This window comes from Capra hircus, chromosome 8, assembly GCF_001704415.2.
Source record: "Capra hircus breed San Clemente chromosome 8, ASM170441v1, whole genome shotgun sequence".
In the NCBI taxonomy this organism is placed as follows: domain Eukaryota; kingdom Metazoa; phylum Chordata; class Mammalia; order Artiodactyla; family Bovidae; genus Capra; species Capra hircus.
Window position 1 is genome coordinate 43848211 of NC_030815.1, and position 247637 is coordinate 44095847.

A 247637-nucleotide genomic window follows, 5' to 3' on the forward strand; every position below is an offset into this window, starting at 1 on the left:
ACCTTCATTCAGTTGTTGTTTGGTTGCTAAGTTGTGTCTGACTCTTTGCAACCCCACAGACTGCAGCATTACAGGCTCCCCTGTCCTTCACTATCTCTCGGAGATTATCCAGATTCATGTCCACTGAGTCAGTGATGCTATCTGACCATCCCATCCTCTGCCATCCTCTCCTCCTTTTGCCTCCAATCTTTCTCAGCATCAGGGTCTTTTCCAATTAGTCATCTCTTCACATCCAGTAGCCAAAGTAAAGGAGCTTCAGCTTCAGCATCAGTCCTTCCAATGAATAATAAAGGTTGATTTCCTTTAGGATCAACATCACTTACAAACATTTTTTTGAGCACCCATGATGGGCCAGGCTCTGAGGATACTATGACGAAAGACATAGTTTTGATGCTTTTTTCTATTCAAACCTAATTTATTCCATTTCCCTTTTGCTCTCACTTTTCTCTCAATGTCCCTCCCAGCTGTTTTGATTCCTGGTCATTTGCATCATTTTTGGCAAGACATTCTAGAGGATCAATTCCTGATGTAGCAAAACCGCCCACATCCATCCCCACTCTTTCAGGATAGGGTTAGCTCTTGGTCCCCCTTCATGTACTATTTATCCCCTTGCATCTCCCCTCCTAGAGAAGGTGCTTCTAGGTCAATGGTTGTGAACATGAAATGAAATAAACTGTACTCCTGATTGCCAGACAAGTTTAAGTTTCTTCTTCTGAATGCATTTACCTTAAAGCAAATATTCTGCGGGCTTCCCTTGTAGCTCAGTCGGTTAAGAATCTGCCTGCAGCGCAGGAGACCCAGGTTCGATCCCTTGGTTGGAAAGGTCTCCTGGAGAAGGAAATGGCAATCCACTCCAGTATTCTTACCTGGAGAATCCCATGGACAGAGGAGCCTGGCAGGCTACAGTCCATGGAGTCGCAAGAGTCGGACACAGCTTAGCAACTAAAGAGAAAGAAATGTTCTGCAGGGAGCATGCTTTGTTGTGCTTCTTTCCCCCTTTCTTCTTGGTTCCCTGAGGAACCACTAGTCCCTCTATCAGTAGCCTTGTGGTTGGAGTTGATATTCATCCTGCTTCTGCTGTGAGGGGAGGCCTTGCTCAGCTTAAGCCACTCCGATCAGAGTGAACCCAAAGACTCTGCCTCGGAATCCTGGAACACAAAATCTCTTTTCTTTGTGGAGCTTAGTTGTGTGAGGTTGTGAGGCTCACAACTGCCTTTTTCATGATGGATAAGCCTGGAATTTCCAGGGAGCACTGCTGAAAGCCTGAGGATGGAGCCAAACAAGAGAAATCAGAGATGAAAGATGGGCCCAGGACACGGGTATAAGCCCTGAATCCAACTGGGTCTGAACCAATTCTACATCTGGGTTAATCTATTAAGTGAACCAATTAACTCCACTATTTCCTTTGAAAACACTGATTAGAGTTTGGTTTTCTGTCTGTTACAAAAGATTGCCAGCTAAGTACTATCCCCAGGCTAAGGCTTCCCAAATAGGGTGCCATGGTGCACCTGTGAGCTGAGTTATAGATATTACTTGAGCATGATGACCCCAGCCCTTGGGAGGGGCTCAGAACAGCCAGAGGTCCAGGGATGGTCATCTCTGGAAGCAAGTAGCTTTGTCCATTTACCCCAGTGAGACAACAAATGCAAAATTTTAATGTGCCCCGTTATGGTGATTTTAGAATACGTTCAAAAGTTTTATAAGACTGCTCCATTCCAAAGGTAGGGCCTGCTACTCCTCTCCTTGAAAGTGAACTGAACTTTGTGACCTGCTTCTGAAAAACAGAATATGGCAGACATGAGGGAGTATGATTTCTGAGACTAGGTCATAAAGGACACTGCCACTTTTGGCTTGCTTCTCCTGAACTGCTCACTCTGGGGGGAAGTCAATGAGTACCCATGCAGAAGGGGTTGAGGTCCACAGGCAGAAGAACTGAGGCCTCCCATCAATGACCAGCATCAACTCTCTAAAGTTATGAATGAGCCACCTTGGAACAGAATCCTCCAGCTTCAGTCAAGCCTTCAGATGAAAGCAGCTCTGGCCAATGTCTTGATTGCAACCTGCCATGCAAGACCTTAAGTCACACTGCCCATCTAAACTGATCCTAATCCACTGGAACTGCATCAGGTATTGTTTACTGCTGTGTTAAATTAATGAGTTTAGGGGCTGGCTGGCTGTTATATTATGCCTTAGTAGATAATATTTACACCCAGAATGTGAAAAAGATGGAGAAACACTGCTTTAAGTCCAAAAAAGAATACACTGGTTACTGCAGACATACACAGCAATACATGAGAAACTTTAGTTTTAGTCTTTTTTTTTTTTTTGCAAAATACTTAGTTAATAGCAGCATTACAACATTTGAGATAATAAGCATTTAAAAATACATTTAAAGCAAAACAAAAGCTCCCTGTCTTTGCAAACATACTTGCAAACACAATTATCAGTGACAGCTCGAAAAGTTTTTGCTTTTATAACTAATGTATTGTTATGGAAAGGACTTCTTAGTGAATAGTATTATGGCATTTAAGACAAACCCAATCAGGTCTACTCAATAAATTCAGGTTTCACTTTCCTGAGATTCTTAAGACCTGGTGACAGTTGCACTCAACACCTTGTTACAGGAAAGGAGGCATGAAGCTAATCAGAAGGTTTCTCCCATAAGCTTGTACAGAAGTTTGCAAAGTAAAATCAAGTGGGCTATCACCGCATAGCAGCTTTCTCTAACTTCCAGGACACAAAAGGCCTAATCTGCTTTACTCTTAGGAATGTCCGAAATGCTTCTTTCTTAATCCCTTATTTAGGATACATAATCATTGGACAAGGAAGTGGCAACCCACTCTAGTTTTCTTACCATGAGAATCCCATGGACAGAGGAGCCTGGCAGGCTACAGTCCATGGGGTCACAGAGAGTCGGACACGACTGAGCGACTCTCATTCATCATCATCAATCAGAGAACCAACGTTCAAGTTCTTTGTTTATGCCATTACTCAAGTAAGTGCAATGCTTCCACTTCATTTATAACCATTACAGAAAGAACAACTCCCCTGGAGTAGGAAATAATAACTCACTTCAGTATTCTTGCTTAGAAAATTCCATGGACAGAAGCATCTGACAGGCTACAGTCCACAGGGTCGCAAAGAGTCAGAAACGACAGAGCACACACCCAAAGAACAACTAAACTATCTGGAACTGAGAAAAGAGCCAGGGTTAGTTCAGTAAGAGTGTGAGTTAAACCAGTGTTGACGGGTTCACACTCGCCAACGCTACCAGCTTCACTTCTAGGTAAGCCCATGGGCTCTCAGTCAGAATTTTTTCTTACTCTAGACACTATTCCTCCTATTTTGCCAATCTATAATCTGAGCACACAGATCAGAGGCATCATATCATATAAGTTGAGAGTTTCTAGAATTGTACCATCCAATATAGTAGCCACTAGCCACATCTGGCTACAAGTACCTGAAATGCTGCTGAACTTAAAATTGAGATTAGGTGTAAAGTATAAAATCTCTAAGTATAAAATACATACATACAAATTCTGAAGGCTTAGTATGAAAAAAGCAATGTAAAGTACCTTGTCAATAATTTTTATATTGATTACACGTTGAATTGATAATATTTTGTATATATTAATTAAATGAAATGTATTATGAAAATTAATGTCACTTGTTTCTTTTCCTAATTTTTTAATATAGCTACCAAAAAATTTAAAATAACATATACAGCTCATATTATATTTCTATTGGACAGTGCTGGTCTAGAAGCAGGCCTACTCACAGTCATTCACTTAATTATTCAACATATGTTTATTAAGTGTCTTCTGTGTGTGGAGTCCTAGGCTAGGAGACAGGAATGCAACAGTGAACACAAGTTTTTGTACCTAAGAAGCGTGTGGTGCCCACTGTAGTACGAGAGAGACTGAACGTGAAAGCAGGGGGCATTTAATCTGGAATATTTTAGGTCACAGATTTTAGGGCTCCTAGAGTTAAAAGCCAGCCCTACGTAACTTAGCACCTAACCCTTATTATATCTGAAGGCACAATATAATTGGTGTTGATAAAAATGGCCACTCTCGAGTCACTGAGAAAAGGTTATATTCCATACTGCCTCTTGCAGTCTGCTGTGCATTATAGCTACAGCCATACAGATGCTCTTTCTCACTAAGCTGAGAGGCTCTGGAGGGCAGTGACAATGTTCTTTGACCTTGATCTCACCCAGTTTCTCCCACACAGAAGATACTAAACGACACACGGAACTAAAGCATGTCATATGTACTCATTGAAGAAAACAATTAAATGCATCATATACTTTTGGAAGAGTTCTGCCCCAAATGTCTAAAGAACAAAAGGTTTGCCATTTAAACTAGTAAGTTTCAGTAATTAAAAGAAAAATGTCCTCTTTCAGAATATAAAATTCATGCATACCTGATGATATAAATGAAAAAGTTCTGTGATATCTAAATGAAATTCTCTCTCATGACCACCAAGACTAAATATTATATATGAAGTGTGACCCTGGATAGCACTGTTTGACCAAGGCCATAATTAGGCATCTTTCTTCTTCTCTGAAATGCTTTACCAAAGAGTTGTGAGTTGTCAAAACCAAAAAAGACGAGTTGCAAAAGGAAAACATTTTGCTTGCAATTCTTATTATGTTTTCAGTACCAGTCAAGGTAATCAGTCATATTAAAAAATATATAATTTAATTCTCAAATAATAACTTTGTTCATCTTTGTCCAAAGAATCCAAAGCTGAATATATTCTCTAGCTGATGTACACATGCTGATGGACAGCACAATGTTCAGAAATGAAAGCAGAAGTATTACTCTTTTATAAAAATAAACTTGGTCCCAGAGAAGAGAATAAAAAGTGATACAAGAGCGTTAAGAAAAAAAAGCCAAGCTTTAGAGGAGAATTGTTTCCATTTTAGTAAATGCAGCATCTGCAACTTTGAGCGGGGCCCTCAGAGTACCATGCATCTCCTACATCGGTGGAGTGTGCACCCCTCTAACGTGTGTTAAATTAACAAAAAGCAAAAATAACTGTACAACAATTAGTCCACCATTACCAAAAGGGAAGCAAGTCCACAAATAATTGATCCCCGGATTTCCAGCCTTCATGATCTTAAGATTTCTAGTAAGCCCTCCCCTCACAGATTTATTGGAATGTTTGTACTCCAACAAGTTCAGCTTTTTCCCATAAAAAGGGGATGGGACAAGTTCACTCTGAATAGGTTGGTGGACAACTTTTTCATTTTCCCTTGGGCAATTTGGGTTTATCTAAATATAGGTTAATTCAAAAACAGATGGGAGGAAGTCATCCCTTGTCTAGGCAGTGCCTGACTACTCAGCAGGAGATGTTATTTATGCCTTGTTTTGTACAATTACGTGAAAAAGCACGCCTTAACAAATAACACAGGCACGCCTGATGAACCAGCCTCCAGCATCTCCATCTGTCAAATGTCTGAAGTCTGGTCGCACCCCATTTGTGTGCAACTTCCACGCTCATTTGGGTCCCAGAGCTTTCAGAGAACGTCCGCTAAGGGAGGGTGTGGTGTGTCCTGTGTGGCAAATATCCTGTTTTAGGCACCAGCGGGTCCTTCTCCAGGGTCACAGAGCCTCCAGTCTTCCTGGGTGAGGATAGTTTTTCTTAGCTGCCCTGTGACAACTGGGTTTCACATTTCCTGAAACTAGATCTGTGGAAGGAGTCTCTGAAATTAAGGAGGGAAGAGAACAGAGGAAAGAAAGATCGGTTAGCCATTTAAAGAGAGGGAGGGGGAAAATCATTCACTAGAAAAGGACATCTATCATGGGGAACTCAGTAAATACGTAAACAAGGGAAAGTGCAGCCATGCCTTTGCACTAACCTAGGAGAAACCCAGGCAATAATTTGGCCCTGGGAAGATGCTGGCAGAAGGCCACAAGGAGGGGCCCCGAGAGGTGAAGGAGAAGGCGCAGGAGGATCGGGATGCCAGCAGAGCAGACAGATCATGCTCGGGCAGCTTCTATGATTCCAGGGCCCACTCCCACCCCCAGGGGCTCTGCCTTTACCCTCCCCTGCCTTCTTCTCACCTCTTTTGACTGTCAACTCTGAATATTGGCTTGTAGAGTTCCGGAATTTTCCGCTCGATCATTGGTCGGAGGTTCTCTTTCAGCTTGCCGTAGTTCTTCTTGAGTTCCTGCTGATACTCCCTCTGATCTGCTGTGATGAGACGCTTGTTTTTCTCTACGGCTTCCCCGCATCTGAGAAGCAAAAATCGGGGGAGAAAGGAGGTTGTATTTCATAGAGATTTTGTATATTTAACTCATACAGGTATGCTATAACCATAACGACCTCCAGTGAAAACTACAACATGGAAAGCTTAACTAACTTGCCTCAGGTCACGAAGCCAATTAACTGCAAAGCCAGTTCCAGAGTCTGTCTCCCATGCAGGATGTTACATACCAAAGAAGAAAATTATCTTATTTAAACATAAGGAAGGCTTACCTTTCCTTTTATACTGTTTTACCCAAGGGAACTTACTATCAACAAACCTCGAAGAGACAACACAATGGCTGAAACTTAGCTGACATGCAATGACTAGTAGAACTGATGCTTTGGAATTGTGGTGCTGAAGAAGACTCTTGAGAGAGAGAGTCCCTTGGACTGCAAGGAGATCAAACCAGTCAACCCTAAAGGAAATCAACCCTGAATATTCATTGGAAGGACTGTGCTGAAGTTGAAGCTCTAATACTTTGGCCACCTGATGCGAAGAGCCAGCTAATTGAAAAAGACCTTGACGCTGGGAAAGACTGAGGGCAGGAGGAGGAGGAGGTGACAGAGGTGATTGGATGGCATCATCGACTCAATGGACATGAATCTGAGCAAACTCTGGGAGATGGTGAAGGACAGGGAAGCCTGGTGTGCTGTAGTCCCTGGGGTCGCAAAGAGTAGGACATGATTTAGTGACTGAACTACAACAACGATTAGCAATGATTCAGGCGCACTGGATTCCCATGATCAACATGGTTTAAACTGTTTTCCTAATAGTGGTGCTTGCTTTGGGTAGTGTTACTGGGGATACCTGGTGACTCAGTGGTAAAGAACTTCCCTGCCAATGCAGGAGATGTGGGTTCGATCCCTGCTAGGGAAGATCCCCTGGAGAAAGAAATGGAAACCCACTCCAGTACTCTTGCCTGGGGAATCCCATGGACAGAGGAGCCTAGAGGGCTACAGTCTATGGGGTCACAAACAATGGGACATGACTTAGCAACTGAATAGCAACAACAAGGATACCCAGGCCTTGCTATCAAATCCTCCCTATTAGCACTGAACATGCTCAGGATGACGAAGTAATCAGGTGGCATGTAGCTGTGGGGCAGGGGAAAGCCACCTGGCCTGAGCAACATTAAACCTATGGATACAGCTTCATCATGGAATCCGCCTGCTTTAGAAGAAAGGTTTGATTCAATGCACCCTAGAGGCCTTCTGCAACTGGATTTTCATCTATCTTTTAAGTCTGACATTAACTGAAGCAAACTGTAGTATACCCAAGGTTGTATATCAAAGGTTTCAGGGAAGAGGTAGGAAGGGGAGGTATATAGTCTTTGAATCCTGAGAAATCTACATCACCCCTTATTATTTTTTTTTATTGCCCCTTAACTAACAATTATGAGCTACCACCATGTGTAAAATAAAATCAGTTTCAGGGTGACTTCAAGGCCCAGTTTGGTAACCTTGGCAGATGAGAGGCCTGCAGAAGTGAATTGCTAACTTGGCGATGGGCTACTCTGCAAACTTCCGAAGTAACTACACTCTCTACGATCTTTGTTATCAGAAGACATAATATCTACAGGTACACATAGTGTTTTAAAAAGACAAATATGTTAATAGGTAGAATGAAGACTCATATTTGTATAAAGTAACTTTATATTTTAACAAATTTTATAACAAAGTATTTCATAGATGTTTTCTGTATTTCTTTCTTCCATTTGGATTATAATCTCTAGGTTTTCTTACAAAAATTAAAATAATTTTCATTATGTTAATTTAAACTCATCAACTAAAGAGAGCCATGAATTAAATTTCCCTCCTAGAGAAGAGCCAGATCTCTTGGGAAATGTATACAGGATCATATAAGTACATTAAAAATAATTTTTTAAAATGGTCTTATCTGTAACACTTTTATTAGGTCCACAGACATCTGAACTGTGCAGCTTTCACTCAGTGACACACTGTTCCAGATGGCCCCCTCCCTAGCTGTTCACTTTGTCGATAAGGTCACTGAACACAAGCATTTTCTTACAGTCAATGTGCTGGGGTTTTTCAGCAGAGTCCTACAGAAACCAGACTGATGGGGACTAGAAAGGACAGGAAGTTGTGCTTTCAGAACACTGTTCCTGGCTTTTTTGGAGAGTAACTCTCATAGGCCTCTACCTAAGGAGTTAGATGTCTTTTCTACAGAGAGCGTGGCCATGAGCCCTGACCCTCTGGATCTCTTCCCTCCCTCCTCTGCAATGTTCCTTCAGCATAGCTCACCCATCAGTCCCTAAGTATGACAAAAAATTGCTAGTTGCTTCATCAACATCCATTCCCTGTCTTCCTTAACAACAGAACTCTAGGTGGTAAACCTGGGTTTCCCTGATGGCTCAGACATAAAGAATCCACCCACAATGCAGGAGACCTGGGTTCAGTCCTTGGGTTGGGAGGATCCCTTGGAGGAGGGCACAGTAACCCACTCCAGTATTCTTGCCTGGAGAATCCCCATGGACAGAAGCCTGGTGGGCTACGTCCATGGGATTGCTAAGAGCTGGATACAACTGAGTGGCTATGCACACACACAGGTGGTATACCCACCTGGAAAACTCCATTCCCTAGCCTCCTTTATAAAAAGGGATGTCTGATGAGATATAAAATGAAGTCACTAGGAAAGCTCTTAAAAGGAGTGTAGACGTTTGCTCTTTCCTCATTTCTATTCCTGATACTTGCCTAGGATGTGACTGTGATTGCCAGAGCCTTAGCAGCCATTTTGTGACTATGAGGATAGATACACTAAAACCAGGATAGCAGAGCAAAACAATGGGAAGAGCCAGGATCTCTGATGACTTTACGTGACTAACACACAGCTGTGGGATGGCTATCTCTGATCTTATTTTATATGAGAGAAAAATAAGTTTCTATCTTAAGTCACTCTTACTTCCTTTCTCTGTTACTAGCAATTGAATGTAGTGCCTAGTGAGAACTGCATTGCCTAACAGTTAAAAGGACAGACTCTGGAACTGAAATACTCACCTCTGAATCTTGCTTTGCAACTTATTGGCTTTGTGACATTAGGCAAGTTACTTATGCATTCCATGCCTTAGTTTCTTCACTTGGGACATGATGGTGATAATAGCCTACCTCATAAATTTTTATAAAGAGTAAATGAATTAAATATATAAAATGCTTAGGATGTATAGAAATTATTTGTTCTATGTAAGAATAAGCATGTACTTTTAGAGATTTTATATTCCAGTCCATTTTTTTTCACAGTTGATGAAACTAAGATGCAGAGATGAAGTACCCTGTCCAGAGTCACACACCTTTGGGGACAGAAAACATGGATGTAAGTCCAAGAGCCTCATGCTCCCAGACCAATGTCTCATCAGCCCTATCATGTGTTATGGTATAAACCTTACAGAGGCAGATGAGTCATTGGTAGATAATATCTACATTTAACTCAGATTAATTCTCTTTCCTACTCAAATAGATGCCATTTCTATTTGTTCCATAACGTTATATTTATCAGTCACTTCATATGTGCCAAGTCCTAGTCTAAGCTCTATGAACTGACTCTCTTTGTTTTGATACTAACTTTAAGAGGCTGTTACTATTTTATTCCCATTTTATAGCTTGGGAAACTGAGGTTGGGTAACTTGCCCAAGGTCACAAAGCTAGTTAAGGTAGAGTGGGTATTTAAGGCCAGGTGACTGGGCTCAAGAGCCCACAGTCCTGACCCCAACACCACAAACGCTGCCTAGGAAAGACCCTGGCTCTTCCAGCTAGAAGCTAGGCATATGGCTTTGGTCTCCAGTTGGGACTATTCTCTCTGGAGTCCCAATTTGTGGTGTTCTGCTTTTCTCATCTTCCCGGCAACACTTGAGCACGTTCCACCTGAGCTGCTGCACTGAGGGGAGAGTCTGACGGAGATGCTGAAGACCAGATCAGCTCCCTGATCCCCATGACTGCAGTGACACGCATGTTCCAGGCCCCCTGAGGGAAGGGAGGATTATTTGGCGGCAAGGCACCTAAAGAACATCTGGCCTTTTTGCAGGAAGAGCTTCAGAGGATATGAGGGTCCCGTCGGGAGAGCCACCTCAGCTGGAAACCTCCGTGTGGCTTTCTCCAACCCTGTCTCCAGCATTTCCTCCCTCCCAGCCTGACCTCTACTAAACCCCGGACCCCAAGAGAAGCCTGTCTCACTGGGAGACTAGTCTAACTCCTGATTCTGCCACTTAGCTGCTGTGTGACCTTGGGCTCATCACAGTCTCCTTCAACCTCGTTTCTTTCATCTATACAGTGGGTTTATGGGGATGGAACGGTCTCAGTGTTTGAAGACCTGGCTGGGTGGCTGCCAGTGGGGAGTGCTGGGCAGCCAGTGTGGCCTGCTTCTCCTAGGGCGAAGGGCAGGTAACGGTTCAACAGAAGACACAGTTCCTGGACGCCCGCATCACACTGATGGGGAGGCACGTGTGACTGAAAGTACGGGGCACTGTGGGGGCAGGGGGCGCACCCCGGGGCAGAAGGGGCAGCTGTGGCTGGACCTTCCTATATTCCCAAGCCCCCCACCTCCCTCGGATGGGCTGCCTCCCTTGGGTAAGCCACAGTGGCCCTGTCTCCTCCTCTTAAGGGGCGAGATTGGGACTATGGGCTTGGGAATATGTCCAACCTTGAGCCTGATACCTGGAAGCAGATTCTTAAGACCTACTGCAACATCCCAGAACCCAGGCGGGGGTGGGGTCCAAAGGGGTGTGTGTGTGCGTGTGCGTGTGTGTTTGTGTACGCGCACATGCACATGTGTGCTGCTCGGCTCGGCTCTCAGTTTTCTGTCAAGCCTCCTAGGCCCACTGAGACAGGTCTCTGTGACCCTGGACAAGGGACACAAGTCCTTCAAACATCCCCACTACAGACCTGCTCCGGGGCAACCTCTCATGATGTTTAACGCTTTGTCTTCCCACCAAATACTCAGATCACTTTTCACCAACTGTTTCTTTTATCACCCACACTGGACGGTTGCTTTTCTTTTGGCCACTTGGACAAATTCACTCTCCTTCCTCTTCACAGACCATAAGTCCTTTTAAGACTCTATGACCATTTGTGCAGTGAGACTCTATTGATGTATCTGAGACAATATCCCTTAAAGGTAATCTGGGACTGGTGTCAAGTCCTGCTATCTTTTCTTTAAATATAAAAGTAAATTTAAAAATCATTTAGTCTTTATAGGAATAAGAAAGTGTACATGTTATGGACTGAAGGGTTGTGGCCCCCCCAAAACCACATGTTGAAGCCCTGACCCCCATGTGATATGATTTGGAAGTAGGGCCTTTAGGAGGAATGAAGGTTAAAATTAGGCTGTAAGGGTGGGACGCATATGATGGGATTAATGCCCTCATAGAAAGAGACCAGAGAACTGTCTGCTTCTCTCTACCATGTAAGGATACAGTGAGAAGACGGTTAAGCTAGTAAGAGGGAGAACCTCGACTGAATCTGCTGGCCCCTTAATCTTGGTCTCCCAGCCTCTACCACTGTGAGAAATAAATGTCTGTTGTTCAGCTACTCAATCTGGGATACTTTGTTATAGCGGCCTAAGCTAAGAAATACAAGAAAAATTAAAAATACAGACTGGCACAGATTTCAGTGTTTTAAATGGTCTGCATGCTCTGGGGAGCAAAGGAGGGATGCAGAATGCTGTACCTCTCCATCTTGGCTTCTGAAACCTGAAGATGATCAGAAGGGGGATCAGGGCCCCAGCTTGGCAACCATCTGGAGAGCTGCAGGACTGGCTGGATGAGCATCAGCTGCAGCAGGTCAGCCTGCCAGGTTCTTTACTGCTCCAGCCAGTCTGTCACAGCTGAGTCAGAAAGGCCACCGCCTAGCAGTGGGACCCAGGTACAGTATAACCGGGAGCATACATTTCCGCTATTAGCAGTCAGCATCGGAAGGCTTACTTATAGCGGGCTTCCCTGGTGGCTCAGACGGTAAATGGTCTGCCTGCAATGTGGGAGATCTGGGTTCAAACCCTGGGTTTGCAGGATCCCCTGGAGAGGGCAATGGCTACCCACTCCAGTATTCTTGCCTGGAGAATTCTATAGACAGAGGAGTCTGGTGGGCTACAGTCTGTGGAGTCTCAGAGAGTCAGATACAACTGAGCAACTAACACTTTTTCACTTTTCCAGGCTCATTTATGTTCACCTTGGAAATCTGGGCTTACTGATATACCTATGGCCCAAGCCTGCTGAGAAGCTGGCGCTCACTCAAGGGAAACCCAGGAACACTTTCATGCCCAAACATTTCCCACTCCTGTGTCACCTCTGCAGAGAGCAGAGTTGGGGGAGAAAATACACAGGTACAAACAACTTGAGCAAACGGTTTCTCTATTCATTGCAGAGCCGCAACTTGCTGACTGGCCTTGAGAAGCAATTAAGCCATGGAGGAAAGGAAGGTTTCCTCAGCTGCTACTTGTGTTGAAGGTATAAATTATAGATCATCAAATTCACCCTTGTAAATGTACAGTTTGATGAGTTTAATCATCATTTATGTATTAAACTGTAAATTTATAGTTTAATATGATTATGCAACCTTCCAGAGAAGGCAATGGCACCCCACTCCAGTACTCTTGCCTGGAAAATCCCATGGGCAGAGGAGCCTGGTGGGCTGCAGTCCACGGGGTCGCTAAGAGTCAGACATGACTGAGCGACTTCACTTTCACTTTTCACTTTCCTGCACTGGAGAAGGCAATGGCAACCCACTCCAGTGTTCTTGCCTGGAGAATCCCAGGAGCCTGGTGGGCTGCTGTCTCTGGGGCTGCACAGAGTCGGACATGACTGAAGCGACTTAGCAGCAGCAGCAGCAGCAGCATGCAACCTTCACCACAGTCTCACCCACTACTTTTGATCCATGTGAAATAAAGTGGAAAGAAAGTCACTTTGCTCTGACTTTGACAGTGAAGTAGTGAGCAGAAGTACTGTATTGCCTATAGCCTTGTCTCATTTGTACTAGGACTTCGCTTTGGCACACAGGTAGTGTGGTGCCTAGTACAAAGTGTGGGCTCAATAACTGTTTGCTGAATGAATGAACTGGCATCTACAGTTGTTAAAAAGTGTAAAAGTAATGGCATGTTCACTGTTTTGAAGGGAGGAAAGGGGGAGAAAAATGTTGAGTGACAACAGGCAGGACCTGATGGATGGAGCTCTTGGGGAGGGGGACGGGAGGAGAAAATGTGAGATGGGGGCAATCAAGCAACCTTTACATTTTTAACAGTCTCTGCTCAAAGTTCAGTTCCATCCAGCAGCCTTAGCAGCACCTGGAAGCTTGTTAGAAATGCAGAGTCTCAGGCCCACCCCAGAACCACTGAATCAGAGTCTGCATTTTAACAAGATTCCCAGGTCATCTGTTTGCACAGCAAATGTTTGAAAAGCACCGACAGATGTTCTTGAGGCTTTCCCAGAACAGGGCGGCAGCCCACCAAGCACAGGGGAAGGACTACAGCTTGGTTTCCCATAGGAATCACTGGAAGGGTTGGAGAACATTTTAAATGGTGGATTTGATTTTGGAAAGCAACCAGTTTTGCAGGCCATCTGGGGAGAAAGATAACTTCACCATCAAAAGTCTAATACATGACTTTGCTAGAGGATCATCCCTAAGAAAATTCATCTCCTTTTGTGTATCTGGCCTGGGACTGGTTTGACTCAGCTCTGGTTCTCTTTGTAGTCACTTGTCCTCAGGCTGGAAGCTAATTAGAAATGCTTGTTCAGTAGATTTATAAGGACATTTTAACTAAGAAACAGAAAATCGCTTCTCTTAGCAAGCTTCCTTTTACATTTATATTCTATTCAAAGACTTATTTATTTAGCAATACCACTGTCTCCCCAGGCTCTCCTCCCTGTGCTGGCGTGCCCACAGAGCGCACTGCCCTTGCCAGCTCAGAGGAGCCCAGAAGCACCAAGGACACCCCTGCCTCTGCGACTTGTGCTCCTGTCGGTCCCTTTACCAGTAATGGCTCCATCTTCCCGCTGCCCTCTTCCTACCACCTACATACTCAAGACAAGGCGTCAGTAATGTTATCCCCTAAAGCCTTCCCCAGTCACTCCAGCCTGCAACCGACTCTTCTCTCCTGAACTCCGTAACTCTGTATTTCTTGCACTCTCCACAGTTCTTAGCACAAGCTGCATAGCTTTGCTGTTTAGCCAAATAAAAGTCCTCTTGTCAGGAGCTGAGGCATACCCAGCTCCTGCATTCCCACAACTACTGCCATACCTGAGCCCCAGTGTGTGCTCATTAAACAGGTCCTTGCAGAGGCCCAGAGAGGCCCGGGTCCCTGTCACCGTCAGGAGCCTTTCACCATAACTCATTTTTAAAATAAGATCAACTGTTTTTATTTATTTACTTTTTTGGCTACACTGCATGGCTTATGGGATTTTAGTTCCCTGACCAGGGATTGAACCTGCATCCTCAGCAATGAAAGCACAGAACCTTAACCACTGGTTTGCTGAGGAATCCCCCCATAGCTCATATTAAATGAAACTATGTAGGAAGTATATTAATCTTTAAAAATTCCCCCAATATTCTTCTAGGCTTTTGTTTTATGAAAATGCAGTATTTACTGAAGAATATCTACTTTTGGTATAATGTCAATATTGCTAGGAAATGCAGGAAGCAATTAAAATATAAAACAATAAAAATAAATTTTGTATGTGATGTATGTGTGCATATTTGGACGCATGCACACACATATACACAGCCACACACACACACCCCTATTACTAAGCAGTTGTGATTCACTGTAGGACAAAGAATGTCTCCTTTATACACAGCAAATTTGCGTTCGTCTCACTAACGCCTGTGAAGGAGGAAAACCTCACCTGATAGTAGCATTCTGGTGAGTTTTCACTGAATTCAGCAAGCTTTAACTTTTAGCCTCCTTTACCCCACCTGCCAAACAAAGATATTCCTATACTTTATATGCTGCTCTAAGGTTCTGCACTGGTCTGCACTGCAGCAGCTTGGAAGACTGCCCCAAGACTCACTTCCTATCTAGGCTCAACAGGATGCTCTGGCAGCCAGCTCTACCACAGAATTCAAGAGTGGAGAAGAGGCTTGTCTACCAGTGGGAACTGCCATCGCAATGACAGCTTTGTAAACTTCCAGTTACAGAATCTTGACTCTATCTCTCAGTTTGAGGCAGTGTCTTACATTTCTAAAAATCAGTTATTGTATGATGGGAAATTACAAAGACTGCCGATGCCAGGAAACTCTCAGGCTCTAAAGCACTGTGGAATATCAGCAAACTGAAGGAAGTATGGGCTCTCTGGATTCCGAAGACCTGGTGTGAACTCAACTCTGCTACTAACTGGCTGTGTGATCTTAAGTCAATCATCTCCCATCTCTGACCCTCCATTTCCTCTTTTGTAAAATGAAGACTTACTTTATTTGCAATGTGACTCTGGGGCACATGAGAGATGATAAACATGAAAGCACCATAGAGTTTGTTAGTTACTAGTGCAAGTAGTGTTGCTCTGCAGAGGCCTCTCAAACTGAGCATGCATCCGAATCATCTGGAGAATTGTTAAAATACAGGCTGCTGGGCCCCATCTCTGGAGATTCTTACTCAGTGTGTCTGACTGGTATCTGAGAATCCGCCTCGCTAGCAAATTTCTCAAGGGATGCAGAAGCTGCTGGCCTGGGAACCACACTTGGAGAACCACAGCTCTACTGAACTCCCAGTCATTTCCCCTCTTACCGCATTATGAATTCCTTAAAGCATAATCTCAACTTGTTGTGATGCCGATAAAGTTTTGGGTCAGCTGGAATTTCAGCCAAAAATACTTGGGCTACTTCCAGTGGTCCCTGATAGAAAAAAGTGAAAAACATTACTGATGTTGGAAAGAAAGTGAAATTACTTGGGAGAAAATGTTGGAGCAAGTTCTTAGTTTGAACATTTACTTCTGTAGTTAGTTAAACTGAAACAAAAAAATCAAGGAAGGTCTTGAACTCAGAAAAATATTGATTCCCTAGGAAGAGTCTACAGTTTTAGGAGAACACTCAAAAGCATAAATGTATTTCCTTAATCAAATGCTAATAATAATAGATTTTCCTTCATATATAAAGGTAACATACTACATCAAATGGTATATGATTAGAGTTGCTTTCCTGAAAACAGGGATTGTCTTGATCCAACCATTCATATTCATTTGTCTAGTTGCCCTAGTGGCAAGCACCGTTTTGTGTAATTGCTAGCTTGAGTCAGAGATATGCACAGTATATGCGTAATCCACATGGTTGAGGGCTTATAAAGTCTTCCATTTTCATTAAAAGATTGGGACTTACAAAAAGCAAAAGCTTCTTAATATTTTCTGATCTTGGAAATGTAATGAATACCATTTCTGTCACCTTGATATTCTCTGGGCACAGAATTTTTGCAGGGGAGTTCAGCTGTGCAGAGTGAGGAAAGGGTCATGCTACTCATTGAGCTTTGAGTGTGAAGGTGTGTAGATTTAGCTTTGAAATTACAGAAGCACACTGGACAGACAGAACTGTTAGCACTCCCTCCATCTGAGGCTGGATCAGTTCCATGGTGAGACTGGAGTTAGAATTCTAATGAATCTGAGAAGATTCAGTCCGTTTTGAAGTGGCCCAAGCAGCAGGGCTCCAGGTCACTCCTGCTTTGCAGCGCTCCTGACATACTGGTTTCCTCTGACTGATGCAGAGGAGGTGGATGTTCTAGCCCTTTTCCCTTCTCTCCTATGGCATTCTTAAGATTCCTCTCAAGCCCTGCAACAACTCTGCCTAAAGTGGAGATGACTAAGCACTCCACCTGGATCATATGCCAGAACTGGCCCCAGCTGAAATCTTCTCCAAGGAAATGGTACTCCTGAGACACGGGCCACTCAGCTCTAGGATTTCTTACCTACCTTTGGTTGTTACATGAAGCTGAAGAGACCTCAGGTGTTCAGTCTAAATTTAAGAACACCTTTGGCATGTTGATCAGACTTCTCATTGACTTCAAGGAAGGAGGTGCAGACATCTAATGAAAATCAAAATAACGAGAACCAGAGGAGCTGCCACTAGCTAGTTTTGCTTACCTGATTGACAGTAGCTCCAACAGAGCCTTGCAGCACCATTTGAAGCATCTTGGCATCAGGAGGCTCCTGGTTAATGGCAACTGCTAACTGCAGAGTCTTCTTCTTCATATCTTCAATGGCAACTTCAATTGGTGTCAAAACAAACTGAACATGAGACATAAATGTAGGGAAGGTCATTGTCAGGTCTTATAAGCCATGAGCAAGCATGGAGCTGACAGAGAGAACACTTGGGTTTGAAGCATCAGTGAAGGCTTTCTGAGCAATTTAGAATAATCTTGACAGGTTAAGAAGAAGGAAGAGTCTAACATTTCTTGAGTACTTATTATGTACTGGAAGCTTTACATCCATTTATCATTTTCCTCTTTAAACAACCTCCTATTCTCTCCACTTTACAATCAAAGAAGGATTTGTAAGGTGAAGTAAGTGCCACAAAATGACACTGGTCATAAGTGGGGAGGATTTTGACCACAATAATATCCACATTCAAAATCCACGTTTCTTATACACTGTTAGGTATCCTTTCCAATTGTTGAACAAGTTACTTGACTTAAAATTGGGAAAGCATTTCTTCTCCACCATAACACCAGATTTTGGCATCATGTGTGCTTTCTCTAAATCACCTTGAAGGTGGATTCTTGATAAACAGAATTCTCTTCAGGGTCAATCTGCTAGTTGTTAAGTTCTGTTGGTTTGGAGTATGGGCTAAATGTTATTGGTGGAGTCATGTCCCCTCCAAATCCAGGTGTTCAAGTCCTAGCCCCCATTACTTCAGAGTGTGACTTTAACTGAGACAGGGTCTTTACAGGGGTAATCAAGTTCAAAGAAAGTCATTAGGATGGGCCTAACCCCACATGCCTTATATGTCCATCTAAGAAGAAAAAATCTGGACACATAGGTTGCACAGGGGGAAGATGATGTAAGAAACTCAGGGAGAAGGCAGCCATCTGCAAGCTAAGGAAAGAGGTCTGGAACAGAACCTTCCCTCATGTCTTTCAGAAGGAACCAACTCTGCCAGTGCCTTGATTTTTGACTTCTGGTCACCGAAACAATTAGACAATTAATTTCTGTTTCTAAGCCACCCAATCTGTGGTACTTTGTTATATTAGCCTTAACAAACTAACATACTGACATTCTTGGAGGAACTACAAATGGCCAACAAAAATTGGGAGGACTCTTCCTGAGACCATGATTTTATTTCTGTGCTGTACCAACCTGTCCTAGTGCTCAGAAGTCTAAAAGAGTAAGAAATACAGCAGATGCCTTCTACGTGAACCTTCTCATAGCCAAGTCATCAGACTGGGCTTTCTTTGCCCTCTGTGAAACCCATACTGTGATGCGGTTGCTGAACACATGAGCTGCTGGGCAATTCTCCAGGAAGCTCGGTCCCTGTGCTCCTGTACAAGGAGGTGTGTTATTCACCACAGTTCATTTGTGTTTGTTCACCAACTTGCTTACGCCTGTCATACTTGTTATTTTAATGACCTAATCTAATTCAGTAATGCATAAACTGGTGAACTATGGGTGTGGAAAGAAGAGTTGTTTCTATGAAAACCAAGCTAATGCTTGGGCAAGAAGTTGTGAAACTGAGTTGCTATAAAGATTCTTGTCTTATTAGGTGTGTTCAAGACAACGGTCAAAAGCTAGGGGCAAAAAAAAAAAAAAAAAAAGTCATAAAAATCTAGAAGCATTCTGCTCTCACGTTGTTTTACAAGGTTCTTTAAGCTCTCACTCTGCTTTACAGAAACCAAAACTGAACACATGGACATTGCATCATGGGTGAGGTTTATACAAGAAAGACAGTGCTGAATTGTGATCAGCCAACCCTAAACCACAGGCAAGGCAGTGACTCTACACAAAATGAATGGCAAATTAATGCACATGTACGTCTTTTAAACTAAAAGAAAATGCTTATGTCTAATTTTCAGCAATTCTGTAGCTTGAGACATTTTCTTGATCCATGAATTTGAGGTCTTCTGCTACACATGGAACCAGGAGAGAGAGGTCTTTCCTGTATCAACGCTTAGACAGGGAAACTGATTAAGATATGTGCCTTGTGCAATGTCACAGGAGGATGCTGGGACTAGAAGACAACTGATCACCTGTCTAACTGGCTTGGTGCCCTCCTACAGCCCAACATCAGCTCCTTGGGGCTACTCACTTGTTGTTCCTGTCTCCGATAATTGACAACAGAATGCTGCTGGAATCACCTGAAGCTTTCAAATATGTAAAAATTTAAATAAAATCTTTAAAAATTTTATATTTCATGTAAATTTAACATTAAAATATGAATACAAAGTAAATGTTACAATCGTGTACATATATTTCTATTAAAGATATAACTTTAAAATAGAATATACTTAAATATCAAGTGTGCTATAAAGCATGCAGGTGCCTAAACAGGATTCCCTGGCACCACGGCAGTGAGAGGATAACCACCTTAATAATAATTCAAAGGCATCCCTTTTTAGATTTTTATGTGAGTCTGCCGTGAAGGAGCATGAAGGCAGCCTGTGTGTCATCCTGGGAGGAGACCCAGGCCCACTGGCTCAGCCATGGCCACCGTCCAAGCCCGTTCCCCCCAGTGCCTTTACCTCCTCCTTCTGGGCGACACTGATCCTGGTCTTGATGTAGGGGAAGGCGTGCAGGGTGGTCAGGATGGTGTTCCGCCGGTACTGCTCATGCAGCTCGCCCCGAGGCCGGCCCTCCAGGGTGAAGGGGGTGGTGTACATGAACCTCCGTAGGTTGAAGTTCTTCTCAAAGTAGGTTAGCCTGTCTTTCATCTCATACTCATCAAAGTAGGGCTCCACGAAAGTGATCTGTATGTAGGCCTGAGTGGGAAAGGGAAGGGATGAGCTGGTCTGCACACGACCACCCAGGGCGCACTGGGGGGGCCGCGGGACAGAGAGAGGCAGTACCGCCCCTCTGTGCTCACAAAGCTGAGAGAACTAGGGGATGCATCAGCTGTCAGCCATCCTTCCTCTCCATCCCCGAGGAGATGAGAGACAGGACTGGAAGAAGGTGAAGGGAGGGTGAAGTCAGGTCCACAAGCTGCCCCTCCTAGCAGAGCTCATGACCCAACTGAAACTTGGTGTGAGAATTTGCAAACTGCTATTCAGAAGAAGCAAAACTTGGCTTTTCAGAACAACCATGCTTATTAGAATGGCCAAACTAAAGAAAACTGACAATCCCAAGGGCTGACAAGGATAGGGAGCTGCTGGAGCTTTCATACACTGATGGTGTGAATGTACAATGGTACAGCCACCTTATGAAACAGACTGGCAGTTTCTCATACTATTGAATTATATTCATCATATGACCCAGCAACCCCACTTTGGTGTGTGTGCCAACAGAAATGAAAACTTGTGTTTATATTAAACCCTGGACCCAAATGTCTATAGCAGCACTACACATAATAGACAAAAACTAGGAATAACCCAAGTGTCCCTCAAGTGGGGAATGGATAAACAAACCTGGTACATCCATACAACAGAATACAACTCAGTAGAAAAATGGAATGAACCATTACAATATAGGTGAATCACAAATGCATTGTGCTAAGTGAAAGAAGTCAAACTCAAAAGGCTGTATAATCCCATTTATTTATTGTATGATTCTATTTATATGGCATTCTGGAAAAAACAAAATGACAAAGACAGAATATAGATTAATGACTTTCAGGTGCTAAAAACAGAGGGAGGGGATGACCACAAAGAGGCATGGGAAAATAAATATTTTGGGGTGATGGAACTTATCTCTTGATTTAAAATTCATAGAGATACACACAAAAAAGGGAGTTTAATAGCATATATTTAATTTTAGAATGTATGTACATACACATGCACCCATACCAACACACTATGAAGAAGAGCACTTATTGAGAAAGAAGGCCTTAAAAAAAAAATGATAATGACCACCAACTCTGCAACACTCATCCACTGAAATGGACAGATAAGGTCACTGACTATTAATAAATACATGTAAATCACTATTTAGTGTGAATGAAATCTGATTATAATCCTGGGTACAGATTCTCATTTAAAAGTCTCACAGCTTACTTTGGGCATCTTAACAGAGGGGAAACAGCACTCTACGTCAGATACGTCACTAGTGACTCGACATGGCATGTGCTGTGCATAGCTCACCACGGGCAAACAGCCAATCTTGTCTTTCAAAGACCTCCAACACTCCTGCGTGAAGCACTTCTACTCACCACAGTTGTTGCTTCAGGCTTAGATGAGGGAATGTATCTGAACTAAGTCCTTTGAAATATGTAGAAAAACAAACTCTTATATCTGGACACTTTCTTCCTATAGGCATCCTCTTCATAATATCTTGGAGGGCAGAACTGAGAGAAGGTTAGACTCCTCACTTTATAAGCCTGCTGGATGGCAACTGCTCCTCTGTTCCCCAGGCCTTAAAAATACCTTGAACTTGCATTATGTCCAACAGCTCAGAAATCTCTCTCACATACATATCTGGGCTGAGCAGGCAGTTATTACCCTGTCTTTGTCCTTAGCTGGTCTTTGTCTTTCTTTCCTAGCACAGAGCTTCAAAACCTCTTGGAATTTCCATAGTGATAGTCACTGTTATTCTCATGAAGTAACTCATGGTGGGTCCCTAGATAGCTTCAGAATGATGGCTGGTCATCAATAAGAATAATCTCAGATTAGACAACTGGGACTCTGGGCCAGCCTGAGTGCTGGGGAAGGAGCAGGTTGGCGACTGAGTTCAGTAATGTAGTTGCTGTTTTAATCAAACATGCCTATGTAATGGGATCTCAATAAAAACCCTGGACAACAAGGCTCAGTGGAGCTTCTCGGTTGGTGAACACATTGATATGTCAGGAGGGCACCAGGCCTGGATTCCACAAGGAGAAGGCATAGAAGCTCTAGGACAGAACTAGCCCTTTGTGCAACCTTTAGCACAAAACTATAAGCATCAGTATAGTCCTTTTCTGAGTTCTGCGAGTCATTCAAGTGGATTATCTACTGAAAAGTGCCAAGGGAATCCACACATTTGCATTTGTCTGGTCAGAAATGCAGGCTGCTTGGGGTCCCACTTGAGGTTGCCATCTAAAGTGAGGGCAAGCTCCTGCAGGACTGAGCCTTAGCTGGCGGAGTCTGACACTAACTCTGCATGGTGAGCATCAGAATTGCATTGTGGTACACCCAGCTGGGGGTGAGACAGAATACACCCTCACATGAAAAGTGAGGAAACTGAAGTCCAAGCCCTTTTCATCATTCCTCCAACAGCAACCCTGTATTTGGCTGAAAAGAATGCCTCCACCAAATGCTGTCAGTGAGAAGTTTGTATCTTTTCAACATACTTTAAATTGAGGATTCAAAGTGTTAATAGAAGGGCTGTAAAGAAGTGATTAGAAGTGCAAGTTTGAGGATCACAGACCCCAAGTCTGAATACTGGCTTTGACATTTGCATGATCTTGGAAGTTTCTTACCTATTCTAGATCTTACTTTTCTCATCTGTAAAATGGGAATAACAATATTTACATCAAGGAGCTGTAGGAGGATGAAATGCAACAGTGTATGAAAAGGGTCTAATACAGTGTCAGGTATACAGCTGGTCTTTAATAAATGGTGGCTCCTATTACGATCCCTGCCATCGAGTATGGTTTAAGACTTAACCGTTAAACCGTAAACAACAACAAAAAATTTGGTTGCATTGAAATGACGTGGAGTCCAGACAGAGGAGGTCATTTTATGTTTTGGGGGTAGAACAAAGGGAATCAGAGCCAGATGGCTATTTTTTGCAATATTCCCATACCTTGTTAGGGTCCAGCTTGGTTTTGTCCACAGGAGCAGAGTCTTTTATCACTTCCACAAATTCTGTACCAAAACATTGACTATAAAATGCCTAGGCAAGAGAAACCAACAGATTATAAAGGTTACTTTAACATGCTGCAACTCTTTGTCTCTAGAAGCGGAATAAGTTCGGAACAAGCGTATGGTAGAATGCGCTCTCTGAATTATTTAATGTCCCTATGAGCTAATGAGCCAAGTTCAGCATTTCCTGAGACAAAAATAAAAATAAAAGGAAGTCCAGCATTTGCAAACTGATCTACACTTCCATATAAAATGTATGCTTGACATCTAATTCAACAGCATCATCTATTTCCAGAAGATGCACCAGGGCATAGAACTATTTACTTCTCGCCTTTTGTACCCTAGGAACTTGGAGGTCACGAGGCTTCCCATAGTGTGACAACCCACAGTGCAAAGGAAGATAAAATATATGCTTCTAGTTCTAAATTGGGGAAACATATTAGGAAACCAAGTGGCCTGGGGTCAACTGCTAGTTCCTCTCATGAGCTGAAAAACTGCGCAAGTCATCCATTCACTTTGAACCATGGCTTCGTTGGGTCAAGTAAGGATTAAAGTCTCTTGTCTCTTTTGGCATGGGTGGATAGTATCGATATAAGGAGCAATTTGACAACAAAAGTGTTTTAAGTTTGACAGTCAGGAAAGGACATAAATTCAAAGCAATAGCAAGAAAGCAAAAAGTGAATTTCCAGTTAACTGTCATCAGCATTTCAGGGGACCCAGTTATTTCGCTTGAGATGATTTTGCTTAGGGGGCACCCCATGACTTTCCTCCTGAATTCTTAGTGCCTGGCCCCTTTCCATGTCTGTTTATTTCTTTCTCACTTTTCTCTAGGCTGTTTCTCCCTTTCTCCAGCTTTTCCTCTAAGAACATGCTGCTCTCTTCTGCTACATTCTGGATCAAATGTAAACAGCAGGTTGGATTGCGGCTGCCAGAACATGGGATTAGGTGCTGATTCTGATTATCCAGAGAGGGGTGCTCCTTGGATCAAGAGGAAAAGTTCACTGTGCCCAGGACACAGTAGGCCTACAGTCGAGCATCTCCAAATCATAAGTTGGAATGTTGCCTGGTAACACCAAAAAGATGACCACAGAATTTTCTAGGGGAAATTTGATAATTTTGCCAGATGACTTTAAAGTCAAGATGATAAACTCCAAGCTAAGAAACTATTACTGAAATTTGGAAAGGTTTATAAGAAAGCACATGACATTGATTTGGATATTCTTGAAAATGTTCACCATATAAATTTACAAACTTTGAAGAGTATGGGGCTTCCCAGGTGCCACTAGTGGTAAAGGACCTGCCTCCCAGTGCACGAGACATAAGAGACTCGAGTTCGATCCCTGGGTCAGGAAGATCTACTGGAGGAGGCTATCCACCCCAGTATTCTCGCCTGGAGAATCCCACGGACAGAGGAGCCTGGTGGGCTACAGTCCAAGGAGTTGCAAAGAGTCAGACGTGACTGAAGAGTTAGCATGCACACAGGCATCCTTACCTTGCTTTATCTCATGATTTCACCTAGTATCTTGCTTTTATACAGGCAATGTGGGAAACTTTATATATGGATCAATGATGAATGTATGACTCTTAGTTTTGTTGTAATGACCCATTACAACTTGCTTTTTGTAAAGCATACAATGTTAATCACCCAGAATCACTTGTCTTACCTCTAGTCTGTGAGAGATCTCAGGAAGCTTGGTAATTGCAGGCTCTTTGTAAACGAATTCCTTCTCATCCAGATCCCCAAATTTGGATCCATAGAAGCCAACTCGGAAGTAGGTTCCAAACATCCTCTTATGACCCTGATGGACAAAATAAGAAAACCTCTCCTTAGTTTTGTAATTCATGAGGATCCATTGGGTTGCAAAGGGCAGGAGTCTTTTATTGTTGGGTTACAAGGCATTTTATTCCTATGGCAAATACAAACAATTCACACCTTTAAAGAAATTGATGTTTATAGAACAAATTTGGGAAATAATAGCCAAAAAAAAAAAAAAAACCCACGAAAGATTTCTAGGATTTCTTTTAAGTGAATTTAAGAGATTTTCACATTCCTGGTTGCAAAGTAATTCAACTGCCTTCTTTCACAGTTTGAATTACAGTCCTCTATTTCCAGCCCTTTTCCATTTGATAGGAGAGAGCTACAGTACTGATGTCCATAAGGTCAGTCACTCCCTGGGGAGGAAGAAGGGCTAAGCATCTCTGAGACTGAGTCACCTGCTATCAGATCATTGGACTTGTTAGTCAGGATCCTCAGCTACCTTGCTAATGATGCTGTCAAAGGCCTTCTGCAGCTTTTCATGGGTGGAGGTCAGCTTCCGGAAGTCTCGATGAGCTTCCAGGATGGGGATGACCAGCTTGTAGACTTCATTAACTGTCTCGTACAGTCCTCCCTTGGAAAGAGGAGGAAAAAAATCAAAGAGAATTTAATCCACTGGGCACTTAGGGAATGGATTTAATATTGGCATCACAATATCTTACAGTGCAGGAATAAACTCTGAGATCTTTGGGATGGTTGTAGGATTCAAACTGAACTAGACACATGCTAAGTGGTCCTATCTGATAATGTTAAGTTGGAAAAAGCAGTTTCTTGGGAAAAAAAAAGGACAGGAGACTGGCAGCAGGGACTAAGAACAATTCAGGAAGACAATCTTGGGCATCATATAGCCAGATGGGGGTCCTCATATAGCCAGATGTTCACTGAATGCCTGAAAATACTTAGAAGTCTAACTAGCTGGTTTTCTTGAATTTCAGGAAAAACAAAGTATCCTAGATGTTATCTGGATTCTGAAAGGGAAAGCTGAAAAACAGAAGATAATTAAAACGACAATTAAAACACATCGGTTGTAGGGTGGAAACATGGAAATGAAAAGCAGAGAAGAATGAAAAATATTAGGATGAAAACAAATTGGATCAGCTAAACTGAGTGAAGTATTAAATATTTACTTGGGTTAAAATTTGAGGGAGTAGGGAAATTATAAAAATGAACAACAGACTTTCTTTCCTGACCTGAAACTCAGTAACTTAACCTATACTTTTTTTTCCTTTAATTTGGAGTATTTAGACCCAGACTGGGCTTCCCAGGTGGCTCAGTGGTGAAGAATAATCTTCAATGCAGGAGACATAGGTTCAATCCCTGGGTCGGGAAGATCCCTTGGAAGAGGAAATGGCAATCCACTCCAATATTCTTGCCTGGGAAATCCAATGGACAGCAGAGCCTGGAGGGCTCCAGTCCATGGGGTCTCAAAAGAGCTGGACACGACTGAACAATATCAACAGACCCAGATTAGGTTAGTGAGGGAGGGGAGTGTCTGTGGTTTCTACTCCTACATTCCTCTGCGCTGTCTGTGGTCTGTGACAATCCTGAGGATTACGCAGCTGTCAGGAAAGGTCTGTCTATTATTTTTCTCTTCTCCCAGAGGCTCCACCCCAGGAGTTCTCTCAAGGAGAGTAAATGAGAGAATGAGAACATGCCTTGTGATTTATGGTGTAAGCCTGGGCAAGCCGTTTCACCTTGCTGTGGCTTAGTTTCCACCTCTATTAAATGGAAATAATACTGTGAAACTGCTGCCCAGCTAATGAGCATGTAGTGAAAGCCAGAATATTGCAGTGATGAAAGGCTTTCTCACCTCCTTGAGAGCTGAGCCAATTTACATACATCAAAGTCCTCCGGCCCCTCCCGTGCCCTGTGCATCCTGCGCGTGGTGTCATCATGAAGTGGAACTGACTGGCTGGGCACTAAAACCCACACACGGGGCACCAGCACTGAAGTTCAGGCTGCCTGTGGCGACCCAGAGGGTGGTGTGTACTGACCGTGCTGAAGAGCTCGGCCGCCTGCTCCAGTAGGCCCACGAGGCCACTCTCCGTGAAGTACCGGCCGGAGCACACCCCATCCTCATCAGGCGACAGGGTGTCATCAGAGACGGCAGACTCCTCCAGCACGTTGGAAGAAATATTCTGTAAGAGAACGTAGTACGAGCCCAGAGAATTGGGGAACCCGACTAACAAGGCATCACAGGAGTCCATGGTAGGGATGAGGAAGCCATCACTCCAACAGCCTCACCTTGTATGACTGTAAAAGGTCTGTAATTCCATCCAGAACAGCCTCTGGCTGCCACTCATTTTGAAAGAACACGTAGAACCACTGGCCTTCAAAACTCAAGATTTTCTTTTCTTTTTAACCATTGGCAGATACAGAAAGGACACTTACCTCAACGTAACAACAGCTGAGTTGCTTTAGAGAAAGGACCCTAAGGGACATTCAGCAGGGATTGTGGTTTTTAAAATTAACTTTTTAAAAAGTTAATTAGACTCCTTGTTTCACCAGCTGAGTGAAACTCTAAAGTACTTGCTACTACTGACTTGGCTTGTAGGTGAAGTCATAATATCACAGGACAATTGCAAATGAGAAGGCCTTCTTTATGGGAATCTTTATGACAATGCAGCAGTTACTGGTTTTTTTTCTCTCCCCTCAAACGTTTTGTTCCTTTCTACACACTTTTCTTTTTACATAAACCATAAAGCTGAAAGTCTCTCACAGAGAATGCAGTGATCAGGTCCAGGGCTAGGGTGAGCAAGGTGAAAACCCCAGGTCATAACGTTTAGGAAACACTCTCAAGATTCTATAAGATATGACCTGGAACCTGCTGGACCCCGAGAGTGAGTGCTTCCTTAAATTCTGCACTTGACATGCCTTGCTCACCTCACCTCAGTTCTGGCTCTGGCAGGGACTCTCATACTTTCGACAGGCCAAGAATCATTTTCTTCAATCTGTCTCATGGATATAGAAAAAATGCACATGGAACATTAAAAAAAACTGGAAACCTTTGTAGCTTAGGGCTGGCAAACAGGTAGCACACATGCTATTTCCTCATAAGTCTAGACTCATAGCAGACAGAACTGATTAACTATAGTACTCCTTTTCCTGAAGCTTTTTTCAAAATTCCTCTCAGTATGGTACTCCAATCAACCACTATCAATTGACCAGGGTTGGCTACTGAAGTAAAATCTGTCTGCCTCTTGGTGGCCTGGCTAGCATGATCGAGTGACTCATCCTGAGCGTCAAGGCAGATAGAGTTGTTCCAGTCCTGTATCTTCTTATAAGGTAGTTTTGGGAATACAGGAGACTCTAAGAACTTTTTGTGACCAGTCTTTTTTCAAACCTGGTCTTTCTACTATGATGTTTCTGAACTAGAAATAACAGAAGGTCCAAGATATTTCATTGAAAAAATCTAATGACTCAAGAAATGAATCCTATTAGTATTGGATGCAATTGTCCACACGTAGAGGAGTATATTTGCAGTTATGCAGTCTTATTAGCCAGAGAAGGAAATGGCACCCCACTCCAGTACTCTTGCCTGGAAAATCCCATGGACAGAGGAGCCTGGTGGGCTGCAGTCCATGGGGTCGCAAAGAGTCGGACACGACTGAGCGACTTGTTTGACTTTTCACTTTCATGCACTGGAGAAGGAAACGGCAGTCCACTCCAGTGTTCTTGCCTGGAGAATCCCAGGGACAGGGGAGCCTGGTGGGCTACTGTCTATGGGGTCGCACAGAGTAGACACGACTGAAGCGACTTAGCAGCAGCAGCAGCAGTCTTATTAGCTGTAGTCACAGGGAAAAGATTCTGGGCAGACTTTTCTGGCTTCAGAATCAGGGAGGTAAAAGTAACATCAGTATCTAAGAATGTAGACATATCTACATTTGTGGAATAAATACTGCACTCTGGGGCACAGATTCAACGATCTCAGCTCCTTGGAATTCAGTGGCCTCAGGGTTATTTTCCTTGCACAGATTTATTTATCTCCAGTTTATAATTCCTTTCCAAAATTTCAATTTTATTGGAGCAGACCAAGGTTGAAAACTAAAGCACACAGCATTTAAGAAACCAACACTGGACATCTGTTGTTAATGCTGTCCCAAATTCCTTCATCCTTCTATAAAGTAAAGCCTCCTGGGAAACCATCCATAACTCCAGGTGTGGACCTCAACTCTCGTCCAGCCAATCATAGCATTCCATGTCTCTGGCCACTATGATTGGTTCAGAGATGAGCACATGACCTGGTCAGAACCAACAGATGCACTGAGATGGTCAATGCAGCTTCTGGAAATAAGGCATTTCCCTACTCTCCTGGACTTGAACCTAGGCACATGCGAACAAATATGTCTCAATGAGTGTGGGAAGCCAGTGAAGAAAGAAGCTGAGCTGACATAACAGAAAGCAGAGACTGGACGTGATGATGACACTGAGGTCTGATGACATTGTTTGGGCCCCTAGGTCCAGTTTGGCAGGTGCTACTCCAGACTCATCTCTTTCATGTAAGCTGATAAGTTCCATTTCTACCTTAGGTCAGTCTGGGTTAGGTTTTCTGCCATGTGCAAGCACACATTTCCTAAAAGATTTGCTATGTCTCATTCGAGAGAAAGGAGACTTGGTTCATAAGCATCAGGGTAATTTGGCTTCTCTTCTCACCATGTTCTGTGTGTTGAAGACCTTATTCTTCACAGTTCCTTCTGCTTCCCCTTCCCCTTCCTAGTCTTTCTGAACATTCCATGGCCCCCAAGCTGGGTCATGTGATAAATACTCACACTTTCTTGTACCTCTTTATTACAGCAGTTATAATTGTAATTGAATAAGAATTGGAAGAATTAGCTATATGATGTCACTCTCTGGCTGGAATTACTGTAAAGTTCGTGAGGACAAAATAAATGCTCAATAAATATCACCTAAAAGAATGGATAAGTGAATAAAGATCTATGAAAAAATAGAGCTATATGCCCCCACATAGGGACAACAAGGAGTTTTTCTGTTGTTTCTAGAATAACTGTTCTACTCACCTTGATATGACTTACTATAAGCAATAGAATTCTAGGTGAAATAAGAATTGCAAGGCTTACTAAACATGAAACAATAATTAAATGCCATTAATATTTAAGTGATAAATATAAAATACAGTAAATGGGGAAAAGGCATTAAAGTTTATAAGTAATTGTTTAGTTAATGAAACAAGACAAAAGGATGATATAATTCCATATTAAGTGGTAAGCCCAAAGATTTCTGGGAACTGAAAAAGTAATACTTATATTTTTCCTTGCTAATATCAAATGGTCAAAATAAATTTGGCAAAAAAAAATATATCTAAAATTGGCTTTTATACCTTTCTTCACTACTATATGATTCAAAATCAGGTGTGATATTTTTATGCTTTTTGGGTAAGAATTAAATTTTTGGCTTTTTATAATGAACATTTCTGAATTGAGAAAAAAATGTATTTGCTGAGAATGAAATGACAAATATTATTAGTATTGAAGATCATAAGAAAGGAGGAATTAATAATATGAGGCAATACCCAGATTGCCTGGTGAACAGTATTCAGGAAATCAGAAACTCCTGGCTCTGCCAACAGCAGTTTTTGCGTCTTACTTTCTAAGCCTGGGAAAGCTACTTTGAATTATCTCCTCTTTCTGGTTCACACAGCATCACAAAACTGTGTTGAAGAGCAACAATGAGAATAAAGCCTTTTATAAAATCAGTCCTGTAAATTCAAACAGGAATAATCCAAACACTTGTAAAGCAAACGACTTTGTGAGTCTGCCTTGAAAAGGGCTCTCTTTCTGTACTATACTGTTACAGGTTTCAGGGATGGTCATTTCTACGGATTAGGCCTCTAAAAGTATCCATAAAATTTTTGTTTCCTCTAAAGACTGTTTAAAGTACTCAGCAAAAACAGTCCAAGTGACCACTGACATTGCAACCTGAATCAACTTTCAGACCTAGCAGACAACTTCCCATTGCTAACTATGGGTGATATTCAGCTTATCCTAAGACAGTATTGATTCAGCCCTTTTTCCCTTCCCAGGTCGTTTGGTTCTTTCTCAATTTTAGATTAGAGAGGAAGATGTTAAAGAGTTGGGGAGTGTAATCAAAGGAATGGGCCCGGAGGGGAATAATTTCTCCAATATTTGGAAAAAATACTTTCACATTTGTCAGTATACTGTGCCAGTTATAAGTCTCTGAGAAAGAGTTTAAATGACCTTAGAAAAGTTGCTCTCTCAATTTATCTGTGCAGCAGGAGTAATAATATCTGCTCTATTTGTCTGTTTCACTGGTTTACAGAGAAGGTCAAATGAAATCATGGATGTGAAAGTATTTAGGAATGTCAAAATGCCTATCAAATCTATATTCACTGTAAATAATAATTAAAAAAAAAACTCCAAGACGGTAAAGCTATTAGAAGAGGCAAATATAATACACTAAAGCAGGTCTTCTCAGCCTTGGCAATATTGATATTTGGGGGCCAGATAACTTTTTTTGTGGTGGGAGCTGTCCTATGCATTGTAGGGTGTTTAGCAGCATCCCTGGCTTTATACCTATTAAATGCCACTAGTACCCACCCTCCCACCCTCAGCTGTAACAACCAAAAATATTTCCAGAGATTGGCAAATGCCCCCAGAGGAGAGCCACTGCACCAAAGGAAAAGGTGAACTTGCCCCCACCTGAAAGCTGACGCTGCCCACGGGCAGGTAGCTGTGGTCCTCCAACATGCTCAGATATTCAGCCACCAAAGCAGCCGCGTGTACCAGGCACATGGCGGCCTCCGTGTAGCACTTCCTCTTGGTGTGTTTCTCTGCCATGTTCTGGAGCCAGGTCAGACGCAGATCAGGAGATGCCTGGTAACTCTTGGCAATTCTGAAGATGGGTTTAGAAAGTTTCAAAGACAACTGGTTAGTGATATTGTTTTTCTATTGGGTATGGACACTTTTTTTCCCTTGAGAGTTTTGCCTGCATGTTCAGAAAATAAGAGAAAAGGCAAACATGTATCAGTCCAACTGTTTTTATTTCATGTCTAGGGTGTGTAGGACCCTAAGAATGCTATCATTTAGTTAAAGATTTATGGGGGAAGAAAAGACCTGATAAACTGATGAATATTTGAATGGAGCACTAGTAATTTTTCTTCCTTTGCTTTCCTTTATCTCAAAATAATAACAGAAGACAAAAATACTACCATTCTTATGACATCATGTCAGAACAATTTTGTCTTTGTAAGCAGTTTCTCCTAAAACAAGGATTATAGAGCAAAAATTTAAACTACAGAGTAAAATATGATTTCTAAATGAAACTTACATGCATGTCTGAATGTAAGTGGAAAAAATTTCAGATATAATTCATGTAACAGTTGATAGTTCTTTTCTCTCATTCTATGGTAAGCAGAAAATAATGTTAAAAATATATACCTCCCTTTAAATCAGGGAACTCTTTCTGAAAACGTGTACATGAATCAACACCCTCCAAATGATGATTTTCTACCAATTTCTAAGTACAGTTCTGGCTGTCAGCCAAATCAGTGTAGCCACATTTCCTGTGATAATTATATTCATAAAAACTCCATTGTGGCAAACCCTAGATCTTTAAGTAACACACTTTTGATTTCATCAGAGAAGTTCACCTGTACATGAGATCCATAAGCATCTCAGGATCTTCCTGAAATTCCCTCATTTTCACTGTGTCATATAAGATGCTATTCAGATTGCAGAGAAGTTCTTCCACCTGGAAGGAAAAGAAAAGTGTATACCCCAAACAACCTTAGCATTGTAGTCCATAGTAACAGAAAGTTAGGACTGCACTGAGAGTCCAAGGGGCAGTCATGAGCAGGCTTTGCTAAGATAGGAGAGATCACAGGTGGAGGGAAGTCTAGACTGGCTCCTCTTTGACCTTCATCTTTGCAGGTCCAGGCACTGCCAAGGCCTATACGTGAGTTGGCCTCTGACATCCATGTATTAGTCCTGAATCCTTATACTATCTTCCCTCTCCAGTACTTTTTTGGTTAAATTAGTTTCAGTTCTTTGTAACATGTAAGCCTGCAACTGTACTCTGGACATCAGGGCTTTTTATAACAACTAGGAGGTAGCTTAGGACCTCAGCTTAGGTTCCATATAATGCATATGACAATATTTTGCATAATTATCTGTATCATATGACATAATTATATTTCATAAAAGTTATATAAAATATATATGTTATATATCTTATACACACATATATATGTATGTTTGTATATATATATATATATATGGAGAAGGAAATGGCAACCCACTCCAGTATTCTTGCCTGGAGAATCCCATGGACGGAGGAGCCCGGTGGGCTATAGTCCATGGGGTCGCAAAGAGCCGGACACACACACAGAGGTTTAAAACTGGCTGATCCCAGACCCACGTATGAGACAAGGCATGCTCTTCGGTCTACCTGCATGGGAAAAGGAGTGGTCTGCATGGCTGTGTCCTCTTCTGCATAGGCCAAAATTGTCCTCAAGGATCTTCTCAGGTACTCCTCGTTAAAGTCTTGTGCTTTTCCCACCAAAGATGCCAGAGACATGGTTACTTGCATCTTTACTCTTGCAAAGTTCTGAGTCAGGGGAAAAATGGTGGAACAAACAAGAAGCAGTCAGCTAGTAGATAATTGGAGGAGGCAGAGCCAGACAATAATAACTCTCTAGTGTTTCCTTTACCCAAGATCAATCATTTCTTTTTTTCCCAATGAAATGTGAGCCATACTTTCCTCATGATTCATACTGTTGTTTAAATGGTTTAAATGGGTATTGCTCAGACATAAATCTTTCAGCTCCCTTTAAATTTTCATTGAGGACTGGGCCAGCTCTGTGCATTAATGCTGAAAGGTTCCTACACAGCTGGGTCACAGAATGTCTCCTTTTGTGCCAAGATTCCTCTTCTTGGAACTTTACTTAAACTTTAAAGAGGAGCAAAATCTACATGGGCAAGATTTCTGAGATTTTTGGACTCTGGGTAGGCACTGACGTTGTTTCTCCTTTCCGTCTAGGCCCATGGAAAAATATGGTGATTCCAAGGGGCCCTGACAAATGTCCTGAAGGCTTTTCAATAGCTACACCTAATACATTCTGCGGACCCTGCCTTTCTTCCATGGACCAAATTATCTTTGAATATCAGCTGAACATGCTCATTATCATGACCACAAATGTAAACTGCAAAAGAGCACACCAAAATCTAGATCAACTAAGACTGTGCTGTAATAAGGCTGAATTCCAAAGGCTACTAAGCTTCACTGAACACTCAGCCATAGATGAGAGTGATCATTTCAAATTCTCTTCCACAGGTCATTCTGGCACCAGTCAATCAGAATGTGGAAACAAGAGAAGCTCTTCCAAAGTCCTAATTCTGTTGTATTTTTCACCCACAGATGACAACCTTGAATCTACACATAGCCATTCATTTCTTATGGAAACACACTGATGGAAAACACTGCATTCATCAGTCTTAATACTTTACTTCTAGATGGAAATTCAGAAAAAGGCTGCTATCCATCTACATGTGCAATTGTTCCCTTCACAGAGGGTAGAAGTCAACTGCAATAGCGCACACTTTTCCTCCACAGTGCTTTGCACTGACTCTTGATTCGCGGTCCCCTTGAGCACTTACGCTGGTGGCTCCAAAGCTGAACCTCATGAGGAGGTAGAGAGTGGCGCAGGCTTGGCTGCGGGTGATGTCCATGCCGCTGCTGCAGTGGTGCAGCACTCGCTGACACAGGTCTGCACACTGCTCCACTTCCTCCTCAAACAGCAAGTCGCCAAACTAGGAGAGACGCAGCGGCATTAGACATCACTTGGCACATTCATACCCTTTCTGGACCAGATGCCTGTTGAGATATTAAATGTCTGCTTGGACAAGCAAAGCCCAGAAGAGTTAATGCACTGCTCCATAAAGATAATGAGTTACTTGAGTCAGAAGATGAACTGAGGCAATGGAGTTGACTTGATCTCATTAGGAGCTGCTTACTAAGATCAAGGCTACATAATTATCTGCATGGTTAGCCAGGTGAAGTCACAGCTCTGAAGGAATTATCCCATGTTTCCCTGGAAATTATTGGTGACTAAGAGCAAATGATCCCGACAGGTGAGAGCAGAGAGAGTCCATTTTATTTTGGCTGTGTCTCATGGCTTGTGGGATCTTAGTTTCCCAACCAGGGATTGAAATACTGAAAATGCAGAGTCTTAACCACTGGACCACCAGGGAAGCCCCAGGAGTCCACTTTCTAAATGTATGAGATACCAGGTAGAGGTCAACAACCAAGATTTTCAATAAAGTGGAGGGGGCTGGGGGGTGGAGCACAGAGATCTGCAATACACCATTTTACTTTCGGAAAATCTATATTCTTCAGGCTATGAGAAATTTATTTCTAAACTTTCTGGCATTTTATGATATGACATTTTGTAAGACTCACTAATGGGAGTCATGCAGAGGAACTGAATCTCATTCAGATATTAATAAAAAAAAAAAAAGGTGAAAAACAAATCTGCTCAAATTGATTTCCACTCTCATGTCTCCAGTGAGTGGGCCCACATTTCTAATGTGAGAGGCACTGGTGAGTCTCACAGAATCAGTGTACCTGCTTCCTTCCTAACGAGACTTGAGACTTTTACCTCAGTGTCACTTAACACAGTGGTGGTCTGCGGGTTTTCATGCACCTGAGGCAAGAAATGTGAAGCTAGACTGATGAGAATCTTAACTCTTAATTAAGAGTAAGAGAACAAGCATCCCATGTTTACCTTGGCAATGAGAGCACGGAGTGTAGCAAAGCAGTGAGTTAGGTATGTGGTGCTCTGATCACAGCTCAGAGAATTCACAAGGACCCTTAGCACGCCTCCCAGAAGGCTGTCTTTGCAGTCCAGAGCCGAGCTAGCCTGGGGGAAGAGAAGAACAGCATCAATGTATCCCTGTGCATTCCCCTTGAACTGAGAGGGGAAGACAGAAGTAGATACTTTGGGCAATCAGCACAGTGACGCTGACATTCCATCTCTTGGTCTATGATCTTAAGGGTTTGAGGAAGTACCCTGCACATAGTCCATCACCAGGAGTGCAGAAGCCCTATTTCCCATGACTTTATTCCAAAATTCCCAACTGATTTGGGATTTACGCCTTATTCTGGGCCACTAACCCAAGCTATAAAGCACACCTCCCCCTCATCCTGGGTAAGCTTTTGGAAAGGTCTTTTTCCTTGTATACAAGGCACAGCTTTCCTTGTGAGCCTCCCAGGGGCTGCTTGTGGCAGTGGACATTTATAAATAGAAGCTTATGTATCACCTGCAGCAGGACTAATACCACCAATGTCAATAACAATTCTCAACTGCCTTTGAAAACTGCAAGTAAATTTTGAGCATGGATGTTAAGACAGCACTCAAAGCAGTACTGTATAAAGATATAATCAATGTGATGCCAAGTATTTGATACCAAGTATTTATCAAAGATACCATATACTTTTTGTCTTTATTTTTATACAATAATTACATTTTAAGAGACAAAAGTTGGATTACTAAGGTTCACTGTATTTTGACGATATTTCCTTTTCTAGCCCTAGAAACAATACTGGATCCATTCTAATAAATGATTTTTTATTGGAAACATGTTAGGACTCATTTCTGAGGTTAACTAAAAATGTTATCACCTAGATGTCTTGAGAATTTCTGGAAACATTCACTTAGAAGATGAAATCACTATGGTGAACTGCATTACTGTAAAGTTCACAGTGATAGAATACTTTTCTACAGCAGGGTTGGCAAATTCGTGGTACAGATTTTTTTTTTCATTAATTTGTGTCCAAAACAGACATCATTAATCACACTTTGCACTCTTTTCACTTCGTCCAGTCATAATCTTAGCTCCCATACAGACATCAACCATAATTCAAATGGGGCTGACGTAGCAAAAAAAAACCCCACAAAAACCTACCTACCACAACTATTATAGGAATTGAATTATAAGCCCACCACTGACATTATAATCTTTGCATATACGCTCAAGTAGATTTAACTATGAGGGTCAGTCTGTCAAGCACCTAACTCTTTCCAAGTGAACATCAAGTCAATGAATCCAGAAGAATGTTCTGTTTGAGTATTTCTGGAATTTCTAAGGTGGATGCTATTGTAAATAGTTTTCACTACTGTAAATAGTCTTTCACTTTCACTTCCTTTATCTGGCTTCCCTTGTGGCTCAGCTGGTAAAGAATCCACCTACAATGAGGGAGACCTGAGTTTGATCCCTGGGTCAGGAAGATCCCCTGGAGAAGGAAAAGGCTATCCATTCCAGTATTCTGGCCTGGAGAATTCCAAGGACTGCACAGTCCATGGGGTCACAAAGAGTCGGATGCAACTGAGTAACTCACTTTCACTGTAAATAGTAAACTTCCTGACTTCATTAAACAAATAGCATTTTCATCACGCTTATTTTTTCTCAATTTTCTATAAAGGATTCTTATTAAATTCCAGTGGACATATTCATGTTGAACAGATCAGGAGTTTGTTGTCCTCACCTGGATAATGTTTTCCTGCATATCAAGGATGATTAAATTTGCTTCTGTAGCCAGATTGCCACTGATCAAGGCTTCTTGATCTAACTCTGCCTTTGTTCTAAGAAACAAAAAGAGGTCAAATTAAAGTGCACATCAAATCTGGTCATTTCCTGATGATGGTAATCCATATGCCAAGTGTAAAGAAATCTTCTGAAGGGTCAGTCTAGGAGTGAAAACAAAGCAGCTGGTCACTGGCAACTAAGGAATATAGGTACCTTGTGTAATTGGAGCCTGGTTAAAAGATTTTCTAGGTAGAGCCTCCAGGCCATCCGCATCCCCACTATTATGAAGAATGATGACAATTATAAAAATAACAAATGGGTAGAAAAGCAATTATTGGTTATTACTAGCAATTAGGCCAGCCAATCAGATTGTTGCTTAAAGCTTGCGGGTCATTCTTGCATTTCACCTATGAGAATCATCTCCCAACCTGAGCCAGAAGGCCTCTGCAACAAGCTAGAAGAAATGAGACTGGGTTTGTCGTGAATTTGGCTAATCACGATGCTGCTGGATTAGGAAAGGATGATGTTTCAGAAGTGGTCAGGCAAGAGTCAGTGTCTTGACTTTCCAAAGACTGCTTTGGGGTTGCACAGTCAAGTACGGGCCTTTTGTCCTTTTCCAATGGGAAGCAAGGCTGCATTCCTGTCGGGCACACCATCTCACTTCCTGCTGGATGTCAGTGTTTATTACCCCCTGAATGGGAAATTACCTACTGCTGCTTTTCTATTAGGCTCTTTTTTTAAAGGAATCAGAGCATTTTATGTATTAATTCATCCATTCTCATAAATTTCAAGTGAAGCTGGAAAGAGAAATTTCATATCTTCAAAGTTAGTGGCCAGCAAAGGGAAGTGTGAAGAACTGACTCTCTCAAGATGTCCCAGTGGCTGAAGTGTTGCCATAGGGGCTGGGGCATCCTGATATGAGCTCAAAAGTCTTGGTCCAAGATCATCACTTAGCTGTGCTCGAGTCCCTTCACCCAATGATGGGGGCATTGCTGTTGCTTATGTACCATTGAGGACTCAGAATTAACACTTTCTATGTTTTACATGTTTTCACGCCTAGGATAGGCTCTGTGGTCCCAAGCTGCTCTATACTTTTTCCTCATTCTCCAAATGACAATATTTATGTAAATAAGTGAAACAGAAAAGTTTCTTTTTATTAATTTACTGGTAGGTTTAGATTTAGAGCAAAGCTATGTAACAGAAACATAATGGGGGGTTACTTGTGTCATTTTCTATTTTGAGGTAGCCACACTGGTGAAATGAATGTTAATATATTTTATTGAACCCAATACACCAAAAATATTGCTGATGTGTAATCACAATAAAATGTATTAATGAGATAGTTTACATTCTTTTATCTGTGCTAAGTTCGAAATCTGGCATGTCTCTTTTCACTTACTGTACCACCATGGCTACTGTGCCAGACAGTGCAGATCGAGCATGACCTCATCTGGGGCTTTTTCCCCAGATTTTTAAATTGTGGCAAAATACACACAACATAAAACTTACCACCTTAACCATTTTTAAGTGTACAGTTAAGTGGTCCCAAGTATACTCATATTGTGCAACCATCATCACCATTAATCTGGATTTAAAAAGCTTATCAGTTATTTCTTCAAAACAATGGTTCTCAAATCTGATTTCACCAGAATCAAATGGGGCTTTCACCACATACTGTTTTCTGGGTCCCATTGCTGAAGATCCTGAATTAACTGGCCTGGGGTACATCTGAGCACTGGGAGCTATTAAAGCTCCCCAGGTGATTTTAATACACAGCTGGGTTGAAAATGACTGCTCTAAAAAAAACAGAGCCAAAATCATTGAAAAGTGATCTAAAAGAAGGTGAAAGACACCACTGCTATAATTACAAAAGTTTTCCAAACAGCTAACTTGCATGGTTATAATTTACTACGGTGTCTCTCTTAAAAAATCACCCATGAAGATGATCAGAAGTGAATCATTACCTCTGGTAACAAGCAGCCCAAAACGCAGCTCAGGGCTGACTTGACCTGGAGGGGTTTGGTGTGCCCTGTATGGAAAGCCTCAGTACTGTGTGGTTTCTGTGACAAAAGGGAAAGGTTTCCCCAAACATCCACTTACACAGCCCAGGCAATCATGCTTTCTGTTCGGCTCTTCTTTTAATCTCATGGAGTAGATGGCCTAACTGCCTAAGCAGTTCTGTGTTAACTAACTACATGCAACAGTTTTTTAATTTGTGTGTGTTGGTGGGGTGGAGGTGGGGGGGGCGTTCAATGCCTAAATTAAAACTTACAGACTCTCAGAATCAATAGTTTATAAATCAGTTCAGGGAACTTAGAACAGCACAAAATACCCAAAGCAAATGGATACGATTCCTAAAAGGAACAACTGGGCTATACAAGTAACACATATAATAAAAATATTTATCTCCTTAATGTTTTAAAATAAACTTGACTTCCAAAAGTCCCATAAATGAACCAGAATGATCCATTCTTGTGATAACAACAAAGACAGCAACATATTTATTTATAAAAAAACACTGCTACTCAAGCCCACCTCATCCCCCACCCCTCCTTACAACGGATGTTTTATATATCATGGGGATACCCTGCGTATGCCTTGTCAAGTGTATGCATTTCGGGAGGGGCTGTCTTAAGCCACATAATGTTTTGCCAGTGAACCCCAGGATTCATTAGGCTACCTCTTGCTAAGAGGAACAGCAGATATTAATATGTGCTATCTATTCAAACAATTTAGTTTTAGCCCTCAAAGGTCCAAATTGTTGTGTATATTGCAATATGGATATAGTGTATATTGCAATATGGATATAGCATATATTGCAATCCAAGCAGGTTTTTCTTCTTTTACTTTAGCATTATTTTCTGATAATAATATATCATAATACACATTCATTGTAGGAAATACAGGAAAGTATAAAAAGTAAAACATCTTTCACAAACATTCTCAACACAGAGATTTCCTTCCAGTCTTTTAAAAATATATCTACTATGTGTAGAGATTTAAAATTATACTCTAAAAACAAATGTCTAGTCTGCTTTGTTCACTTAACATTGAATCAAAAGCATTTCCCATATCATTAAAATGATTTGGAAACATTTAAATGCCAACCTAATATTTCATTATCTATTTCCCTATTCTTTAACATTTAGAATGTTTCAATTTTGTGTGGGGCTTCCCTGGTGGCTCAGCAATAAAGAATCTGCCTTCCAATGCAGGCGCATTGAGACTTGGGAGACACATAAGACTCGGGTTTGATCCCTGGCTCAGGAAGATCCCCTAGAGGAGGAAATAGCAACCCACTGCAGTATTCTTGGCTGGGAAATCCCATGGACAGAGGAACCTGGTAGGCTACAGTCCATGTGGTTGCAAAGAGTTGAACAAGACTTAGTGACTAAACAACAATTTTTTTTCAAATTTATGTAATGCTGACATAAATATCCCTGAATATACATCTTTGTACACATTTCTGGAGTGGAAATATGGATTGAAATGAAGTGGTTCTGGGCACCCTGTCCTGCCTCATCAGCAGCCTTTGTTGAGATAGCTGAGACTGCTAAACATTAGTTTTCTTTAAATGCTCATTAATGTGATAAACGTTTAAGAGCTGGAAATCATAACTCTTTATACCATTGATTATCCTGGAACCCTGGATGAGCTAAATGTATATAGGTAATGATGTTTCATTTTCTTACCCTTGGAAGGATGTAGTTGTTTCAGTAACACAAGTAGCCTGGGAAAAATCATTCTGAACTTTAGGTAAAAGTGGCACAAAGTTGCTGAGTGACTTACTTATCTAGCTTCTCATTAGCTTGCCGCCAATGTGTCTGCTCTTTCCTCCATCTCAAATTTTCATTTAGGCCTGGAAATCGGTCATTCCCTAGGAGTTAAGAAATGCACAACAGGAATTTGATTAGCAGTAGTAGCAAGATAACCAGAAGTTCTGTAACAAGCTCAACTGAGGGGACTCAGTGCTGTTTCTCCAGATAATTAGAATCCATGCTGGTGCTGGTGGGAGGCCAAACTCACAACCAAGTCTGGGATGGGTTAGTCTGCTCTTTGATTGACAGGCTAGACCTCAGAAGCCTTTCTGGAGTGTTGGCAAGCACATCTCCTCCCATGGACACAGGGTTCTAGTGAAACAGGGTTTCTCCCCAAATTATTTATTTACGAAGAGTGCTGGTGTTGAAAAAGGGTGCCCAACCACCCCTGAGAAGCTCAGCTCCTTCCAAGTTCTCTGCCACTGTGTCCCACTGAAGAGCAGGAACCATCACTTTGTTTTCCTTGAGCACAATGGATAAGGCTGATATGCCCTAAAGAGAAGAACTCAGCCTTTTGGAGATTACTCTCAGACTGTGGGGTAGGACCCTCTAAGACCACTGCAGGAGGGGACTGGACCTACTCTAGTAAACCCTGCATGACTTGAGGAGATGATCTTGGAACCAGAACTATCCAGTAGGACTATCTACATAGACTCTTCAAATATCCCAGGGAGAAGTGAGGGAGACACCATTCACCATCCCACGATTCATATTCTTGGATGGGATCTTTTACCACCAGTAAGTTTTAAACAGAAGATGCCATCTGAGGACATTTTTAGGGCTCCTGTGATCTCAGAAAAGGACCTTTCCCTTAGAGGAATGCGGCTAATATCACATTCATCGTGCGCCGAATCCCAGAATCTGCTTGTCTCTATTACCACAACGTGTTAAGAAAGTGATGGTGTCTACTCATCATGTGGGGAGGATGCTCATTCCCACAAAGGGTACCAAACTCTGCTGACGGAGAGCAGGGAAGGGCTGACCCAACACACCTGGAGTCCGGCAGCGCCGCATCATCTCCCCTCGGGCCCCTTCCCCACGGAGCAAAGCCTCTTCCAGCCTGGCCTTGACATCCCTCGACTTCTGCAGAACTTGGGTACTGACTTTGTCAGAACTCTGTTTTCCCTGGACAGGACAGAGGCAGGAGTTCATTAAGTCTGGGGAGCTCTCTGTTCACAGGGAGAATCCTAAAGACAGGACACCCCATGGTGACATCAGCCAGTTTGGACATATGCTACACAGACACCCTGTTCTGGGGGATCCTCTGGCTGAAATTCTGTCAGCGGGAATGACATTCTCTCTGAAGAAGACAGAGATCTTTTCCCGGTAGAATTATCATATCTAGATAGGTTACGGATATGCAAATAGCTTATAGACTTTAATACAGAAATAAGACAAAATTAAGGATGCTGCCATTGCCCAAACAGAGGGGAACAGTGACAAGACAGAACTTGAGAGATACCTTGTATTCAAAACATGAGACACAGATGAAAAGGAGATCTAAAATCCTGTTTAGCTGCATCGACGGCAGGTCGGCAATCCACCTCCTAAGGAGGCTCTGGTCCGCGTTTTTCATGATCCACAGGAAGCAGATCATGAGGTTCCGGGTCGTGTCAGCGTTCAGCATGTTGTACTGCTTGTAGGGCTGGAAGGAGGCAGATTGGGAGGTGGATGCAAGGGAAGAAGCTGAGCAGCAGACACAATGAAAGGAATGCTGGTTTCCTAGGACACAGTGTCTGTACTTCTTCCTGGGCTGGGGGTCTCTTTAGGGGAACTCTGCCTTCTCCCGGCAGTGGAAGCTGTGTTCTTTGAGCTGGGCTGCTGGGAAAAGGGGCTGGTCCAGGGCAGTATTCTAATAAGGCTTTCAGCTATGTCTAATTGTGGACACCCTCTGTTCAGGAGCCGGAGAAGGCAATGGCACCCCACTCCAGTACTCTTGCCTGGACAATCTCATGAACGGAGGAGCCTGGTAGGCTGCAGTTTATGCGGTCACTAAGAGTCCAACACGACTGAGCGACTTCACTTTCATGCATTGGAGAAGGAAATGGCAACCCACTCCAGTGTTCTTGCCTGGAGAATCCCCGGGACGGGGGAGCCTGGTGGGCTGCCATCTATGGGGTTGCACAGAGTCGGACACGACTGAAGCGACGCAGCAGCAGCAGTCTGTTTCAGGAGCAGTGTGGTCTGGTGGTCTGCCCTAGACCTTGACCATGCCCTCCCCCCACCCAATCTCAGTAATCCACAAGGGCTTCCAAGCTGCTAAAATCAAGTATATCTCCTTCACACCGGAAACTGCAGGGTTGGATTTATAGCAGATAACTACCCTGGCTTGGTTCCCAAAATACCCTAACTAGTCAAGATTTAGCTTTTTTGTCAGAGTCCAAAGTATAAGGATCATGAACGGCTCAGCAAATAATTAAATACATAATTCAGTGGAGTCTTTTAGAACAGTACTTCAACAACAATTTATGTTTTCCTGGGGACAGGGTGTGGGGGCTTAGGCTATTTGCGCTCATGCTTTGGCCACAAGTGTTCATTTTAGAGTGTTGAGCACACTCTCTGTCACTCATCCAAACAACACAAAGGACAAGATGTGATTCACGTGGCGTAGCTAATATCCAGCAGAATGTAGGAGTGAAGCTGCAGAGAGGTGTTAGTTCATATGTGAGGGGAATGGTAGGTTTGAATGGGGAGGATAGGGCTTACGAAGTTACTCTAACTTTAGTTTTTCTGAGTATGACCACAAGAAGAAGTAATATTTTTAAACGTATTATAACTTCATAGGAAATATCTTCTAAGAGGTGAACCTTGGACTTTTGAGTTTCTCTATTGGAGACAAACAAGAATATAAAGGCGCATACCACCTGAAGCACCCAATTTTGGTAAGATGGGTATTAGAAAGGCAGAGGAGGTCAGAAAGCACATCAGATTTGTTCAGCTGCAGGATGAGTAATGTCAAGTCCCCATGTCTCTTCCCTTTTTCACCTCTTGTCCTTCAACTCTTATGGGTGTGTGTTGGGGCGGGGTGGGAATCGGGGAGTGCTAGAGGGAAGAGAAGACAGTCACTCAGCACAGCAGAATTACAGGTTGAGAGGCTGTCTTCCCAGAAAAGAACTGGGTTCAGTTCTCTGCAGATATGAATGCTACACTGAAATGCAAACTTAAATTAAGCTAGAGAATGCAGCTCTGTCTTGGCAAAGGGATTATCACAGCTCAGCAAGGGACAGAGGTAGACTCCACAGAGTGCAAGCCTCCCACCTGAGGGATCCTTGGTTTGATCTCCTTTGCAATATCTCAGATTTTCCAAGTTCATCTTTCTTGGTTTTCCAAACCTTGAACTTAACACTACTGAAATCGCCTGAATTTGTTCTGTGAGGCTCTTGCCGCTGTCAGAATCCTGTCTGACTCTGTGTTACCTCACCTGTGTCATTTTCCTTCTCAACTGCTAGCCTCACACGATTTCTTCCAGCATTGAGCAATAAGGCAGAAATCTCACTGCCTGCTCTATCCTGGGTTCTGGTAGGTGAATTGAGGAACACATCCATTAATAGATGGGAAAAGACACAAAATGAAAAATAAACAGGAGAAATGTGGACCAGCATACCAGGGAAGACAACATTGTTCCACTTGTCTTCAAATTAAAATTTCCAGCTATAGCCAATGCCACATTCTGATTAATTGCACTGGTCCCTTCTTGTTCTTCATCTGAGCCACTGGCACGATTTTTTCCACCTCGAGCTTCTGCAGCTGCAATTAAAATATTATTGACCTTACTACGTGATCCAGCAATCGTGCTTCCTGGTATTTATCCAAAGGAGTTGAAAAGTGATGTCCACACAAAAATCTGCACCCAGATGCTTACAGCAGCTTTATTCATAATTGCTACAACTTGGAAGTAACCAAGATGTCCTTCAATAGGTGAACGGATAAAAAACTGTGGCACATTCAGACAATAAAATGTTATTCAGTGCTAAAAAGAAATGAGCTATTAAGCCATGAAAAATCATGGAGGAAACTTAAATGCATATTACTAAGTGAAAGAAGTTCATCTGGAAAGGCAAAACTATGGTGCCAGTAAAAGTTCACCTCTCCTTTTCTCACTTGGTACCCATACATCTGTGCCCTATGTCTGTGTTTCTATTTCTGCCTTGCAAATAGGATCAATCATACCATCTTTTCTAGATTCCACATATATGGGTTAACATACAATATTTGTTTTTCTCTTTCTGACTTAATTCACTCTGTATGACAGTCCCTGGGCTCATCCACATCTCCACAAATGACTCAATTTCATTCCTTTTTATGGCCAAGTCATATTCCATTTATAAATGTACTACATCTTCTGTATCCATTCCTCTACTGATGGACATCTAGGTTGCTTCCATGTCCTGGCTCTTGTAAACAGTGCTGCTATGAACATATCTTTCTGAAATACAGTTTTCTCTGGGAATATGCTTAGTAGAGGGATTTCAGCATAGTAATTTTAAACCTGACATTCAGCACTATTTATCTGTTACCATCTATAGTGAAAAGCAGGCAGTCTAATAAAAGAGACAAAATGTCCAGCACAAGGTTAGGCTTGAAAACTTAAGTTTTCAAACTGTAAAAAGAAAAACTTTTAAAGCTTTCATAATACTTTTCTATAATATGGTATTTTTACTTCATTTATATATTTCAAATAATGGCCAAATAGGAATATAAAATTATAGAATTCAATAATTACCTTATAGAGTAATAAGCCATTATTACAAATTCAGCAATAATTTATTAGATTTTGAATGTCTGAAATGTTACTTTATTATACTCATGTATATATTTATATTTATACATAGGTACAGATGTATGCAAACAAAATAGGGACCCACAATTTAAAAGGTTTATTTTTAAGACCATGATCAATTACACATAGAAAGTATTTGTTTAAGTAGTTCTGAGGAAAATGTGTTAAAACTTGTCTGACTGATCCATTAAAAACTCATAATTTTATAGACCTGTCAATATTATAGTTTTTTGACTTCCAATTTTTCAAAAAATAGTCATGTGAACAGATTTTCACCTGCCAAACTTATAAAAACAGAACTCAATTAAAAAAAAATAATTCACTATTGTTCTTAAGTCAATAGAATTTTAAGCACACAGTGAAATGAAGAGCATGTGGCAATTATTCAAGACCTGATAACATTATCAAGATTACTTTGAGGATACATTCTCATTTTTCCTAAATGCGCATAGGCTCATGGTTACAAGAAAAAGAGAGGAGAGGATAGAAACATTTGCTGCCAAGACTTTCATAGAAGTTCTCTCATTTCCTCTTTATCACAACCCTAAGATATAGACATTGCTACCACATTTTTACAGCCGAGGAAAGGAAGGGAAGGCATTAAAAGGTTGAGGAAATTTCCAAAGGTCATATATAGTATAAATGGGCTGGAATTTGAATTCTATAGTATTAAAAAAATATATTATACTCTTAGTTTATCAATCAAAAGATTTCATATCTAATAAATATATTATAATATCTTTAATAATAGAATATTTACATTGTTTTCCCACTTGTTAGCTACATCATGACTATAAAGTTCAGTGCATACATAAAGAAATCATTGAGATTTAAAAGACCAAGTGCTCTAGAAGGGTGGGAAGGGGCAGGAGGTGGAAGGGAGGTTAAAAGGCAGGGAACATATGTATACCTATGGCCGATTCATGTTGCTGTATGGCAGAGACCAGCACAATATTGTGAAGCAATTTTCCTTCAATTAAATAACTAAGTTTGATAAAAAAACAAAAAAATAAGGTTTGTACTTTAAAAAAATATAATGCTACTGTACGCTTAATAGACCACAATACAGAGTAAGAATAACTTTCTTATGCACTGGGAACCAAAAAAAAAACAAACAAGTGCTAAAAAGTTATGATCCAAAGTGACTGATTTGGAAAGTTTTAATCAACAATGAAACTTTGGGAAATGTGTGTTAACGTGATTCCCTGCTTTGGGAACAAACAAATAACAGATCCTCAAATGAAACTTTCTTGAAATGTCCATGCAAAATTCTACAAGGGATCTGCAAAGCCATGCTCTGAATTGCACCTTTAAATTCTGAAGACAACTATCTTCTCAGTTTGCCCTTTACTCAGGCACTGCTACAGGAAGCTCTGTGCATCTTACAGTGCAGCCAGCTCATCTGGTGGGCTAAGATAGCTTCCGTAACTTCCTTGCCCATTTTCCCCCTCATTTACTGTCACCACAAGGAGTTTAGAAATAATTGTCACACAGGACATTTTGCTTTTGGAGGAAGCAGGAAAACATGATAGTTCTAAGGTTCCAAGCATGATTCCTTACAAGGATTCTACACTTAAGCATTCTTCATTTAGAAGAATAGCGTGGTAATTTCTAAGAACTTCCCATCGCTGAGGGAAAAGCAAAAAGCACCCTGAAGTGGTCAGTATTGTGTGTGTGTGTGTGTGTGTGTGTGTGTGTGTGTGTGTGTGTACAGGCAGATGGGATTTGTCTTTCTCAGGTCTCAGATAAGATGTTGTTTTTGAGTGAGGGTAGTTTTGTTTGTCTACATTCCCTAATCCACACTGTAACATGCAAATAAACTCAGGAAGTGCCTTTTAACAATTGATGCTTTCCTCTGGTGGCCAAAGTGGGAGATACTGAATTCCAACCTTAATCAGCTTTTTAGTGCCAAAGGCAAAATTCCTCTGCCATAGCAGCATTTCCTTCCTAATAGTGTCAGATAACATATTTTTTTTTTTTTGTCATGGTACAAATGTTTAGACTCATTTGAGTCTGCTTCTTTCCTTAAGTGCTCATAAAATAAAAGAGAAGGAACACTTTATTTCAAGACATCAGACCACAGGTCACCAAAAGGAGTAATTCTCTTATTTTCTCATCCTTTGTGGTGTACGGTCTTTAGTGTTCATGTACCAACAGACGAATGAATGAGTGAACGAGCAAACAATTTAGAAAAACACACATACATGTGGCTTAAAAAATACACTTACCAGGGCCTATGTTTAAAAAGGTTTGGAAAGCAGTGGTAGTGGGAAGGGCTCACACTGGCGTATCAGCACTGGCCAGCAATGGAAACCTTATTTAAGGGGTAAATCTGGCAGGAACCCCCATCAATCCAAAGAAGGAAACAGAAGGCATCATTACCTGTAAAGTCATAGAGCTGTGGCAAAGCATCCAAAATGATACCAACCAAAGGCAGATAGAGGGCAGCAACTTTGACCTTCACCTCTGGTTTAACACAACGCGGGTCCAGGTCGTGAGAACTCAGCAGGCTGTGGATGGCACTGACAGCTTTCCTTTGTACTTTGCTGATCCTGTTGGCACAACACAAAAAGCCAAAGGCTATAGTGAAGCAAGGTAGACCAGAATGCTCCTAAACAATGAGGTGATGATACGAAAACCAAGCAAAGTAGGGTAGAGGTGTGCAGAATCTAGAGACAAGCTGCTTGGGGTCCTGGCTCTGCTGTTAGCACCATGTTTAAAGTTCATCATGTTGCAGAACCAGTACTTCACCCCTTTTTATCACTGAATAATATTCCACCATACAGACCTATCACATTTAGCGAAAGTGAAAGTCACTTTATCATGTCCAACTCTTTGTGACCCCATGGACTATACAGTCCACGGAATTCTCCAGACCAGAATACTGGAGTGGGTAGCCATTCCTGGCTCCAGGGGATCTTCCCAACTCAGGGATCAAACCCAGGTATCCTGCACTGCAGGCATGTTCTTTATCATCTGAGTCACCAGGGAAGCCCCAAAATACTGGAGTAGGTAGCCTATCCCTTCTCCAGTGGATCTTCCTGACCTAGGAATTGAACCAGGGTCTCCTGCATTGCAGGTGGATTCTTTACCAGTTGGCTACATTTTATTTATGTATTCATTAAATGATGGACATTTGGGTTGTTTCTACTTTTTGGCTATGATGAATTATGAATACTGTTATGAATATTTATATAAGTTTTTATGTAGGTATAGGTTTTTTATTTCTCTTAGACATCTACGACAGGGAAGAATTATCAGATCATATGGCAACTCTATATTTAATCTTTAGAGGAACTACATCATTTTACATTCCCACCAGCAGTTCTATCTTCTCTTTGCCGACATTTGTTATTATCTGTCTTCTGTATTATAGCCAGGTGCTATGAACTGACTGTGATCTGCTCCCCTCAAATTCTTATGTTGAAACTAATCCCTTATGTGATAGTGTTTGGAGGTGGGGCCTTTGGGGGGTGCTTTAGGGCATGACATCAGAGCCCTCACAAATGGGATTAGTGCCTTTATAAAAGGGACTGCAGAGAGCTCACTTGCCCCTTTCTGCCACAAGGGAACACAGCAAGAAGATGCCCATCTGTGCACTAGGGAGTGAGTCCTCACCAGACACTAAATCTGTCAGCTCCTTGACTTTGAACTTCTCAGTCTCCAGAACTGTTTCTGTGGTTTATAAGCCACCTAATCTATTTTTGTTAGAGCAGCCCAAAGGAACAAAGACAGAGGAGTATTTAACTGGTTTTGATATACATTTCCCTGATGGATAATTATGTTGAAAACCTTTTCATGGGCTTATTGGTCATATTTTCATTGGAAAATGTCTGTTCTGATACTTTGCTCTTTAAAAAATTGAGTTATTTGTTCTTTTATTACTGAGCTATAAGACATAAAAAATATATTTTAGATATAAATCCCTTATTAGATCAATGATTTGCAAATATTTTCTCCTATTCTGCTTGCTGTCTTTTTACTTTCTTAATGATGTCCTCTAAAGGATAGTTTTCATCTTAATGGAGTCTAACTTACCTCTTTTTCTCATTTGCTGAGTTTATTTTTGATGTTAGATCTAAGAAACCACTGCCTAATCAAATTTCTTGAAGATAACCTTTATGATTTCATCTAAGAGTTTTATGGTTTTAACACTTACATTTAGGTCTTTGATACACTTTAACTTTTGTATATGATGTAAGATAGGGGTCCAATTTCCTTCTTTTGAATGTGGATATCCAGTTTTCCTAGTGCCATCTCTTGAAAACACTATTCTTTCACCAATTGTTTTGCACTCTCACTGAAAAATCATTTGACTATAAATGTAAGGATTCATTTCTAGACTCAATTTAATTTCATTAATTTATACATCTATCTTTAGATCAGAACCACAAGTCTTGATTAATTTTGCTTTGTATCAAGTTTTGAAGTGGGATGTGTGAGTTCTCCAGTTTTGTTCTTTATTTTCAAGATTGTTTTGGTTATATTGGAGTCCCTTGAATTTTCAAATGCATTTGAGTATCAGCTTGTCGATTTCCGTAAGGGCCAGCTGGAATGTTGAGAGGAACTGTACTGAATTTGTACATCAATTTGGAGAGTATTGCCATCTTAACAATGTTAAATTTTATGATCCATGAATATGTCATGTCTCTCCATTTATCTAGATCTATTTCTTTCTAAAGTGTTTTGCAGTTTTCAGTGAACAAGTCTTAAACTTCTTCTGTTAAATTTATTCTTAAGAATTTTATTCTTTTGATGCTACTTTAAGTGGAATATTTTTAAAGTTTTATATTGTTCATGAAAGGAGTATAGAAATACAATTAATTTTTGTATATTGATCTTGTATCCTGCAACCTTGCTGAACTCATTTATTACCTTTAATGGCTTTTTTAGTGGGAACTTTAGGATTTTCTATAAACAAATCATGTCACTTGTGAACAGACACAGCTTTACTTCTTCCTTTCCAATATGGATGCCTTTTATTTTGTTTTCTTGTTTAACTTCCATGGGTAGAACTTCCAGTAAAATGCTGAATAGAAGAAGAAAGAGTGGACATTTTTGTTTTGCTCCTGACCTTGTAAGGAAAGTATTCAATCTTTCACCAATAAGTATGATATTAGCCGTGAGTTTTTCATAGATGCCTTTATCAGGTTGAGGAAATTATCACATATTCCTACAGAGTTTGTGGAGTGTTTTCCAGAGGTACTAGATTTTGTCAGATGCTTTTTATTCTTCTATTGAGATGACTGAGTGGGGTTTTTGTCCTTTATTATATCAATTGACTTTCAGATGCTAAACCAATCTTGCATTCCTAGAATAAATCCTACTTAGCCTTGGTGTATAACCTTTTAATATATGTTGTTTAGTTCAGTCTGCCAATATTTTATTGAGGATATTTACATCTATATTCATATTGGTCTGCAGTTTTCTTGTGATATCTTTATCTGCTTTGCCATCAAGGTAATGCTGGCTTCATAGAATGAGTTGGATGTGTCCTTTCTTCTATTTTTTGGAAAAATGTGAAGGATTGGAATTAATTCTTCTTTAAACATTTGGTAGCACAGCACAAAAATGCTAGATAATTTACACATGCTTGAAAATCACTATGGATTTAGTGATGTATGGGTGTTGTGGACACCCTCAGGTAAGAAGGGTTCCACGGCGATCCCTTAGGATCTAGAGCTGTGGCTCCTTTCAGGAGTTCAGTGGCTGAGATGTGTACTGCTGGCTCTGTGCCTCAGATGGGTGGGTGCTGGTAAGACTATTAATTGCTTTGGCAGCCAAAGGAAGAACTGATCAAAAGGATGTATTGTCAGAAAATAAATTGTTTCTGAGACTTCTGCTCATATATAAAGTCTAAGATGGTACTTTTAATGACTCTCCAGGAGAGTTACTGGCAACCCAACAATCAGGAATTACTGTTTTGCCAAAGGAGTGACACTCTTAATTAGTTACCCTTTGGGGGGTAGAAGAGGTGCTGTGTGTGTGTGTGTGTGTGTATGTGTGTGTTTGAAAAAACTGACCTACCTGATTAAACATAATTACATGATGATCTCTGAGCGTACACTACTCTCTTGCTAGTAAAATAACAGCAACAATCTTATGAGGAATCAAAACAGATGCAAAGTGTGGTTGCTTAGACATTTCACTAGAAGAGAAATGGAAAATAGAGACTACCACTCAGGTAGATACTAAAGAGTATTACGCTTTCAGAAATCATGGAAATCTCTGGACAATTAAGATAAAGTATGCATGCATGTGTGTGTGTGTGAAGACAATTTTCTTACTGCACAAGCCTCCTTCTTAGCACATTCTCAGCATACGTGTCAAGGCATTTTGTGTTGCTGTGGAAATTCATGTTAGCTATAGGGTAGAAAATTCTACTGAGAAAATTGGGAGGAGTTTGATGAAACCGAAGCCTTGGAAAACGAAGCTAAGGATATACTTGGCGCCTGAATTTCTGGAAGGAGGCAGAATTCAGAGCTGAGAACATCAGACTTCCCACAATGACCTCCTGGGAGACAGAGACCTACCATCCCTTAGGCATTATCAGTATGGACAAAGCATTTGGGACACATTTGTTACTGAAGTCACATGAACCTGTGCTCTTGTAATTGTTTCATACAGAGATGTCCTATTTTTGTCACAAAGTTATAAATACTTTGAGAAAACTTCAGAATCTTGAATTAGACAAGAATCTATAACATACAGCAATGCTGCCATTAATCAGCACATTCTATTTCAGAAACTTCTGGAACAGAGGGAGGAAGAAGGTTGGCAGTGTAGGAGTAGGTTTTCAGGCAGAGAGCTAATGTGGTACAAGAGGGAGGGACTCTGGAGACTACAGTCTCTAGACTTGAGTCTGCTGTGTAACTTTGGGCAAGTTCCTTCAATTCCATGGGCCTAACCTGAACACTAAAAGGGCTGAATCTAAATTATTTTCCAATCCTAACACTCCTTGGATTTGAGCCCCTGTCAGCAGTGCACCAAGTGGCATTTGGCTGTTGCCTCTGTGCATAAAGGTCACCCAAGGTATACCATAAAAACAGCTTTGTTTCTAAGCAGCTCACTAACCAAGCATCCCGGGGAAACCTAGCAGAATTGGTAAAGTGAAAGTGTTAGTCGCTTAGTTGTGCTGCTCAGTTATGCCCAATTCTTTGGGACCCCATGGACTGTAGCCCACTAGGCTCCTCTGTCCATGGGATTCTCCAGGCAAGAATACTAGAGTGGGTTGCCCTTTCCTTCTCCAGGGGATCTTCCTGACCCAGGGATTGAACTGGGCTTCCCACACTGCAGGCAGATTCTTTACAGTCTGAGCCACTGGAGGCCTTGGTAGAACTGGTAACTTCCTCTTCATGAATAAGCAGTTGAAAAGAGTTATTTTATGGTTACTCTCCATCCCTCATGCCTTTCTGCTTTCCTATTGGCACTACTTTCTCAAAACGTGGCTGCTTCTATTCCTTGGAACTGGTGAATGGTGGAGTTTTTCACCAAGGAAGAGAGGTCAGAGTGCAAAAATTTAGTAAGGAGCATCCTTTTTTTTTTTGCTTTCTGTTCCATTATAAATGTTTGAAACATACCCTTCCCCTTCAGCGTCCAGGGCAGCGGCCAGCTCGGTGAAGAGAAGCCCGGTGAGGAAGTGCTGCTGGCGGTACTCCGGTGTCAGGTCGAACATGCTAGCAATCTTCTGGTCCTGGAAACTCGAGCAGGAGCTGGAGTTCTACAGAAATGTAAGGGACAGTTTTCTGAGTAACAAGAACTGGAATTACCACCACGATGGCGAGGATGCCTCAAGCACATGCTACCAGCCAGGCTCTGTAGGCACAACGCAGTGAAGCAGTTACTGCTCACGTCCCTACGTGTCAGATGAAGAAACTAAGGCTTAGAGTGTCCACTCTGCTCAACTAGTGAGGAAGACTAAAATCCTAGGATCACATCTGGATAGGGAAATGGGGATTCTACCCCATGATATGGCTCTGAGCTGGTGATTCTTCTGTAACAGACTGCCACCTTTATTTAAGGTTCCTGTTTACACTTCTGAATATGATTTACCTACATTGCCTGAATTTTGCTGGCCTGGAAACCAGAGCAGCATCAGGCAGGGAAGTGTCACTTTTACCAGTCCTGGCCAATACCTGTGCTTTTATCTTAGGGCACACTTCATATGTCACTAAGAGGCTCCAAATGTCTCTGGCCAGCCTTTCCAGTTTGGTGACCCTGGGAGGTGGTCAGAAGGGGAATATGTGGGAGGATGAGGGGGCAGAGCTGGCAGGTGTGGAACAGCTGCTTGTAAGTCAGCTCTTTCCCAGTTCACAGGAAGATGGTCATGCGGCACACATCTGAATCCGAATGTCATCTGGCATGAATAGCTAAGATTTTTAAAAGAATTATTAAGATAAGCCTCCTCCTTTGTGCTAGTATCAAAGAAAATGCATCTGAAAGAAAACCTAAAAAGAAGAAATCTTGCCTGCTATTCTGAGCTACTGATTTGTTCCCTATATATGGAATGTGACTATTAAACAGCAGTAGTTTATAAAGTTTTTCTAGAGGACACCAGTCCCCCAAATCGATGGAGGAAAAAGAAAAGATTTCCAGAGTCCAGTCATTTTGGGAAGCACTGCTTATCATTCACCTCTTCCTACTTCCTTTGCCACCCCAGGGGCAGTGTAATTTATATAAACAAGTCAGAGACTCTTGAATGGCCTATTGCAAAGAAACCTTTTAACACAGCGTTTCTAAAATGCATTTGTCTTCAGAATTCTATATCTGTATAATACCTCCTAACATCCTGTGAAATCTGGGGCCCACCGAACCTAACCTGCGTAATATTGATCTACAAAAAGAGACTGCCCATGCCGTCAAAGCCTCATCTCTAAATATTAATACAAGTGTTACTCTTCTGTGCTGATTAAGAAAAAGATTTTTAGAAATATACTCTATAAAACAGACCATTTGATTATTTTACAAGGAGTTATTTTTAGTGTTTCAAGAGCTAAAGTTTCGAGAATATGATTCAAGGTGGAATCATTTTGTACTTAATTTCATTCTATATCAGAATCAGCAGAAAGTTCTAGGATCATTCAAAGATATAATACAGTATCCCTGTTAAAAACTACTACTAGATCATTTGGGAATCATTATAAAGGAAACTAACTGTGATTTCATAAATTTTATGGTGCTAAGGTTTAGGAAAAGGGAAGTGAGCAAAGGAGACTGTCAAGCTAAAGTAAAGACTGTCAGCAAAAGAAGATCTGTGATTTTTCTATGAATTAGACATTTTTCATAGTGCATATAGATTTCGTGCTCTAGCTGGCCTCAGCAGGGACCCTTGAACCCAGACAGAAAACAATCACGTAGCTTGTAAATGATTAGTTAGATGGAATAACTTTGGGTAACATACGTATGTATATCTGGATCAACTGACCTGGTTTGAATAACTCAATTTTTCTTCTAATTAAGAAGACCAACCTGCATAGGAATAAATGACTAAGCCAAGCTAATTCAACGAAATGGCTTAAACACTTTCCAGTTAGCTGATTACCTGGGAAGATATGGAGGGACAGGGAGATGCTGGAGCGGTATCCGCATTCATAAAGAAGAGGTTCAGATTGAGGTAATGCTCATGGCTGCAGAGAATTCTCAGGAACTCCAGCCTCATGGAAATGAGTGTTGGAAGGTTGTTGAGCTTGGCTGACAGCTGGTAAGAAAGTGAGGAGAGAAAAGAGGTTTTATTCTATGGTGAATGGAGTTGAGGTTGACAGACACAAAATTATTCTTTCTCCCCAGATTACAGCAATCAATGGAATAAAAATGAGTGGGACAGGGCAACAGATGGCAAACTGCGTTATAGGAAGGTCCAGTAAGCTTTCATCCATTGTCATTGTTTCGTCACTGAGTCATGTCTGACTCTTTAGCAACCCCATAGACTGCAGCCCTCCAGGCTCCTCTGATCATGGAATTTCCCAAGCAAGAATATTGGAGTGGGTTGCCACTTCCTACTTCAATGGATTTTCCTGACCCAGGGACTGAATTTGTGTCTCCTGCATTGCAGGCGGATTCTTTATCACTGAGCCACTTTACTGTTCCTTTTAGGATTCTAGTCTAACAGCTGTCCATAATGAGAATGCTTGCCTCAACCCTACCCCCGTCAAATCTCTAATATGATGGATGGCAAGCTCACGCCTAAAATAATCTGGAGTTTTGTCTTCACTGTAATACAATATAATTTCACAAAAATCCTACCGTGTCTGAGAAACTAAAGGAAAGGAGTTGACCCCACATGCGGCCACACAAAACTAATGAAATAGGACTGGATGACTTCAATGCCACAAGTGTTCTTTGTGGTTTCTAATTAAAGGCCTCACTGGTAAGTTCTCAAACCAGTCCCTAGATGAAAGAATCAAATTATTTATGAAAGTACTAGTCCTGCATAAAAGCCAAGGAGTTTGCCCCCAAGTGGGAGAGGAGGAAGTGGAGGAGAAAGACAAAGCTGGGAGAATTTTCAGGAAAAATCTTTTCAAACAAACCAACCCTGAAAAAAGCAATGAAAAGCTGGCAAACATGACAGTCTGGAAGAGACCCCTTGCTTCCCTCAGGCAGGCTAACAACTGAAGGACTGAGACGCTACGGGCCATGACAAAGTAAGCAAAGAAGGGCTTGATGGACATTCTGCGCTGCGTGGGCTTAGCTGTGTCTGACTCTTTGCAGCTCCATGAACTGCAGCCCACCAGGCGCCTCCGTCCATGGGGATTCTCCAGGCAAGATTACTGGAGTGGGTTGCCATTTCCTTCTCCAGGGGATCTTCCCAACCCAGGAATCAAACCCAGATCTCCCACATTGCAGGCGGATTCTTTACCATCTGAGCCACCAGGGATGGAGCTTCGACCTCAGGATATCACCACAATGACTCTGCTGGCCCAGCACAGGAAGCCAAGCAACTCACCCTTACAAATGGCCATGCTTCTTCTTCATGCACTTTAAGATCAGTTTTATAAACTATATAATTTAAATGAGCACATATTTTCAGCCATTTTAGGAAAAGCCACTGTGTTATGGCATTTTACCTATAGAATCTGTAGTTAGTAGACATTTATTGAAAAAAAAATGAATGCTATTATGTACTATAGAAAAGCAGAATATATGACTTCTGTGTATGAACCTTTACCAGAACCCATACTCTTATCAATGTGTATTAGTGGCTGATTTTGAACAGGGATACCAGCAAATTAAACTAATTAAAACTCAGTCTATGCCCTTCACTCAATGGCCACTCACAGAGTTGTTGGGTCAAGCCTGCTATCAGAACTTGAAAGCACAAGATATCTGCATTTGAAAGAAGGCTACATTGTGGGCATCTTTCATAAGTCCCTTGAAACTTCAATGAAGACAAAAACTTCAAAAATAATTTTAGCAATGTTTAAGAAAGAGTAAAGCACAGTCTGGGCTTCCCAGATGGCACTAATAGTAAAGATCCCACCTGTCCAAATGCAGGAGATGTAAGCCACTTTTGATCCCTGGGTCGGGAAGATCCCCTGGAGGAAGGCATGACAACCCACTCCAGCATTCTTGCCTGAAGAATCTGATGGACAGAGGAGCCTAGAGGGCTACAGTCCTCTGTGGCCATGGGGCCACAAAGAGTCAGACATGACTGAGGTGACTTAGCATGCACACAGGCAAAGTGCATCCTGTGTGCAAACATCCTTTGCAAAGGTCAGGGCCCAAAGTTGTAGCCTTGGTGGCCCAGTTCTCACAACGATCTTGCTATCAGTTCAGCTGTAATTTCTCACCCTTGCGATCTGACCAAATTCCTCACTCCTCATGTTCCCCAGGTGGTTCTGATCACCCTAACCTGCCTTCAGCAAGAATGCTGTTAGGTTAGTTTGACCAGAATTCTCCCTTTACCTCTGATTTTTCTGTTAGTAGTTTTTCATCCACTACTCTTACCCTGTTCCTTGGCTATAAAATGGCATTTTTCCTTCTGTATTCAGAGTTGAAAGCAATCTCTCCCCTACTGAAATATCCAATGCAGTGGTCCTTATACTTATCACAATGGTCCTGAATAGAGTCTGCTTTACAGTTTAACAAGTGTCATGGATAAATTTTTTTATACCAGAGGCGAACCCTGGGCTTATAGTGGTGTTCCAGTCCTTTCTTTCCATATATTCAACATTAAGTTTTGGAAAACAGATTAACTCGTATTTGCAATTCATCCAATGACCTGCCATCCTAAACACCTAAGAGTGATGAAAAAGGGAAATGGCACCTTCCTCCACCACTTCCTCCCACCATTCTGGTGGGAAAGGGACAGAAGATCCAAGCAGGGGCGGGAGGTCAGGCTATACAAGATGTTCCTGCTCTGGTACTTCTGATATTTCCTTAGGATTCTTTGTAAGTCATCTTCCTTGTTAGGAGTCTCTTTAGAACAGTCATGGTCTTTTTAGCAGGGGAGGGGAGATCTTTTTATTTTGCAAATGAGGAAATGAGACTCAAAGAAGTTGAATGACTTATTTATGGTCACTAAAGGATTAACTACAGAGAGTTATTAGTTCTGGTGGAACAGAGTAATTAACTCATTGTACCTTAAGTAAAGAAGCCATGGCTCTTTCTTCCCTGGAAAAGTTACATATTAACTCCTCTCAACTTCAGCTTTATCATATGCAAAATGTTGACAATAACACCTTGCAAGAATCAAGAGAGGTGATTTCTATAATGTGAACACAGAGCTTTGTTCATAGGAAGAAACTATGGGTAGGGACAGTGATGGTGATGGTGAAGGTAGTGGGTGGTGATGCTGGTGGCAATGACAGTGATGGTGGTCCTAAAAACAGGAATATGAACAAGGAGTAGCAACAGTAACTGCTACTTATATTTCTACTATTGGGATAGTTTGAGGAGAATAGTGAACAAAAGTAGGATTCCATTTGAAAAATCTGGGGAGACAGCACTGATACGCTCTGTAATTACAAAATACAGTCAACCCTCTATATCCACAGTTTCTGCATCTGTGAGACAATCAACTGAGGACTGAAACTATTTGGAAAAAGAATTCCAGCACATTCCAAAAAGCAAAACTTGATTTTGCACAGGCAACTAGTTACACAGCATTTACATTATATTTGATATTATAAGCAATCCATAGATGACTTAAAGTATATGGGAAGATGTGTGTAAATTATATGCAAATTCCACACTATTTTATTGAAGGGATTTGAGCATCCACAAACGTTGATATCCTTGGGGGTACTGGGAAGGGTCTTAAAACTAATACCAGATGACAATATTTGCTTTCTGCTCAGTGAAATTCAGTCTCTTTGACTGATTTTACTAGAGTTCTTTAACGTTAGAATTTTACAACTGCAATTTAATTAATTACCCTAATGTGTGAAAAGAGACCTCATACTTTCGATTATATACCTGGTCAAAGACTGAATCCCACAGTCATGTAATTCTGTTAAATGCCAAACTGAAGAAAGCAGTTTGTATCATTAATAAGTCTCAGTGCCCACGGACCTTGTTGGCCCTTCTGTGCTGGTTTGGTAAATGCTCCAGGAATCTGCACAAACTAGTGTGTATACCAAAGTTCACGGCACAAAACACATGACTTGAAGAATGTACCACAAAACCCAGAATGTACAGGAGTCAAACTGTCTAACTTGGCAATGAACGAGGGAGCACGCCATGGCAATGAGCATCACGTCAGATGGGAAGGAACCAGGAACAACAGGGCTAGGTCTGAGGGAACACTCACCTGGTTGCAGTAATGTTTGATGAGGTTAAACACAAAGCCACGATCCATGAGTGAGAGGAGGTCATACAAGAAGAAAGCCAGGCTAATGTTGATCTTTTCTGCCTGTTCAGTTTCCTTAAAAACAAGCATATTGATACAAACACCCCCATCATTTGCTAGTAAACCTTGTGGCCCTGGGGGGGGATGTTGGGAGAGGCAGGTCATATCTTTTCAGCCAGTGTCCCTCTGGAAGACATTGAGCAAAGCAGGTAACCCTGCAAAACTATAGCGATATACTTTAGAAACTAATTGATGCCATGAGTGTTGAAAGAAGTAATTCTTTATCTACTGTTAGTATTTAGGTATAGCTGCTTCTAGGTGTATTTTCCTATGTGCATATTTATCTGTATATAATTGAGTTTATTCTCTGTATACAATAAATTCAGGGTCCTGAATTTATTCATTCAACATTATATTATGAACAGTTTCCTACACTCTGGTTTCTCATATTTTCTTAAATTTATTTATATTGCTTTACTATAATTTGTTTGATTCTGCTAATGACTGTTTTAGCAAAAGTAATTTGAAATGTATTTATTATTTCAATGAGACAGATTCTTAATTTGAAAGGATTGTTGCAGAAAATGTAATCAGGATTAAAAAAATCAGTTTTTACTTAAGGAATTTTTTTCTCCAATTAGACAGCATTCCTAGCCTAAGAGAGGGCAGAGTCATACACAGTAGAGTGAACTCTTGCATGAATTGAGGCCAGGGTTTAGTTTTTACTGCTTCTCAGTGCTCATATTTATGAGGGATTTTACAGCACTTCAGAGCAATCAGGGATTCACTTTTTCATGTTTATGTCCTTTATTCTCAGAATGATAAATCAATTTGCTCTGAACTATTGAAAATATTATTTGAAATGTTTTCCTCTTGTTATGATGACCAGTTTGCAAATTCAGGCCAAGCTGATCAGCCACTGGCATGGATGGAGACTTAGTAAAGAAGTTTCCACAGTTACCATGGAGTGGCAAGTCCTCATGCTCTTAGCGTCCTCCACTTGGACCACTATTTAAGTATCTGTCTGAATATGCTGGGCTTGGAATCTTCAGTCTTAACTTTGCTGCTAGCTGTGTTGACTTTTGCAAAATTTATCAACCTCACTGTGCCTCATTTTTCATGCCTACCAAAATGAGACACCATTGCCACTCTCCTAAAGTCTGCCATAAGAAATGACCAAGTGGAAGTTTCTTCTAAGTACAGAGCAGCATACAAATTCTTCATAATGGTAAAGGTATTAATAATGATCATTGCTGCTTCAAATTTTATAGAATTTTTAATTTGGCTTCAAATTTTAGAATTTTGTTTTATTTCATTTTACTTTTTTTTTTTTTACTTTCTACTTTGAAATAATTTCAAATTTATAGAAAAGGAGCAAGAATTGTCAAAAGAACTCCTCTAATTAGACTCATCAGTGCTGGGTATTTTGCTATATTTGCTTTATCATTCTCTCTTCATGTTCAGTTTTTTTTTTTTTCTGAAACATTTGAGAGTAGGTTAGTGAAGTGAAGTGAAGTCGCTCAGTCGTGTCCGACTCTTTGCGACCCCATGGACACCAGGCTCCTCCGTCCATGGGATTTTCTAGGCAAGAGTACTGGAGTGGGTTGTCTTTTCCTTCTCCAGGGAACTTCCCAACCCAGGGATCGAACCCAGGTCTCCCGCATTGTAGACAGACGCTTTACCGTCTGAGCCACCAGGGAAGTCCAAGTAGGTTACAAATATCATAAAACTTCAGGGTATATTTGCTAAGAACAAAAATATTCCCTCTCATAGTGTGTTGATACAATAATTTAAACTGCTTTAATTCCACATTATAATTTCATTTTGTACAAGCTCCATTCGGTTTGTGGGATCTCAGTTCCCCAACCAGGGATTGAACCCTGGCCCCTGACAGTGAAAGCCAAGAGTCCTAACCACTGGACCACCAGGGAATTCCCCACATTGTAATTTTTGATAGCAATGCCCCAGCCCCACCACAGGGTGCTGTCCAGTATAACAAAGTGAATTTAGTTGTCATGTACAGTTAGTTACATTTTAACTACTGTCTTATTGTGCTTTGATTATGAAAATAATATATGCCCAGGGTAAAAAATTTCAGACAGTGAAGAGTAAAATGACACAGTTACCTTCTGAGGTTTTAGTAAAAGGGCTGCGATCTCCGAGGTGACCACATTAACAATAGTAGTTATGTCATCTTTGAAACGGTCAGAAAAACGAGTCCTCCGAAAATTGTCCCGCTTGTCCATGTTGTGTACATACTGGGCCATGCTTTTCACCTACAGAGAAGATGGGGGAAATGTCAGCATGGAAACTGGTGACCTGCTTGTACACTATGGAAAAAGGGAAAAGCCTGGAAGAAAAACTCATTAACAATGGACTTTCTAACACTTTATCTGCGCTGGTGATTGGTTGCCCATGCAGGCTCTGGTCTGAAAATTGCTCCTGACACCCTGATGGTTACCATGGCAGCAGGAGGTGGGAAGGGTGCCCTCTTCCTGACCCCAAGTTAGGGGGCTCCCTTCTTGATGCTGTCAAAGCCAGGGAGCTTAATTCTTCAGCTGCAGTGTCGCAAGACTCCCCTTCTCTCAGCTGGGAAGGCAGGCCTGGACTGCGCCCCGCCCCCATGACCACTGCAGCACCGTCCTATCACGGCGCACAACTTTACAGGAGAAGGAACTGTTTAGGAGACTGTTTTTGATGCAAACTGAAGTCATTTCTGTCTCTGAAACTACAGTGAGAAGAGAGAAATGTCCCTCTTATGTCAGCTTCAAGTAGAAAGGAAGAAGAGGTTTTCCAAACACAATTCTATAGTATGCAGGCTGGAAACTTAACCTCTATTTGGAACTTTGTCTCTAGGAGAAATTATGTTGTGAGTTTTATAAAACTAGCTTGCTAAATATACATATATACATATGTAAATATGTATATAATTCTGTATTTAAAATACATATTTAATGTATATGTAGTTTAAACAAAAACCTATTTATCAATCAGTGATAGCCTACATTATGACTAGGACAACACCAGCTCAATGCCTACCACAATTTTAAATCAACATCATGCTCATTTTTTTGGACTTCTTCCTGGGCCAGAAGATTCCTGGGTCAATACAGTTTCTTTGATAGAGTCTGAGGTTGTATCCTGTCCTTGTTGGAAACTCTCAGACCTGTCAGAAACAGTTGGATGGGAAAGGCTGGGAGATGGTATGGTTGGGTGTCTATCCCTTCTATAAATGTGTCCATGATAATCAGAGAGACACTGCAAAAAGAAATGGCCCCAGAACGTTAAACTGCCCACACTTGCCTCAAGGTGACCCCCTAGGTCAGGACTGGAAGGAGAGGGGACAAAGATAGTGTATAGGAAAATGACTTTCACTCCTAAGAGCACTGGGCTTCCCTGGTGGCTCCGATGGTAAAGAACCTGCCTGCAGTGCAGGATACCTGGGTGTGAACCTTGGGTTGGGAAAATCTCTTGGAGAAAGGAATGGTTAACCCACTCCAGTATTCTCATCTAGAGAATTCCATGGACAGAGGAGCCTGGCGGGCTACAGTCTATGGGGCTGCAAAGAGTTGGACATGACTGAATGATTAACACTTTCACCTTTCTAAGAGCTCTAATAGCAGATTTCTAAGAAGCCAGGGCTGGCAATTTTCTGTAGTACTGAGATAAACAGAGATTTAAGAAAAAGAAACAAACAATCAACAAACAAAAACAAAGAAAAGGTAAACTACAAAGTGAAAGCATACACATAGGTAAATATGTTTTAAGACAATGCCATAGCCAGCTTGGGAAGACCTAAAAATCTAAAATCCTAGAGCCCAGGGTAAGAACCCCAGTTTCTTTTCATAGTAGAGTCCTTTTTGGCTCAGGACACAGGGACGTGTCTGTACCACACAGAGTCACAAACCCTCAGTGGAGGGCCTGAATGAGACGTAGGAACTGGACCTGAGTTTTGTCCCACAAAGTACCTCTCTTGCTATGATCCTAACTAAGGACCGGGGAAGACAAGCCCCTTTGTTTGGGGCTACCTGCTCCTGATTCCCCACTGCCTAACCCACCCCAGTACTGGGTTTTTAGCACTCACTGTTGTGTTTGGCTCCTGCCTGCTGAGTTTGGCCATTCTACAACCAAATAGATAATCCTCACAATACCATACTTCCAACTAACGGCTTCCTGCCAGACTGTCAACTACTTGCCAACTACTGTGTCGTTTGCATCTCCAGAGAGAAACGCACATTAGAAACAGTAGTGGATTCTTGGTCATTATCTGTGGTGTGGGTTAAGGCAGGAAAATATTTTCCTCCATATGGGCCTCTGTGACCCATTCAAAGCAGGGATACTAAGAAACCCTTGGTATAGACTTAGAGGTAAAGTGGTCACCATTTACCTGTGTCCCCAAAGTCTGGCTCAGCAGTTTCTAGAAGCATGGGGATTTATTCATTAGCAACTGTGAAACCTGCCCAAGGATTGTTTTCAACAGCTCTGATGATGCCAAAGTGGTTGTTCATTAGCACGTGGGCATTAATATAACTAAAGGGTGTTAAATCGCCCAGGTAGTTGGCTAAACCCAAGGAGGTTGTAGTTCCTTTCTCTTTAGGTTTCTCGGAAAAACAGCTGTTTTGGTGTTGAAACACTTTTTCATGCATCTGTAAGGCAACTGCATAAGCAATGTGTGGAGGACTGGGCACCCAGTCTGAATTCAAGATCAGTTTCCTTGCAAAGTCTGGCTGGGGCTGTGACTCTTCCATCTGCCTCCACCCTAGCTTCCAGCTCCTTTTCTCGACCTTCTCTGTCTACCTCCGAGCCCTAGGAAGCTGATCTCTACAGACTACATCATTCAGGAGGCCTTGAACTTGGGCTTCCGGTTGGAGCTGGCCAATAGGAGGCACCGTCGGGACCAGTGGGCAGGAGAAGAGAATGGTCCAGGTACACACCCATCCCACTGTCCTCATCCCTGGGCAGCGTGCCTCTGGCAGTGGCAGTGTTTCTCTTTGACGTCAGCTCCTGTCATGCGGACTCTGTTCTCTGCCTCGGCTTTCTCTCGGCCTTGATTATACTGCTCCTTACCCCAGCTTCCGGCACCTCCTGCTCCCTGGGTGTCTCACCAACCCTCCTCTACTCCTGTAACCCTGCACATACCCTGGGCAAAGTCCCTTAATAAATGCTTTTCAGTTAACCCTTTTGAGCAATGCTGTACTGCCAGGACCCTGACAGACTTAGTTATAACCTACAGAGCCCTAGATAACTGGTGCCCTGGGAGATCTACAGGTTGACCAACCCCCTCCAAGTGCTCATCTCAGCAGGACTTTCTTTCCAGCTTCTGATCTGTTTATCATAAGGGACTCCTAGAGGAAGGAATCCTATCAGCTTTAACTTTTGCTTTCTTTCCTGAGCCTACTGAGTCCTAATAAATAAATGTGCAAGATCAAAAGCAATTTTCAGCTTTTCCACGGTTCTCAGCTCCCTGCAGTTAGGGGGTTAGGGGCACCGAAGTGGGACTGACAAGGTTTGGCGGACCCACAAACTTCTCCTTACAGCCTTCAAACTTCCTCCAACCCCATCTGTAACTGGGGACAATGAAAAGCTCCTGTCTGGAGGTTGTCTAAGGATTCAACAAGATAATGCTCACAAGGCTTACAATGGTGCCTGGCATGTACGTAGTTAGGGGCTCAACACGTTTTAGATGTTATTATTTTTCCTCCCTTGGGGATGCCAGCTGTTACTGGGACTATATGAAGGACAGAGTCATCATTCCATCTTCAGAGAATGCAAACTCGCTTCAGAAAGAGAGCTCTAAGATGTCACAAGGAGCCATTCAGGCCTAGCAAAGCTGAGTTCATCGCCCATGGGAATGGGATAGTAATTGCGGCATCACATTAAAGCTGACTTCAGAATACAAAGTTCTCACATGTTATTAACACGTTAGGCTAAGAAAATGTTTTGTAACTTTAAGCTTCCAAGGAGAAGCAAAATTGCAGAGGAACAGAACTTGAATTAGAGCACTGTGGAACTGAGGCTCTGTCCCTCCCTGGCTGAGAGGGCTGGGCACACCCCAGCTTAGCCTTGGGGTCCTGTGTGTGCACTGATAATTGCTCATGATAAGCTTGTAATTTACAACTATTAAATGAGATCTAAGAATGATTAAGTGACATGTGTGCATATGTGTGAGTAAATAACATGAAACTTTTTTTTGGCTTCACCATGAAGCTTGCAGGATCTTAATTCCCCAACTAGGCATTGAACCCAGGGCCACAACAGTGAAAGCTCGGAGTCCTGACCACTGGACTGCCAGGGAATTCCCAACATGAAGCATCTTTGAATTGAGATACTGCTTTCCTTTGGGACTCTCTTCTAAATGAAAAATCTTTTGGTCACTCAGTTGTGTCTGACTCTTTGTGACCCCATGGACTGCAGCCCACCAGGCTCCTCTGTCCATGGAATTCTCAGGCAAGAATACTGGAGCCATTCCCTTCTTCAGGCGATCTTCCCTTCTCCCAGGGATTCAACCTGGGTCTCCAGCATTGCATGCAGATTCTTTACCATCTGAGCCATCAGGGAGATTCTATAATATCAAAATGAGTTTTTGTTTCATGTCTTTCAAAATTTGCAGTATGGAAGATCAACTCAGTTGAAGATTATTTGTATGAATTATCTATAGATAGATTATGAGCTGAGTAAATCTTTATGGAGAAACTTGATGGTGCATGGGATGGGTACAAAGAAGCAGGATGTACTGGGCATGGAGTGGTGGTTTTGATTCTTTTCTTCCCTCAAGAGTTTATGGCCAGCCTTTTCCTGCCAAAGCACAAAGCTCATGTCTCACTGCTAATGCTGCTGCTTGCTCCAAGACTTGTGAGCTGCAGCCATCCACCTGAATCAGCTTGGCTTTTAGAATGCAAACTCCTGGTGCTAGCTGCACATAAAGACCCTTAGCTCTGTTCGGGCCTCACAGAGCAGAGGCAGTGTGGACCAGTGGATCTTCAGTGTGCTTGGAAGGCACTTGGGCAGACTCCTCGCTTGGAAGGCACTTGCACCATCGGCTCCCTGTTCCTCATTGCACTCAGTATTCTAGGGAGGGGTCCAGATCTGCGTGATTCTCATTAAGCACCCACAGGTGATTCTGCTGCAGGCATCTGGCATTGTGCTCTGAAAAGACATCTCTAGCAATACTTTTTTCCAGTGAGGGGTGAGAAATTGGTGGAACTCTAAGGCAGGGCAGGGATCCCACCTCTGGGACCTAATGCCTGATGATCTGAAGTGGAGCTGATGTAATAATACTAGAAATAACATGCACAGTAAGTGTAATGCACTTGAACCATCCTGAAACCACCTCCCCTCACCCCTGGTCCACAGAAAAACTGTCTTCCACAAAACTGGTCTCTGGTGCCAAAAAGGCCGGGGACTGCTGCTCTAGCGGATCTGAACCCTTGACGTGCTTCTGCTGCAGGGCCCTGACTTCTTTTCAACTCTACTGCACATTACTTCCCATTTCCTCAACAGCGTGTGCTTTGTTTCCTTTGACCTTCTTGTTCTCTAAGTCCTGTTCCATGTCCATAGAGAACATGTCTTGTTCTCTATGTTCAGTATTGTCCTCTTTCACCTGGGCTTGAACTTACATAGATAAACTAGAGCTCAGGTGAAAAGCCTACCATCATTCTCTTAAAAAAATTATCCACTTAAAAACAGTGTCACAGAGGAAGAGCATCCAGTCGATGTGAAGCTAACACTATTACTAAATTTCAATCCACTCTTTATCCTCCGGATTGTCTGTGTGTGTATCTTTGTGTAGTTAGTGTCTGTGTTTTCATACTTTTTCATTTAAGCTAATTTCACAATGCATCTCTATTTATAAACATTGACAAAATGCTTATTCTTGTGGCTTTATGGTAAAATCCTTTCACTTCCAGTATAAAATAGGTATTACTATGACTCTCTTCATTTTTAAATTATAGAGTATGTTATACCGTTTGATTTTCTGCTAAAGAACAGATAGAAGTTGCAGGTAAACATATCTCTAAGTTTCATTTTTCCCCTCAATGAGTATTAGTCGGTGCTTGTATGATGTCAAGTCATGTTCTGCATCTAAAGGTATAATAATGAAGAAGATAGACCCAAATCCTAGAAATCCAACAGGCGAGAGAGAAAAACAAATTGTGATAAGCACTAAGAAGGAAATAAAGAGAGTGTTTCAAAAGAGAGGAATAAAGTGGTAGACATATTAAGGTATGAGGAAGTTAGCAAAGGCCTCTAAAGAGGTGGTGACATTAAAGCTGAGACCTAAAGAGAAGACCCCCGCCCCTGACCTCCAAAGTGTGTATGTGTGCAGGAGATGCGGGAAATGAAAGGTAGGGAGTGGGGAGAGCATCTTAAAAAGGCTCTGAGACTGAAAAAGCCTCAGCATCTTCAAAGGACCAAACTGGAAACAATGTGGCTGAATGAGGGTGGGAGTGGTCTTAAGACAAGGTAAGAGATGAAGGGAAGCAGAATCATACAAGGGCTTTTTAGGCCATGAGAAAAATGTGTGCTTTATTTCCAGTACTCTGAAAATCAATGAAAGGTTTTAAAGAGGAAAGTGTCATTATCTGGTAACACTGAGTTGCCTTATACAGACTAGATGGGCAGAGGGCAAAAATGAGTATATGTGGGCAAAGAGGATGTGATTGCAGGCGTGATGGAAGCTTGACCAGACGGGGAGTGGTAAAGATGGGGAGATGTGGCAGGTGCAGGTACATTTTCAAGGCAGAATCAGTAAAGTTTGGCGGAAGGTGGATGAAGGGGTAAAGGAGAGTTAACACTGAAAGAATGAGCCCAGGTTTTCTGCAGGAGCAACTCAGTAAAGATGTCAGTTCCTACTACAGGGAACCTCACTGTCTGTCTAAATGCGCTGTTCATGCCCTGTTGAGCACAGATATACACGTGCAAGAATCTCACCAGAAGCTCAAAGAAGAACCAGGAGTACTTGAAGACTGTTTCTTTCACCATTCCAGTGCTGACCACCATCTGTAGGGCAAGCTCCTCATGGAAATGCTGGACAACAAACACAAAACATTACATGTATGTAATGACAGTCTGTATCAGGTGTTTTATTTGCCAACTTTTCTTTTTTCCCAATTGTAATAGTCTGTTAGTTTTGATGCATTTGTCCCAGATGTTTTAGACCACAGTGGATGGTAAAATCAATGCTGAAATAATCTGAGACTGGAGGGCATTTTAAGCAGGCAGAAGGCTGGTGGTGGTACTGTACTGGAGAGCTAGATCGGAAGGAACGGCCTCATCAGGGAAATGAAGCTTCTACGGGGGAAGCATTCATGGGCAGCAATTGGAACTGGACTGTCTGTTATCTTCCTCCCAGGTTCCACTGTAAACCCTCTGTGTGACCATGTGTAAAGCATTCCTCTCCTAACCCTGACTTTTCTCATATATAAACTCGATCGGTAGAAATGGTTCTTGGACTTGAACGTGCATCAGAATCCCTTGGAGGGCTTGCTAAGGAACAGATTGCTGAGCCCACCTCCAGCATTTCAGATTCAGCAGGTCTGGAATGGGGCCTGAGGTTATGTGCTGGGAACCTTGATTAGAGAAACACTGTCAAGACGGTAACTCCACTCCTTCCAGAGAGAACAATTTTTGTTTTTATAATCCGTCTATGGCTTTGTGAGAGATGAGATGAATTCAGTTTATGAGTAGTGGTGGTTAAGTCACTGAGTCATGTCCGACTTGTGACCCCATGGACTGTAGCCCACCAGCCTCCTCTGTCCATGAGATTCTCCAGGCAAGAACACTGGAGTGGGTTGCCATTTCCTTCTCCAGGGGATCTTCCTGACTCAGGAATTGAACCTGGGTCTCCTGCACTGCAGGCGGAGCTACAAGGGAAGTCTTATTAGTAGATCATCTGTGTTAAAAGGTATAGCGGTAGCAGCTTGAACTCTCTCGGTGTCTAAACTTCTGTGTCCCAGGGTCTGATGCTCCACTTTCTGTCTACACTTCTCACCAAGGCATGAGACTGCTCATCTGACTGCAAATGTAGCAGTGATTCTTTACATCTTTTGCATCTTCCCTACTTCCTAGTTTATCTGGATACTTGTTAATGCTCTTGACAACAGCTTTGATGTTGAACAAGGTAAACAATAAAGGTGAGACAACCAACCCATGTCAGTTTGCCTGTCATTTCACTAAGCCACAAATGTTTCCAGGCCATCAAGCCATCAGTCACTATGATGGAGCAGACAGTGCATCCTGACGGGAACTCAGGATGGAGAAAGACAAGATATTGACTCTAGATAGTAAAGGTGCATATCTAAGGAATAATTTCAATGAGCCCAGATTTTTTTATCTTCCCATATACAGAAAAACAATAAAATCATTAACTTAAGGTGTCTGTTTTTTGTGAACATCTTTTGATGTGCAACTACATGTTTTTGGGTTTTTTTCCAGTAAAACCTCGTATAAATCCTGGCTCTTTCATTGACTCTTTGAAATAGTCCCTCAGAGATAACTGAGAGACTTTTCCAGGGTACAGTCCCTCAATAACATCCCCCAATGAAACATAACTCTCAAATTTTAGGTTGTGCATTTTTTTACCGGTCAACACTGTCCTGGCCTTAAAACGGAAAGCCCTGCATCCCAGGGACCCCCTAAGACCCAAGAAAACTGGGATAGCTGGTTACTCTAACTGTAACCAGCAAAAATGACATCTGAGCATTTTCTGTGGATTTCATCTTACAACCATAAAATGTAGAATAAATACATTTTTTTTATTACTCAGTGGGTAAGAAAGCTGAAACTACTTGAATACCCTAATATCACATCCTAGGGTAATGGCATATGTGAAAATAAAGTCAACACTCAAAGTAAAAATTGATTAGAGCAAAGCTTACCCTTGATAAACCTTTAAATTACCCACACTGTACGGCAGGTATGCAACACAATTTACTGATTCTTAAGTAGAGTAAACTTGAAGAGTTATTCAGATAAACTAAAAGGAGACGAACAGAAAGTTCTCTGTGCAGATGTCTGGGTATTTGAACTAGTGACATCCCTGGATGATTAACGGGGACAAACGGAGAATGCTAAATTGTTTCCGCTTGTCATTGGTCCCACTTCATTCTGTTGAGTGAGTCAAACCTTTACAATTTTAATATATATGAAAACATGTGAGACTTCAGGGAAGTTCCTCCTCTTGGGAGAGGTGCAGGGCTGCATGTTAATCTAGCAGGTGGTCTAAGCTTGCCTGTGATGTAACTTGGCTATACCCGGATCTTCCCATTGTAAGAAAGAGACGCTCCACGAGCTTCAAAGGTAACTGCTGGAAAATAGGTCAGTTTGACCGCCAGAGTCTTATGGCAAGAGGAGATTAGAGGACGATAAGCTGCTTCTTAAAGTAATTTATGTTGCTTATCAGGCAACATTATTACAAGAACACCTTGCTCTGGAGGTTACAGAAAATAGCCAAGCAGCTAAACCCTGTTTGCTGAGCAACTAAGGAGACACACTGGCTAGACCTCCCCCTGAAATGAAATGATTCTCTTCTGGTTATTGAAATGGCCAGAAACAAAATCAAAACAAATTAATTGCTCCCAGAAGAAATCAGGCCCTGCCTGAAGAAAACAGGTGTAGGCAAATCATGGTCCTTAAGAAGGAAAATAGTGCTTGTAACCAGTCCCCGCAAAGCCCAAAGCTAAGATTTAGAGTAAGTGACATCTTTATTTTCAACACTTCATATATCTTCTTTCACTTCTTCTTAGAATTAATTCCTGGTACCTCCTTCCAGACAAGCGGGGCCCAGATTTGTGCCAAGTCTGCAGCATCGGACCTTCCAGGGCCTCCCCATGCCTGATCTTTCCCTCACCGAGGCCAAAGTGAGCTGTGCTGAGGTTCATTCCCTTGGGGCCTGTTGAATACACATATTTCCCTGTTAGCCTCTGCAAAGAGTTTCCCATATTAGACTTCCAATCAGCATATTTACATTTTTAATGTAAATGTAAGACACTCAAGACATTAACTTAAGTAGTGACTAAATTGGTGACACCCTTGGATATCAGGCAGAGGTGAAAACTTGGGGCAGACAGGTATTTTTTTTTTTTATTCCCCATCCTTAGATCACACAACGTGTGACAACCGAAGAATTCTATTAACGTAAAGAGACCTGGTGAGCAGTTTAACACCTTGTCAAGTCTCTGAATTCATACGTAAGGCTGATTAGAAAGAATTACAACGAAGATTTTCATGTCTGATACAGTATTGAAATGCTGTATGTTCAGTCGTGTCTCATTCTTTGTGACTCTATGGACTACAGCCTGCCAGGCTCCTCTGTCCATGGGATTTTCCCAGGAAGAATACTGGAGTGGATTGCCACTGAAATAAATGATACCTAGTTACTGCCTTCACTGTGTTGAGGATGAACTGTCTCTAGCTCTCCTTTTACTAAAAAAGAAGCTAACACAGTATGGTTCCCGGACTAGCATCAGCTGGGAACTTGTCAAAAATGTAACCCCTTGGACCCTACTTTCAGTTCAGTTCAGTCGCTCAGTCATGTCCGACTCTTTGTGACCCCACGCACGCCAAGCCTCCCTGTCCATCACCAACTCCTGGAGTTCACTCAAACTCATGTCCATCGAGTCGGTGATGCCATCCAGCCATCTCATCCTCTGTCGTCGCCTTCTCCTCCTGCCCCCAATCCCTCAGGGCATCAGAGTCTTTTCCAATGAGTCAACTCTTCACATGAGGTGACCAAAGTATTGCAGTTTCAGCTTTAGCATCAGTCCTTCCAAAGAACACCCAGGACTGATCTCCTTTAGGATGGACTGGTTGGATCTCCTTGCAGTCCAAGGGACTTTCAAGAGTCTTCTCCAACACCACAGTTCAAAAGCATCAATTCTTCAGCACTCAGCTTTCCTCACAGCCCAACTCTCACATCCATACATGACTACTGGAAAAACCATAGCCTTGACTAGATGGACCTTTGTTGGCAAAGTAATGTCTCTGCTTTTGAATATACTATCTAGGTTGGTCATAACTTTCCTTCCAAGGAGTAAGCGTCTTTTAATTTCATGGCTGCAATCACCATCTGCAGTGATTTTGGACCCTACTTTAGATCTACTGAATCAGAAACTCTAGGGGCCAGCAGTCAGTTTTAACAAATCACCCAAGTACTTCTGATGCACAGTAAGTTGGAGAACCACTGAGTTAGGAGGTAATTGGGTGGTCAAAAAATGGGGGATCTGGAACAGGGCTGCCAAAGTGTGTGTGTGCGTGTGTGTGTGTGTATGTGTTTGGTGTGTACATTAGAAGGGCGGGAACAAGGAAGGAGAGTACTATTTTTAATAACAGTGAGAAGGTGGGCAACATATTCTCACATGGCCCTGTTTGGTACCTTTTTGCCGACTGGCCTGGGGGCTGTTGTTGAACTTGGAGCATCACTGTTGCTGGAGCAATAGTAAGACATCCGGTTGCAACTGCGATCAGCAATCTGAAATACACGAACCATGACTCCACAGTCAACCCACAGTGGTCCCCAGAGAGATGAGCCAATGGCCTGGAAATCAGCTTTGAATTCATTGTTAATGTATTTTTTTTCAGGTTACAAAGGTAAAATAATTGCCAAAAGTAAACATAAAACAAAGCAAATAAGGTAAAATATACCTAATTCTACTTGCTCCTGAGATATTCACTGTTAGCTGGTATGGAGCCACCTCGAGTCACATCCTAGTTAAGAAACAGTCCCTTCAACTAAGTCTCTGACTTAACTGGAAGAGAAGGGGAAAAATATGTGTGGGAACAGTGCCTCTCTGTGGGTTAACATGGTACTGTTCCCAGTCTCCTCGACACTATTTAATAATTCGTCAAAAAAAAAAAAATACTTCTGAAAGAAAGATGAGGCTTGATTCTTCTAGACAAAATTTTCTCCCCTCACTACCAAATAATTTAAAAATTGTTAACCCAGTCCACAGAGAATTAAAAATCTTCACTTTCATTAAAGGAAACTGTAAAAATCAAATCTGTCAGTAACAGCTGCTATCCACTTCTCCCCTAGGCAATCTGAAATGATATTGCCTAAAGGGAACTTAGATGTGAAACTGAACCATGGTGTGCTGGCAAATGCTTAACAACCAGCTCTCAGAGGGGAGGGGCTGATCTGTAGAATCTGCCAATTTCTGTGCTGTGAATGCTTCCGTCATGCCTGATTTCAAGTTAACATGACATTACTGAATACGGTGTTGGGAAGAGATATGCAGTAGCAAACCCACCATACAGTATTTCCACTGCACAGAAACAACAGACATAAATAACCTCGAAAATACAGACAACAATAAAATATAGTAAAATACTTATGAAGGGATGAGATTTGAGTACTCCTTTGTAAAAATGGAATAATTTCAGATTTATGGACAAGTTGCAGATGTTGCACAGAAAGTTCTTGGATATTCTTCGCCAAATTCCTCTTATGTTATATCTTACATAACTACCGTATATTTGTCAAAATAAAGAGATTAGCATTGCACATTAACTGTTAACTAAACCATAGGCTTAATTCAAATTTCACCAGTTTTCCACCTGTGTCCTGTTCTGTTCCAGGAGACCACAGTGCATTTAGATAACCTTTGTTTTTCATATAACTTATGTGTTAATTGATATAATTTAACTTTTAAAAATGTCTGTGTTTAACAACTGGTTCAGAAAATTCCTGGAAATTTAACAATTAGTTCTCAGAAATTGTTATGAACCAGCTCCAGCACATCCTTGCATTTATTCGGTATATCAAAAAGGGTATTTCACAGAATTTCATAAGATATAACCTATATATCATCAGAATCTCTAGGAGTGGATCTATAGATGATTCTTACATTCACCCAGGGTTCAGAACCTCTGTAGAAACAAGGAAAATCAGGTTCAGGGCAGGAATAGATTTGCCCATGACCACAGGCCGGAGTGCAATCAGATCAAGAAGACCCAACCCTGGTCTCCAGATTTTCTGTCTCACAACATACTGTCTCAAGTGGGTGTCTCAAGGGAAATTATGTCAAAACCTAAAGAGTTTGATTTATCTTCATCAGAGAAAATGACTTTATTCTAAAAGATTAGCCACCCTGAGGTCACAGATAACTGGAAAGAAAATGGGATTAAGAATTCATGGCAGTTCTGTACATACATGAAAAACCACTGAATTATACATTTTAACGGGGTGAATTTTTTAGTATGTGAATTGTATCACAAGTAAAACAAATTTCAAATGAGAGGCATTCTACAGAATACCTGACCAGTATGCCTTGAAACTGTCAAAGTCCTCAAACAAGGAAAATCTAAGAAAGCGTCATAACCTAAAGGAGCTAAGGAGGCATCACTACAAAATATAATGTGGTATCCTGAGTGGGACAGGGTAGAATAGAAACAATACATTCAGGAAAAACTGAGAATATCTGAATAAAATATAAATTTTAGTTAATAACGTGTTACATTTGGTTCATTAATTGTGACAAATGTGCTATTTTAATGTAAAATATTAATAACCGGAAAACTATTGAGCACATAAAAATTTTCAGTTATATACAGATGTAATTCTATACATCCAAAACTGTTATAAAATAAAAGTTTATGAAAAAAATGAAGAATTTATGAAAGGAAAACAATCTAGGGCAAGTCACCAACCCTCTCAGGATCTCAATTTTTGTTTATAAAACTCGGCTTTGATCTTTGGGGTTCTTACATGGGATAATCAATCTATGGATGTCAACAAATCTAAAAGGCAGGTATTAAAAAATAATACAAAACAAAATGAAAAAAAAAACAAAACACCTTTCTAGGCATCAAAAACAGTTAAAGCTAATTTTTCCCCTGAAAATAAAACTCAAGGTATTCACAGATGCCATGGGGCTAAACCAGCTATGCTCAAGAAACTTCCCACCAAAGTCCACTAACTCTGCTCAGACCCTCAAATGCCAGTCTTGCCTATACATCTTTCAGAATGGTCTCAGTGATTTCGAAATACAAGAATTTTAATAACTTGAAAGTTGTGCATTTGACTGAGACAGTAGGCAGCAGGGGTGGTTGAGTTTGTGTTGTCTCTCCAAGTGTTAGTGAGAAGTTAAATAGCCCATGTCTCAGTCCAGGGCTTGACACCTGCCTTACCTTTGAAGACATGATGTTCTTAACTTCCTCATCTGCTGCACAGTGTGGCCCCGCGAGGTCTGGGTTACTGCTGCTCATCACCCGGGCCTGCAGCAGCTTCGAACTCACAGCTGCAGCAGATGTGCGTCCATACGTGTGGTAGCGAGGATCCGGGAGGACAGTGGGGCCACCTGCAACCCACCAGGTACAGACATGTCAACAGAAAGGGATCAGAGTCACTTACTGGATTTGAGAAGGAACCAAGGAGGGATGGGGCAGATAGCAGAGCAGACACGCAACAGATTAGGTCTTGGAATTAGGGTCTTATTAGCAAGTGCCTAAGGGAGACAATTTTGGGGGAAAGATAGGGTGTAAGGCAGTAGGGAGAGGTAAGGACTGCGGTAAACCGCAAGCACATGTCTCATCCAAAGACAAGGGCTGCTCCTCAGCTCTAGCTTATTATTTTTCAAGACAAGCTGGAAATGTGGGTATTTTTATTTATTAATATTTAAATGATGACAGATTTATAAGTCTTGCATTTCTGAGATTTGAGAACCCTCTGAGCCTTATAAGAATATGAATACACTATATATAGCAAGGTGTTTTGCCTTTAAGTATTTATATATGTTCAAAGGTGATTAGTTAAGTCTGTGAATATAACAAGTATTTTAAAAAACATTTGAAATTATAGGTTTACTTGAAATGAGGCTACATGGACTAATAAACATGCCAAGTTCCTTTGTTAGGGCCTGGAATTTTGTTAACTGATTGAAGCTACTTTTTATATCATGCTGACCAGATGTTCTGGTTGAGTGGAGAAATGAATTATTATTTCAGTTTAGTTTGGGAGGAAATGAGAAAAAGGATTTATTTTTTCATAATGTAATGTTTAGGAGCCACTGCTTACCACTGCTATCAAAGACATATTTTTTCCTTATCATTATTCTCCTAGAATCTTAGGCATCTGCTGTTACTTCCCCAGCTCTTACAAAAAGAGATTCTCAGCTGAATTAGAAATTACCAACTGGGTAAAGATCAGTGACGGATTATCAAACAAGCAGAAAACAGTAAGTGCTCAGAGTACAAAAAAAGAGGAAGAAGGCTGATAGAAAGCAAGACAGAAAAATCTAGAAATAACCTTTCAATTTCAACATTCATGTAAGTTTTTCTCACTCTGAAAAATAAAATTTAACTTCCGGGCTTTTACTTTTATTTTGAATTCTGTAGCAGTGGGGTGGGGGTGAGGGTGCCCTGCCCACCAGACTCCCACGCGCGCTCAGGCATGACGGTACCTGACTTGGGCATGTCTCTCTGCGGCTCCGGCAGGCGGAAGACGTAGTGCACGTAAGAGGCCAGCAGGCAGTTTCTCCCGTGCTGGTCCTTGCCCAGGCCCTTGCTGTTGTGCAGACTGTTGGCGGTGACCACCACGGACTCGAAGGCAAACTGAGAGAAGTTGGCTGAGGAACCGAGAGAAAAATGGGTGGCCCCACAGTGGATGCTTAATGAACTTGAGGTGGAACATTCTTTGGGGGCAGTGACAAGGAGTCCTGGCCACTGACCAGCTGAACCAGGCCAGTCAAGATGGTGGCCGGGGGCAGGGTGAGCTGTTTTAGTAAATTCCAGTGTGCGGCTCTGCTACTGCAAAGGACTTCACATCTCTCCTTCTGCCAGTGCTGTGGTTTTTCAGGACAAAGATGTGAGCATGCCCAGATAGCCTTCCCTCTGGAAACCATGCTGTAAATGGCTGCTACTCAGTGGGGACTGCTCTGACATCACCAGTATCATCTAGGATCCTGTTAGAAGTGCAGAATCTCAGGCACCAGCCCAGACCTACTGAGTCAGAATCTGCATTTTAACAAGATGCCCAGGTCGTTCTTTCGCACACTCTGCTTCGAGATGGGCTGTTGCACAACACAGACTCTTGGTGCACAGATTAACCTAAAAACTTCTGTGTGTTATGTCAGTCCCTGGTCCTGTACAAACAATGCTTCACTGTATAGGCTCTGTGTTTAGGAGCTCAAGCCCTCCACAATTTGGCTCCACCCTACTTATTTCACCTGGTACCCTCTTCTGTTCAAATTCAACTTCCTTACAATAAGGCAGTCTTTATACTGTCCCCATCGCGTCCGCATCTCACTTCTGCAATTTTGCTCATGCTGTTGTCCTCACTTAGAAAGCCCACGCTGCTCCCACCAACTAACTCATGCCTACTCTTCAATGCCTGGCACACTCCCATCTCCTCAAGGAAGCCTCTGACTCCACTCAGTCCTGGGATTAACTGACACCATATCACAAGGTTCTTAGGCTATGTCCAGTGGTCAACTCTGTCTCTCCAATAGGCTGGAAGCCTTTCTAGGGCCAAGCGCATTTCTCCTACTTTGTTGTCTCCCCACTATGCCGTCTGTTACGCCTGACACAGATAAGTTCTGGATAATACTTTGAGAATAAGCGCCTCCAACCATTTTGCCTGTTCCAACACCCCAGAGTTCAAAATGTGTGTATGAATGTTTTGTCTAGCAGCTGGGGATGGCCTACCAAGAAGTATACCAAACATGTGGGGGAGGAAAGTAGAATGAAATCCAGGGAAGGAAGAGATGGTCACTCCGCAGGAATCTAGCTGGAGAGGCACCAGCTACATATATGAGAAGTTACCTGACAACACAGGATGCCTTGTCTGTGCAGGTACAGAAGATGACCTCCAAGATACAATATGCCCAGGGATTCAGAGGTCACACTCTTCCCTAGCTCTGAAAGATCCCCCGTATGTCCCAGGCTACACGTTCATTACTCCCTCCCCACCAACCTACTCCTATTACATGGCCCAGTAGTGTTATTTCCTTCTTTAATGACACTCCCAGAAAAGCATATTTTGATACTTTTTTCTGAACCACTTTTTTTGGTGAACCAGACACTCTGGTTCTCTGCTTTTGCCAATCTCATCTCATCTCACTGTTTTCATTTGGGCTTCTTTCCTTTTATCCCTCCTTTAAAGCCATCCTAAACAGAGTCTTCTTGGGGGCTCCTTCTGCCTCCCAAATGGATATTCACCATCCTCCCAACAATATTTAGCTGTGTTCCTTTGAGGACTTGCATCCTGTGCTGCTGCTCTTTGCTATATTTTATTGTAAGTCCTATTGATTATTATTGCAAAACCTACAACTCTAAGCACAGTACTGGCAGCATGGAGGATACCCAAAGGTAACTGCTAAGCTGGAAAACACAAAATAATACAAGCCCTGCTGAAAACAGTGGCAAACAAAGATGCCTACAGAAGCCAGTCTATTTCTGAAGCAGTTAGAAAAGCCATTGGACCCAGGCACTACATCACGTTATTTCCAAAGGAAGTCTTACACATCGTATTTAGGGTTCATTTGTTAAAAGTAAACATTTAAGATGAGCAGTTGCCATGGCTGAGGGGAGGGGAGAATGAGGGGACTGCTCAGGAGTATAGGGTTTCATTTGAGGCTGATGAAAATGGTCTGGAATTAGGTAGTGGTGATAGTTGCATTACTTAGTGAATATACTAAAAACCAGTGAATTGTGCACTGTAGTGAATTTTATGGTATGACATTATATCTCAATAAAAAATGGATCACACCACACTGAATTTCAATTTACAGTGTTCCTTTACTTCCATTTAATCTGTGTTATCTTATTTCTTTAAAACATTGGATTCCCTTGTTGTCAAATCAGCAAAAATATTTCAGAGGTAAAAGGAATCCATCCATTACTGTGGGTGTGCTCAGTTGTTGATTCTTTGTGACCCCATGGACTGTAGCCTGCCAGGCTCCTCTGTCCAGGGGATTTCCCAGGCAAGAATACTGGAGTCAGTAGCCATTCCCTCCTTCAGGGGATCGTCCCAAACCAGGGACTGAGCCTGAGTCTCCAGCATCTCCTGCACTGCAGGCAAATTCTTCACTGACAAGCCATCGGGGATGCCCCATCAATTACTAAGCATGGAATTTAAAGGACGGCCTTCAGTCATTCAGCACATTTTTTTTAAGGTATATTTAAGCATCCTATATTAATGTTTCTTTTTTCAAACACCCAGGAGTCTCAAAAAAAACATCAGCGGACTTGGTCTCCTCTGGACTCACAGCCTCGATAGATGCCATTGGCCCTGCTCCCATGTTTCTAAAATAAGGCACTGCCTGTCTCTTCCCAGCCCCCCAAGGCCTCCTACCTGGCTGACCAGCGATGACCATGGGCTGCACAAACAGCTGGAAGAGCTTGTCCAGCACCAGATGCAGGAAGAGCACAAGGGGCTCTAGGCGGGAGGAGTTTAGGCAGATGATGCTGAGCTTCAGCTCGTGTTCCAGCGCCGACTCAGTGATCTTCTGCTCCAGCACACGGATGGGGAAGGTCACCTGGCTCTCCAGGGAGTGGCAGAGGGTGAAGAACTTCTCCAGATGGTTGTCCTGGGAAGGCAGATGGCAGGCCTCATGGGTCTCATCCCATCAACCCTCACTGGTGGATTCATAAACACAATCAAATAGCGACTTCTAGGAAGAACCGCTTATCTAGTGTTTCAGAACAGAGGGTCTAAGACATGGATGTTTCAGACCCAGGTTATGACTTTCTTCGCAGAGTGGTGTGCACAACATAGATCCTCTCAATAATTATTAACTGAAGAAACATTAATTTGTACTCTGACCTGTTTATAGGCTAGGGCAAATACACTGGGCAGACACAATGCCAAAAGAAGGGCCTAAGCTGATGCAAAACTCAGTCAGTGGCAGGAAAAGAAGGGAAAGTAGAACTGAAAAAAATGCTGGAGGAAAAATGGCAGAGTTAGAGACAGAAACATCTGACAGTGCAGGCCCCAGGCTGCTTCAACATTTTTATAAGGTCTTTCTTTCTTTCAACATTAAATAAAACCTAACAGGTTTTCAATTTCCCACACAGAACTAAAAGGTCTTTTTTTTTTTTGTTTTATCCGTGCACAAAGCTTGTCATTGATCTTTCATTGACCTGTCCTTAGGAGTCTCTCTGCTGCACCCCATCTTCATTATTAGCCTTTTGCTCTGATTTAAACTTGACCTTGATGTTCCTTACCTGGGTGTGAACAGAAGAAACAGCTTGCACTTCAATATTGAATACTCCCTTATGTCCTTCAGCCCATTTAATGGGAGGATTCTGTGAAGGGACTTTCTGTATTAAAAGGGAAAAATAAAAGCAATTCAATTCCCTTTTCTCATTACTAACAAAGACAGTAAAGTGACTTGGCAGTAGGTATCGGGGTTATACAAATATAAAAATCCCTGGAAAACACAACTTGGTCTCAGAGTTAGGAGCCCTGGATTCAAGTTCAGTTCTATACCAAACTAATTATTTTTATTTTGACAGGTCAGTGAGACTCTCTGGAACTTTGTTTTCTCATGCTGAAAGGAGGGGTTTGAAGTGAGTGATCTGTCAAATTTAAGCTTCCATCCAGCACATGGTAATCCTGATTCTAAGAATTAGAGTAATATCCTAATGATTTCCCCATTAATCAGGACAATGCCAGAACAAAGTGTAGAATACCTTTAAAAGGCATGAAATTTTAATGTTTTTGAGTGACTGCAGTTTTGTTGCCTTTTAACAAAATGTATCTGAGTAGCAGTCCTTCTAGGCTCCTGCTTTAATTACTCAAAATGACTTTTTATTCCATTTATATGCCAACAGTCCTGCAGTCCTCAGAGACCATTTCTTGCCTTGAAATCCTGAGGGAACTGTCATCTTACATCACTGAGGGAAGAGGGCCCACGCTCACCCAGCCACGTGAGTGCGGGTTTTGTGTCTCTTGTATTTTAACGAAAGGGTGCGTGCCATACTGGCAAGGGTAGGACGTATACATGGGTTGGGGACCTTTGGACCCATCTCAGAGACAGTCACAAACTGCGGCCCAAAGCCTGATCCAGCCCACAGACAAGTGCTGTTTGGCCCAGTGTTTAGTTGCCAAACATCTGAAAATCAGACAAATTCACATAAAAGCCTGCTTTTCTAACATCTTTTGAGAACTGGAAGGTATGAAGACATTGGTCTTGCATCCCAGCATGGCACTGATCTGAAGAGCAGGGGGACCTTGAATGGGAAGACAGTCTTCAGCGTGAACAAATTCCACCAGGACCTGGCATTCATTAAAGAGTCTGACTCCTGCGGACACTGGAGTTTGCAGTAAGCTAAAGCAATACAGGGGCTTCCCAGGTGGCTCAGTGGCAAAGAATCTATCTGCCAACGCAGGGGACATGGGTTCAATCCCTGTAAAAGGAAATGGCAACCCACTCTGGTATTCTTGCCTGGGAAATCCAATGGACAGAGGAGATTGGTGGGCTACAGTTCACAGGGTCACAAAAGAGTCAGACATGACTTGGCGACTAAACAACAAAAACAAAAAGCAAAACTCACCATTAAAAATATAATATGAGCCATCAATGTCACTTAAAATTTTCTAGTAGCCAAATTTTAAAATATACTTAATGTGATTATAATTTTAATACTAGTATCACTGAACCCAATACAGCCTAAAGATTATGGTTTCAACATGTAATCAATATACAGAATGATGGATGAGATATTATACATTCTTTTTCTATTACTAAGTCTTTGAAACCTAGTTTGCATTTTTATATTTATAGCACATCTCAATTTGGACAAATCACATTTTGAAATGCCTCATGTGGCTAGTAGCAACTATACTGGACAGTGCAGGTCTAAAGGATATTAGGAGACGCTGAGGGCATATTGATAAAGATAGCTTAGGGCAAGTAGGGAAAAGAACTAATATTTACTTAAGCATTGCTTGATATCCATCATCTCACTTAATGTTCAGAGCAACTGTGTAGGCAGATATGGGCTAGATTTCATCTTTGAACCTCAGAGAGGGTAAGCAATTCACCCATGTTCACACTAGGGCATGGCAGAATCTGAGTTTTAGATAGAGATTTATCTGTCTCCAAATCCAGGCTTGTTTGACATCATTAAAAAGATAATTGGGCATTCTAGGAAGTTAGAATATGCAGCTTGATGTTGAGAAGACGGTTTTGAGGACTTCAACAAGGGGCTGTATGTCCAAATCATAAAAAGCAATTAGGAAATGCCTGTGAATACATTCAGGTTGATCTTAGGTGGTGTGAGACCACTTTTGATCTAAAGCCGGAATATGCCTGTGGCCCAGAGCAAAGGAAGCTTCTCTCTCCAGGGGGAGAAAAAAGAAACATAAAGTGGAATAGCCTGGGGATGGGTGCTGTGTAGTCAGAGTAGGGAAGAAAGTTGACTCTAAAATTTGGAACAAAATCCAAATTCCTGGGAAATTCTTCAACTTGAAATATGCAGGGAAAACAAAAGGGATGAAGAGGAACCTACAGATTAAGAGTCTTAAAAGACATATATGTCGACCAATAGCAATGTATGGAGTTTATTTGGATCCTGATATATAAACAAACAAACAACTATTTAAAAAAATGACATTAATGAGACAATTGGAAATTTGATCACTGACTGGATATTTGAGGATATTAATGAAATACTGTTAATTTTTAAGGTATAACAATGGTACTGTGATGGTTAAAAAAATCCCTTATCTTTTAAGGTAAAATACTGAAATATTTATACATGAAAGGAAATGATGTCTGGTATTTGCTTCAAAATAATTCTTATTGATGTAAACCCACAGCAAACAGACTGAGAAGCACGAGAGCCGGCGCTGGTGCAGGCAGAACGGAGCGGTCGCTGGGCTCCTACAAACGAGTGGACTGCAGCAGAGTGTGTGGGCAGAAGGGCGGCACAGGAAACCGGAGGGAAAGACTGTTGACATCGACATCTTTAGAGGAATGAGAGCCCCAATACCCACCTGAGGACTCTGACAACTGACCCGGAGGAGAAACTGATAGAATCTGGCATGGGAACCTTTTATAAGGAAGGGAGCTGAGAGCAACGGCTAGCAAAGTGGGCTGTATTTGCTTCCCTTTTAAAATACGCTATTCTGAAAATCCCTCTGTTATAGATAATACAAGGTACAATGCTGCCTTGAATTTATCAAACATTCTGAATTGGTAATAATCTAAATGAATGAGGTTGTAAAGTCAGTTATTTCTCCCATCTGATCAGAACAATGTGCTCTCTGAAAACCTCCTGTGCTGACAGATGACAGCTGCCCAAAATGCACTGGGCGTCCTTGGTCATGTATAAAGAAATGGGAAGTGGGTCTGGAAAGGTGGTCCAAGACCATGGATGGACAGGAAACAGCTGATGGCCAGCTTGCTGGTTACCTCTGCAGAATGCATAGAGTAGTTGGGTGGCAGCTTTTCCAAGGCAACTGGGAGACAGTAGGATCCAGTTTGAAGACGTTCATTTAAGAGAATTGGCAGCCACTGAAACAGATGATGTAAAGAATAAAATGGTATTTATTACAGCATGTAATTCTGGCAATTTATCTAGCTCACAATAATCAAATGCAACTAAATGATGATTAGATATTGACCAGGGCTCTTTTGAGCGTAATTTCTCTCAAGTTCTTTGCATTTTAAATTCCTTGAGAACTCCTGAGATGGTATTATCAATGATTCACTGCTTTCAGAGCCAAACTAGTAGCATTTTTTTCTTTATAGCCAACGTTTGTGTGTGTCTAAACATCAAGGTTCAGTTTACCTTTTATATATTTTAAAGAGATAACTCTTTCTCCTTGGAGGAAAAAATTATTTTTATATGTGAAGCATACACACACATACACACACACACACACTTTGGAAATAATGCACATTGCTATGCTTTTTTATAAATGAGTATTCTTTCAGTATTGATCACCCACTACCTTTCATTCCTGAAATTGTCATTTGCCAAGTCAAGTCATCTCCACTCTGCTACTTCTGACAGGAAAAAAGCAAGTGAAGAGAATGTAGTTGCTTATCTCTGTAGGTACCCTGGATGCACCAGCAACAGCAGTGTGAATCTGCAAGTTGAAAACAACTCACTGAATATCCCAGGAGACTTTCTACTGAGTTTCCTTGCTTCTGCTGACAGCTGATATGATAGAAGGTGAACAGGAGGTGGTGATTTACTGTAAGCTTAGCAGGAAGCTTAATTTTCACTTCTTCATAGAAGTCAGGAGACCTGTTTCAAAAGCACATTATACACGAATAACTTTTAGCAAGAATGACGGCTTCTCTGACTATAATTGTAACACCATGGACCCTCTGCCCCTCAGGATTTGCCTGCCTGGTGTTTCACGCTTCATTTTACATCAGCCTGCTTCTAGCGGAAAGTCCTTGAGATCAAGCTTATGTCACTGAATACACTTCACTTACATAAGGCTGCTCACAAACTAAAAGCTTTGTCAGGAAAAAAAGAAAATCCCTACACACAATAGAAAAATCCAACAACTTAATTTGGACAAGGGATGAGTCCTGCTCTGACCTCCTTTTCATTTCTACCTCAAGAACAGGGTATGACACTCGATTGGCACTCAACAAAAATTTGGGGAAAACAAATGAAGGATGCAGGAAGGAAAAGGGACCTGATTTTACTGAATTATGAAGTCCAGGAGTTTACTAATAGCTTCATGTACATTACTCATTTAACCCTCGTCTCAGTCCAAGAGGGTAGGTTCAGAAAAGTACTTAAATGGGCCAAGGTTACCAGGCTGGGGGCAAATCCAAGTCCGTCTGATCCTGAAAATGTGAATAACAGTTTAGATATTCTGTGACTCAATTTACCCACATAAAAATGAGTGTTCCATTTCTCCTTTGGTCAGCTTAAATCTCAAAGTAGGTAGTGGCATAGGTGTGGAGTGGTGTATAGAAAACAAGGAGACAGAGCAAGGAGGACTGGATTTTGCTTCTGGCCCCTCCAGTATCTCAAAGCTAAGCAGGACACTTTTTTGTCTATGTAACAGCATAAAATCTCTCGGTATCACACTAGGGTAGAAGATTCCAGAAAAGTCAAAACAGTATTAGGTTCTTGAAGACACATTCTCCTGATCACAGTTACTGGCAAAAACTGTCCGTCTGCAACATAGCATCAGGGAACTGGCATGGGCTATCTCTGTCCCTTAGTCCCTGAATTTTAAATTCCTCCTCCCTGGTAGGAGGAATCACCTAAAGATTCAGAAAATCAAGGAGATAATGAAAAAAGCTTGGCATATGTTTAGAACTAGGAAATACACTTACTTGTTATGGTATGTAACGGCTGTGTACACTTCCTGCAGAAATTCAGGGCCATTGGATTTTCCAAAGATGACCTGTTTGCCAGTATAGAAAGGGTCAAATTAACTGTGATATTTGAGTAAATCAAATCAACAATCATCCCACTGGGATGCTCTGGTCTCGTAGAGGTGTATTTTTATAAATTAGGAGCGCTGAGTTCTACACATGACCCAACTGATGCAGAAAAACTGGCTAAAAAAAATAAACTGAGACCCCAGGGGGCTACATCACTGACCGAGGGCCACAGGCTTGTGAGACTAGAAAGTCAGTGCTCTCTCCATTTGCCTCTCCACCTAGAGGTCTGCACTGCAGGGCAATGTCAAAGGGTTGCATCCTCAGTGAGATCCCTTTTCCAGCCTCTTTTCTCTGGTTGCTTTGGTCATTAGGATCTTCACTGGCCACATATTTATGCTATTTAGAAAGACTCCTCTTAGGACACACGTTAGCCCAAAAGGCCCATGACTTCACAAGTGGACTCACTTTTCGAAGAGCCTTCCCTTCTAGATGCAATAATGCCCATGCCAGGCCCCAGAGATTGATAAGTAGTGAACAGGCTGGAGTCTGGCCCCTACCTGTCTCTGGCTGGGCACCTGGGCTACCATCAGGATCTGCAGAGTTGTATCTGGCAGCCCTGATGGACTTGCCAGGGCTGAGAGCAGTGAGAACTAGGGGAGTCTTCCTCCTAGGGTTTCTTCCCCACAACCATTGCAAGAAGATACGTTGTGTTGGGAAGGTAGGTGGGACATTAAAATATGGTTTACTGAATCACTTTACTGTATATATTGCAGACATTGGTGAGTGAGTGAGTGAAGTCGCTCAGTCGTGTCCGACTCTTTGCAACCCCATGGACTGTAGCCTAACCAGGTTCTTCCATCCATGGGATTTTCCAGGTAAGAATACTGGAGTGGGTTGCCATTTCCTTCTCCAGGGGATCTTCCCAACCCAGGGATTGAACCCAGGTTTCCCGCATTGTAGGCAGACGCTTTACTGTCTGAGCCAGCAGGGAAGATCCATTGCAGACACTGGTACAACACTGTAAATCAATTATACTTCAATTTAAAACAATTTGGCCATTAAAATTAATTAATTAAAAGATGGTTTTATCAAAAGTGAATATTTGAAGAACGGGAGCATTGGAAAAAATGTCTTCAATAGAATTCTATGACTTAAAACAGTAATAGCTAACCACCATCTCATTTATAGACAGCTGGTTAAAAAAACACAAATTCTGGGGTTTGGGGCTCCTTAGGGGACACTGTATTACACATTATTATTTGATTTATCTTTTACCTCAGGATGAAGATCCATTCCTAGAAGGTGTTGAGATGGTGTATGTTTATTGTTACTAGGCATCACTTTTTTTAAAAATCTCTAGATGTGGACTGGGGCTTGAGTAGATGTGTACCACAGCATTCAACTGAAAGTACAGCAAACATGGCTGACACCCTGGGCCTGTCTCTCTACTTCTCATGCTGTAAGGATGGCTGAACAAATTCATATTTTTCAGTCCTCTAAAATGATACGCATTTCCGAATGTCACAGCTCACTGCGGAATAAGTTTCGACTTAGGCTGACCCGGATTCCCTATCAGCATCCTGGGACCAATAATGGACCAGACACAAAGGGCTCTGCACATGCTCAGTGGTGCTGGCCTGAATCAACACACACTGTAGACCGATCAGCCGTGGATTTTGTCAGTGTGAACTGACAAGAAGTTCAGCCCGCCCTGCTTAGAGGCAAATGTTTATTCCCCTCCTTACTGGCATAGCACTGCTGGCATCTTCTCCACACATAAACTGGATTTTGATTGTGATGTTCCGGGCAGACGCTAGTTTGTTAGTAAAGTTCAGACTCTGTGGGTAGACATAGAGAAGGTTTCTGGAAAAGAAAAGATGAGGAACCAATCAGTAAGATCTAGAGTCTATTTTAACCAAGTTGCTCAGGGGATGCTGAAGTCTGCACTCATAAGGTGACTGTTCTGAAGGAGATTTTCCTCTCAGAAGTGAATTACTTTTGGAGAATAAATGCATTATTGTTGCTTCTTCCTCTTCAACTGCAGTGATCTGATAATAACCAACACTGTTGTCTGTTTTGCTACACAGAGAGAGGAGTCTGCTGCAGCCGAGAAAGTCCTGGAATGTGGAAATCTGCCCACAGGTAACTATATCTGACACAAAGATAAGAAAACAAAAAGGTTCTGCTCATTTTAAAAAGAAATCATGGCCACAGACTATGGCCTAATTTCATTTCTCCTTTCTAATCCCATGTAGCCTTTTTCTAAAAAAAAATCTTAATTGGGCTGCACCATGCTACATGCAGGATCTTAGTTTCCAGACCAGGGATTGAACCTGTGCCCCCTGGATCAAGTGGAAAAGCAGCGTCTTAAACACTGGACCACCAGGGAAGTCCCCATAGCTTCAACTTTTTTTATTGTCATGACATATTACACTGGTTTAACTTTCTTTTCTTATATAAGATGACAGTTCATCTAAGCCCAATTAGCTATGTAACATAATGCAACACTATGAATAATATACCTATCCATTCAACAACTATAGGACAAATACTAGGCTGACTATAACTGTATATTTTTTCTTTCTATTTGCATTACTACTACTACAATCCACTAAAAAGTAAGCTCCATGAGGGCAGAGATTTTTATCTGACGTTTTTGATTCACTGATGTACTCTCAGCACTACACTGGTGCCTGACATAATAGGTGCTAAAAAAATTATTTGTTGAATAAAAGAATGAATGTATATATATTCAATTAATCATATTCCTGACTTTAAGAAACAACAGTGATACTAATATTTATAAGTATCATTAATATTTATCACAGACTGGTTCCAAAGAGGAAAAGGAGTACGTCAAGGCTGTATATTGTCACCCTGCTTATTTAACTTATATCAGAGTACATCATGAGAAACGCTGGGCTGGAAGAAACACAAGCTGGAATCAAGATTGCCGGGAGAAATACCAATAACCTCAGATATGCAGATGACACCACCCTTATGGCAGAAAGTGAAGAGGAACTAAAAAGCCTCTTGATGAAAGTGAAAGAGAAGAGTGAAAAGTTGGCTTAAAGCTCAACATTCAGAAAACGAAGATCATGGCATCTGGTCCCATCACTTCATGGGAAATAGATGGGGAAACAGTGGAAAAGTGGCATACTTTATTTTTTTGGGCTCCAAAATCACTGCAGATGTTGACTGCAGCCATGAAATTAAAAGTCGCTTACCCCTTGGAAGAAAAGTTATGACCAACCTAGATAGTATATTCAAAAGCAGAGACATTACTTTGCCAACAAAGTTCCATCTAGTCAAGGCTATGGTTTTTCCAGTGGTCATGTATGGATGTGAGAGTTGGACTGTGAAGAAAGCTGAGCGCTGAAGAATTGATGCTTTTGAACTGTGGTGTTGGAGAAGACTCTTGGGAGTTCCTTGGACTGCAAGGAGATCCAACCAGTCCATCCTAAATGAGATCAGTCCTGGGTGTTCATTGGAAGGACTGATGCTAAAGTTGAAACTGCAATACTTTGGCCACCTCATGAGAAGAGTTGACTCATTGGAAAAGACTCTGATGCTGGGAGGGATTGGGGGCAGGAGAGAAGGGGACGACTGAGGATGAGATGGCTGGATGGCATCACCGACTCGATGGACATGAGTTTGAGTGAACTCCAGGAGTTGGTGATGGACAGGGACACCTGGCGTGCTGTGATTCATGGGGTCTCAAAGAGTCGGACACGACTGAGCAACTGAACTGAACTGAACTGAACTGAATATTTATCCTAAGCTGGGTAGTTTCTTTAATTTTCAGAATTATCCTATAGAGAGATACTATTTTCATGGCATCACCCCCACAACACAAATGAAAAAAAAAATGATATAGTTAGGAAACGGCAATCAAGAGCTGAAGTCAGGCACTCTGGCTCCAGAGTCACTCTGTTAACCTTATCCAAGCTCTATTCTCGTCAGATAAGGCTCCCATTAAATAAAATGATAAGATGGCCTTTTCGGACTATTCATGACATCTCTCAGAGGCAAGCTTGCCTTAATTCTCTGGATCTCATTAACAGCTGAGTGTCAACAGTACACCCAAGGCTGATTTGACCGTGTCATGTTCTCTGGGAAAGTGTCCTGTCTTCCTCACTCTTGGTCCATGATTCTAAATCCTAATTACACATTCTGCCCAAAAGGACATATTCTGGCCCCAAAGGCTTTGGATGATAAAACAACCTTTGTGTGAACTAGATTATCAAGAAAACAGTGATCAAGAAGGAGGACCAGGTGACCAGATTTTTTCCCTCTGTGAATAAAGGTTCTCATGATACTTTACAAGGGTTTGCATATTAATCCATACCAGAGTTTCTCAGCCTCACCACTACTGACATTTTGGACTGGATAGTTACCTGCTGTGGGGACTTTCCTGCATATTGTAGGGTGTTAAGCAGCATCCCTGGCCTCTACCCACTAGATGGTAGTAGTATCTCCCCTCTACTCAGCTGTGACAAGTAAAAATGTCTCCAGACATTGCCACATGTCCCCAGGAGTGGCAAAGTCACCCTCACTTGAGAACCACTGACCTATACATGTGAATTTTGCATTACAAATCTATAGAACTATGCCTGGCAAATTTCCTATCTTTAATAGATATAATCAGTGCATCTAGTGGGTCCATACTCACATGTAAAGGGTTTCATTGGAAAAGTATAAAGTCAATACTCAAGAATTAGGCAGAAGAAAATTTTTAATGCTTGATTTATGATGTCAGAGGTAGTCAAGGACTGAAAAACCAAAAGAAAAAGACTAGACGACATTGTTCTTCAGTTCTATCCTCTTCATTGTGATAACCTCCCCCTTGTGGGTGTGCATTGTGTGTGTGCATGAATGCAAGCAAATAGTCTTTTTGGACCAATATTTACATAAATCCATGAATTTACCCCATGGATCTTTCTTGCTACAACAGTATCAACAGTGACAACACTAATAACCACAACCCCAGATAAGTCTCAGTGACTAAGCTAGTGAGCCTCCGTCTGGTGGACACGCAGATGAGGAACTGAGGCCCTGAGAGGTAAAGTGGCAGTTCACTCTGTGAATTAGCCTCCAAGTGGGCAGAGTCCAGTTCGGCGCTGACTCTACAATGGCTGTCTCAGTGATGCCTTGCCAATCTTGCTCGGTCACACTGAGGGACCCCAACTGCGATGCAGGCAGATGGAGCTGATCTTCAGAGGCCATCAGGAAAGGTCACAGATTAGTAATGATGGCAGAAGGCAGTTCACGGTTGGCAATGCAGGTGTCCGTGTGGCTTATACACTCCTCTCTGCTTGCTCTCGGTCATCTCCACGGCCACCACACCCACCAGCAGAGCCAATGTTTACTGAGTGGCCATGTGCGGAGTGGTTAAGGGCTCTGAAGTCAGACTTGGGAAAGCTGCTTAGCCTTTCCAGAGCCTTTCCTAAGCTAACCCCAGTGGGGTTAGTAATTGCACCCACTTCCTAGGACCATAGGGAATGTTAATGAACAAGAACTTAGTGATAGTGAGGTGATGAGTATTACTTCCACAGAGCTAAAGTGAGATACACACCCCAACCTACACCCTCCACTCCAGATCATCCTCATTTCTCACCTGGATTCCCACAGTGCTTTCTGCACTGCTTTCTCTTCTAGATTTGCCCCATTCACTGGACTCCTTATATGTTGGTTAGAAGGGTCTTTCCAAAGTGTAAAACGGATGATGTCAGGAGCCTACAAGGGTTCCTAAACGTCTTCTCATGGGCAATTTCTCCGATGTTACCAGGCATCACTTTCCCACACTGGCCTTCTTCAAGGCCTAGAATATTTTAAACTCATTCTCACCTTGGCGGCTCCTATACCTGCAGTTTTCTCTGCCTAGAAAAGCGTCTCCTGTTCTCTAACTGACTCATTCCTTCTCATCTCTGGGGTTTTAGCTCACAGGTCAGATCCTCAAAGAGGTCTTTCTCCTATCCTACTTAATTGGGCCACTCCATTCACATATTCTCTCTCTCTTATAATTATACGATGATCATACATACATACATATGCTCACAAAAATGACTGATTATGAATAATGATTATGAAAATAACACATGTACCCATTCTCTTCAATCTCGAATACTTGCAAAGTACAGAAAAGTAGCAAGAATGAAACAGCCCCCATTTGATATCCCAACACAAGATTACTGCCGAGGCTAGCATATGTCCCTCTAGTCTTCTTCCCTCTATATGTTAAATATTTTATCAAACATTTTTATACACAAAACTTTAAAAAAATGTTTATTGCCATTTAACATTGTTCCGTTATGACCATTTTCTGGTGTCACTAAACATTTGTTTTTTTGGCCATACCACGTGGCACGTGGGATCTTAGTTCTTCAATCAGGGATTGAACCTCACGGCTGCACTGGAAGGCAGAGTCTTCACCACTAGAGCCAGGGAAGTCATTAAATAGTTTCAATAAACGTGATTGTAATGAATGTATATTATCCTGCATTATGAGTGTGCCATTATTTACACAGTCTCAAAAAATAAACACTAAGATTATTTCCTTTTTTTTTTTTCAATTCCAAAGTTAGAATGAACACTTTCTATACCTTGCCTCTCTGCAATTCAGGGTACTTCTGGAAGAATCCCTTTTAATTCTATATAGCTCAGTTTCTTCATCTTTAAATTAATTGAAAAGATACCAATCAACCTTTCTTTATGCTGTGCTAGAAGAAATAATGAGCCAGAGTTCATAAAAATGCTTTGAAGTAGAGAGATGAAAGGGTCTGTGTAAATCACAATGGTAGTAGCCCAGCAAGCCTGGATAAGCAAGTCAGCTGTCAGCACACTGGTTTCCTACATCCCAAGCCAGGGCACCACCTACCTGTCCTACACATCTCCCAACACCAGTCGACAGTTTTGCACGCGGCTTCCAAAGGGGTTGCGGGCCCCTATGTCGGAGCATCATTACCACGGGCACTCAGCGTTCTGCCCTGTGTGCACGTTCTGCAGAATGCAGAGCAGCAGAGAAACATCCAGGGAATTTAGTCCACATTCCTTTTCTGTGGACCAGAGACTGACTAACCCAGAGAGGTTAAGTGATTTTGCCTAATAATTTTTTTAAGAAGATGCATTTCCCAAGGATCATCATAATTCTTACTGGCAAGAATACTAAGTGATATGTTTTGTTAAATCTGCATGATTTCTAAGAAATGAATGTAACAAAATAATAGTGTTTTCTTTTGGAAGGAAAGATCTACCCACAGGGTCAGTAATCCACAAAGCCTCAACCAGATAAGAATAATTATCAATAAACTGATAAACAGCCTCATACATTTTATATATGGTAAATTATAAGTGTGTGTGTGTGTGTATCAGTCACTCAGTTGTGTCTGACTCTTTGCAACCCCATGGACTGTAGCTTGCCCGGCTCCTTTGTCTATGGAATTCTCCAGGCAAGAATACCACAGTGGGTAGCCATTCCCTTCTCCAGGGGATGTTCCCAACCCAGGGACCAAACCCAGGTCTCCCGCACTGCAGGCAGATTTTTATGGTCTGAGCCACCAGGGAAGACCGAGAATTACATTATCTAATGATTTTTGAGAATGTCAACTATAACTGAACTAGGGATCCCTTGCTAGGAATCCCTGACCCAGAAGTTTCTTTAGTAATTACAGGCCTAACGTAAGTGTGGGCATTTAGTATAATCTCATCTTTTCCCAAATGTGGGCAAAAATGCTTCTCTTCAGTCAGGTGCATCACAACACAGAATAGGATGTTTGGTATTCATCAACAATTTTCTTTCCAAAGCCACTTCAGATGGCTTCTCTTGATTATAAACTATTTTAGTAACTCCAAATTCTTTCCATTGATTCAGCAACAGCCCCTCAACTTATTTTTAAACTGTTGGCACTGAGCAGCTCCAGGAAGTCAGAAGTTAACTTGTGGAATCTGGCCATTATTAGATCCAATTGTTGACCAAACTCTCTCTGCTCTTTATGGTTTTGGGATCATCCTCTATTTCTTTTGCTGAAAACAGGTTAACTCAAGGGACCTTGAAGTCTCTGAAAGCCACAATGCCAAAAACATCAGTTTGGTTTCTCCTCCGTTTAGCCTATCCCTCATCCAGTACAAGGAAACAAAGAGAAAAGCTGCCCTATAAAACAGAAAAACAAACTATAGAATGGAAGAAAATATTTACAACTGATACAGCTGACAAGGGAATTATCTCCAAAATATACATACAGCTCCTATAACTCAATGTAAAAAAAAAAAACTAATAAAAAATGGGCAGAAGATCGAAATAGACATTTCTTCAAAAAAGACAAACAGATCGCCAATAGGCACATGAAAAGATGCTACACATTGCTAATTATTAGGGAAACATAAATCAAAACTACAATGAGGCCCCACCTCACACCGGTCAGAATGGTCATCATCAAAAAGTATACAAATCAAATGCTGGAGAAGGTATGGAGCAAAAGGAACCCTTCTACACTGTTGGTGGGAATGTATATTGGTACAGCCACTAGGGAGAACAGTATAGAAGTTTCTTAAAAAAACAAAAATAGAGCTACCAGATGATCCTGCAATCCCACTCCTGGGCAAATATATAGAGAAAACCATAAATCAAAAAGATACCATGCACCCCAATGTTCACTGCAGCCCTATTTGCAACAAGACATGGAAGGAACCTAAATGTCCATTGACAGACAATGAATAATGATATAACCTAAGCTGCTTTTACACCAGGGAAGGTGAGCTTATATGATTAGTGACCCTCATTAGGTAAGATTCTGAGTGAGAATATCCTTTTAAAAAAACTACAAAATGGAGCTGCCCTGGTGGCTCTGTCGTAAAGAATTCATCTGCCAATGCAGGAGATACAGGTTTGATCCCTGACCTGGGAAGATTCCACATGCCGAGGAGCAACTAAGTCCGTGTGCCACAACTACTGGGCTGTGCTCTGGAGCCCAGGAGCTGCAACTGCTGAGCCCACATGCCACAACTACTGAAGCCCGGGTGCCCTAGAGCCTGTGCTCCACACAAGAGAAGCCACCATGTGAAAAGCCTGCACGCCACAACTAGAGAACAGCCCCCACTCACTGCAACTGGGGAAGAACCCATGCAGCAACAAAGACCCAGCACAGCCAAAACAAATAAATAAAGTTATCTTAAAAAAAAAAAAAAAAACACAACTACCAAATGTTCTACAGATAGAAGGTCGACAAGTCAATTTCCTCACCTTTTTATTACACAAAAAGGCTGGAGTTAAGTCTCAAATGCAATGATACTCAAGAAGAACTTAGAAAATTGCAATATATGATACAAATGAAGATTCTTTTCCTATCAAGACTATAAATGTAAAACAGCTGAGTAGACTGTACAGGGCAACCTTAAACACTCTGCAGGGCAGTGAGATCTTAAAACGTGTTACTTAACGAATGGATCAGTTTCTCTGGGTCTCTCTCTCCATCTTCCAATTGAAGTCTCTCATGTATCTCTTGGCGGTGCTCACTTTCTCTGTCTCTCTCCTTCCCTCTCTCCTCTCTCCCTGTCTTTAATCCATGTGTGTGTCTCTGACTCTCTTTCAGTGTCCCTCACTTTCTCTCTTTCTGTATCTTTCTGATACACCCTCTCGCATCCTTTTCTCTCCCTCACAATCTCTCAGAAAATGGCAAAATGTTCCTTCTGTAGGGGCACTCCTTCAGTTTCACTGAGTCACTAAAATCCATTTTCTTCTGAGTTTGCAAGCGTTTGATGATTTCTCACCCTGGGCTGGGCCTCGGTTGTGGGCAGGATGACAGACACAGGGCCTAAGATCTATGAACATCTCAGAATTCTAAAAAAATGTCTGAGACCCTCAAAAATGATTAACTCCAAAATATAAAAAGTAAAACCTCAAAACAAAAATTAACAAATTTTAAATTAAAATTAAATGCTTACCAAATGCAACATTTTATCAGTTGACAGTAATTCTACTAAGTTTAACAATAAGCAAAAAAATCCCCCCCCATTTTTGCAGGTTGTTATAAAATTACACATTGGGTATATATAATTAATATGGAAATGGATACATCTTAATATGTTTTAATTGCCAATAAAGGTCTGTATAGTCAAAGTTATGATTATTCCAGTAGTCATGTATGGATGTGAGAATTGGACCATAAAGAAGGTTGAGTGCTGAAGAATTGATACTTTTAAACTGTGGTGCTAGAGAAGACTCTTGAGAGTCCCTTGGACTGCGAGGAGATCAAACCAGTCAATCCTAAAGGAAATCAACCCTGAATATCCATTGGAAGGACTGCTGCTAAAGCTGAAGCTAAATTATTCTGGCCGCCTGATGTGAGCAGCCAACTCATTGGAAAAGACCCTGATGCTGGGAAAGACTGAAGGTAGAAGGAGACAGGGGTGGCAGAGGATGAGATGGTTAGATAGCATCACCAACTCAAGGAACATGAACTTGAGCAAACTCCAGGAGATAGCGGAGGACAGAGAAGTCAGGCATGCTGAACTCCGTGGGGTCACAAAGAGCCAGACACGACTTAGTCACTGAAAAACAGCAGCAGCACGGGTGCTTTGAGAAGTCTTAAAAGGAACATGGCTGTTGCAATGGGAGAAACGATGAATAAAGTATCAGATAAATTGGTTTTTCTGTTTTATTAGTTTTCTTATAGCTAGAGACACAAGAGTTGGTTTAATAGCAGGCTGTTAGCAATATGCACTGGATTGAAGTAGATGGGATAGTAAATTGGCACCTACCTCTCCTAATGCAACACTACTGAAACAGCTTTTGATATAAAAAGCTCTCCAGGTTCTAAATAAACACTTTCAACCTAACTTCTTTGGCAATCTCAAAGTAATTTCTTTTTCTTTCCCTGGTGTTTTAAAAGTCTCCCTCTCTAACCATTTTTGCAAAGACAGAGCCAAAGAATTGATAAACTATTTGCTGAAGTGGAAATGGAGCAAACCAATTATATGAATAAGATGCCCTCATTCAAAACCTACAGAAAAAGGCTAGTGGCTCTTACTTCTTTTAAGCAACAGACTTTGAATTGAGCAGAATGAAATTCAAATGCCTACTAATATAAGTAATATCTTATAGTTATCTGATGTCTTTTATTCAAGCATTCCAAAGAAAAAGCAAATCTAGAGATACTACTTTGAGCTATCTATGCAAAGTGAGAAGCCGGAGAGATGGTTTTGTATATCATTCACATTTCACTGCCAGAAAAATGTATTTTAGATGTAACAGCAAAAGTAGCTAACAACATGTATTTCTTACTATGTGCAGGCACCATTCTAACTAGCTAACAGTACCAATGACAGTACTGCTATTTAGCCTCATTAGGCAGATGATCTTGCCTGGAAAATTCCATGGACGGAGAAGCCTGGTAGGCTGCAGTCCATGGGGTCGCTAGGAGTCGGACACGACTGAGTGACTTCACTTTCACTTTTCACTTTTATGCACTGGAGAAGGAAATGGCAACCCACTCCAGTGTTCTTATCTGGAAAATTCCAGGGACAGGGGAGCCTGGTGGGCTGCCATCTATGGGGTCGCACAGAGTCGGACACGACTGAAGCGACTTAGCAGTGGTAGCAGCAGCAGGCAGATGATAAAACTGAGGCCCAGAGAGGCTGTACAACCGGGACAAAGTGACACAGCTGGCAAAAGGCACAGCGCAATTCAATCCAGGCGCCCTGAAGCTCATACTAGATCCAGAGCCCATAACCACTGCTTCTTCTAAGAACAACAGTAAACAGTTTCTTTGGTCAACAATGAGGCTCACCAGAACTTTATCATAAGGTGGTCTTTTATTAAATTGTTTACAGGCACTAAAGGATGCTTCCCCAAGAGAATTATAAGAGTTTTTTTGAAGTTTAAAATAACTGAAGGATGAGAGTGAGTACTGTCCCTTAAGGTATTAGATAAAGGTTTTGGTGTTTTAAATACATTGAGTGCAAATGAAGTTAGAAATCTCAGAGTTTAGCACCTGGTATAGTCTCCAAATTTTCCTTTCACCCAGAAATTTTATACCTTGTTATATAATCTCCGTAATCTGCCTCACATACTTTTCTTTAGCATGAGAATGTTTATAAATACATGCATAAAAATAAAATATTTGCTATGTCATGGTCTATGTCCATGGCCTCAGGCCATTAATTTATGTTTATTCCTATTCTAATACTCTATAGTTTAGATGAAAGCACAAACTCACAAAGGAATCAGTGAAAAATGGAAAGGAGAAGAAAACCCCTCATGTGTAGGGTGAAGGGAAATCAGAGCAAGAGAAATGGAATGCACAACTTGTTGTAGGATACCAGCCAGAGTCCACACAAGGCTGCCTGCCTCAGCACATGAATGGAAGGGGACTCCGGGAATGAGTCACAACAGCAGCTTGTGCCTCAGTCACCTCTGTGCTCTGTGGGCTAGGCTGCAATGTCTTGTATAAATGCTGGTATTGTATTCTGAACACTGGGGACCTCTACCCCTCACCTCCACAATGAGCAAATGCAGTTAAGCCAGAGACAAAATGTTACCATATTGTTTTGAACACTACAACGATCCAACATGCTCTCTCCACACTCGTCATGTTAAATTAGTACACTCAAAAACAGAAATCGAATCAGAGAGAGAGAAACAGAAAACAAGAGCAAACTCTAGGACTTGTCATTACACCACTTTTAAAGACTCACGGGGATGGGGGGGAGGAACTGTCGACACTTTCTCATTGATGGACTACAATTTGAACATCAAATCTGAGGTCTTTGTATAGAATACCTATTACAACTACAAAGAATCCGTCTTTGAACTTGAACTAACTAAATGTTCACAGCTCCTGTATTTCAGACTACCTTTTCTATTACATCAATCCCCATCCCTTCTTTTTTTTCCCCATCCTTTCTTTTATGAGATAGATTAAAAGTTGCTCTTTAGTGAGAGCTTGGTAAGGCAGTGTTCTTATAAAATAAAGCAGGATCTCAAGCTGGGACAAAGAAAATGCTACCTTTTAGAAAGAGTTAAAAGCATCTGAGCTCTCCATAAAACCCACTTACTTGTTGAGGAAAAGTTCAGTTAGTTTTCAATCACAAAAGACCTAAAGGGAAAGTTGGGATATTTATGGTCTTAGGTTTTATCTAGATGAGGTTCCCAATAAAAAGAATCACAAATACCCAAGCATTTGAAACATGATGGGGAAAACTGACTGCTTTAAGAACAAAATAAATCTCTCTCCAACTTTGTTTGAAATGTTTTTTTAAAGATACTTTGCTTAGCTGAAATTTTACCAGTTAAGATATCCACGTTACCAAATACTTTATTGGAAACTGCTTAGCAGATTGAACATATTAAGTGGTTTATATATCATTCACTCCCACTTTAGTATGAATTAGTTTACTCAGTTCCTACTCTTCCTACAAAAAGGTTAGATTTACGGACTGTGGTGAGAGTGGAGAAAGGAAATAAGAAGGATGACAGGAGGCTTCCCTGGTGGTCCAGTTAAGGCTCCTTGCTTCTGATGCAGAGGGCATGAGTTTGATTCCTGGTTGGGGAACTATAAACCCATATGTCACACACACACACACACACACACAAAGGGATTGCGGGGTAATTATTAACCGTGAGACACTGCCTTGGGGAAGATCCTCAGTTGCTTTGGGTGTGAAGGAGAGTGACAAAGCAACGGGAAGCTGGGCAAGTTCTCAAATCCAGATTTTTTTATCCCAAAATTTGTTCTATAACATCCTTAAACTTGACACTGACAATATAGTCAAAATGTTCACTGGATAACTGCAGCTCTTCCAATTCCCAGCTAACACCACAGAACCCATGATGTGGTTTTCAGGTCTAAGTTATTTGTATATTCTTTGTAAGTCTCACTTAGGGAGGGCTCAGAAATTTGTTAAATAGGTCAAGCTTCAGTTGGTTTAGTAGAACACTGTTTTCAGTGGGTTTCTTTTTGGATGAAAAGAAAATACATTACATTATTTATTTAAATTAATGTAATGTAATACATTACATTAATTCTACACAAGCAGAGATTGGAACTACTTTAGCAATATATATTTCAGATATCTTGAAAAACTCTCCCTTCCACAGCTATATTTTGCATTTCACTCAGAAAATTGGAGTCTGGTGGGCTGCAGTCCATGGGGTCGCTAAGAGTTGGACACGACAGAAGCGACTTAGCAGCAGCAGCAGCAGAAAATTTATATAAATTATACATATACATATATATATACACACATACACATACATAGAAATAGATGCTTCGGAGGTGAGTCGGTGGTAGGGTGTAAGGGGGTGCGGGGTAGATAACTGAACTGAACTGATAAATACATACATATAAATAGATGCTTCAGAGGTGAGTTGGTGGTGGGGTGTAAGGGGGTATGGGATAGGTAAGGTGCTACATGATGGGAAATAGGATAAATGACCCCATTCCTTAAAATTGGGCTGGCCAAAAAATTTGGGTTCTTTCCATAACATCTTACGGAACAATCAGAATGAAATATTTGGCTAACCCAATATATACAGCTTAGGGTCGTTTCCCCACTGCTCTGAATCTAAGACAACTTGGGAAATTTGCTTTAACCTGGGTGAAAACAAAAAACAAAAAACAAAACATGTCGTCCCATATAATAGGCTTGTTTCTTTCAAGGGTGTGTTAGTGAGGGCTGGGGATGGGGACTCCTCTCACCTTAGAGGATATGTGAAGAAGCAGTTAATTTTCTACAGGGAGAATGTACTGCAGATGTCCTAGAAATATACCAGGCTGACGGGAACACTCTCCACAGGGAGCCTGGTCCTTAGCATTGGGGGAAGGAAACCACTTTTCCTCACCCACCTTCCCACCTCCCCACACTCCTTCAAATTCATACAACTGGAGTGCTTCATACAACTTCATACAACACAAATTCATACAACTTTTGGTACCTTGGTTAAGAACTCTGGTTCAGTGCAGTTCAGTTCAGTTGCTCAGTCATGTCCGACTCTTTGCGACCCCATGAATAGCAGCACGCCAGGCCTCCCTGTCCATCACCATCTCCTGGAGTTCACTCAGACTCACGTCCATCGAGTCGGTGAAGCCATCCAGCCATCTCATCCTCGGTCGTCCCCTTCTCCTCCTGCCCCCAATCCCTCCCAGCATCAGAGTCTTTTCCAGTGAGCCAACTCTTCGCATGAGGTGGCCAAAGTACTGGAGTTTCAGCTTCAGCATCATTCCTTCCAAAGAAATCCCAGGGCTGATCTCCTTCAGAATGGACTGGTTGGATCTCCTTGCAGTCCAAGGGACTCTCAAGAGTCTTCTCCAACACCACAGTTCAAAAGCATCCATTCTTCGGCACTCAGCCTTCTTCACAGTCCAACTCTCACATCCATACATGACCACAGGAAAAACCATAGCCTTGACTGGACGGACCTTTGTTGGAAAAGTAATGTCTGTGCTTTTCAATATGCTATCTAGGTTGGTCATAACTTTTCTCCCAAGGAGTAAGCGTCTTTTAATTTCAGGGCTGCAATCACCATCTGCAGTGATTTTGGAGCCCCCCAAAATAAAGTCTGACACTGTTTCCCCATCTATTTCCCATGAAGTGATGAGACCAGATGCCATGATCTTCGTTTTCTGAATGTTGCGCTTTAAGCCAACTTTTCACTCTTCTCTTTCACTTTCATCAAGAGGCTTTTTAGTTCCTCTTCACTTTCTGCCATAAAGGTGGTGTCATCTGCATATCTGAGGTTATTGATATTTCTCCCGGCAATCTTGATTCCAGCTTGTGCTTCTTCCAGTCCAGCGTTTCTCATGATGTACTCTGATATAAGTTAAATAAGCAGGGTGACAATATACAGCCTTGACGTACTCCTTTTCCTATTCAGAACCAGTCTGTTGTTTCATGTCCAGTTCTAACTGTTCCTTCCTGACCTGCATATAGATTTCTCAAGAGGCAGGTCAGGCGGTCTGGTATTCCCATCTCTTTCAGAATTTTCCACAGTTTATTGTGATCCACACAGTCAAAGGCTTTGGCATAGTCAAGAAAGCAGAAATAGATGTTTTTCTGGAACTCTCTTGCTTTTTCCATGATCCAGTGGATGTTGGCAATTTGATCTCTAGTTCCTCTTCCTTTTCTAAAACCAGCTTGAACATCAGGAAGTTCATGGTTCACATATTGCTGAAGCCTGGCTTGGAGAATTTTGAGCATTACTTTACTAGCGTGTGAGATGAGTGCAATTGTGCAGTAGTTTGAGCGTTCTTTGGCATTGTCTTTCTTTGGGATTGGAATGAAACCGGACCTTTTCCAGTCCTGTGGCCACTGCTAAGTTTTCCAAATTTGCTGGCATATTGAGTGCAGCACTTTCACAGCATCATCTGTCAGGATTTGAATTAGCTCCACTGGAATGCCATCACCTCCACTAGCTTTGTTCATAGTGATGCTTTCTAAGGCTCACTTGACTTCACATTCCAGGATGTCTGGCTCTAGATGAGTGATCACACCACCATGATTATCTGGGTCATGAAGATCTTTTTTGTACAGTTCTTCTGTGTATTCTTGCCACCTCTTCTTTATATCTTCTGCTTCTGTTAGGTCCATACCATTTCTGTCCTTTATCGAGCCCATCTTTGCATGAAATGTTCCCTTGGTATCTCTAATTTTCTTGAAGAGATCTCTAGTGTTTCCCATTCTGTTCTTTTCCTCTATCTTTGTATTGATCGCTGAAGAAGGCTTTCTTATCTCTCCTTGCTATTCTTTGGAACTCTGTATTCAGATGCTTATATCTTTCCTTTTCTCCTTTGCTTTTCACTTGTCTTCTTCTCACAGCTATTTGTAAGGCCTCCCCAGACAGCCATTTTGCTTTTTTGCATTTCTTTTCCATGGGGATGGTCTTGATCCCTGTCTCCTGTACAATGTCACGAACCTCCATCCATAGTTCATCAGGCACTCTGTCTATCAGATCTAGGCCCTTAAATCTGTTTCTCACTTCCACTGTATAATCATAAGGGATTTTATTTAGGTCATACCTTAATGGTCTAGTGGTTTTCCATACTTACTTCAATTTAAGTCTGAATTTGGCAATAAGGAGTTCATGATCTGAGCCACAGTCAGCTCCTGGTCTTGTTTTTCCTGACTGTATAGAGCTTTTCCATCTTTGGCTGCAAAGAATATAATCAATGTGATTTCAGTGTTGACCATCTGGTGATGTCCATGTGTAGAGTCTTTTCTCATGTTGTTGGAAGAGGAACTCTGGTAGCAGCTTCTAAAGCAGCTCTGGATGATGCTGGACTCCTGCTGCTCTTACCCTCCAAAGTTCCCTCCCCTTGAGAGTGGACTGGACCTAAGTGACTCATTTCTAACTAGAAACTTTTCTAATCTACTAATCTAAGCGAGATTATAGTACAAAAAGACTCTAGTTATATATTCTTACTCTCTCTTGCTTATTCTGAAGCCATCAATGTTGTGAGCTGCTCTACTGAGAAACCAATAGAGCAAGGGATTCTAGGGGATCTCTTGCCAACAGCTAGTGAGGACTTAAGGCCCTTAGCTTAACAAACCAAGAGGAACTGAATACTGTTGTCAACTACAAACTGGCAGTTGCCAAGATGGTTGCCAACGACTGAACAACAAGGGCATTCGCCATCTGCCTCTGCGGAGGCTAAACCCTGCACTCCTGAAGCTGCTGACCTTCAACACCCGCTGAGGGAGTTCAGGGTGGAGTAAGGCACTCTGTGCTCCAGGCAATCTGGTGGGACAGGTCTTCAGACAGATGTTCTGGAAACAGATTTTATGATCCCAATCCTTGCATCTTCTCATATCTAGAAAAGCACTAAATCCCTTCATGGTGACATTAGACCCTAGCAACAAACTTTTTGTAAAATGAATGCTTAATGGTATTCACTCCCCCTTCACCAAAACCTTATCCATTGACTTTCCCCAACTGCCGCTTTTAGATGGTGACTGCAGCCATAAAATTAACAGATGCTTACTCCTTGGAAGAAAAGTTATGACCAACCTAGATAGCATATTCAAAAGCAGAGACATTACTTTGCGACTAAGGTCCATCTAGTCACGGCTATGGTTTTTCCTGTGGTCATGCATGGATGTGAGAGGTGGACTGTGAATAAGGCTGAGTGCCGAAGAATTGATGTGTTTGAACTGTGGTGTTGGAGAAGACTCTTAAGGGTCCCTTGGACTGCAAGGAGATCCAACCAGTCCATTCTGAAGGAGATCAGCCCTGGGATTTCTTCGGAAGGAATGATGCTAAAGCTGAAGCTCCAGTACTTTGGCCACCTCATGTGAAGAGTTGGCTCACTGGAAAAGACTCTGATGCTGGGAGGGATTGGGGGCAGGAGGAGAAGGGGACGACTGAGGATGAGATGGCTGGATGGCATCGTGGACTCGATGGATGTGAGTCTGAGTGAACTCCGGGAGTTGGTGATGGACAGGGAGGCCTGGCGTGCTGCGATTCATGGGGTCGCAAAGAGTCGACATGACTGAGCGACTGACTGAACTGAGCCGCCACTTTGGAGCAGTCTCTCAGAGCTACCTGAGGTTCTGCCTTCCGGGCTGCAGTCCTCATTTTGCCCTGAACAGAACTTAACTCACAACTCTCAAGTTGTGCACCGTTTTTTTTAGTGGACACTGTCAACAATCTCATGAGTGAGCTCAGAAGTTAATTCTCCCCTTGCTGACCCCTGGGGTGATCCCAACCTTGACTAACATCTTGACCATGGCCTTCTGAGAGCCCTGAGTCAGAGGCACTCAGCTAAAACACATCTGGATAAAACACAGAGGCTGTGAGATAACAACTGTCTGTTGTTTTATACTGCAAAGTTTCAGCTAAGTAGCTAGAAGTAACTACTATGAGTATGTACATTTTTAAAAAGTATGTCAGGTATTCACTGATATTTAAACATGGGATTCCTTTAAAAATGCTTTACCTTGTAACATTTCTGTCTCTTAACTGTGTCTCAGGGTTATTATTGCTTCTCGATGGGATATAATGTCAATGACTACCTTGAGAAAATAGTCTTAATAGCAAAGTAGCCTCCCTGGAGCCCATCCAATTACTAACTATAGAACCTTGAGCATTTAAAAATATATAAATAATTTTTCTTCAGCTCTCATTTTGATTCTGTTCACTGAATTAATTAATGTTTCTTAAAGAGGCTTGACAGGTCAAATAAAAGTGAAGAAGAATGCTCAAAAGTACGTACCACAAATACCTTCCTTTTCCCTTGAAACATAAAAATTTTAATGAAAGATTCCCCCAAATAAAACAAACATTTCAACAATATTTGGCTTTGTGAGAGACTTAAAATTTAAGTTTAAAGATACCATTTTGATGCCAAATCTGGGTTACATTTTTAAAAAGGCCATGAGGCAGAACTGTCATGTGGAGAGCTAACATGAACCAACCTGCATGTTCTTTTGAGAGGCAGAGGGAGCACATTTTTTCCAGGCTTTGCAAATAGTTTCCTAAAACAAATCTGCCAACTGACAAAAATTCATACACATGTAACAAAACTTCCAAGTTTTGCTATTGCTGAAACTGAATTTTTTCCTTTTGGTTTGAGGCAGAACCTTTATTAGTTCCCTACTCATTAAAAAAAAGAAAGCCAATGAATAAATCAACACTATTGTTTAAAATGCCTGATTTTAATATTGGCAGATGTCTTGGTTCATGTTGAAGAAAATATTGGAATTGGAGGAAACAGCAAGACTACTAAGAAATAAATTGTTCAGATGCCCCCAGTAACTTCTAGAAACATATCCCTGCTTTGGGTACTTAGTGAGGGAGAAGGCTTATCTGGGTTTTGGAGGTGGGAGAACTTGCAAGATCTCAGGTGACTGCAGGACAAAGTTGCACATGTGTCTTTCTATAGATCAACTCAGCTGTGAGCCATTCTGGTGTCTTTAGGAGGCTGGGGTTTGCCTCCAAGGAGAGGTAGTCATTCCTCCTCTTTGTCTCTCAGCACCAAGAATTGTGCCTGGCATACGGTAGGGACTCAAAAATACTGGTTAGGTGATTGCATCATCTTTACTCATAGGGTGAGAAGTACTGCTTAGGTGGCAAGATTTTCAAAGGAGAGGTAGCCTGCTCTATGACAGAGGGTGAGGAAAGAGGAGGGGAAGAGTTCTTGCTCCCATGCTCATACCAGGGTGACAAGTCCACAAGGAGCTGTACCTGTTCCCAGACCATTTGGAGGGTTGAGTAACAGCTGTTGTTATGAACTTCACTTCTCCCTGACTTAGAAACAGAAACAGGCAGTGCTTTGTCTGCTGCTGGCTTAGGATACACAAGGGTTTCATGCTAGAGTCGGTTTTTTTTTAAATTTAAATTTATTTATTTTAATTGGAGGCTAATTACTTTACAATATTGTATTGGTTTCATTTCAACTAAACTTTGGGAGAAGACATTAGAGAGCATACCACAGAAGATGTATCCCGCTTGGGACTCTCGTGCCCAGAGCCCGAAATTAATCTAATGTTGTAAGTCACTCCTGCTTCAATTTAGAAAAGGATGTTCTAAAGTCCAGAAGGGAGAGGATATATATATACATATGCCTTTTCATTTTGCATACAGTAGAAACTTTACAACAGTGTAAAGCAACTATACTCCAATAAAAATTAATTTTTAAAAAGCATCTTCTGTTGTTAAATAAATAAATAAAAATAAAAAATGTATTTCCAGGAAAAGATGAGAAAGGGTCTTTGAGATGGTCTTATTATTAAATATATAATTATTAGCCTAGGCATGGAAATCTCTTAAAAATTATTAAAATGAGCCATTAAGTTGAGGAACTCAACTTCACTCAACTTTTATCTTCACTAAACTGTAATGTTTATATTTTCACATCGTTCTTAGTTTACATTTTACATGGTTCTTAGTTTACATTTTGAAGGCTGTCAAATGAAGAACATTAAAGAGGCGAGTTGGAATAGCACAGTTTTGAAAGCTTTATAACCTTTCTGGATTTTAGTCCAGTGGAAAAATGAAATTCATTTTTTAATTATAAAAGGTACATGACATGTGATTGATAAGCCCTGGTTTTTTAAAAAATTACCTTCTTACACTGTCAAAACTCAGCTGTTTCCTACTCATTGTTCTATTTTACTTTGTGCTGTGGCACCAGCCTGAACTGCCCTCACCCAAAACCCCAGGGCATTCTGGCTTCTGCAGAGACAGGCCAAGGGCAGACTGTCTGAGACCTTAAAACCACAGGACATACATTACGTGAGAGATGGCCAAATACGTGAGAGATGGCCAAATACTTCATGGGAAGAGTGGCTCTATAAAGTAAACAGGAAAGTGAGAACAAAGAATTAAAAACTGAACAGTAGAGGATTCCTCCCTCCCCTAAATGGCAAAAGAAATAAGATGGAACAATTCCCCGAAGGATGGCTCATCAGAAGACAAGCCACTTCAAAGAGCTAATTTTAAAATAATAATTAAAAAAAAATAACAGAAGTAGGGAAATCAAAGAAAGAAGGCCTTTTGAATTTTAGGAAGATGCTTCTAATCTAGGCTAACTCATCATCATCAAAAGCAGGCCCAGATTCATTGTCCTTTTATCACCCTTTCTCTGCTGCTTCTGCTCCTACCAACCTTACCTTCCCACCCCATGTAAAAACAGGATGCTTCATGAACCTTCCTGCTGAAATCTATGTAAAGGATCACTGGGGGAAAAAGAAATGACATACATGCCACGTGAATGAACAGAGCAGGATTTTTTGTTAGGACAGTTGTTTATAGGCAGTAACACTAAAGCATGATGGACTCAAAGTGAATGAGTATAAACTATAGATTAACGGGGCTTCCCTGCTGGTTCAGTGGTTAAAAAAAATCCACCTGCCAAGGCAGGACACACACGTTCGATCCGTGATCTAGGAAGACTGCGCATGTCTCGCGGCAGTTAAGTCCGTGCGCCACAACCTCTGAGCCTGAACTCTAGAGTCTATGAGCTATGACCACGGAAGCCTGGCCCTGGCGCCCGAGCTCTGTGACGAGAGAAGCCACCGCAATGAGAAGCACTGCAACTAGAGAGTGGCCCCCACTTGCTGCAACCAGAGAAAAGCCTGCTCAGCGCAGCAATGAAGACCAAGCACAGCCATAAATAAATACATTATATAATAAAACGATAGGGAGACAGTTATGGAATCAATGACATCAGTGTACACAGAACCTCCTTAACACTATTTCATTACTGATGATGGACCCACATTCTTTTATTTTTATATTTGAAGCAGGGAGGGGAGGATGTATAAGTATGTATAATGAACTACAACCCCCAAATGAGATTTTACTCTCTCTATACCACAGGGTATATTTCTGCAGCCTCCTATCCAGCACATCTTTCAACAAAGTGCCAGATTTCTAAGGTACGACTTATGATGAAAGAAGCTGACAGGGTAAGAGAAAATTCTTTGCAAAAAGTGCCAACAGTGATGTCGTGGGACACTGGAATACTTTCCCAGTCTTTCTTGGCCCTACGCCTCAAGGGCAAAAAACAAAATGCCTGTTTTCCTTTAATAAACCATGACTCCCTCTGCTTTGGAATGGAAAAGATATCTAGGTGGGTCTCAATCTAGAAAGTAAGTAAATTCTGCCCTCAAGTGGCTAAATGTTGTACTGCAACAAGACCGTGGCAAAACCTGACATGGTTGCTAGGTAATCTTAGGTAATCAGTTCCCTCCGGGGGTGTTTTCATTCTTCTAAAAAAGACGACTGAATTTTAGAGCAAAGCATCAGAAAAGTGGGGATTGTGCTCCTGACTTATTATTGAGACCAGTTTGCCAGAGAAAAGTGTGGGAATTTAATTTATCTGGATAATTTTGGCACCAGGAATTCACTTAATTCAAATGATTAGATTTTGCCTGGGCTATCACCACTACCTCTTTAAGAAAGTGTTTCTTTATAATAAGCTTCGTGTTCCACAAACAACTGCCTTCTAAGTCTAGAAAAAATCAAGGATTCAGTTTTGGGGCTGTCTTACAGCTAAAATGGGGTTAGACATTTCTTTAAAGGGTGAAGGGCTTCCCTGGTGGCTCAGACAACAAAGAATCTGCCTGCACTGTGATATACCAGGGTTCGATCCTTGGGTTGGGAAGATCCCGTGGAGAAGGGAATGTCAAACCACTCCAGTATTCTTGCCTGGAGAATTCCATGGACAGAGAAGCCGGGTGGGCTACAGTCCATGGGGTCGCAGAGTCTCACATAACTAAGTGATTAACACTTTCACTTCACTTTAAAGGGTGAAAAGTAGGAATTCATACAATAAATATATTTGCGCATGTGTGAAAGTTTATATGAGGTTCTTCACTGTAACATCATTTATAATAAAAGATCAACAGCAGCTTAGATCCTCGTTAGTCTGGGGTTAAATGAATTGTGATAGACCCATATGATGAGATTTAGTGCAGGCATAAAAAAAAGCGCAAGGTTATTCTCTATTCATATAGAAGTACTCTCCATAATACAGTGTTCAGTGAGAAATCAAAGTGTGAAAATTATGTTATACTTGCGTTCTGAGGAAAAATGCAGGGTTGTACTGGTTTGTACATACATAGCTTATTTCTGGAAGGATAAACAAGAAACTGATTTTTTAAATGGCTGTTTCCCAAAATAGGATTGAGCTGTGAACTGTACATAATTTTCACCTGTTTTGTTCACTAGTATTTCTCCAGTGTCTAAAAAGGGCCTGGAACATTGAAGGCATTCAATAATATTTGTGGAAAAAAATAAATCAAATCAAATATATATACATATATACACACACAGAGATACACACACAAATAGACTATGGCCAAGGAGGGGAATTGTACAGCTGGAGGTCAAGCATGGTAGAGAGAATTTTCATTGTACTTTCATGTACTTTTAAAATATTGAATATTAGAATAGGTTACCTATTCCAAAGTAAAATTCAAACAACTGAAGAAACAAATAAGGATGGGGAGTTATTATTTGGAATAGTTATTTAAGTAAGGCATTGTTTTGATGGTGATTTAGACAGGGTCAATCACGTCATAAAACTATGAATCACTGATTAGCAATAACCTTGGAATACTTACAGCATCTGAGGAGCATTACACCATAAAAAAAATTGTCCTCACAGGGAGAGGTTTTCTGGGTGTTGCAAATTCCTTACAAATACTTGCTCTTTGCCAAAGCCATCTACCTGGGATCCAGGCGTATGGTTTCAAGGTCAGGAGGATTAGGTTGCAAGGAGCCCTCCCTCAGTTCCCAGTGACTTGATTCCCTGAGGGCCCCTGGATGGCTCCAAGGAGTAGAAGAATTCATTAACAGTGACCACGAAAGGGAGGGAGGAGAGGCTTTGATTCTCAAAACGGGGTGCTACACCCTTAAGGCCTTCCCCAGACCTCCTGGATGGGAGCCTCCAGGTAGGGCTGCACACCTGCATTTCTATAAAGCTCTACAAACTAACTCCAAGGCACACTATCCTTCTGCCCCCACCCCCAAGAGGGAAAAGATCCACTCCGGACAGAGACACAGGGCTCAGATTGGACAAAATGAAGTTCCCCTCAAGGATGGCATCCATTCTCCATTCCCTGGCTCCTTCCTCAGTACCTCACCCACAATTACTTCTCATTGCTCCCTTTCCTTAGAAATGCTATTCAGTAAATTTCAACTCCAGTTCGTCATTCAAGACCAGTTTGCACATTTCTCCTCTGCCGTTCTATTTTGCCCCGTAGGATGCGAGCCTGGGAGCATGCCTCAGAATGCCACTGTGATTCGGGAGGCACCTCCCTGTCAGACCAGAGGGCAGGCGAGCTTTGAGAATGCAGACTTGTAGTCCGAGAATATTCAGCTAAAAAGGAGGCGGCCTGAAAACAGCTAATTATCCATCAAAGAAATCATGTTCTAACGGATATGCTTGTTCTCAGCAAGCACAGTCCTCCACAGTGAGTCTGATAATTGGATAAAAAGACCTCAGAGGCTCTTGGGGGCTGGGATGAGAGATGAAAACACACTTTATGTGGATTTCTCTAATATAATCACCAGTTACAGGGACGGCAAGGAACTTAACAAGCTCATTACAACCTCAGCGCCTGTGATCTCCCCACAAACCCCTGTAACAGCCAGAGGATAAAACTCCCTTAAAGCCCTCGCGGGGCCTTGGCCTCAGCCCACAGGGTTTTCATCCTGCCCCCATCAGCAGGCAGCTGGCGTCTCCCGTTACCAGCTGCTGGGCCACATGGAAAATAAGTCAGGAGTTGGTTCAGACATGTTCTTGGCCTAACAACCAGTATTTTCTTAATCTTGGCATGGAGAAAAGAATGCCAAACTCAGAGCTGGATAATCTGTTTATCAACCTAATTTTTCCAGCTGTTCTGCTCTGCTTTCAGAATGACTGTCCTTTTTGCAATTTTTGAAAAAGCTCTGGTGAGGGTCTGCTTTGGGACAGGCTTGTCTGACCCACAGAGGCTGCCCATGGCACTGTGGAAGCCCCAGCCCCTAAGATGTTGGCCATTCCTGGAATGGGTACTTTTGGCTCTAGAAGTTCATCTCTTCCTCAGAGCAAGTGTTTGTTTTATGTGTGATCAACCCTCCTTGGTTCATGGGGATGCTTCCACAGCCGGGCCCAGTTCTTTTATAACTGGTCTATCAATAGATTATTTCTCAAAACAATCTGCATAAGGGAGGGAGGGCAGGGCAGCAGCCACAGAGAATACAGCGTGAATGGTGCCCATAGTGGGCAACACTGTGACCCTGATTGAGGGTACCTGGAGGGGCAGGGCTGTTAAAAGAGGCACTTAAAGAGGTCAGAGGACAGGGAGACTGAGGGCAGGAAGGCAGCTCAGTCTATCCCAGACCAATTTTATTTGAGGCTACTCCTTTAAGAGAGGCAAAGAACTTCTGAGTTCTATTCATATGATATTAAGCAGAAACCCTGACCACCTGAGAATCCTGTAAAATCTGACTCTAGCCACAACTCACACTTAAGGCCAGACACCTGCCGTGCGTCCATGTAATAGCTCCCTCCCACTCAAGGGAGCTCTGAAGTTCATGCAAAAGGAACACAAACTGGAAAGCTGAATCCTGGCTTTGCCACCTTGTCATTCCTTGCTTGGTCCAATGCATATATTCTCCGCCAGTGTCAGGTGGACCAAATTTCTATGCGAAGCCGTATTTCAAATTTATGAGGTGGATCCACTACCAAACAAAGAATTATTCCCAAGTTGATCTGCTTGGTAAATTTTAATTTTCATTTATTTGATTTCCTTAAAGGGATACCAAAACCGACTAGAATTACAGACATGGAAACAACAAGATCAACAGGAAGAGCTACCCTACCTACCATACTCTTAGATAACATCCAGAAAAAAAGGATATTGCCATCCCTACTGAAATAATTTTGGAAAATTCTTAAAGAGAGAATACCAGACCACTTTACCTGTCTCCTAAGAAACCTGTATGCAGGTCAGGAAGCAACAGTTAGAACCTTACATGGAACCTTATACAGAACCTTACATGGAACAACTGACTGCTTCAAAATCGGGAAAGGAGTATGACAAGGCTGTATATTGTCACCTTGCTTATTTTACTTATATACCTCATGTAAAATGCCAGGTGGATGAAGCACAAGCTGGAATCACGACTGCCAGGAGAAATGTCAACAACCTCATATATGCAGATGATACCATCCTAATGGCAGAAAGCGAGGAGGAACTAAAGGGCCTCTTGATGAAGGTGAAAGAGGAGAGCGAAAAAAACTGGCTTAAAACTCAACATTCAGAAAACTAAGATCATGGCATCCTGTCCCATCACCTCATGGCAAATAGAAGAGGAAAAACTGGAAGCAGTGACAGATTTTATTTTCGTGGGCTCCAGAATTACAGTGGATAGTGACTGCAGCCGTGAAATTAAACAACGCTTGCTCCTTGGAAGAAAAGCTATGACAAACCTAGACATATTTAAAAGCAGAGACATCACTTTGCCAACAAAGGTCCATATAGTCAAAGCTATGGTTTTTCCAGTAGTCATGTGTGGATGTGAGAGTTGGACTATAAAGAAGGCCAAGTGTCAAAGAATTGATGTTTTTGAATTATGGTGCTAGAGAATGCTCTTGAGAGTCCCTTGGACAGCAAGATCAAACCAGTCAATCCTAAAGGAAATCAACCCTGAATATTTACTGAATGGACTGATGCTGAAGCTGAAGTTCCATTACTTTGGCCACCTGATGCAAAGAGCTGACTCACTGGAAAAGACCCTGATGCTGGGGAAGATGAAGGCAAAAGTAGAAGAGGCCAGCAGAGGATGAGATGGTTAGACAGCATGACCAACACAATGGATATGAATTTGAGCAAACTCAGGGAGATAGCAAAAGACAAGGAAGCCTGATGTGCTGCAGTCCACGGGGTCACAGAGTCAGACACGACTTAGCAACTGATTGACCACCACCTGCTACTGACATCATAAAGAGGTTTAGAGACCTTTGTCTGAAAGGAGACTTTGACTTAAAGAGGAGGGGACAGAAAAGTCATGAGGTTACAGTTTCAACAAAAATGAGAAGATGAGGTCACCAAGGGTAAACTGAGTCAGCTTCCCCATTTGACTTGGGTTCAGATCTGACTTGAGTCTCTCATTTCTGTTTTGTGAAATGGGAGTGGTGATAGAAGAATTATTCTAGGACGGGGTTACTGTCAAGACCAACCTAATCAAAACCACTACAAAGCATATGTAGACTAAAGACACACTAAAAATTTAACAACAGCATGAGAAATTCAGACAAGACGCTCTCTCAGTTCTTTAACATTTCACATAGTAAGATTCTGAGCCAAGTTTACCATAAATTCTCCTTCCTTACACAAGATATAAAATATGGTGGCGTGGGAGCCAAAAGAAGACCAAAGCTAAAGAGAAGTATTGTGTTCTATCACTCCTGAACAGAGACCTGGTTTTTGATGGGGTGGCTTTGGCATTTCCACAGTGCACAGAATAGCTAAAGAATATTCACTTTGCACTTGTGGGTCTGTTTCTCATGATGCCAAGCTGGGTGCATAGTAATCCGTTCAGACTTGTCCTCCTCGGCACTCCTACATTTCTGAATAAGTAGGTGCACTAATGCATTCTGAGTCCTGCTGTGATGTAATTAAGGATAATGTTTGCCGCAAGGAGTACAGAGAGTTGTAAATGTCTCCCATGGGTGATTAAATGCTGAGGGGAAGTTGAATAACTATAGAATTCATTTGGTGCAAGTTTATTCCTATGCCAGGAGCATTCTGTTTTCCAGTTATAGGATAGGTTTCTGAAAAGATACACTCAGCATCCATAAGCAGACATCCTCATCTCCCTCTAGGGAATGGAGACCAGAAACTACTACATCCCAGGAACGCTTATCTATCTAGGAGGGAGACTTGGGGATCAGAACTCTCTTACACTGCGGGCATGACTGCTAACTGACACAGCTTTGTTTTTATTTTATTTTTTTTACTTTACAATACTGTATTGGTTTTGCCATACATTGACATGAATCCACCACGGGTGTACATGAGTTCCCAATCCTGAACCCTCCTCCCACCACCCTCTCCATATCATCTCTCCGGGTCATCCCAATGCACCAGCCCCAAGCATCTTGTATCGAACCTAGGCTGGCTATTTGTTTCTTACATGATAGTATACGTGTTTCAATGCCATTCTCCCAAATCATCCCACTCTCTCCCTCTCCCACAGAGTCCAAAAGACTGTTCTATACATCTGTGTCTCTTTTGCTGTCTCGCATACAGGGTTATCATTACCATCTTTCTAAATTCCATACATATGTGTTAGTATACTATATTGGTGTTTTTCTTTCTAGCTTATTTCACTCTGTATAATCGGCTCCAGTTTCATCCACCTCATTACAACAGATTCAAATGCATTCTTTTTAATGACTGAGTAATACTCCATTGTGTATATGTACCACAGCTTTCTTATCCATTCGTCTGCTGATGGACATCTAGGTTGCTTCCATGTCCTGGCTATTATAAACAGTGCTGCGATGAACATTGGGGTACATGTGTCTCTTTCAATTCTGGTTTCCTTGGTGTGTATGCCCAGCAGCGGGATTGCTGGGTTATAAGGCAGTTCTATTTCCAGTTTTTTAAGGAATCTCCACACTGTTCCTGACACAGCTTTGGAAACAAGCATGTAAATAAAACTGAAACTATATATTACTGTGCTCCAATAATTTCACTTCTAGGCACATTGCTTAGGGAAGTTTTCATATATGTGCACAGAGACACAAAGACAAAAATTCTCACTGCACAGTGTTTACAAGAGCCCAACACTGAAAAAAAATATCAATACGAAAATAGGAAATAGATAAAAATATGGCCACTTTACAAAAAGGAACACTCTATAGTAATTTAAAAGAATGACAAAACAAAAATACACAAAACTATGAAATGTCATTTCTAGTGGAGAAAATGTACTTATTATGATATTCTTCTCTTCATTAAAAAAAATCTTCTCAAAATAGAAGTATATGAGCAGCAATACTTTTGGCAGATGGATGCTGACAAGCCCCCTCTGAGCCCCCATGTGAAGGACCTCCGAAAAACTGAAGCAACCTAACCTTTCGGACCTTTACTGCCTTAGCTCCATGCTATCCAATATGGTAGCCACAAGCCACATGTAGCTACTTGAATTTGAATTCAAATTAATTAAAGTTAAATAAAATGATAATTTTAGTTCCTACACTGCAGTGGGTACATTTCAAATGCTGAAATGGCCACGTGTGGCTAGTGGCTACCATATAGAACATGTCTATCATTCCTCTAAATTCTATTGACAGAGCAGATCTTGAGCTAAAAACCTGTCTTTCAGATAACCTGAACGCTTTTAGTCATTGCCCTTTCCCCAGTATGTCCTTCTGCCCATAGGAAACCCAAGGTAATGACTTAGGAGGATTTTTTTTTGTTTCTGGAAGGAATGCTGCTGCTGCTGCTGCTAAGTCGCTTCAGTCGTGTCCGACTCTGTGTGACCCCATAGACGGCAGCCCACCAGGCTCCCCCGTCCCTGGGATTCTCCAGGCAAGAACACTGGAGTGGATTGCCATTTCCTTCTCCAATGCAGGAAAGTGAAAAGTGAAAGAGAAGTCGCTCAGTTGTGTCCGACTCTTCACGACTTAATGGACTGCAGCCTACCAGGTATGTCCACTATAATTCTATATTTCAATTATAACTGAAGTAACATTTTCTTGTGGGGAAAAAAAAAAAACCTTTGATAAATCATCTTTAGAAAGTGATCCAGCCATTATCTATAATTTTGTAAGCATCATATTTCATTTCCCCAAAACTTAGCAAGTAGGAAAATAGATCAAAGAATGATGAAAGTATTACCAAACAAGACTCAAAATTTTAGTTCAATGGATTTCCAAGAGGCTTAATTTCTTACCTGTACACAGTATGAGGGACATACACTTCTCGGGTTGGAAACTCCAGTATCTCTTTGTGTGGGCGTCCCCGGTTTTCAGGAAAGGGCCTCACTGGCAGCATTTCAGGAGTCAGACAGCAACTGATGGTCTCTGGAGCCAGAGCTATCTCCAGTCTGAGCAAGCCTAAATTTGGGAAGAAAATAGGCCTGTCTTAGTGAAGACGTCATATACAAAGGATCAAGAAAGACTGCTATACTGTATTTCTTTTATGAAAATCAAGGTAAGTTGTACAAGTATGAGAATTTTGGAATGCTCAGATAATTTCCTATAGTTTGAGAAAAAGCATGTCATGATGATTTTTGAGATTTGGTTTCTAGAACTTAAAAAAAGTAAGAAATTGTAAAAATGAGTAAGAACATTAGAGGATCTTTAAAGTCCCTTCTAGAACTAGCACACCATAAGTGCATAATTCAGTAATTTCTCTCCATCACAAGCACTAAAAATTGGTGATTTTCACAGAGGGTTCCCTGGTACCCCCAGGGAGCTGCAGAAGTGCCTCAAGGGCTGTCAGGCTGAGAATAAGGAGGGTACACCCTCACCTTCCACCAAAGCATCTCACCGTTTTCTTACGCTAAGAGTTCCATACAATATGATAAAAGAGGCTTCTCTGTTCACACAATTATCTGATTTTCTGAGTGAGCAATCAAATATAAAGCAGGAGGTTTATTTATGGAAACAACCCTTTAATAAAATAGAAAGCATTAACAGATTTGCCCCCAGAACTAGACCTTAACTCCTAATGCAAAATACTATATTTCCCTTGACAAAAAAAACTGCAGCATTACATGAATGAAGTGCCTAGTCCTAAATAGCTTTGGCATCAGAGAGGATAAAGACAGCCAGTCACACCTGGAATTGACTTGACTCTTCTCTGTAGGGATGAAGATCTTTTGTAGTCAGCTAAAAACTTGAATAAGTCTTCATCACTGAGGCGATCTCCCTCCTGCCAGGAGAGAAGTCAGGCTTAGTGTAGATGCATCACAGACTCCTGCAGTTGGGACCAAGTTCTCTAACGTGTCTTTCATAGATATGAGGCAACTCTGAAACCATTAGTCATCCTCTTGTCAAATATGATTTCTCTACCACTCCCAACTCACTCTGGCTCTTCGGTCCTCCTGGGGACCGGTCTTCTACTGCATTTCTGAGGATCTAGGCCAAAAGCTCCCCCCCATATAACTCAACCCACTGATACTTGTTCACTCCCTGGAACAAAACAGACGAAGTCTGTATCTTTCTTCAAAGATCTGAAGATGGAGAGAGCATCTTTCTGTTTCCTCATGTTTTTCATATATCAAATATCCTCATATTTTTCACATTCGTTTTGGCTAAGAAAGCTAGGCATAAACACTACCCTCCATGTGCCTGCATGGGACAGGCATGCTGCCAAGGGATATATGTGAGCAAGTTCCGATCCTTACAGCAGCCCAGTAAGGAAGGTAGGTAGGTAGGTGTGTCCTATTCCTAAGTACAGATGAGAAAACTCTGACTTAGTTATGTCAAGTACCTTGCCTCCCAAGGCAACACAATTGTGAACATTCCCCCAATAGAGATCCTTTCAGTTCCCTGTGAGCTCTATCATGAGGCATGGCATACAGAAACCTCAGTATTTCTTCTGCATTTCAGTTACCATAACCCCTTGTTTACATAACCCCTTGACATGTCCCATGAGAACTGCCTGAGCTTAGGAACATTTTCCAAAACAGTGTCAAACTAAGTATAAGTTAAGTTGTGTTTTGGGTACTAAAATACATATCACGTAAAATTTACCATTTTTGAGTGCAAACAATCTCCAGAATACTTGGAGTTTGCAAAACTGAAACTCTATCCCCATTAAACAACTCCCCATTTCCCCCTTCCTGTAGCCCCTCGTCACCCTCATTCTACTTTCTGTGATTACACTTTCTGTCTCTATGAATTTGATGACACTAGGAAGTTCTTCATTCTTTAAGTAGTCTCAAAAGTTTCTGAGCTACCAGAGAATATCATCTATAATGGCCATACTCAGTGAGGAAGTAGGCATGTGGAGAAAGCCTGCATTGGAAAAGGGGTGAGATGGATAACTTCCAGGCCAAGAAACCCTGAACCAAAAGGGAAATGGGTATTTCAGTCAGACTGTTTTCATAGCCTAATAAATGAACTGACCATGACAGTTCAAATAGGATAGTCTGTATTAATGGGAACCAATCTTTCTCTTAATTAAAAGAGCTAACATTCACTTCACACTTGCTATATCCCAGGCACTCTGGGAAGCACTTTACACCTCTCGTCCTCTCAACCCCCAACAGCCACAAGAAGCAAGTGCCATCAGCCCTGTCTTGTAGATAATTAGTGAGGATGACTAACTCGCCCTCCTAGTCACTATATATACTATTGCTTTGGGCTCCTGCCCTCATGCCATTATAGGGAGACCATTCCAGACACACTGTAACATGAAGAGGTACCTGCTTGAAAAAGTTGTTAATGGTTAAAGTCCTGGAGTTGGATCCAACCCCATTTTCCTCCAAGGAGAAGGCTCTTTCAGAAAGTCTTCGAGATTGGGACAAAGTTCTCCGCTCACCCGCAGAGCCTTTCCCTTTAAGGAAAACACTTGTCATTCAAAAGTTTGCCTTCCTGTTTGAATACATAACAGTTATTAACTTTACCATATCTAAGGTGTGTTGACACTCACTGAATGACAACACTGAACAGGGCCATTCTTGCTTTGAGTAACGGTTTCCCTCCCCTTGTCCTGGTTCTTAGACCCTACCCCCCCCACCTCCTCTGTGCAGCCCCTAATCTTCCTCTGGTCATAGTGAGAGCCCAGGAGCTAATGCAATGCCCTCCCAGGTGGAGATCAGGGTAGCTGCAGTCCAGAACTGCAGCCAGAACAGAGTCTGGCTAAATAATGAGCTTTATTTAGTCAACAGTCTTTAGTTCTGTTTTATTAGTATATTTACATTCCATTGGGAGAGGTGTGTACTCCAATGCCCCTGAAGGCATGTGGGATTGTGACCCAAACACACTGCATAAGCCTAGCATTCTGGATCTGAGCTTTCTTCTGCTCTTGCAGTGCGGGCCTGGCCGCAGAACTGAGTTTCTGCCTAGGCTGACCTGCCCAACGGCAATTAGAATGGAGTCACACCCAAATTTGAACTCTCTAACAATCTGCTTGACTATTTTTTACCCACTTTGGAGATCTGGGTGAAGATCTTGTTGCTTTTACACTCCAAAACTCAGGGGTTCTACTGCGAATGGTCCAAGTGCCTAGAACGCTAATGGTCCAACCCTGTCTTTGCACATTCTCTTACCCTTAATTCTTGTCATGATGCTGAATTAGAGCTTCCTGCTACCACTGAGCCCCCTAAACATGCTGCTCAGGATAACACACGGCATCTCTGGTTGCTTCTTAAGAATCAGTCTCTGTAGTCAGGTTAATTTCTCCTTGCTTAGAAATGACTGAGGATCCAATAAGCTCTGTGCCTTAACTATCTAGATGAAAGGTGTCCTTTTCTATGAAGAACTCTTTTGAATAAGGCTACCTGGGTCTACATAGAAAGTGGCATTAAAAAAAAACAAAACCTACATATATTGTGGTGTGAAGATCAGGATGGATGAAAATGGAGCTTGTTTTTTAAATAACCCAGGAGTTTGACTTGTACTTATGCATCAACAACTCCAGGAGAGCAGCAATACAATACCTTTTCCTCCACTCCTCTGCTAAAGGCAACATTTTGGAAGTGGCAGCACTAAGGGATGCATGAGAAATGTCCCAAGAAATGTCACTGGGACATAAATATTTGCTAGATACAAAGACATTTTAAAAAACAGGAACTCTGCCATAGGTGAGGGGAGATATGCTTGAGAACTCTGTAACCCTTTTCAATATTTCCAAACCCAAACTGTTGAGGAAGCTCATAATTCAGATGAAGGGTTAGGTAATGAAAGAGAAATGTGCTAAATGAATCAGAACAGTAACTAAATATTATTTTGGCATCCACTTTTTTCATTGCTCTTGGCAAAACAAACTTTAAGGAACTAAAATTTTACTGAAAAAAGTTTTACTTTTAGAAGCCCTTGCTCTTCGTATATTTAGGAGCCAACTACAGTACCTTTGTTTAACACACTATGGACTATATTATTATATTTTCTTGTTATTTTCAAGGATTTTCTTTTAAGAAGTAAATTAACTTTTTAAAGCATCTAACTGTACAGAAAATTCCAACCAAAAATCTTACTATATTTCAACTCCACAAAGTTATGATAGTTGTCTTGGGGATCACTGCCCAATTAAGCATTTGTATTCCGGTTCCAATTGTGTTTCATCCTATTCACCTGCTTCTCTCTCCCCACTCGCCCACCTTACTGCACCCCTACTCCCACCAATCAGCAGCTGACCTCAGGGCTGGTACACTGGGGAGCCCTTCCCTTCACACACAGTTAAAAAGCTTACCAACCGTGGACTCCACATCGGTTACCTCCCTGTCCAGGGTAGAGACATTGAAGAAACTTGCTAAGCTTATGGGAGCCCAAGCAAAGGGCATCCGGTATTTCCCCAAACGTTGGCAGAATGATTCCGCTTGAAGTTTCAGTTTTTCAATCTTTTCTTTACTCTAGCGGAAAATGGAAAGAGACAGCAGAAACAGACAATGAGACACGAGCATCAGGTCAACTGCCTCTGCCATGGACCTGACAGCCATCTCCAAAATCCCCATTCTACTGATTAAAACGAGTGAATAGGCAGAAAAGTGACACAGCTGAGGCCAGAAGTGCAACCTATAAGGAAACACATAATAGAAAAGGGGGAATTTAGAGAAAGGTAAAGAAAGGCTGCATTAACTATTAAAGACATCTTCAGCTAAACAAACAAAAAACTCCCCAAAGTCTTGGGCTTGTTATACCAGCTAATCAATAAGTACCTCTTTTCGGGGGTTAGCTACATTGGATTCATATAAGGGAATTAGGGGATGTAAAGTTCTGTACATCACCTCTCAAGCCCTTAAGAGAGCCTCGTTTTCCAAAGATGCCTTGGAAGATTCCAGAGACATCTATAAGGGTTTCTTACAACTTCCTTATTAGGTTGACAACACCTTTAAGGTATTCATTCTAGTTTCAGATTTTAAAAAAGTATCTTGAGTTCAATAAATCTTAATTTGAATCTTACTTGTGAATCTGCAGTAGGATACTATTGAAAGTGAAAACAAAGTGAAATTGTTAGTCACTCAGTCATGACCAACTCTTTGCAACCCCATGAACTATAACCTTCCAGGCTCTTCTGTTCATGGGATTCTCCAGGCAAGAATACTGGAGTGGGCAGCCATTCCCTTTCCCAGGGGATCTTCCCGACCCAGGGATCGAATCTGGGTCTCCTGCATTGCAGATGGATTCTTTACTGTCTGAGCAGGGACGCTGTCAGGCAAGAGATATTTCCCAAAAGGCCATGTTTTAAAAATTGTATCAGAAACTTTTGGAAATGGGTTCTGAGAAGAGATGTCCTTTTCATAGGCTCAGTACCTATGTTGTACTAATAAATTTCTGAGGTATGGCAGACGCAGATAATTTTTAAATACCAGAAAGGGCAATGGCCCATGCTGTAATGAGGCTGAGAGAGTTCTGGCAGTGTACAGTTTCGGGGTGTCTGTGGCCCTCTCAACCAACTGAGCTGGAGCCTCAGAACCAAAGCAACAGGAAGTGTCTTTGCCCTGGTCAAGTTCTGTAATTAGACATTGGTGTGTACATCATCACACGTTGACTTTGTTGAGTTTAATAATTTATTTCTTTAAAAAGTTATCATCAAAAAAAAAAGTTATCATCATTGATCATTTTCCCTTCCTTATTTTGTTTTAATGTAATTGATTAGTGCTTCATATAGGGACACATTATGGGCTAAACTCCATTAACTATTTTGTGGAAGACTTTTGAAAGATATCTGCTTATTCTAAAATGTTACCAATTAGCAACAGTCAAAATAGCATACCTTTCCACCATCACTTTCTTTGATAACCATGTAGGGTTCTGCACAGTCTCCAATCTCTCCCTGCTGAAGGACTTTTTCAATCTACCAGCAAAAATGATATTAAAACAAAGGACATGAATTAATCCATATAATAGAATCAATGCAACCATCAAAATAGTGCTTTATGACAGTATCTAATGACATCAAAAGATGTCCACAATATATGTTTTTTATTTTAAAAATTAGTATGAAGAGTATTATACAGTTTTATAAAAAAGAAAATCATAAAAGCGTATAAAAGGGATGAGAGTAGATACACAGCAAATGTTAACAGTAGTTATCTTTGTACGGCAGGATTATGTACTATATTTTCTTCCTATTGCTTATGTGTATTCTCTGTTTTTAAACAATAAACAAGTATTATGCCTACAATAAAAAATGCAATAAAAGTTATTTTATAATACAAACCCCACGAGACATATGTAGGAAGTGAATAGCTCGTTTTCTTTATTATTACTTACAATGTAAAAAAGAGATATGACCTCTGTAAAAGTCAGGTTGGGGACTAAAACCTTCCACAAAATGAATAAATGAACAGAATAAATTATCTGTAATCATTTCCTTTGTATTTCCTATTATGGCTGTGTCTCTGGATTTAACAGACTTGGAGAGGAACCCGAAAGCAGGAGGATGGCGCAGCTTTTCACTTTGCTAACTGGCTGGTAACATGAATGGATGCTACTACCATCAAGCATTTTCTTCCAGCTACCTTAAGATGGGGAGGGAGGTGGGAGGGGGGTTCAGGATGGGGAACACATGTACACCCGTGGCGGATTCATGTCAATGTATGGCAAAACCAATACAATATTGTAAAGTAATTAGCCTCCAATTTAAATAAATAAATTTACATTAAAAAAAGAAAAAAGAAAGAAAGAAAACCAGAAATTTAAAATTGCCTAACTCTCTGCTCAAAAAAAATTTAACTTAGACGTGGAAGTAAAAAACAAGTGGATTTAGTCCCATTTGTCTGTATCTTTAGTTGAGACAATCCTTGAAGAAGAAATTTAGGTCAATATATCCTAAAAGGCACACATTCTTAACAGGCATTGTCAGTTAGGTACAAAGTATTTAAACCAGAAATACCCTGGTGATGGAGGGGTGTTTTGTGGAGTTTCAAAGGAAGTGGCATGGGGCTGCTTAGTGAACATCTGTATCAGGAAGACTGCAAGCAGGAAGTCTCTCTTCTCAAAGAAGAACATAAAATCCCCTTCCCATTGCCATAGCCTGAAGACAAGGCTGATCCTCCTGAGAGATGCACCAGGCTGAGACCATGCACATTTAACATGTGAGGGAAAGACTGACCCGTGTTCCTATTAGTCAGTGATCATTCACCTATCATTCAAATAAATATTTGCTGAGTCCCGTCTATAGGGTAATTGTTAGGGAGACAAGGTGGTGAACGTGATAGACCTGAGCCCTATTCTCCTCAAGTTCATGGTCAGGAGCTTATCAAGAAAATTAGAAAGAAAGAAGTTAATTTTTCCATGAGGTCAAGGAATTAAAATGTGGTCTTTAAAATGAACTGTGAACAGAGATAAAGAATCTTTTAACTAGGACACTGAAGCGAAAAATTGGAATGCTATGACTTCACATGTATAGTGTGGCACAAGAGAGGGGTCTCCAGAATTTGGAAGCAGGAGAATTTACATTTGACCAGACCAGCAGACACTATTCCCTTGGGCAAGGCTATCTCCAGGTACTTTGTGAGTCAAAGCTGCATGCTGATGTGCCAGGTTACTATATGGTCCTTCACGATTGATGCATAAAAGAGATGCAAGAGTCCGCATAACCATGGCGGATCAGCTTTGGGGCATATCGAAATTGCCTGGGGATTTACTGGAGGTAAAGAGGCTACACTCAGGCCTATTTAGAGGGAAAGAAGCAACAACTGTGGTTTACTGTAAAGAAAAACAAATCAGAAGAAAACCAGGGACTCTTACTGGACAGATTTAAATTTCTTAACTCTACCCAGACAATTTAGAGAATGCATATCATTGCCAAATGAATACATTTATGCATTGGAAAATGTTGGAATTCATTCAGTAAGTAATAGTAACTCACAGGTAACCACTGATACTTAGCTTACTACCTACCATGGGTTAGCCAAAATAAAGTCATCCACTGAGAAGTGGAGTTGGAAGTAAAATTTGGATCTATAGAACTAGTGTTGGCTTTTTGATTTCTCAGGCTGGAGAGAATTTACAAATTAACTCCAAGCTGAAAGGCTGCTAGAATGCACTTTAAGCTAATTTTCCTGTATATCTAAGTAATACTGCAATGAAAAGTATACATATTAAGTTTAATAACAACATGTGTTTTTTCAGCAACAGAATTTTAACTGTACTTTCCAAAAACTTACACAAGTTCCCTTCAAACTATAATGACCTTCAGAATCTTTGCAAAATGGTGTAAAGGGAGCAAGAAGGGAAATACATATGTCACTTAAATGACTTCCATATCACCTGAACTTTTTGGAATCTGTATGCTACTCCCATGGGATCAAGGAGGAATCAATGAGATTATGTACACAAAACAGTATGCTAACTAGAAAATGTCCCAAACCTAGAATGCTGGGTGTACATGAAATCAAAACATCTGAACTTTTTTAAATTTGAGGGTAAAGAGTCAATCAGACTAATTATTTGGCTTAAGGCAGGTAAAATACGCAATGTTTGCTATTAACTTCTAACCAGCCATTTTGGGGGCTTCCCTGGTGGCTCAGAGGTTAAAGCGTCTGCCTCCAATGCAGGAGTGTAGACAAAGTCTCTGGTTTTCTTACATTGGTAGAGTACAACCTAGAAAGAAAGGTCCTTCCACTCAGAACTGCCTACAATGGTGATAAAAAAAAGGAACAGTGAAGCTTGGAAACTAAAACCCACATCTCAAACTGTCAGAGCCTAGATATTTGCAGACATTTAACTCTGGGTCTTTAGAAAATCATGAACATCATTAGGAGACTTTATCCAAGATTTTCTCCACAGCAGCCTCCCATAGCTGGATAGCTGAAGGGGCTTTCCTTGTTAGGAGGAACGGTGCTCATCCATACCAGGCTTTATTCCATAGTCATATCTACTCGTTGAGGGAGGTGTTATTATCCCCACTTAACAGATGAGGAAACTAAGTCTCAGAAAGGTTAGGTAATTGCCCAAAGGCATACAGGTGCTAAGTTGCAAAGCCAGGACTGAAACCTAGGACTGTATAACTTCAAAACTCAGAGTCATTCTAGTATCCAACACAATTTGCTTGAAAAGGAAAAGGAGGACAGTTGAGAGAGAAACAAAGTGAATCTCACAGAGGACACGTAGTACTTTCTGACACCTCTTTCACCCTAAACAGGCACTGACACTAATGCAACAATGAGAACATCAGAATGAGCAAATCAGACTGTATCGAACCACCTTGGCTACTAGGTAGATGTCCGAGGATGGGTAGGTGACCGAGAACACCGCAGATCTTGCCTGACTGGATGCGGCAACAGATGGCGTGTGAGCACGGAGAAATCCTTTAAACTGGTCAGAGTTCAGGTCACAGTGAAAATTTTCTGAGATCTGTAAATGAGCGGCAAAATGAAAAAATGAATTACAGTTGTTCTCATGGTCTACACATGTTAAGGGCTTCCCTTGTAGCTCAGTCGGTAAAGAATCTGCCTGCAGTGCAGGATCAAACCCAGGTTTAATCCCTGGGTTGGGAAGATCCCCTGGAGAAGGAAATGGCAACCCACTCCAGTATCCTTACCTGGAAAATCTCATGGACACAGGAGCCTGGTGGGCTGCAGTCCATGGGGTCGCAAAGAGTTGGGCATGACTGAGCGACTAACACTTACAAACATGTTAAAAAAAAAAAAAAAGAGTGAAAAAGCCCCACCAAACTTCACAAGAGAAGTAAGTGTAATCATAGACATGGTTTATGATCAGTGCTTTACTGGAAAATCTGATACATATTTTGTCACAGTCTCTAGGTATTTTTGAGTCATTTGAGAGATGTTCTTTGAAACATTTAAATTTTTATTATCCCATCAATATCTCCTGAATACATTGATGTGCCAGGTACTGCACTGAAGAAAAACAGGGCATTACTTGGGCTCCCAATTAGCTTATAATCAAGAAGGAGGGAGAAGGCAAATATGTACTAACTACAGTGATCACACTGAGAGGAAAAAGCGTTGTGCAAGTTCCTGAGGGTGAGAGGTCATATCCAGTGGGGCAGATGGGGAATGCTTTCCAAGGGGGAGGTGAGTGAGATGGACAGACCTTGGAAGAAGATTCCACCAGGCAGAGCTGGAGGGTGACAGGTACCAGGGAGAGAGCACAGCACAGATGTCTCAGCAGCTGGAAAATCTGCAGTGACTTTAGTTAATACTGAGAAATCCAGCTTGACTCTGCCTAGACTCTCGAGGGAAAGAAAGCAGATGAGAGCCATACTGAAGAAAGCCAGGTGTGGAAGGTGAAGAGTTTGTTTTTAATGTTTCAGGTAGTGAGGATCTGTTAAAGATTTTGAGCAAGAGTGTGACATGATGAGAGCTCCATGGATGGAGCGCTCCTGTTGGACGAGTAGTCCAAACAGCGCAGTGTTACTTAAGAACCCTTGAGAGTTGGTTCTCCCTTTACCACCAACAGATTTACAGCCAAGAAGAGGCTCCCAGGCAGAGACTGCATTTACCAGCTCCCTTGCAGTTAGGAGTAAGCACGTGTGTGTGTGTGTCTGTGTGTGTGTGTGTCTGTGTGTGTGTGCACGCACTCACTTGTGTCTGACTCTTTGTGACCCCATGGAACCCCATCAGGTTCCTCTGTCCATGAGATTTTCCAGGCAAGAATACTGGAGCAGGTTGTCATTTCCTACTCCAGGGGATCTTCTTGACCGAGGGATCAAACCCACATCTCTTGTATCTCCTGCACTAGCAGGTGGATTCTTTACCACTGCGCCACCTGGGAAGCCGGTAACTAGATTCTCTCCAATGAACTGTGAGCAGGAGCAATGATGGGTGAAACTTCCAGGCTCCAACTCTACCCACATCCACCCTCTGCTATCTCTTCCCCTTTTCTGGGAGCTGCGGTGGCAGTGACAGGAATGATTTAGGAAAACACATACCAAAGATGCCAGCTCGGGTTCCTGAATGACTGAGTGGAGCAAACCACTGCTGACCCTGCGCCCCTGCCCCTACCCTGGGCCGTTGGTTATTTCTTTGGCAGCTTTGGGTCTTATTTGCAGTACGCTGGATATTTGTTGCATCAAGCGAGATCTTTCCTCATGATGCAAAGGGGCGGGCTTAGCTGCTCCGGGACAAGTGAGACCTTAGTTCCCCAACCAGGAATCAAACCTGAGTCCCCTGTACTGCAAGGTGGATTCTTAACTACTGGACCACTAGGAAAATCCCTGGATTGTTAAGAAACAAACAATAGAAAGTTCTCCTTCCTTAAGCAAGAAGTTCTCCATATGTGGCCCCCTGACCAACAGCTTCAGCATCAGCTGGGGACCTGTTAGAAATGCAAGTTCTCTGGCCCCCCCACCAGATTTACTGCATCAGAAACTCTGGCATTGGGCCCAGCAACTGTTTTAACAAGCCCTCCAGGGGATTCTGATGCCTGTGCCATTTTAAGAACTACAGTTTTAAACCACTGAATATGTGTGTGTGTTCGTGGTGGGGTCTCCTGTTTTAGCAGTTAACCTATCCTCACTAATACAAATCTTCATAATTATTAATATTTATTTAAAAAAATACACAATAAACTTCTTAAATACCGAGTGATTATAGTATTTGAGCAAGGGGGCAGAAGTGTCTCCCCTGGTTTTGCTCTTTCTGTCCTTCTTTAGGAGTTACAAAATGACTAAACATTAAAACACTCATGGAAAAGTCTTTTCAATTAAAAGCACGTTATACTTGGTGAGGACTCTACCCAATGGCAAATTTAGACTTTTATTGCACAAGATGCCTTCCATTCACAATAAAATGCAAAAACTCTGAAACTCAGGAAACATTATATGCATTGAGCTTGTTACAGCCATGTTTAAATTGCTTTGTTTTATGGGTAACCCCACATGTCACTATATCAGTTCTCTGTCTCAGCCAGGCTATCAACTTTTCCTTCAAGATTCTTCAAAGAACATAAATGACAAACATTCCCAGGTCATGTCTTTAAAAACTGCAAAGGCAATAGAACTGGACATATCAAAGGTCATTTGCTTTCAAATGTAATGTGTTTTTACTGCACAGAAATGATATTTAAAGAAATGAACCCAAAGATTCCATGAACAATATATGATGCCCTTAGGGCTGAGTTATTTTTGCTTACTTACCTTTTTCCTTTCTTTAACATCATAGAGGGCAATACTGGCAAACAGAGGCTCAATTTCTATCTCAAACCTGTCAGAGAAAGAGAGAAAAGTCTATATGGATTTAACTTTGATAATTTTGAAGTTTCTGAAAATGCCAAGATACATAACCTGGTTAAAAATGTAAGTAGTTTCCAGAAGTATTTGGGTAGCTCCGCGCATATGAGAATCATATGAGAATATTAATAGAGCGATATGAGAGGTTCATAGAAAATCCCTAATCATTTGAGATCATGAACGTGCTTGCTGGTGGCCCTGCAACAGAGAGCATGTGGAATAGATCCTCCAGCTGATCCCACATGGCACTTCTTACTGTTGTGGCTGATGGGTTTTCAGAGGGTTGAGTCTGTCTTAGCTAAAGGGCTTGTTTACAGTTTACATTTTACTGCCAGAATAGGTAGCTCTTATTATTCAGTGGCTATGGCTTTCAGCTTGTACAAAAAGAAAAGTTAAGTTGCTTTTCTTTAGACTTCTAGTGGGACCCCCAGAAGGAAAGAAGGTTATGATGTGCGTGAATGTCTGGTCCTTCCATTGCCAGGGGGGCTTCTGAACTGAGGTGGAGGGAGGGAAGTGAGCACAGCTGATCAACACTGAGGTGTGAGGATCCAACGAGAGCTAGAAAGAGCAGCTCTCATACTGGCCCTAATGGCCAATTTCCCCTGAAATGGTGGGCTGAAGACAAGAGAGGGCAACCCCAAGCACAACCCTGCTTGCTATAGGATGCGCGTGGAACAGACAAGCACTTTCTAAATGTTTCAGGTAACATACCGGGCTTCCCTGGTGGCTCAGACAGTAAAGCGTCTGCCTGCAATGCAGGAAACCCGGGTTCGATCCCTGGGTCGGGAAGATCCCCTAGAGAAGGAAATGGCAACCCACTCCAGTACTCTTGCCTAGAAAATCCCATGGATGGAAGAGTCTGGTGGGCTACAGTCCATGGGGTCGCAAAGAGTCAGATACGACTGAGCAACTTCACTAACAACCTATGACACTGCCAGCTAAGAGCCCTAGTAATCAGGCCCTGGACCACCACCACTGCAGAAGTCATGCAAATTAGGTCAAATTCTGTTTTCAACTGTACGTGAGAGAATGGATTTATCATAGCTTTGTCTAAAAAGAGAATTTTTCAAAGAATATGTGGACAGAGGTAACCAGACAAGAGTTGGTCAAAAGACACCTTTGGAAATGAGACAGTGGGCATGATGGAAGAGTCACAGACACTGAGTCAGAGAGACCTGGGCTCTGTTCCCTCTCCCAGTCTGGCTAATTCTGGAATCTTCATTGGGTTACTGACTTTCCCCAGTTCCACTTATTTGTAAAATGAGGAAAAGATACTTACTCTTTCCATTTCCTAGGATTGTTGTAAGGACTGTGAAAGACAGTATGTGTAAACGTACTTTATAAACAATGTCAAGGAACCATCATTATTCACAGTAGCCAAAAGGTGGAAGCAAACTCAGGTGTCCATCAAAGATGAGTGAATTAATAGAATATGGTATATGCATACAACAGAACATTATTCAGTCTTAAGAAGAAAGGAAATTCTGACACATCCTACCATATGGACAAATGCTGAAGAAACTGTAAGTGAGATTTGTCACTAAAGGACAAACACTGTATAATTCCACTTCCATAAGGGAATGGTGGAAGATAGAAATGGGAGTTATTGTTTAGTGGGTATAAAATTCCAGTTTGGGTAAGTGACAAGAGTTATGGAGATAGACGGTGGCAATACCTGTACAACAATGTGAATGTATTTATTGCCACTGAAATACTAGTGAAAAATGGATATGACAGCAAATTTTATGTTATCTGTATTTTACCATGAATAAAATTTAACATTATCATTTAATATTTTTTGACTTCAAATAAAATTTATCATTATCATTAACATAATTTTTACTATTCATATTTAAACATTTCAGGTTCACCTATAAGAACTTGCTTTCTTTTGTCCAGTTTATTTAAAGTAGTGAAAGCTACATCTCCCCTCTTGCAGGTATATGTTGGTATGAATACGATTTAAGACACTGGAGCAGGTCAAAGACTGAGCAAACACTAGAGTTCTCTTTAATTTCTGCTTTGGCAGTTTGGGGAAAAAATCATTAGAAACTACACTTCACAAATTTCGTCAGGTGAAATCCAAGTGACATGATTATTTTTTTAACAATAGTCTTAGTGGCCATGTCTTCCCATCTGTGAGAAGAGCTGCCATTTACTTATAGAAAATGTCTAGGAGGCTGAGTGTCAAGCATCAGAGGGTAGAATTCCTCCAATCCCAAAAAGCAGAGTTACTGCAGCCAACAGTGGCCTGATGCACTTCCTGTGGGAGTGGGTGAGAGCCTCAGACAATAGGGTGGATTTCCTGAATGATGAATGCAGAGGGGGATGGAAGAGCCACTTCCACTTAGTCCTCATGCTGAAGGGCTAAGAGTTTCACCCAGCTGGGTCAGTTCCCAGGGACCAGCTTTTGCCCTTATGTACCCACTGCTCAACACAAAGCTGGGTTATTGGCTGCTCATCTCTGTACAAGACAAAAAGTCCTAACTCCCCCACCAACTGGTAGCACTGACTTGAGGAGAGTGCTACAACACAAAGGGAGCCCCACAACTGTGTAAGCAGTCATGCTGGCTTGTGTACTGAGGAGAGGAATTGGGGAGGCTCCACATTAGAATCGGAAATTTACAGCACGTAGGAACTTTGGGATGACCTGGTCTAACTACTTTATTTATAAGAACTCAAAATTCCAGAGAAGCCCCCAGGGCTGAAATACAGTCTTGAATCCAAAATCCAAGTGCCCTAATGGCAAACCAGGTGCTGCCTAAGAGGTTCATGAACTGACTTCAACAGATGGATGACTTTCTTAATAGGGTATGAAAAATTTTTATGCCCACATGGTTTTGCCGAGGTAGAGCATCATGGAAAAAGCAAGAGAGTTCCAGCAAAACATCCACTTCTGCTTTATTGACTATGCCAAAGCCTTTGACTGTGTGGATCACAACAAACTGTGGAAAATTCTTCAAGAGATGGGAATACCAGACCATCTGACCTGTCTCCTAAGAAATCTGTATGCAGGTCAAGAAGCAACAGTTAGAAATGGACATGGAACAACAGACTGGTTCCAAATAAGAAAAGGAGTAAGTCAAAGCTGTATATTGTCACCCTGCTTATTTAACTTATATGCAGAGTACATCAGGAGAAATGCTGGGCTGGAGGAAGCACAAGCTGGAATCAAGACTGCTAGGAAAAATATCAATAACCTCAGATATGCAGATGACACCACACTTATGGCAGAAAGAGAAGAACTAAAGAGCCTCTAGATGAAAATGAAAGAAGAGAGTGAAAAAGTTGGCTTAAAACTCAACATTCAGAAAATTAAGATCATGGCATCTGGTCCCATCGTTTCATGTCAGATGGGGAAACAATGGAAACAGTAAGAGACTTTATATTTTTGGACTCCAAACTCACTGCAGATGGTGACTGCAGGCATGAAATTAAAAGACGCTTGCTCCTTGAAAGAAAAGCTATGACCAACCTAGACAGCATTTAAAAAGCAAAGACATTACTTTGTCAACAACGGTTGTCTAGTCAAAGCTATGGTTTTTCCAGTAGTCATGTACAGATGTGAGAGTTGAACTATAAAGAAAGCTGAGTGCCAGAGAATTCATGCTTTTGAACTGTGGTGTTGGAAAAGACTCTTGAGAGTCCCTTGGACTGCAAGGAGATCCAACCGGTCCATCCTAAAGGAAATCATTCCTGAATATTCATTGGAAAAATTAATGCTGAAGCTGAAACTCTAATACTTTGGCCACCTGATGCAAAGAACTGACTTATTTGAAAAGATCATAATGCTGGGACAGATTGAAGGCAGGAGGAGAAGGGGATGACAAGATGAGATGGTTGGATGGCAACACTGACTCTATGGACATGAGTTTGGGAAAGCTCAAGGAGTTGGCAATGGATAGGGAAGCCTGGAGTGCTGTAATCCATGGGGTCGCAAAGAGTCAGACACGACGGAGCAACAGAACTGAACTGAACTGAACTGAACTGAGAGCAGTTACAACTCAATAATTTCGAAAGTGCCTGTCATTTGAAAAAGTGGAAGAACTAATTCTCTAAAGCAATTGTCTGTAAAGAGGAAAGAGAGGCATGCAAGCACTCCAGGGTTAGGTAAGACAATCCACTGGAATTCAGGAAGAAAATAATTTATTTTAATTGATTGAGTTCATCCTTCAAAATGTTTCACTTATGCTTGTTTTGTAATACATATAATATTTAATACACAAGTACAAAATTAATACACATGTAGAAGATGTGTGGCTTTTAAACACAATTAAAAAGCTAAAAAAGAATTGCTTCCAAGCAAACGTGACCCATGAGATGAATCCAGATTTCAGACATGTTCTCTTTGAAATGTGTGTTACTAAAGAAGGAAATGAGAAAATATTTAAGAAGTCAGGAAATCATGCAGAAAAATCTGGCTTTCTAGTTTCTCTTTAAAAAAAAATCAGACAACTGATCAAAATGGGTCAGTTCATTTGGATGGCAACAGTTGGCCCAAGCTAGCAGTGAGCGCCCCCATAGGATAGTTTGGTACAGTCCCACTATACTCTGATGTCCTCTGGCACTGTAACTGAGTTTTTCATTGTGTTTTAATAGTGGTCTGTTGGGAAATGCATATAAATCTCTAAAAATAAAAAGGCTCTAACTTGTAGCATTTTCTGATTTCAATATTGTAAATATTTCTACCATTCCACCATGGGTAATTTCAAACTACCAATGTGACTTCACTGAATAAAGAGTTGGGAAGAGAAGCATACACTGAGCTCTCATGAGTTAGAGTGGACTCCAGCACACCACTGGCTTTTACTGCTATTTTTCTTAATGCAGGACATTTCACTCAATTAATTACCTAGACATCTAACCTTAGTGTTCATCTTCCTTTTCATAGTAGAATGAGTGTCAAAGGCCTGGCAGGAATAGAATCTGGGGCTACCTGATTCTGAACTCTGGTCTTTCTACTACTTCACAGCTGCCCACTGTTAAAAGTGTGTTGGGGTCCTCCCCGATTCAAGCTCTGATGAGAAAGACAGTCTGTATCTGAAAGGCAAGACAGATCTCAATTGAGTAGGTAGTGTTTGCTGATACTTACTTCAGGGTCAGCAACTTGACCAATATTCTGTTTCCCAGATGTTCCTTGGGACATTCTGGTACCGGACGTATTTCCACAGCATCCTCCTATTATTAATTACATTGTAAAAGAAATCAGTAGTGAATTCCCATGAAATCGGCAGTGAATTAATCAGCAGTTAACCAAGGGAAGGGAAGACTACTATCTACCATGCAAGACAAGCTGCATTTGCTTTATTTCTAATCACAGAATAATATATCAACTTCTATAAGAGTTTATTATCCCACCCCCATGCGTCAAAGTCAGCATTTACAGCAAAGATTTTTCTCCTTTCAGACAACCAAACATTTAAGACAAAGAGACCAAAAGAGGAAGGAAGGAAATGTGAACATAGATAAGGCTTAGTAACATCCACCAGATGGCATTGCAAAATCTTATACCTATTGTTGACTTTTTTTTTTTTTTGTTGGCTCTAAGGACACAATCAGAATATTTCTCCTGCCGAGGGCTTTACCAGTAAATATGTGAGTTTCAGACTTGCGATCTGAGTCAGAAATTTTCACCTAAAGCTGTAAACCATTAATGCTGTAATACAGTGGCTTTCTTGGTTCACAGTTTCCTTAAACAGATGATAGAGGTTTGGGGCTGAATTTATAGGTTCTAAATAGACATGCCCAGCTAGAACTTGCTAAAGTTCTAAGAATTGAAAAGCTTAGTAATGACACATTAAGAAATAACATCTGTCTATTTCACAACATAGGGACTGAAGAGTTAAAGGGAAGTATCAAGTATACATACAGCTGATTCACTTTGCTATATAGCAAAAACTAATGCAACATCGTGAAGCACCTATACTCCCAGGAAAATTAATCTAAAAATTCAAATGTGAACTATCACAGTATCTTAATTATAGTCATGGATGCAAAGACTGACAGTGCCAGTCATCCTGAGAACTTTAACTCCTGCTCTTGTAGTAGGTACACAAACTCTGACGAATGGTCTGCAGCTCACAAGTGTCCAACGAATAGGGCCATGTTTAATTATATTTTTTAAATTTATTCTTAATTGGAGGATAGTTGTTTTACAATGTTGTGTAGGTTTCTGCCTTATGACTTGAAGCAGCTACAGTATACACATGTCCACTCGCTCTGGAACCTCCCTCCCACTCCTCCACCCCAACCCTCTAGTCCATCACAGAGCACCAAGTTGAGCTCACTAGCTATCTATTGTACATAAGGTAATGCATATGTTTCAGTGCTACTCTCTCTCAGTTCCTGGGCGATAAATGACATCCCGAATATCCAATAGCAACCAGAAGAATTTTTTAAGATAGCAATACAGTCGTCTTCTTATTAAATCTGTGCCCAGTTTGGTGGAATAGTCCCAGGTGTAAACTCACCACCACTCTAACTTTCAATTCCCCTTTGTGTTAAACCGTTTGGTGGGTAGAACTGCTGAGTTGTTTCAGAGGAGGTACTGTTCTGATGCCCACACTGAGGTGAAGGCCCTCAGAGCAAGCAGGAACTTTCAGGGTGATCAGGACAGACACATCTGAAAGGAAAGGGGCCCCTTATTGGAAAACAGCCTCACTGTAAAAACACTCTGCTTTTGGTCTGCATTCAAAACTTTGGTATACTTTTAAAAGGCTCTTCATTTGGAAAATTGTAAGCATATACAAAAGTAGAGAAAATACTGTAATGGAGCATACGTAACCATCACCTAGCTTCAACATTTTGACTTATGGGCAATTTGGTCTCATCCCTGGGTCAGGAAGATCCCCCAAAGGAAGGTATGGCAGCCCACTCCAGTGCTCTTGCCTGGAGAATCCCACACACGGAGGAGCCTGGTGAGCTATAGTCCATGGGGTCTCAAAGAGTCAGACAGGACTGAAGCAGCTTAACACAGCACACAGCATGTACTCTCACTTACTACTCCCCCACTCAATGCTGGATCGCTCAGAACAAGGCCCCAGACATCATATAATCTCATTAGTGAGTATTTCAGTAGAGACCTCTAAAAGATAAGGACTTTACTATAATGCTACTATTAATTTTATTTCCTATTTTCATGAAATATGTAGTCAGCTCCAAACTTCCCCAACTGTCTGTTTTTTTATAGTTAGTTTCTTAATTCAGGTTCCATCAAGGTCTATATGTTCATATGTTTCCCAAGTCTCCTCTAAACTATGTGAGTTTCTTGCACTTGTATAGTTATCTGAAATAAAAATGAATTGCCAATGAAGCAGAAGAGGAAATATGAAGTCGTGGACACCTCTTGTTTTCCTCTTCCTGGGAGAAAACAGATAGATATTTACAGTGAGAAAGAGAGAGGATCAAAAGAGAGAAAGGGATAATATGAGAGATGAGGTTCTTCTGTCAGCAGACCCAGTGGAACCTGAGGCCAACTCCACATCTCCCTGCCTGAGATTTCATTACAAGCCAATAAGCCTCCACTCTAGAAAAAAAATTTAGTTGTTTTTAGTTGGGTTCTATCACTTGCAACCCAGAGGAGTCCTAGTGCAAACTCCCCTATGATCTGCAGAATAGTGCACCTTTCTTAGGGACCAGCACATGCCTTTTTACAGAATCAGAGTGAATCAGGGAAAGAACTCACCTCATAGAAGCTTGGTGGTTGAATTCTAATTTTGCCTCCCCTGTATACTCAGTCGTAATTTGGATATAATAGTTCACCTCTCTCCTAATTTTCTTTACAAGGACATAAAGTAATAATAATATAAAATAATTTCATGAATGTGTTGTCCAAAAAAAATCAGCATTTGTAGTCATTTCATAGTAGGAAAGACAGTTACCCCTTTTTTCTACAGGACTTTCCTTGGAGAAAGTACAAGTTATAAGAGCAAATGCAATTTTTGTGTGTATAACTTCAACACATTCAAGGGCCAGTATAGAAGCCTTCAAGTATTTTAGACTTTCCAATTTCCAAATATCCTATACACTAATCACAAAGAATCCTCTCCAGTTAGTAAAGCAGGCCGCATTAGGATGTCTGCTAGATCATAACTTTTAGTCTCAACTGAGTTTCTGCACCGTTTAAAGACCGTAAAACACAATTCCTTCAAAATGGTCTATGATTCATCCTTGTAATCAAGCCTGGATATCCTCCCATTTAATCTAGTGAAGGAGATTTTAATGAGCTGATGTCTCACTGTAAGTCTCCTCCTCACCCTTTAACTGTTTCTTCTCTTCTGGTATCCATTCTGGGTGATTATTACCTATTGGCACCTCCATCAGGGAACTGGGAGGAAGAGGAATGTGAAGGTCATATCAGTCAGATATAATATTTCTTGACAAATTAGGTAAAAAGTTCTAAATCTATAGGTGGAAACTGAAAAGTTACAAGATGTGATTGTTTATGTCATCTTTGGATTTCCATTAGGTATAGTCATATACATATAAACAGTTAAACATAAAACTTGGAGTTAATGTGTTATGATCCCCTTCTATAATTCAATCTGCCTGCTGAATCTTGAACAAGTTATTTAACCTCTCTGATTCTTACTTTGCAATATGAAGGATGGAGATGATAACACTGTCCATATTATTCATATTTAATCTTCCTCATTCAGAAGAGGATGTGAGCCCTCTGACAATTAAAAATGAGGATTTGAGGCCACTGCAAAAAACATAAACAGATGAGAAAACCAAGGTTGTTGGAAGATATAGATGAGAAAAAAATAAAGCTGAAGAAAACTCAGGACACTAGTAAGTAAGCCACCAGATTTGGTAGTGTGTGTGCTCAGTTGCTAAGCTGTATCTGACTCTTTGTGACCCCAACGACTGCAGCCTACCAGGTTCCTCTGTCCGTTGGATTCTCCAGGCAAGAATATTGGAGTGGATTGCCATGCCCTCCTCCAGGGGATCTTCCTGACTCACAGATCAAACCTGAGCCTCCTGAATTGCAGGCAGATTTTTACCACTGAGCCACCAAGGTATGACTGATCAGTAATTTGCTCTGTTGTTACACAGGCTTGCCTTACTGAAAAACACAGCCCAGAAATCACACAATTAAGCATCCTGACATTGCTATACAATAATGACAAGCAATAATATTTTCCTGGCAGGCTCTCTGTGTCTTCATTGAAATTCTCCAGTGTGGAGACAGTCGTACCCACCTCATCCACTGACGGATAAAGGGCAAAGAGCTCGGCCTGCCGATTGGTCCTCCGGGCCTCCTCATTCTGCTTCTCGAAGTCCTCAGCGCTCACTTGTTGTACAAGATTTTCCAGCCTCGGGTCAGGCTGCAGGCTGCGGAGGTCGAAGTCACAGGCAGTGTTGGAACCTTTCCCAGAAACATCACACAGTACGTTCAGGTGGCGGGGACCTGCCTGTAAGAAAAAGACATGGCTTCATGAGAGAGATCACGGGCTTCAGATGAGAACTAAAGGGTCTGGGATGTCTCAAGATGGCTCCAACGAGCGACTGCAGAATCAGGCCTCAAGGAGTCTCTGACAAGAATCACATCATAGCTTCCTGGACTGAATATCCTAAATTTAGATGTCTCTCTCCTGCCTGGAAGCAGGTGATTAACTCATCAGATGTAGATACACCTGTTCTTGAGGAAAAGTTTGACAATAGTCCTGTAGTGCTATTAGTTTGAGGGGGTGTTCTTTTCTGGAGATTGGGAGCCAAGCCTCCTATGAACCATACACATGTCTTGTGCTTAAGCAGAACAGAACTGGAATAAGGTGTTCAAAAAAAAAAAAAAAAAAGGCAGGGGGGAGACTGGACTGGGGAATAAAGAGACCTCATGGTAATCTCAACTCCAGAACTTGGCTTTCAAAACTGGAAAATAAGATGATCTGTGAGGAGCGTTCCAAATTAAACTTTATATAAACTCCAAAGCATGTTTCCAAAGACAGAAATGTGGGCATGGGAACACTTTCCTACAGGACTTTAGTAACAGTTACAGGAATAAGTACCAGAGTGGGGAAAAAAAGCACTTGCTATTTCAGCAGTATTCACTCAGCTGCAGCATGCTTGAAAAAATTTCAGTCAAAAAGAGGATGCTTTATTCCATTAGAAATGTCTTGGAAAGTGCGAACTGGATACCTAACTCGAGACCTGGCAAAAAGTACAAAACCAAAAGCAACAATATGTTGTAAGAACACAGATAGATCCATTACAAATATCTGTAAAATACATGGTAAAATGTTATTCTCAAAGTACTATTAAATGGACATACTACTATGCAATAACTCTATAAAACAGTTTTGATCTTGTGCAACAATGAAGACCCCGTACAGCCAAAAATAAACAAATAAACAAAATTAATAACAAAATTTTTTTGGTGATATCTGTCTACCTCATAAAAGTCCTGCTCTCTTAGGTCATAAATTTTATCTAAACTGAATGTGTTAACAATCACATTCACACACAATATTAACCAATATTAACATTTAAGTTATTAAAAATTTTGTTCATCTTAGAATTTATAAGATTCTTGGGAAAATTATTTGGGTTACCTAAGACTCTTTAAAAGAATCAACATCTGTATCTGTCTCCAGAATTTATTTAAAGGCCACAACTGGACAAGTAAACAAAGGTATGAGGACAAGAGTATCTCTGAACACTGCTTGTAGTAACAAAATAATAAAAACAACTTAAGCATCCCCTCAAAAACAGAAAGTTTTAAGATTAAGAGATTTTGGAACTTTCATACAATAGAATGAGGCTGTTTATTCAGCCTTTAAACAAAAAGAAGAATATGCTGTCATTAGAAGAGAAAGATGATCATAGTATACTTTCTTGTTAATAAGAAGAAAGAAGTTAAATAATATCATCAAATTTTTATGAAATATATTTGTACTATGGAGTCATATCATATATATGTGTGTGTGTGTACATATATATATATATATATATATATATATATTGAAATTATGTAAATTCAGGCATTTGACTTCACAATTCCACTCAAAAAGGTTCCTAAGAATGACTGAAAGGGAAGATGCTGCCTGTCTGACCATCTCTCCGTGATGCGTATTAGTTTAATACTTAAAAACACACACTTCTGTATAACTTGCCTCTGAAACCCAGCCACTGACTCGGTGTGCTAGAGGAGTGAGGAACGCGTGTGCTGCTCATGCACCTTTTGAAGCCACCCTTTACTCTGCTCTGTGACGCTGGCTCTGCGTTTAGCAAATCCTGTTTCTGCTTTGCTACTTCTCCCTTTAGGTTCTGCATCGCTGGGGGAGGGAGAAGGGCCTGGCTGCTTCCTCTCTGCCTGCAGGTCTTCTCATCTTGGTAGTGGCAGTTGCTTCTAGTTTTCTGTTTCTTCCAGCACTTCGAGAAAAACCCTCATCTGACCTTCCTTGGAGGTACCAGCATTAACTGGGCAATTCTTTCTCCCAGGAGGCCTGAGTCCAGACTCTCAGCTCTTGCGAGGTCTTTCCTCTGATGACACCACTGGCTAGGCTATGCCCCCTCCTCAGGTATTTGAGTCCCAGCTCTGAGGCCTCTCTTCTGAGCTTGCAGGTTCTGATAACTCCAAGCTCCTCCCACTAGACCCATGGTTCTCAAACAGTCCTGGGACCAACAGTATCAATATTTCCTAGGGAATGCTCATGAGAAATGCAAATTCTCAAGTCCCCACTCCAGCTGCAGTAGAACAGAAACTCTGGAGTGAGGCCAGCAATCTGTGTTCAAATAAGCCCTTCAGGGGGATTCCAATGACACTTAGGTTTGAGACTCACTGCCACAGACCCCAGCCCTAGAGTGGTGTGCTATTTCTTGTAGTTACAATTTCTGTAAGACTTCAATGTTCCTTTTTGGTTCTCTCAGTCCTCAAAAATACATTTGACTAATTCCCTATGTAAAATTTCTTCAGAGGAAATATCTAGTTTGTGGTTTCTGTCTGACTGAAACAAGGGAACAATTTAGTTGGTCATCTACATGATGAAAGCAGAATTCAGTCAAAATTACCAATGAAAACCCCCTGAAATTTCCCATAGAGGATGGCATACAGATATTCCGCGTTTCAGTAACCCCACCAGATTCAGCTCCAGAAATGATGCCTGATTTCTCTGCAGAGATAAGTAGTCAGCCTGGCTGTAGTCTGAAATAGGTATTATCTAAAACCTCTAGTCATATTCAGCATGTGAGATGCTTGTGTTATGAGGGTACCTGAAAGCTGAAAACTATACTGGTTAAGTCCTATGCAAACTTATACACATTTCTTCCTCTATGCTTTATTTTTTTTAACCTATAAAATGGACAGACTGGACCAGAGCACCGGCTTTTAAAATCTTTTGTAAATTTGGTAAGTATACATGTAATATAAAAATTTCATCATTTTCTAGTGTACAGCTCAGTAATGTTAAGTACGTTTATATTGTTGTACAAACAGTCTCCAGAACTCTTCGTTTTGTAAAACAGAAACTCTATACCCATTAAACAAGAACTCCTCATTCCTACCTCTCTGCAGCCTCTGGCAACTACCATTTTAACATTATATATCTATGAATCTGATTATTCCAGGTACCTCATATAAATGGAATCATACAGTATTGATTCTTTTGTAACTGGCTTATTTCACTTAGTGTAACGTCTTCAAGGTTCATCCACATCGTAGAATATGTGTCAGAATTTCCCCCCTTTTTAAGGCTGAATAACTACTCTACTGTAACTTCCCAAGTGGTGCTAGGGGTAAAGAACTCGCCTGCCAATGCAGGAGACCTAAGTAATGGGGGTTCAATCCCTGGATGGGGAAGATCTCCTGGAGGAGGGCATGGCACCCACTCCAGTGTTCTTGCCTGGAAAATCCCATGGACAGAGGAGCCTGATGGGCTACAGTCCATAGAGTCACAAGAGTTGAACATGACTGAAGCCACTTAGCACACACATGCAATACTCCATTGTATGAATATGCCACATTCAGTTTATCTCTTCATCTGTCCATGGACACTTGGTTGTTTCCACATTTTGGCTGCTGTGAATAATGCTGCTATGAAAACAGGTGTATAGAGTACTGACTTTTAAACTGTAACTACTTTGTAATAGTAATAATAATAATAACCACATTCGTTGGACACAAAGTGTGAGCCGGCACTGTCTTAAATGCTTCACACATATCAACTCATTTAATACTCAAACAACTTTACCGGTTGTGTACTTTTATCATCCTCGTTTTCCAGGGAAAGAAATTGAAGACCAGAGAGTTGAGTTATCCTGTCTGAGATTGTAGAGTAGGTATGTGGTAGCATCAGAGAGAGAGCCAGGCAGTCTGCCCCAGGGTGGAGCTTTCAATCGCACTGCAGGCTGCCTGAGGCGTGGCGGCACCCCTGAGTATCTGCCGGAATCATTACAGGGATGGGCCCAAATCCACCCCCCAAGTTAGAGCCCCTCCACTTCTATCTACTTTCATTTGAACACCAATTTATATAGCTAAAAACAAGTATGAAGAAAATATCACTGACTAAGTGGTAGAGCTCCTTCTATTCTAATAGTCTATGAGTCTAGCCTTTTTATTAGTTTTTTAAAAATCAACAGCACGCCACGGCAGAACAGTCCAGTAACCTGGCAACCGTGTTTGTTGATAGGAAATACCTGAGCGCTGGGTTCACTGCTCTCCAAGGTTTCTGACTCAAACGTCTGTTTCTGAAGCGTCTTGTGAAAATCTTTTCGGGATCCAGTCTTTTTAAAGCTGCAAATGTCTGAACTTCCTTGGTTCCTTTCGTTGTTGTTATTAAATAAGAGACAGAAGGAGGAAGAGAGACAGAGGCAAAATCATTAGTCTAAAAATAAAAGTAATGGCTTAAGTGCAGACATGGTTCTGAAAGATCTTGCAAAGAGAGGACCAATTGTAATTCTTCACATCTAATTGTGCACCAGGCCTAACACAAGGCTCTGTTGTAAACAGAGACAAATTTGCCTCTTCGATGGCTCACTATTAAAGGCAGGGGTGGCCTGGGAAAATGCCATTTCAGAGGTGTGGTCATTTCAGCTGTGGGGCATTTGGCTCCAAGCTGAAGCTGAACTATGACCCCAGTGGAAGAGGCTGGAATAAATCTAGCAAAGTGCAGAAGCAGGGAATAAAGGTCATTTGAAGATAAAAATAGAGGAAAACATTTAATCTTCAAATCAATGTTCTTAGTAAAGAATAAAAAAGGCAGGATGTGGTTAAGAAAAATAGAATTAAATGATCTATGTACCAAAAATCTTTGCTACCATCCTCAATTGCTACTCCATGCATGTTATTAAAGTTGTTTTAATAAGTGTTGCAAATATTATACAATATCAATTATATATGGAATGTAAAATATAATACAAATGAATCTATATACAAAACAAAAACAGATTCACAGGCATAGAAAAACAAAGTTACTAAAGGGGAAAGGGGGAAAGAATAAATTAGGAGTATGGGATTAACAAACTACTACATATAAAATAGATAAGCAACAAGGATTTACTGTATAGCACAGGACATTGTATTTAATATCTTATAATCACCTATAATGAAAAATATTCTGAAACATACATATATAAATAGATATACATATATTACTAAATTACTTTGCTATACACTTGAAGCTAACACACTATTGTACATCAATTACACTTCAATTTTTTAAAAAATGTGTTGCTATGGAAAGGGTTTAATGTAATGTCTAGCACTGTCATTGGGAAAGAAGTTAGACAAAAGGGCAGTTAGACAAAAGAAGTTAGAAGAAAGGGCAACAGATATAAGTTGTCAAATAATAACTACAGAAACCAACATGTGCATTCCCTATTTTTATGACTCAAAGCCTTCTTGGAAAACATGCTGCAAACTCAACCACACAAACATGCACCCATCTTGTTTGATTTCCCACACTATCAGAAAACCATCGAGGAAGCTGGTAAAAGGATGTAAAACAAGGTTAGGATTTATCACGAAGATCAAAGAGAAGACAGACAAAGCAGGAAATGTAAGAGAGCTACTAGCAATAATCCAAATACAGTTTATAACTCTTTGGGAGGGGTGAAATGTTGGGTTATGCACAGGGGCACAGAGCAAGTATTCAATACTAAGTGAAAGGAGTCAGGAAAAAAAAAAAGATAACTGCATGATTCCATTTACATGACATTCTAGAAAAGGAAAAGTTATAGTGACAGAAAAGAGATCAGTGGCTGCCAGAGTCTGGGGGTTAAGACAGTGACTGCAAGGAGGCCTGGGGCAATTTAGGGGGGCGGGTATTGGGACTGTTCTGTGTCTTGATTGGAATAGTGGTTACACAACTGTACGCATTTGTCAAAACTCACAGAACTGTAATCTAAAAACCATGAATTACAATTACCTAAAAATCAATGGATAGAGGTTTAGGATTATGCCTGACATTGATTAGGATACTGTTTACACTCAATACTCACTAAATGTAAGGTCTGATACTTTGCTATGGTTTATTATATTGCTTTACAGAATGATGGGTTTTGTTGAGCAGGAGTAAATGGATTCAAGTCCTGGCTCCACAGTTTACAAGCTGTATGACCTAGGGTAAATTACTCTATTTTTTTGCGTCTCAATTTTGTTATCAGAATAATAGGAATTAAACTAATACCTACTTCATCAATTCTATTGCAGGCAATAAATACATTCACATATGTAAAACAGAAAATTTCTTGGCTTATGGCAATGATTCAATAAATATCTGCAACTACTTGATGTTTATTAAATGGTATTAGAGAACATCATTCAATTGTCCCTGTCAGCTGACAAAGAATCTAAACTAGACCAATAAGTAAGATATTATAAGCAAAGGGAAAAAAGGGTACAACTCAGTGTTGCTGAAGATTTCCTTTACCATAACGGTCCATGGGAAATCTTTCATGACAGGCAAGGTACTACAATGATATATTCACAGAATAAAGAGAAGATTTGAAAAATCTTAAGAATTGCATTTTCTAGTTCCAATTCAACCAATCCAAAATATTCCTTTCATTCTAAGGACTTCAGAAAAAGCGCTTAAATCCGTATGTCAGAGGAATGAACCCCAAACTTTTTCTCATGTTTTAAGGCATCACAGGGAAAAAACTACTTTTCTCTGGAGGACCATACTTAATGAAGCCACTTAGTTTTCTACGGACATGCCTTTGTTATCCATAACCATACAGTCAAACACTGATTTAGTTGCTATTTTATTCCTCAATTATCTCCTTGCTGATATTACATTTCTCTGTAATATCCAGGGATAGTCTTTTATGTCCTTGCTATCTATGATAATGGCTTTGAATCCCACTTAGGGGGCAGGGGAGTGGAGTAATGGCCATTTGTGTTCCTTCCCACTCTCATAATGCCATAGGACATTTGCCACTCAGGTTCTATAATTGAGACTTTTAAATCAGACAAATAGTGTGTTCATGAAGGATAGGGGAAACTTCTAGATTTTTAATGTACTAGGGAAAGATGAAATTGCACAGAAGCACAAAATTCATGAATTCCTTTTGAGAGAAATATATTTTCCTACTTGAAATGTTTGTCTGTGTTACTTAGACCAGAATTATGCCTTTAATAATTCCATTCCACCTTTATACTGTCTATGGCACAAAGTTTACTGTCTCCACTCTAAAAATCATGCTTTTTCTCTTCATGACTTCTGAAAATGATCAATAAATCTAATGAATAGACAGTGCCATGGCTGCATGTTTATCTCATCTTATTTCCATATATTTTGGTAATTTTGTATGGATTGCTATTTACTGCCATCCTTTGGGTAACAGTAAATATTTTAATCATTATTTCCTCTGTAATTTTCTTTAATGAACTAAAGAGAGAATAACTTAAGAATGTGTTTGGTGTCTTGGTGGAGAGTGGAGCTCTCAAGTAATTAAACTTGTTTACATGCTATTTATTCTTGGTCTATTATCCATAGTGAAACATTTGATGAGTGTTATGAGAAGCATCATAAAAGCCCTTAGACTCTGTCTTTCATCCTGGGTGATTAAGGTAATTCTGAAGGAAGGTCGTGCTCAAGGAGAGCTGGGATATCAAGGAATGGGGTATCATCTGTTTTATTACTCCATATTTTACTCCCAGTGAACTGGTAAACAATTATAATTCAAACACATCAGTGCATATAATTCAGTTACTCCCAAAACACCATAAAAATGTCTCCCTGATCAATAATGGCTTATTATGACATGCATTTCTTATGCTGGCTGTCAAGGTGCTTAGCTGTTTGCTTTCTAAAAGTATGGAAAGCCATCCAGGCTCATCAGCCTCTACAGTTACAAACAGCAATCCAGCTGTGGAAATCACTGAGCCACTCTTGACCTGTTATGTGCAGATTCCCCATCCCCACAAATCCACTCCCACGAAAGCCCAGTTCACAGGCCAGCCCTTGCACCCGCCTTCCCTGACCTGGCCAGAATTAACTGCTTCCTTCTGTGAATTTTCAAAGCATGTTGCTTGTACTTCTCGTACAAGCTTTCATCATGCTCTATATTACAGTCTAATTACTTGTCTAAATTTTTACCTCCCCTGCTAAATATGTGCTCTTCCTCACTAGACTATGACTTTGCCAAAGACACAGATTCCTTTGAGCTAGGATTCCTGTGTATTCCTCAGGAGGCATCACCTAAACTTTTGTTGAATGGGAGAACAAATGAAACTCTAGCAAGCAAACGGTCATAGCATAGTCCTCTCACACCAGGGTTTTCAAATCTCTCAGACTCACCATCGTCTTTCTCTGTAACAAACACTTAATAATGCCATCTTTATAACTCAACTTCCTTTTTTTTCTAAGTCCATAAAAATGTCCCAGCTGTTATTTATTGAGAAATAAAAGAAACATAATACATAAAACAGCATGTGTGTAAATATGCAAATGCTTGGACACGACTGCACCAGAGAATATAATGAAATAACTGTTTGCACCTGTGGGAAGAATTGCTGTCAATATAACATCTACAAAACCAATACAGACATGCTGTATGGGTGACTCAAACACCACGAAGCAGGCAGTAATGTGATTTCTAAAATGGGGGGAAACTCCTGTAGAGCTCTAACCAGCATGAAGCTTAATTTCCCCTATGTTTACATGAAAGCTGTTTCCTTGGAAAATTCAGTTCAAAACGATTTGTAAGAAGCCATACAGGCTTGGCTCAGATATTTACAGATTGGATTTTCACGGCCCTGAATGTCCAGAAGGACATGTGATCGTTGTGTTGGGTGCTGAATTTGGGACAGTCCTTCATAGTGTGTGATGACCAAGGCACTTCAGGGTGTGGAAAGCAGTAGTCCACCCTAGTCACTGAGATGATAAAAAACAGAAACCTCAACTACCCTCATTGAGAGCCATAGCTACTAACATATCAGAAAACTGGAATTTCCAATTCCAATTTAAATCATAGATTTTGGCAACACACCTGGGAAAGGAAATCCACAAAGACTTCCTGGAAGGAGTAAAATGGAACAAGTTTAACCAGGAAAACAGCTGCATGCAGGTGTTTGTTTGGAGGGAGAATTCTAGTAGTGGAATCCTAAAGTGAATGCTTTTCAGAGTTCTACTCTTGGTTTTGGTAAGAAAGTAAATGTCCCGTATAGAAATAACATAGGGAAATAGAGATGTTCGTTTCAGTTCAGTTCAGTTGCTCAGTCGTGTCTGACTCTTTGCGACCCCATGTATCGCAGCACGCCAGGCCTCCCTGTCCATCACCAACTCCCGGAGTTCACTCAGACTCACGTCCATCGAGTCAGTGATGCCATCCAACCACCTCATCCTCTATCGTCCCCTCTCCTCCTGCCCCCAATCCTTCCCAGCATCAGAGTCTTTTCCAATGAGTCAACTCTTCGCATGTTAGGAGATTTTAAATTCAACATATCCACAAATTAAGGGTATTTAGATCTATAGTTGGAGAAGGCAATGGCACCCCACTCGAGTACTCCTGCCTGGAAAATCCCATGGACGGAGGAGCCTGGTGGGCTGCAGTCCATGGGGTCGCTCAGAATCAGACACGACTGAGCGACTTCACTTTCACTTTTCACTTTCATGCATTGGAGAAGGAAATGGCAACCCACTCCAGTGTTCTTGCCTGGAGAATCCAGGAACTGGGGAGCCTGGTGGGCTGCTGTCTCTGGGTCGCACAGAGTCGGACACGACTGAAGCAACTTAGCAGCAGCAGCAGCAGATCTGTAGTACATGCACCAGTCTTGCATCTAATGGTATTATCATTGATGCTAATACAGCTATCACTTCTTGGACTAGTGATCGTCTTAGTTGAGATTCCTTAGAAACTGAGCCTGAGACAAGGACTCATGTGCACATGATTTTTGAGAGTGTGCACTTTTGGGAAAGAAAAGCCTGTAAGAGAGATGGGGAAGCAGAAGGAGTCAACTAAGGAAGCAGGCTCAGATAAATTATTGGCATTATACACAGGGTACTCTGGAATGTTCACATTGCAGAGTTGTCCTACTATCCCACTTTGAGGCAAGAAATGGGACTATGATACCCCTTGTACCAGTGCTGTTGTGCTAGTCGGGCACTGCTTATTACCAACCAACCCAAAGTGGGAGATTAGGGACTGAGAGGCAGAGTGAATTGCTCAAATGTCTTTGGGCACAACAGCTCCTATATACTCAAAGCAGCTGTGAAATAAATGCATGGGATGGCAAAAGGTACATACTAACGGTCTTTATTACAATGCCAGGCACCTAACATATATTAATTTCCTTTTATTCTGAAACAATTTCAAACTTATAGAAAAATTGAAAATATAGTAGAAAAGCCTTTTCCCTCTCCCAACCCATTTGAGAGTAAGTCGTTGACCTAATTCTCCATTACCCCTGAATACTTTAGTGTGTCATTTCTACAAACAAGGGCCTCCCAGGTGGCACTGATGATAAAGAGTCCGCTGGCCAATACAGGAGATGCAGGAGACTCGAGAGGCTCAGGTTCCATCCCTGGATTGGGAAAATCCCCCTAGAGGATCCAGTATCCAACCTGGTCCAGTATTCTTGCTACCTTGCCATGAACAGGTATTCTTGCTACCTTGCCATGGCAAGAATAGGTATTCTTGCCTGGAAAATTCCATGGACAGAGGAGCCTGGCAGGCTACAGTCCATGGGGCTGGAAAGAGTCAGAAACTGAGCATATAAACAAGGACATTATCCATCATAATTAGTATGCAACCATCACATTCAGGAAATTAACATTGACACATTCAGTTCAGTTCAGTTCAGTTCAGTTCAGTTCAGTTGCTCAGTCTTGTCCGACTCTTTGCGACCCCATGAATCACAGCACGCCACCACCTAATCTTCAGACCCCATTCAGGTTTCACCAAATGTGAAATGCCTTTTAGAGCAAAAGGATCTTATCCAAAGTCATGCATGTCATATGCCTTTAGTCTTATTTACTGTGGAACAGTTCCTCAGTGTTTCCTTGACTTTCATGACCTTGAAATTTTAGGCCTGTTATATTTTAGAAAGTCCCTCCACTTGGGTTTGATTATTGTAAATGCCTCATGCCTCATCAAGCTTTCAGCTTATTTATTTGTATCGTTACAGATTCATAGTTTCCTATTTTATTCAACATATCCTACTTCATTTCTATTATTACTTATTTTGGTGCTCTAATTGTCCTTAATTTGACCAGGGCGAATCCCTTCAGCTGCTCTTACGTCTTTTTCACATGTCCGCAGCAGGCACTGATCACATCCTACTTTCCATCTCAAGACATTCCAAGGTGATCTTACTTTTCTTCTTTCTCTCAAATCTGGTATCAGTCATTTCTCCAAGAAGTTGTGATTCTTTTTAGTGGAAAATGATTCTTAGGAGCCAAGATGCTGGTGTTGGGTGTGCTTATTGCTATGAAAGTATTGATCCTCCTATGTCTTTTCAGTGAACAGAGTTAAGTAGGGAGGGTATGTGAGTGTGACTACGCATGTGTGGGCTGAAAACCGGGAATTCATGTTGATCCTTGCGATCTCAATCTGACATCACAGTATCCATTGAAGTTTTCTTCCTTTCCATATTAACTTCTCAGGCAGTAAAAAAATCTGCCACCTACTGTCCCTAATACATATCACTCCCCTTATATGTAACCATTGTCAACATCAACCCCCCCACCCACCCAGCTGCCTCCCTAAAATTCTGACTCTGACACCCTGCACCAGGTTGTCCCTGTGATGCTGACGCTTAGTGCCAGGCGACACTCCCGCCCAACGAGGACATCATTGACCGGACTCTGACCCCTCCAGGTAGGCTTCCCCTCCACGTGTGTGCTCCCCTCATTCCACTCAGAATGTCTGCTCTGTTAGCACATGCCAGGCCGCCCCAGGCTCACACACCCTCCTCACACCACGTAGGTTCTGATTCTCTGTGCCTCACAGGCCTCCTGAATGTGAGCCCTCCTCACCCTGTCTGGCCTTCAGCTCCTTATTCGGGCCCTCTCAGCTCATCTGGCCCGCCTCATCTTTATCCTGAGGCAGGGATAACTAACTTATTCTGATGGTTTTCACACCAAATTGTACAACAAAGGAGAGGAAAGAAAGAGAAAAGGGTATAGGAAGGGAAAGAGGAAAAAGAAGAAAGGGAACATGCATTGTTTTCCAGTCCTTACACAGGCCTTCAAAGTGAGCACCATTTCCCCCTATCATTTCACACTTGAGGAAATTGTGGTTCAGAGAGATTAAGCCACTTGCCCAGGGTCTCACAGCCATTACACAAGGGGCCAGCATCTGGACCCAAGGCCCAGTCTCTATGGTCCAGATTCTGTGTACTCCACCACACTGTCCCTAAAGAGAACGCTCTCAAAATACGTTTGGTCTTCGGATTGTCCCCATACGTATAACAGTAGTATTTGAAAAAGGAGAAGGCAATGGCACCCCCTCCAGTACTCTTGCCTGGAAAATCCCATGGACGGAGAAGCTTGGTAGGTTGCAGTCCATGCAGTCACTAAGTCCGACTAGGAGTCAGACACGACTGAGCGACTTCACTTTCACTTTTCACTTTCATGCACTGGAGAAGGAAATGGCAACCCACTCCAGTGTTCTTGCCTGGAGAATCCCAGGGACGGGGGAGCCTGGTGGGCTGCTGTCTATGCGGTTGCAGAGAGTCAGACACGACTGAAGTGACTCAGCAGCAGCAGCAGCATTTGAAAAAAGGAACAGTTCTTTGGAGAAGGAATAGACTGTGCTCCTTTCATGAGAGTGAGTCTTCTACCACTTGGCTACTTCTCTGCCTCTTTCTTGTCTGCAAATAGGTTCAACAGGAACGTGGCTTTCTTTGGCTCAGATGCCCGGGTAGGATAATGAGGCTGGCACTCTGGTAGCTGGTGGCACTCAGCCATCAGTCTCACTACCTACTTCATGGTGGTTTCTGCCTTCTGCGGCTGGCACTTCTGAAATGAGTCATCTTTACACGCTTGCCAATCCTTGGCCTCTCCTCTCCAGCCAGCTTTACCCGCGCTGCCACCCGGCAGCTCTGCAACCTTCTGAGATGTTAAAATGGGGAAGTAGATGCTAAATCTAGAATGAGGAAGGGGAGCACAGTTTGCTCTGGTTTCAAATCCATAGCCATGGAATACATCTAGTCTCCATGCTTTCATCCCCAAACCCTGAGGGCTGGCACAGATATAGGGTTAGAGTAGAAATGTTGTGAAATGAATTTTTAACACTATTCTGAACCTCATTAAAAAAAATGCCTATTTTTTATGTCTTTGGGGATCCATGTAAAGGACTTCAGAAAACATTCTAACAAAACCAAGGACAGAAAAGAAAGCATCCACCTACATAAAATAGCAAAAGAACAACAGCCAGAAAGTCTCATTTCTCCTAGATTTAAGCTTCTTTTGAGGATAAAATCTGATATGAATTTCTTCAGATATAGTGTATAAACTCTTTACTTTTAAATCATAGATATAACTCTTTATCTTTAAATCTGGGGGAAATATCCTCGAATTCACCTCATGGCCATGCCCGTACCTGATGGAGAAACAGAGGCACGGAGAGAGATGACTAAAGAAAGGTGGAGGGCAGGCGTATGGCTGTACCTGTGTGTGTGCTGGGGAGGGGATTTGTGGGGGTTCACTCATAAGCAAGCATATTTGGAAATAAGTTGTGTATTTTATGAAACAATAAAGAAAGCTAAAGCAGACATAGTTCTGGTCTCCAAGTTCTGGTCTCTTATGTGTGCATAAGATCTTAAACTAGGTTGTTTCCTGATTTATATTTCTGTGGCCCATGCAAGTTTCCCCATGAAGAAGCATGTGATACTGAATTTATGACATCAATATCCTCTAAGGTGCACATGTCCTAAGAAAGACAAAGGGCACGTGTGAACTATGAATTTTAATTCACACTTTTCTTTCCACCTTAGAACAAATTAATGTTAGTTAATTCCTTTTGGAACTTTTCCCCTTAAAATTTGATTTCTCAGGAAAAACATTCACTAATTCAGTGTGCTGTCATTTAGGGCAGTATAATCTTAGGAAGCAACTTAGAATTTGCCTGTATTTTCCACTATTTTGAGCTGGGTGGTTTTGTGCCAGAACATTAGATCATATGAAGCTTTTTATTTGAATCACGAGGGACAGTCCCCTAAGGATTTCATACACTAGAAAAGCCTACCCAACCAGCTTACACATACATGTTGCTGGATCTATTTATATTGGTGAAAATAACTTTGAAAAAGCTAGCAAGTTTATGAAATTCCATATGAGGCTCTCTCTCAAAAATCTGTTAGAAAGTAGAAAATAAATATTATAAAATGGAGCATAGTCACACATAAATCTCCTCTGTTTTTATCACTACCATTTGCACACTTAGAGCAAACTGGAACCAAAATCATTTTCATAAATTTTTCAGAGTCACATCTTATGAAATATTGCTTGAAAAGGTCTCCACACACCTTCCTACACTGTTGGTGGGGCCACTGTGAAAAACAGTATAGAGGCTTCTTTAAAAACTGATAACAGAACTACCATATGATCCAGCAATCCCACTCCTGGGCATATATTTGGAGAAAACTCCAATTTGAAAAGATACATATACCCTATTTCACTGCAGCACTATTTACAATAGCTAAGATATTCATGCTCCTTGGAAGAAAATCTATGACCAACCTAGATAGCATACTAAAAAGCAAAGACATTACTTTGCCAAAGGTCCATCTAATCAAAGCTATGGTTTTTCCAGTGGTCATATATGGATGTGAGAGTTGGACTATAAAGAAAGCTGAGTGCCAAAGAATTGATGCTTTTGAACTGTGGTGTTGGAGAAGACTCTTGAGAGTCTCTTGGACTGCAAGGAGATCCAACCGGTCCATCCTAAAGGAAACCAGTCTTGACTGTTCATTGGAAGGATTGATGCTGAAGCTGAAACTGCAATATTTGCCCACCTGATGAGCAGAAGTGACTCACTTGAAAAGACCCTGATGCTGGGAAAGATTGAAGGTGGGAGGAGAAGGGGACAACAGAGGATGAGACGGTTGGATGGTATCACCGACTCAGAAGACATGAGTTTGAGTAAACTCCAGATGTTGGTTATGGATAGGGAGGCCTGGCGTGCTGCAGGCCATGGGGTCACAAAGAGTTGGACATGACTGAGCGACTGAACCAAACTGAACTGACATTCTTTGCAGCCAAAGATGGAGAAGCTCTGTACCGTCAGCAAAAACAAGTCTGAGAGCTGACTGTGGCTCGGATCATGAACTCCTTATTGCCAAATTCAGACTGAAATTGAAGAAAGTAGGGACAATCACTAACCATTCAGGTATGACCTAAATCAAATCCCTTACGATTATACAGCGGAAGTGACAAATAGATTTGAAGGGATTAGATCTGACAGACAGAGTGCCTGAAGAACTATGGATGGAGGTTTGTGACATTGTACCCAAGGCAGTGATCAAGACCATCCCCAAGAAAAAGAAAGGCAAAATGGTTGTCTGAGGAGCCCTTACAAATAGCTATGAAAAGAAGAGAAGCAAAAGGCAAAGGAGAAAAGGGTGTATGGTAGGTGTATATTTAACTGGGATTTTAGGATGAGTAAGAGAAGAAAACTCCATGATAGAAAACAATCTTATTAAAGTGAGTATAATAGCTTCCAGTATTCTTGCCTGGAGAATCCTGTGGACAGAGGAGCCTGGTGGGCTGCTGTCTATGGGATTGCACAGAGTTGGACACGACTGAAGCGACTTAGCATGCATACATGCACTGGAGAAGGAAATGGCAACCCAATCCAGTATTCTTGCCTGGAGAATCCCAGGGATGGAGGAGCCTGTGGGCTGCCGTCTATGGGGTCGCACAGAGTCGGACACGACTGAAGCGACTTAGTAGCAGCAGCAGCAATAGCTTCCAGTTTAAAAACAATAACTAGAATAAGATTAGAGGAATTCAAGTTTCAGTTTAATCAATAATATCCAGCACTGGCAAGGATATGGGGGGAAAGGGCAGTTTCATGCCCAGTTGGTATTGGAGTAAATTAACACAACTTTTCTGGAGAAGAATTTGGAAGTACTTACTAGACTATATGGTTCCATTTCTACCTTCAGAAATATTCACACATGTGTAGAGGCAAATGTGAATGGATTTTCATTATGGTATCATTTATATCATGAAAAATGGAGACAACTGCAGTGTCTAACAACAGAAAAGAAGTCAATAATTTATAATATATTCCTTTGCACCTGGAATGCCAGGCAGCATTTTAAAAGAAAGGGATAGATAGGTCTTTGATATGGGAAGATGCCAAACACATTATTGAAAACAATTATGCAAGTATGTAAAATATGTATGTGTGTATATATTTGGCATATATAAATATTTATATAAACTATAAGTATTCATATGTGTTTGTGAGGGGATCAAAAGAGGATCTGGAAGGATACTCAATGATCTCTATGCAGTTTAGAGTTGGTAGAAAGAAAACAAAAAACTCTCCAAAACATAGAGAACAGACTGGTGGAGGGTTAGGGGCAAAAGGAGGATGAAATGAGTAAAGGTGATCAACCATATGGTGACGGATAGAAACCAATTATTTTGGTAGTGAGCATACTGTAGCGTACATAGAAAGAGAAATATAACATTGTATATGTAAAACATACAATGCTATAGACTAATGTTACTTCAATAAAAAATAAATCTGAGAAGAAGTTTTAAAAAGAAGAGTGAGTTGAAGAGGACAGGGAGCAAGTGATTAGTGAGGCAAGAGGCTAGCGTTTTACTTTGTACACTCCTTATTGCTTGATTTCTTTCTACTTAGTATACTCCTTATTGCTTGGTTTCTTTCAAAACAGGCACACACTATTTGACACATAAAATAACAAATTAAAATGAAAGCTCATTAATCACCAATTAACAACTGGTCAGGAACCATTATGTGACTTCCTCCAACTTCCCAGCCTATGAAGGCACAGAAAAATGGAAACTCACCAAAACAGAAAACGTAATGCCTAAGTGTAGACAGAATTTCTGTGGATCCAATGAAGCTAGAAGGAGAAGGATGTACCATACTTTGTCTCCCCAAAGGGGAACATAGAGGATAGCATTTGTACTTTCCTTCTTGCCAGTCCCTGATTAGTCAATGTCTATAATAATAGTCAGAAATCTAAATTCTCCTTCTTCATTGTAGTGGTTTATCTAGGAAACCACTCACAGGTTCCACCTGGTTTTACTGACATGAACCATCACCAGAACCACCACCTTCCTTGCCTTTCTCTTTCTACCATCAATCGGCAACCATATAGAAACAACTCACAGAACACAACCAGCCTAAAACATATGTAGAGTTAGGAGATGAAGGGCATCTGGCAATAACGTACTGGATGCTCCTTGCAAATAAAATATTATGGATACACGTGAGGGTAGAATGATCCTGGGAGGGGTGTGTGCTAGAAATTATAGCCTTTATGTTAGAGTATCATATTTAGCATACCAAAGGGTCAAATAGTAGAAAAGGATGCTTTCTCAGTAAAACACTAGTCAAAGCTTTCCAGAAACTGACAATGAGTTTCAAAGTTGCACACTTCTACCTATCCATTAGCTAATTTCTGGGAAACAGACTGGTCCACTAGCCAAATGTGAAGATAACAGGGCCAATGACAAGTCTGACCTTCTATATGTTGCCAAACATAATGTTAAAACAGACATTGCTTTGTTTTGTGAAAATAAAAAGACACAAAGCTGGAATAGAATAAATATATGAATAATTACTGTTCCTACAGAAGAGATAAAAACAAGTAGAGACACACAAGGGAACAGAAGCAATAATCAAAGGGGCTAATTGTCTAGATTAACATTTTAATCCAAAATTCTTAGTAAATAATATTAGGTTTGTGGATTAAATTTAAGCATGACAGCAAAAATATAAACCATTAGGAAACTTGCTAATATAGATTTCATTAATAAATAATTTTAAATGTTAAAAAAGTATTCCTGGGTAAGGAATTTGTATCATATGAAAGACAAAGAGTTAGTGTTTTAGCAGATGAAAGCAGTCCTAGAGATAAACATGACCAGACAAAAACATTAATAGAGATACCTGAATGTAATGAATAAGCAAAGTACCAAGGAAAACTTACAAATGGTCAGCAAATTTACAGAAAAAAAGATACCAAATCTAAATAACCAAAGGAATGCAAATAATAGACTACCTTTTCACAAAAATTAGAAATTTATGAAAAGAAAACATCCAATATTCTTGAGGATTCATGCATATATTGTTAATAATCTCTCTGATATCTTATTCCCAAATCCTTAAATTTGTGCATATACTTAAACACAGAAACTCCTCTTATAGGAATTTGTTCCAAAGGAAAAAAATCACAACTAAACACAAGAATGTTGCTCTGCTGGGTATAACACTGAAAAACAGGGAATCATCTAAACATGAAAATCGGTTAAATAAAGTTTTGTATCTATGTATATTATATAATTATTAAAAACTGTGTTGAAGAAAATATTTAATAGCAAAGAGCTAATTATCACTTACTGCAAAGACTGAAAAAACATGCTGCAAATAATAATCTGACTTGTTTTATATAAATATAAACAAAGAAATATGATTCAAAGGTAACACATCAAATGTTAATGATGGTTATCTGTCTATAGTGAACTTGAGTTTTTTTGTTTCCCTATGATCTCTAAAGTTTTTACAATGAGTATTCTAAGAAGAGTCCTTTAAGTTTGTTCAAGATAGAGAAAAAAAATTCCAATGGGAATTGCCATGAAGAATGAAAAACTGCACTGTCCCAAACAGAAAATAAAAACCAAATGTAGCAAAATGGACCTTTCTATTTATTGGCCTTCTCAGATTTTTTTAGAACCTTCATATCCAGAAAGTATCTCTAATTATAACATTTAAAAGCATGAGAACAACTTGTTCTGAAATCTTTTATTTATTATCAGCAAAGTATAATCTTATCTGACTGCCCAGCAAACTTGGTTTTCCATTCACTTCAGAATAGACAATAGATTAACATCTTTCTCTTAATTACTTCATACAAGCAAAGCTTTCTATTTGTCAGCTACTGAAAATAGTATGCATTACTGACATTACTCCGAAACACATCAGCACAAATTCAATGGCACATTTCCAGGAGCTGGATAAAACCCAGTCTCCAAAGTCTTTCATCATTTATTCCACAGAAAAAAATTCTTACTGGAGTATAAGAGAGGTGAGGAAATAAGAATTCCAAATTTTTATGTGTTGTCACACATCAGGCTCTCTGATGTTTCTCTAGCCGGGTGAGTGGAGTGTGCCCCCTATTGCTGACTCTACCCAGCCAGCTCCCTAACATGTATACACAAACACATTGAGAATTCTAGCGTGGGTAGATGTTTCTCATTAGAGGCAACTGTCAAGGTCACTGGCATGGAGACATAAAACTCAGGACAATATCAAAGAACATCTGATGAACCCAAGAGAGAAGGACATTTTTTACTAGAAAGTGAAAGTATTAGTCACTCAGTCATGTCTGACTCTTTGCAACCCCATAGACTATATAGCGCACCAGGCTCCTCTGTCCATCAGACTTTCTAGGCAAGACTACTGGAGAGGGTTGTCATTCCCTTCTCCAGGGGATCTTCTCAACCCAGGGATCAAACCCAGGTCTCCTGCATTGCAGGCAGCTTCTTTATCGACTGAGCCAACAGTGACTAGAAGGCAAGTAATTTATTTCTTGGTCACAAATTTAAATGTTACCTTTAAATCTGAGGTCAAATTTTGATTAATTAACCCCTACACCCCCCCCACCCAGAAATTAATCAGAATAGAAACAAAAGATCTCTATTCTTTGTGTTTAAAATGTAACTTTCTCCTTCAATTCAGTTCAGTTCAGTTGCTCAACCCCACGAACTCCAGCATGCCAGGCCTCCCTGTCCGTCACCAACTCCCAGAGTCCACCCAAACCCATGTCCATCAAGCCGATGATGCCATCCAACCATCTCATCCTCTGTCATCCCCTTCTCCTCTTGCCCTCAATCTTTCCCAGCATCAGGGTTTTTTCCAATGGGTCAACTCTTACTTAGCATCAGGTGGCCAAAGTATTGGAGTTTCAGCCTCAACATCAATCCTTCCAATGAACACCCAGAACTGATCTCCTTTAGGATGGACTGGTTGGATTTTCTTGCAGTCCAAGGGACTCTCAAGAGTCTTATCCAACATCACAGTTCAAAAGCACCAATTCTTCGGTGCTCAGCTTTCTTTATAGTCCAACTCTCACATCCATACACGACCACTGGAAAAACCATAGCTTTGACTAGACAGATCTTTGCTGGCAAAGTAATGTCTCTGCTTTTGAATGTGCTGTCTAAGTTGGTCATAACTTTCCTTCCAAGAAGTAAGCGTCTTTTAATTTCATGGCTGCAATCACCATCTGCAGTGATTTTGGAGCCCAGAAAAATAGTCAGCCACTGTTTCCACTGTTTCCCCATCTATCTGCCATGAAGTGATGGGACCAGATGCCATGATCTTCATTTTCTGAATGTTGAGCTTTAAGCCAACTTTTTCACTCTCCTCTTTCACTTTCATCAAGAGGCTTCCTAGTTCCTCTTCACTTTCTGCCATAAGGGTGGTGTCATCTGCATATCTGAGGTGATTGATATTTCTTCCGGCAGTCTTGATTCCAGCTTGTGTTTCTTCCAGTCCAGCATTTCTCATGATGTACTCTGCATATAAGTTAAATAAGCAGGGTGACAATACACAGCCTTGATGTACTCCTTTTCCTATTAGGAACCAGTCTGTTGTTCCATGGCCAGTTCTAACTGTTGCTTCCTGACCTGCATACAGGTTTCTCAAGAGGCAGGTCAGGTGGTCTGGTATTCCCATCTCTTTCAGAATTTTCCACAGTTTATTGTGATCCACACAGTCAAAGGCTTTGGCATAGTCAATAAAGCAGAAATAGATGTTTTTCTGGAACTCTCTTGCTTTTTCCATGATCCAGCAGATGTTGGCAATTTGATCTCTGGTTCCTCTGCCTTTTCTAAAACCAGCTTGAACATCAGGAAGTTCACGGTTCACGTATTGCTGAAGCCTGGCTTGGAGAATTTTGAGCATTACTTTACTAGCATGTGAGATGAGTGCAATTGTGTGGTAGTTTGAGCATTCTTTGGCATCACCTTTCTTTGGGATTGGAATGAAAACTGACCTTTTCCAGTCCTGTGGCCACTGCTGAGTTTTCCAAGTGTGCTGGCATACTGAGTGCACCACTTCCACAGCGTCATCTTTCAGGATTTGAAATAACTCAACTGGAATTCCATCACTTCCACTAGCTTTGTTTGTAGTGATGCTTCCTAAGGCCCACTTGACTTCACATTCCAGGATGTCTGGCTCTAGGTGACTGATCACACCATCATGATTATCTGGATCGTAAAGATCTTTTTTGTACAGTTCTTCTGTGTATACCTGCACCTCTTCTTAGTATCTTTTGCTTTTGTTAGGTCCCTACCATTTCTGTCCTTTATCAATAGGTGAGTGGATAAATAAAACTATGAGTAAATCCATGCAGTCGAATATTATCCAGCAAAAAACAAAATGGGATATCAAGTCACAAAAAGACATAGAGGGACACGGAAGAAACATAAGTGGTTGCCAGGAAGGGATGACCAGACGGCACACAGGGAATTTTTATGACAGTGAAACAATTCAGGATGATACTCCAGTGGCAGATAAACGTCATTATACATCTGTCAAAACCACAGAACGTACAACATAAAAAATAAGCCTTATAGTAGACTATGGAATTTAGTTAATAATAATGTATCAACACTGGCTCATCAATTGTATCAAATGTTCCATACTTAGGTAAAATTCTATCAAGGAAGAATAAATTAATCAGAGAAAGTTGCACAAGAAAAATTTGATTTGACCTTTTATCCACAGGTAGGATTTGGAAGATAGATGAAAGAAGAGACGGCATGCTCAGAGGGGAGACAGCAAGAGCAAAGGTGTGGGGGAAGGACTGAGTTGGTCACATGGGGCAACAGTGAGAAAGAGGCCAGCCCAGAGAAAGGATGGGGCTCCAGGAGTTAAGTGATATAGTTTCAGTAGATAGAGTAGAGCCAGATTGTTAAAATCCTTGAAAGGCAAGCAGGTGGTGTTTATATTTGATACAGCAGAAAATAGGACACCTTAGAAGGTGTTTGAGCAGAAAAGTGATACAAAATATAGTCAAATCCTCACTATTAATGGATTTTGTATTTGAAAATTTACCTTTATGGTAAAATTTATTTATAATCTCCAAAATCAATAGTCATGGCCATTTAAGGACAAAAATATATATATCCCAATATGTTAAAAATAGAGGGAAATGTGTAAGACATAGTATTTGAGAATTATCGGTATTTCTTTCTAATCAACTTTCTTATGAGCCTCAAATGTTTTTTAAAAGTTTATTAATTTTTTTAAAGTTATCAAAAAAAGCTAACCATATAAAGTAAATATACACGTGAAGAGGGAAAAAAATGAACTTACTTCCGATTCACAATTAGCCACTCCCGAATATAGGTCTGAACACAGTCCCTGACGTGTGGGTCAAGTTCAACCCTAGTGAGATGGAAAAAAACATAACAAGTTATCACCAGGTAAAAACAATGAAGCAATCCTTTATCATAACCAAGGAGAGCAGCATGATTTCAAAGCCATATCAACTGAGAATGGGAAGGGTGTTGTTTTCCAATCATTTCAAGTATCTGAAATATTCCTACGGCAGTAACATTTTTACTTTGATGAGACAAACATGTTGGCATTTTATGCTCTGTGCATTTTCTTTATTACAGAGAACCGTGTTAGACTATACCTATCCCTGAAGGCATTCTGACACAAGACAGGTAGAGCCAGCTGTAATCACACAGAAAGCAGAAGAATAAGTACAGACAGACACCAACCTGTCCCAAGGGTGATCTGAGCATATTTTTGCTCATGTGTAACCGTTAGGACTTGCATGTTTTCTTTTTGGAAGTCCATGAGAGAGGAGTTGTCTTGTGCTTTCGGGAGCTGACAGGCCCTGGCTTTGGTTGGTGATTACTAAGTCGGGTGGCTTTTGTCTACTGGTATAGAGTGAGTCGTGAGAGAGACTCTTGGAATACTTCAGAGTCTGGAAATTGGAAATCATTAATTCCCCACAATAGCAAACGTGGGTTTGTTTTGTTTTGTTTTGTGTCGTTTTGCTGTTCTTCCAAATGTGTTGGTACTATAGATAAACAGGTCTAAACGCTCTAAGTTTCATTTTCTGGTTCGTAAAAAGACGGACAGTACCTGCCTTGTGGACTGCCTGCTAGTTTTAGACGGAATATTGTAAATGTCAGATGTGTGGTCTCTGGGCCCTAACCACCCAAACCCCAGCCCCATTCCTTATTCCTTATGTGACCTTGGGCCAATCACTGAACCCTTCTCAGTTTCCTCATCGTACGTGGGGACGGCAGTCATGCAGTGCTCCTTGGGAGAGCTGTGACAAAGATGAAGTCAGTCTGTGAGGTTCTGGCACAGAACCAGATGAGTGTGCCAGATGGGTGTCTGGCACATAGTGAGACCTCCTGTGACAGGTCACATTCGTGTGCCATTCCTTCTGCACTAGACTCTAGGGCCATCCCTCTATGTGTATTGATTCAGTCAATGTCAGTCAGCTCCACAGAACAGGCACTAATATTATTCTCATTTTGCAGAGGCAGGAGATGAAAACATCTTGCTCAAAGTCACTCAGCAAGTGGAAGAGCAGGGACTTGACCCAGGATGTTCACTTGGGAGTGTAGGCTTACACCCACTACACTATCACACCTCAACACCGAGTTCCTGTGTAGGCAAGTGGGTTCAACAGGAGTCAGCTGCTGTTTGCTCTGATGATGATGACACTTTCCCGGGCTTTAATTATACACCAGACTTTTGGGCAACAATTGAAACAGCAGAGATTTTGAAAGCCATCAGACAGATAATGTGTTAGTTATCAATTCTGGTGACAGGGCAATATTATGCTCAAAAACTGATGGTAGGAAAAAATTATCTCTTCTATCAAATTTCAAAAAAAGAATCCTCCTACATGTAAACTGACTGTATTTTAAACAGGCTTTCCCAAGATTCTGATCTCATTTGAAGACAACCATATATTTTACACAAAGAAATAAAACTAAATGATTCTCTACCAAAGGTAACAATAATAGATGTTACCAATGTGAGAGTCACATCTGAACAAATGGACTGACAACAGGGAAGAATGTTTCCCAAGGATCACCATGATTTTGTTTCCTGGGAAGTGAGTGTCTTCAAAATGTTAAGAGCTGAGAATGTGGTCAGCTCTTCTATGTGAATAAGAACTATCTAAACAAAGAACAAAGGGTCAAAATAATACCATGTCATTGTCATCCAACTTCCTAAATGGTGATGAAATAAAATCCAAACTAAAACTGAAATATCCCCGGGTAATGAGGGCAGCGGCTTGTTTCACGATACCTTTTCCAGGACTTTTTGGGAAAGAAGAGAAGGTTGAAAATGTCCAGAAGGATGTGAATCTTAATCTGCTTTAGAAAATGAATGCAAATAAAAGCTCACCTTAAACCTCCAAAGAGACACTGCTTTCTACACTATGGAAATAAAGATGTTACATCTAAAAATAACTCCATCATTTGATACCAATGCCCACACCTATAACTACATGGATTAACCCACTGAAGAAACTCAACCTTAAGTAGCTATTCACATATTCACACTACAGAGCTTTCCCCATTGTTTTTCCACTTGACAAAACTTGTTTCAAAAGCAGGAACTTGGCCTTATTCATCTTTCTATCCCTGTTCTCAGTACATAGGAGATGCTCAAGAAAAGTGGATTGAACTTACTTTTGTGACTTGATCCAGTCTCATATATGAGAAACAATTAAAATGCTTCTGAATGGAAGCAGTTCAATGATTATTATTTTCAGAAACTGAGATTTCCTGAGGTCTCATGACATCCATGGTCACTGAGCTGACACCTGGGCAGTCTGGGTCTAGAGCCTGCGCTCTTCACTTCTTCTTAAGCAGTCCATTTTGTACCACTGCAGTCCTTTAACTGTCTTAAACCCCAAGTGGCTTTTCAAAGCCTTTGGTCAAACCAATTCAAAAACTATCTACCTAGAAGTGACAGTACCATAGAAGTTATCCTGCACATCTTGATAGATTTGAGTAGTGTCACTTGTAAGAAAGTCCAGAATTAGGGTATCTCCCCTTACCATGAACAGTCACGACAGTCATAATCCCATCCACATTTTCAAAAAACAATTTACCCTTCCTCCGGCAAAGAGGGCTGCAAAGTTCGACATTCCTTCGGCGTGAACACCACATCCAAGTCGTCCTCGGAGAAGTCTCCCAGCTCCTGGGCAAGCTCCACATCCAGGCTGTTCAGGTGTGTCATCAGAAGTCCTTCAAAGTCCACTGGCTCCACTGGGTCATAGAACTGAGGCTAGGGGCAAGGAAGGGACAAGGACGTTCCCACACGGTTTGGGATAAAAGCACTAAGGTGACAGTAGATGCATGCCTTGCCCTCCCTCTCCTCCCAGCTAAGTGGGGCTGTGTTTAGAGAAGATGTCAAACATAGAAGCGGTGATACGGAAAGGAAAAGAAATGCAGCGTGGAGAGTCAAGTCAGAACATGGTGAGTAATTAAAATCACACCCCAAGGCAGAATTTTTCTGTTTAATTGCATCTTGATGAGGATTCCTAAGGAGATCCAAAATGAAATCACAAGGTTTTGCTGCATTTTTATAATTTCTCTTGCCAAAGCTCTCTGAGGCCATGTTTACCCAAATATAGTGAAGCAGCAAACTGCAGGCAATTTTCTAGAAATTCAGGTAAAGTCAACTCAGAGTATTCAGGTACAGTGTTTTATTTGGCCTGAGTCATCCTCTACACTGATTCTTGACAGCACTTCATTCGTAATCACAGCCCACAGTGAACCAGCCTGGGTAGCTGGGACACTCCAAGGCAGTGATTTCCAAATACTGCTGGGCCGCCTGGTGCTGGCAGGGAAGAAACTGTCACTGACTGCACTTAAATGAGCAAACTAAGGACAATGGGCTAAGTATTCGTAAGGCTAAATGTACTTGCTTTAAAAGGATTGTTTTGGAGGGACTTTTTGGTGTTAATTTTTGTTTTGGTGTTTGTTTGTCTTTTTTTTTTTTTTTTTTTTTTTGCTCTTCAATTATATCCTTCCAAAGTGGGGTGGGGGAAAAATGTTAAAAATAGATGGCAATTTAAAAATTAATTTTCCTCAGGTGATAAAAGAAAATGTATGAAAGTGTTAGTCTCTCAGTCACGTCCAACATTTTTTGACCCCCTGGACTGTAACCCACCAGGCTCCTCTGCCCACAGGATTCTCCAGGCAGGAATACTGGAATACTCCAGACGTTCCCTTTTGCAAGGGATCTTCCCAACCCAGGGACTGAACCCGGCTCTCCCACACTGCAGGCTGATTCTTTACCCTCTGAGCCACCAGGTGGTAAAAGAAACAGTTGGCAATTCAACAAATACTTTTTCTACCTTGTGAAACTCACTTAGACTTAGGAAACCACTGCCTTAATGGAATAAAGATAATTTAGATCAAGTTGACGTGTGTAGTAGTGGTAGAAGTAGTGGTAATAACAACAGCAGCAGCAGCAGCTCCATGGCGTTCATTTATGGCAGACTATTTGGAGTCATCAGTCCAGCAAACACCCCAGATTCTTGACTTGTACTGTCTCGCTCTGAAACAAGGACAGATCCAAAGAAAGTGCTGACAAAACCGGTTTTTCATCATCCTGAAACTGTACACTAGACTAGATGTAAGGCTCCAGGTTGGAGAAGGGGAAGAAAGTGTCATGGAAGAGGCAAGAAGATTAGAGAATGTAAGTGTGGCTTGCCCTGTCTCCTCTCACCTCTGTGTCCCTGGTAGTGGTGGAGACGCAAGTGACATAGGGAAGGGTGAGGACAAAGCTGACAAGGGAGCAAACACAGGCCTTCCTTGTCTGAGATTCTTGAAGGGCTGGCTCACATAATGCCCTATGGCAGCTGGATCAAAGAGGGCAGAAGGAAAGGGAACAGGAAATCCTTCACTAGGAGAGAGCAAAGACACTCCCCTGGTAGCCCAAGGCTCTATGAGGCATGACTGAGGACACAGAAGTCTCCCTGGGCTCTGACTGGGGACCTGGACGTCACTAAGAAGAGGAGCACAGTTCTTAGAGTGGGTCTCTCCAAATGAAGCAGCTGGGGCCAGCAGCAGGCTCAGAGAGCCTGGGGTCAGCCTATGCAGAAGCAGGTGGGGACAGAGTTTGCAAAAAGACACTGTTGACATCTGCCAAGGGGAACAACAGGCATTATACATGCACAGAACCACAAAAAAAAATCTACTGTAGACTGTCATGAGACCAACCCCCCAAAAGAAAGCAGACTTTCTCACTCCCTACCACAACATGGCACAGAGTTCAGGGAAAGGGACTGAAATGACTCTACCTTGAAATGAAGAGGCTGTACCGTTTGCATAATTCACCTTATTACTGTTAACTTTATACCCTTGAACTAGAAGTTGTTGAGCACTACATGCCAAGAAGATGTCATTCTAGACATTATCTTATTTAATCCTCACCAGAACTCTGTAAGGTTTTATTTTACAGATGAGGACACTGAAGGCTAGAAATTTAATAATTCACCCAGGTATGACTACATAGCTGGGAAGTAGTCCATGTGGAATTCAAATCTAGGGAGACTCCTAATTTTGCTTTCTCTTGCAGGTTCTCCATGTAATCTAGATTTCCAGAAATAATTAAAACATGAGACAGCAGTAAGTGTGTTTAGAAGACAGTTAAAAATCCATTTACTACCATGCACAAGCTCTACTCTGAACTTCCCATGAGAATGGCTCCTCAAATTAATAATCGTGAATTCATTCATTAAAATAATACTAAATATAAATTTATCATAAGGAATATCAATTATTTAAGCAGAGGCATTGAAAAGATCCACTGAAAAATTACACTGAAGCAAAATTGGCAGCAATGTGGATACTAGCGCTAATTACTAGTAAGTAGAAGCTTCCATTCCTGCTTCCAGAATGAAGCAGGGCAAAGACTAATAGAGTTTTGACAAGAAAATGCACTGGTCATAGCAAACACCCTCTTCCAACAACACAAGAGAAGACCCTACACATGGACATCACCAGATGGTCAACACCAACATCAGATTGATTATATTCTTTGAGCCAAAGATGGAGAAGCTCTATACAGTCAACAAAAACAAGACTACGAGCTGACTGTGGCTCAGATCATGAACTCCTTACTGCCAAATTCAGACTTAAATTGAAGAAAGTAGGGAAAACCACTAGACCATTCAGGTATGACCTAAATCAAATTCCTTATGATTATACAGTGAAAGTGAGAAATAGATTTAAGGGACTAGATCTGATAGATAGAGTTGCCTGATGAACTATGGACAGAGGTTCATGACATTGTACAGGAGACAGGGATCAAGACCATCCCCATAGAAAAGAAATGCAAGAAAACAAAATGGCTGTCTTGGGAGGCCTTACAAATAGCTGTGAAAAGAAGAGAAGCGAAAAGCCAAGGAGAAAAGGGAAGATATAAGCATCTGAATGCAGAGTTCCAAAGAATAGCAAGAGGAGATAAGAAAGCCTTCTTCAGTGATCAGTGCAAAGAAATAGAGGAAAACAACAGAATGGGAAAGACTAGAGATCTCTTCAAGAAAATTAGAGATATCAAGGGAACATTTCATGCAAAGACGGGCTCGATAAAGGACAGAAATGGTAGGGACCTAACAGAAGCAGAAGATATTAAGAACAGGTGGCAAGAATACACGGAAGAACTGTACAAAAAATATCTTCACGACCCACATAATTACAATGGTGTGATCACTCACCTAGAGGCAGACATCCTGGAATGTGAAGTCAAGTGGGCCTTAGGAAGCGTAACTACAAACAAAGCTAGTGGAGGTGATGGAATTCCAGTTAAGCTATTTTAAATCCTGAAAGATGATGCTGTGAAAGTGCTGCACTCAATATGCCAGCAAATCTGGAAAACTCAGCAGTGGCCACAGGACCGGAAAAGGTCCGTTTTCATTCCAATCCCAAAGAAAGGCGATGCCAAAGAATGCTCAAATTACAGCACAATTGCCGTCATCTCACACGCTAGTAAAGTAATGCTCAAAATTCTCCAAGCCAGGCTTCAGCAATACGTGAACCGTGAACTTCCTGATGTTCAAGCTGGTTTTAGAAAAGGCAGAGGAACCAGAGATCAAATTGCCAACATCTGCTGGATCATGGAAAAAGCAAAAGAGTTCCAGAAAAACATCCATTTCTGCTTTATTGACTATGCCAAAGCCTTTGACTGTGTGGATCACAATAAACTGTGGAAAATTCTGAGAGAGATGGGAATACCAGACCACCTGACCTGCCTCTTGAGAAACCTGTATGCAGGTCAGGAAGCAATAGTTAGAACTGGACATGGAACAACAGACTGGTTCCTAATAGGAAAAGGAGTACGTCAAGGCTGTATATTGTCACTCTGCTTATTTAACTTATATGCAGAATACATCATGAGAAACGCTGGGCTGGAAGAAGCACAAGCTGGAATCAAGATTGCCGGGAGAAATATCAATCACCTCAGATATGCAGATGACACCACCCTTATGGCAGAGAGTGAAGAGGAACTAAAAAGCCTCTGGATGAAAGTGAAAGAGGAGAGCGAAAAAGTTGACTTAAAGCTCAACATTCAGAAAACGAAAATCATGGCATCTGGTCCCATCACTTCATGGGAAATAGATGGGGAAACAGTGGAAACAGTGTCAGACTTCATTTTTTTGGACTCCAAAATCACTGCAGATGGTGACTGCAGCCATGAAATTAAAAGACAGTTGCTCCTTGGAAGAAAAGCTGTGACTAACCTAGATAGCACATTCAAAAGCAGAGACATTACTTTGCCAACAAAGGTCCATCTAGTTGATGCTATGGTTTTTCCTGTGGTCATGTATGGATGTGAGAGTTGGACTGTGAAGAAGGCTGAGCACCAAAGAATTGATGCTTTTGAACTGTGGTGTTGGAGAAGACTCTTGAGAGTCCCTTGGACTGCAAGGAGATCCAACCAGTCCATTGTGAAGGAGATCAGCCCTGGGATTTCTTTGGAAGGAATGATGCTAAAGCTGAAACTCCAGTACTTTGGCCACCTCATGCGAAGAGTTGACTCATTGGAAAAGACAGTGATGCTGGGAGCGATTGGGGGCAGGAGGAGAAGGGGACGACAGAGGATGAGATGGCTGGATGGCATCACTGACTTGATGGACATGAATCTGAGTGAACTCTGGGAGTTGGTGATGGACAGGGAGGCCTGCCGTGCTGCAATTCATGGGGTTGAAAAGAGTCGGACACGACTGAGCGATTGAACTGAACTGAACTGAGAAGCTTCCATTGAGAAATGGCATTTGTGTGAAATCATCAGAGAGAAAAAAAATTTAGGTCCAGTCTAAGTATTATAATTGTCACATCCCTAAAATTTGAAAGGGCTTCCCTGGTGGCTCAGATAGTAAAGAATCTGCCTGCAATGTGGGAAACCCAGGTTTGATCCCTGGATCGGGAAGATATTCTGGAGAAGCGAATGGCAACCCACTCCAGCATTCTTGCTTAGAGAATTCCATGGACAGAGGAGCCTGGCAGGCTACAGTCCATGGGATCGCAGAGTTAGATACTGAGCGATTGAGCAACTAATACTTTCACTTTTTAAAATTCAAAGTCACAAGCATTAGAAAAAATGCCTGGCTGATAATGGCACCTGTCACCTATTGGACAGGCTCCCCAAGAGCCAGGGAGAAAGGACAGCTGACTTCCTCATTCAGCAATTACTTGCTAAACATCTACTAAATCATGTCACTGGGGAATTTGTCTGGTGGTCCAGTGGCACTCCCAATGCAAAAGGCCCGGGTTTGATCCCTGGTTGGGGAACTAGATCCTGCATGCTGCAACTAGAAGGTCCCAAGTGTCACAACTAAGACCCAGTGCAGCTGGATAAATAATCAATAGAAACAAATATTTTTAAAAAATAAATAAACACAAGTCACCAAGCTGACCCTTATGGAGCTGCTCTTTCTACAGATCTTGAGTCGACTGTGGGACAGGGAAGTCTGACCCTTTCTCACATAAAAAATAATGCTATCTTTGGAGGGGGGAGCTATGAAAAAGTATATAGCATCATCATTGAACACTGTGTGGCAATGTGCCAAATGCAATATGCACAATTGATCATAAAGTCATAATACTCTTAAGGTGTGAATCTACTTCAGGACTGAAGAGACTATAAAAATAAGCCATAATGACAGAAGTACTGAGCATTAGTCTAACACTACACACAGCCAGCATTTAATAACTAGTCTCCCCACACTTTCTATGCTGAAACTAACAAGGGAGGAAACTGTTGTTGCAAAGACGATATAAACTAGCCCTGCTGTTGGCAAGTGAGTGGAGATACCAGCTACTGTTAACTAGGCCTCTGAGCAAGTTGCTCCTCTTGCACGTTCAAATAATAAACAGGAACCAAAAGAGATTTCTGTTCTCCAAGTTATCTGAAGTCAATCTCAAGAGTGGGTTTTATATATTACGAAGCAATCAACACATACCCACATACACAATGCGATTTAGGTATATACAAATATTGAGGAGATTTACAGTGGTATTGTGTTTCACTGGGCTGAAGTTTGGGAATGGAGTGGGGTGGGGTGGGGGGGGATGTTCTAAGATCAGTCCCTCAGCCTCTTGAGAGAATAAAAGTCAAACATGAAAATTTATTGTTTTTGTTTTCTCTGCTACTGAGTTATATGTGACCTTCTAATCAGTGGAGACTCAGACTAGTTTGAACGGTCCAAAGTAATTTCAAGTTCATCTTATCCAAGGAATTATCATTTGTTAAAATAATGTATGAAAAAAATCTAAATAATCAAAACAAAAACCAAACAAAAAAAACTTAAGACAGCAAATTATCCTAAATCAGACTTTGACTGTAATGGCTTTGTCATGTGTCAACTTGGCTCAGCAGAACTACATTCCTCCAAATTGCCTTCCTAGTATTCTTCCAGGTGTGGTGGGCTACAGGGGTGTTCTCTTGCCAGAACTGGAGGACAGACGGGAGGCTGCAGTTATTCGGTAGCAGACACATACCTACTGATACAATCAAGACCAGCTGAGGTGCTGCGGTAATGTGACATTACAGGCTTAAGCTAATCAAAAGGGAGATTAGCCTGGGTGGCCTGACTTAACCAGCTGGATGCCTTTTCAAAGAGGGTGGAGGCTCTCTGGAATTTCCAGGGCTTCAAGCTTTAGATCACACCCATGGAGTTCCAGCATGTTATGATCCTATCTTCCTGATCGCCCTGTGGACCTCAGGCTTGCTTAGCCAGCCACCACCAGTGGGTAAGCCAATGCCCTGTACTCAATTCCTCATCATACGTGAAGATACATCTCCTACCAGCTCCACTGCTCCAGCTGAATCCAGACTAATACACCTACTTTCACTCCTTCAACGTATACTCACTGGTGTCCTAAGCAGTCTAGCAGTAGGCCAAAGAGATGCAATCAATGCCTTCAATCAATTTTCAACACTCCTCTAGTGAAGGTTTGTGCAGTCTTTCTTTCTAGCTATTTCCACCCTCTCCTCCCAGAGGTCTGATCAACAGAAGACTAGAAATACACAAAAACAGTATAAATACTTTAAAGAAAAAAGTAAAGTGAAGTTGCTTAGTCATGTCCGACTCTTGGCAACCCTGTGGACTGTAGCCCACCAGGCTCCTCTGTCCATGGGATTCTCCAGGCAAGAATACTGGAGTGGGGTGCCATTTCCTTTTCCAGGGGATCTTCCTCACCCAGGGATCGAACCCAGGTCTCCCACATTGCAGGCAGACACTTTAACCTCTGAGCCACCAGGGAAGCCCCTATAAATACTTTAAAGGCTTAAATTATTCACAAATATCCATTTTTTAAATGAAAAGGGTCTGAATTTTCCTTTGTCCTTTAATGTATATCAATGGCTAGTTCTCCTGACATGGTGTACGATTCAACTTGAAATAGAAAATTTCTACAGCACCAGAACCATGTCTGTTGAAAATTAATCTATGTAGCCCTAGCACAGCAGTCAACACATTGATAGAAGATTAAAATGACAAATCTGGACATTATCTCCCAAATAAGGATACTGAAAAACAGAGAGGTTAAATGACTTGGCCCAAGTCACACAGGTAATCATAAGGATGTACGTGTGTTTATTCAGCCATATCCAACTCTTTCCACCCCACAGACTGCAGCCCACCAGGCTCCTCTGTCCATGGGATTTCCCAGGCAAGAATACTGGAACTGTTTGCCACTTCCTCCTCCAAGGGATCTTCCCAACTCAGGTTTTGAACTGGTGTCTCTTGCATCTGCTGCACTGGCAGGCAGATGCTTTACCACTGTGCCAGCTAGGAAGTACCACAAGGGACCGGGTACTTTGTTACAACATGAGGGAAGCTTCATGCCCATTGGCTGGGGGTAGGGGAAGAGGCATGATGCTTATAAGTGCCTTGTCCTTGTACCACCAGGCATGTTTATCCCTATGGGGGGTGGTCCTCAAACTGACTTGGCTGATCATGAGAGGCAAGTCTTGGTCAATGTCATCCAAGACCTTCACGTTGCCAAATTCAAGGGCTGTTGCTCACTCCTGGTTTGTCTACAGCACTGGACAGTTAATCACTCTCTCCTTCTTGAAACACTTTCTTCACCTGGAGAGGGACAAACTGTCCTAGTGTATCCCAGGTTCTGAAAGTCCATGTACCAGGAAACCCCTCAGTCCAGCAAATTGGAACAGACACTTTCTTGGTCACTCCCCCTCTGGGACACCACTTTTTCTAGGTTCTCCTTCTGCTTTGCAGTGCCTTCAGGCTGCGTCCTAAAAGAGCTTCTCTCCCCAGTCTGAATTTACCCCCATATGATCTCATCTATGTCCATGACTTTAAATACCTTTTTTTGTTGTTTTTAAAATGATCTGTAGCCTCAATCTTTGTCCTGACATTCAGGTTGATTTTTCCAATTATAGTTCATCATCACTCTCTGGTGATCTAACAGGCCTCTCAAACATAACAAATTCAAAATTATTTAATTTTCCTGCTGATCTGCTCTTCTTATATCTTTCAAGTCTGTGCATCTCAGCAAGTGGCAATTCCATTCCACCAGCTGTACAGGGGAAAATCTTTTGGGTCAATGTCGATTTATCTCTCTCTCACATCGTACATATTATCTATCAGAAAATCCCATCCACTTTACTTTTGAAATCTATCTAGGATCCAACCACTTCTCACCTTTTCTACTGCCACTACCCATTTCCAAAGCACTGCCATCATTTTCCTGAGTTATTGTGTCAATTTCCTAACTGCCCTCCCCATCTATCTGGAATCTATCTCCATATAGCAGCAAGAAAGATCTTTATAAAAAAAGAACCTTATAAGCAACCTTGATAATAAAAATGCAAATTGTGCTAAGCCAGTGCTTCCAATAACTTCCCATTTCAATCCAAGTAAGGGCCAAAATTCTTCCAAGGTCTCAGAGGCCTATGACTCAGCCTTGATTCTTCTACCATCTCATCTCCTACTGCCCACTCTGCTCAGCCCACTGTCTGCATCCTTACTGTTCCTACAGCATGCCACGTGCTCTTGCTTTGGGACTTTGAATGTGCTGTTTCTTCTAAAGCGAATACTCTTCCTTCAAATACCTGTTAAGTTCATTCATAATTCTTCCCAAGTGCCTCCTTTCTAGACCTGCAGGCCTTCACAGACCACTCAATCCAAAATAGTCCCCTCTTCTGTGTCACTTCCTATTCCCTATCCATGTTTCATTCTTTAAAGCACTTACTATCCCTTCATATACTCTACATTCACTTATTTGACTACGTCTCTCATTCTAGAATGCAAGCTCATGAAGACAGACGCTTTGTTACATTCACTATTGTCACTCCAGCTCCTAGAGCAATTCCTGGCACAGAGTGAGACCTAACATATATTTCTTGAATGAATGAATACCTAAAGCAATCCTCTTGGCTCTTCTACTATCTTGAAGTAAACAGAGCATAAGGCAGTAAAGTTCTCCGGCTTCAATATCTCAAAGCACTTCATGGCTTAGATTAAGGAATACGTCCCTGCTTCCACCAGCGGCAATCTTCCACTGATGCCACTGCACAGAAGATACTGACATGCCACAATGGACATCAATCTAATCTTACCAAGACTGGTTTGATTCCTCTGCTTTACCATGATAGTAATGAAACTCATGCTCTGCATGCAGGGTGGCACTCATCTGACCTTCAGTTGTGAATGTGCGTGGAAATTATAATGACATCTTCATTTTCCATCATGTCCCCTCCAGTTAAATCACTGAAACCTAAGGACAGCCTAACTTCTAGAAAGATGAAGCACAAAGGAAAAATAAAAGAAGATCACCATGTTTATCAAGTGACCCATCATTTAGATCACCCTTGGTAATGAAACAAAAAGGTTGCCTGATTACACAGAAGCTTAAACATATAACAAAAACGAGTGCTTAGTAAGTATGAGACCTCCTTTTTTTCCTTCATAACTGTTACATATAAGCACATCGTGTAACCATGGTGTTTTCATTTATATCCAGGATGTGGCTTTCTACACATCCTTCTCTTTAGCAAGAACTGTTCTGGCCCAGCTGATTCATTCCATTTACTTCATAATTTTTCTTTTCTCATTTAAAAAAATAAGATTTTCCCTCTATAAAAATGTAGGTTAAGTTATTAACCATGCACATAGTGTCTCAAGTTCTAAGTTAGTGCAAAGATGACCTACCTTTCTATTCTTGTGTATTTCACTCTCCTTTCTACTTTGAATAATCAGAAAAATGGTTTTAATATTTTACAGATTCATCTTAATGAAAATACTAATATATAGTTTTTTGCTTTTATAGGTGATTGGCATCAGGGGGTATGCAACCTATTTACATGCCCACGGCATAGGACTATTAAGAGTGTCACAAAAGACCCACGGTAAGTCTGCATCATTGCATTTTGTCTATAAAACTAAATCTAAATGGTAGATCCTCTTTATATTAAAAAATACAAAATTTTTATATGTTTTATCTACTTTGAAAATGTATGTATACACAATCATCACAGCTAACATTTACAATTAGAGTTAAAAAAAACAAAAACCCAATAACACCACACACACACACACACACAAATACCCACAAAATCAAACACATCCTTCCTCTCATTTGATTTATCAGATTTATGACACAATCCACTATAGGCATATAAAAATATATCCACAGGATTAGCAAGTAGCCTTCACTTACTACACTTTCTGAAATGCAGAGCAGCCAGGACAGCAAAAGGAACTCTACCTTTCTTATGTTCCTCCTCCTATCAATATCTGTACTACTTCTATGTATATAGGTTCTTTAACTGACGCTCAATCTGGACCACATGTAAAAGTCCCAGGGAACTTTAAAATACTGATATTTGGGATTCTGAAGTAATTGTTCTATGAGAGGACACAGGTGTGTTTCTAAAGGTCTCAGGTGATTCTAATTAGAGCCAGGGTTGAGAAGCTTCCTCTAAATCTTCTCAGCCTCCCCCTTCAAGCCTTTACTTCTTATTTTTTTTATCTTAGATCTTTCTCTCCTGAATACCTACCATACTCGAAGCTGGTTTGGATTCTCTATTTTATCTGCCCTCCCAAATATATCATAAGGCCCTTAGAAGGCAAAAGCATCTCCTATTCATCTTCTTGAAATCTCCCACAGTGTCTCCATAGTGCCAAATACATAGACAGCAGCATCAGCCTCTATTTACACAGAATCTATTTTATCCTTCTGTATTAACCCTAATAGGGGTAGCATTACTATGCCCATAGTGCAAGTGAAGAAACTGAAGTCCTAGTCAAAGTTAAATAACTTGCCCCCTAAGTATGTAACTAAAAAGTGATACTTATACTCCACCCCGGATCCACCTGATTGCAAGTTCCTGCCTCTTGCAAAACAACAAGAAGCTTATAATCGATTGGGTTTTAGATAATGTCAATTTCTAAAAAGCACATAGAAAGCTACGCAACATCACTAATTATTAGAGAAACGCAATCAAAACCAAAATGAGCTATCACTTCACACAGGTCAGAATGGCCATTTTCAAAAAACGTACAAACAATAAATGTCTGGTGAAGGTGCGGAGAAAAGGGAACCTTCCTACACTGTTGGTAGGAATGTAAATTTGTACAACCACTATGGAGAACAGTATGGAGGTTCCTTAAAATTAAAATTAAAAAAAACTATCATATGATTCAACAAACCCATTCCTGGGCATGTATCTGGGGAAAACCATGCTTCAAAAAGATACAGGCACTCCAACGTTCACTGCAGCACATTTACAACAACCAAGACATGGAAGCAACTTAAATGTCCATCAACAGAGGAAGGGATAAAAATGTGGTACATACACATGATGGAATATTGCTTAGCTATAAAGAAACGAAATAATGCCACTTGAAGCAACATGGATGGACCTAGAGATGATCATACTAAATGAAATAAGTCAGACAAACATACGATGTCACTTATATATGGAATCTTAAAAAATGATAGAAATGAACTTATTTACAAAGCAGACACAGACTCACAGACTTTGAAAACAAACTTAGGGTTACTAAAGGGGCAAGGGGGCAGAGGAGAGATGAATTAGGAGTTTAGGATTAACATGTGTATATATAGTAATGCACACTACTATATATAAAACAGAAAGTCAGCAAGGACCTACTGTATACCGGGAACTCTTCTAAATATTCTAGAATAACCTATATAACTGAACCACTTTGTTGTACACTTGAAACTAGCAGAGCATTGTAAATAAACTCTACTCTACTATAAAATAAGCATTACATTTTAAAACCATAATAAATAACTTGGTGCCAATTAAATACTCTCAAAAATTAAACAATTATTTATATCAGCATGTGAAGTTGTTGAAATGGTGGTTCCATAAACAAAGGTAAGGGAAATAGAAGTCAAAATGCACTTAGTCAAATTTTTCAATCATCTAAAATCTTACAATGAACAATCTATGGCTTCTCATTTAAGAAGAGCTGCTTCAGGTTGAGAGTCTTTAGGCGATAAACTATTCATTCCTCTGCCTTTCCAGAAATAAATCTTCCTGAAATGTCTCATTATCTTTCTATGAAATGAAATAGTTTCTTAAGGAAAAGGGAAATTATCATGTAAGTGGGTGATTTTTGCTGGAAGAACCTCCATTCAGAAAGATGACTCAAGGGAAAGAACAGCCACTTCATTCTGATATTATGACAGGACCACAAGGTAAACATTAGGGTGATCGGATTTTTCTGTGTAGGCCATGCATTTAAAAAACAAAAGATTAATCAAAGGCAGATTTTGGCCCTCTCCTGCCATCTGCTCATCACGCAGTTAATCAGAAGAAACAGGGTCTGCACACTGTGCTAAAGCTGAGTAGAGACATGGGGGAAAATATTCAGAAGACTAAAATGGAATTAAGCAGGAGAAACACGTTTTAAAGGCTATTCATTTGCAAATAGAATCAGGTAGAAATTATACATGACTCATGTATAGATAAACATTTTTGCTATTTCTCTGAGATCTTCTATTAGAAAATGAGTAGTTAAGCCACATGTTAATTCTACCAACTAGCTAATGAAATAATTCATCCAAATTCACGTTTGTCAAAACCTAGTGATGAGGAGGCATAACTACCAAAAGAACGCCTGCAAATAGGAGACAATTTTTGAAGGTTTGTGGCTTAAAAAAAATTTCTCCTGAAGAAATTTCAGGCTGCAGCTGGTGTGTAGCTAAGGGGTTAACGTCTGTGAGCTAAACTTCCTTAAAGCCTCTCAATAGTGAGGGCCACACTATTTCTCAAGGCAGCTACTGCAGAAAGCTGTAATCTAAATTTACAGAGAAGCAAAGAACCAAACCCCACATCCCCCACCTTGTTTAAGATTTAAAAGTGTATCCAGTCACTTTCTAACTGCATTTTGTATATTCTATAAGACAATTTTGGTCAGAAATTAAAAAAAATTTTTTTCAATGAAATATATATCAGCACCAATGAAACTAAAAAGCATACCAAATTTATCTTAAAGTATATCTAATACATCATGGATGTTATGCACTTGATATGCTTTTATTATAATCTGTGACTTTGAAACAGAAAAAGTACAAATAAAAAGGGCAGTTGAACATGCTACCGAAGTCATAAATAGATTTTTTTTAAAGCACTGCCATTGCAAATTATCTTTTGCAGTAAAAGGTGCTATACATTTTTTAGTACTACTGTTTCACCAGTGACATAACCCACAAATTATCCTACTGAAAGAATCACAAATCCCTCCAGCAAACATACCTTTGAAAGATACACAGTTACACGGTGTGGAAATTGCCACAGGAGACAAAATGGCGGCTACAGGAAACTGGGCGGCAGGTTACCAATTTCTAAGAGCAGAAGTGGTTTTGAAGGAACAAGTGAGAAAGAAAAAATAACCTAAGCTCCTCAAGATAACCGCTAGAACAAGCCAGAAAGTGAGGAAGTGAGTAAAGTGGAGGCTGCAGCTCTCTCACAAAGGAAGTGAATGCTCACTTCTGGTTTTACCAACCAACTCATTTAAGTTAGATTTAACCCACTGGTCACGTCTGGCATTTAGTCCTCAAATAACATAACATATATACACACACTCAACAACTGGTGTTAGTATAAAAATGTGTGCAATCTTCAACTTAAAAGGTGGGGGGGGGTGTTCTAAAAATTAAGGTTCATACCGTCTGATTCCAATGATACGAAGTTCCAGAGAAAGCAGAATTATGACAGAGGTGGACTGGTGATCGCCTGGTGCTGCTGTCTGGGGACTGCGAGGGAAGACCCACAGAAAGGGGCACAGCGGGGCTATTTAGGGTAAAACATTCTACATCGTGGCTATACAAATTAAGTATAAACTGGCCAAGTTCCTCAAACTGTACACCTTCGAATGAGTGAATTTATTGTAAGTAAATTACAGTAAAATTATTCCAAAAAATTACTTTAAAAGCTTAAGGTTCATAACTTGACTTTTCAGATTTTGGAAAAAAAAATTTTTTTCCCCCAAAAAAGCATGTTACAAATGGTGAGTAAGTTTCCAGGCTAATCCTTCCCTTCCCCAAAATGTGAATCGTAATTTGGGTGAAAGCAAGTAGCCTGGGAAGTCCACCGAGTCCAGAAACTTCAGAATTAGGTTCACTTTGCACTTTAAGCCCTAGCTGATGGAAGGAGGGGCTTCCCTGTGGTTCAGCAGTAAAGAACCCACCTGCAATGCAGGAGCCGCAGGAGCCACAGGAGGCTCAAGTTGGATCCCTGGGTTGGGAAGATCCCTTGGCGGAGGGCATGGTGACCCACTCCTGTATGCTTGACTGGAAAATCCCATTGACAGAGGAGCCTGGCAGGTTATAGTCCAGAGTCACAAAGAGTCAGACATGACTGAAACGACTGGCATGCACACAGACCACAGGAGAGAGGGAAACCGATGTCAAAACGTAGACGCAGGGCTAGGACTGGTGGCTGGTGATGCAAGGCAGAGGTGGGAAAATCTTAGAAGACTTAGGAAGCATAAGCATAAGCGGGGCACTTCTGCCCTTGATCAGTCTCTAAGCAAACCTGTAACTCATACTTACTAGCTGAAGAGAGGGGAAGCCAGAGGTACTTATGCTTTGTCGATGGTACTGGCCAAGGTTTGGTGGGAGGGTAAACTGTTTCCTTATTTCCGCAGAAGAATACCTTGGGTTAAAACAGAAAAATCTAAATGAAGTGGTTACTTTAAAGCATCACAGCAATTATAGATACAATCTCTGATATCACGTTAGAAAACTGATTCCTGAGCTGGGTGACTGGCAGAACTTACTAAAATGCCCTCAGTGGGCTCTGAGTGGACACTAGGGCTTTAGGGTGATCATATACTCCCTTGAGAAGTTCGCAGAAGCGAGGAGGCCTGCAGACAGGGCACTTGCCCAATACTGGAAGGATGATGGCTTCTCAGGCGCACTAGTGGTACAGAACCTGCCTGCCAGTGTGGGAGATTTAAGAGGCCCCGGTTGGATCCCTGGGTTGGGAAGATCCCCTGGAGAAGGACATGGCAACCCACTCCAGTATTCTTGCCTGGAGAATCCCATGGACAGAGGAGCCTGGCAGGCTACAGCCCAAAGAGTCGCCAAGAGTGGGACATGGCTGAAGCGACTCAGCATGCAGGCGCGCACTGAAGGATGACAGCACAAGGAGGAAAAGTTTGGAGCCCAAACAAAAGACCCAGGGCGCTTGGCTCCTTCTTCCCAGCCCATTCAGAGGCACAGTTTCCGAGCGAGGACATCTGGCCTCTGACGACAGTCCTTTAAGGCCAGAGTCGCCATTTTGAACCAGTCACTCTCCTTTCAGCGGTGGAGCACTTCCGGTTGCTGCTTGCTATCATGGAAAATGCCAGAGAACTGCTTTATGGACACCTCTACCTCTCCACAGGCACCTTAGGTGCTACCTGGAATTGAAAGTGCTGTAATTGTTCCAAACTGCTCCAAGTGAGTGATCCTTCAAGTCAGTGGAAGTGACCCTGCTGAGCCCTCAGACAACATCCCTGCAGGCAGAAGGGGCACAGGAAGAGTCCCGCTCCACATCCACACCTGCTGGTGGGTGGCACTGACCAGCAATATCCCAGACAATGAGCAGGTTGGCTTTTATTATTAGTATTATTACTATTATCAGACTAAAGAAATTATTTTCTTCTTTTTACGAATATGTACTTGTCTGTGTCAGGTCTTGGTTGCAGCATGAGGCATCTTCGTTGTATATGTGGTATTTCTCTTTGCAGCTTAGTTGACCCCTGGGCATTTTGGGATCTTAGTTCCTGGATCAGAGATCAAACCTGTGTTCGCTTCATTGCAAGGCAGATTCTTAATCACTAGGGAAGTTCTGAGCAACTTGACTTTTGTGTGGGAAAAGTCAAAGCGTTCATTCATTAGTCATTTGTAACCTGGAACTCATTTTCTCATTGTCAGTCTTTGGTGGCTGGATTCTAACGCTAGTTCACAAAAGTGTATTTAAACCACAATGAGGCCACTAGAAGAATAACTAGAAACTAACATTATTGAGGACCAAATGAAACCCTGTATTTGAAATAAAGGCACTTACTCCTTGGAAGAGAAGTTATGACCAACCTAGATAGCATATTCAAAAGCAGAGACATGACTTTGCCGACTAAGGTCCGTCTAGTCAAGGCTATGGTTTTTCCAGTGGTCATGTATGGATGTGACAGTTGGATTGTGAAGAAAGCTGAGCACTGAAGAATTGATGCTTTTGAACTGTGGTGTTGGAGAAGACTCTTGAGAGTCCCTTGGACTGCAAGGAGATCCAACCAGTCCATTCTAAAGGAGAGCAGCCCTGGGATTTCTTTGGAAGGAATGATGCTAAAGCTGAAACTCCAGTACTTCGGCCATCTCATGTGAAGAGTTGACTCATTGGAAAAGACTCTGATGGTGGGAGGGATTGGGGGCAGGAGGAGAAGGGGACAACAGAGGATGAGATGGCTAGATGGCATCACTGATTCGATGGACATGAATCTGAGTGAACTCCGAGAGCTGGTGATGGACAGGGAGGCCTGGCGTGCTGCGATTCATGGGGTCGCAAAGAGTCGGACACGACTGAGCGACTGAACTGAACTGAACTGAACTGATACGTCCAACATAGAGATATCTACACTTTAAAAATTATAACTTAAAATATTTAAATATTATTTTAAAAATCTTATTATATTTTCTCTATTATAAAGTATACTAAGGACATAGTTATTAACTTTCCTCCATGATGAGGTTTCCAACATGATCTGCTTGGGTCCTAATCTCAGCAATGTGGTGCATCTAGAGAGGCAGAAAAGTTGTCTTGATCTCACCTGTGGCGTCCATTTTCCCAACCCAAGAGTGCCTCAATTTCCTTTCAGGGTTGACACCCTCATGTTGTACAGGTACAACTACCAATCAAAGGGATGGACGTGTAACCCAATACAAGACAATTCTCTCTCCTTCCCAGAATCCTGAATGATGAATGGAAAGACAAAATGTGGTATATCATACATGGAATATTATTCAGCAACAAAAAAAGTACTGATATATACCATGATATGGATGAACCTTGAAAACATTACATTCAGTCAAAGAAGCTAAACCAAAAGACCACATACAGTATAACTTCTTATATGAAAAGTCCAGAATAAGCAAATCTATAGAGACAGAAAGCAGATGAGTGCCTAGGGCTGGGACGATTGAAGACAAATGGGGAGTGACTGCTATTGGGAATGGGGTTTCTTTTAGGGGTGATGAAAATGTTCTAAAATTAATTGTGGTGATGGATGGTCAACTCTGTGAATATACTGAAAACAAGTGACTCATACATGTTAAATGTGTGAATTGTGTGGTATCTGAATAATTTCCAAATAAAGATGAGGGATAACAGATACAAGTGTGTGTGTGTGTGTGTGTGTGTGAGAGAGAGAGAGAGAGAGAGAGAGAGAGAGTGAGTGAGTGTTCTACAGAGACAAGAGTGAATGAAGCCAAGAATTTAGCATGATAACCTATAATGGAGGAATACTTTCAGATTTTAATCTACAGTGCTCAACAGGCTGATTTTCATTACAAATTCAACAGTCACCAATTTCTAAAAAAAAAATCAAGAGGCTAGACTATTATCCAAAACAAAAGGCCCATCTTTCACAAACAACACTGCATCTTGTTTTTCGCACAGGGACCCAAACCAGTAGAGCAATCACTTATTTGCTTATTTCAGAAGGTGACCATAGTCACGAAGGGTGGAGAGAACTACGCAAAGGTCCTTTTCCGTGACTGAGTTGACTTTTCACACATAAGACTGACAAACTGACCCTGTGACTTCTGCTTCCAGGTCCTCCCCCACAAGGCTTCTCAAATAATGAGTTTTAGTTTTCTGGCCATTCTGAAGTCCTTCCTGTCATAGACCAGAGAGGTCTACCTGGATATCTGAAAACGTTCATGAAAGAAAGTGGCATCGTGAGAGAATTATACAATGGTGGGAGGGACAGGTTCTTGCTTTCATTTTGTCCAACAAAAGCCCAATAATTTTTTCATCATGCCATCACAACGTGCTTGCTCCCCGACCCTACATAAACAGCTGGTGTTCCTGTTGCAATCCTCCACATCAGAGCTATACAACGGATCTTGTTCCCTGACACATCAAGCCTGCCCCAATCTTATTTCCTGTCTCTACAAAAGGCAATTAAACCTGTCCCTTCAAAACTGTCAAATAAGGAGATGAACTGTTTGTCCTGAAAATTATAACAGTGAACTTTCCCACACAGAAAGGAACTGCTTCTTGTTCACTTAAAGAACTTCCAAATAAAATAGTTCTGGAGAGGCCTTGCTGCTGCTGCTGCTAAGTCACTTCAGCCATGTCCGACTCTGTGCGACCCCATAGACGGCAGCCTACCAGGCTCCCCCATCCCTGGGATTCTTCAGGCAAGAACACTGGAGTGGGTTGCCATTTCCTTCTCCAATGCATGAAAATGAAAACTGAAAGTGAAGTCGCTCAGTCGTGCCCTATGCACATTTAAGCTAGCAAAAATAAGCTGGGGTAATAATATATGTTGGTCAAGCTATGGGAAAACCCCTGTGGGTTCTGTATTGGTTCAGTGTCTCTGGAAGATAATACTGCAATAGGAGACAAGAGCTCTAGAACTTGTTACTCTTTCATCTAACCCATCTCACCTGGGGAACATACTCCCTGGACTTCATACAAAACTACAATTTGAACAAAAATGAGCATAAGAACTCTGTATATGATAGCAAATAATCGAAAATAACCAACATTATTGGGGAGAACATTAGGGTGAACACTGACTACGTAACAGGATAAAATACATGAAATGTTATTTGACCATTTAAATATTTGTATAGAAATGTGCATAAAGAAATAAGGTACAAGTAAAAAGTAACATGAGGAACTGAATACAAATATTCAAAAACATGTGTATAAATAAATATCCCACAATGTTCAGAAAACTTTTTCGTAGTTATATAAAAGGAGTTTAATAACTACCCCAATTCAGCTTTTTCTCCTGTAAAGTTGCTTCAGGTCATCATTAAAAAAAAAGAGTATGTACATATAAAGTGCCATGCAGGCTTAGATGCACTACTGGGTTTTTTTAAAAGAGTACGTAAACATTAGCTATTATGTTTATTAATATGGAACAAAAAATCAGATAACCCAACCAAGGAAAGAGCTCATACAGGTATGGTGTCCATCCAGGTATTGTGTGTGGGTTTTATTCCTCTGCATTTGAGACTCAGATCAAATTCAGTATGTCTAAGATAATTTTTAGGATGCTAGATTTATATCATATTTCCTTGATGAGCTAAGATACCTTTCTTCTAATAACTTGAACTGTTTTATAAATATTATCTTCTCTATTTGCACAAATATCAGTCAACACCACTGCTCTAGGGTCAGAATGGTGAAATCGAGTGGGTAGCAAAGCCGTGTGTTTTTATTCTCAGACTCTTAGACCCCCACCCCAGTCCTGAAGCAGCATGTCTCCTGGTGTGGCCTGGAAAGATAAACTTTTAATCAGGAACTTCAGATGATTTTTATGTGCCAGAAAGCCTAAGATTCACTGATGTGCAAGCCTATGAGAGAGTGGCTGGTTAATTCATTAATTCATAAAACACTGAGGGTATCCACAGTGCCAGACTCTCTGTCAAGTACTAGGGAGTGAAGTCCAAGAAGATACCGTTGCTGCTCCTGGAAGTCCAGTAGATGGGAGGGAGGAGGGCAGATGGATAACTGAATAATTATAATACAATATGATAAGCATATTGTGCAGCAATGTGCACAGTGCTTTGCGAGCAAAGAAGAGAGTTACTAATTCAGCCTTGGAATACTTAGGAATGCTTCCTGTTCCAGGAAAAGGAAACTTTGGGACCATATTTTGAAGAAAAAAAAGAAGTCAGTAGGAACAGGACTGATGGGGGAAAAAAACAATGCATTTCAAGCATTTTTAACATTTTTTAACATTTCATGACATTAGGTTTCTATACTCCTACTTCAAGTATTTTAACCACTGGGTTACCCTATTTTTCTTAACAAGAGGCATAGCTAGAAGAGTAAAGAAAGAGTCTGAACTCAGTGACTTGGTCTGAGCTTTGCCATTTGCCAGCTGTTCTGTATTTAAGTACATCAGTTAACCAAGCTGGGTCTTTGTTTCATTACATGGAAAATGAAGGGGCTGGGCTATATGATCTCCTGGGCACCTTTCCAGCTCTAACTGGCAAAGATGCCTAAGACTTTCCAAGCGGAACAATGAGCACTGTCATCTACATCAGCAGCTGTGCTAGGAAACTGAACAGCTCCAGGAGGCTTCTCTCTGGCTTTCATACCAAAAGGAAAATTCTTTCACTCTATGCCTGTACGGCCAGCAGCCAAAATGGTTGGAAGGATTTTTATAACTGATGAAAAAAAACACAACCTTGTCTATAAGTATTTAAAGAGGTTTAGGATTTTCCTGAATCTGACATGTTTTAAACAACAGTGAAAGGACTGGAATAAAGAAAAACAAACATATAATTTACTCTGAGTTTACATATAGTTACTCTTCAGTTCAGCTCAGTTCAGTTCAGTCGCTCAGTCTTGTCCAACTCTTTGCGACCCCATGGACTGCAGCACGCTAGGCCTCCCTGTCCATCACCAACTCCCGGAGTTTACTCAAACTCATGCCCATTGAGTCGGTGATGCCATCCTGCCATCTCATCATCTGTCGTCCCTTTCTCCTCCTGCCCCCAATCCCTCCCAGCATCAGGGTCTTTCCCAATGAGTCAGTTCTTCACATCAGGTGGCCTAAGTACTGGAGTTTCAGCTTCAGCATCAGTCCTTGCAATGAATATTCAGGACTGATTTCCCTTAGGATGGACTGGTTGGATCTCCTTGCTGTCCAAAGGACTCTCAAGAGTCTTCTCCAACACCACAGTTCAAAAGCATCAATTCTTCAGTCTCAGCTTTCTTTATACTCCAACTCTCACATCCATGCGTGACTACTGGAAAAAAAATAGCTTTGACTAGATGGAACTTTCTTGGCAAAGTAATGTCTCTGCTTTTCAATATGCTGTTTAGGTTGGTCATAACTTTTCTTCCAAGGAGTAAGCGTCTTTTAATTTCATGGCTGCAGTCACCATCTGCAGGGGTTTTGGAGCCCAAAAAGATAAAGTCTGTCACTGTTTCTACTGTTTCCCCATCTATTTCCCATGAGGTGATGGGACCAGATACCATGATCTTCGTTTTCTGAATGTTGAGCTTTAAGCCAACTTTTTCACTCTCCTCTTTCACTTTCATCAAGAGGCTCTTTAGTTCTTCACTTTCTGCCATAGGGTGGTGCCATCTGCATATCTGAGGTTACTGATATTTCTCCCAGCAATCCTGATTCCAGCTTGTGCTTCATCCAGTCTGGCATTTTGCATGATGTACTCTGCATATAAGTTAAATAAGGAGGGTGACAATATACAGCCTTGACATATTACTTTCCCTATTTGGAAACAGTCTGTTGTTCCATATCCAGTTTTAACTGTTGCTTTCTGACCTACATACAGATTCATCAGGAGGCAGGACAGGTAGTCTGGTATTCCTATCTCTTTAAGAATTTTCCATAGTTTGTTGTGATCCACATAGTCAAAGGCTTTGGCATAGTCAATAAAGCAGAAATAGATGTTTTTCTGGAACTCTTGCTTTTTTCATGATCCAACGGATGTTCGCAACTTGATCTCTGGTTCCTCTGTCTTTTCTAAATCCAGCTTGAAATCTGGAAGTTCACAGTTCACGTATTGCTGAAGCCTGGCTTGGAGAATTTTGAGCATTAGTTTGCTAGAATATGAGACGAGTGCAGTTGTGAGGTAGTTTGAACATTCTTTCGCATCGGAATGAAAACTGACTGTCCAAAGGACAGTCCTGTGGCTTTTCCAGACCTGTGGTGGCCACTACTGAGTTTTCCAAATTTGCTGGCATATTGAGTGCACCACTTTCACAGCATCATCTTTTAGGATTTGAAATAGTTCAACTGGAATTCCATCACCTCCACTAGCTTTCCTGGTAGTGATGCTTCCTAAGGCCCATTTGACTTTCCATTCCAGGATGTCTGGCTCTAGGTGAGTGATCATACCATTGTGATTATCTGGGTCATGAAGATCTTTTTTGTATAGTTTGTCTATATATTCTTGCCACCTCTTCTTACTATCTTCTGCTTCTGTTAGGTCCATACCATTTCTGTCCTTCATTGTTCCCATCTTTGCATGAAAAGTTCCCCTGGTATCTCTAATTTTCTTGACGAGATCTCTAGTCTTTCCCATTATATTGTTTTCCTCTATTTCTTTGCATTGATCACTGAGGAAGGCTTTCTTATCTCTCCTTGCTATTCTTTGGAACTCTGCATTCAAATGGAATTATCTTTCCTTTTCTCCTTTGCCTTTAGCTTCTCTTCTTTTCATAGCTGTTTGTTAAGGCCTCTTCAGACAACCCTTTTGCCTTTTTGCATTCCTTTTTTTGGGGGGATAGTCTTGATCCCTGCCTCCTGTACAATGTCATGAACCTCTGTCCATAGTTCTTCAGGCACTCTGTCAGATCTAATCCCTTGAATCTATTTGTTACTTCCACTGTACAGTCATAAGGGACTTGATTTAGGTCCCTCACCCAAGGTAAGAGAAACCCAAGTAAGATGGTAGGTGTTGCAAGAGGGCATCAGAGGGCAGACACACTGAAACCATACTCACAGAAAACTAGGCAATCTAATCACACTAGGACCACAGGCTTGTCTAACTCAATGAAACTAAGCCATGCCCGTGGGGCAACCCAAGATGGGTGGGTCATGGTGGAGAGGTCTGACAGAATGTGGTCCACTGGAGAAGGGAATGGCAAACCACTTCAGCATTCTTGCCTTGAGAACCCCATGAACAGTATGAAAAGGCAAAATGATAGGATACTGAAAGACCAACTCCCCAGGTCAGTAGGTGCCCAATATGCTACCAGAGAAGAGTGGAGAAATAACTCCAGAAAGAATGAAGGGATGGAGCCAAAGCAAAAACAATACCCAGCTGTGGATGTGACTGGTGATAGAAGCAAGGTCTGATGCTGTAAAGAGCAATACTTACTGCATAGGAACCTGGAATGTCAGGTCCATGAATCAAGGCAAATTGGAAGTGGTCAAACAAGAGATGGCAAGGGTGAACGTTGACATTCTAGGAATCAGTGAACTAAAATGGACTGGAATGGGTGAACTTAACTCAGATGACAATTTTATCTACTACTGCGCGCAGGAATCCCTCAGAAGAAATAGAGTAGCCATCATGGTTAACAAAAGAGTCCGAAATGCAGTACTTGGATGCAATAGCAAAAATGACAGAATGATCTCTGTTCGTTTCCAAGGCAAACCATTCAATATCACGGTAATACAAGTCTATGCCCCAACCAGTAACGCTGAAGAAGCTGAAGTTAAACGGTTCTATGAAGACCTACAAGACCTTTTAGAACTAACACCCAAAAAAGAGGTCCTTTTCATTATAGGGGACTGGAGTGCAAAAGTAGGAAGTCAAGAAACACTGGAGTACAGGCAAATCTGGCCATGGAATGCGGAATGAAGCAGGGCAAAGACTAACAGAGTTTCGCCAAGAGAATGCACTGGTCATAGCAAACACCCTCTTCCAACAACACAAGAGAAGGCTCTACACATGGACATCACCAGATGGTCAACACCAAAATCAGATTAATCATATTCTTTGCAGCCAAAGATGGAGAAGCTCTATACAGTCAACAAAAACAAGACCAGGAGCTAACTGTGGCTCAGATCATGAACTTCTTACTGCCAAATTCAGACTCAAATTGAAGAAAGTAGGGAAAACCACCAGACCATTCAGGTATGACCTAAATCAAATCCCTTATGATTATACAGTGGAAGTGAGAAATTGATTTAAGGGACTAGATCTGATAGATAGAGTGCCTCATGAACTATGGAATAAGGTTCGTGACATTCTACAGGAGACAGGGATCAAGACCATCCCCGTGGAAAAGAAATGCAAAAAAGCAAAATGGCTGTCTGGGGAAGTCTTACAAATAGCTGTGAAAAGAAGAGAAGCGAAAAGCCAAGGAGAAAAGGAAAGATGTAAACATCTGAATGCAGAGTTCCAAAGAATAGCAAGGAGAGATAAGAAAGCCTTCCTCAGTGATCAATGCAAAGAAATAGAGGAAAAGAACAGAATGGGAAAGACTAGAGATCTCTTCAAGAAAATTAGAGATACCAAGGGAACATTTAATGCAAAGATGGGCTCGATAAAGAACAGAAATGGTATGGACCTAACAGAAGCAGAAGATATAAAGAAGAGGTGGCAAGAATACACAGTGGAACTGTACAAAAAAGATCTCCATGACCTGGATAATCACGATGGTGTGGTCACTCACCTCAAGCCAGACATCTGGAATGTGAAGTCGAGTGGGCCTTAGGAAGCATCACTACCAGGAAAGCTAGTGGAGTTGATGGAATTCCAGTGGAGCAATTTCAAATTCTGAAATATGATGCTGTGAAAGTGCTGCACTCAATATGCCAGCAAGTTTGGAAAACTCAGCAGTGGCCACAGGATGGGAAAAGGTCAGTTTTCATTCCAATCCCAAAGAAAGGCAATGCCAAAGAACGCTCAAACTACCACACAATTGCACTCATCTCACATGCTAGTAAAGTAATGCTCAAAATTCTCCAAGCCAGGCTTCAGCAATACATGAACCATGAACTTCCTGATGTTCAAGCTGGTTTTAGAAAAGGCAGAGGAACCAGAGATCAAATGGCCAACATCCGCTGGATCATGGAAAAAGAAAGAGAGTTCCAGAAAAACATCTATTTCTGCTTTATTGACTAAGCCAAAGCCTTTGACTGTGTGGATCACAATAAACTGTGGAAAATTCTGAAAGAGATGGGAATACCAGACCACCTGACCTGCCTCTTGAGAAATCTGTATGCAGGTCAGGAAGCAACAGTTAAACTGGACATGGAACAACACACTGGTTCCTAATAGGAAATGGAGTACGTCAAGGCTGTATATTGTCACCCTGCTTATTTAACTTCTATGCAGAGTACATCATGAGAAACTTTGGACTGGAAGAAACACAAGCTGGAATGAAGATTGCTGGGAGAAATACCAATAACCTCAGATGTGCAGATGACACCACACTTATGGTAGAAAGTGAAGAGGAACTAAAAAGCCTCTGGATTAAAGTGAAAGAGGAGAGCGAAAAAGTTGGCTTAAAGCTCAACATTCAGAAAATGAAGATCATGGCATCCGGTCCCATCACTTCATGGGAAATAGATGGGGAAACAGGGGAAACAGTGTCAGACTTTATTTTGGGGGGCTCCAAAATCCCTGCAGATGGTGACTGCAGCCACGAAATTAAAAGACGCTTACTCCTTGGAAGAAAAGTTATGACCAACCTAGATAGCATATTTAAAAGCAGAGACATTACTTTGCCGACTAAGGTCCGTCTAGTCAAGGCTATGGTTTTTCCTGTGGTCATGTATGGATGTGAGAGTTAGACTGTGAAGAAGGCTGAGCGCTGAAGAATTGATGCTTTTGAACTGTGGTGTTGGAGAAGACTCTTGAGAGTCCCTTGGACTGCAAGGAGATCCAACCAGTCCTTTCTGAAGGAGATCAGCCCTGGGATTTCTTTGGAAGGAATGATGCTAAAGCTGAAACTCCAGTGCTTTGGCCACCTCATGCGAAGAGTTGACTCACTGGAAAAGACTCTGATGGTGGGAGGGATTGGGGGCAGGAGGAGAAGGGGAAGACACAGGATGAGATGGCTGGATGGCATCACTGACTCGATGGACGCGAGTCTGAGTGAACTCCGGGAGTTGGTGATGAACAGGGAGGCCTGGCTTGCTCTGATTCATGGGGTCACAAAGAGTCGGACATGACTGAGCGACTGGACTGAACTGAACTGATTCCCACTAGGAATCAAGGCCTAGTGGTTTTCCCTACTTTCTTCAATTTAAGTCTGAATTTGACAATAAAGAGTTCATGATCTGAGCCATAGTCAGCTCCCACTCTTGTCTTTGCTGACTGTATAGAGCAGCAACACTCTTTGGTTGCAAAGAATATAATCAGTCTGATTTTGGTATTGACCATCTGGTGATGTCCATGTGTAGAGTCTTCTCTTATGTTGTTGGAAGAGGGTGTTTGCTATGACCAGTGCATTCTCTTGGCAAAACTCTGTTAGCCTTTGCCTGCTTCATTCTGTACTCCAAGGCCAAATTTGCCCGTTACTCCAGGTATTTCTTCACTTCCTACTTTTGCTTTCCAGTCTCCTATAACAAAAAGGACATATTTTGGGGTGTTAGTTCTAGAAGGTCTTGTAGGTCTTCATAGAACCATTCAATTTCAGCTTCTTCAGCATTACTGTTCAGGGCATAGACTTGGATTACTGTGATATTGAATGGTTTGCCTTGGAAATGAACGGAGACCATTCTGTCATTTTTGTGATTGCATCCAAGAACTGCATTTCAACTCTTTTGTTGACTATAACGGCTACTCCATTTCTTCTAAGGGATTTTTGCCCACAATAGTAGATATAATTGTCATTGGAGTTAAATTCACCCATTCCAGTCCATTTTAGTTCACTGATTCCTAAAATGTCGATGTTCACTCTTGCCATCTCCTGTTTGACTACTTGCAATCTGCCTCGATTCATGGACCTAACATTCCAGGTTCCTATGCAATATTACTCTTTACAGCATAGGACTTTATTTCCATCACCAGTCACATCCACAACTGGGTGCTGTTTTTGCTTTGGCTCCATTCCTTCATTCTTTCTGGAGTTATTTCTCTACTGATCTGCAGTAGGATATTGAGCACCTACTGACCTGGGGAGTTCATTTTTCAGTGTCCTATCTTTTTGCCTTTTCGTACTGTTCATATGGTTCTCAAGGTAAGAATACTGAAGTGGTTCGCCATTCCCTTCTCCAGTGGACCACCAGAACTCTCCAACATGACCCATCCATCTTGGGTGGTCCTACAAGGCATGGCTCATAGTTTCATTGAGTTAGACAAGGCTATGGTCCATGTGATCAGATTGGTTAGTTTTCTGTGATTGTGGTTTTTAGTCTGTCTGCGCTCTGTTGGAGAAGGATAAGAGGCTTACGGAAGCTTCCTGATGGGAGAGACTGACTGAGGGAGAAACTGGGTCTTGTTCTGATGGGCAGGGCCATGCTCAGTAAATCTTTAATCCAATTTTCTGTTGAAGGGCGGGGCTGTGTTCCCTCCTTGTTATTTGCCTGAGGCCAAACTATGGTGGAGGTAATGAAGATAATGGTGACCTCCTTCAAAAGGTCCCATCATGCACTGCCACACTCAGTGCCCCCGACCCTGCAGCAGGGCACCGCCGATCCACACTTCCGCTTGAGACTCCCAGACACTCACGGACAAGTCTGGGTCAGTCTCTTGTGTGGTCACCGCTCCTTTCTCCTGGGTCTAGTGCACACAAGGTTCTGTTTGTGCTCTCACAGTGTCTGTTTCCTCAGTCCTGTGTAAGTTCTGGCGGCTCTGTGGTGGGTTAATGGCGACCTCCTCCAAGAGGGCTACTGCAGGTCTACTGCACCCAGAGCCTCTGCCCCCACAGCAGTCCATTGCTGACTCGTACCTCCTCAGGAGATGCCCACAGTTCTGTCCCAGTCTCCGGGTTCTGGTGGGCACAGGGTCTATTTGAGCCCTCTAAGTGTCTCTCCCGAGTATGGAGTTTGATTCTAAATGCAATTTTGCCCCTCCTACCATATTGGTGGGGCTTCTCCTTTGCCCTTGGATGTGGGATATCTCCATAGTTACTCTGAGTAACTAACAACTATGAAACACTCAACAACTACAAAGTGTAAAGTACACAGCTGGTAATAAATAATAATTAGAGACATCAGTAGGTGGCATATATATAGATGTAGCCACAATCACAGAGTATAATTAAACCTTGCTGAATAGCCATTTTGCAGGACTGGAAATGATTTACACCAAATAAATGGTGAAAGAATGTCCTTCCCTAAACTTCCTGAATTATAAGCTTAGGGCACTATCATATAAAAACAATAATAAAGCTTTTAAAATTTATTGTATGTATGTAGAAAAACTAGCTCTAAATGATGTAAATAACACATAGCTGGATCACAGTTCAGGGCATGGCTAAGGTCTGACAGCACTAAGCTGGCACAGAGCGAGAAATTCCCGGAACTGACCCTACAAAAACGATCTAAGGCTTTTTCTGAGATGTATCCTCAGATACTTTCAGTGAAGTATACCTTTAAATTTGAAAGGTTACAAAATTAATTTTTATAACAAATTTTATATGTATATAATATATAATGTTATAACATATATAATATATAGATAGATATATTCTATATTACATATCTATTAATAATATTATATATTATTTATATCTATGTATACATCTATCTCCATCCTTGCATATATATAAATGCATACATTTTGAATAATGAATTCATCAGAAGTTCATCATTCTGAGGCTTTAAAATAAATATTTCAAGATTTAGAGTTTCTCATATTTTCCCCCTCTTCTCATAAACAGATATGCCATAAATGTACAACTTCTGCAAAGATGATTCAACAGGTGGAAACAGGACTACAAAGAGAAGTCTGCTCCTATTAACAAGTTGTGGAACTTATGTGTCTTCCTCACAGGGGAGTCCCACATCCCTTTCACTCAGAAAATTCCTCTGAATACAGAAGAATATTTATTAGATGACTAGTGTTTGGGGATTCCTGCAGCAAGCCTAAAGAAGAAGGATACTCAACGTTTTCAGTGATTCTCCAAAGGATCCCCTCCCCCTAGTCCCCAGATATCACCTTGTAAGTTAGTTTCTCTCCTGTATTAACACTACCTACTAGTGAGGCAGTATAGTCACTGAAAAAAACACCTGTAAATACTGAGTGTTTTTTATTTGTAACTGTTTGCTAAAAGGGGGGTGTTCCCCAGAAAAATGTGCTGAGATATAAAGAAACAGATCTAACACAGGTAAATTTAAGTTCTCAAAGAGGAAAGACATAACAGGAGCAGAAGTAAAATTTAAAGAAATATTGTTGAGAAAGATAACCAAGACATGGAATTGTAAAGCTCTACAAACTTCCATCACAGCAATACAGAGAAAATTAAACCATCATAGTAAAAGCTGAAAATCAAACAGAAGTTGTAAATACTCTTAAAAACATTTAGGGAAAAGACATGTTACCTTTGAAGTGTAATAATAAGACTAATAACTGACTTATCAACTGAAAAAGTAAAGTCCAAAACCAATCTTTAAGGTGTTGAAAGAAAACAACTACCAAAATAGAATTTTCTACCCAGTGAAAATATTCTTCTAAATAAAGGATAAAGACTTCATCAGATAAACAAAAACTGAGAGAATTTATTACCAACAGAGTCATACTCAAAGAAATAGTAAAGAGAGTTCTTCAGACAGAAGGAAAGTGGTTCCAGCTGGAGGCACAGAAGTGCTGAAAACAACGAAATGCATCAGAAGGGTAAATAAGTGAGTAAATCTAAATGATACAATAAAACAAAATGACAATAATATGGAATTTTAAATACACATAGAATTAAAATATATAGCAATTACACAAAATGGGGTTCATACGTTCTAAGGTTCTTGCACAGTCTGCAAAATGATTAAAATATTAATATTAGAATTTTAATAAGTCATGTATGTAGTGTTGTGATCCTATGGAAACAAGAGACTGGGTTAAAAAATAGGAAAAAAAAAAAAAACACTGTAGGAGTTTAGATTTAAACTCAAGTAAAGACTTGAACATAGGACCTGAAACCATAAAGCTCCTGAAGAAAACATCGTAATAAGCTCTGAGACATAGGTCTTGGTGATGGCTTTTTGAATCTGACTCCAAGTGCAAAAGCAACAAAAGCAAAAATAAACAAGTGGAGCTACATCAAACCAAAAAACTTCTGCACAACAAAGGAAACAATCAACAAAATGAAAAGGCAACTTGATGGGAGAAATGGAAGAAAATATTTGCAAATCATATATATGATAAGGGGTTAATATTAAAAAATATATAAATAACTCAAACAACTCAACAACAACAAAAACAAATAATCTGATTTTTAAACGGACAGAAGATCTGAATAGATGTTTTTCCAAAAAAGACAGGTACATGAAAAGGTGTTCAACATCCTTAATCATCAGGGAAATGCATATCAACCACAATGAGACAGCACCTCACAATAATTAGAATGGCTATAATCAAAAAGGCAAAAATAAGAAGCATTGGTGAGGATGCGGAGAAAAGGGAACCCTTGTGTACACTGGTAGTGGGAAATTCATGCAGCTATTGTGGAAAACAGTATGGCGTTTCCTTAAAAAGTTAAAACTAGAGGTGCTATGTGATCCAGCAATTCTACTTCTGGGTATTCATCCAAAGAAAACGAAAACACTAATCCCAAAGGATAAGTAAATGCCATTTTCACCACAGCATTATTTATAACAGCCAAGATGCGGACACAACTAAGATTCTATCAATGGATAAATGATTAACGAAATTACACACATACACATACACACAGGAATATTATTCAGCCATAAAAAAGAATGAAATCTTGCCATTTGTGACAACATGGATAGACTTCAAAGGCCTTATGCTAGATGAAATAGCTCAGAAAGAAAGACAAATACCACAGGATCTAAAACAAGCAAAAACTCCATCACAACCAAGTTCATAGAGAATACAAAACAGATTAGTGGTTGACAATGGGTGTGGGGATGGAAGAAATGGGTGAAGCAGGTCAAAGAACAGGACAAAAGAACAGGACATCATACCCAGTTTCAAAGAATAGCAATATAAAAGGGACATCTACTTTAGAATTTTACCTAGGATTCATCTTGCTTATTTCTGAAAACCAGGAAAGAAATTGAAAACTGTAATGATTTGTAACATAGTGAGACTTTTATGTATAATGATCTCACTTACTCCTCAAAATGACCTAGGGAAATAAGTAGAATAGCTTAATTATTTTAAGATCCATCTATGTTATAGTGTGTATTAATAGTTCCTTCCCCTTTATTATAGAGAAATATTTCATTTGCATAACTATAGCACAATTTGTTTATCCACTGGTTGATGGATATTTGAGTTATTTCCAGATTTTGGCTATTACAAAGCTGTGGAAGTCTTTATATGGACATATGCTTACATTTCTCTTGGGTAAATGCCTAGATGAACTGTTTACAAAGTAGTAGGAATAAGTTATGCAAAAATAGCCAAGAAAAAGCTTGTGCAGCTATAGTAGTTGTTCTTGTTGTTTAACTGCTAAGTTGTAGCTGACTCTTTTATGACCTCATCAACTGTAGCCAGCCAGGCTCCTCTGTCCATGGGATTTCCCAGGCAAGAATACTGGAGTGGGTTGCCATTCCCTTCTCCAGGGGATCTTCCCGACGTAGGAATAGAATGAATGTCTCCTGCATTGCAGGCAGATTCTTTACCGACTGAGCTACCCAGGGAAGACTGTAACTATAGCAACACCAGACAAAAAGAACTTAAGGGCTAGACACATAACTACAAAGAGGACATTTCCTAAATGATCAAGTATCAATTCATCAGAAAGATATAGCAATTCTAAATATATATATACAAAATAATAAAGGCTCAAAATGTTTATAGCAAGAACTGCAGAAGAGGAACAATATCAAATCCTCAATTATAGTGAAAATTTTTAACATACCTCATTCAGTAAGTGATAGATTTTTTAAAATTAGGGATATATGGGATTTGAACACGATAAACAAACTTGATATGATTAACTTACATAGAAAACACAACTTCTAGTGACAAAGTACATATCCTTTCTGTGTACAGTGAACAGTTTACCAAAACTGACCATATAATGGGCCATAAAGCAAATCTTAACAAATTTCAAAAGTGAGAAATCATATATAGAGCAGGTAGTCTGACAGTGGTGTGGAATTAAAATAGAAGTCAACGAAAACATGCTAGTTTTGTAAAGTATTTTCTTATTCTTGCCAATGGCAGAATATTAAGCATCATATTCTTTATGTTTGTGCACATAGGTTGAATAAATGGATTTTAAAAAACTGATTAAAAACTAAAAAAAAAGAAAAATCATATACAATATCTAGACATGGTAATAGTTATCAACTATTCCATTTTTAAGTATGTAATATTTTATTTTAAATATAAAAAGTATTAAAAAGAACACTGCAAAATATCTGCATCCTAGTTTTGTCTGCCAGTTATGCAGGTTCCCTCCCCACAGACAATCCATATACGTCTCTTGGGTACCTTTTGCGCACATGGAGTATATACACAATACATGCATATATGCTTTCCTTCATTTTTTTTACACAGTGAGAACAGAATACTTGAGATTCATCTATGTTCTAAAGTGTACCAATAGTTCATCCCTTTTTTGATGAAGCATTACATCAAATGGATATACTACAACCTGTTTATCCATTCACTGTTGCTGCTGCTGCTGCTAAGTTGCTTCAGTCGTGTCCGACTCTGTGTGACCCCATAGACGGCAGCCCACCAGACTCCGCCGTCCCTGGGATTCTCCAGGCAAGAATACTGGAGTGGGTTGCCATTTCCTACTCCAATGCATGAAAGTGAAAAGTGAAAGGGAAGTCGCTCAGTCATGTCTGACTCCTAGCAACCCCATGGACTGCAGCCCACCAGGCCCTTCTGTCCATGGGATTTTCCAGGCAAGAGTACTAGAGTGGGGTGCCATTGCCTTCTCCATCCATTCACTAGTGATCAGCATTATGCTTTTCTCCCCTAATAGATAAGGACATAAGAATGCCCTCATTCTTTTTGCAGTTGTATATGTATTCTATTATACAGATGGGAAATGATTTCTCAACTAGTGTCTTTTATGTTGTTTATAATTTTTTAAAATTGAGATACAACTGACATATAAAATTATATTAGTTTCAGGTATATAACATAATGATTCAGTGTTTGTAAATATTGTGAAGTGATTGCCACAATAAGTCTAGGTAACATTTGTCACCGTATATAGTTACACAATCTTTTTCTTATGATGAGAACTTTTAAGATCTATTCTCCTATCAACTTTTAAATATGCAACACAGTATTATTAACTATAGTCACTATACTATGCATTACATCCCCATGACTTATTTATTTTAAAACTGGAAGTCTGTACCTTTTGACTCCCTTCACCAATTTTGTTCACTCCCCACCCTCTGCCTCTGGTAATTACCAATCTGTTTTCTGTATCTATGGGTTTGTTTTTTTTTTTGGTTTTTTGTTTGTTTGTTTGTTTTTTATGAGTTTGTTTTGTTTAGGTTCTACATATAGATAAGATCTGGCTCCCCTGGTAACTCAGTAAAGAATCTACCTGCAATGCAGGAGACCCTGATTTGATTCCTAGGCCGGGAAGATCCCCTGGAGAAGGAAACGGCAACCCCCTCCAGTATTCTTGCCTGGGAAATCCCATAGACAGAGGAGGCTGGTAGATTACAGTCCATGGTGCTGCAAAAGAGCTGAACATGATGTAGAGACTAAACTCCCAAAGGTGAGATCATATGGTATTTTTTTTTCCTCTGACTTATTTCACTTAACATAATGCCTTCCAGATCCATCTGTGTAGTCAGTCACAAATGGCAGCATGTAAAAAATTTTTTGAGGGACTTCCATACTGTGTTCCAAATTGGCTGTACCAATTTACATCCTGTGTTGTTCCAATACTTTTGCCAGCACAAATGATGCTCAATAAATTGCACATTTGTTAATTTATACATTTATATGTATATCTCTGGAATAAAGTCCTACAAGTGGAACTGCTGGGTCAAAGGATTTGTGTTTGTCCTTCGTAGTATTTTACCAATACTTGAGCCAGCAATGTAAGAATATACAAAATGGTTTCATCAAATTTAAGAGTTAATGAACGAATTGGCTATTCTGCCTATGGTTATCTGTAACTATCCTGTAGAGTCAAGATCTGTTTGCATTATTAAACAAAACCAAGATCTTCACTGAGGAGCTTTTCTGCCTTTTGTGGGCAGGAAGCTGTCATCTAATGAAGTTAATCCCTTTGTTTACAGGACAACTGTAAAATTCAGGGCTGTAAGGTTGATTACCTCCCATCAGACTGAAGATCTGGTCTAGATATACTGAGACTGTGGTCTCAATGAAAAGGACTCAAAGTGAAGGTCAAGTTGGCAGCTGGATAATCAGTCTGATGCAGAACTATGAGAGGTCAGGTGGCAGATCTAAATTTGGTCAGGTTTGAGCTAGGGGTTGTGTTCCCAGTAGGGGTGAGAGCCCTATACCTCGCCACCTATGGTTTCTCACTCATTTCCCTAGCAACCCATCACACAGATGGCTGTATGTAGTACCTGCAATGATGTGGTCAGAAACTGCGGTCCTAGAGCAAAGCCATACAACTTTGCTAGAGAGCAACTGAACCAACTTCTATTTGAGTCCTCTTTAGGGAGTCTACTCAGAGAAAACCCAGGTCACAAGAGCTCTCAATAAGCCAGTCATAAAGGATTCTCAAAGCAGTGTCTGAACACAGAACTACATATGGAACAAAATTTTGCAAACTCATGAAATAAAAATAGGTATGTTTCTAAATGATGAGAAAAATGTCCTAATTATTAGGACTGTGGAAGGATGACACAGCTTTTTAGTGAGAACGGAAAAACCCTGCTACTATTTATAAGTGTTTACATTATGCCTGGCCCTACATTGAGCACTGATTCATACCATCCCACTGATCCACACATCAACACTCTAAACTGAGTTTATCTTCACAAATTTAACAAATGCAAAACTCAGGGCTCGAAATGTCTGGGAGTCAGGATTTGAACCCAAGGCTGTCTGACTCCACAGACTGTGCTCTTAGTCACTATGATTATATAAGCTTAAAAAACAATGTATTTAAATTCAAATGCACTATTTAAAAATATACAGAAGAAAAACCACTAGAAGGAAATACTATTCACAGTTGTAGTAGAGAGGCAGGATAATAAAAGTTTTACCCCCTCATTTTCTTTTCTTTTTCCAAATTGTTTATTCTGTGGTTGCCATAATCTTGTAACAAATCATGTACACACACACACACACACACACACACACATTTTTAACCTCCCATGTGTCAACTTTCTGAGTACTTTAATTCTTTTGCTGAGACACACAGGAATGAGCCTAAAAATCTTAAGAGTCTCTTGAGGGCCCCCTTAATCATTATTTTGTTTCTGAGCCTCTTGCAATTTATAAATAAAACTGTGTCAGTATATTTTGAGCCCTTGTATCCACTCCTGATCATCTGGATTCAATTAATCTCAACAAGTCTTTTTGGGTGCTGTTAAAAGCACCTCATTCTCCACTCTGATCTGTGATTTACCTAAGTCATTTGTTCCAGCTCCTTCAGTAAGACCCTGACTGCCCTCTGGACTCTGCTACCCATGTAACTGCAGCTGTGAAGTACATACGCCTTTTACTGTGAAATAACATGGGGTGATTTTAACACCTTTCTTTTTTGTGAGTCTCCCACACTAAGTGGAATTTAGCTTAATTTATTGAGGTGACTGAGAAAACTTTGGTTTACCCTTGAACACAGCCTCAACCTATGCCACACAAATGGACTGTAACACTGGTTGTATCTTCTTGTGTGCCCTATATCACAATGGTTCTCAAAGTGTGATCCCCCGAACAAAAACATAACATTGCTGTGGAATCCATTAGAAACGCACCTTCTTGGGCCTCACTCCAGGCCCGTGCTGTGCTTAGTCACTCAGTTGCGTCCAACTCTTTGCAACCCCATAGACTGTAGCCCACCAGGCTCCTCTGTCTGTGGGGATTCTCCAGGCAAGAATACTGGAGTGGGTAGCCTATCCCTTCTATAGGGGATCTTCCTGACCCAGGAATCAAACTGGGGCCTCCTGCATTGCAGGTGGATTCTTTCCCAGCTGAGCTACCATGGAAGCCCCCACTCCAGGCCTACTGAATGCTAAACTCTGTGGTGGGGTCCAGCAGTCTGTGTTTTAACAAGCTCTCCAGGTGATTCTGACTGCTCTCATGTCTGAGGATCTCAGGTCTATGGTAGCAGACAAATCCCAGCTCTACCTGCTAGCTTCCCCTCAGACTCTGGACTTGGCCATCTGATCACCCTTCTTCACGCTTCCCAGGTGGCTCTAGTGGTAAAGAACCTGTCTGCCAATGCTGGAGACATAAGAGACGTGGCTTTGATCCCTGGGTGGGGAAGATCCTCTGGAGGAGGGCATGGCAACCCACTCCAGTATTCTTGCCTGGAGAATTCCATGGACAGAGGAGCCTGGTGCACTAGTCAACGCAAAGGGTCAGACATGAATGAAGCAACTTAGCACGCACACACCCTTCCTTGGTCTATCTAACTCTGTCTAGCTGGTTAATTTGAAGATCAAGATTCTGCCAGACATTCATTTAATGATGCTTAAATACCTACACAGTCAGATTTAACTAAAATATGCCACTTTATACAAACTGTTCTTGCACCCCAAAATAACCACCTCTCCCAGTCCCTTCTTCCTCTGAGCCAAACCATCTGCTCAAAATTTATTTTAGATTGGAGGAATGGAACAGTCCTCCTTAAACCAAAGAAACTACACTGTTCCTAAGTTATTAAGCTATTAAGAGTGAATTATTGTTTACATTAGGAAAAAGCTCTGAAGTGAAGGGCAATGGAGAAAGGGAAAGATTCTGGAGAAAGAGCAAGGTGAGAAGAGATGCAAAATGAAGAAAATGTCTTGGTTGAAAAGAATAAAAAGGAAAGATGAGGTGTAAGCCCAGAAGTCTGACACTGATTTATTCTTTCAGCAAATATTTGTTGAGCACCTACTGCTCAAGGTTCTACAGAGAGGAAAGCAGATAAAACTCCCTGCTGTTAGGAAGCTGACTTTTGAAAATTTTTATTTCTTTTTTAACTGAAGGATAATTGCTTTATGGAATTTTGTTGGTTTCTGACAAATATCAACATGAATCAGCCATAGGTATACTTATGTCCCTTCCCTCTTGAAATTCCCTCCCATCTTCCTCTCCATCCCACCCCTGTAGGTTGTTACAGAGCCCCTGTTTGAGTTCCCTGAGTCATACAGCAAATTCCCATTGGCTATCTATTTTACATATGGTTATGTAAGTTTCCATGTTACTCCATACCTCTCACCCTCTCCTTCCTCCCCCCGCCCAGGTCTGTAAGCCTGTTCTGTATGTCTGTGTCTCCGTTGCTGCCCTGCAAATAATTTCATCAGTACTATCTTTCTAGATTCAATATATATGCATTAGTATACAATATTTTTCTTTCTCTTTCTGACTTTCTTCACTCTGTGTAATAAGTTCTAGGTTCATCCACCTCGTTAGAACTGACTCAAATGCATTCCTTTTTATGGCTGAGTAATATTCCATTGCATATATGTACCACAGCTTCTTTATCCATTCATCTGTTGATGGACATCTAGGTTGGGAACCTAACATTTGAATGTGCAGTGATGTCTGAGCTTCTGCACCATTAGTGGGTCCCAAGCGTTTCCCTATTCAGTGATTTTTCAGCTCATGTTTCTACTAGGTTCATGACAGTAGGTGTCTGAGGCAAGGCAATCTTTAGGTGCCTTTGTGGGAGGGGAAGAGATGGCCAAAGTGAGGGGAAATTGTTTCAAAAGGGAAGGTAATCAGACTCCTTTCAACTAAGTAAATTCAAACTTAGCCACTTAGAGAGCAAAGGAGGCTTCTAAATTTTATTTCTAAGTTCCTAGTATCACATACATTCTACAAATCCAAATCTGTCCTCATAATACCTCTTCCCATGTCCAGAAAAGGAGACTGAAATAGAGAAGAATTGGGTGACCGATGCAGAGGCTGTTCAGACCTAAAAAGTCAAGTCTTCCTCTCCCAGTTTTTTTTCTTCCTTGCCAAATGGGCATATTTACATTCACTTAGCTTTAGCACTCATCCTGTTCCAGAAGCAAGGCCCAGTCTTCTGCCAATATCTTCCAGGAAACCACCACGTCTTTTATCACTTTTGCAAATATTCTTTCCTGCTGGTCTCAGAAAGAGACTCATTTTAGGGCTCTGTCCACTATTTGCATAAAAATCCTACAGCTGTATTCTTAATAAAATTTCTATCCAGTTATAAAAATAAGTTCCTTTACGAACTTATGGTTGCCTGTACACACTGCTACATGTAAAACGGATAAACAGCAAGGACCTACTGTACAGCACATGGAATTCTGTTCCATGTTCTGTGGCAGCCTGGATGGGAGGGGAGTTTAGGAGAGGATAGATACATCTGTATGTATGGCTGAGTCCCTTTGCTGTTCAACTGAAACTATCACAACATTGTTCATCAGTTATACCCCAATACAAAATAAAAAGTTTAAGTAAAAAAAATAAGTTCCTTTATTAATCCCTTACTAAAATGTTGGGCATGTTAGTGTGAAATACACAGAAGTAAAAGTACCTTAAGTCACTTCCTAATAATTGTGAGCATACTCTGTGCACAAAACAGTTACTCAAGGTGATGGTTATTAGAGTAGTTGCTTTGTCAAAATTGCAAAGCCTGAGTTATGGACGAAGAAATATTTCAAGTCAAGAATACTGGCTAAAAATACTAGATCTAGCTCATCTAATTTTGGGGGAGGAGAGGTTTCTTTTTTCTTTTTTGGCTATTCCATGTGGCATGTGGGATCTTAGTTCCCCAACCAGGAATGGAATCCACTCCCCTTGCAGTAGAAGTGTGGAAGCCTAACCTCTGCACCGGCAGGGAACTCCTGGGAACAGGTTGCTTGTGTGGTACTTCCCCCATGTGCAACATTAGAAAAATGATACCATACTTAATGAAAGTGCAGCTAAAAACTTACACTACTGGGTATATTCTTAATACTGAGAAGTAAGAACAGACTAAAGAACATGCACAGTAAGGTTACAAGAACTTTTTTTAAAGAGACAGTGGTAAAAAGTAAGGATTGTATATAAAGAAATTTCTTTCTTCCTCCATTAATTGATGATTCTTTCTTATTACTCATTTTAAAATCAAAACAGCCCAAAGAGTCTCAAAGTAATTTCAAAGATGACCTTAATACATTCTGTTTAGATGCTTAGAAAATTAGGCAAAATACTTATAATTAGGCCCATATATGAACCTTTCCTTTTATGTACTGAGTTTTTTTTCTTTTTTAGAAAACTTTAATATGAAACCTCCTGATATTCAAGTTAATACCATAACAACAAGGATAACTTGACCAAATTTTGAACACCTCCTTTGCTATCTCTGTCCTATAATCCTTTTCCTTCCAGCTGTGAGTCTCAAATTTGAGTGTACATAAGAATCAGTCAGGAAACTGGTCAATAGTGTAGGTGTCTGGGCCTCACCTGTGTCAGAGCTGGCTAGAATCTGCACTTTTAACAGCCACAAAGGTTCCAGGGCTGTCCATCTAAGCACACTTGAGAACAAGCAATGACCTCAAAGCCAATGGGAAACCTAGCTCTTAAACCAACCTTAAAATCTCAGGTAATGATACCTATTTGGTGCTCACTTGGATGGAACAAGGAGGAGAATGTGTATCTATGCGGTCCAGTCTGTAATTTCCCACTTCTTCGAGCAGGGGAATGATTTAGCCACAAGGCAGTAAAGTCAAGGTTCCCCAGATAATCTAAGTAAATATTTTCCCTCTCACTCTGTGTAAACAAGTTCAGGTGGCTTTAGGTTACAAAAGTTAAGAAGGAGAAAGGAGGAAAGGTGGAAAAGAAGAATTACAGGGCCTGCTTCAGAAGGCATTTACTCAGCTAATCCAGAATACTGTCTAGTAACCTAATAGTAAGAGTTTGGAATTATTCATTTTCTAGCCTCTTACTTTCTGCAGAGTCCATGAGCATTTAGAAAGATGGTCTTGTTCAGAAATCGTAATCCATACCAAATGATGGAGTGGAACTGCATCTCTCAGTAAGATCTTGATGACCAAATTCTTCTCCAGTCATCTGTGTGCCCACCAAGGGTTTGAAGATTCTGCTCTGCATCTGCTTATTACATTAATAAGTATCTTACTGTTGATATCATGGATCCTATCAGACTGTTCTCCTACACAGCTTCTAGTGAAAAAGCACTTTCCTGAAAACAGCCTTACTTTTGACCTTCTACAAGGGAAAAACTCTTAGTTTTAGCTTCCTGCAGTTCTAGAACACTTTATGTTTTAAGAGCTTCTTGCATTTGAACACATCTCAAAATCCTGGCCACACCCAGCCTCTTTGCTCAAAGCATCAGTATGTACTTACAATTCCTAAAAGTGTTTGAATGCCTTTGTACCAGGTGACTGCACAAAATATACTAGGAGTAAGTTACAATATAGCAATTAAAAGGAATGAGATTTTGTAAACAAAAAACCTAAAACCAGTTTGTGACATGAAGCCCTCATACCTAGTGGAGGTACCACATGATGGGCACAGGGCCAAATTCACATACCCAATCCTGTGGCATCCCCTTTGGCCAAGGGCAATGTGTTTCCATAAGAAGGCTGCTGAACATGTCTCCACCTCTGATAGTATCTCATTTTGGTAAAACTTTTAGAGCTTTACTAGGCTCACCTTCCCCATCCAGAGCCTCACTGCCTATGAAGTAGGCAAGACCAGTCAACAACACTCAGGGAGGTAGTTAAGGGACAAGTCAGCAAAGAGCAAAGTTAAGCTACTGCCTAAAGCAAACAAGCCTTGCAAGAGGCAAAGTTCAATTCTCTTAATGCTCCAGAAAGTAGATTATGGTCTTTCTCTTCTTAAGAAAGTTGCTTTAAGGAGGCACAAGACAACAGGCAGACACCAGGGTGCTACGATTTAAAGGGGGCAAAAATCCCTGACCAACTGTAACTTGCTGTGCTTGTAATTTCTGCCACTCTAAAGCATTATAGGAAGTGTCTCACTGGGTTGAATTGATTAGTCGCTAGAGAGAATGATATGTAAGTGAAACCTACTATGGTGGCTCAGCGATAAAAAATCCGCCTGCAATGCAGGAGATGCAGGAGATGCTGGTGTGATTCCTGGGTCGGGAAGATCCGCTGGTGGAGGGCATGGCAACCCACTCCAGTGTTCTTGCCCAGAGAATCCCATGGACAGAGGAGCCTGGCAGGCTACAGTCCATAGCGTTACACAGAGTTGGACACGACTGAAGTGACTTAGCACACACACACCAAACCTACTGTGATGTCAGGTCACTGTATCAGTTTAATCTATTTCCAGTCTCTCATACAGGGACGCTAGAGAAATGGAGCCAGACCATCCCATGGTTAGCTTAGGGGTCTGAGGGAGATAACAAGTCCCACAAAGCAACGGTGGGAATGGGTGTCCACTCTTCTTCCAGGAGGGATGGACAGTGGAGAAGGTATAATCAAGCTTTCAAGGCTAGTCTCAGACATGCATCTTAAACCTGTGTCTCAGGGACAGAACAAACACACTGTGCCTTGGGACACTCTAGGACCAACTTTGTCCATTTTCCAGTTTTCCTTAGCTTAGGAAATAACAAATTGGTTTAAATGCATGTTGCATGTTACTAGGAATAAAAGTCAACAATAAAACTTGTCCTAATTTTCCCAAGGAAGTCTACATAGGAATTTTTTAATAAAAAAATTTAATAAGACGTTTACCTTCAATATCCTCATGCTAACTTGCACAGTAATAATTTTCCAACAAGTGATAACCTTGATTCAAATCCTGCTTCATCACCTACTAATTGTGTGATCTTTGGCAAATTAGTTGACCTTGCTGAACACGGTGGTGTAGACAGAGGTACAGAGACACACAAAGAAGAGGCCAAAAGAAGTTGTAAAGCTGTAGAAGCCACAGGTGAGCAGAAGCCATGAAATGAAAAAAAATTGTCAGTGGTTCTAGCAGAGGAGGAAGGATGAACAGGTAGAGAAAAGGAGGAAAGAAAGACATGAGTCCCAAACCTGTCAGGCTCTAAGAAATGCCACTGCAGGTTGTAGGAATTCAGCCCCTATTTGGCTCCATAGCTGGGTATCTTGTGCAGTGAGCAGCCTGAACAGCCTTATGCGGAGGTCCCAGGCCCATGCCTAATAGTAGGGGTTGGCACTAATCTAGGCAAACCTGAGATCACAGACCTATCTGGAGAAGTGAGGGACTACTTTGCTTCAGGCCATCATAGGAGTACACACCTAGTGTTACTAGATATCTGAATTTTCATATGAAATGTGCAGTTTGTAAATATTGGCTAGGGGGAAAAAAAGAACTTCCCGTGGGTATGCAGACCTAATGTGCTGGCTAAATAGTTTCCTGTTTTCCTTACTTTGTGTTGTATCCTTAAAGTAATTCACCATTAACAGGTATCCTGGTCCTTCACCATTACCAGAGGTAATTAGTATCCATAATCCTTGTAACCTGGAGAAGCCTACAACTATTTTTGCTACAATTATAAGGCTAGCTCACAATTATTTGGTGCTTGCTGTTTGACAGGGACTGTTTTAACTAGCCCAGTTAATGCTCCAACAACCCTAGGAGGTAGGTATTATCTTCCCTTTACAAATTAGGAAACTGAGGCCAGCGAAGGCTAAGTAACTTGCATAAGATAATTGCTGTAAGGGTTAAATTTCTGGCATTTTCCTGTTCCAGCAGCTTAGCAATGGAAAGCCCAGCGTGTTTAGGCTTTCTGAAGAAGGGTTATTAAACTTTACCCTGACTACTGCAGAGAACAGGTTTTAGCTTGCCACTGAGAGTTTGAACCCAGCTCCACTATCATTAATCCTTCCACAAGTAAGTAGTTTTGGAATATGTCCCAAACACAATTCAAATACCCATATTAGCAGTAGGTAAAAGAGTTAAGAGCAATTTCTGAAGGTTGACTTTTCATTAACTATGATTCTTTTTTTTTTTTTTTTACAGAGCTGTCTCTTCACGTTTCACCAAGGAACAAATCTCGAGCACAATAAAATTGAAGTCCTTTGAAATCCAAAATCTGTTCATGCACCAAATATTTTATGGTGGGGTGATGTGGGATGGAGAAGGCAGAAGGCATACTGAAATAGAATTGTCATTCAAGTTTTCATTCAGGATCTTTCCTCATCAGATGTTTCATATACAATCTTGATGAGCATTTTCCATTCAGCTCCTCACTTCTTCCTAGAAACTTGCTCAACCAAGTTCCATCAGAGAAGAAAACCTTCCCTTCATCCTCAAGCTCCCTATCTCTCCTCATCCTCTGACCACGCAGCCTTCCCTTCCTCCAATCCCTCCCATCCTTAATCCAGGCTTCCATGCAGAAGCTGTCTTTGATACACTGGGCAGCTAGTGACCTCTTTCCATGCTGTTCTAAGTTGACCTTTCTCTTCATCACACACTGTTGACCTTCCCCATTCTTCGTGAAGCCCCTCCCTGGAATTATACACATACCATCAACCCACCTAGCCAACAGTCCTTGGTTTTTAAAATTGGTTTTCCTCCCCTTTATGTCCTTTAGATGTTGTTAATTCCCAACTGATAGTATTTGAATAAATTTGGGATTGAGAGGAGAAGAATCAGCAGCTGTTCTGGGTAAGTAAATCTTATTCCTCAAACACAAGGAAGCATTTAAATTGAAGGAAAAAAAGGGGAGAGTCCCAACAATGAAAACCCCAAATTATGGGGATATTAGGGGGTTCTGTTGTGATGAGTCTACTGCGAATATTATCTGCAAACTAGATAGATTATTATAAATGGTCTTTTCCTCAAATGAAATCAGTTGTTTGTTTCATTCCTTCAAGGGACAATGTCAAAGCTATTGAACTCAAAATTGCCCAGTTTAATAGTTTGTCCCACATGGAAAATTTTTCCCTAAAGAATGCAGAAAAGAATTTCTATAAAGCAATTAATTTATCCTCTTTTGCCCAACTGAAACCAGTAGTGCATGAGCCAGGGCTATTTCCTGTCAGTTTAATAATAAACAATCCAGCCCTTTCTTGCTCTCTCATCTTGAACCACACATGCTCCTAAAGATATGGTAAATGCTTGTATCAGGACATAATGACAACTTAAAAGATCCTTAGTGCGTGGGATACAGTCAAGGAGATCAGATGGTCACAAGCCATGACTCCTGCTTACTAGCCTGTGGTTTAAAATAACAGAGGCCAATAGTAACTTTATTGAGCTTTTGGGGTGTTACAAATTCTTTTGATGCTACAATTAAATAGTACATCTTTAGAAAAATCCACCTGCCAAGCAGGAGACATGGGTTTGATCCCTGAGTCAGGAAGATCCCCTGGAGAAAGAAATGGCAACCCATTCCAGTATTCTTGCCTGGGAAACCCCATGGACAGAGGCGCCTGGCGGACTACAGTCCACAAGGTCGCAAAAGAATCAGACACAACTTAGTGACTAAACAACAGCAGCAGCAGCAGCCTTAGAAAAGCCAAAAACGGCATGGCAGACGTGATACACTCTAACCAACCAGGAACAGAGAAGAAAGGTTTGATGTTATACGTTTAGTTTTTGAAGGGAAATCTATTCAGGCTGTCAGATTGGTGCTGACAGTAGAGAAACCATCACTGACTGGTCTTTTTTCATGTAACTTTGTGGATGGCAGTCAGAGGCAGGCTAAGCAGTGGATGGTGACTTATCTGTGTACGGCTTTAAAGAGGCTACTGCTGAAGAGTAAATATCAGCACAACAAATTTAGGATGTGAATACTCTGGTGCAGGCAGTTGTCCCCAGAAGTCATTAGTTCAGTTCAGTTCAGTTGCTCAGTCGTGTCCGACCCTTTGCCACCCTAAGGACCACAGCACACCAGGCTTCCCTGTCCATCACCAACTTCCGGAGTTTATTCAAACTCATGTCCATTGAGTCGGTGATGCCATCCAACCATCTCATTCTCTGTCGTCCCCTTCTCCTCCTGCCGCCAATCTTTCCCAGCATCAGGGTCTTTTCAAATGCGTCAGTTCTTCACATCAGGTGGCCAAAATATTGGAGCGTCAGCTCAGCATCAATCCTTCCAATCAAGAGTCAGGACTGATCTCCTTTAGGATGGACTGGTTGGATCTCCTTGCAGTCCAAGGGACTCTCAAGAGTCTTCTCCAACACCACAGTTCAAAAGCATCAATTCTTCGGTGCTCAGCTTTCTTTATAGTCCAACTCTCACATCCATATATGACTACTGGAAGTCATGCCTTAGGGCTATTTCTGGACATGAAAATTTGCCATTTCCTGGAACTGGCCTAAGATGCTGCAACTTCCCAGCAGTCCTTTGCCTCTACTTTCACCTCGCCATGTGAGGTGCCAGGTAAGGGAAGTGTTTACAGCAGCGACAATAGATACAAACACAAGCAGGTACAAAGAGAGAAGCGAGAAGCTGGGGCATTGGGTCCGAGCTGGGAGGGTCTAACTGCCCTGTTCCCTGCCTGGCCTGGAGGTATAAACTGAATTCAGTTTTGCTCTCACCTCACTCTCTCCTCTCGAATGAAGTAATGATATCAGGCCACAAAATTCTCTTCCACAAGATTATGATGTTTCTGGAAAGTCCCATTTTCCAGAGTTAGTTCTGCTTTGGCTCAAGCGTGACCCTGCATTTGGTAAGAACTTTATCTCAGTGAAAATGCAACTAATTCTATGAGCAATAACCCACTGTATGCTCACCAACCACGAACCAATTCATGCTGAAGAATGGGCTGGCTGAGCAGTGGTTTTGAAGATGGTTGAGTTAGAAGAAAGGCAGGTACACAAAGACAGAGCCCTTGCAGGCTATGTCTGGATCACAATCCAAGAACATGCTGGAAGTGGGTGGAGCCAGGGAGGGATGAATAGAAAGGTGGAGAATCTAAATCAACATCATTTATGTCTCAGTTTTCCTCAGACCCTGTAACTGAATCAGAGAAAAGGGAAAAAATAAAAGAGCCACTTGACATTAAGTGGTATTTCTTTGAAAGGAAGAAATGTAATATTGACCAAGTACATCTGGTAATGAGTCAGGTCATAAGATAGAAAGGATGATGTTAGTGTTTTGTCTAAGAGGCACAGGTCAAAAAGAGTGCAGGGAAAAACAAGACAACCAGGAGAACCGAGGGCTCCCTTCTGGGGCTCTAGAGACACAAGGCCGAGGGAAGAGGGAGTGTGGCAGCAGGTCACATCTCAGTGTTGGCGTCCCCAATAAAAGTCACCTCAAGTAAGGCCCCACCCCACCAGAGTATTTCAAAGTTAAGTCTTGGTGTTAGTCGGTCAGTCATGTCTGACTCTGCAACCCATGGACAGTAGCCCACCAGGCTCCTCTGTCCAAGGAGTTCTTCAGGCAAGAATACTGGAGTGGGTAGCCATTCCCTTCTCCAGGGTCACCAGGAAACAAGGTTCTTTTTCTCGAAGGTCCTGAAGAACCTCAACACAAAGTCTGCACAGATTGCTTGTTTGACTCTGTTTTCTTCCTTTTTGTTTTTAATTTATAGAGGATCAGTAAAGAACTTTTTAATATACTTCATGTGGAGGAATCAGAATGGAATTAGAAATTCTTTAGTTTACTTATTAACAACAATACTACCAACAGAATTTAAGCTGGAAATATTTATTTCCCCCAGAGACTGTCACACTTTTGAAACAAAGATTTCTCTGCCATAAAACTAGTAGGAATATTTTTAAAATGACAAACACCAAAAAAGATCTCCTGTCAAAAATACCCTTCTTGATGAAAAGATTAGAAAATTCGTGTAAATTCTACAGGATCAGTAACTTGCCATATTTGATTAATTTTCAAAATGTGGAAACATTGGTAAGGTACAAAACAGCAATTCATAAATCTATCTCTCCAGCTGACAAACAGACATTAAAAATAAACAGCAAATTCAAATTAATCATATGATAAATAAGGAAATATACTTCTTTATACATCAGGTATGAATGACAACATATGCCCTATTATACTCTATTTTGGCTGTTAGCATAAAACATTTTTACTATCAAAAGGAAAATATTCAGGTCACATAAAACCTTTTAAATATTCAATATTCATGTGATTTTCAATGCCAGTTAGGAGACTCTAAATTGAATGCTCAAAGAGAAAAAGTATTGGTAAATTTCAGTTTTTCTATGATACCATCATCTAGTTTACCTAACTTTCTTGGACTTCTTGAAGGTGTTATTTAAAAACTGATAAATTACTTGTGAATTACATACCCACAATCTCTGGATTCGACAGCAAGACCACTTAGAAAAGTGGAATCATTTTATTGGTATATTGTAGAGGTTTCAAATTTGTCCCTCCTTCCATCATAAGAAAGAATCCCTTAAGTATTCCTGCAGTCCATTTCCTCTGCCTCTCCTGCCCCGTCATATAAAAACCAGGTACAAAAAAAATAACTTTTTGTGTGTGTTCTTTTTAGTTGTTTTGTTTGCTTGCCTACATTATGTGAATGATCATCTTAAAGTCCCATATCACTTGGTCTAGTGAGTCTGCAGTTTTAACATCTATATCTTAGTGCTATACAACATGTGTTGGATGGCATTTCTACTCTGCCAATGATCTGGAATTGTGCAAGATTAGAGAGATTTGGGTGGAGAAGGCAATGGCACCCCACTCCAGTCCTCTTGCCTGGAAAATCCCATGGACGGAGGAGCCTGGTGGGCTGTAGTCCATGGGGTCACTAAGAGTTGGACACGACTGAGCGACTTCACTTTCACTTTTCACTTTCATGCATTGGAGAAGGAAATGGCAACCCACTCCAGTGTTCTTGCCTGGAGAATCCCAGGGACGGGGGAGCCTGGTGGGCTGCTGTCTATGGGGTCACACAGAGTCGGACATGACTGAAGTGACTTAGCAGCAGCAGAGAGATTTGGGTAAACGCCTGATACTTTGCACAGACACTTCAATTTATCAGTTTCTTCCTTTCGTCAGCAATATAGCAAATGGAGCCAGCCTACGGTAGGGAGTAGGACAGAGGACAGCCTCACTGGAGTCCTACGGACAGAACCTTTCAGCTTTTTCACTGTTTTTCAAGATGCCTAGTGATTTCATCAGGAGAGGTGTAGTATGAATACTTTGAGAGCTGCCTATTTAAAAAAAAGCAAGCATCCTGGAAGGCTAAAGAACCCACGCTGTTAACTGAAGATGGCCTACCACGCTGTACATGGCAGGCTGAGTGAGGCCTTAGCAGCCTAGGACATGAAGTCAGCAATCAGAAAAGCAGCCTCAGAAGGTGGGTGACCTCGAATGATAACCTGATGTAGGCAAAACAAATGGTCAGCAGTCGGAAAACCCAGGTGTCCTATGATTCCTAGAGGTCTGTCCCCTGCACCGAGAGCCCTTCCATCAGCTCCCCTGGAGGGACGCACCTGCCCCTAAGAACTCCGTGAGACAGTAGCCAGTCACCTTCCAAATTCACTGGCCCATATGTCATGACCAACCACAGCTAGACCAGGAAGAAAACACCAGTAGGGTCTTCAGGGGCTGTGGTAGCGAAGCACTGCCAATAATTTTGGGCCTCAAACCTCCATAGCTGGGAGCAAACATTAGACTTGAGAAGGCTGGCAGAACTCTATGAAGGGATGTTGCAGGCCCAGGGAAGGCTGGCCACAGAAATTAGTTTATTAATTCTTTAATAAATATTTATTAAATATCTACTATTTGCACTTGTGTGTGTGTTTGTGTGTGTGTGTGTGTGTGTGTGTGTGTGTGTGTGTTAGTCACTCAGTCATATTTGACTCTTTGTGACCCCATGGACTGGAGGCTGCCAGACTACTCTGTCCATAGAATTCTCCAGGCAAGAATACTGGAGTGGGTTGCCATTTTCTTCTCCAGGGGATCTTCCCAACCCAGGGATTGAACTCAGGTCTCCTGCAAGGCAGATTCTTGATGATCTGAGCCACCAGATATGCTAGGTGTTATGCTAAGCTCTGGATTTCCCAAGTGGTGCTAGTGGTAAAGTACCTGCCTGCTGATGAAGAAGACACAAGAGACACGAGTGATCCCCTAGGGAAGGGAATGGTAACCCACTCCAGTATTCTTGCGTGGAGAATCCCATGGACAGAGGAGCCTGGAGGGTACAGTCCACAGGGTCGCAAAGAGTTGGACACAACTGAAGCAACTTAGCATGCACTCACGCATGCTAAGCTCTAAACATTGGAAAGTTAGCAAAACTTACCCTCTTGAAGCCTCCAGTCCACGAGGGGCAGGGAGGGCAGCAGGGGACATGAAATAAGCAATCCCACAAATTAAGGATTATAAATTGTGATACATGCTGGAAAGAAGAATAGAGTGCTCTGTGTATATGAAAAGGGGAGACTTGTGATGTACTGTGCATTTCTTTCTGTGGATAGTGGTGAAAAAACTTTGGAAGCTAATATTCAAGACCAAGTTAAGACTGGAGTAGTAGGTACTGCAGATCATCTCTGAGGATGGATGACAGAACTGTGGAGAGAAAGGGGGTCCTTTCTAGAGGGTAGGATGGCAAACCCTTTTGCTGTCAGAGTCATCTGGATTTGGGCAACGAGATAAATGAAATAACTCCATCCCTTTCTGTATGTCACACCAAAACAGAGAGAGGTCTCCCAACACCTTCCAACATCCCAAACATTCTCTCTTCCATCTGAAAATCAAATATCATGCATTATGCCACTGAGCTGGTTAAGCCCTTGAGGTGGGAAGCCACTTTTAATGGATTGTATCTAGTTTTGATAATGTGGAAGAGGCAAAATGAATAAATAAATAACCTTTAGTTTGAAAATGCATCTGTGTTTACAGCTAAATTGAGAGAAAAATCAAGTTGTTTTGGCCTACTCTAAAGGAAAGATAGAACAAACAAACAAACTCATAAGACCATATTCAAGCTGTGAGGAAGAGACACCAGCACAGAATTTGCAGATGCTGTAAGGCTACCTCTAGTTCTGTCTAGAGTGGACACAGTCTATCTCTCTTGAAAGTTAATCCTCTGACCCATCCGAGGTGAAATGAAACACATTATGGCATATGGAAAAAGCAATCGTGACATATTCCATGGCAAGGCCATGATAAAAACATTTCAGCGAGAAAGCTGGTTAGCTGGCAGCAACAGTTGGCAGTAGCAAGCAGCAAGTGGTTAAGAACGTGGTTTTGGTTTCAGCTAGACCTACGTTTCTATAACAGCTTACCACTTACATTCTTGGGTAAACTGTATAACCTCACTCAGCCTCAATTCCCAAATCTACATCCTAGGGATAAAAAAAACATCTTTAACCTTTTAGGCTGTTATGAGAATTATACAAGTAATACATGTGAAGGACATGGTAAAAAATAATCAAAAATGCAAGAATTCATTTTTTAAAATAGTGATCATTAATCATATTGTGTCTATCTCTTTCCTTGTTTCCAATGGACAGTCTTCCTCTGGCAATGAAAACAAATTATTCAGTTGATCTGTCTACTTTTTCACAGTAAAACAGAATTTCAAAAAAAAAAAAATCACAGTTAGTTGCTATCATTTTTTATAGGCATGTGTCTCAAATTTGTTCTGGAACCTGGCATTCATCCATTTGAGTGGATTTAGTATGGTAAGCATTTATTAAAAAAAAATAAAACAAGGACTTCACTAGTGGTCCAGTGGCTGGGAATCTGTGCTCCCAGTGTGGGGGCCGGGGTTCAATCCCTGGTTGGGGAGCTGGATCCCACATGCCAAGGCTGAAGGATCCCACATGCTGTAACTAAAAGAATCTGCATGCCCCAATGAAGATCAAAGATTCCGAGTCCCAAACTAAGACCCGTAGCAGCCAAATAAATAAATAAATATTTTAAAAGTGATGTTAACTCTGAAAGGGATTGTAGAAATCATCTATCATAACTCTGTCTTGAAGAAACTGAGAACCAAAAAGATGAAATGTATGAGTCTTCTAAGGCCCAGTGGAGTATGCAGCCCCTCAAGACAGCTCTCTTCTGGCAAAATAAAACCTGAATTACCAGGACTACTTGGTATGAAGACTAAGGCTATCCTCCTCTGTGGAGGAGGAGCAATCGCTATTTAAGTTTGCTCAGAAAACAAAAAATTTTTTAAAAAATGTACCTACCCCTTCCTTTAATATGAAATAAATAATGTGCTTATTTCCTAATCTCAAAAGAGAATTCAATTATTTACATCAAATCACTTTCCCTTTTCTAAAAGAGAAGAGGAAAGAGAAATGAACATTTATCAGATACCTGTGTTGGAGAAGACTCTTGAGAGTCCCTTGGACTGCAAGGAGATCCAACCAGTCCATCCTAAAGGACATCAGTCCTGAATATCATTGGAAGGACTGGTGCTGAAGCTGAAACTCCAATACTTTGGCCACCTGATGCAAAGAACTGACTCACTGGAAAAGACCCTGATGCTGGGAAAGATTGAGGGCAGGAGGAGAAGGGAATGACAGAGGATGAGATGGTTAGATGGCATCAACTGACTCCATGGATATGAGTTTGAGTAAGCTCCAGGAGTTGGTGATGGACAGTGAAGCCTGGCGTGCTGCAGTCCATGGGGTCGCAAAGAGTCGGTCACAGCTGATCAACTGACTTGAACTGAACTAAAGGAGATATAATAGAAAATCAAATATCAGATAAATGTAAATAATACATAACAGGCAATAAGAAAGAATTTGTATGTAACAAATTAATAGTTTCTCTAGGCGATCTTACATTTTTGTATAATTTTTACTCTTCAATAAAATACACATTTCACTGACTTAAAAGGGATACTTTATTGATTCCTGGTTATAGCTGGAAATGTTGGTAAATTTATGAAGATAGCCTCTAAAAGGACCAAGATTATCTGGAGAAGCATTTATTTTTAAAAACTGAGGCCACAAGGAAACCTAACGAATTAATAGTATTTGTCCAAATCAAATTTACCTTTAGTTTCACTGACTGAACCATAATAATGGTTTCAGTTCAGTCTTCTGAGGTTAATTTTAATTTTTTATGTAATTTATAAAATATTGACCTTACCAATTTATACTTATTTAAAAACAAATCATCTTTCAATAACTTTCCCCAAGAATTAAGGCAAAGTTCAGGGATGCCATCTTTTTCAAATATTTTTAAACTTCTTTTTAAAGACAGATGTCACACAAAACCTCTGAGAAGGAGAACAGTATAAAGGAAGTGTTTATGTATTTCTCTCTCTGTGTGTGTCTCTCTTTCCATCTCTCTCTTTCCATATGGAGTTTTATATATATAAATGAATATGTTTGAGTTTGGGATTCCATCTCTAGCAATTACCCTAAGGGATCATTAAAAATGTAAGTAAATTTAAATGCATAAATTTACTTAGTAAAGTGCTATTTCTAGTGGTGAACAACTGGAAATAAGTATAGATAAAAAGAGAATTAGTTAAATTATGAACTAGCCTCACAATAGAATGTTATACATTCGTTCAGAAGTGTACTGTAAAAATATTCAGTGATATGAAAAATTGCTTATTATATAGTTTTAAATAAAAAGAAGAATATAAGCATGCTTCTAATTTTATAGAAAATATGCATGTATGTGTATATGTATGTAAACTATATAGATCAAGTTATTAAAAGTGATTATAGGTTAAAAAACTGGAAATAATTTTTTTGCTTATCTGAACTTCTGCTTTTTCTGTAATTCACATATATAGCTTTTGTAATAAAAAGCCAATTTCATTTTAGAAAAGGATAGGAAACATGTTTATGGGTCACCAATCTCTAACTATAATTGCTGTTCTTCGGGATGAATCATTTCTTCTTCTTTTTCAACATTTACTTTCTTTTCCGTCTCACATATAAACATTCCTGGTGATCACATGACATGCGTTACCTAAATTACTCTAACAAATTCCCTCTGTAATCTTACCTAACTGCCAACATTTTCTATAAAAGTTATTTTGGGAAAAAGTACATATATATGCATGTATGCTTTAGGGGCGCTAGCTTTGCAAATGAGTTTAAAACCTTTCCTTACACTGTTGTGTCTGTTTTTAACATTTCTCCATCTCTCATTTCCAGTGTATTTTACTTTGTCCATATTTGCCTTTAGTTTTCTTTTTTAAGACCCTATGTGACCAAGTGTGAGATCCTGTGTCAGGTCTGTGACATATGTTACTTCATTGAGTAATCACAGAAACATGACACTTATTCCCATTTTATACATATTTCATTAGTAAGTGTTCAATGGTCTTTAATTTACGGAGCAGTTTTAGAGATATAACTTCATTTGACCCTACTGATATTGGTATTATTAATATTTCTATCTTACAGATGAGAAAACTAAGACTTAGGGAAGTTAAAGAACTTTTGGAAGATGCTCCTGCTGAGAATCAGTAGAGTTGGGATAGGAATCAGACTTGTTTGCCTCCTCAAATCCCTGCTTCAAGGTTTAACCTGTTTTCTCTCTGCAGTGCAAGCCCTGTGGGCTGTTAATATTAGTAGCCCACTATTAGCATGAATAAGGAAGACTGATTTCACAGATTACTAAAACATTAAAAGGCAAATAAACAAAAGAACTCAACCAACTCAAAGGGAAGCAGTCACAAAAAGTAAAGTGACTCAGTTTCTCATCAAAGTTCTCCTGTCACAGAGGGGAGGCTGGACTATGGTATCATTACTCTTCAGTAGGAGTGCAATGTTTTATAACGCCTCTTTCTTTAACATCCGAAACATCTTGTTTCCTCTCAAATGAAATATTCATTCTAACCATGTCACTCAAAAGCTTTAAAAATTATCTTCATCTTGTAGTTTTTCCTAAAATGTTTTAAAGCTGAATTTTCTCAGGAAAGGAAAAAAACAACAATGACAGGCTGAGCAACTTGGCTCCTTGTCAATCTTCAGAGTTTTCAGAAAGTGTTCAGTTGCACATGACATTTCTGGTGGCCTTGACTGCAATTAGATTTTAATTTTGTATTTTAACTTTCACCTACCTGCCTCACAGGATAATTGTACCCTGCATTCCTATTGCCTTCTTCTGGAATTGCAGGGGTTTCAGCATATGCTTTTGGAGTTTGCTTCCCTTAGAACTTCCACATCCATGCTGTGACTGTGACCACAGGGCTCTTATCTATCCACCAACTGCACAGTGCACAGCAAAGAAGCCTACACATATGTTTCTGGACATTTTGGCAACGGCCCCTCCTTTGTGACTGGGACCCTGTGGCACAGACGTCTAGCTGACCCCCAAAGAACATGTCCCCTTTCACAGTGAAGATCTGTTGCTGTTAAGTGGCTGCCAGACAAGAACTATATTCCTCAGTCCTCTCTGCACGTCAGTGGACTTGTAAGTAGTCCTCATCAATGGGATGTAAAAAGAAATACTATGAAGTTGAGGTATTAAAGAACTGGAGGCACAATCTTTCACTCTTTTTCCTTCCTAGCCAACAGCTGATGATACCAGAAAAATCTGAAAGTCCCAAGATGGCAGAGCTGTAAGGTGGAAGCAGCCTGGGTCCCTGAGTCACTGCTTGGAGGAGAGCACCTGACCTGTATCAGACGATGACATGAACATGAAGTAAGATTCTGCTGGGTTAATCCACTGAGATCTTGGGATTACTTGTTATAACAGCCAATTTAATATTAGACCTATAAGCCTGGATATCCCTCCTCATTAGGTCAAGGAATTAGATGAGCTTGAACCTACTACAAGTATTAATGGGGTGGAGGCTGCATGTTGCCATAATGGAAATTCTGTCACTAATATGTACGTACAGCAATTGCTGGGAGCAATGGCAGAGACCAATAAGTTGCCCATCAATAGACATTATCCCCTTCCTTCTAACTCAAGCCTAGTTTTGTTGGAGGTGGCAATGTGCTGGACTAATAAAAACTTACATTTGCCAAACTCACTTGTAAGTAGAAATAACACAGATATGATCGAGGAGGTATATAACAAATGTCATTTGTGAGTTTCTGTGAAAGTTTCTGGGAAAAGAACAGTTATCTGATATGCCTTATTGGTCTTTCCCCACTTCCTGTCTTTAATATTCTTTCAATGTGGAACAGTTTCAAGAGCCATATTCTGGCCATGAGAATGAGAGTCACACATTAAGGATGATGGAACAAAAAAAAACACAAGGAAATCTGGGTCTCCAATGATATCTTGGGCTATCACACCAAGCCTAGACTGCCAACCACTGGAATTCTCCTTATTCAACAAAAATAAACAAACCCCTAATTTATTTAAGCCACTGTTTAGTGAGTTGTCTATTTATTGTAGCAGCTAAAAAGCAATCCTAACTTATACAGGAGCGAACCTCCTAAAACAGGCCATGGCACATACTTGACAGGTTGGTATCTCTGCCTCACTCCATCCTTTTCTTCTATTCACCTTAATTCTTTCCAGCCCAGAACTCACACAGGACCAGAGCAATCACTGAATTTCTAAGCCCATTTGGTATCTCTTGAGGATAAAGAGCTCGTTGGTCATTTTCCTCATCATTTAATTTAGCCTCAAATCCTATTCCTTTGAATGACACATAGCAGTTTTCAAGAACCTTCTTTCCCTGATATCCTTAAACAGCTGCTTCATCTCTGGACCACAGAGCTCTGCAATCTGGGCTCCATCAGTGTAATTATGGGATTTAAGAGAAACCCAAGAAGTTATTAAGTTTATTCACCTGCCTCCAGGCAAGGCTGTGTTCTTCCAGACATACAGCTGTCATCCACGGGCCAAAAAAGTCTCTCACAAAGCATGACTCATTGTTAACTCTGAAGGAGTCAGTTTAATCTTTTCTCAGCTTCTCTGCCAGTGAAATGGGTATCATGATCTGAACGGAGAATGACAAGACCTTCAGCTTAAATATGTGAGGTTTGAAATGGGATATGATCACCTTCTTTGTTGGGTATTGTAATAGATTAAAGTGGAAAATTATTTTGCAGCTCCCCCCATCAAGAGACTGAGTCTGTTTCCCTGTTCCTTGAAGGTGGGTTGCCTTCTGACTTGCTTTGACCATGGAATGTGCTATTTAAGTGTTGTTGTATGAACACTAGAATAAGCTTCAGGGAATCTTGCAGCTTCCACCTTCATCCTCTTAGAATGTTCCCTTCACTATGTAAGGAATATGGAGCAGACTACTGAAGAAAAAGAGACCACATACAGAGGCACAGCCAGCCCCGCTGCCCCGCAAGGCTCTGGACTTGTGAGTAAGGCTGTCTTAGATGCTCCAGCTTCAGTTCTGCCATCAGGGAATTGCAGCCACAAGAATGACCATGACAGGACCAACAAAACTGCCTCACTGAGCCCAACCCAAATGGCAAACCCATAGAATCACGAGAAATACTAAACTGTTGTTGTTTTAAGTGACTTAACTTTGGGGTACTCTATTAATTTCCTAGGGCAGCCATAACAAATTGTCATAAGCCTGGTGGCCTAAAACAACAGAAATTTATTCTCACACTGTTCTGGGGGTCCAAAATCAATGTGTGAGCAGGATCTGCTCCCTCTGAAGGCTCAAGGGAAGAATTCTTCCTTGCCTCTTCTAGCTTCTGGCAGTTGCTGGCAGACCATGGTGTTCCTTGGCTTGTGGTGGCATAACTCCAATCTCTTCCTGTCTTCACATGGCCTCCTTTCCCTGTATCCCTGTGGCTCGGTGTCTCTTCTCAAAAGGACACCAGTGACTGGATTTAGGGTTTACCCTAATCCAGTGTGACCTCATCTTAACTTGATTATATCTACAGTGACCTTATTTCCAAAATAAGATGATGTTCACAGACACCAAGACTTAGGAATCTTTTGTGGGGACACAATTCAACCCATGACATGTGGTTTGTTAAACAGCAAAATGTAACTAATATTGGTATGCTTTCCTACAATTTTTTTTGTACTTCAGACACATGAAGATAAATATAAAGAAAATAAAATAGAAAGGATTAACATGTTCTTAAAGATAATACATATCAATGACAGTGAGTTTACAAAGCTCCCAGGAAGAAAATATCTAAGTAGATTATTTTAATTGCTGTTAGTGTCAAGCAACGGAGAAGGCAATGGCACCCCACTCCAGTCCTCTTGCCTGGAAAATCCCATGGATGGAGGAGCCTGGTGGGCTGCAGTCCATGGAGTCGCGAAGAGTCGGACACGACTGAGCGACTTCACTTTGACTTTTCACTTTCATGCATTGGAGAAGGAAATGGCAACCCACTCCAGTGTTCTTGCCTACAGAATCCCAGGGACGGGGGAGCCTGGTGGGCTGCCATCTATGGGGTAGCAAGAGTCGGACACGACTGAAGCAACTTAGCAGCAGCAGCAGTGTCAAGCAAAGTTTATGATATATTAAACAGTATTGGGTAAGTATCTTTATCCACATGTAAAACTTATTTTATGGGGTGGAAAAACATGTGCTTTCCCTCTAAGATCAAAGAGTCCTCTGTCAGCACTGTGTGCAATATTTCTGTAAAAGTCTAAGCCACGCTAGAGCCTCTGTTACCGCTGCCCCGCTTCTCCCCTGCCTGATCCAAACTTTTGCAAGGAGTGGTCTCCACCAGCTTCCTCCATTTCCTCTGCATGGACTCCCTCCCTAACCTGTGAAGTCTGACTTCCTTCCCCACAGCTACGCTAAAACTGCTGTCTCAGAGTTTCGCACTGACCACCGTCATGGCAAATTCGATGGCTTTCTTTGTCCTCCTAATTTGGCATCTGACCTGTTTGACTGCCTCATTAGCTCCTTTTCTAATACCAACCCAGACTGCCACATCTTCCTCCTCTCTGTGCAGCTCTTCTCTTACCCTAACTTACAGTGATTCCCTAGGCCCATTTCTTTCCTCTTCCCACTCTACTTTCCTACTTAGCACATCTGTCTGTTCTCCATTCTCATCCTCACCTCACTGATGACTTTCTAAGCAATAGTTTCCATCCTGACCTATCATTCAAGCCTTAAGCTTCAATCTTAAGCCATTCGTTAGAAATTTTCTATATGTTATGCTCATCTGTATTAGTTAGGGTAGGTTTGGTTTTGCTGTGATAACAAATAATCCAAATATCTTAGTGGCTTATAAAAACAAGGACTTTCAGAGAGCCACTGTGGCTCTGCTCTGTTTCTGCTCCAGGACATGGTAAAGAATCTGCCTGCCAATGAAAGAGACTCAAGAGACATGGGTTCAAGCCCTGGGTCAGGAAGATCCCCTGGAGTAGGAAATGGCAACCCACTCCAGTATTCTGGCCTGGAATACTGCACGGACAGAGGAGCCTGGAGATATATAGTCCCTGGAGTAGCAAAAAGTTGGACATGACTGAGCATACACATACCTATACCTACCAGGATACAACCTGAGAGATCAGCCTCTGTCTAGAACATTGCTGGTTGTACAGAATAGGAAGAGATGTTATAACAAAGGACTGGCCAGCTCTGAAAGCTCACCTCAAAGTGACCACATCAAATTCTGTAAGGTAAAAAGGAAAATCCTCTGACAGGGAGAGCAAGCAAATACATAGAAATGTGAAATCTACTATAGTCTGTTAAACAAAAACTCTACAAGAGAAGTACAAAGTCATCCTCCTAACACTAACTGAAATTTCTAATTTTCATAATTTCTCATTGGCATCATCTGTATCCAATTTTCCTAGAATATAAATCTTGGTGTTGTTATCTTTTATAAAATTTATCTTTCCCAATTACAAAAACACTCTTTGAAGAAAACTTGTAAAATACATATATATACACACACATGTCACATACAAGGAAACAAAAATCATTAATAATCCTAACATCCAGTTATTCAACACTTTTCACAAGTTGGCACATGTCCTGTTCATATCCCTATCATATGTATCAATCTATTTAATCTCTGTAGGGAGATATACACATTTTGCCATAAAAATGATATCACATTACACATTTAGCTTTGTGGCTATTAAAAACTTTATCAAGATAACTCTAATGTCTTCTTCCTCACCACCCCCCATTATTTTAAAATAGTATCTACATGACAATGACTTGCAATTTTAAATATCAGCTTTGACCTTTTCCCTGAACCTCAGATTCCTGAATAAAACTACCTAGTAGGTAATTTCAGTTGAATTTGTAATATGAATCTTAGACTTGGTATGTCCTCAACTAAACTCATGATTCAGCCTGAAAGCTTGCTCCTCATCCAGTCTTTTTACCTGTTAAAAGCATTAATATCCACACATAATGCCCCCCAGAGATACCTTGATTCATTTTTTTCTCTCACTGTCCTCCACACCACATCTAAGACATCAACTCAATCTCCAAAATACATCACAGAGCTTACAGCTTCTCTCCCTCTCTATTCTCAGCTCCCCAGTCCCGCCACCATCCCCTTTCCCCTGGTCCCTGGGACCTCCTAGCTGCTCACCTTGCTTCTGCTCTTCACTTCTCTATGGGAGCCAAAGTGACCATCTAAACACAGAGGTCAATCACAACGTGCCTCTGTTCCCAAAACCTTCCCATCGCACTTGGAATAACATTTAAACATCTTCCTTGGCTCCTAAGGGCTTTTTATGATTTTGTTTCTGCCTACTTTACTCTTCAATTTCTCCCACTCTCCCCTCTGCCCCCACCCGCCACTCAGTCTGTCCATACACACTGGCTCTCTTTTCTCCCAACACAGCAGCCCTACTTCTGCCCTGGGTGTGGCATTTGCTAACTCCCCTGCCTGGTCCAGGCCCATAGGTCATCTCCTCAGGGATGCCTTCCTTGACCATTCTAAGGTACCCATACACCTGACATGGCCCTTTTACATTCTCTGCATGGTACCTGTTTTATCTGTTATTTCCTGATTTATTTGTTTATTATCTTCCCATTGTAAAATGACTTCTTTCAGACAAGAACCTTGTCAGCTTAGTCACTGCTCTATCCTCACCTCTTATAACACACGACTGCCAGACATAGTGTCAACTACAATCAATATTCACGAAATGAGCAAATGAATATTTAGTTGTTTCTCAAGTCCAGCTGATCGCCCTTTAAGTATCTGTAGACACAGACCCCTTTCTTTCCATGCTCATCCCCCCAGCCTAATCCCAGACATCACCTCCCATCAGAATGACTGTGGCTGCCTCCTTTTCCCTCTCATGGAGTCCCTCTTACCCCTTCTTCCCCCTCTACCAGCTTCAGCTGTCAGTCCTCGCCCTGTCCTTCAGGGCCTGGCTGAAGCCTTACCTCCTAACCCTCCAGGACTGCTACTCCTTCCTTCCTTCCCTTCTGAGTTACATCAACATTCCATTCCTGCCCTTAACCCTTACCTGGCCACACAATCAAGCTCCATCTCCAGTTTTCACTTATGTTAATCGGCTCATTCCAGCTGAATTCTGAAGGCAAAAACTTGTTGGGTTGGGGGTTTGAGGGGATTCGCCTAGAGAAAGTCATGGTCAATCAAAAAATTCATGTGAGCCAAATGAAATTATTGGGTATGCAACAAGATACAACAAGCAAACTGGAGTCATAAACACTACTATATATAAAATACTAGAATAATGGAGAATGGAGATGGTAATCAAAACAGAACCAGTGTTTACTTGGTTTTATTTTTGTAGTAAAACTCTTCGTGGGCAATGCCCCCCAGTATTGCCTGCACGGGATGTGGGCTACTCCCTCCGCCCCACCTGTGGGAGCCCACTGCTCCATTCTAAATTCCTTTGCTCCGAAGAAGACATACAGATGGCTAACACACACATGAAAAGATGCTCAACATTAGTTATTATCAGAGAAATGCAAATCAAAACCACAATGAGATACCATCTCACGCCAGTCAGGATGGCTGCTATCCAAAAGTCTACAAACAATAAATGCTGGAGAGGGTGTGGAGAAAAGGGAACCCTCTTACACTATTGGTGGGAATGCAAACAAGTACAGCCACTATGGAGAACAGTGTGGAGATTCCTTAAAAACCTGGAAATAGAACGGCCATATGACCCAGCAATCCCACTGCTGGGCATTCACACCAAGGAAACCAGAACTGAAAGAGACACGTGTACCCCAATGTTCATCACAGCACTGTTTACAATAGCCAGGACATGGAAGCAACCCAGATGTCCATCAGCAGATGAATGGATAAGAAAGCAGTGGTACATATACACAATGGAATATTACGCAGCCATTAAAAAGAATGCATTTGAATCAGTTCTAATGAGGTGGATGAAACTGGAGCCTATTATACAGAGTGAAGTAAGTCAGAAAGAAAAACACTAATACAGTATACTAACGCATATATATGGAATTTAGAAAGATGGTAATGATAACCCTGTATGCGAGACAGCAAAAGAGACACAGATGTACAGATCAGTCTTGTGGACTCTGTGGGAGAAGGCGAGGGTGGGATGATCTGAGAGAATAGCATTGAAATATATATATTATCATATGTGAAACAGATCGCCAGTCCAGGTTCAATGCATGAGACAGGGAGCTCGGGGCTGGTGCACTGGAATGATCCAGAGGGATGGGATGGGGAGGGAGGTGGGAGGGGGCTTCAGGATGGCGAACACATATACACCCATGACGGATTCATGTCAAGTATGGCAAAAACCACTACAATATTGTAAAGTAATTAGCCTCCATTTAAATAAAGTGAACAAAATAAATTCAAAAATAAAATAAAATAAAATACTAATAATAACTGTATAACACAGGGGGCTCTACTCAATACTCTGTAATGGCTTATATGGGAAAAGAATCTAAAAAAGAGTGGATATATGTACGTGTACAACTGATTCTTTTGCTGGTACAGCAGAAACTAACAACACTGTAAATCAACTATACTCCAGTAAAAATTAATTTTAAAAAATAGGCAAGTTGAAGATCCTTCTAAAGGGATGTTATGATAACAGGTATCAAAGAGTGAAATACCGGTAGGTACAGCAAACCAGACAGAAGGTCAACAGGAAGAGAACAGATGGCCAGCACTGCCTCGAAGCAACATATATGTTAAGTAGCAGGATAAAGTGCACTTTTAGTGGACTTTGAACCTGAGGCTGTTCTCCTAGCCTAAGGGAAAGAGGATGGTCATTCTGGTGTAAATTACTGCAGGAGGACTAGCACTCCTTGGGCAACTCTCATTTGCCTGCCTAACAACCAGGGCCTCAGGGTAGTAACTTCTTGGTGAGACTCCAGCTTCTCCTGAGTGTTCAGAGTACACAGCACAGAACTGAGTCTGCTGTGTCCTGAGAACTGCCCCTGTGAAACAACAAGGCAAAGGAGAAACTTGGAGAAAAGCCTTTCTACTCCATGGACATTCTTCTCAGTTTGTCTAAGGTGAGGTATGGGACAACAGAGGAACTACATCTCCCTGATCAAATGGGAGAATCCAGCCCAACCATTCTGTTTTACCAAGGCCCAACTGGGTTGGGAAGATCCCCTGGAGAAGGGAAAGGCTACCCATTCCAGTATTCTGGCCTGGAAAATTCCATGGACTGTGTGTATACTCCATGGGGTCGCAAACAGTCAGAGATGACTGAGCAACTTTCACTCACAAATAGCCCCATAAAGATTTCTGAGGAAATATCATACCCTCTTGCTAATCTTCATACCTTCCCTAATCAACTGTCCAGGCAATGAGAAGATTTCTTTATTCTGTGCTTTTAAAACCTTGTAATTAAAAATAAATATGTTATCAACTCCATTGCTTATGAGAGGTCAAATGCAAATCATAGGTACATTCATCTGATAGAGGAAAAAAAGGTTTCTGAAAAATTTCCTGGTCATTGCAGGAAATGAGTAATGTGACTGTAATGTAAGGGGTGATTGAAAACCATTACCAGAATGTATACATCTAAATAACTATTGTTCTTTATAAATTTACACAAAAAGTGCCACGTGATTTATTCAGATAGAGCTGTTTTCCTGAAATCACTTTTGGAAGTCCTCCTTGCAATAGCTTTCAGAGCCACTTGAAGAGTAATCTAAAAACACGGCTCCATTTAACTCAATCGAAAATTACTTAATTTAACAGACTTGCTTAACTGCTAATGATTGTGGCTCATTCCAGAAACCACATAATATATTGTTTATTGATATGTACAAACAAACACACACACACACTAAACATACAACTTGGTGATAATCCTGGCCTCTGAACGAGAAGGGAGAACAGAATTGGAGAATAGAATAACGGAGGACTTCAAATTTATCTGTAATGTTCTAGTTTTTCATTTAAAAATATCTAAAACAAAAAGAACCAAATGTTAACGTTTGTTAACTCTGGTCAGTGGGCCCTTAGGTACTTGCTATGTTATCATCTATATTGTCTTTATTTTTTAAACATTTTAAACAAGAAACAAATAGATTCTATGTCAAAGGGAAAAGATTTTATACCACTGAGTTTATTTTTAAAAATAAATATACTCCATTCTCTGAGAAGAATCCTAAAAGGATTTTCAAAAATGTTTTGGAGAATGCTAATATCGTTAGATGGAGAAGGCAATGGCACCCCACTCCAGTACTCTTGCCTAGAAAATGCCATGGACGGAGGAGACTGGTGGGCTGCAGTCCATGGGATCACTGAGTCGGACACGACTGAGCGACTTCACTTTCACTTTTCACTTTCATGCATTGGAGAAGGAAATAGCAACCCACACTCCAGTACTCTTCCCTGGAGAATCCCAGGGACGGAGGAGCCTGGTAGGCTGCCGTCTATGGGGTCGCACAGAGTCAGACACTGAAGCAACTTAGCAGCAGCTGCAGTATTGTCAGAATAAGTGGCACATCCCTAAAGAGGACCACTTTGAAGGCACAACACCCAGATGGAGGGTTAGGAGGCAAGGGACAGCTCCATCTTTTTCTGATCCATATTGTGAGTTAATGTTTTGTTCTTTGCCGGCAATATCATGACTTGCTTGCCTTTGTATTACCAAGGCCCAGCACAGCACTTGGAACATAGTGACCCTCAATAGCTGAGTTTTTCAGATTTGCTGGCATACTGAGTACAGCACTTTCACAGCATCATCTTTCAGGATTTGAATTAGCTCCACTGGAATGCCATAACCTCCACTAGCTTTGTTCATAGTGATGCTTTCTAAGGCTCACTTGACTTCACATTCCAGGATGTCTGGCTCTAGATGAATGATCACACCATCGTGATTATCCAGGTCATGAAGATCTTTTTTGTACAGTTCTTCTGCGTATTCTTGCACCTCTTCTTTATATCTTCTGCTTCTGTTAGGTCCAGACCATTTCTGTCCTTTATCGAGCCCATCTTTGCATGAAATGTTCCCTTGGTATCTTTAATTTTCTTGAAGAGATCTCTAGTCTTTCCCATTCTGTTCTTTTCCTCTATCTTTGTATTGATCGCTGAAGAAGGCTTTCTTATCTCTTCTTGCTATTCTTTGGAACTCTGCATTCAGATGCTCATATCTTTCCTTTTCTCCTTTACTTTTCACCTCTCTTCTTTTCACAGCTATTTGTAAGGCCTCCCCAGACAGCCATTTCGCTTTAGCCTAATCTTCTGCTATTTTTACATTTGGCTTCTCACAGGGAAGAACAATTAAAATTATCAGTTGTATAATGAGAATGATAGGAGAACTTCTGAAGCCTTCTGAGGTTTCTGAGCAGAGTGATACTAACATGTTGTATAAGCCCCAAATCCAATTCCAGAGGAAGAGGAAACTCCCAAAGCATGAAAGAAGTCCCTGTCTCTATATTGTGATCCAAGGGAAAACACATCCAGTGAGCTATGTCAGGGGCTTCCCTTGTGGCTCAGCTGGTAAAGAATCTGCTTGCAGTGCGGGAGACCTGGGTTTGATCCCTGGGTTGGGAAGATCCCCTGGAGAAGGGAAAGGTTACCCACTCCAATGTATTTGTGAGGAACACAGATCTTGATTTTTTTATTTGCTACTTCCTTTAAAATTGCTAGTTTATGTAAAGGATGGGTAGATTGAATTAGATCGTTAAGCAAAGTAAAAGTAAATGAAAGTGTGGCCAACTAGAGTCTCAAAAAGAAGCAAGAAAGAACTAAGTTGCTAGAACACTCTACCTTTACAAAGAATCCACCTATTCTCCGTACAAAAAGAATCTCTCGCAGAAAGTGAGAAAGACAGAGATTAAAAACATCGATAGTTATACATAAGGCAAAGGAAAAAGGAGAAATCCACAACTACTTTAATCCCTAAAGAATGACTTCAGAGGTCATACAGGGATCTAGGAGAGAAACTGAACAGGAAAAGATAAGACATATCAAGGAGAAAGGGTCAAGATTTCCAACAAAGATTTAAAGGAATGATAAAACCAGGCAGGGGTGTGAATGTGAGGAAATGAGAACTCGTAGGGCCAGTGGCAGGAATGTAAAGAGGTACAATTGAACTGGGAAACAACTCAGTCATGTGTATCAAAAGTCTGAAAAATATTTCTTTCCTTTGAGCAAGGAATCCCACTTCTAGAAATCTGAAGGAATTATTTGCTCTAACACATAAAGATGTATGTATAAAGCTATTCATCAAGCTATGTACATTATTGTAAAAACTTGGAAACCATCTTAAAACCCAATCATAGAGAATTAATTCAATAAATCACTGCATGCCTAATCAACACAATTTTACACAGCCTATGTAAATTATAATGTAGCCCTCCATGGATGAACATGGAGAGTTGTTCATATTTAAATTTAAAAATACAGCATAAAACAGGATATGCAGTATGATCTTATTTTTGTAAAAATGGAAAGATGCATTGACACATCCAAATATTAACAAGCTGTAACTAAAACACATTTTTGCTTGTTGTACTTTCTTACTTTTAATGATGAACACAGATGAAAGAACAGAACAAAGATGGTAGAAATGGGAGACCTGGTTCCCTGAGCTCTCCCACTGGTTCTACCACTGCCATTTCTGCTTTTCTAATCCTGCCTTTGATCTGAACACAGTGGGACATGATATAATGATCGTATACTCTAGGCTAACTTTACCAATTTATTTGATTTCACTGCACCCTGTATACAGATGCCTTCCTATATATTTCGAGAGATATCATTCTGTTTTTATTCTATGTACCCCAAACAGCAAAGTGTACTACTATAGTGCAAACTCTAGAAGCACAGGAACCACGCATAACCACAGTGTATAAACTCTTGTATTTTCCTGGAGCCTAGAGAACCTTTGTTGGAGAAGGCGATGGCACCCCTCTCTAGTACTCTTGCCTGGAAAATCCCATGGACAGAAGCCTGGAAGGCTGCAGTCCATGGGGTCGCAAAGAGTTGGACACAACAGAGCGACTTCCCTTTCACTTTTCACTTTCATGCATTGGAGAAGGAAATGGCAGCCCACTCCAGTGTTCTTGCCTGGAGAATCCCAGGGACGGGAGAGTCTGGTGGGCTGCCATCTATGGGGTTACACAGAGTCGGACACAACTGAAGTGACTTAGCAGCAGCAGAGAACCTTTGTAGTTACTGACTGGTGACAAATTAGACTGAACATTTGTGGGAACAGGGATAGTATATTCCTGTTGCTTTAGCTACTTATTATTGACCCAAACAGCAATAAGCACCTGGTGTTCACCATTGAAAAGAACTAAGCACTCTTTTATCTTAGCATTCTCCAGCAAGAACTCTGGGTATTGTTACATCCCTGCCTGTTAGCAGGAGGGAAGGTTGAGATGTTTTTAACATCACCTCATTCTATCACTAGCTCTGTGTGGAAAGTAGAAATGGGAGACCTGGTTCTCTGAGCTCTCCCTCTCTTCCTAGGTAACCACATAATGTAATTATATTTTCTTTTCCATGCTGAAGTAATCTTTGGCTCTATACATACATGTGAATTGTCAGAGCTCAAAAAATTCTAATTTGAAAAGTTCACCCTAGCAGAAGGTTCTTTCAATTGTACTAGATTCCTAAAGTTCACATGTGGCTTTGAAAAAAAAAACAACGATTCTGAATGTGAAAGACCAAAATTCTAAGTGTAATTGCCTGAAGCCTCTTCTCATGGTCTTTGGTCTAGAACACATCAGACAAACGCAGTAATTCCTGAAAGCATCCACACCCTGCTATGCCATCACTAGTAAAAGAATAACACTATTCCACTGCAAACATGCATTTAGACATTTGAATACATGTATTTTAATGCTTGCATCATTTTTACGGACAAAATCAGCAAACACTTCTCAGGAACAATGCAGTATCTTCTTCTTGTTCTGGTCTTTATGCCAGAAGTTATTGAGATTGTTCTTTTTTCATGTAAGTATAGTAACAATATCATATTAGTTTCAGGTGTATAGCACAGTGATTCAGTTATATATATATATATATATATATATATATATACACACACACACACACACACACATATATATTTCTTTTCAGATTCTTTTCCATTGTAGGTTATTACAAAATATTGAGTACAGTTCCTTGTACTATATGGTAGGTCCTTGTTGGTTATCTATTTTATATATAGTAGTGTATATGTGTTAATCCCAACCTCCTAATTTAGCTGTCCTCCCTTCCCTTTTGATAATCATATATTCGTTTTCCATGTCTGTGGGTTTGTTTCATACATAAATTCATTTGTATCTCTTTTTTTAGGACTGTTAGAATTATCTTTTATTAGGATTGGTCTTGAAAGCAATATGTCTTTTTGGATGCTTGGTTTTATCTTCCATAAAATCACTCTGTAATGATTCTTATCATACATTATATTTTGTTCCTTTTCTATAATCATGAAATACATTTATACAAAGTCCAGATGATAATAGGCACATAGAAAGCAGTCAATAAATATTACTAATTTTATTATTATTTTAAAATAAAATTGAGATGACAGCATGGTAGATGGGGTTAAGGGAGAGGATTCTGCAGCAAAGCTGCCTGCATCTGAATCCTAGCTCTGCCCTTAGCTGTTTGTGACTTTGAACAGTTTTCATTACTCCTTTGTACCTAGTTTCTTCATTTCTAAAATGGAGACAGTAATTGTTCTTACCTCACAGGGGTGAATGAGTTATGACATGTAGAGACTACCATACAGTAACCCTTATGTAAGCATAAGCCATTATTATTTATCCTTTTCAACTGAATGTCCTAAGGATCATTAATGTTTTTTCTGCATTCTGCACTTCTTTTCTCTTTACCCAAGGTCCTTTACTTTAATATTTGATCTAGTTCTGTATCTATTCTGTGTTTGAAAGAATCTAAGATTTTGTTTAATGAATTTTCAGAAGAGTAACAATAATTTTTATAATACATAAAAGCCCTAAATGCTAGTAAGAAAAAAAGGGTAGTTGATGAGACTTGGCACTCATACAAGGACTGTATCATGACACTGAATGCAGAAGTGCCCGAAATCCCCAATGCAAACATTATTATGAATTACCTAATTCAGATCTAGTCTTTCCTTTGTGCACAGGAAGACAGTGACAATTAAACTGAAATGAAGGCAAATATCTCACACTTATAAGAAACTGAATCTAAGCTCAGAAAAATTCAGTGGTGGATCTTTTCTCTTGTATCTCCCTTAACTGTGGGTTCTAGAGAAACGTTCGACTGTTGTAAGTCACACAACCACATCATACAATTATACTTGGTGCTCAAAAGGAAACAAAAAATGGCCTACGATGATTTCTAACACATGGAAATTTAGGCTTCATAAGAATATGAGAGAGGGCTTCCCTGGTGGCTCAGTGGTAAAGAATCCTCCTGCCAATGCAGGAGACAGGAGTTCGATCCCTGTTCCAGGAAGATTCCATATGCCACGGAGCAACTAAGCCCATGCGCCACAATTATTGAGCCCGTGGTCTAGAGCCTGAGAGCCACAACTACTGAGCCTACGTGCCCCAGCTATTGAAGCCAAGGTGCCCTGAAGCCCTGTGCTCCAACACAACAAGAGAAGCCATCACAATGAGAAGCTGGAGCACCACAGCCGAGGAGCACCCCCTGCTCCCTGCCACAACTAGAGAAAAGTCTGTGCAGCAACGAAGACCCAGCACAGCGGAAAATAAATATTAATTAATTAATTTTGAAAAAAAAATGAAAGAAATAGCCAGGGCAATCACGGAGGAACAGGCACTAGCGAACATTCCCAGGTTCCTCCTTTGCTTTGGCCCTGTCCCTAGACTGAGCAATGCTACTTGCAGGAAGTTATGGAATTTGGAAACAGTGGGGATCATTCCTTTCCTACTGTGAGATAGTGTGCTCACTCTTTTTTGAGGCTGGTGTAGGCAGAACGAGCTCAGATTTGAATATTTCCTTGATAGGAAACATCAATTTTACCCCCACAAACATTTTTTAATGGCAGTTTGTATCATTCGGAGTAGAGAGGTGATAAAATACAAACCCATGCTGAATGTACTGATGAACATATTTCAACACTGCCTTACTTTTGTAAGTTGATCTATTAAAAAAAATAGTACATAGGCATGCAAGAGAAAATATTTTCTTTTTCAACTTCAAAATTGCAGAACATCACATTGTTAGTTTATTTACATATTAAACACTGATCAGAACAATTTGCAATGCGGCTACTCAATTGATGTCTTTTTAAAAATCAATTCCTTGTTTGCTTTTAAAGGAAATTCTTAGGAATTTCAAAATGGCACTTTACCAGTTAAGAATACTTTGGAGCACTTTGTAATGCTAGTTCTGCCTCTGCTGTCTGCATGGCCTTGAACAAATTACATGGCCTTGTACAACGACATCGCCAAGCTTCACCTTCCTATTTTATACGAGACTTCAGGTGAGTCTCATAGGGTTTTTGTAAGAATCTAATGCTATAATAATGATATAATATAACATATAATATAATAATGATACAATCCATTAAGCACGTAACACAGTGTATGGGACATAGTAAATGAACAATAAGTGGGACATTTTAATATTATGTTAATAATACTACGTAGGTCTGTATTAATCCACTGCATCGAACATTAATTTCTGCCAAGCTCTTTAGCCAACTCTCTACCCAATATACAAAATTCTTCCAAAGGGAAAACTGAACCCCCCTAAACAGGAATATCCAATCCTTATTCTTGCCTGAGTATTAGGGAGCCTTTGATATTTTATTTAACTTGAGTGGGGCTCTTCTTGCTCAGATCCATCACACATTCTGTTTCAGAAGGCGTGTCTGACATTCTCAGCACAGAGATGGGAGCCATTTGAGAGAACATCCACCCCAAGGCAACTCCAACCTGCCACTGGGATCATCACACCTAGCCCAAAGGGATCTCTGCACAGGAAGTTCTCCAGCTTCAGCTCTTCTTCCTAACTTTCTTTCTTAAGATCTTAAAGATGGTGGCAATGCAGATGATGATGACAATGATAAAACTGATAGTAATGCGGATGAGGACAGCAAACATTTATTTAACATTGATTCTGAGCCAGGCACTACAAGAACTTTGTATATATTATTTCACTTAATCCTTTCAACAATCACACAAGGAAGGTACTAGGAGTGTCCCCATTCCACAGACAAAAACTCAAAGTGTAGAGGCGTTAAACATTAATAGCATGTCCAGTCTGAAACAGAGCCAATCGGCAAGCAGATCTGATTCCAGCCAGGACCTTTACTTGTAACCCTCAGACTACACCAATCCCTCTGCTGCTTTAGAGACTGCTCAGATGGTAAAGCGTTTGCCTACAATGTGGGAGACCCAGGTTCGATCCCTGGGTCGGGAAGATCCCCTGGAGAAGGAAATGGCAGCCCACTCCAGTAGTCCTGCCTGGAAAATCCCATGGACGGAGAAGCGTGGCAGGCTACAGTCCATGGGGTTGCAAAGAGTCAGACACGACTGAGCACTTCACTTTCCTTTGGAGTGATTAGCACAGGTCCTACAGCTCTCCTTAGATTAACCGCACCCCTCTGACAGAAATCTTTCTGTCAGAGTTACACCACCTGACCTAAAATTCACAGGGACAGAACAGCAGCAGCTATAGCAAGTGGTACATCCGTCAGGAACTTCAGTTTGATCCCCTTCAGCCCCTAAACGAATTGCCCCTCCCGCATGGCGACAGGCATGAAACCTAATGGAAAAAAACTGGCCACAAGGAAATATACTTTGTGACCTTTGACTACCGTTAATACAGCATTAATACACAGTACACAATACTAATTAGCTTAAAGATGAAGAAATAGTAAGGTAAAAGAAATGGTTTGCTCACAGCTGCCCAACAGGTGGAAATAAAATGCCTAATAAAGCTCAACATGCCCTCCATAAGTCCTTACCGCCTTATTATTCTGGGCTTCTAATTCCTGGTCATTCAAACCTCTTCAAAGTCTAGCAGCACAAATATGGACTGTGGAACCAGCCTTTCACAGGCTCGGCTCAAAGACTAACTAATCCTAGCCCCGTGAGGGCTATAAAATAATAAGCTGATCCTTCAGGATGAATTTCATATTATCTTTTAACTAGACAGTCTAGATTTCTCAGGGCATGACAAAAATGTCTTCAAACACTTGTCAGCAGTTTTCAGTGGAGGGGAAAAAAACTGCAGTTAAAGCACCTCTGGTGAGAACTTTGAGCAGTAAATATGCTTACATTTAGTTTGTGCAATTTTTATTATGAATTGGATGGTGGGTTAGATCTGTCCTCACTTCTTTACTGGAGCGCTAGAAACGTAAAAATGTCAGCCACAGGCCATTCCTTTCTTGTTTATTTAAATGGAGAATTTTTTAAAAATCACTTTTTCCACTTCATGGCTCCTTTGGACCAGAGAATAAAAATAGCGATGTCGGTAGGAGCCAAACTTCTTTTCTGGAAAAATAAAACAAGAGGGGAAAGAGCCCTCCTCAGAATAACCCAAGTCTTGAAGCAGCTGCCTGAGCAAAACTCGCCTCATTTTACTCACTTCTCTCGCCCCTTCTCAGGGCAGCCTCAAAAGGAGGAGCAGTTTACGAGAAACTCGGCGGCTGGCCCTGCACTGCTAACTCCACGCCCTTCGCACTACCCCGCGCCCTTCGCACTACCCGGACCGGCCACCTGTCAACCCCGAGGGCGGCACGGGCGAGGCGGGGTTGGGGAGGTGGCTCCGGGAAGAGACGCTGGTGACCGAGGACTACCAGGAGGACTGCGCTCAGCTTTCGGGCCACTGCGCTCAGCAGTGGCCCCACTACAGCCGCCTGGGGGCTCCGGGCCCCACCGGGTCTCGGGGGCGCCGCCAGCTGACTCCCAGGGACTCTGCGGACGTCGTCCTCAACCCCACCCCCACAATCTCGGAGCAGCCGGGCGCTACGCTCCATCGCCCGCGGCTGTGCGGCAGCGAGTCCGCTGCGGGGCGCGTCTCACCTGTTGATCTTGAGCGCGAAGGCGCGGCGCTCTGCGCTCGGTAGCGTGGCCATGGCGGGCCGGCGGCTCGTAGGCCTCTAGGGTCGCAGGGTGCGCACAGCGGGGCCCCCGCGCTCCGCAGAGCCGCTGCAGCGCATGCCGCGCTGGACGCGAGCCTCATCTGTCAGTCGTGGCTGGAAACTTCCGTATTTCCACCTTCAACGCTGAAATCACCCCGGGGGAGGGCCCAACCTCAGAGCTGCGGCGGCCAGCCGGGCCACACGGCACCCGGCCTGGCTCGCAGGGAGCGGCGCGCGAGAAGGGTGTGGGCCCACCGCGGAACTGCCCTCCGGATGCTTGCACCACCGGCGCGCTCTTCCCCGGGGCCCAGACCTCAGGCAGAAAGGAGCGCAGGCGGATGACCCGGTGACCACTGAGCGAGGCCGGAAACTCCATCTGCCCGAAGCTGTGAGGCTGCCAGGGCCTGTGGGCTAGAGCTGGGAACCCGCGCCTTCCGCCCCGCAAAATTGGCGAGGTCGGGAAACCAACCCTGGAATTCTTTGCGCTAGGCCTTATTAAGTATCTACACCATGCCCGGGGAAAAGCAACTTAAAAGAAAAAAAAGTTGGTAGAAACTTCGAGATACATACCAACTTTTGCAAACTATATATCCGTCATCCTTATTGGGGTGACTTAAATAAATGTAATAATCCATGCAAGGAATAAACAATTTTTTTAAAAACTGGAGGTAATTGCTTTTCTCTGGGGGAACGGTGCACAGCGCTTTCCTGTGGTTCAAGAGTATGCTGCAGCCCTGTTTATTTCTGCTGCATACTGAGAAGTGTACTAAGATGTTTAACCCCAAACTCAAGAAAGAAGTCAGAAAGCCCCAGTGCTTACTGGAGTGGAAAAGTCCATGCTTACCGACTTGCCCTAAGGTTTACTCTACTAGAGCACTCCCTATATAATGCCTCTCTTTGCCAGCTGACGCTTAAAAAAATCCAAAAGTGAGCTATGTTTGGTTCAGAACTGCACTACTGTCCAGTGTGGCAGCCACTAGCCATATGTGGCTATGGACCATTTGCAACTGCGGTTATTCTGAATTGGGATGTGCTGAGTGTGTAAAATACACAGAGAATTTTGAAGACAGTGCAGAAAAAATGATGCAGACCATCCTGTCACAGATTTTTACATGGATCACATGGTAAAATGATACTTAGCATATATTATTAGGTAAATATTATAAAATTTCATTTGTTTTTCCCTCTTTAGAATGTGGCTCTCATTAAAGAAAAGTTTAAATTGCACATGTAGCTCACATTATATCCCTATTTGATAGTGCTGGTCCAATAGTCCCTAGTTTGCCACCTAATATTAAAATGCCTTTGAACTGAATTCTATATCTTGCCTGCTGCTGCTGCTGCTAAGTCGCTTCAGTTGTGTCCGACTCTGTGCGACCCCATAGACGGCAGCCCACCAGGCTCCTCCATCCATGGGATTTTCCAGGCAAGTGTACTGGAGTGGGGTGCCATTGCCTTCTCCAATATCTTGCCTACCATCTTTCTTTGGTTTCAGCTTCTCAGGTAGTATAATAATTCTTCAGAGCTGTTATATCACTCTCCTATCCCCTTCAGACATTAATGCCTATAAGAACTGTATAAGACAAAGATAATAAATCTAACATTACATAGACTATGAAGTGATATCCAAAGGGAAAGAAGGTTTTTGAAATGTGGTTTCTGACTTTCAAAATTCTCCCAGGTATGTTTACCACACTGGAATTTATAAGCAAAGATTTACGTAGAAAAATACTAAGAGAACAATTCAAGTACCTCTTCAGACTGGGAACAAATAAATTATTTGTATAAAATTGTTTTACTCTGGAATCTTCTTTCCACTGTGTACTAAATCAGCCTTTTGGATGGGCTTCTCTGTTTCTGTGTGTTTGTGACATAGAGCAGAATATATTGATGTGCACACAAAGATAAAGTATAATAGAAATATCTCAGATTTTCAGAATTCACAGTTAAGGAAACCTTTTGTGTGTGGAGAGGAAGAAATCTTAAAATCTCCCATCTTATGTCACCTCATGCTACATTCAACTCATTGACCTTGGTGTTTGGTACATAGTTGTGAAAGTAAGGTCAGCATGATTATCCTCCAACTTATCAACTCCCTGGTTAGAAATGACTCCAAATTTAATAGCCTTCTAGTATTTCACCATGAATGTGTCATCCACTAAATTAGGCAAATGCCTATTTTAAAATTTTATCTCCTCTTGGGTATAGTCACAAATTGATGGCAAATTTGAAAAATACTGTAGTACCTTGCTTCCATTTCTCACTCTTCCTGACTTCCCTCTGGAGCTTCTCTCCTACTTGCTACTCTGTTGAAAACCAACCTACTCTGGAAGGCCTCCTTCTTTCCATACTGTATGGCCTCTCTTGACCTTCCTCTTTCTCTGCATCTTTGCATCATTTGGTTTTGTTTCTCACCTTTATAAAATTCCTCCCTTCTATGACAGACTTTATATCAATGATCTCAAATTCTCCTGTAGTTTTCCCCATATCTTCTTCTTACCTCTCCAGAAAGCCAATGTCTTTCTTTACATTGCATCTTACGTATTTCTTACAACAAATAATTAAATAACACTTATCTTGTACCAGGGCCTATTTCAAACTTTTTACAAATATTAATTAACAGATAACAACCCTTAATTAATAACATTTTCTCACTTTGTGAATGGAGAAACCAAGGCTAAGAGAGGTTAAGTGACTGGAGCAAGATCTCAGACTATTACAGGGCATTTCCAGCCCTAAAGGGTTGCCTGTCTCCCAGATTTTTCCACTCAAATATCTCCAAATTCCATAGATACAAAACAGAAACTCTCCATCTTCTCTGCTCAATTGTACAAATTTTCTATCCCTCCATAATCACTCATTTCTGTTGAAGGCACTATTTTCCACTTGCCATTTAAATGCCTTGGCGTCATTTAATGGAGGATAAAGCATGGATTCTGGGTTCTGCCTTCAGGTTTTCACTAACTATGTGATCCTGAGCAAGTCACACCCTATTTGGATCATAGAGTTCTTGGTCATAGAATGACCCCATCTTCTCACCTCTTTATAATGTGTCAGCTCTAACTTACTCTTCTTTACCCTTCAGATCTAATCCGCTAACAAAGCCTGTCATTTACTCTGTATAAACTTCACTGCTTTATTGTTCTCACTGCTTCCATTCTGACCCACCCTTATAACATCTGGATAACAAAAATAAGATTTTAAGTGGTTCCTTGCCTCTATCTTCTCCTTATTCCAATCCAACTGACTCTACTGCTATATTAATTTTATTAAAATACTTGTTTCATCGTATTTCTTCCTTTCTCAATTAACTTTGGTGGCTTCCAATAGCCTCTATGAACAAGTGTGACCTTCTTCAACTGACTTATAGTGGTTTCTCCACTTCGTGTAACTAATGCTATCCCTTGCCTCTGCTGTTTGTTCGCTAAATTGTGTTCAACTCTTTTGTGAGCCCATGGACTAGCCTGCCAGGCTCCTCTTCCATGGGACTTCCTGGGCAAGAATACTAAAGTAAGTTGCCATTTCCTTCTCCAGGGGATCTTCCCAACCCAGAGATTAAACCCAACTCTCCCACTTGGCAGGAAGATTCTTTACAGTCGAGCTACTATCTGTTACCTCTGTTGAAGCAAGGAAGACCTTCAACTACAGAAATCAGTGTTCTTACTGCCTGGGCCCCCTTTACTTATGTCATTCTTCTTGCTATCTTCACCAGACATCACATGCAGTCTCTCTGGACTCTTTAAAGTTTGAGTTAAGTTGTCCGTGTCCACCTCTGCCTAAAGGAGTATCTCATTCAGTCTGACAGCACCCTTTGTTTAGTTGAATACATCATTACCAGTAAATACCAGGTCATTACCAGGTCGTTCCACAGCGTAGTGGAACGCAAAGTCCGCAGGTCTATACAGAAAGGGTGACATTTGTACATTTCATTCCATATCATCCAAGCCATTCAAGACCTCCATTAGCTTTCACTCAAATATCACCTTCTGTGACCATCTACTTAACATTGCAATGCCTTTTCCCTAGCTCTTTTTCCAACTTCCAGTTTTCTCCATAGCGCTTGTTACTATCTGACATACTGCATATTGTTTATTTGCAACTTTATTATCTCCCATGCTTCTAGAATATAATTTCCATGAGGCAGGGATTTTTATTTTATTCCTTTCTCTATCTCTATTATCTGCAGTAATGCCTGGTACAATGTAAATGTTCAAAGAATTCTTGTCGAATAAATGAATGAAAAGTTGATCCAATATTGAACAGAGAGTGGACATTTAATAAATATTTGTTAAATTGAATTTGAATAGGAGTGGCTAAGTACATGTGCCTTTTAGGAGGAAGTTGGAGCCTTTTTTACGCTCTTGAATTTTTTGGTTATACCTTTTTATGAATATATTCCAGCTCTGTTTTGTACTTATTTCTTGAGTTGAGAAATCAAACTAGTACATGGATTATTGCTAGCAAGTCATCGTGTAATTGAGGACAGATACAGAAAGACTTGTGTGCTGGCATTTAAATCTAGCCATAGTGCAAATATTAGAATTTGGAACTTCTAATTTCCTCAACCTCATTCCTTGTGTTATCAAAAGAAATCTGCAAATATGAAAAGAATAAAACTAAGAAACTCTTTGTTAATATGTACATATTAGTCCCTCTCATCACGGCTTCACTTTGCATGGTTTCAGTTACCCTCAGTCAACCACAGTCTGAAAATATAAAAGGAAAATTTCAAGAAATAAGCATAAGGTTTAAAATGCACACTGTTCTAAGTATCATGATGAACTCTCCCACTGCCCTGCTCCTTCCCACCTCAGCCATGAATCATCCCTTTGTTCAGTGTATTTGCCAGTAGTCACTTAGCAACTCTCTTAGTTATCATATGCAGTATCACAGTGCCTGTGTTCAAGCTTCGCTTTTTACTTACTAACAGTCACAAAAGTGTAAGAATAGCTATCTGGAATTTGGCTATGCCAAGGAGAAGCCGCAAAGTGCTTCTTTTAAGTCAAAAGGTGAAAGTTCTTAAAAGGAAAGAAAAAAAATCATGTGTTGAGGTTGTCAAGATCTGTGGTAAGAATGAATATTCTATCCATAAAATTGTGAAAACGGAAAAAGAAATTCATACTAGTTTTGCTGCCCCACTTTAAACTACGAAAGTTATGACCACAGTACACTATAGGCGCTTATTAATAAGAAAAATCCATTAAATTTGTGCAAAAAGTAGACTGCATTCTCATAACTCATTGTAGTACATTGCTATAATTTTTATATTTTATTGTTAGTCATAATTAATCTCTTACTTGCCTAATTCATAAATTAAACTGTATCATAGTATGTATGTTTAGGAAAAATAGTATAGGTATAGTTCAATACTATCCACAGATTCAGGCACCCACTGAGGGTCTGGAAACATATCCCCTTTGGATAAGGGGGAACTACTGTATATACACACACACATATATGTGTGTATATATATATATATATATATATCTTATGTGGTTATGTTACTATATATAAGTATTTTAAGTGTAAATTAGGCCATATTCTAATATACAATGCTATTTCATCAATAGGAAATATTCATGCTATAGCGTTTTATAACTAGAAAGAAGGACCTTGGATTAATTTGTGAATGAATGAATGAATCCTCTCATCATTTATGTACCTTCCTTTAATTCCCCAAATACTTATCAAGTGGTTCCCACATGTCAGTTCTGAACTAAATGCTACTAAGGGCAAAACCATTAACATACTTGCTCTGTGACTTCCCAGAACTCATGATCTAGCAGCAAGATACATGTCACCAGGGAAAGAAGAGGCTTGAGTTCCGTGGGACAATCAGGAATGTTTTGCTGCACAAAACTCTGTGAGAGTGAGGAAGCACAGACAGGAAATGATTTATTCTGGTGAGAGGGTGTTGGCAGAGAAATCATCGCTGAGGAAGAATGACTTTACTGACCCAGTGACATGGGAACTGGTCTTAAATGACAAGCAAGCATTCACCACGCAGAGAAGAGCGCATTCAGGATATTCCAAGCAGAAGAAACACTGCATGCAAAGGCAGGGAGCCAGGAGACACCACTGCCCACCCTGGGAATTAAAAGTATAATGGAGCCCAGAGAGTGCAGACTGAAGAGGCAAGAAATGAAACTTGGAAGGTGGGCAGGACCTGAGTGCGAAGGTCCTGGCAAAGAATTCAGGCTTTATCCCAAAGCCCATGAAACCAGCTACCATGTGACTGCCATTTCTATAAATGCCATTGTCTCTTAGGGGATACCTCGTGCAGCCTGGCAATCCATGGTAAGGACTATCCAGGAGAACATAGACAAAAGGTGGTAAGGATTCCGTCTCCCAGGTCTGGCACTGCCACCCCCATCTTCCTCAACCTGAGCATATGCACACTGGACACTAAGGAAGAAATAAATATTTCTTTACAGCAAGTTTTAGGCAATTTTCCCAAAGTCATCTTACCTGGAGAGAGGAAGGATTTATGGGGGAGGGAGATTAAATAAGATGAAGCACATAAACAACAGAACATACTGCTGGTTGTTGAGTACATGCTCTCAGAACATGTGGGCTGTAATTTTATTATTATTTGATATTTGTGCTGCTTTGGAGCCATATAAATTGGGGTTTTCCACCAGTTTTATTGTGAGAAAACTGACATACAGTTCTGTATACTTTTAAGGTATACAACATAATGATTTGACTTATATCATAAAATGATTATCAGAATAGGTTTAGTGGACATTCCTCATCTCATATAAATACAACACTAAAACTATTTTTTACTTACTATTATTTCTTCATAATAGATTCCCAGAAGTGGAAATTATTAGGTCAAAAATTAGAAACTCATACCAAAAAAGCCTGCGTGTAATCATGAGGAACTCTTAGACAAACTTACATTGAAGGACATTCTACTAAACAACTGTCAATCTTTTTTCAAAAATGTCAGTGCAGTGAAAGACAAAAGCGGAGGAACGGGTACAGCTTACAAGAGACTAAACAGACAGAGCAATTCAAAGCAATGAGGGACACAGAAGTAGATCATGGTTGAAGCAAAGGATACATAAAGAAAACTACTCAGCAACTGGTAAGATCTGCCAACTGACTATGTATTTGGTAATAGTATTGTATCAAAATTACATTTTCTAAATTTGATAGTTACACCATGGTTGTATAAGAGACTGAAGAGAATATCCTTATTCTTAGGAGATACACACTGAAGTATTTATGGTAAAGGGGCAGAATGGTGTGACGTCTGGAACTTATTCTCAGATGGTCATTAATAATGACAATGATAATGATAATGTTTATAATACCAAAATAAAATTGAAAATAACAAAGTAAATAACTAGTCAATCTAGATGAAGAGTAGAAGTTTCTGCTTTGTAAATCTAGAAAGTTTTCAAAATAAAAAGTTAAAAATACAAATAAAAATTACAACCATAATTTGGCTCTAAGTTTATGCCAAATTATCAGCAATGTGTGAGACTCTTTCAATATACCTTCATTAACACTGGTATTCACTTTTAATTTTCACAAGTTTACTCAATTAAAAATAAATTTTAAAATACTTTATGTGTTTATTAAGTGAGCTGAATATTTCCCATATTATTTCATTATATAGTTGTATTTTTCTTGTGTATCTATTTGTATTTTGTCCCACTTGCCTATGAAAAACCCTTAGAGTTTTTCTTGCTGATTTGTACCTATCCTTTTGAGTAATCTCTACCCTTTTGGAGGGTATCTCCAAAAGGAGGGTATCTCTCTTAAAGTAACTATGATCTCCCTAAACACCTTGAGTCATTTGGAGAAAAACAGAAACCAGACAAGTTTATAGAATTTCAGAAATTTTGTTGCCCATGGATGCCTGTCACCACCAGACCAAAGTTTGTATGCACTTTTGAAATACTTTTTTTTCCCATTTCAGTGTTTAGAATCCTGACATGGTTCTCTTTCCAGGACCAGACCATTGTTCAGCAATAAACTTTTTTAAAATTCAGTACTTTAAAAAAAAACCATGAATCACTATGTTGTATACCTGACATTTATATGATAGTGTACATCAACTATACCTCAATAACAAAATTAAGAAAAATAAATTCCGAGTATACAAATGTAAATGTCCTAGTAACCCCATTTAGTGAACATATGACTGGTAAATGGAATCAAAACACATCTTTATTATGGTTTCGCACTGCCTCTCAAAGTGCATTCAGTGAGGATAATTCTTGCCAAGCACATGTGGGAACATGGGTAGGTTCCATGACTTTTCCTCTTAGGTCAATGTTCTTAGGTGCAAACATAGTTTCGAGTCTGAGGCCAAAATGTCTAGCCCAAGATCCTGATAAAAATTCCACCTTATCTTTAATGGCAAATATTCCCCTAGTTGGGCAGGGCTTGAGCCTGGCAGCCTGCAGCAGCAAAGGTGGGGAAGGATGCATGTCTGGTTTCTTCTCTCCACTTTATACTATTTTTCTTTTCTTCTCCTACTCCAGCTGGCTAGCCAGTTTCTGACCTCTTGGGGTTGGAGGAATAGTAAATAAGAAATTTTTTAGTATTCAAAGCTGACTCTTTTCTGGGGACTTTCTTAGGTCTTTCAGAAAATTGCTTTCCTGGAGACCTCTCTTCTATAGGTCATGTTACCTGTTTTGCACATTTCTATGCCTATTGTTCACTTGTGACTCTTTTGCAGCTCCCCTTCTGCTAGGGTTCTTCACTCTGTAAGTGATCCTACTTGACAGCACCTCAAATGACTCTTGGTTGGATCTTTTCCATGTGGCCCACATCTGATCCATTGAAACTGCTTTCATCCACGGAAATGACTTTCCCTGGTGGTCCAATGGTTAAGAATCTGCTTTCCAGTGCAAGGGACATGAGTTCCATCCCTGGTCAGGGAACTAAAATCTTGTATGCTGCAGGGCACATAGAGAAAGCCTCTATGCCACAACAAAAGGCCATGCACCACAACAAAGACCCAATGCAACTCCCGGTAGCCCCTCCCCAACACACCAACAATGTGAAAAGACAACCCACAGAATGGGAGAAAATTAAATATTTTTTAAAGAAATAAAAGAAGCTGCTTATAAACTCTTGGTTTGACTATCCTGGATGATCCCAACACAACCTCTACCTTTGTTCCCCAGGCCACTTTAATATCCTCGGGCAGGAATCAAGCAGTGTACTTGTGTCTCCCAGCCACAATAAAATTGTCATTTCAGAGGGGACAGTCCTAAAGATGGTGGAGGAATAGGACAGGGAGACCACTTTCTCCTCACAAATTCATCAAAAGAACATTTAAATGCTGAGTAAATTCCACAAAACAACTTTTGAATGCCAGCAGAGGACATCAGGCACCCAGAAAAGCAGCCCATTGTCTTCGAAAGGAAATAGAAGAAATCCAACTCCACCCGCCAGAACACCGACACAAGCTTCCCTAACCAAGAAACCTTGACAAGCCACCTGTACAACCCCACCCACAGAGAGGAAACTCCACAATAAAGAGAACTCCACAAACTGCCAGAATACAGAAAGGACACTCCAAACTCAGCAATATAAACAAGATGAAGAGACAGAGGAATACCTACCAAGTAAAGGAACAGGATAAACGCCCACCAAACCAAACAAAAGATAGGGAATCTACCTGAGAAAGAATTCCGAATAATGATAGTGAAAATGATCCAACATCTTGAAATCAAAATGGAATCACAGATAAATAGTCTGGAGACAAGGACTGAGAAGATTCAAGAAAGGTTTAACAAGGACCTAGAAGAAATAAAAAAGAGTCAATATATAATGAATAATGCAATAAATGAGATAAAAAACACTCTGGAGGCGGAAGATAGGATTAGTGAAATAGAAGATAGAATGGTAGAAATAAATGAATCAGAGAGGAAAAAAGAAAAACGAATTAAAAGAAATGAGGGCAAACTCAGAGACCTCCAGGACAGTGTTAAACGCCCCAACATTCAAATCATAGGAGTCCCAGAAGAAGAAGACAAAAAGAAAGACCATGAGAAAATCCTTGAGGAGATAATCGTTGAAAACTTCCCTAAAATGGGGAAGGAAATAATCACCCAAGTCCAAGAAACCCAGAGTCCCAAACAGGATAAACCCAAGGCAAAATACCCCAAGACACATATTAATCAAATTAACAAAGATCAAACACAGAGAACAAATATTAAAAGCAGCAAGGGAAAAACAACAAATAACACACAAGGGGATTCCCATAAGGATACCAGCTGATCTTTCAATAGAAACTCTTCAGGCCAGGAGGGAATGGCAAGACATACTTAAAGTGATGAAAGAAAATAACCTACAGCCCAGATTACTGTACCCAGCAAGGATCTCATTCAAATATGAAGGAGAAATCAAAAGCTTTACAGACAAGCAAAAGCTGAGAGAATTCAGCACCACCAAACCAGCTCTCTAACAAATGCTAAAGGATCTTCTCTAGACAGGAAACACAACAAAGGTGTGTAAACACAAACCCAAAACAATAAAGTAAATGGCAACGGGATCATACTTTTCAATAATTACCTTAAACGTAAATGGGTTGAATGCCCCAACCAAAAGACAAAGACTGGCTGAATGGATACAAAAATAAGACCCCTATATATGTTGTCTAAAAGAGACCCACCTCAAAACAGGGGACACATACAGACTGAAAGTGAAGGGCTGGAAAAAGATTTTCCATGTAAATAAAGACCAAAAGAAAGCAGGAGTAGCAAAACTCATATCAGATAAAATAGACTTTAAAACAAAGGCTGTGAAAAGAGAAAAACAAGGATACTACATAATGATCAAAGGATCAATCCAAGAAGAAGATATAACAATTATAAATACATAT

General features: G+C 41.0%; 1 protein-coding gene across 2 annotated transcripts; it reads right to left on the minus strand.

Annotated features, from left to right (window-relative positions):
* On the minus strand, window positions 2279–237327 carry DOCK8 (dedicator of cytokinesis 8). 2 transcript variants are annotated; one of them, XM_013965961.2, is made up of 48 exons: window positions 236727–237327; window positions 179230–179332; window positions 163776–163951; window positions 160994–161065; window positions 142658–142781; window positions 138226–138438; window positions 134115–134200; window positions 128930–128996; window positions 126034–126183; window positions 122597–122677; window positions 121073–121232; window positions 119085–119215; window positions 117493–117586; window positions 116604–116766; window positions 87964–88081; window positions 86168–86238; window positions 84974–85112; window positions 84272–84373; window positions 81078–81173; window positions 80206–80440; window positions 77315–77479; window positions 76044–76213; window positions 73291–73386; window positions 68850–68945; window positions 62045–62194; window positions 59880–59993; window positions 55674–55829; window positions 53713–53852; window positions 48515–48684; window positions 44957–45099; window positions 42815–42997; window positions 42345–42477; window positions 41324–41411; window positions 37494–37590; window positions 35734–35868; window positions 34607–34759; window positions 33399–33557; window positions 32602–32702; window positions 31652–31844; window positions 26969–27112; window positions 25417–25548; window positions 24823–24957; window positions 23100–23189; window positions 19910–20146; window positions 17319–17462; window positions 15977–16083; window positions 6072–6242; window positions 2279–5710 (listed from the first exon to the last, which is right to left on the minus strand). In XM_013965961.2, exons 1-48 carry the CDS (start codon window positions 236777–236779, stop codon window positions 5650–5652), a joined length of 6297 nt encoding a protein of 2098 aa, XP_013821415.2. In that variant the 5' UTR covers window positions 236780–237327; the 3' UTR covers window positions 2279–5649. The 2 variants fall into 2 exon arrangements, with proteins under 2 accessions (XP_013821415.2, XP_017907534.1); XM_018052045.1 differs by lacking the exons at window positions 179230–179332; window positions 236727–237327 and adding an exon at window positions 177932–178043.

Bases quoted from the DNA above. Each gene is read 5' to 3' on its own strand.
- DOCK8 (XM_013965961.2), bottom strand. From the start codon at position 236,779: ATGGCCACGCTACCGAGCGCAGAGCGCCGCGCCTTCGCGCTCAAGATC. The intron at 41,412-42,344 runs GTGTGTTGGGTC...CTTAACTCCTAG, and splicing joins GCGGCGCTGCCGGACTCCAG to GGAATGACCGATTTCCAGGC. The intron at 20,147-23,099 runs GTATGGGAATAT...TTTCCCACTCAG, and splicing joins CCAAGCTGGACCCTAACAAG to GCCTACATACAGATCACTTT.